We start from the raw sequence: 288,358 nt of genomic DNA, 5'->3' as shown, positions 1-288,358 counted from the left end.
CCTGGCCTCCATGTGAATTTTAAAATAGTTTTCTAAAGAATCCAAATGGTAGTTTAATAGGCATAGCATTTAATCTATAAATTGCTTTGGGCAATATGGCCATTTTGTGGTATTGATTCTCCCTATCCATGAACATGGAATGTTTTTCAATTTGTTTGTGTCATGTCTGATTTCACTGAGCAGTGTTTTGTAGTTGTCCTTATAGAGATAATTCGCCTCTTTAGCTAGCTGTATTCCTAGGCATTTTATTCTTTTTGTGGCAGTTGTGAATGGGATTATGTTCCTGATTTGGATCTTAGCCTGTCTGTTGTTGGTGTATAGGACTGCTAGTGATTTTTGCACACTGATTTTGTATCCTGAGACTTTGCTGAAGTTGCTTATCAGCTTAAGTTGTTTTTGGGCTGAGACTATGGGGTTTGCTAGATACAGGATTATCAGGATCATGTCGCCTGTGAACAAGAATAGTTTGACTTTCTCTCTTCCTATTTGGATGCCCTTTATTTCTTTCTCTTGCCTGATTGCTCTGGTCAGGACTTCCAATGGTACATTGAATGGGAGTGGTGAGAGAGGGCATCTTTGTCTTTTGCTGGTTTTCAAGGGAAGTGCTTCCAGCTTTTGCTCATTCGGTATGATGTTGGCTGTTGGTTTGTCATAGAGATGGCTCTTATTATTTTGAGGTATGTTCCTTCAATACTTAGTTTATTGAGAGTTTCACCATGAAGGGGTGTTGAATTTTAGCAAACGCCTTCTCTGTATCTATTAAGATAATCATGCGGTTTTTGTCTTTGGTTCTGTTTATGTGATGAATCACATTTATTGATTTGTGTATGTTGACCCAACTTTGCATCTCAGGGATAAAGCCTACTTTATTGTGGTGGATAAGCTTTTTGATGTACTGCTGGATTCAGTTTGCCAGTATTTTGTTGAGGATTTTTACATTGATGTTCATCAAGGATATTGGCCTGAAGTTTTCATTTTTTGTTGCACCTGTGAGATTTTGGTGTCAAGATGATGCTGGCTTCATAGAACAAGTTAGGCAGGAGTCCCTCCTACTCAATTTTTTGGAATAGTTTCAATACAAATGGTAGAGACCAGCTCCTCTTTGTACATCTAGTAGAATTCAGTTGTGAATCTGTCTGGTACAAAAATAGACAAATAGACTAATGGAACAGAATAGAGAACTCAGAAATAAAGCCACATGCCTACAACTATCTGATCTTTGACAAACCTAAGAAAAACGAGAAATGAGGAAAGGATTCCCTATTCAATAAATGGTGCTGGGATAACTGGCTAGTCATATGCAGAAGACTGAAACTGGACCCCTTCCTTACACCATACACAAAAATTAACTAAAGATGGATAAAAGACTTATATGTAAAACCCCAAACTATAAAATCCATGGAAGACAACATAGGATACCATTCAGGACATAGGAACAGGCAAGAATTTCATGTCAAAGACCCCCAAAGCAATTGCAATAAAAGAAAAAATTGACAAATGGAACCCAATTAAACTACAGAGTTTCTGCATAGCAAAAGAAACTATCAAGCAAGTGAACAGAAAACCTATAGAATGGAAACAATTTGCAAACCATACATCTGATGAGAGTCTAATATCCAGCATGTATAAGGAACTTAACAAATTTATGAGAAAAAACAGACAACCCCATTAAAAAGTGGGGAAAGGACATGAAGAGACACATCTCAAAAAAAGACATACATGCTACCAACAATCATATGAAAAAAAGCTCAACATCACTGATTATTAGAGAAATGCAAATCAAAACCACAATGAGAAACCATCTCAAATGACTGTTATTAAAAAGTAAAAAAAAAAAAAAAAAAAAAAAAAAAGAAAAAGCAGATGCTGTCCAAGTTGTGGAAAAAACGAATGATTATACACTATTGGTGTGAGTGTAAATTAGTTCAACCATGGGGGAGAAAGTGTGGCAATTTCTCAAAGACCTAAAAACAGAAATACCATTTGACCCAGCCATCACATTACTGGGTATATACCCAAAGGAATGTAAATCATTCTATTACTAAGACATATGCCCATTTTTGTTCATTGTAGCATTATTCACAATAGCAAAGACATGGAATCAACCTAGATGCCCATCAACAACAGACTTGATAAAGAAAATGTTGTACATATACACCATGGAATATGATGCAGCCATAAAAAAGAATGAGATCATTTCCTTTGCAAGGACATAGATGGAGCTGGAGGCCATTATTCTTAGCAAACTGACACAGGAACAGAAAACCAAATACTGCATGTTTCCACTTATAAATGGAGCTAACTGATGAGAACACGTGGATACATAGAGGTAAACAACACACACTAGGGCTCTTTTGAGGGTGGGGGATGGGAGGAGGGAGAGGATTGGAAAAATAACTAAGGGGTACTAGGCTTAATACCTGGGCGACAAATAATCTGTACAACAAACCTCCATGACACTATTTTACCTTCATAACAAACCTGCACATGTACCCCTGAACTTCATATAAAAGTCAACAAAAAAAGAGAGAAAATATTGGTAGCTAAGCTACCATCTCTAGGAGGGCCTATTTTTGGTTCATCCTTACTCCCAAAATGTTCACATAAATCCTGTTCTTTTCAGCAGGCTCTGGAGTTAATTATCTGAACCCTTATCTCTCAGAGGCTACTAAGAGTGCACTTAATTTGGGAGCCCCTGGATAGAGTTGGTGAATTTCTCCCACGAGAAAAGTGCCTCCAAATTCTAGCTCACCTCCTTAAGCTTCCATCTTTCCATGGATCTTGTCTCATAATTCTTTACTATTTTATTAGTTCTCTGACGCTTCTAAGCAGAATTAAAAAATACTTTGCCAGACTTCCTATTGCCTTCAGCAGGAGGATAGTTCTGAGTTATTTAGTCTGCTATTACCCGGAAGAAGGAAACTTTAGTTATTTCTCTACATATGTGTTTATCTGGGCTACTTCATAGTAAAACCTGAAAAAAAAAAAAGTTTCTTAGTTTTAGATGCATACACAGGCTTATTTTCAAAAATGTTTTTATAGATTGGTTGTTAGAATCTGAAATGCAGTTTTCTATAAAAATACCTGTATACTGGCTGGGCGCAGTGGCTCATGCCTCTAAACCCAGCACTTCCAGAGGTTGAAGTGGGCGGATCACGAGGTCAGGAGATTGAGACAATCCTGGCTAACACGGTGAAATCCTGTCTCTACTGAAAATACAAAAAAAAAACAAAACGAAACAAAACAAAACAAAACCCAGCATGGTGGCGGGTGCCTGTAGTCCCAGCTACTCCGGAGGCTGAGGTAGGAGAATGGTGTGAACCCAGAAGGTGGAGCTTGCAGTGAGCTGAGATCACACCACTGCACTCCAGCCTGGGCAACAGAGCAAGACTCCATCTCCAAAAACAAACAAACAAACAGACTTACATACCAATTAGATACTCAGGCAATTAGATTTAGAAATCTATTTTCTCTGTGTCTTAGGTTTGGTTCCCTAGAACAGAGCCTGATACTAAGATTTTTTTTTTGCAAGTTGTTTATTGAGGGAGTGCTGACATGAGAAAAAGCTGTGAAAAACTAGGGACAGCAGGACAGGGAAGCCGGGAAAGCCAAACGAAAATAGGCTTCAGCTGAAGTCTGGCTTCACCCATCACATGGGAAGCTCTAGAGCATAAAATGTACCACAGTATTGTCCCCAATTGAGGCAAAGGGGTTGAGTTTTTGTAGCCCTGAATTATTGAGTCATCAACCACAAGCTACACTTGGAACTTCGCAGGTTTCCTTCCTCCCTCTCTCCCCTTTCGGACCCCTCCCCCCTCCCTCCCCCCTTCCCCCCCTCTCTCCCTCCCCTTCCCCTCCCCTTCCCCTCTCCCTCCCCCCTCCCCCTCCCTCCCCCTCCCTCCCGCTCCCTTCTCCTTCTGTGTCCGGAATTGGTGGGTTCTTGGTCTCACTGACTTCAAGAATGAAGCCATGGACCCTCACAGTGAGTGTTACAGTTCTTAAAGATGGTGTGTCCGGAGTTTGTTCCTTCAGACGTTCGGATGTGTCTGGAGCTTCTTCCTTCTGGTGGATTGGTGGTCTCACTGTCAGGAGTGAAGCTGCAGACCTTCACAGTGAGTGTTACAGCTTTTAAAGGCAGCGTGTCTGGAGTTGTTCATTCTTCCCGGTGGGTTCATGGTCTCGCTGGCTTTAGGAGTGAAGCTGCAGACCTTCATGGTGAGTGCTACAGCTCATAAAGGCAGCGTGGACCCAAAGAGTGAGCAGCAGCAAGATTTATTGCAAAGAGTGAAAGAACAAGGCTTCCACAGTATTGAAGGGGACCCAAAGGGGTTGCCCTTGGCTGGTTTGGGCAGCCTGCTTTTATTCCCTTATCTGGCCCCACCCACATCCTGCTGATTGGTCCATTTTATAGAGAGCTGATTGATCCATTTTGGCAGTGCTGATTGGTGTGTTTACAATCTTTGGGCTAGACACAGAGTCACAGAATGCTACTTAGCTAGATACAGAGTTAGCTAGATACAGAGTACCAACTGGTGTATTTACAAACCCTGAGCTAGACACAGAGCGCTGATTGGTGCGTTTACAATCCTGAGTTAGACACAGAGTCAGAGTGCTGGTTTTCCAAGTCTCCATTAGGTTAGCTAGATACAGAGTACCAATTGGTGTATTCACAAACTCTGAGCTAGACACAGAGTGCTGATTGGTGTATTTACAAACCCTAAGCTAGACACAGAGTGCTGATTGGTGCACATACTACCCTGTGGCTAGATATAAAAGTTCTCCAAGGCCCCATCTGCTTCAGGAGCCCAGCTGGCTTCACCCAGTGGATCCTGCACCGGCTGCAGGCGGAGCTGCCCACCAGTGCCCAGCCGCGCCTGCACTCCTCAGCCCTTGGGCTGTCGATGGGACCCGGCGCCACGGAGCAGTGGGTGGTGCCTGTCCCGGAGGCTCGGGCGGCCCGGGAGCCCACTGCAGGCAGGGAGCTCAGACCTAGCAGGCTGCAGGTCCGGAGCCCTGCCCTGCGGGGAGGCAGCTAAACCCCGCAAGAATTTGAGTGCAGCGCCGGCGGGCCAGCACTGCTGGGGGACCCGGCGCAACCTCCACAGCTGCTGGCCCGGGTGCTAAGCCGCTCACTGCCCCGGGCCAGAGGCGCCAGCCGGCTGCTCCGTGTGCGGCGCCCACCGAGCCCGCGCCCACCGAGCCCGCGCCAGCGCCTGCGGGAACTTGCACTAGCCTGCGAGCGCCCCTCGCAGCCCCGGTTCCCGCCGGAGCCTCTCCCTCCATGACTCCCCGCAAGTAGAGGGAGGCGGCTCTGGCTTCAGCCAGCCCAGAGAGGGGCTCCCACGGTGCCGTGGCGGGCGGAAGGGCTCCTGAAGCACCGCCAGAGTGGACACCGAGGCCAAGGAGGCGCTGAGAGTGAGGGCTGTTAGCACATTGTCTCCTCTCACTTCCCTCCCTCCATCTCTCCCTTTCTTCTTTCTTTGACGCGGTCTAGCTCTGTCTTCCAGCAGTGGCCCAATCCTGGCTCACTGCAATCTCTCCCTCCTGGGTTCAAGCGATTCTCCTGCCTCAGCCTCCCAAGTATCCGGGATTACAGGCGCCCACCACCATGCCCGGCTAAGTTTTGCATTGTAGTAGAGACGGGGTTTCGCCATGCTGGTCAGCCATTTTTATACAAGGCAATTCCTGTCAGCTCACAGCAGTTCTAGGAGGAAAGTGGAGCTGTGTCCTTTTTGCAGCCAGCTCACAGTAGGTGGGTGTCCCCTCTCAGTAAAGGGGACCTAGGCAGGGCATCAACAGCAATCTTCTACATCCTGTAAGCCATCTAATGTATAAGGCAGTATTTTTAATACTATGGAATTTAATTTCTAAGAGTGGTAGTGTTTGAGAATATGCATTTAGATATTATACTTGGAATACTTTTCTCTCTCTGCTGAGGTCTGAGTAACTCTCCCAGACTTCCCACAACTGCCAGACAGAGAAATAGGGATTTCTTCAGAAATGAGTCACAGTTGCAGCTCCAGTAGCCTGGCAGAGACAGTGTCCTAGATGGAGGTAATAGAAAGGTGAGACTCTTGAGGGAGCCAGAGAATAATGAGTTGTGGGCTGTTTGTGAGGAGTTAGAACTGTTCTTATAATTTCTCATTTTCTGGTTACCTTCTGTTATCTCCCCGCCACCTCCAAGTTGTCTTTTCTGCTTTCCATGTTTCTACCTATGTCTTCCTCACAGAATGTCTTCCTGGCCTTCTATGGAACAGAAGATTAATTACTTTCCTTCCTTTTTCTTCTCAAGTAAAAATACAAATCTTTTGAGGTTTATCTCAGATGAACATTCTCCTTTTTCCTTTAGATCATGTGTTAGGAAAAAAAATAAAACTATGCTGCAAAGAAAAAGTTACATTTGTATGGTAAAGTGTGCACAGATTTGGAGTTATACAGATTTGGCTTCAAATCTATTTTGGCTCTATTAATTACTACCTGTATTCTGAATAATAATTAGAACTATTATTAATATTAGAATGTGTAGATACTGAGAGAAAAGTCATGGGGGATCTACGAAGAGAAAAATATATATCCAATATTTTTAAAATTCTACTGAGTATAACTTTATGAAATTGTCCTTTTTTTTCATGGTAAAAAAAACACAATTTACTAGCTTACCCTTTTTAAGTATACAGTTTAGTAGTGTTAAGTATAATTACATTGTTGTGAAACAGATCTTCAGAACTTTTTTATCTTATAAAACTGAAACTCCATACTTACCGAACAACAACTGCTCCTTTCCCTGTCCTGCCAAGCCTAGTAACAATTATTCTACTGTTTCCATGAATTTGACCAGGGGTATCATATAGTATTTGTGTTTTTATGACTGGATTATTTCGCTTAGCATAATTTTCTCAAGACTTACCAATGTTGTAGTGTGTGTATCAGAATTTCCTTTTAAGGTTGATTAATATTCCACTGTATGTATGTATGTAGCACATTTCATTTATCTATTTGTCCTTTGATGGACATTTACATTTCTTCTGCCTCTCAACTATTGTGGATAATGCTGTATGAACATGGGTGTGCAAATATCTCTTCAGAACTCTGCTTTTAATTTTTTTAGATGTATGGTTAGAAGTTGAATTGCTGGATAATATGGTAGTTCTACTTTTAATTTTTTGAGGGATCTCCATATTGTTTTTCATAGCAGTTGGAATATTTTACAATCCCACCAACAGTGCACAGGGTTTCAATTTCTCGACATTCTCACGAGTGCTTGTTATTTTCTGTTGTTCTGATAGTAGCCACCCTAATGGGTATGAGTTAGTATCTCACTGTGATTTTAATTTGCATTTCCCTAGTGATTAGTGATGTTGACCATCTTCTCAAATGCTTCTTGGCCATTTGTATATAATCTTTGGAGATAAATAGATATTTGAATGTCTATTCAAATCCGTTGCCAATTTTAAAAATTGGGTTATTTGATTTTGTTGTTGTGAGAGTTTTTATGTATTCTGGATATCAACTCCTTATCAGATATATGATTTGAAAATATTGTCTCCCATGCTATAGGTTGCCCTTTCACTCTGTTGATTGTGTCCTTTGATGCACAAAAGGTTTAAAGTTTGATGTAGTGCCATTTGTTTATTTTTGCTTTTGCTGCCTGTTCTTTAGGTTACATACCTAAGAAAACATTGCAAAGTCCAATGTCATAAAGATTTTTCCATATATTTTCTTCTAGGGACTTAGGAGTCTGGGGGTCTTACATTTTGATTTTTTATTCATTTTGAGTTAGTTTTTGTGTATAGTAGAAGACAGTGCACCATTCTTTTGCATGTGAATATCTAGTTTTTCTAGCACTATTTGTTGAATGGTGATGTTTTTCCTCATTGAGTGGTTTTGACATCCTTGTTGAACATTGTTTGATGGTATAAATGAGGGTTTATTTCTGGGTCGTCTATTCTATTCCACTGGTTTATATTTGTTATGTTAATACCACACTTTGATTACTGTGGCTTTATATGTTTTGAAATTGTTAAGTGTGAGTTCCACAACTTTGTTCTTTTTTTAAAATTGTTCTGCTTATTTGCTGTCCTTTGAAATTTTAGTATGAATTTTTCTGATTCTAAAATAAATTTTAGTATGATTTTTTCTGATTCTAAAACAAATTTTAGTATAAATTTTTCTATTTCTGCAATAAAATGCCACTGGGATTTGATTAATGATAGGGATCCTATTGAACCTGTACATCACTTTTGGTAATATGGACATTTTAGCAATATTGCCTTCCGATCCATGAACACAGAATATTGTTCAATTTATTTGTGTCTTCTTTAACTTTTTTCAGCAATATTTTATAGTTTTCAGCAATGTTTTATAGTTTTTTACATGTCTTTCTCTTCTTGGTTAGGCTTATTCCAAAGTATTTTCTTCTTTCTGATGCCATTACAAATGGAATTTTTCTCTTAATTTTGTTTTGGTTTACTCATTGCTAATATACAGAAATACAACTCATTTTGTGTGTTGATTTTATACCCAGTAAATTTTCTCAATTCATTTATTAGTTTTAACAGTTTTTATTTTTGCAGAATGTTTAGGTTTTCTACATATAAGATTGTGTCATCTGTGAATAGAAATCATTTTATTTCTTCCTTTCCAATTTGGATACCTTTTATTTTTTTCTTGCCTGATTGATCTGACTAGAACTTTCAATACTATATTAATAGAAGTGACAAGTGCTAGGATCCTTACCTTGCTTTCAGTCTTAAAGAAAAAGTTTTCAGTTTTCCACTAATGAATGTGATGTTAGCTGTGGATGTTTCATATAAGGCTTCTATTATGTTGAAGTATTTTCCTTCTATTTCTAGTTTGTTGAATACTTTTATTATAAAAGAGTATTAAATGCTGTCACATAATTTTACTATATCAATGATCATGTGGCTTTTGGTCTTCATTCTGTTAATGCAGTATATTAATTTGATTGATTTTTACATGTCAAAACATTCTTGCATTCCATGAATAAATTCCACTTGGTTGTGGTGTAAAATTCTTTTAATGTGTTGTTGAATTCAGTTTTCTAGTATTTTGTTGAGGATTTTTCTCATCAGTATTAATCAGAGATATTGGTCTGTAGTTTTCTTGTGGTTTATCTGGCCTTGGTATCAGGGTAATGCTGATCTTATAGAATGAATTTGAATGTGTTCCCTTCTCTTTAATTTTTTTAGAAGAGTTTCAAGAGGATTTGCATTAATTCTTTAATATTTCTTAGAATTTTCCAGTAAAACCATCTGATCATATACTTTTCTTTATTGGGAGGTTTTTGATTTTTGATTCAATCTCCTTTCTAATTATTGGTTTGTTCAGATATTCTGTTTCTTCGTGATTCAGTCTTGACAAGTGTGTGTTTCTAGGAATTCATCCATTTCTCCTTAGTTATCCAATTTGTTGACATAAAATTACTCATAATATTCTGTTATTCTTCTTATTTTTGTGACATTTGTTATAATGTACACTCTTTTATTTCTGATTTATTTGACTCTTCTCTTTTTTTCTTAGCTAATCTAGCTAAGGATTTGTCAATTCTCCTTATCTCTTCAAAAAAACCAGTTCTTAGTTTAGTTGATTTCTTTCTGTTGTTTTTCTATTTCTGATTTAGTTTATCTCTGCTCTAAGTTTTATTAGAACATTGGGTTTAGTTTGTTCTTGTTTTTCTAGTTTCTTGAGTTAGGTTGTTGATTTAAGGTCTTTCTTTTTTTTTAGTGTACAAATTTACATCTATAAATTTTCCTTTTAGCACTGCTTTCATTGCATCTCATAAGTTTTGGTTTGTTGTGTTTTCATTTCCATTTGTCTCAAAACATTTTCTAATTTTCCTTGTGACTTCTTCTCTGACCTATTATTTAAGAATTTGTTGTTTAATTTACATATATTTGTGCATTTTTTCATTTTGCTGTTGATTTCTAGTTTTATTCCATTGTGAATGGAAAAGATACTTTGTATAACTTTAATCTTCTAGAATTTGTTAGACTTGTTTTAAGGCCTAACTTGTTGTATCTTGAAAAATGTTCCATGTACACTTCAGAAAAATATATGTTCTGCTATTGTTGGGTGAAGTGCTCTCTATATGTTTGATAGATCCAATTAGTCTATAGTATTGTCTGAGTCCTTTATTTTCTTATTGATCTTCAGTCTGGTTATTCTATTATTGAAAATGAGGAAATGAAAGTTTCCTACAACTACAGTGTTGACATTTGTTTCCCCAATTCTGTCAAAATTTTAATTACATATTTCGGAATTCTGAGGCTTAGTGCATAAATATTTATAAATATTTTCTTCATAAATTAAGCCTTTTATTAATATATAATGCCCCCTTTTACTTTTTGTAACATTTTTGATTTAAAGTTTATTTTGTCTGATATTAGTATAGCAACCTCTGCTTTCTTTTGGTTACTATTTGCATACAATATCTTTTTCTATCCTTTCAGTTTCAGCCTATGTGTATTTATACGTCTAAAGTGAATCTCTTGTAGAGAGAGTGTCCTTGGATCATGTTTTTTTTTGTTGTTGTTGTTTTTTTAGCCCATTCAGCGAATCTGTGTCTTCTGATTGGAGAGTTTAATTCATTTACATTTAAAGTAATTACTGATAAGGGAAGACTTGATATTATTGTCATTTTGTTGATTGTTTTCTGTATCTTATACAGAAAGATATGTATCTTATACAGAAAGATATGTCTTGGTATCTTATACCAAGCTTGTTCAACCTGCAACTTGCAGGCTGCATGTAGCCCAGGATGGCTTTGGATGTGGCCCAAGACAAATTCGTAATCTTTTTAAAAACATTATGAGGCTGTTTTTTGTGATTTTTTTTAAAGCTCATTAGCTATTGTTAGTGTTAGTGTATTTTATGTGTGGCCCAAGACAATTTTTCTTCTTCCAATGTAGCCCAAGGTAGCCAAAAAATTAGATACCCCTATTTTATAACTTTTTTTCCTTCCTTTCTTCTCTTACTGGCTTCGTTTGTGTTTCATTAATTCTTTGTAACAACAAGTTTTGACTCTTTTTAAATTTCCTTTTGTGTGTATTCTATAGATATTTTTGTGGGTACTATTTCAATTACATACAGCATCTGAAAGGTATGGCATTGTATTTTAAATTGAAACAAGTTACCTTCAATCACATCAAAAAACTACTCCTTTACAGCTCCATCCCTGACTTTCTATCATTAATGTTACAAAATACATTTTTACATATTATACACCCATTAACATAGATTTACAGTTATTTTTAATGTTTTTAAATTTTATGCACCAAAATTACTATAATACAGGCTACTGTATTAGTCCATGCATTTAGATTACTAGAGAGCCTTATATTTTTGTATGGCTTAATGTTGCTATCTACTGTCTCTTTGTTTCAATTTGAGGGATTCCTTTTGTATTTCTTATAGAGCATGTCTAGTGGTAATAAACTCCTTCAGCTTTTTTTTAAAATCTGGAAAAGTCTTTATTTCTCCTTTATCTTTATATTTGAAGTATAGTTTTGCTGAAAACAATATTCTTCCTTAACAATTTTTTTTTCAGCATCTTGAATATATCATCACACTCCCTCAGACAGGCAAGACTTCTGCTGAGAAATCCACTGATATTCTTATTAAAATTTCCTAGCCTGCAATAAGTCACTTTTCTTTTGCTTCTTCCAAAATTATTTATTTTTCTTTGATTTTAGACAGTTTAATTATGTTGTGTCTTGTGTCTTGGGATGGGTATCTTGGGTTTATCCTGGTTGTATTTCTTTGAATTTCTTGAATTTGTCCATTTTCTGCTCAGATGTGGCAAGTTTTTCAACCTTTATTTTTTCAAATAAGCTCTGTGTCCCTTTTTTTCTATTTTCTCCTTCTGACATTCCCATAATGTATAGATTGGCTTGCACAGATCAAGCATATAGTGTTTCATACATCCCTTAGGGTTTCTTTACTTTCCTTCTTTCCTTTTTCCTCCTTTGAATCAATTATTTCAAATGATCTACCTTCAAAGTCACAGATTCTGTCTTCTGCCTGACCAAGTCTTCTGCTGAATCCCTCTAGTGATTTGTTCCATCCAATTATTGTATTTTTCAGCTCCAGAAATTTGTTTGGTACTTAAAAATCAATTTCTAACCCTTTGTTAATATTCTCATTTTGTTCATTGTTATTTTTCTGGTTTTACTTAGTTGTATATCTGGGTTCGTTTTCGGTTTTACAAGAATCTTTATAATAGTTATTTTAAATTGTTTATTGCAGTGCATAGATATGTATTTCTTTTGGGTAGGTTTCTGGAGTTCAATTTTAGTTCTTTGTACCATGTTTTCCTGTTTCTTTGTATGCATTGTAATCTTTTGTAAATTGGAAAGCAATTTTTTTTTTTGTAAATTATAAAAAAAACAAACAAATTTCTGGAGCTGAAGAATACAATAACAGGGACTGAAAAATTCACTAGAGGGGTTCAACAGAAGACTTGATTGTTGTAATTTTTGGTTGAGATTTGGGCATTTGAAATACACGACCACCTTTCCAAGACTTTACATACTAGCCTTGTGCAGGGAATATCTTCACTAATAAACTCAGAAGTCCTGGGACCTCTCAAAACTTTTCTTATCTCTTGCTCCTGCTGGCATCTGCTCACAAAACTATAGCTCTAATATGCTGCAGTGCTATCTTCTGTTTTCAGTGGCTTCCATATTATGCCACTGGTCCTGTCAGCACCTGGAGTTAGGAGAGATGGAAAATAGTCTTTTGTGCAGCCCCCAAACTAGCTAGAATGTAGATACATGGTTTATTCTTATGTTTCCAATGAACTGTTGTTGTTAACTCAGTGTCTCTGTCAGGGAAAGAGAACCTGAAGATTCCCAGTCTGTCATTTTGTTGACATCACTCTGTGAAGCTGTCTTCTATAAAGTAAATGACTATCTCAAATTTATCTGTTTTGTAAATCTCTATTGTTATAAGTGATTTTTTCTTAAAATTGAATACACTACCATAAGATTTTCACTACTTCTTGCTCTATCATCTTTCTCAGGGAACCTACTCTTGTATTACTAGTAGTGTTTTAACATACTACCTTCCCAGTCCATTTGTCTGTTCCCTTTAAATATTACAAACTATAAGTGAAGTTGCCAGCCAGTGTCTTCTATGTCAAGCTATTCATTCTATCTGTTTGCGAAAACATTATTTTCGTTAAAGTTATAGCTGCAAAATATGTTTTTAGCCAATTTCTTAAATGCCAACGTATTTCTTACTGGAATTTTAGAATTCAATAATTGAATTTCATGATCCAAGCATTGTGAATGAGCAAGTCAGCTGTGTTTTACTATTACTTTATAAGCAGATGCAATCATGGCCTAAACAAGAGATTCCTGGTTCTTAGATTCTTGCCAAAACTTATTTGTATCTCAGCTATTAGTTGGTGAAACTAAATGGTTTCCACAGAGCCTGATAAAAATTTGACTACCTCTCTAAGGAAGCTATATTCTAGTATGCTGCTTTTATTAATACCTTACCACTAATAAACACTGAGTGCTGTGAGTATAGAACATGAGATAGGACAATTTTTGTTTCTGAAAATCTGAACTGCCAAGAAAACACCACCTCCCTCCTGGCCTGCTCCAATGTAGTTGGGGAGGTGCTGCAGTTTTTGTGTGGGTAAGCAACTTTTCTTTTTTGGTTATGAGAAAATGGGACTTGCACTTATTCCTTCCCCCATTGAATTATTATTTCAGCCAGAATGCCTCAAGTAAACTTTCCAAGAGAATGGAGCACTAGCAGATTATTTTTCCATTCAGATTTGGCGTGTTTGTTTCATTCTTTTTTTAGAGATTATGTCTGAGATAGCTGAAGAATTACTAAGGAGATTAGTCTATGAATCTGAGCGTTCAGTTTATGTTGCTTCTCATTCCTCATTTCTCTTTTTCAACTTCTGCCCCATAACTAGCAATAGCAGAAGCAGCAGTGCTGGTCTGATGTCCCTCACAGATTCTGTTTTGCACAGATTACCATTTCTAGCCTCAGCTGCTTCACCTGACACAAAAATTGAGTCATCTTAAGATCTTCACTAAGGAGCCTATTCTCATAATGTTTCCAGACAAGCTGTTGCTATCTTAATGTATCTTCAGTAAGCGTCCTGGTCAAAGAAATTTTTACATGACATTAGATGGAAGACAAGACTGTATTTGCAGAAGCTAGCAGTGGAAGACTGGCTCCTAGAATTGACTATTTATAATGGGTCAACTGGATGGCCTACCAAGTGTGCCCCAGCCTAATTTTGTCTGTATTGTTTTATTACTCACTTTTGTCCCTTGTTATCTTCTTACCTTATCTTTCTTTTTCTCTCCTCTGCTCTCCAGACACAAAGATTTCCAGGGATAGTAAGATCATGGCTTACAGTCATGTTCAAATCACCCTCCTCCTAAGCTTTTTAAAGGGCTAAAACCAGCTGCACCAAAATTGTCCTTGTGGTATCTTCCTCCCAGTCACAAAGCTCTTCTTCTGCAGTTTTCTTTGTTTAGTTAAGAAAAACAATCTTCATTGTGGTGTTCTCTGTATTTCCTGAATTTGAATGTTGGCCTGCCTTGCTAGGTTGGGGAAGTTCTTCTGGATAATATCTTGAAGAGTGTTTTCCAACTTGGTTCCATTCTCCCCGTCACTTTCAGGTACACCAATCAAATGTAGATGTGGTCATTTCACATAGTCTCATATTTCTTGGAGGCTTTGTTCATTTCTTTTTACTCGTTTTTTCTCTAAACTTGTCTTCTCACATTATTTCATTAATTTGATCTTCAATCACTGATACCCTTTCTTCCATTTGATTGAATCAGTTGTTGAAGCTTGTGCATGCGTCGTGAAGTTCTCATGCCATAGTTTTCAGCTCCATCAGGTCATTTAAGGTTTTCTCTACAATGTTTATTCTAGTTAGCCATTCATCTAACCTTTTTTCAAGGGTTTTAGCTTCCTTGTAATGGGTTAGAACATGCTCCTTTAGCTCGGAGTTTATTATTACTGACCTTCTGTAGCCTACTTCTGTCTACTCATCAAAGTCATTCTCCATCCAGCTTTGTTCCATTGCTGGCAAGGAGCTGTGATCCTTTGAAGGAGAAGAGGTGCTCTGGTTTTTATAATTTTCAGCTTTTCAGAGTGAGAGGTGACAACATGCAGGCAGCCCTCACTCTCAGCACCACCTTGGCCTCGGCGTCTAATCTGGCGGCACTTGAGGAGCCCTTTGGCCCACCACAGCACTGTGGGAGCCACTCTCTGGGCTGGCTGAGGACAGAGCTGGCTCCCTCTGCTTGCAGGGGAGGTGTGGAGGGAGAGGTTCGGGCATGAACCGGGGCTGGGTGCGGTGCTGGCAGGCCAGCACAAGTTCCGGGTGGGTGTGGGCTCAGCCAGCCCCGCACTTGGAGTGACTGGCCAGTGCCACTGGGCCCAGGCAGTGAGGGGCTTAGCACCCAGGCCAGCAGCTGCAGAGGGTGCCCTGGGTCCCCCATGCCCGAACTCCCCCGCAGTGGGCTCCTGCGGGGCTGAGCCTCCCCGACAAGTGCCCCCGCTCCACGGCGCCCAGGCCCATCAACTGCCCAAGGGCTGAGGAGTGCAGGTGCATGGCACGGGACTGGCAGGCAGCTCCACCTGCAGCCCCAGTGTGGGATGCACTAGGTGAAGCCAGCTGGGCTCCTGGGTCTACTAGGGACTTGGAGAACCTTTATGTCTAGCTAAGAGATTGTAAATACACCAATCAGCACCCTGTGTCTAGCTCAAGGTTTGTAAATACACCAATCAGTACTCTGTATCTAGCTAACCTAGTGGGGACTTGGAGAACCTTTATGTCTAGCTAAGGGATTGTAAATACACCAATCAGCACTCTCTGTCTAGCTCAAGGTTTGTAAATACACCAGTCAGTGCTCTGTGTCTAGCTCAAGGTTTGTAAATACACTAATCAGTACTCTGTATCTAGCTAATCTAGTGAGGACTTGGAGAACTTTTCTGTCTAGCATTCTGTGTCTAGCTAAAGGATTGTAAGCACACCAATCAGCACTCTGTGTCTAGCTCAGGGATTGTAAATGCACCAATCAGCACTTTGTGTCTAGCTCAGGGATTGTAAATGCACCAATCAGCACTCTGTCAAAATGGACCAATCAGTTCTCTGTAAAATGGACCAATCAGCAGGATGTGAGTAGAGTCAGATAAGGGAATAAAAGCAGGCTGCCTGAGCCAGCAGTGGCAATCTGGTCAGGTCCCTTCCACACTGTGGAAGCTTTGTTCTTTCACTCTTTACAATAAATCTTACTGCTGCTCACTCTTTGGGTCCACACTGCCTTTATGAGCTATAATGCTCACCACGAAGGTCTGCAGCTTCACTCCTGAAGCCAGAGAAACCACGAACCCACTGGGAGGAACGAACAACTCCAGATGTGCTGCCTTTAAGAGCTGTAACACTCATTGTGAAGGTCTGCAGCTTCACTCCTGAAGTCAGCGAGACCACGAACCCACCAGAAGAAACTGTGGACATATTTTGGACACAAGAGAACACCACAAAGGTATATTCGAGAAGAGCAACCCCAAGACACATAATTGTCAGATTCGCCAAGGTTGAAATGAAGCATAAAATATTAACAGCAGCCAGAGAGAAAGGTCAGGATACCCACAAAGAGAAGCCCATCAGACTAACAGCGGATCTCTTGACAGAAACCCTACAAGCCAGAAGAGAGTGGGGGCCAATATTCAACCTTCTTAAAGAAAAGAATTTTCGACCTAGAATTTCATATTCAGTCAAACTAAGCTTCATAAGTGAAGGAGAAATAAAATCCTTTACAGACAAGCAAATGCTGAGAGATTTTGTCACCACAAGGCTTGCCTTATAAAAGCTCCTGAAGAAAGCACTAAACATGGAAAGGAAGAGCCAGCTAACATCATAATGACAGGATTAAATTCACACATAACAATATTAACCTTAAATGTAAAGGGGCTAAATGCCCCAATTAAAAGACACAAACTGGCAAATTGGATAAAGAGTCAAGACCCATCAATGTGCTATATTCAGGAGACCTATCTCATGTGCAGAGACACACATGGACTCAAAGGGATGGAGGAAGATCTACCAAGCAAGTGGAAAGCAAAAAAAATAAAAAATAAAAATAAAAAAGCACTGGTTGCAATCCTAGTCTCTGATAAAACAGACTTTAAACCAACAAAGATCAAAAGAGACAATGGTAAAGGGGTCAATTCAACAAGAAGAGCTAGCTATACTAAATATATATGCACCCAATACAGGAGCACCCAGATTCATAAAGCAAGTCCTTAGAGACCTACAAAGAGACTTAGACTCCCCCACAATAATAATGGGAGACCTTAACACCCCACTGCCAATATTAGGCAGATCAATGAGACAGGGTTAACAAGGATATCCAGGACTTGAACTCAGGTCTGCACCAAACAGACCTAATAGATATCTACAGAAGTCTCCACCCCAAATCAACAGAATATAATTTTTTCTCACCACCACATCGCACTTATTCTAAAATTGACCACATAATTGGAAGTAAAGAACTCCTCAGCAAATGTAAAAGAACAGAAATCACAACAAACTGTCTCTCAGACCACAGTGCAATCAAATTGGAACTCAGGATTAGGCAACTCACTCAAACTGCACAACTACATGGAAACTGAACAACCTACTCCTGAATGACTACTGGGTAGATACGAAATGAAGGCAGAAATAAAGATGTTCTTTGAAACCAATGAGAACAAAGACACAACGTACCAGAATCTCTGGGACACATTTAAAGCAGTGTGTAGAGGGAAATTTATAGCACTGAATGCCCACAAGAGAAAGCAGGAAAGATCTAAAATTGACACTTTAACATCACAATTAAAAGAACTAGAGAAGCAAGAGCAAACAAATTCCAAAGCTAGCAGAAGGCAAGAAATAACTAAGATCAGAGGAAAACCAAAGGAGATAGAGACACAAAAATCCCTTCAAAAAAATCAATGAATCCAGAAGCTGGTTTTTTGAAAAGATCAACAAAATTGATAGACGGCTGGAAAGACTAATAAAGAAGAAAAGAGAGAAGAATCAAATAGATGCAATAAAAAGTGATAAAGGGGATATCACCACCCATCCCACAGAAATACAAACTACCATCAGATAATACTATAAACACCTCTACGCAAATAAACTAGAAAATCTAGAAGAAATGGATAAGTTCCTAGACACATACACCCTCCCAAGACTAAACCAGGAAGAAGTTGAAACTCTGATAGACCAATAATAGGCTCTGAAATTGAGGCAATAATTAATAGCCTACCAACCAAAAATACCCCAGGACGAGATGGATTCACAGCCAAGTTCTACAAGAAGTACAAATTGGAGCTAGTACCATTCCTTCTGAAACTATTCCAATCAATAGAAAAAGAAAGAATCCTCCCTAACTCATTTATATGAGGCCAGCATCATCCTGACACCAAAGCCTGGCAAAGACACAACAACAACAAAAAAGAGAATTTTAGACCAAAATCCCTGATGAACAACGATGCAAAAATACTCAATAAAATACTGGCAAGCTGAATCCAGCAGCACATCAAAAAGTTTGCCCATCATGATTAAGTGGGTTTCATCCCTGGGATGCAAGGCTGGTTCAACATATGCAAATCAATAAACGTAATCCATCACATAAACAGAACCAATGAGAAAAACCACATGATTATCTCAATAGATGCAGAAAATGCCTTTGACAAAATTCAACGGCCCTTCATGGTAAAAACTCTCAATAAACTAGGTATTGATGGAACGTATCTCAAAATAATAAGAGCTACTTGTGACAAGCCCACAGCTAATATCATACTGAATGGGCAAAAACTGGAAGCAGTCCCTTTGATAACCGGCACAAGATAAGGATGCCCTCTCTCACCACTCCTATTGAACATAGTGTTGGAAGTTCTGGCCAGGGCAATCAGGCAAGAGAAAGAAATAAAGGGTATTCGATTAGGAAAAGAGGAAGTCAAATTGTCCCTGTTTGCAGATGACATAATTGTATATTTAGAAAACCCCATCGTCTCAGCCCAAAATCTCCTTAAACTGATAAGCAACTTCAGCAAAGTCTCAAGATACAAAATCAACATGCAAAAATCACAAGCATTCCTAAACACCAATAACAGACAACAGAGAGCCAAATCATGAGGCAACTCCCATTCACAATTGCTACAAAGAGAATAAAATACCTAGGAATCGAACTTACAAGGGATGTGAAGGACCTCTTCAAGGAGAACTACAAACCACTGCTCAGTGAAAGAAAAGAGAACACAAACAAATGGAAGAACATTCCATGCTCATGGATAGAAGAATCAATATCATAAAAATGGCCATACTGCCCAAGGTAATTTACAGATTCAATGTCATGCCCATGAAGCTACCAATGACTTTCTTCACAGAACTGTAAAAAACTACTTTAAAGTTCATATAGAACCAAAAAGGAGCCCGCATAGCCAAGACAATCCTAAGCAAAAAGAACAAAGCTGGAGGCATCACACTACCTTACTTCAAAGTATACTGCAAGGCTACAGTAACCAAAACAGCATGGTACTGGTACCAAAACAGATATATAGACCAATGGAACAGAACAGAGGACTCAGAAATAGACCACACAGCTACAACCATCCGATATTTGACAAACCTGACAAAAACGAGAAATGGGGGAAAGGATTCCCTATTTAGTAAATGGTGCTGGAAAAACTGGTTAACCATATGTGGAAAGCTGAAACTGGATCACTTCCTTGCACCTTATACAAAAATTAATTCAAGATGGATTAATGACTTAAATGTTAGACGTAAAACCATCAAAATCCTAGAGGAAAATCTAGGCAATACCATTCAGGACATAGGCATGGGAAGGACTTCATGACTAAAACACCAAAAGCAATGGCAGCAAAAGCCAAAATAGACAAATGGGATCTAATTAAACTAAAGAGCTTCTGCATGGCAAATAAACTACCATCAGAGTGAATAGGCACCCTACAGAATGGGAGAAATATTTTGCCATCTAGCCATCTGAGAAAGGACTAACTTCCAGAATCTACAAAGAACTTAAACAAATTTACAGGGAAAAAACAAACAACCTCCTGGAAAAGTGGGCAAAGGATATGAACAAACAGTTCTCAAAAGAAGAGATTTATGCAGCCAACAGACACATGAAAAAATGCTCATCATCACTGTTCATCAGAGAAATGCAAATCAAAACCACAATGAGATACCATCTCATGCCAGTTGGAATAGCAATCATTAAAAAGTCAGGAAACAACAGATGCTGGAGGGGATGTGGAGAAATAGGAATGTTTTTACACTGTTGGTGGGAGTGTAAATTAATGCAACCATTGTGGAAGACAGTGTGGCGATTCCTGAAGGATCTAGAATTAGAAACACCATTTGACCCAGTGATCCCATTACTGGGTATATATCCAAAGGATTATAAATCGTGCTACTATAAAGACACATGCACATGTATGTTTATTGTGGCACTATTCACAATAGCAAAGACTTGGAACCAACCCAAATGTCCATCAATGATAGACTGGATTAAAAAAATGTGGCACATATACACCATAGAATACTATGCAGCCATGAAAAAGGATGAGTCATGTCCTTTGCAGGGACATGGATGAAGCTGGAAACCATCATTCTCAGCAAACTATCACAAGGACAGAAAACCAAATACCACATGTTCTTGCTCGTAGGTGGGAATTGAACAATGATAACACTTGGACACAGGGTGGGGAACATCACACACTGGGGCCTGTCAGGGGGTGAGGGTAGGAGGGGAGGGATAGCATTAGGACATATACCTAATGTAAATGACGAGTTGATGGGTTCAGCAAACCAACATGGCCCATGTATACCCTATGCAACAAACCTGCACGTTGTGCACATGTACCCTAGAACTTAAAGTATAATAATAAAAAAAAGAAAAGCAAACATCAAGTTGGCAAGTTAATGATTGAGATATCAAGAGATACTATCACCTCGAGGAATATTTCCAAATTAGAAGTTTGTACAGGAGAGACCTGGTACCTAACCAATATCTGCATTGCAAATGCGTTCCCAACTGTTTGTGTGTTGGGGCGGGAGATAAAGAAGGAAGGGGCATTATTGCAGAGTGACCACAGGCTCCACATTAACATGTCAACCCAAACCTGCTTTCTGCTCCTTCCAGATGCCCATGTTATTTGCAGTGGGCCTACTTGTCAAGTTGCTTTATACTCACACAGCATCCATAGAATCATCTGGGTTTCCTCTGACTGTATGGGGGTTGTTACTTCTATCACCTCTGGGGCACCAAAAATAAAGGAGAACTAAGTAACCTAGGTAGCACTGAGCAATTCTCAGCTGTGATTTTGGATGGTGGGGATGAGGGTGTTGGAGGATGAGAGGAAGCGTTACAATTTCCAAGTACTCCTACTTTTATTTTAGAAAGTCAGAAGCTTTGTTGATGAAATGAATGAGATGATGATGCTAGCTGAGTATAGGCTGCAACTTTCTTCATTCCAGACACATTCTGGAATAAGATTCCACAGCATAAGAAGTTTCCCTTGGGCCTGAGATGAAAACAAGGTCATTTTCCCAGGGGAGTAACCCATCGAGCAAGCGTTTAAAGTAAACAAACTGCTTGGCTCTAGCTTGAAACAAGCAGTAGTTATCAAGATTTACTGCAACTGACTTTGGACCTCATCCAAATGTTGAATTAACGCAAGCTTCTTTCTAACTAAAATGGAGTTTCCTTTTTGGTAGATGCAATAGAAAAGCTCCTTTTCTCACATTCTGGTAGACTCACTTGTACTCTCACCCCCAACATGGGTCACTACCCATTGTAACAAGAGAAGCAGTACTTTCTGTAAGCATTGTTTAAGAGGTCTGATTTCAACTCTCATCAAACAAAGAAGCACAATTCATTTATAATACGTAAGCTTAGGACAGACTTCCAAGCAAGTTTTGTTTTTTTTAAATGTAGCAACTCTCAGTTAAAATCACACCATATATATACGTTATGTGATTTTAATTGTATAATACCTGTAATATAGGCAATTTTGGTAAATATGGTATGATTTTAATTTTTTTTCCAAGCAACTATATTATATAGTAGAAAAAGCAGTGTACTGTGAGTAAAGCAAACTAATTTGGCCTTCTCCTAAACAGCTTTTCCTTTAGGATCCTAATCTGATAAATGAAGAGGGTTGACAATCTCAGAGTTTCCTTTTAATCGTAACATTCAAAGAATCTATAGTTTTTTATTCTTCTCTGCAAGATGAGAAATGACTCATCATTTCTGAGAAGCCTCAGCTCTTCTATGCGAGCTCTACTAATGGGCATTTAAATATAGGGATGCACAAATGAAGATGTGATTGGGGCTTGAGGCTCAGATTTCACAGTCATTGAATAATTAAAGCTTTGGAGTGAATGAGATTGTCTTGCTTTGGGAGAATGAAAAGACACAGGATAGAAAGGCAATAACTAAAAATGCAAAGCCTAAATATCACTAGGACAATGGACAAAGTGACCACTTTTTAAAAAATGTCAACTAAATATAAGATATGGCAGGATGTAGAAAAAGTGAGACTATGGGACCAGTATTTAGATTGGCTACAAGGATCCAGGATTACAGGTTAATGGTGTAGAGGAGGCTCTGGTAGCCTAACACTTAGGATTCTTCTTAGACTTGCACATATAAAAGGATGCTTAGGGAGACTTTTCTCAGAATTGGCAAATAGGGCTCAACTCCTGGGGTCAAAGAGTATTCCATACCACTAGGTTTTATTAAGCAAGAGAAAACTGATATCCTCTTTACCCTGATCCCCCTAGGATTTACAATAGATGACAAAACCTGCCTCTGACCACTAGTCACAGCCCTCAAACGTTCCTGCACTTTCTGTGCTTGTACAAGAAGACTATGAGATGAAGGATAGTGGGTAAAGTCAAGTAGCATCAGATTGGTGGCAAGTTCTGTGATTCTTCCTCCTACTCTCTATGAGACCAGTTTAACAGACTCGTTCATGAAGCTTAGGGGTGCCTGTAAAATATGAAGACTGCCATCACATGCTCTGAAGGATGTTTCCTAACTTGTAGAACTTACAGGTCCTCTCAGATGAAGGGGATGGGCCACTTCTTGACAAGGCTTTACTTGTGTTCCCTAGAATCTGCAAGGAGTACTTGAATATAAGCTCTAGTGTCAGCTTGTCATTTGGAGAAGGTGTGAGGATTGCTGGAATTGATTGTGATGACAGAAAGAAGAAACAGTGGTATAGTGCCTCTGGGAAAGTGGGAAGGACCCCTCACCCCAGAGAGGTTCTTTGTGGCCATTGCAAGATGCAGAAGAGAACTTCAATTCTTTTGAAGCTCCACATGAAGAATGAAGTGAAGGAAGATAGACAATAAGGTAGGAAGATGGGAGGGGTCCAGGCTTACCCAAAGGAGATTATTGCAGGTTGGGGTCTAAGATGGCCTCCAGTGACCTCAGCTTCCCTGTATTCACTACCTGTTACTCTCTTCTATCCAACAGAATATAGTAAAGATGATGGACTATCACCTCCAGTATTTCATTATCGAGATCATAATTTGCATCTTGCTAGCAAACTCTCTCCATTGCTTTCTTGGCTTGCATGCTTTGATGAAGCAAGCATCCCTGTTGGGAGACTTTTGCAACAAGGAATTGCAGGTGGCCAACAATCAGCTAGTTACCGTGGTCCTCAGTCCAACAGATGCCAAGAACCTGAATTTTGCACACAACCACATGAGCTTAGAAGCAAATCCTTTCCTAGTCAAGTGTTTAGATGAGACGTGCTTAAGCCTCATGAGAGACCCTGACTGACACCTTGTTTGAGCCTGAAAAGAGAGCCTGCATCAGAGGATCCAGTTGCACCATGCCTAAATTTCTGAACCTCAGAAACTGCAAGATAATAGATGTTTCCTGTTTTAAACCATTGCATTGTAGTAATTTGTTATATAGCAATACATAACTAGTACAGAGACAGTGAAGGCATGGCCACTGACAAAAAATAAATGGAGAGTAGGAGGCCCCTCACTGACAGGGTGCTTAGTAATGTAATAATGATGCTAAGTCATCCCAAGAAAAATACATACACATCTTGTGGGTAGAGAGCATGACATTGGCAGAGGCCACTAGAAGCAATGGAAACATATTGGGTACCCGTTACGTAATATATTTTCTACCAGCTCTTTTATTCCCTCTTCTCTCCCTAACACCCAGGGTGTGAAAAAGGAAGAGGGAGAGATGTTCTAGCAATAGGCTGTTCCTCCAAGGTGAGAGAAGTGGAGAAGGATAAAAAGAGCAGACCACTCTTACCCCACCCATTCACTTCAAATCCTTTGGGCTACAGCCTTTCCAGTGATAGGGGAGTAAAAGTTTTCCATCTGATATATTATTGGAATTTTTAAGTAGACAAAGTTTTTGGAAGTCCAGAGATTTTCTACCCAACTTGGAGAAGAAATTTGACATAGCATGTACATAGGAAATACTTGGAGAAAAATCAATGTGTTTTATGTATATAATCCACCAAATTTAAACTCTTCAATTAACAAGTCACATATGAGTGCAGCCAAAAAGAAGTTTAAGGCTCTGAAAACTGAAAGATGCTTTGGGAAGAGGCTTTAGACTCTGAGCTGTGACAAAATGCTTCAGCATCTGAGATGCCTTTGTCCTCCAACACAACCAATTGATTTAACATGGAAATTCTCAAATGTTTGACAGCAGTTTGTCCGTACCTGTACATAGACTCTGATGAAGCCTGTCTAAAACGTCTCTTGAATTATTTATACCTGAGTCAAATCAGGATTTTGAATCATGGCAAAGTAGAAAAGAAAAGGTCTTTCTAGAGAACAGAAAAAGGTAAGATTTAGTCTGTATCAAGGAAATAAATGACAAGAGGAGGGAGACTGATGGATTCAGAAGGCAGATTAGTGAGTGTCAAAGTGAGGAATCTGAATTTAAGAAGGAAAGAGAACACCTTGGAGTTTTTTGAAGAAAAAATATGACTGTAGTTTCACTTTTGTGAAAATTTCATTGCTAGTATGTTGAATGAGTGGGAAAAAAGGGTTGAGGATCAGATCAGAGTTCATTGCAATAGCCCAGGCAGCAAGGAATGAGGGCCTGGACTAGAGTAGAGACAGTGTAAAAAGAGACAGATGCACGGGACATTGTGCTAGAGGAAATCTGTGATATTTGGAGACTGATTTATTAAGGCCAGGGACAATTTAGGGGATAAGAACAAGCAATTATAGTTCAACACTGGGTCTCACCATCAAAAGATTACAGATGAGGAGGTGACTCCTAGAAAATACACAAAATTTGGTTTTTGCTGTGTTAAGCATGCTCTCCAGCAGAATGTTTGTAGACTAGCTACTGTAGTGTAGAGGAATAAACATACGTGTGTGGAGCGGCATCTAGATAGACAACTCCAATGAAACCACAGAAATAGATGGCCTGTGAGAGAGTCAGGGCAGGAGAACACCCTGCAAAGTGATCACTGAAGTCCTAAAAGATAAGAACTTCCCAAAGGATGAGAGTGATCAGTAGCATTAAGTGGCAAAGAATGCTAAGACATTGTGTTCAGTTTCAAATTATATTTTAAGATGATTCAAAATCCTGATTTCAGAGCCTTAAACTTCTTTTTGGCTGCACTCATATGTGACTTGTTAATTGAAGAGTTTAAATTTGGTGGATTATATACACAAAACACATTGATTTTTCTCCAAGCATTTCCTATGTATGTGGAGGTAAAAACTAGTCTATAAATCCAGTTAAAGGCAAAGGTAAAAATAAAACAAATACATAAAACAGGGGGTGGAAAATCACATAATTAAGTTGAATCATGTCAACAACAAAAGAGAGACACCTCTTGAAATGTGCACTATAGGGATTCTAGCAAATTAAAGTTAAATATGGTTTTGGCATTTTGTAAATTTTAGGTAGAGTAGTTATGCCTATTTATTTACATCTACTTTTAAAATTCAAGTCAAATTCATAGTATGGTTCCCTTAGACCTATTAGATGCCCATATAAATGGAACCATTTATTTTCCTCAAAAAACAAAAAGAAAAAAATCTTTGTTATTGATTTTTGTCTTAGAATTATGTCATTTATCTGCCTTTTACAACTACTGATTGGTACCATTGACTATCACAAAATAAATTCTTATATCAATGATTAGCTCCATAAAGACATCCTTTAAACCCTAAATCTAACAGAACTGTGAATTCATTTGTAAAATCTTAGCATTAATTCTTGTGATATTTCTTGACTTTTAATTCAATTTTTCTGCTGTTGACTCAACTATACTTTTCTTGTCACAGTAATGAAATATAAAGATGAGTGTAAAAAAACCCATTGCTAGAGAAAATTATAGTCTAAGTGATAATGGAAGGTTAAAAATAACAAAGCAGAACCCGGCAAGGGCCAGGTAACTGAAGCAGAATAAATGGCATTGATTCATCAATTCATATATTTATCAAGCAAGGATTGGCGCTGTTAAATATTGGAAACACAATAGTAAGCAAGATAGAAAACATTCCTGGCCTCATGGAACTTGTAATCTTATGCTTTGGTTACCCTTCTTGCCCATCTCTGCCTATTGAAATAGCATCCATCATTCAAGACCCATCTCAAAGTCTTTCCATTCTTTGGTTTTAATCTTTAAAAGCTATTCCACATTAAAAATGTTCACATAGTCTTTTGTTTGCACAACACCTGATAAGGCCCTTGTCAAGTTCTGCTTTGTTATTTTTAAACTTCCATTATCACTTCCATTACTATGAGAAGAACAGTGTAGTTGAGTCAACAGCTGATAAATTGAAAAAGGATTGGCCCTAACGTGGTCATTATTGAGGAGGTGATTATTATGTGCAGTTCATTATACTAATCTCTCCACTTTTGTATATGTTTGAAATTTTCTATAACAGAAGGCTAAAAAGAAAAAAGAATCACATTTTTCCTCAATAAAACACAATTGGTTTAAAGGGTAATTTGCAAAAGGAATTCTGGGGCAGAATAATTTTATTTTGAGTAACCACACAGGAAATCTTTTATTCAAATATCAAAATTTTCACTTAAATTTGATAAGTTCCCCCTTGTTTCTTAGTTGTATTTACCATATTCACCATTCCAGCATTCCAGATTAAGCTTTCTATATGTTTCTCTGTAGCTTGCCTCCATTACAACACACATTTCTACAACTACTGCAATGTTCTGAAAAACCTAGTTCCGTTCTTGAAATGAGTTCACCTTCTCTCCCAAATCCAGGGTAATACTATTCAGCTACAAAGACAAAAGTCATGCTAGAAATCCTTTCTGCTTACGAGTAGTGCTACCTAAAATGGAAATATTGTAAGTTGAATTATGTTTCTGGGTGATTTTTTGAAAGAGATTTATGGTGCATGTCAAACTAGGCCCTTTGGAGAGTGCCAACATTGTGATCTGTCAAAAAAGTATATTTGTACAATATAATTATAAATGTAAATTGCAACCAAATGTTAAGAAACTTCAAAGGGCGTCGAATAAAACTTTAATTCAAATGCTCAACGGCAACCCTATTCTTTTTCTATCACTTGTGGTAGCCCAAGTTATCTGAGGGCCCAAAGTACCATTGGTATTCCTAGAAGTCTCAGGCACTAGTTCCCCAGTTACTTACAGTGCCAATTATTGTCTGTCTGCAGACCAGTACAGATCTCCTACAGCTCTGCAATGTCCCTAAATTGCTGTCTGCTCTGGCTTCTGTTCCCAGCCGCTAGCTACCACCTCTGAACTTTGGATAGTTCCTGACTTTTGTTGCAAAACCCCTTGTTTAGCAGCTCTATACTTTCTTTTGAGTGAAACTGGGTAATAGATCTCAGCTGTGATTGGTTTTCCCAGCAAGTCCATTCTAGCCTCTTTATCTTTTCCAGGAATTTCTAAAAATTTCTTTCCCACTGATAAGTCTTTCTTGTTTACCCAGGCTGCTGTAGATTAAGTGTGATTTAAAATTTTTTTCTTGGTTATTTCAAAGATAAGGGGATCAACTGAAGGGAGCTAATGGTAAGCTATTACCATTTTGGGCTAAAAGTCCTTCTCAGGCTCACTGTTTTCTAACGATTCACTGGTTCTAAATTGCTTAACCTCTGAGTGTACCTTTGTAGCCTCTGCTATAAAGCAGAGGAATATCAGAGAACCAGAGAAAAGGATTTGATAGTCCCTCTTGTTATCTCTTTTCCTGGCTTAAAATACTGAGTTCTAAGATATTCATGTTGTTTGTGAGATTAGACACATGATCTGAGGAAGTGGTACCTTATGAGCTGAAGGCTGGGTAGGAGTTAACATTTTTGGTAGAAGATGGGGCCCATCCCTTATTGTTTTCCCATGTAGTCACGATGGTTATTTTAGGACCATCTAGAATAAATTCACTGGTTCTTTCCTCTTCATTGGTTCCTTATTGCCCTCTCTGTTAGAGAGTCTCTTTATTTCCTGCCCTTTAATTGACACTACCTTGGGAGCACCACCATACTACTACTGCTGCTGCTGCGAAAATAATAATAACAATAGTAGTCATAATAGTTAAGATTTATTGAGCACTCACTGTATTCCAGACACTGTACTGAACACAAATTCTCATCAATACTTCAAAACAACTATATATAAATACATATAGTATGATAAGTATATAAATATTATATATAATAAATTACATACCATATAGTGTATATATTAATATAAACTAAGTAATATAGTACGAATTGACTCAACATATTAAGTCAATTGAGGCTCAGGGGAACTTGTTCAGGGTCCCACTACTGTAAGTGGCAGAGAAGCCAGGGCTGCCTGACTCCAGAGTTCCTGCATGTAACCACTATCTTGTAATATGCCTTTGCAGGCATTTTTGGTAAATGTCTTTGTTAGGCTATAGGCACCTTGTGGTGACTTGGTTTATAATTTGTATCCCCAGGCTTTATCACAATGCCTGGTACAGAGCAGTTACTAAATAAATAATTGTTAAATGAATGGTCATATTCACACTCCGGCATGAGCTATACATCTAACAGACCATGACACTTACGGAGATAAATGTATTTTAAAATGATGTACAAATTTTATAGGGTCTTTAGATAGTCAATTAATCTAAAAAATTTCAGTGTATTTACCACACAAGAAAGTAGATTTTCATCAATGTTGATTAGTTTTAAGTGATTCTTTTTGTTATTATTGTTGTTTGGAGACAGGGTCTTGCTGTGTCTCCCAGGATGGAGTGCACTGTCACGATCTTGGCTCATTGCAACCTCAGCCTCCTGAGTTCAAGCAATCCTCCCACCTAACCATCCCAAGTAGCCTGGGACTACGGGTGCAAGCCACCATGTCTGGCTCATTTTTGTATTTTTAGTAGAGGCAGGGTTTCTCCAAGTTTCCCAGGCTGGTCTCAAACTCCAGGGCTCAAGCAATTTGCCCACCTTGGCCTTCCAAAGTGCTAGAATTACAGGGGTGAGTCACTGAGCCTGGCCAGAGATTCATGTTTTACTTTTCACTTTTTTCTTTTCTTTAAAGTATTTTGATGATTACATTATTTTGAATTTTATTAAAAGGAACTGTGCACACAAAAAAGTGCGCAAATTATAATGTACAGCTCAATGATTTTCCCCAGGTGAAGGCACCTATATAATTAGCACACAGTTCAAAAAACAGAACATTCACAGAGACCCAGAAGCTTCCTCATGCTGTCTTCCAGCTCCTATCCCTTTGCCTCTGATGATAAACGACGTCCTGACTTACAAACACCAAAGAGTCATGTTGGCTGTTTTTAATTTTATATAAATGGAACCATAAAGATATGCTTTGATTTGCTCAGTCCTGTGTCTGTGAGATATATGGATGTTATTGTGAGTCATTATAAATTATTCATTTTTTTTTTTTTTTTTTTTTTTTTTTTTGAGACGGAGTCTCACTCTGTCGCCCGGGCTGGAGTACAGTGGCCGGATCTCAGCTCACTGCAAGCTCCGCCTCCCGGGTTTACGTCATTCTCCTGCCTCAGCCTCCCGAGTAGCTGGGACTATAGGCGCCCGCCACCTCGCCCAGCTAGTTTTTTGTATTTTTTTAGTAGAGACGGGGTTTCACTGTGTTAGCCAGGATGGTCTCGATCTCCTGGCCTCGTGATCCGCCCGTCTCGGCCTCCCAAAGTGCTGGGATTACAGGCTTGAGCCACCGCGCCGGGCCTATTCATTCTTTTCGTTCTGTGGTAGTCCATTGTAAAAACATATTGATACTTACATGTCCATTTTATTGTAAATGGATATTTGGGTTGCTCCCAGTTTGGACCTATAGTAACAGTGATACCATAAATTTTTTTTATGTATGTCTTTGGAGTATATACCTAAAGTGGGACTGCTAAGTCATAGCATTTGTTGCATTTTGTTTTACAAGACCCTGCCAAACAGTTTTTCAGAGTGATTATGACAATATATTCTCCCACTTGTAGTATGTTTAAGTTCCAGTTGCTCCTCATCCTTTTCAACACTTGCCTTTATCTTTTTCAGTTTAACTGTTCTGGTGGTGTGTAATGGCATTACATTGTGCTTTTCATTTGCATTTAGATTACTAGTGAAATCAAGTGTCTTTGGATATGTGTGTTGGCTTTTTGGGTTCTCTTTTTTGTGATGTACTTTTTTCATGTTGTTTGTCAATTATTTCTATTTGGGTGCCCATGTTTATCTTACTGATTTCTAAGAGTTTTTTATGCATTCTAGAGATGAATTTTTGTAGAATATAAAATTGAAAATATCTTCTGCCATTCTGTGGGTTACTTTTGCATTTGATAATTTAGCATTTTTATTAATCAGAATAGAGGACAAACTATAGTATAGTAAGAAAACATGCAAACAAGCAGTCAAAAAAAAAAAAAAAGCCAAAAAAACCTACCAAAATAAAGTTAATGTTTACTTTCATCTGTGTAACTGGCTAAAATTAGGAAGCCCAGACTTGCACAGCACTGTTGCACAAAGTGATTTGCTGTGCCAGGTTATTTCCATCTTATTTACTCCACAGGTTTTATCATCATCAACCTGGTCAAAGCTAGATTTCCATCACACATGTGCTCAGTCCACGGGAGGTGCAAAAGGTCAAGAAACACAAACTCAGAGTTTTTAAAATCAAGAATTGAAAGTGGTCGACTAGCTTCTGTTCACAGGACATTGAGCCCCAGATTTGGCACATGACCATAAGTAACTGACATAGCTACTGGGAATGTATAATCTCTCGCTGGATATTCATATGCCCAGCTTAAACTCTGTTTCTATGTAGGAAAATGAAGAATGGATTCTGTCAGGCTGCTATCACCATCTATTTTAGGCAAGCACCGTGATAAGTAATTTGGGGAAAGGACTTACAATCTAGAGGAGAGAGATGTCTAGGATATTCAAAAGCTATATAATACCAGTTATTATGAAATAACCAATAAATAGAGGTAAATGTGTGAGGATAAAAAACTGAGTGATTTAGGTGGAGAATTTCAGAAGGTTTAGTAAAAACAATAGTTTGTGGTAGAGAAAGCACAGAATTTCAATCTCAGCAGTTTGCAGAATGTGAGTGAAGCATTCAATAAACTTGAAGCTTCATAAGGTATTCTCGGTAGGGTTAGAAAATCAGGCAGGAAAGGTATGTTGGAATCAAACCACAAAGAGTCTTAACTATCATGTGTAAAGAATGTGAACTTTCTTCAACAATCAATGGCAAATAAGTGAAGCCCTTTGAAGTACTATATATCTTAACTTCAGTTTTACAGACAACTGTTTCAGCCTCCACTTTTCCATACTCACTGAAGCAATCCAATAGTATGTGGAAATCCAGATTTAATATTTTTGTTCCTTCAAATAATTAAGATAAACTCAGTGTAAGGCAACAGTTTCATTCCAACTACCCCGGGAGTATTGGAGTGGAGGAAGGAGTGCCATATGGTACAGCCAAGAAAATCTTCATGAGAACTGGAACACCTCTTGAAAAGAGTATTCATGAAGATGTAAATAACCTAAAATGAAAGTGGGCTCCAACATAATATTTTGATCTGAAGTTAAAGAATGATTAAGATTTTCATGAACTTAAACTTGAATCTGTGCGATTATCAAGGGGTGTAATTGAGAGTCACATCCTTTCTAGGTCTGTGGGGAAATTCCCATCACCATTGATGAGAATTGTGCATAAAGATCATGGGAAGAGCATGGCCCTTGGGTTTCCTCTTAAACAGCCTGTAGGATTTGTTATGGTTACTTTAATGCACTGGTCCTTGGAGACACTAACTACAGTTCTGCCTCTACCTTCCATGCTGAAAATAACAAAAGTTGGGAGTGGGAGTCCCAGGAGATGTAGATGTCTTTTCATTCATTCTTCTTTATCTACAATTGATTTATTATCAAATGGGAAACTTCTAGCTCCATGAATGCCAAGTGGCTAAACAACAACAACTACAACAAAATGAAATCCAAATATTGGAGGGGAGAAAATGCTGCCCTATGTTCATGAAATGACTAACTTTTCTGCGGGTTTCTTTGGGAACTAAGGTCATTTCCTTAAGCTGCTGGGAAACTGTCAGTTCTCAGACACACTTACATGTCAGAACATTTTGGCCAGGGATATTTGGGCAAGGGCAACAATGATTTTCTTAGAGAGAGTCTTGAGTTAAGATGCAAACAATAAGGAATTGTCGAATAAAACTGTGGTATGGGGATAAAGCAGGGAAAAATGATAGTTCTAAGGACAATGTTCTATTTTCTCATCCAGCTCTCAGCAAAGCTGTATGTGCAACAGTTCTAGGTCTTCCATTGTCTTCCCATACCTGCTCAGTAACTAGCAGTATGTTTGGATTTTGATTTTGAGATGAAAGTGTCTCTTTTACAATTCTGGCATGTATTCCAGTTTTTCTTACCTGATACTTTCCATCTCTGATTACTTACTATAGAATCAGCATATACCCGGGCTATCAATTTCTGCTCCTCCTTAAAGAAAATAGACACACCTAGTTATTTTTGCCAGATGATAAATGTCAGACCCGGCAGACATTCAATATATATTACTAAATGAATAAATATATGATAGACAAGTGCAAGCAGAAATCTCTGTATGCAAAATGTTTCCTTTTTACACGTTGTAGTATTTTACACATGACAATGTTTGAGGACAGGCAAGTGTCTGTTAAAGGTATCAAAGGATCAGGAAAAGCAACTGGGAGTGGGCAGATATAAGGGCCTCTGCTGCAGAGGTTTCAAGAGATCAGATTCATGTTGCAGAGTTCTTTTATCTCTGTCCTAGAGAAGAAGAGTAATGCATTGAATCAGTCATTTACTAAGAAGCCAATTAGTTTGAAGGTAATCCTTTTTTTTTTCTTTTATTGCCTTTTGCCTTTTTTGAAATAAAGGAAATCCTTTATTTCAAGTGTTTGTCCTGGCCAATGAATTATACTCTTTTAAGCCCTTTGTATATGTTAACTCACTTAATCCTTACAACAAATTTGTGAGGTAGATACTACACTCATTCTGATTTTATATATGGAGAAACTGAGGCACAAAGAAGCTAATTTTGTCAAGGCCTTACAGATGCTAAATGTTAGCATTGAAATTGAAACCTAGGGAGTCTGGCTTCTGGGTCTGTTTGTATAACTATTATACTATATTTCCTCACGAGGTGATACTAGAGCAGAGACTAAATCATGACAGGGGAGACTCATGAGGCTTTCTGAGGGAAAACTCTCCAGGTAGAAGCAAATTCATGATGCAGGAGCCGTATGTCTCTTTCTCAAAGAGCAGAAAGGCCAGTGTGGAAAAGTGTGGGAGTCACTGAGGGGAAGAGCGCTAACAACGAGATGTAGTGGCTTGTCGGCCTTGGTAAGGATTTTGGTTTGCATTTTAAGAAAAATAAAAAGGGCTGGGCATGGTGGTTCACACCTGTAATCCTAGCACTTTGAGAGGCCGAGGTGGGCAGACTGTCTGAGCTCAGGAGTTTGAGACCAGCCTGGGCAACATGGTAAGACCCTGGCTCTACTAAAAATACAAAAAATTAGCCAGGTATGGTGGCACACGCCTGTAATCCCAGCTATTCAGGAGGCTGAGGCACGAGAATCTGTTGAACCTGGGAAGCAGAGGTTGCAGTGAGCTGAGATCGTGCCACTGCACTCCAGCCTGGGCAACACAGTGAGACTTTGTCTCCAAAAAAGAAAAGAAAAAAGAAAACGAAAAAGGCAGAAGAGGGCTTTAAGAAGAGGTGTCATGTAGTTTGACTTGTGATTTAAAAAAATATTGTTCCTGCTGTATGAATTGTGGAGGTGGAAGAAAGGGTAGAAGCAGAGAACCAAAATACTGAATATAAATAATATTGAAACAATATATAAGGCAAAATGATACATGTACACATATATATGTACAGAGTCAGTCTTATCTTCTAAAACTATATAGTTGTCAAAATTGCTTACCCAGTGAAATATGTTTTAGCAAAATAGGTCACAAAATCATTTTAATACTCTCTAAAACATTTTCAGATTTTTAGAAATTGTTGATGGAACCTTTGGTTTGGTGTGGCTGTCTCTAGCTAAATGATGTCCCTGTCTGAGCCACAGCTTGACATAGGGAGCCCCTCATAACCTTTCGTTGACATGCCCATTATATTGACAGTCATTAGGTCCTTGACACTCAGCATTTAGTTGCAGCTGGACGGTGGCTGGGGGAACTGCCTGTACTCCATAGCTAGCTTTGCCCCTGGTGCCAGGGAATTCTCTAGACCCTGGACATCTCAGCTTCACTATGTCCTGACATCACCTGCTGCACAGCCTGTGTCACCTCTACAAACGTTGGGCTGCTACAGAGCAGCAGGAAGCCGCTATCCATGTTCTTATTGCTGGATGGTGTGGCAGCTGCCTCTGAGTCTGCTCAGCTGCCCTGGGGTGGGAAGGTGGGAACCTGCATCTGTTCCAGAATTGCTTTGAGGTCTGATATCCACCTCCGTAGTTGCTGTTGGGTTAAGTTTTATTAAGATAGTCTTTAGCAACCTAGACAGAAATGTTTTAATATTCAAACAATTGTTACAGATGCATGCATATATACTGGGTAACAAGTATTCTTGCTTGGACTATGAAGGAAGTGGTGGAGTAGAGAGAATTGGTCATATTCTGGATATATTTTGAAGGGAGAGCCAAGAGGTAATTGCTAATGGATGGCATGTAGGGTATGAAAGAGGCAGCAAGAACGACTTCCAGGTCATGACTTGATGCCCAAGTGATTGGAAGAAAGACTGGGAGGAGGACAGGTTTTGTGAGTGAGAATGAAGCATTTGGTTTTAGACGTAGTAAGTTTGAAACGCTTGTTCAGTATCCAAGTGGAGCCTCAGGTGCCTGTTTGATCTGTGAGTCTGGAGTTCAGAGGAACAGTTACAACCCTTTCAGGAATGATTAACTCAATGACCTGATAAACAATTTCCATTCACCTGGTGGGAATCATGTGTCTTAAGACAGAACATTTCCTAATTACCTGCCTATTTCAATGTTCATAAATACAAACCCCCAGATCTGTGTGAAAGATTTCACAATAGTTCAGCTTTCTGATGTTTAGCTATATAAAATGTAAGAATAAGACCATATATAGCTTGTTAACCTAGTACTTCTCTCTCCTCTCTCATCCCTTCCCTGAAGAAGCAGGCACTAAAGATGCTTAAATGAAGCGTTGATTGAAAATCTCACTTTAGCAAATGAGATAATGCTACATCTATAAATACCAAGCTAAATTCAGATATTACTGGGAAGGAAGTATAGTTTTAAGATGGGAGATTGAAGATTAAAAAAAAAAAAAGCCTATAGCATTTTTATGGTATGTCAGGCTCAGATTGAAAAATCAAGAGGACATTTTAAAACCTGAAATAAAATCAAAACAAAGCAAAAAAAGCTAGTTTTGGAGCAAACAGATTTGAGAGAGAGGAATCTGAGAGTGAGTATTATCACTTTGACATCTCTGTTATATGGCTCTAAAAACATCTTTTCTTGAGTTTTAACTTGGGATGATTTTGTGAAACAGGAATCACAAAACTACAGTGAGTACAAAGAAAATGTTTTAATAAAATATTCAATACAGTATTTCCCTGTGGGGATTCTAGAAGAAGAAGTAAGAAGCTGAAGGAAGTGATTGTCACTGTTGGGAACCCAGTCCTAAATGAGACAAGACTTAGTTTTCCTCCAAAGACACCTTGTCCAGCTCTGCCCAACAGGCTGCAATGAGATGGACCAGGAGACCTTCAGGAGTCACCGACAGACCAAGTGAATGAACCGAATCCACTTACAAACAGATCCACTTAAGCAGTTTTTGCCTCAGGCTTCCTACCAAATGCAGTATCATGGAGACAGGAGAAGGTTGATATACAAAAGGCATTAATATGATTTTGTTTTTTCTCCTCCTATTCGCATTTCCAGAGTGATCATTAGTAACAGAGAGATCTGTGGTTTCACCAACTAAGCATTTCAAACAGATTTCATTTCTTGACCAAATTTTGTGCTCAAGGCCTGTTACTATTAGTAATTCTTGTGTTTCAAATTGAGAGAAATGAGAGCATACCCACCCCTACACATAACTTAAGCATATCACTGAGAATTCTACACATATGAAACAAGCATAAGCCATGAATCCTCCACTTTGTGTGTTACTTTTTATTACTACAGAAAGTGCTGTTGCTTGAATATGAATATCATTTAGTGTAATAAAATGTGGAAAGACACATTATTGTGTTCCAGCTCTGGTTCAGTCTGACAGTGCCTGGCATAAACCATGGAAACTTGATAAAAGACTGTCTTGGGGGGTTATCTTGCTGTCATGATTCCGATGTGTTTTGGTTCCCTTCTGGAGTCATAAATTGCACCTTTGGTACCATGAGGGAAGAGTTGTTCCTTCGGATAGAATTGTTCCTCCTCATGGAATTGTTTCTTCTCATGGAGTTGCGCTTCCTCAGAGAATTTTGATGAGACAGTTCACTCTTTTGGAGGGTCTGAATGAGGATGGAAGGTTTCTCATCCAGCTCTCGGGCACTGCACCGTGGAGCAGCTACTTTAACAGTGTTGCCAAATTTGGAGTAATCCACAGAGTACACTCCTTCTTCCTCAGTCACAATGGACACAAAGCGGTGGCCCCATTGGATCTCCTCAGCGATGTAGGAGGTTCGTGCTTGTGTGGTGATGCCAGTAGTTTCAACCACTCCTTCCAGAATAACTATGACCTCCAAGTCTTGGTTGGCCAGGTCAGTTGCTGAGATGTCATACAGGGGGCTGCGCTTGTCAATCACGTGGCAGATGATCAAAGGGGCCACCAGAAAAATGTTATTGCTCTCAATTGGGTTATCAACAGGAATGTCTAGTTGGTGAATAGGGACCACCTCCCCTTCAGGTGTCGTTGTTTTCTTCACCACCTGGATGCGCACGGAGGCACTAATGATCATGCTTTTCCTCAGGTCACCCACTCGGAACATGAAGCACAGCTTGCCATTTCGGACGGCAATCACAGCGTGGCGGCTGAAAATCAACGTTTCTGCCCTTCTGTGAGCCTGAGCTGTTTTCATGAAAATGCAGCCTAACATGACCGCATTGATGATCAAACCCACAATATTCTGGAGAATCAAAACCGTGATGGCCAAAGGGCACTCCTCTGTCATCATCCTCCCTCCAAACCCAATGGTAACTTGAACTTCAATGGAGAAGAGAAAAGCAGAAGTGAAAGACCTGTGAGGAAGGATATCAGAAAAGAACACCATCAGGTCACATTTTGAATAATGAAATAATATGCCAGGCTGAACTTTTCATTTTCTTCCACTAGAGACTATTAAATGCTTGCAGACAGACTAGCCAACTTAACCTTGTAAAATGCAAAATTCTAAACTGTGTTTAGAACAGTCTCTCTCTCTCTCGCATGCATCTACCTCCAGACTTCTGGAGATTAACATTCTATTAATTCATTAAGCTCCTTTAAGCTAAGGCCTAATTAACATTCTATTAATGTTTCACAGGTCACATAGTGATGGGCCTAACTGTGTAAAAGATTAATATATTTTTATATAAAGGCATATTTTACATTGCGACATACTTCACTTTCACAAAGGCACAGTTTACTCTGTAAAACTTTCTAGCAGGTAGATGTTTATTATTTATTGCATATCTATGTTTAGGAGACTTGAGTCATATGGAAGGTACTGAGTACTGAGTAAAATTATTATTTATAATCTTTAAAATCATATCATTAGCTAATACTTATTTTGTATCTCATATAGAAATAGCACAGTGCTAAAAAACCTGGTATAAAACACATTATTCCAAACAACTAGTATTTTCAATAGAAGGGAATGGTTTTCCATTTGGAAAGAAAAGTCTTATTGATGATCTAAGTTTGTTCTTTTAACTCAGGGGTCCCCAAACCCCCCAGGCCAGGGACCAGTAGTGGTCCATGGCTTGTCAGGAACCGGGCCACACACAGCAGGAGGTGAGTAGTGGGTAAGTCAGCATTACCACCAGAGCTCTGCCTCCAGCCAGGTCAGTGGAGGTACTGTATTCTCACAGGATAGCGAACCCTGTTGTGAACTGTGCATGTGGGAGATCTAGGTTATCTATTCTCATCAGGGGGTACCCTCCTGATGAGAATCTAATGCCTGATGATCTGAGGTGGGACAGTTTTATCCCCACACCATCCCCATCCCCCAACCCCATCAGTGGAAAAATTGCCTTCCACAAAACCAGTCCCTGGCTCCAAAAAGGTTGGAGAGCGCTACTCTAGGTGCTCTGGAGAATACTGAAATGACGAAAGGGAGAACTAGAGGCAGAAACTAGTAAATGACTATGTCAAGATCTCATACAGATATGTCTTATTTTATTCTACTCTGCTGTAATGTACTTTGCAGTTACTGCATTTTTATAAATCGAAGGTCTGTGGCAACCTTTGTACAGCAAGTCTGTTAGCACAATTTTTTCAAAAGCACGTGCTCACTTTGTGTCTCTGTGTCACATTTTGGTAATTCTCACAAGATTTCAAACTTCTTCATTATTATTACATCAGTTACCATGATGTGTGATCAGTGATATTTGATGTCACGATTGTCATCGTTTAGGGCAGCTGTCCCCAGCCTTTTTGGCAAAGGGACTGGTTTTGTAGAAGACAATACTGGGGTGTGTGGGGGGAAAATGGTTTCGAGATGAAACTATTCTACCTCAGATCATCAGGAATTAGATTCTTACAAGGAACCCGCAGCCTAGATCCCTGACCTGCGCAGTTCACAATAGGGTTCACACTCCTATGAGGATCTGATGCCCCCACTGATGTGACAGGTGGCAGAGCTCAGGAGGTAATGTTTGCTCCCCCGCTGCTCACCTCCTGCTATGTGGCTTGGTTTCTAACAGGCCACAGGCCAGCACTGGTCTGCAGCCCAAGGACTGGGAACCCCTAGTTTGGGGCACCATGAGCCATGCCCATATAAGACGGCAAACAATCGATAAATGTGTGTGTTCTGACTCCTCCAATGACCAGCTGCTCCCTTGTTTCTCCCCCTTTCCTCGGGATTTCCTATTTCCTGAGACACAGCACTATCAAAATGAGGTCAGTTAATAGCCTTACAAAGAACACCAAGCATTCAAGTAAAGGAAATATTTGCTGCCTCTCACTTTAAATCAAAAGCAAAAATGATTAAGCTGGTGAGGAAAGCAAGTCAAAAGCCACACTAGGCCAAAGGTTAGGCCTGTTGTGCCAAACAGCCAAGTTGTGAACAATGGAAAGAAAAAGTTTTGCAAAAAATTCAAAGTGCTACTCCAGTGAAGACACAAATGATAAGACAGCGAAGTAGCTGCATTGCTGAGATGCAGAAAGTCCGAGTGGTCTGGACAAAAGACCAAATCGGGCACAGCATTCCCTAAGCCAAAGCCTAAACTAGAGCATGGCCCTTATTCTCTTCAATTCTATGAAGGATGAGAAGTGAGGAAGCTGCAACAGTAAAGTTTAAAGCTAGAAGAGATTGGTTCGGGAGGCTTAAGAAAAGAAGCCACCTTCAAAGCAGAAAAGTGCAAGGTGAAGCACCAAGTGCTGATGGAGGAGCTGCGGCAAGTTATCCAAAAGATCTAGCTAAGAAAATTAGTAAAGGTGGCTGCACTAAACAGCAGATTTTCAGTGTTGAAAATGAAACAGCCTTCTATTGGAAGAAGATGTTACCCACAACTTTCATAGCTAGACAGAAGTCAATGCCTGGCTTCAAAGCTTCAAAGTTCAGGCTAACTCTTGTTAGGAACGAATGCAGCTGGTAACATCAAGTTGAAGCCAATGGTCATTGACCACTCTGAAAATCCGGAAGCCCTAAAGCATATAAAGTGACTCTGCCTGCACTCTATAAGTAGCAGTATACAGGTTAGAGGACAGCATATCTGTTTGCAGCATGATTTATTAAATATTTGAAGCCCACTGCTGAGACCTACCACTCAGAAAAAAAGATTCCTTCAAAATATTACTGCCCATTGACAATGCACCTAGTCACTCAAGTGCTCTGATGGAGATGTAGAAGGAGATGATTGTTGTTTTTATGCCTGTTAACACAACATCCATTCTACAGCCATGAGTCAAGGAGTAATTTCGACTTTCAAGGCCTATTAAGAAATTTACATTTCATAAGGCTATTGCTGACATAGATAGTGATTCCTCTGATGGAGCTGGGTAAAGTAAATTGAAAACCATCTGGAAAGGATTCATCATTCTAGACGCCATTAAGAACATTTGTGATTCATGGCAGGAGGTCAGAATATTAACATTAACAGAAGTTGGGAAGAAGTTGATTGCAATTCTCATGAATGAGTTTGAGGGGTTTGATACTTCAGTGGAGGGAGCACGTGGTAGAAATAGCAAGAGAACTAAAATTAGAAGGGGATCCTGAAGATGTGACTGAATTGCTGCAATCTCATGATAAAACTCAGATGAATGAGGCGTTGCTTCTTCTGGACAAGCAACGAAAGTGGTTTCTTGAGATGGAATCTACTCTTGGTGAAGATGCTGTGAACACTGTTGAAATGACAAAAAAGAATTTAGAAGATTACATAAACTTAGTTGATAAAGCAGTGGCAGGTTTTGAGAGGATTGACTCCAGTTTTGAAAGAAGTTCTACTGTGGGTAAAATGCTATCAAACAGCATCACACATTACAGATAAATCTTTTGTGAAAAGAAAAGTCAATTGATGCAGCAAACTTCATTGTCATATTTTAAGAAGTTGCCACAGCCACCCCAACCTTCAGCAACCACTACTTGGATTAATCAGCAGCCATCAATATCGAGGCTAGTCCCACCACCAGCAAAAAGACCACATCTTGCAGAAGGCTCAGATGATTATTAGCATTTTTTAGCATTAAAATATTTTTTGAATTGAGATATGTACATTTTTCAGCCATAATGCTATTATATACTTATTAGATTACAATATAATGTAAATGTTTTATATGCACCGGGAAACCAAAAGTCTGTGTAACTGGCTTTATTGTGATATTTGCTTTATTGCAATGATCTGGAACCAAAACTGCAATATCTCTAAGGTGTATCTGCAATTAATATTGTACTAACTTGAATTTTCTCGCTTTGGCCTATTCCTGTGAAAGAAGCAAAGGGAAGGAACCAAGAAGTTGTAGGATTTTCTTGGGAAGCTTTTTCAAATAGAACATCTACTCCCTATCTTAGTGAATAAACACTGATTTGATAGGCTGAGGTTGGATCTGGGTAAGATGCTTTTGAAAAGTTCTTGGGTGATTCTCATTTACCCCATATGAGAAGCACCACATTTTACTATCAATTTATAGCACTTAATTTCACAACTAGTACTGCTGTGGCTTCTTCATGGAAAAGAGATTAGTCTTATCTTTGCCCCCAACCCCAATTTCCAACTTCTCTAACTTTATAGAAGACAAGCCACACCTTAGCAATCTCTCAAAGTATTACCTATTTATTAATGCTACAGACAGCAGGTGAGAAAAATGTTTAAAAACATTTGAATACTTGGTATATACAGTGCACTTTGGTAGAAAACCATGAGGGATAAGCAAGAATACGTGGATTATTCTTTTGATTAGTTTTTAAGTGGAGTGCGAAAGTTGCCTATTTCTTTTGGTGCTAAAATGATTCATGGAAAACTACAGTAATTGCCTATTGCACCAGCTACCCACAAAAAGATATCTGGTATAGCCCCAAAACATGGCGAAGAATAAAAATGGACCCCAGAGAAGGGGTATGGATAAAACACGGATTTCTGATAATGTATCCATACTTCAGAGAGCAGTCTAATGATCAATATCCCAAATGATTTGTTTTAATGGTTTAAGAGACTGTTCATGTGGATATTTTATATATTGTTTAGGAATTCTAAATATTACATATGGTAGAAGATCCAGCTTTTTACTGACACTTGCTATGCTAAACAATCTCAAGAGATAAAAGTGTTTAGCTGTTCCTTTGTTCTGTTACAGAGAGAGGTAGGCTGGATAACATTGAGAAAGAGGAAATATATTGGTCTATTTTTTGACTCATATTAAATGAAGGAGTCAAAGAGACACCTTGAAGGAGAAAATACATGAAGGAGAAAGTGAGTCACTCTAAAAGAAGAATGGTCAAACATTATTTGGAAATACTGGTGAATATTCAATGAAAAATGTTGTTTCCAATTTTAGTGATATGATTGGACATTGAATTTACAAAGAGAAAAATGCAAAGAATTAGAATTATTATTAGTCACCTTTTAAATTCTCTTTGGGAGAGAATGAATATTTTTAAGGTTTGCTGTTATTTTTTTAATCTCTTTTTTTATCAGTATCTATCATAATTTAGATTAAAAATTTATTTTGATATGAAAATGATTCACCAATTATCAGTGCCAGTAAGTTTCTTAAAGAGATATATTATAGATAATGATATTTGATCTTAGAATATCTATTGAATGTTTTAATGGATATTTTAAGTATTGTGTTTTCTTTATGTCTTGGTATACTGATGATCTCCTATGTTTTCCAACTGCATTTTCTTTGAGACAACAGTTCGTGACAAGTTTGAAAAAAGAAAAGAATATCTAATCAATATTAAAAGCAATACATCAATTCAATAGTTTTTGCTCCTCAAAAATTGATCTGAAATCTGTGGTGTGTGATCTCCGCACACTAATGCTGCCTTCCTCCTTGAAAGGCTGGCATTGTAGTTACTTAGCAAATGGAAAGGTGGACAAGTTCAGTCTGGGGTCCACTTTCTGCAGTGATATGCTAGCTTCATAAGATTCAGAGTCACTGGAGGTCCCATCCTTTACAGTTTCCTGGTATCATAATGCTTTTTCAAGTTTCCTTGCTTTGTGAACTATGTGAATTTAAAATGTTCTTTTAAAAATGTTTTGAAAAATTTTCTAGTATTATTACTACTGTTTTGATTCACAGTGAACATCTTGGTAATTGATATAATTTATCTCTTTCCACCTCCCAACAACAAAAAAAAATTAAGAAACAAATCACCTCAACTAAATGTTCTTAAACCATGTGAAAGTAAGAGAGGAGAATCACTGAAATCAAATTCAATTTACCTGCCTTTGAGATACTTATGATATGAGAAAGAAGCCAAAGTTAGGTATCTAAGAACTGTCTTGTCCCTATTCTATTTAAACTTTGAAAGAAGAGTACAAAATTAAATTGCTTTTATATAACCCCTTCCATAAAATTTTGGACTAATTTTCATTAAAAATTAGCAATTTCTAGTTCTGAATCTTAGCACAACTTTTAATTTCTGAATCTTATGCAAGCAATTAGCTATGTTATGATAATCTCGATAAAGAAGGGATGATATTTATTTCATTTTTTAGTAGATTTTTAATCTAGGACACTCTCCCCCTAGGGCCTCCCTATTTTTTTTTCTTATTATTTCTGAAAGTGTCATGGGTTAGAAGAGTCATAGAAAAATGTCCACTAGCACAATATTTTTTTATTGATCAGAGATATTTACCTGTGGACACTGAAACTACGGACAGCAGCTTTTTCATACTGAACTAAATGTGCGTGCTTTTGGAGTAAAGCACTCTGTGTTATCCTCTGAATTACAATTTTTTTTTTTTTTTTGATAACTGGTACAACATTTTCAAGGCTAGTCCAAAGGACTGAAGCTCAGATTTTCAGAGACTCTTCATCCATAAAGTTGCATTTAAAAAAATATTTACTGTGTTAGGTTTTGTTCTTTATTGTGCTTTTTTGTTTCTGGAGATTCTAAAACAAACCCTTTATTTCACTTTCAATTAAATAACAGAATGATAAGAGAAAAGGCATTTTGACATTTTTTTCTCTACTGTTTTCAACCCCTGCCTCATCCCACTACATTCTTACCTGACATTAGTCACACACACAGTGGACTCCAAACTACTTTTCTCCATTCCACTTTTCTCCATGTAAGCATAGATATCCCCATGGGCAAAGGCCACCAGCCACCACATGATAGCGAAGAGCAGCCAGCTGCAGAGGAAGGACATGGTAAAGATGACCAGCGTGTGGCGCCATTTCAGGTCCACCAAGGTGGTGAAGATGTCCTGCAGAAAGCGTCCTTGCTCACGGATGTTCTTGTGCGCCAGGTTGCAGGCCCCGCTCTTGGCGATGAAGCGGGCTTTGGGGAGGCGGTCTCGGATGCGCGGCTTGCGCAGGTTCTCCGCGGCGATGCGCGCCAGCACATACTCCTCCGGGATGATACTCTTTCTGGCCAACATCGTCCTGTCACCATAGCCAGCTTAGCCACCTGCCTCTCACCTGCCTCTCCGTCCCTGGACACCCGTCCTCCTGCACGAGGGAAACATTCATTAAAAACTTAAAAACCCACCCTATGCTCACCTCTTGGTCCTTGTATTCAAGGACAGGTTTGTACATGCGCGAGGTGACATGCAAAACCAAAACTGTGATTTTTCACTAACCCAAACATGAATCTAGCTTGTGCTTGAGTTCTGGGATCTCAGAAAAATTACTTGGTTTTAATAAAAAGAACTGTTCCAATTCTTCTTATCATTCTGAACACATATGGGCATAGCCTTAGCTAAACAAAACCAAGAGCCTTCCGGTAAACAGCAGGCTCAAAGATAATTCTCTGCGATGAACCGCGTCTGTAAATTAGTGCAAGGCTACAGCACGTGGCGTCAATCAAGAAGATTAAGACCAGTTGGGTGCACGATCTACTTACTTATTAAAGTACTTAGATGATGTAGCAATATTAAAAGTAAAGAGGGGAAATTCTTCCTCCGTTATTTTTAGAAGTAAGCAAAGGCCGTGACTCCTTGCGCAGTATAAATAACGTGTAATCTGACAAAATTATAAGTGATGTGCTATAGAATTTATAAATTATAAGAATTATTTTAAATGCGAAAGAATGAGTTGCATCTAAAAAACAGTTAAAAAGGTTCCTGTGGAAATCATAATATTATAAATTGAAAAATTGAAAACTTTTTTTTTTTTAAAACAACGAAGGAATCAAATATACAAGGTGCGGGGGGAGAAAAAAAACCCCAGACAACATCCTGCGGGTTGCAGTAGGGAGTGCACCCCGAAAAGTCCATCCAACACTGCAAGCCTCTCCGGTGTTTTGCATTTTAAATCATTTATGGGAACGCAGACAGCCTCCCCCTCCCCTCCCCCGGAGCAGCTTTGAAACTTACAGACTCCGGGCAGCGGGCGCGGCGGCTGGACCTCCTTGCACACGCCGGCGGGCCGCGGGCAGGTCCCTCGCTCTCCCATCCTGGCGCGCGGGACCAGGGGCCGCCCAGGCCGGAGGGACAGATTGGGGGCTGCGTGTCCTATGGAGAAGAGTTAAAATAATAAAAGGTGCAACTGAATCTAAACGCAGGGAGGGCTAGAGGAAGGGGGATGGGTGTCGATCTTCCCCTCCCCCTGCTCAGCTCAACTCCTTTGGCCACTTCAGTGGGAGGAGGAGGGACTGGGGGGGCCGGGGGGGGATGCTCCACAAATCAGCCTCCCAGTTAGGGCTTTGACGCACGCCAGACCTCGGAAGCCGCCGCTGTCGCGGAGTAGGGGGCGGGCGGGGAGGGGGCGAGCGCGAGTCCCCGGGAGGTAGGGAGCAGGCCAGAGGGAGGGACGACCCGGGGGAGGGCGGGACCTGCAGAGCCAGCTCCTTTCCAGTAGCCGCGACCCCCTGCTGCCAGCGTGACACACAAGTCTTTAAAAGGCTCTCTGCTCAGGGGAGAGAACTTTCTGAGTCCAAGTTCACTGACGCAAGGAGATTTAGTTTTAATTTTATTTTGTAACCTAGGTAGATAACTGGGCTTCTTCATGATAACTGGGCTACTTCTGACTGAATCAAAGCAGAGAAGTCAGAAAATATTCTTCCAAGGCGTTCAAGCTGTGGGCACACGCAATTATTTACATTAAATTTCCACCTGCTAGGAGAGATGCAGGTGGAAGATGTTCTGAAACCCACTGTAGTAAACTATTTCTTCACCAGCCAAAGCCACTCTTCAGGGAATTAACACACACACACACACACACACACACACCCCTCAAAACAGCGACTGCGCCCCCCCCCGCCCCCCGCCCTACCCCTTAAAAAAAAAAAAAAAAGAAAGAAAAAAGAAACCACTGGCAGTGGTTCCGGATGAAGAAATTTTGCCCCAAACAGGGACCGCCGTTAACACTTCAGCGCTGATAAGGCCTGGTCATTCGGTCTTCAGTAATTGGTTGCTTTCTGAAATGTTGCAGCTTCTTCCTCTGTCTAGATGGTCTGCATGATAAAACAGAGCATTTGCGTACAAAAAAAGGTTATACAATAACCATCTATAGCTTTTTGAAAAGGAGCCAGCGAAGACAAATGTGCTTTTTCCCACAGGTCAAGCCTCCTGATTTTGGCACTTGCGTTAATGGAAACTTTAATTCTTGGAAGTTTCACGTATTTTCCAAGACTCGGGCCGAAAGTGTATGGAGCATAAACAATGTATTCATTTAATTACCCAAAGACCTAAAATTAGTCTTTAATGAAGACAAATTAAGAATATTTTTTTCCCCTTGTGGTTAGATCTCCTTAACCCCTGTAAGCCCAGGATCCTAGTTTGTTAGTGGTAGTCCTCCTCTCTACGGTCATTAATTTTTGCAGTAATTTATGTAGTATAATAGTTTTACAACTGTATGAAGAATCAGTCAATTCCCGCCATTGTTCTATTTTACTTTTGACTTTGTACACATTATTATTCATTATTTTAGCCCGGGGAACATTTATTGCACACCTTTGTAAACTTTTTTTAGGTTTATGTGTCTAGAGATATGTAAATATATGTCATAGTTGTTGCTTTTGAGAGGCAGACAGTTTTAGCAAGAGAGATATACTCTAATACAAGCAGGGATGTGATTAGAATAGGAAAGGAAAGGCCAGGCCCGGTGGCTCAAGCCTGTAATCCCAGCACTTTGGGAGGCCGAGACGGGCGGATCACGAGGTCAGGAGATCGAGACCATCCTGGCTAACAGGGTGAAACCCCGTCTCTACTAAAAAATACAAAAAACTAGCGGGGCGAGGTGGCGGGCGCCTGTAGTCCCAGCTACTCGGGAGGCTGAGGCAGGAGAATGGCGGGAACCCGGGAGGTGGAGCTTGCAGTGAGCTGAGATCCGGCCACTGCACTCCAGCCTGGGCGACAGAGAGAGACTCCGTCTCAAAAAAAAAAAAAAAGAATAGGAAAGGAAATTAAAAAATGCCATGGGAATTCAAATGAGAGATATTTAAGAGTAGGAGACTAAGGAAAAATCCATCGATTATTTGGCATCTGATCTAGGCTTTGAAAGTCTAGATATATTTAGGGTATACAGAAAAGCAGAGAAAAGACAGCCCACATCAGCATTGATGAAGCCAAGCTGGCTACACAGCAGGATTGGACACTTGAGTTCAGTGCTCCCTGGGCAGGTGCTGTTACCACTACTCTCAATGAGATTTTCATGTACTTGTCATTCCCACTCCCACCACTCCTGTACCCACTCCCTTAAACTGGGGACTGCTAGAGGGCAAGGCTATGACTTGCTCATCTTTGTAGCAAGACCCTAGCGCCATTTACATTACAAATGGGCTCAAAAAATATTTTTGAATCAATGAATGAAAAATACAAAGTTGAAGAAGCAAATTGGGGCCTTGAAAATGCATAGACAGCCTTAAATGCTCGTCAAAAGAATCTGAGGATTCCTCAGCAGGTAGTGGTAAGCCATGGAAAGATTTTGATCAGAAAACTACACAATAAGAGCCTGTTTTAAGAGGATTGATCCAGAAGCAGAGAATATAATGGCTTTAAGGGTTGCATTTCTTAAGTATAGTCCCTCTGGGCTCCAAAATTCTGTAACTGGCAGAAGAGGGTGCTGGAAACTATGACATTAATTAGAGAAGGAATGAGGTCTTGGGCTAATAGGTAATATCAGTGGGCAATATGCAAATAGATACAAAAGGAATGTTATACAGAGTCAATATTGGAAAAGGGAAAAGTCAGAGGTGACTGTGATATTTATCATAGTAACAGAAAAATAGCAAGAAAATTGGAATGAGAAGAGCTGGACTGCTCTGGAGAATTTATGAGAAGATTTGCAAAAATAAAGCCATATCTGAATTCTCTGAAAATTCTGTTCTTTTGGTATAATACGTATTTCAGACTCATTTTTTTTCAGTGAGATATATTCTTCCAAATATGCAATTTTAAATAGTTCAACTTGCTTTGATAACAGAATGTCATATTTTTATTAGTAATTTAACCTGATTAATTCAAAATCAGGGCACATAATAAAGACCAATTTTTAAGGAATTAATAAGTAAATGTTTGACAATAGTAGGCCTAAGAACAAATAGTAGTCATTTTTAAATGGTAAAGAATGTGTACTGTAAGAATATTACAGATAAATATTTTTCTTGGTATTCCCTTTCTACATTGTTTCCTTAAACAGTGTGTGTCTTTGTCCTTCAACTAGTTTTTCTGCACTAAGTGGAAGCTGCATGAGAGCACGTTGTTGATTATCACCACACACCCAGGGTCTCAAATTGTTCTGAGATCCCAAGAGTAGGTACTCAGTAAATACTTGTCAAATGAAAAGAAGTAGGAATAGTGTTCAAAACATGGCATTTCTCTCTTGCATTTTCTCTCTCATCTCTCTCTACCCTTCATGGTTTTGCAACTATTTCTCAGAACCCACATAGGAAATGTGAAGTTTTGGAATTCACTTTCAAGTCTATTTCTATAGGTGTCTGCAAAAATTTTCTTCCTCTCACCTTTCTCTTTACTATATTGCTCTACCTTTAAATCAAGCTTGTCCAACGTGTGGCCCGTGAGGTGCATGCAACCCAAGAGAGCTTTGAGTGCTGTCCAACACAAATTCAAAAACTTTCTTAAAATTATGAGCTTTTTTGTTGTGATTTTTAGCTTATCAGCTATCATTAGTGCTATTGTACATTACGTGTGACACAGGACAATTCATCTTCTTCCAGTGTGGCTCAGGGAAGCCAAAAGATTGAACACTCTTGCAAAAGTATCCATTTCTCCCTTCATTAGCAACTTCCCTAACTGCTCTAAGTCAGCAATGCTTAAACTTGTCTGGCATTTGCTAGCTAAGTTTCTCTTTACAATTTGATTTTAAGCTTAATGGACATATATCTCTATCCCCCAAAAGTCTTTCTGGACACATAGTAGCTGCTTAATAAATATTTATTATTGACTGACCTCTAGCTCTCCCTCATATTATGGTCCAAACAGTGAACATTTAAATTTGCCTCTGGTGAGAAATTGGCAAAAAAAAAAAAATCAGTTAATTTTCAAGAGCACATTTACTACTTAGGGCTTATTTTATTCATCTGCCTATTCAATCACTATATGCTGTTGTCCACTAAAAGTTATGTATATTTTCTTAACTGTTCAATAATTTTCTTAATTGTTCTTTCAGGAGTGAAGACTAATTTGCACACTACCAGAGGAGAGCAGTAAGAAGGCTAGAACACAGCTAATTTTATTTACTATTATAATTTTCTTGAATATGCAGGAATCCTGTTAGAATTTACTCATGTTGCAGAAATTTATGCAATTAAAAAGCAATTAAAAGATATTGCTTCACTTGTAAGTCAGCATCTGTCAGGTTCCTTTTAGACCCTATGAGCATTTTCTTTGGGTTTCTGACATTCTCATTCTCTTAAGAAACAAAGCTTGTCAAGTGCCTTCAGACAAGTAGAGAAAATATTAGGTTGATGCTTTTCCTAATTGTCTACTGCTTTGATTACTAAATGGAAATCAGCAAAGTTTCTGAAACTACCCTTGAGAACAAGGGTGAAATTCTTGCAGTTGTTGACTTTGCATTTGACATGACTTGTAGACTTCAAACTCTTGGATTTCCTGAGCCATATTAGACTTAAAAAATTGGAGGGTCTTCAAGATGGCAATGGAAACGAGTCATGTTAGCTGACCAAATAATGGTTGGTCTATTTGCTTAGTATGCTGCTTTATTAGTGTCCTCATATAAACCACTTTGGAACATATTGCTTTGGAATCAACTTAATAAAATTGTTACATAAACTAGTAATCAAAACAGCATGTTATAAACTTACTTTTTTGGAGTTATCATGGAATGGGAATGACAATATAACTCTTCTCAGTTATTTGTTCCAGTGAATTCAGAAAACATTTCTTTTTGAGATATGTATCTATTTATGTGCAGAAAAGCATCACTGTTTTAAAGAAGGTCACCCCATTTCTTCTTTGCAAGCTCAGCTCCTCAAACTTTAGCAAGCTCACAGGTGTGAATCAGAAAGGTCAGTAAAGGAGGCACTCAAAACTATAACTACCCTTTGATTTGCATCTAAGTGAGCAAAACAGCATCCCTGCTCCAAGGCATTCTTGGGGAGAAAGCTGTTAGCAAACAAGTAATACATTACATAATTATTAATAGTGGTAAAACGTATAAAGAAAATAAATCAAGATAAGGATCAAAAGTAACGAGGGCCAGAGATGACAGTTTTAGATAGAGTTCAAAAAAGACCTGTTTAAAACAATGACATTTGAATAAAGAATCAACTGTATGATCAACTGGGGAAAGAGTGCTTTAGGCAGCCCAGAGCAAGTGTGAAAGATTTGAGGCAGGAAATAGTTTGATGTGCTTAAAGAACAATAAGGAAATCAACATAGCAGATGGGTAAGAGGAAAGGCAGAGGAAGAGCTGGGAAAAGTGGGAAGTCCCTTCACTGTTTTCTCCATTTACCCAATGAATAAGGATTGAGAGTCTGCCAGGTACTAGGTTATGAAAATCACTGACCCTAATCCTTGAGACAGTTGCATGAGAATTGGGTTATTTTCCTCGTTTTGCACATGAGTTGATTAGAATTTAGCCAAATGACTTTCCAAAGCCACTTACCAAGTAGATAGAAAGCTATGACAAACTCAGAACATCTGATTCCAAATCCTACGCTTTTCTTACTAGACTATATCTCAAAGAGATGATTGTCCAACCATGGTCCAGCTACACAAGAAATGCCTGGTAATATGATTTCATGCCCCTCCAGACTTCTGTTGAGGAAGGATAGAATAAGACATAGAATCTTTGGCCCAGAAATTACAATATCTTTAATGAAAAGGTATACACACTTCTGATAAAATAAAGCACATTTAAAAGTTATCCTGGAGATTCTCTTGCCCAGCCAGGTATTAGAACCTCATAGAATTATTTTTAGGGCAAGATGAGATAATATAAGATGTTTAGGATAGCTACTGGCCTGTGATAAGTACTTAATAAATATCAACTGTTAGTAATATCTTAGGGCTGATTTTAGTTTGGTGATGGTCAAGGTCTCAGAGCAGGCTGTGGGGGTAGGAAGGAAAAGTTATAGCCCACAGATTTCTTTTTTCATTGTCTAGACCTGAATATTTTCGAGATCTTACCAACCCTCAGAGTGCTGTTATAACTAACCAATACTTGTACTACCATCTCCTCAACTCTTGAATTTAATTAAGACACTGGGGACTAAAAAGGGGCCAACCAAGATACTGGTAATAAAATAGGGATTCAGAAATCAACACATATGTTTTACTGTAATAGTGTCTCCAAGAGAAAAGTAGTTCCTTCCGTCAAAGAAAGAGTACCCGTGCTGATTCTGTTCTACTGGTAGTCTACAAAATGCTAGTTATAAATAAAGCTAGTAGGGCCTCTCCCAAGAGAAGATGAGAAATAGTGGCTGTCACTGTTGATTTTTGCAGGGCCTGAAATTATGCTTTCACGTTCTCGTGCCAAAGAAAGGCAAGTTCACATGAGCCTGGGATCTGCCCTGCCATAGGAACTCTTCACAGGATTTCTGAAACTCTTAGGGAAAAAAGCAGTTCCCAAGGATGACCTGATCCATTGCTATGCTTTCACGTCATTATGTTTTGCAAAATGAGTGACTCACGCGATGCTTGGAAAGAGAAACCTGACGTTTTCCAGAACTCTCTGTAGAGCAGCTCCTTATTGCCACCTTTCAAAACTGTCAGCTATAGAAAGGATTATAGAGGTTGAAAGTTTTAAAGTGATACTTAGACTTGTTTGGCCCAGGATATTTTTTCTGCTGTTAAATGATTTAAAAACATTTTTTTTTAAGGTAAAAATGTTCTGTGCCAGAAAAGCTTTCACCAGGTCATTTTTTGTAAACAGGTTCACACTGGAATTACATATTTGAGAGTTGTTTCTAATTTAAAATGTCAAATTACCTCATTTTTTGTAAGAATTGATGGGATGATAAAATAATCTCTCAAAATTTATTATGGATTTGAAAGTCAATCTTTCTTTAAAAAATTGAGAAATTATGGGAGATGCATGAGCTATAGCATAACTTGTTTACGTTCACAGCGGTTTACAGTCAGAAAGATGAGATCACGTGCCAGTTCTGTCATTTACTTGGTTGATGACTTTGAATAACCTACTTAATGACTCTGAGCCTCAATCTCCACTTCTGCAAAATGGACTCACATCTACCTCTCAGAGTTGTATAGATTAAATGAATTGAGTATGTAAAGGATTTAGCACAGGCCCAGGACACCTAAAACTATGTAGATATATATATATTTTCTGAGATAGAGTCTTGCTCTGTCTCCCAGGCTGGAGTGCAGTGGCATGATCTTGGCTCACTGCAACCTCTGCCTCCCAGGTTCAAGCAATTCTCCTGCCTCAGCCTCCCGAGTAGCTGGAATTACAGGCGCCTGCCACCAAGCCCGGCTAATTTCTGTATTTTTTTTAGTAGAGACAGGGTTTTGCCATGTTGGCCAGGCTGATCCGCCTGACTTGTCCTCCCAACGTGCTGGGATTACAGGCGTGAGCCACTGCGCATGGCTCTAAAACAATATTTTAAAAAATAATTATAACTTTGATACAGCATCCTTAATAATTAGGATGTAATTCATTATTTATTATTTTATTTTTTCTTGGCCTGAATTTGTTAGTATTGTTAGATTATTGATAAACAAAAATGGTGGTGAGGCCGGGCGCGGTGGCTCAAGCCTGTAATCCCAGCACTTTGGGAGGCCGAGACGGGCGGATCACGAGGTCAGGTGTTCGAGACCATCCTGGCTAACACGGTGAAACCCCGTCTCTACTAAAAAATACAAAAAACTAGCCGGGCGAGGTGGTGGGCGCCTGTAGTCCCGGCTACTCGGGAAGCTGAGGCAGGAGAATGGCGTAAAAACCCGGGAGGCAGAGCTTGCAGTGAGCTGAGATCTGGCCACTGCACTCCACCCTGGGCGACACAGCGAGACTCCGTCTCAAAAAAAAAAAAAAAAAAAAAATGGTGGTGATAACAGGCATGCTTTCTCTTCTTAGTGATTTAATAAAACACTTCCGGAATATATAATTTATATATTTATCACTTTAAGGTGGTATGCTTTTACTACTTTTCTGTTTTTTAAATCAGTGATGGATAAAGAATTACACAAAATGTCTTTTTAGTATCTACCAAGTTTATCTATTTTTCTTCTTTGACCAGTTAATTTGGTAAATTAAGTCACTGAAACTATTTTTACATTCCTGAGATTAAACTCCAATTGGTCACTGTCAACTGTTATTTTAATATAATGCTGGATTTTGTTTGTTAAACAATTTACTTAGGACTTTAGCATAAATATTTGTGAATGAGATTGGTCTGTATTATTTTTTTCTGTGTCATCTCTGTCTGATTTTGGGTAAATGTTATGAGTCTTTGTAAAAAGAATTAGTGTGTATTCTTTCTCTATTGGTTGAAATAGTTTATATAGAGCAGGGATTAGCTGCTTCTTGAAAGCTTGGAATAATTTTGAAATCATCTGAGTCTGAGTCTGAATTTCTTTGTTCTTCTTCTTCTCATTATTATTATTATACTTTAAGTTCTGGGATACACGTGCAGAACGTGCAGGTTTGTTACATAGGTATACATGTGCCATGGTGGTTTGCTGCACCCATCAACCCGTCATCTACATTAGGTATTTCTCCTAATGCTATCCCTCCCGTAACCCCCGACCCCTCGACAGGCCCCGGTGTGTGATGTTTCCCTCCCTGTGTCCATGTGTTCTATTATCCAACTCCCACTTTTGAGTGAGAACATGCGGTATTTGGTTTTCTGTTCCTGTGTTAGTTTGCTGAGAATGATGGTTTCCAGCTTCATTCATGTCCCTCCCTGCAAAGGACATGAACTCATCCTTTTTTATGGCTGCATAGTATTCCATGGTGTATATGTGCCACATTTTCTTTATCCAGTCTATCATGATGGGCATTTAGGTTGGTTCCAAGTCTTTGCTATTGTGAACAGTGCTGCAATAAACATATGTGTGCATGTGTCTTTATAGGAGAATGATTTTTTATCCCTTGGGTATATACCCAGTAATGGGATTGCTGGGTCAAGTGGTATTTCTGGATCTAGATCCTTGAGGAATCTCCACACTGTCTTCCACAATTGTTGAACTAATTTACACTCCCACCAACAGTGTAAAAGCGTTCCTATTTCTCCATATCCTCTCTAGCATCTGTTGTTTCCTAACTTTATAATGATCGCCATTCTAGCTGGCATTATTGTGGTTTTGATTTTCATTTCTCTAATGACCAGTGATGATGAGCTTTTCTTCATATGTTTATTGGCCGCATAAATGTCTTCTTTTGGGAATAGTTTTTGGCTCTTTGAACCCTCCTCATTTTCTCTTTCTCTCCTCTGAGATCTCTAGTTCAGACCTTTTCATTTTATCCTCCATATCTTCTGGTTGTTCTTCCATGGTTTTTATCAAGATATAAAGCATATCTATCACCCTAGAAGATTTCCTTCTGCCCTTTTCAGACTGTAGTTGCTCCCTAGCAGAGCTCACCTTTTTATGGCATTTCATCAGCAGTTTGTTTTGCTTGTAGTTGAGCATTGTATACATGGAATCACACAGTAGGTACTCTTTAGTACCTGCCTCTTTCACTCAACAGAGTGTGAAATTTGGCCTGGTTGTTTTATATTCCAGTAATAGTATTTCATCTTGTGAATATAACACCATTTATTTATCCATTCTCCTATTGACAGGCATATGGGTTATCTATGTTTGTTTGACTATTATAAATTTGACTATTGTAAAGTTGCTATGGAACATTTCTATACAAGATCTATCGTGGGCATAAGCATTCATTTCACCTGGATACATACTCTATTATGGAATTGTTGGGTCCTGGTATAGGTACCTACTTAGCCTTAGTAGAAACTGCCAGTATTCCACTCCTGGTTACGCCGTGCACACTTCCTTCTGCGGTTATGTGAGAGTTCCAACCTCATCCCACTTGGTATGGTCAGTCCTTGTCATTTTAACCATTTCAGGGGATAGTTTTTTAAATTTGCATTCCCAATGATGAATGATGTTGAACACATTTTCACATGCTTACTGGCAAACATACATACTTTAAAACTTCTTATAGATTGTTTTATAATGATTTCTAGTTATTGTGCTGATATTCCTATTGGTTGTGTCTAGATTCCAATCTTGGTATTTGTTTTCTCATGTGGTTTTAATTTCGAATGTGAGTTAATTTTATTGTTTTTTTTTTCCTCCCTAAGGGATCTAGATTTTACCCTAGCAGACTGATTTTGCATTTTCCCTTTCCAGAACCTCAAGGGTATCAATATTCTGGAGCTGTTTTTATTTAATTTCTCTTCTTGAATATATGATCTCACCTTTGGTAAAAACAATTTGTTTTTAGAGGACATAAAACACTTATTCTGTGATTTTAAAAATCTCATGTAGTGCTCATTAAGATTTGGTCAATGTAGTGGGCTCTCAATACTAACATTTCATATTGGAATGTGCTTTTCAACTTATAAAGTTATTTTCCCATCATTTTATTTGAGATTAACAAAAAAAACCTCAGGCCAGCAGGCTAATTATTGTCATGTGTTTTGGTTTTCCTTTTGCAAATGAGGAAATGGGGACCCAGACTTTAAATGATAAATCCAAGGCCATATATTCAGTTGATAGAATCAAGACTAGAAGTCAGGTCTCCTGATCCAGTTCTCTTTTCAGTAGTATTCTACATAGATTCACATAATTATTCTTTATTATGTGTCACATACTGTATTAGTCAGGGTTCTTTAGAGAATAGAGCTAATAGGATAGATGTATATATAAAGGGGAATTTGTTAAGGTGTATTGACTCACACAATCACAAGGTGAGGTTCCACAATAGGCCATCTGCAAGCTGAGGAGCAAGGAGCCAGTCCAAGTCCCAAAGCTGAAGAAACTGGAGTCCAATGTTCGAGGGCAGGAAACATCCAGCACGGGAGAAAGATGTAGGCTGGGAGGCTAATCCAGTCCAGCCTTTTCACATTTTCTGCCTGCTTTATATTCTGGCCGTGCTAGCAACTGATTATCTAATCACCCAGATTAAGGGTGGGTCTGCCTTTCCCAGTCCACTGACTCAGATGTTAATTTCCTTCAGCAACACCCTCACAGACACACCCAGGAATAATACTTTGCATCCTTCAATCCAATCAACTTGACACTCAATATCTCAACCATCACACATACAGTATCAATCATTTATTCCCAAAACAAATAATTGATTTCACTAAATTAATCTTTACTCTAGTATAGCACATGACTAAGAGTGTGGCTTTGAAGTCGGATTGGTTGAATTTGCCTCTGAGTTCCGCTAAACCTTGTGCAAGTTAGCTTCTATGAATCTCAATTATTAAATGGAAATAATAATATCTACCTCAGGGAAATTTGTTCAAGATCAAAAGAGATTATACTTGTAAGGCTTATATCATATCTGCTCAATGTATGTTAGTTATTATTACCCTTACAGCAAATTTTTAATTAGATGGTATATGCAATAAACATTCTATGGGTATCTGAATTGATTTCATGTTGCTCTTCTTTTCCCCAGCGATTTTTCCTCTTTCATATTGTTTGATATAAGATGATACTAGACATTACAGAGATTATAATGATATTTAAATCATAAATCAGTATGTCATCTCCGTGCTTTATTGGCATATGTAGCTAAGCTTTATTAAAATATTATTTAAGCCAAGAATTTCCCATGAAATATTAGGCTTTCTATTTTTTTCCCCTACATTTTTGGCCAAAGGCCTGGATGCCTTGTGTTTCCAATATAATGTTTTGTTACATCGAATATATGCTGGAAGTTCAGTCGAGCTGGAATAAAGAAGAGAAGCTCCTATTTTCAAGTGAAAACTTGTCACCTCAAGTCACTGCCTTTTGCCATCTTCTCCTTCTTGTTTGCCAAGGACATAGGAATTGTGCTGCCTGGGCCAAGTGCTTGGCCCATGTAAGTGTCTACAAGTCATAGGTCACTGGGAAAAATGGCTGCTTCTGTCCAAAATATGCTTGTAATGATCATATGTGTTAGGGATAGTGCAATTCTGTGGTGGTGGTGGGAGGGTGTTACTGCTTGTTTTGAGTGGGAAGTTGTGAGAAAATGTCTCGTAAGCTATGTGTTATGCAGTAATTCCTGTAGAGAAATGAAACTTGGGCCTAAAAAGTCAATATTTGGAGGTTATTACTTATGGCAAGAGATTTTTTTTTTGTTTTCTTGTTTTAAAAGTACAGCTTTCTTTAGACTTTCCCTTTCTCTGGAACAAAGATATGTTGAGAGAGCAGGAGAGGAAAGGCCAAGGATTTTAGACAACAGCTCATTTTAGTGCTTATGTGATAAGATTTTTCTTCTCTCAATCTTTTTTTTTTTTTCCCCCAAAAGAAAATAATCAGTAGCCAGCCCAGTCTCATTAGTCTTTTTTTGGAACTACCGGTTGTGATTTGTGTTTGCCTTCTTGCTTTCACATCACTTTCTAGACTGTGCTAGTTTCTCCTCATTACTCCCAACTGGCATATACTACCCGACCACAGCTTCAGGTCAGAGGTAGACTCCTGACCCAAAGTGATGTAATGCACAGTTGTCTTGTCATGTATAAGATTAAAAGATGAACTGCACAAGGTAGATTCCTTGCTTGATACTTTGAAATAGACAATCTGAGAAATGGAGATAGTTGTGGACTGAGAAGCCAGAAGATTTAGTCTTCGGGATAGGAATGGTCCATACAAGTGAGAAAGAAATAGGCAGGAATAAGAATGGGGCAGAAGAAAAGTGAGAAAGTAGAGACAGGGAGATGGAATTGAGGGAGTTGACTGTCCCTAGACAGGTCCCAGTCCTCACTTTCCCTGAGATCTGATAATTCTGCTTTTCCTAGATTCCAGTGCAGATGTAACATTTCAGTACCAACCTCCTCTCCACACCTACCCCGTGCTGTTTAAAAGCATAGTTTCTAGAGTCAGGTGGTCAGAATTTAAATCAGTGATTTGGGGATAAATCATTTAAATCCTAGCCTCAGTTTCTCATCTGTAAATCAAGTGTAATAAAGATACTTATTTCTTAAGATTTTATACTATTTAAAATATACTACATAGCTATGCACTACACTGACAAATAATCTCACCGAATTATATTTTGTTACTCAAAGATGAACACAGCAGATATTCAACAAATTATCAATCAAGATGAAATAGCAAAAGTTTGTTTTCACACAGCATCCCCTAGCAGGGAGACAACCACCTTTCATAGATGCCCAGTTCAACGCCTTTCATGACAATCATTATCATCCCTTCATTGAACTAAAAAGAGCCTCCTGACTGTAACCCAGCAATATGTTGCCAGTGTTATCTTAAACAGTAGTTTAAAAAGAAAGGTTGGCTGGGTGCAGTGGCTCACGCCTGTAATCCCAGCACTTTGGGAGGGATTACACCCTAGGTAGGTGGATTACCTGAGGTCAGGAGTTCGAACCTGGCCAACATGGCGAAAACCCATCTCTACTAAAAATACAAAAATTAGCTGGCTATGGTGCCACATGCCTGCAGTCCCAGCTACTTGGGAGGCTGAGACAGGAGAATTGTTTGTACCTGGGAGGCGGAGGTTGCAATGAGCTGAGATCATGCCATTGCACTCCAGCCTGGGCAACAGAGCAAGACTCTGTCTCAAAATATATAAATAAAATAAAATAAAAAGAACGGCTGAATCTCATATCACTGGAAACACATTTTATGATCTATTTAGAAGTGAAATTTCTTTCTAAGGTGATTTAGATCTGAAAGATACACTTACAGATTTACTGTCAGAATATTTCTCTTTATGCCATCTACTCTAACTACCTGTATTTATCTATGCATTAGTGATACAAAGTTTCATAGCAACTATAACCTTATTTAAGGCAGCAAGTTAAGCTAAAATGTGTGTGTATATGTGTATGCATGCAGTGCACACACATGTCCTGAGGCGTTGGAGGATAGATTTGGGTTGTAACCTATAAAATAGAGTTAACAGACACTTTAATCGATTCAAATAGCTGGAAATTCTGTTTACATCCAAGTTCAAATAACTGATGAACATTTTGGCTGTCTGAAAAAGTTTAAGAATTTTTAAAATTACTTTTTACTTCATGAGTGTTGAAACAAAAAGCCCAAACTACTGTGAGTCAAGGAGCTGGCCTAGATATCAAAGAGCTGGCCTAAATCCACTTGGCTCTGATAATATTAAAGGTCAATGGCCTTTCACTTAATTATAAATGATAATGTTGTATAAACAGTACATACTTTAATCATTCTCTTAGGGAAAGATGGGAATTAAATAGCATTAAGCTACTGCACCAAAGTTGCACTGTTGATATTTACGAACAAGTTACTTTTTTTTTTTTTTCTTTTTTTGATGGAGTCTTGCTCTGTCGCCCAGGCTGGAATGCAGTAGCGTGATCACGGCTCACTGCAAGCTCTGCCTCCCGGGTTCACGCCATTCTCCTGCCTCAGCCTCCCAAGTAGCTGGGACTACAGGTGCCCGCCACCACACCCGGCTAATTTTTGTGTTATGGTTTCTTTTTGTTTGTTTTTGTTTTTTGTTTTTAATGACCTTGGTTGATTTTTTTGGCCTCATACAACATGTCTGATTTAGGCAACTTGCTATTCTAGAGGGTTCCACTACTTCAGATTCTTGGTTAAAAGAGTGAAAACAAAAATGTCTCCTGAATCCCATTTTTACAGAGACAGTTTGACTCTGGTTTTAAATTTTGCATAACGATATGAAGACCAACATTTATAATGAAGCTAAATTAAACACAAAATTAAAGAGGATCCCTGTCTTGTGCATATCATATAATGAAATAAAATAAACCTTCATATTGAAAAGTAGATTTGATTCCACTTCGATTCCCCATGATGTGACCAAAAGGTTTAAGACCTTGGAGACTTAAAAAAACAAATAAACAAACAAAAAACCCAAACAAACTTTAAAACAATTTTTCCTAAGAGTAAATGCTCATATTAAGCTCATTATAGGTTAAATGTTGTTTTTTTGTTTTTTGTTTTTTTGAGATGGAGTCTTGCTCTGTCGCCCAGGCTGGAGCGCAGTGGCACAATCTAGGTTCACTGCAAACTCTGCCTCCCGGGTTTACTTACACCATTCTCCTGCCTCAGCCTTCCAAGTAGCTGGGACTACAGGCGCCCACCACCACGCCCGGCTAATTTTTGTATATTTAGTAGAGACGGGGTTTCACCGTGTTAGCCAGGATGGTCTCGATCTCCTGACCTCATGATCCGCCCGCCTCGGCCTCCCAAAGTGCTGGGATGACAGGCATGAGCCACTGAGCCTGGCCACATTTTTTTTTTTTTTTAGTTGATAGCTTTCTTTTTATTTATGTTTTTTTTTAGAGATAGAGTCTTGTTCTGGAGTTCAGGCACCATTATGGCTGCAGTCTTTAACTCCTGGGCTCGAAGGATCCTTCTGCCTTAGCTGCCTTAATAGCTGGAACTACAGGTGTGCACCACCCAGCCCAGCTAATTTTTTAATTACAATTTTTTATTTTTGTAGAGACAAGGTCTTGCCTTTTTGCTTAGGTTGGTCTTGAACTCCTGGTCTGAAGCAATCCTCCCACCTCAGCCTCCCAAAGTGCTACGACTGCAGATATGAGCCACCATGCCTGGCCTAGTTGATGTCATTTACACTCACTGTCACACTGCAGTATTGTTGATTTACATTTCCAACTATAAAATATGACAATGTCTCCTTTATAGTGCACTCTTCAATTTTGAACATGAATTTTAAGTTTTGCAATTTGGTAGGTAAAAAGTGAATAATCAAACAACAAAAAATAAAAAATCCCACCAAAAGCTGAATTATGTTTACATTTTGAATAAATGCAACTTTTTACGGCATTAAGCTACTCAATTACTTTGGTCTTGAAATCTTACATTTGCAGTAGAGAGGATCTGAAAAGAAGCATTGAGGAATGAGCAAAAAGTGAACCCTCAGTGGTCCTTTGTACCTTTTAGGTAGTTAGAAAATAATGTTTCTTGCTACTTCCCCCAAATCTCCGAGTCCGCAGTAGTTGTGGTAGCTTGCCGGCAACATGGCTGCCATCAATTCCTTCGATTTCCGCCTGTGCTTAATGTTCTGCCATTAAGAGGTGGCAACTATTTCTCCACCATCTTTTTTCTTCATTGTACACTGATGACCTTTAATTCTTTTCTTTAACTTTAAATTCTGGGATACATGTACAGAACGTGCAGGTTTTTTATGTAGGTTTGGGTGCCACGGCGGTTTGCTGCACCCATCAACCCGTCATCTACATTAGGTATTTCTCCTAATGCTATTGGTCCCCTAACCCCCACCCCCTAACAGGCCCTGGTGTGTGATGTTCCCCTTCCTGTGGCCATATGTTCTTATTGTCCAACTCCCACTTATGAGTGAGAACATGCAGTGTTTGATTTTCTGTTCCTCTGTTAGTTTGCTGAGAATGATGGTTTCCAACTTCACCCATGTCCCTGCAAAAGACATGAACTCATCCTTTTTGATGGCTGCATACTATTCCATGGTGTATATGTGCCATATTTTCTTTAACCTGTCTATCATTGATGGGCATTTGGGTTGGTTCCAAGTCTTGCTGTTGTGAACAGTGCTGCAATAAACATACGGGTGCATGTGTCTTTATAGTAGAATGATTTATAATCTTTTGGGTATATACCCATTAATGGGCTTGCTGGGTCAAATGGTGTTTCTGGATCTAGATCCTTGAGGAATCACCACATTGTTGTCCACAATGGTTGAACTAATTTGCACTCCCATCAACAGTGTAAAAGCATTCCTATTTCTCCACCTCCTCTCCAGCATCTGTTGTTTCCTGACTTTTTAAAGATCACCATTCTAACTGGTGTGAGATGGTATCGCATTGTGGCTTTGAGTTGCATTTCTCTAATGACTAGTGATGATGAGTTTTTTTTTCATATGTTTGTTGGCCACATAAATGTCTTCTTTTGAGAAGTGTCTGTTCATATCCTTTGCCCACTTTTTGATGGAGTTGTTTGTTTTTTTCTTGTAAATTTATTTAAGTTCCTTGTAGATTCTGAAAATTAGCCCTTTGTCAGATGGATAGATTGCAAAATTTTTCTGTCATTCTGTAGGTTGCCTGTTCACTCTGATTGTAGTTTCTTTTGCTGTGCAGAAGCCTTTAGTTTAATTAGATCCCATTTGTCTATTTTGGCTTTTGTTGCCATTGCTTTTGGTGTTTTAGTCATGAAGTCTTTGCTCATGCCTATGACCTGAATGGTGTTGCCTAGGTTTTCTTTTAGCATTTTTATGGTTTTAGGTCTTAAGTTTAAGTCTTTAGTCCATCTTGAGTTAATTTTTCTATAAGGTGTAAGGAAGGGATCCAGTTTCAGTTTTCTGCCTATGGCTAGCCAGTTTTCTCAACACCATTTATTAAACAGGGAATCCTTTCCCCATTTCTTGTTTTTGTCAGGTTTGTCTCAGATGGTTGTAGATGTGTGGTATTATTTCTGAGGCCTCTGTTCTGTTCCATTGGTCTATATATCTGTTTTGGTACCAGTACCATGCTGTTTTGGTTACTGTAGCCTTGTAGAATAGTGTGAAGACAGGTAGTATGATGCCTCCAGCTTTGTTCTTTTTGCTTAGGATTGTCTTGGCTGTATGGGCTTTTTTTTGTTTGTTTGGTTGGTTTTTTTTGGTTCCATATGAAATTTAAAGTAGTTTTCTCTAATTCTATGAAGAAAGCCAATGGTAGCTTGATGGGGATGGCATTGAATCTATAAATAACCTTGGGCAGTATGGCCATTTTCATGATACTGATTCTTCCTATCCATGAGCATGGAATGTTTTTGCATTTGTTTGTGTCCTCTCTTAATTTGTTGAGCATGGTTTGTAGTTCTCCTTGAAGAGGTCCTTCACATCCCTTGTAAGTTGGATTCCTAGGTATTTTATTCTCTTTGTAGCAATTGTGAATGGGAGTTGCCTCATGATTTGGCTCTCTGTTTGTCTATTATTGGTGTATGGGAATGCTTGTGATTTTTGCACATTGATTTGTATCCTGAGACTTTGCTGAAGTTGCTTATCAGCTTAAGAAGATTTTGGGCTGAGACGATGGGGTTTTCTAAATATACAATCAGGTCATCTGCAAGCAGAAGCAATTTTAATTTCTCTCTTCCTATTTTAATACCATTCATTTCTTTCTCTTGCCTGATTACCCTGGCCAGAATTTCCAATACTGTGTTTAATAGGAGTGGTGAGAGAGGGCATCCTTGTCTTGTGCAAGTTTTCAAAGGGAATGCTTCCAGTTTTTGCCCATTCAGCTTGATATTGGCTGTGGGTTTGTCATAAATCGGTCTTATTATTCTGAAATAGATTCCATCAATACATAGTTTATTCAGAGTTTTTAGCATGAAGGGTTGTTGAATTTTATCAAAGGCCTTTTCTGCATCTATTGAGATAATCATGTGGTTTTTGTCATTGGTTCTATTTATGTGATGGATTACGTTTATTGATTTGCGTATGCTGAACCAGCCTTGCATCCCAGGGATGAAGCCGACTTGATCATGATGGGTAAGTTTTTGATGTGCTGCTGTATTTGGTTTGCCAGATTTTATAGAGGATTTTCACATTGATGTTCATCAGGGATATTGGCCTGGAATTTTCTTTTTTTGTGTCTCTGCCAGCTTTTAATATCAGAATGATGCTGGTCTCATAAAATGAGTTAGAGAGGAGTCCCTCTTTTTCTGTTGTTTGGAATACTTTCAGAAGGAATGGTACCAGCTCCTGTTTACATCTCTGCTAGAATTCAGCTTTGAATCTGTCTGGTCCTGGGTTTTTTTCGGTTGGTAGGCTATTAATTACTGCCTCAATTTTAGAGTGTGTTATTGGTCTATATAGGGATTCAACTTCTTCCTGGTTTAGTCTTGGGAGGGTGTATGTGTCCAGGAATTTATCAATTTCTTCTAGATTTTCCAGTTTATTTGCATAGAAGTGTTTATAGTATTCTCCGATGGTAGTTTGTATTTCTGTGGGGTCAGTGATGATATCCCTTTTATCATATTTTATTGTGTCTATTTGATTCTTCTCTCCTTTCTTCTTCGTTAGTCTGGTTACTGGTGTGGTCTATCTGTTTTGTTAATATTTTCAAAAAACCAGCTCCTGGATTCATTGATATTTTTTGAAGGGTTTTTCATGTTTCTATCTCCTTCAGTTCTGCTCTGATCTTAGTTATTTCTTGCCTTCTGCTAGCTTTTGAATATTTTTGCTCTTGCTTCTCTAGTTGTTTTAATCGTGATGTTAGGGTGTCAATTTTAGATCTTTCCTGCTTTCTGCTTTGGGCATTTAGTGCTATCAATTTCCCTCTAAACACTGCTTTAGCTGAGTCCCAGAGATTCTGGTACGTTGTGTCATTGTTCTCATTGGTTTCAAAGAACTTATTTATTTCTACCTTAATTTCATTATTTACCTAGTAGTCATTCAGGAGCAGGTTGTTTAGTTTCCATGTAGTTGTGTGGTTTTGAGTAAGTTTCCTAATCTTGAGTTGTAATTTGATTGCCCTGTGGTCTGGGAGACTGTTTATTACGATTTCCATTCTTCTGCATTTGCTGAGGAGTGTTTTACTTCTAACTATGTGATCAATTTAGAATGAGTTTGATGTGGTACTGAGAAGAATGTATATTCTGTTGGTTTGGGGTGGAGAGTTCTGTAGATGTCTACTAGGTCTGCTTGGTCCAGAGCTGATTTCAAGTCCTGAATATTCTTGTTAATTTTCTGTCTCGTTGATCTAATATTGACAATGGGGTGTTAAATTCTCCTACTATTATTGTATGGTAGTCTAACTTGCTTTGTAGGTCTCTAAGAACTTACTTTGTGAATCTGGGTGCTCCTGTATGGGGTGCGTATATATATATATTTAAGATAGTTAGCTCTTCTTGTTGCATTGATCCCTTTATCATTATGTAATGCCCTTTGTTTCTTTTTTTTTAAATCTTTTTTGGTTTAAAGTCTGTTTTATCAGAGATGAAGATTGCAACCCCTGCTTTTTTTCCTTTCAATTTGCTTAGTAAACATTCTTTCATCCATTTATTTTGAGCCAATATGTGTCTTTGCACATGAAATGGGTCTCCTGAATACAGCACACTGATGGGTCTTGACTCTTCTTCCAAATTGCCAATCTGTCTGTGTCTTTTAATTCGGGCATTTTGCCTGTTTACATTGCGGTTAATATTGTTATGTGTGATTTGATCCTGTCATTCTGATGCTAGCTCGTTATTTTGGCTGTTAGTTGATGCAATTTCTTCATAGTGTCAATGGTCTTTACAATTTGGTATGTTTTCGAAGAGGCTGGTACCAGCTTTTCCTTTCCATATTTAGTGCTTCCTTCAGGAGCTCTTGTAAGGCAGGCATGGTGGTGACAAAATCTCTCAGCATTTGCTTGTCCGTAAAGGATTTTATTTCTCATTTTCTTATGAGGCTTAGTTTGGCTGGAGATGAAATTCTGGGTTGTTTTTCTTTAAGAGTGTTGAATATTGACCCCCACTGTCTTCTGGCTTGTAGCGTTTCTGCAGAGAAATCCGCTGTTTATCTGATGGGCTTCCCTTTGTGGGTAACCCGACCTTTCTCTCTGGCTGCCCTTGACATTTTTTCCTTCATTTCAACCTTGGTGAATCTGACAATTATGTGTCTTGGGGTTGCTCTTCTCGAGGAGTATCTTTGTGGTGTTCTCTGTGTTTCCTGAATTTAAATGTTGGCCTGGCTTTCTAGGGGCATATTCTCCTGGATAATATCTTGAAGAGTGTTTTCTAACTTGGTTCCATTCTCCCCGTCACTTTCAGGTACACTAATCAAATGTAGGTTTGGTGTTTTCACATAGTCCCATATTTCTTGGAGGCTTTGCTCATTCCTTTTCATTCTTTTTTCTCTAATCTTGTATTCATGCTTTATTTCATTAAGTTGATCTTCAATCTCTGATATCCTTTCTTCTGCTTGATTAATTCAGCTATTGATACTTGTGTGTGCTTCACGAAGTTCTTGTGTGTGTTTTTCAGCTCCGTCAGGTCATTTATGTTCTCTAAACTGGTTATGCTAGTTAGCCATTCATCTAACCTTTTTTCAAGGTTCTTAACTTCCTTGCATTTTGTTGGAGCATGCTCCTTTAGCTTGGAGGAGTTTGTTATTACCCACCTTCTGAAGCCTACTTCTGTCAATTCGTTAAACTCATTCTCTGTCCAGTTTTGTTTCCTTGCAGGCGAGGAGTTGTGATCCTTTGCAGGAAAAGAGACATTCTGGATTTTGGAATTTTCAGCCTTTTTGTGCTGTCTTTTCCTCATCTGCGTGGATTTATCTACCTTTGGTATTTGATGTTGGTGACCTTCAGATGGGGTTTCTGTGTGGACGTCCTTTTTGTTGATGTTGATGCTTTTCCTTTCTGTTTGTTGGTTTTCCTTCTAACAGTGAGGCCCCTCAGCTGCAGGTCTGCTGAAGTTTGGTGGAGATCCACTCCAGACCCTGTTTGCCTGGGTATCGCCAGAGGAGGAGGCTCCAGAATAGCAAAGATTGCTGCCTGTTCCTTTCTCTGGAAGCTTCATCCCAGAGGGGCACCACCAGATGCCAGCTGCGGCTTTCCTGTATGAGGTGTCTGTAGACACCTGCTGGGAGGTGTCTCTTATTCAGGAGGCATAGGGGGTCAGGGACCCATTTGAGGAGGCAGTCTGTCCCTTAGCAGAACTTGAGCACTGTGCTGGGAGATCCGCTGCTCTCTTCAGAGCCAGCAGGCGGGAATGTTTAAGTCTGCTGAAGCTGTGAGACAGCTGCCCCTTCCCCCAGGTGCTCTGTCCGAGGGAGATGGGAGTTTTATCTATAAGCCCCTGACTGGAGCTGCTACCGTTCTTTCAGAGATGAAAGAGGAGGCATCTAGAGAGGCAGTCTGGCTACAGAGGCTTTGCTGAAATGCAGTGGGCTCTGCCCAGTTTGAACTTCCCAGCAGCTTTGTTTATACTGTGAGGGGAAAACCACTTCCTCAAGCCTCAATAATGGTGGACTCCCCTCCTCCCACCAAGCTGGAGTGTCCCAGGTCAACTTCAGACTGCTGTGCTGGCAGCAAGAATTTCAAGCCAGTGGATCTTAGCTTGCTGGGCTCTATGGGGGTGGGATCCGCTGAGTAGATGACTTGGCTCCCTGGCTTCAGCCCTCTTTCCAGGGAAATGAACAGTTCTGTCTCATTGGCATTCCAGGCACCAATAGGGTATAAGAAAAAACTCCTGTAGCTAGCTTGGTGTCTGCCCAAACGGCCGCCCAGTTTTGTGCTTGAAACCCAGGGCCCTGGTGGTGTAGGCACCTGAGAGAATCTCCTGGTCTGAGGGTTGCAAAGACCATGGAAAAAGCGTAGTATATGGGCCTGAGTGCACTATCCCTCACGGCATGGTCCCTAGTGGCTTCCCTTGGCTGGGGAGGGAGTTCCCCCACCCCTTGAGCTTCCCTGGTGAGGTGACGCCCCACGCTTCTTTGGCCCGCCCTCTGTGGGCTGCACCCACTGTCTAACTAGTCTCAATGAGATGAGCTGGGAACTTCAGTTGGAAATGCAGAAATCATCCCCCTTCTGCCCTGATCTCGCTGAGAAATGCAGACCGGAGCTGTTTCTGTTTGGCCATCTTGCCAGCCACCAAGCTACTTGTTTTACACAGTGGGCAGATTAGCAAAAATAATGGCCTGAAAATGAAACTCTTTGTCATGAATATGGAGTGTGTAATTGGTGATGGTCTGTGATGGTTGGTGGCACTGAGTCTTACAGTCCATTCCTTTTTGAGGTAATTAACTTATTTAGCCAGATATGGCTCCCTTTATCTTTGTCATTTTAGAAGTAGGGCACTGGTGACCATAGTGTGACTGGCTAAGGGCAATTTGCTACTGTCCATAGAAAAAGGAATAACTTAAATCCCATTTATGAGATATGTAGAATGAATATGTCAACCTTCATGTACCAGCAATGATGACACTTGAGAAAAAACATAAGATGGGAAGGAGAATAATCATCACAGATAATTTACCTTCCTTCCGTATTGTGAAACATCAATAGTGAAATCTCAAATTGGTCACATGCACATACAATTAATGTTTGAAACACTTTGCATCTTTGAGAAAAAAGTTTTATCTTCAGATCCTTTGTTGCTGATTACACAACAAAACTAAAGAAAATAAGGTTTTGAGTCCCTGTTGATAACTTCTCAGCTAAGATACAGTTCGTTAAACAATGTTTCCTTTATGATGAACTAAGGCAATTGATTCAGTGACACCAAGAGGCTTGTTTTAGCAATTCAGGATAAGCTAATATCAGCAGGGAAAGGAAGCATGTGAAAATCACCTTTAGTATTTTATGGTTCTATGTTCAGCACAACAAAGGGAAACTAGTGTAATGATTGATGTAGCTCAGTGATTCCCAAACTTGGTTAATTATGAATATCATTTGGCAGCACTTACTAGAAGTATCGATACAAGCTCTTTCACTGGAGAATTTGGTCCAGGTGAATCCTGTTAATACTTGAGATAATGTGATATGCATCATATGTAGTTACTAAAGAACAAATTAAACATAAGGTATAGGATACATCCCCTTGGCTATTGATTCTTATGCCAAATGGCTAAGATTAGAAGACTGCATCTAACTTTGAATAATGAGCCAATAAGGGAATTATCATAGCACTATAAATCACAGACCTTCAAAGAATGTGTTACAAAATAAATGATAAAAGATATATTGGAAGACAACCATAAAAATTGATCAATAAACCTTGGGATGAAGTCCAGACATCTGATTATTTAAATAAAGATATATTTAAAAAATTAATATAGCTGTTTCACTTAATGGAAACTTCTCTGGAGCCTATATACAAAAGTAAGAAAGTGCATGACCCTGGCAAATGTGAAACAGGATTATCAAAGCAGGGCTAGGTATTGTCTCTAAATTGGCATTGATTTCCATCTATTGACCAGTCCTGGCTGCTGCTCAGTGGAACGTTAAGTGAAAAAATAATCACCCTCTTTAAGCAAATAGAAGAGTAATTTATTATAATAGTAGTCCAATATGTTTTTATATATTGTAGAGAATAAACACATTTATTGTAGAGAACAAATACATTTTATATATTGTAGAGAATAAATAGAATAAACACAACACAGAAAAGGAAAGAGAATAACCTATAGTTATAGGCACATGACAGTAAAACTAATCAGTGAATCAATCAGCCCTACTGTGGGTTAGGCACTTGTATTAAATTCCAAGGGCACAATGGCAAACAAGACATGGTCCCGAATCTCAGGTATCAGTTACTTAGAGGGTCTTCTGGTATCTAATCTAGAACTGAGTAGACTTTTAAATGGATCATGAGTAAGAGTACAAAAATAGATGGTGCACAATTGTTTATACAAAGTCTTTTCCCTGTCAATGACATAAGTAACCCTGGTATTTTAATATAATGCTTTATGCATTTATTTGCTTCTTATATGTATTAAGGAATTATGATTTAAAAATTGATTTGACTAATTAAATATAAAATTTATAAATGTAAAATCTGATTTAGTTAAGGTGGTCATCTTTTACAGATATGTACCTATGTAGTCAAATATTATTTCAAGATGAATCTTTTTATATTCAATAGATAATATGTATAATAAGTGGTTAATCAATGAAAAACATTATCCCTGACCTTATTTAGTCAATTTAGTTTTGTAAACAATTAGACATTTACTCGACTTAAGTAACTAAAAGTTACGAGGGGACCAGCAACCACTTGGCTGTAAGAACGGTAAATGTGATCTTTAGTTTAGTGTAACTAGATAGGCTTCTACTGATGTTGCTTGTACAGCAATATACTTAGAAAATATCATTAAAAGATTACTTCCATGGGTAAAAAACCATTTCTCTATGAGAATGAATGATAACTTGCTAACAAGCAATATGCATATTCAGCCCTACAAAATATTTAAATGCCAAACATTTTAGGAGAGTGGTTGAATTTTTAGAATGTATTTTCAAGACGTAATTAATAAGTACCAATTCTATTCTGTTTAGCTTTAGGAAAACAAGGTTATTTTCTTCCAATGAAGTTTTCTGAACACAACAAAAGGTTACAATTTAAGCTAAATATCATGGACCATTTTTGTCCATCCTTGTGGAACTCATTTTTTGTAAATATAAAGATTCAATATTCAGGTGAGGACACATATTCTGGATACACAACTATTACAGATTTTCCAAGAGCGAATACACCATACAATAAACAGAACATAATAACTATAGGAAAGCAGCATAATTTCTCTTAATTCATCAATTTTATAACTCTTCACAATCTTACAATGCATTCAGATCTTCATATGAAAATGAAATCAATGATATTGACACTGGACGAGCACAGAATGGTAGAAACTGGTTGCTCACATGACAATGAAGGTAACTTTCAGTATGTCTGAATTTATTAATTTTCATTTAAGCAAACCTAATACTAATATTCCATCATTTTTTGATACACTGTTTACATGCTCATTAAAATTATAATAACATTTTTGGTATTTTTTATATGTACATTAAAATTAGAGCAGGAGCAAATGATCATGTGTGACACCATTGGGTGTCTAGAAGAGGTAAACTTTTCCAGCCAGAAATAGATACTTGTTATATATATAACTTCAAAGTCTAAGATATTTCCAGCCTGCCATTGGACTGTTTCATATGAAATATCTGACACCTGAGAGGAATGTTCACCTGCCATTATTAGCAGTGCCAAATGAAGTCACTTGTCTGTGTAAATCTTGAGTAATGTGGCATGTTAGGGCTCAAGATCATAACCAGAGCTAATCATTAAACTATAGAAAGTTTAGCTGGCCTGCCACTGAAAGACTGAACCTAATCACTCTTTGAACTTCAGTCTGGAAAAGGCACATTATGACTGATTTCTTAAGAATTCTCTCTTTACAGGACAGGAAAAAATGAAAATTTGAGTATGGTTTTTAAAATATCCAAACTCTTCATGATCTTTCTGGCTAAGGCTTTGGCTTTATAGAATAAGTATAAATGTGATAACTTCTTGGTGACAAGAAACAAGAGGGAAAAAAAAGGCTCCTAAGAAAAATAGGTATTATTAATGTTAATGAATACAATAACTTGCTTACAAGCAATATGCATAATAAATTCTCATAAAGTAGATATTGAGTTTGAGAGTTCATTAGAAAACATGTCCTTTTTTATTCTCTTCCAATAACCCCTAGAGACTCAAACAATAAGGAAAATATATTCTTACAAACAAGAGTATAGTAATACTGATTACTCATTGAAACTTCCATGCCTGAGAGATATTTACCAGACTTAAAGTTACGAGAAAACTTTAGCTATTGATTTACCACTTAAAGTAGCTTACATGTTTTAATACAACCTAGTTATTCTTAAAGGTAGAGTGGCTTGATCACTATAAAAACATCAATAATGAACATATTATGCAATAATACCTTGAAAAACTGTTTTAAAAAACAGGAAAAATAAATGTCAACTTCTTGTGCAAAAATCTGTAAAAGTTTAAGATGCCACTTAGAGGTCAAGCCGATGATCCATTAACGTTAATTAGGTTATGACTGCATTATTTTAAATACATGTATTATTTTAAGACATTCCTTCACATGTCTGCTCGAACAAAAGAAGCAAATACTCCATCTTCCTGAGCCAAGAGGCTTTCTGGAGTGTCATATTCTAAAATATTTCCTCGCTTCATCACAATAACCAGGTCTGCCGTGAGAATAGTGTGTACTCGATGCTGTGAGTGGAAAGAATACACGTATTTGTTATACATTTCAGGGCACAAGCCAAAACAATGGAATATGTATATTTCACGAATTATTCTGGGACATTTGTTTATCTTGGTGAGTGACGAGATGTAGGGATCACAGACACCTCCCCTTTTGTCCTTATTTAAATTATCATTTATTTACATACTTTTAAGCAATGGCCAACATGGCTGGGTTTTCTATGGGCTGTACTAACTTGAGTGTAGCTAATATATCAGCATCATCATTTCATGAAACCTTCAGTTTAAGTAGGATAAAAATGTTTATCAAGTAATTAAATTAAGAGAAGTCATTGTAAACCCGTTGGGTTATAATGTCAACAATAATTATCTCTTGTGTAGAGTCACTAATTCTTTGGGCTATAACACAATTTGAAGAACCCTGGAAAGTGGTTCAGTTCCGGGATGACAATTTGGGGAAGTCCATTCTGGCATGCAGTAATAGAATGGATTATCCAGGCCTTTAGACATGCAGTCTCAGTCTTTGGAGATCACTACCACTGACCCACTCCTTCTCTCCACATGATGCCCTTCGGATTAATTAGTAACTAACAACGACAAAAGCAACCACTTTCTGAGCATATGCCATATATTAAGTGCTCCACACACATTCTTGTGAATCATTAGAACATTCCTCAGCTGTGGGTGTTATCTCTCTCCACTTTATAGGGGAGACCATTCACAGAGATAAAGCAAAACCAGGAGATCACATAGATAATAAGTAGCAGAACCAGTGTGAAAATTAGGTTTACCAATTTCAAAATGTGAGATATTTCCATCCTGTCATCTAACTGTTTCATAAGGCTCTCTGATACCTTAGAGGAGCATTCACCTGCCATGTCAGTGTTATGGTTAAGAGAACAGGCTCTGAAGATAAATAGGCCTTGTGTATTTTGGCTTTACCACCTGTTAGTTGTGCAATCTTGAGCAATATACTTAACATTGTATAGTTCCAGTTTCACATCTGTAAAATTATGGTAATAATACCTGCCTCAGAGAAGGGTGATAAGGTTCAAATGAGATAATTCATGTAAAAAAATTCAGCACTTTGTCTGACATATACAAACAAATAATAAATGTCAACTACTATTATTTTTTATGTTTATAAATTAGAAAGGAAAAATCTGTGTGCTGGGCTTTTACTCTTGCTAAGATCAGTATTGTTCAATAGAAATATAATGGGAGCCACAGGTAATTTTAAATTTTCTAGGAGCTACATTTTCAAAGTAGAAATAAACAAATGAAAGCAACTTTAATACATTTTAACCCAATCTATTCAGATGTTGTCATTTCAATATGTAACCAACATAAAAATGATTCATGAGAACTTTTACATGCTTCTATTAGTATTAAGTCTTTGAAATCCAGTATATATTTTACACTTATGACACTTCTCAGTTCGAACTATCTACATTTCAACTAATAGCCACATGTGGCCAGGGACTACCATACTGAACCTGAACTATGCAGGTCAAAATATTAGTGTGCTGATGGGAGTCCCTGTCCAGAGTTCTAAACCTAGAAATGCCATCTGTTTAGCTGATACACAGTCTTCCAAAGTGCTTCTCTGAACAATCCAAAGTCCTACCTAAAACCATCCCCAGAGTTGAGAGCGTACATTCTGCCCTGGGCCATCTAGGTGGGGTGCGCTCAGTGTTTATGCTTTCAGAAAAGCCAGCAGTTATAGCTGTGGCTCATGACTTGAAGGAAAAGAAAACATATACAGAATGTGATAATGATGCCAGCTTAGAACATGTGCCAGTTTTCAACACCCATGACAAGCCTATCATTTGCTGAATATTGGTAACAAATGATGTGTTAGGTTGGTGCAAAAGTAATCGTGGTCTTTGCCATTACTTTTAATGTCAAAGACCACGATTACTTTTGCACCAACCTAATACACTGAGGAATTAACAAGATTTTGAAGGCTAACATTTATTTATCTTTGAGAAAGGACCAGAGCCATTTGCACACCCATGCGTTTAGAAAAGAAACTTAACAAGCTATCCAATAATATCTGCTGTGCGTTTTCCCTCCAGAAAAATATTAGCTGTTCAATAGCCATATCATAGATGTCTAAAAAAAGAATTTGGCCTCTAAACCCATAAATATAATATTATAAACAAGGCATTGATATTCTAAAATAATATTTACTGGAAGAAAATAAAAATAAAAACATTGAAAAATCTTGACCAACAGAAATAAATATAGTTGGTTTTTATTCCATTAATTCAAATAATTGTTCCTTGACAAAGTGTGATGTCAATTCTAATCGTATTGATAAAATTTTCAAAATGTTCCAGATAAATTAATGGTGTAATCACTTTCAGAAATAAATACCACGGACTATTTTGGTGTGTGAGTGCTTCCTTTTAGAAGCTGGAGAAAATTATCTTTTTAAGGCATTCCACAATTTTAGTGGCAGCTACCAAAGTAATAAGCTCTTAGGCAGGGAAGGAAAAACAGTTGATTTTAAGAGTTTAAGTTAATTCTACAAGGAGTCTACCACAAGCATGATGGTGCTCTCCCTTTTGTGGGCCTGTTATGAGGAGTTGGTCCTCTACAAAATCTTACAGTGATTCTTCCTTGATAGCTTCATGTGTATTAGGGGCGGGTGAGAGCAGGGAATTCTAGGTATCCTAGTGGCCACCTTCACATGAGTGGTTTTGAAATGAAGAATGAGTGAAAGAAATATAAGTCTATAGAAAAGTATTCAGTGAATGTAGGAGAAATTAGGTAAGAGGTAACCTAATTAGGAAACCTAGCATTTTGTTAAAAATACAAATTTTGCTCAAGTAATCTTCCAGATATAGACTAAACAGAACCATCCAACAATGCCATGCTTCATGCAGAGTAGGAAAAATTCATCTTTTGAATAGGCAATGGTCTGTTTTCTCTCCCTCTCTCCACCCGTTTTGGGGCAGCAGGAAGTTATTTCTCTTCCAAAATATCTCCCTACCTTTTTCCAGTAAGGAAATTCTTGAAAATACTGAATAATTATTTTTAAAGTTAACCAATTCTACCCCTTAAATCATTCACACCTTAATATCAATGAGTTAATTGAGTGACTCTCCTCCAGGAAAGAGGAACCACAAAATTCACTGGAAAAATTCGAGAAAGTAGATTTTTCTTTACTTAGGCAGTTTGCAGGAAATAGGGCCCTGATGCAACATCATTTCCTGCCATCTTGACAAAAGCTGCACTCCAAAGGGTTCTGTTTCTCCCATGCATCATCCAAGGAAGTAGAAGCATAGCAAGCACTCCATACACCACTCCCATTACTCACGAATGAAACTCAAGTAACTATTTAAATGAAACAATGCATCCTCCAGGGCAGGTAAGAAATGTGTATGGCATTTTTATGGATGCTTATAAAAACATCCCTAAGGACTAGTGAAATTGGTCCTTAGAATAAGAGGTAAATTCAGTTCATAGGCTTCATAAATACTCTCTTTTGCATGTATATATTTGAAAACACATGCATGAGCTCCATTCGGTACTGAGCATGACGAAAGCACTTGGTTGAGCTGATTTTGTAATAACACCCTGCAGTTAGTTCCCTCATCCCAGCCCTCCCCTTTATTCACAGCATTAGCCATGCCTTACTGAGGGGATACTGCTAAGATAACTACCGGAGAATGACAGACTTGGCGCAATAGATCACGATGGTCTACTTGTTGGTCATCACCAAAGTGGAAAAGAGGCCATTCTTGTGGGCGAGTAAATTTGGAGCAGTATCACACTCCACTAAAATACCCTCAGAAAAGACTAAAACAAGGCCTGCATCCAAAATAGAAGAGACACGGTGCTGGAGAGAAAAATAGAAGAGAAGAGAATCAGCAGAAGAATAAATGTCCAAGTGACTCATTAAAAAAAAATAGTTTTTATTAAGCAGGAAGACTAAGTATGAGCAAGAATCCACTTGCAAAGAGGAAAAGACAGAAAACTGTGGACTATTGTAAGTCAGCTATAATGTGAATTACAAATATTTAAGCACTTCTTCTATTTAATTGGTGCTATCTAAAATAGAAAAAATTACCTGCCCCTATTGTGAGATATGTCTATTTTTTAATAGATTAATGAATGGAAACATAGAAATTAGGTATAGATAGTAGCAGAATAAGCAATCCAATTTAGGAATTTGCTTTCTGAAACTGCTCATCAGACTATCAGATTATAGAAAAGAGAATTATTCTATATGAACTACCATTTTATCTGGTAAACAAGCAGAGGCCATGACCTGCTGGAATCCTTAGATTTAGAATGTCCTATCATTGTCGCTTAAGGAAGTCAGTTAGGTAGAGCAGACAGTTTGGGAAAGAACAATGCTTTCAAAACATCTTCTTTTTCTTTTTTTTTTGCACAGATACAGAAACATTAGCAGAGAAATACATAATTCGACACAAGTATATTTTGCTAAAACGTAAAGATGATAACATGTTAGAACCAAAACCAAAGAGGTGTACCAACTCTGTCTTCTCATACTTACAGCTATTGTCACCACAGTCCGGTCTGCAAAAGCTGTCATTACTACTTTTTGCAAAATATTCTCCTGCAAAAAATAAATAAATAAATAAAAATAAATAAAGTGTAAATTTTCTCTGAATGACTTTGTCATCATAATATTTTACCCCAAGGACAATATTCCACTGAATCACTTGTGAGCATTCTCAATCCCTCATTTTTCTGTGGAAGTCATAAAAACGGGCAGTCCCCAGCAGCAGGTTCATGCTGGATTCTGTACGTGTCTTCAAAACACAAATGAAAGTCAGTCACTGATCAGCCGGAAGTGGGTAATAGATTTATGTCCAGGAAACACAAAGAAGAAAATGAAATTAAATGGGTATCAAAATGCTCACTTGAGTTATACCACAGAAAGTATGTATTCGAAACCAGCAAAATTCTGTAATGATGTTAAGCTTTGAGTCAGAAAAGAAAAACTAAAATTGATGTCACAAATTTGGACTTTGACACATAAATGAACATTCTAGGAAGAAACTCTTTTTATACCCACCACAAAGCACTGTTATAATTATATTTTAAAGACTGTTCTGGGTACAGATTCCATCTCTGTCCTAGAGGAAATCTTGGTTGAATTTTTAGAGTGAAGGAATTCTTTCAATCATTGAATTCACACTCTCTCTCTTTTCTGTTGAGGCAGTATTACCCTTATGATAACCCTCATGTGTCTTTTCTGACGTCAAATTTTAATATCAAGTTAACTTTCAAAAGAACATTAATTGCTAGCTCATATGCAGTTTGTGATTTAATGTAACATTTTACCTACTCAATCACAGCCTTCTGGACAGATCTTTCTTGGATACATTTGACAATTTCAAAAAATATATTTCAAAAGGCAAAATTTATGGCTTTCTACCATAAACACATAGAGAAGGCCATTGTTAATTCTAGCCATTATTAATCCCAGTGAATCATTCTTCTTCAAATTGCTTTAGGAAATAATGAGTGGTGTTGGTTATCAATAGATTCTATTAAACAGAGATTTTCACACTGCATTTCAGAACTTTTATGGCATAGTACTTGAATATAGTACAGTACCTCTCATCAACTAAGCCCTGGAAATTTACTATTCTGAAAAATTTTCAAAAAGTTGTGGCAACTTTATTTTATGTTTATTGGTAATAGGAATGCCTTTAAACCATATGTCAGGTCCTATTTATTGTAATTCTCAATGTGCTATCATCAGTTCATCAAGGAGATGATTGAGCAGATTCTCAAAACAATAGTACTGAGGATTCAGAACCCATTCAGGAAATAATAAATTGTAATTTTCATGCACATTTCTCTAATTCGTCAATTTTAAAAGCTTAGATAATGCACTCACTGTGGCCATGTCAATGGAAGCTGTTGCCTCATCCATAATAAGAATGCTGCTTTTGCGGACAAAGGCCCTGGCAAGGCAAAATAGCTGTCTCTGTCCAACACTAAAATTCTCCCCACCTTCAGTGACAACCGCATCTAAATCAGAGAAAGAAGCAAGGATTTCACTAAAGAAATGCTACTAACATTTTCCTTGGGCAAAATCATGAAAAACACATTACGCTGTATGACAGCATGATGGATATCACTTAGTGCTGGTACAAGGACTTCAGACTGGAACACAAAGAGGAACTCCGCTTGAGAAAATGAAGATGTTCCTAAATCATCTCATTTATGACAATAGGTAGTGAATTACCTCTGATAGTAGGATATAAAACATTCTGACGACAGAAAGACCTTGGGAATTACTTAATTGTTTAATACCGTTCTCTAAGGGGATTACTTAACATAATTACCTAAGGTCCAGAGAGATGAAATGGCTTGCCCAAAGTCACATTTAGCTCACTTGATAAGATACAGAATATTCTCAACTCTAATTCCACTTCTCTTTTAATTATACCATCTTTCTGAACTGTAAGTACCAAGTGGATAAGGACTGGGCTTGTTGTTTGTCAGTATGTCCCTAGTACTATGACATCTTACACAGGAGCTGAATAACACACTGTTGTATGGATAAATGAATGATATGTCCTCATTATCCTTTTCTTTTTTTTTTTTTGGTTTCCATCTACATTTCACAAACTGTACTATTGTGAGTTTAAGATAAATTCTGTTTCCAAATGTCTTTTTTATTAGAATTCAAACACCTTTTCCTAATGGCCTGGGGAAAATTTCTATTGATGATATTCTAATGGTATCAAAGTCTTATAATTTGTCATGATTGGAAAATAGGTATTTATTCTCCAAATTCTAACTTACATATAAGAGGATGCTGGAGATAAGGAATGTTTCCATTAAAGCTGGCCTGAACCAAATCTTCATTAAGCAATTGGTCATCTTTACTAAGATGATGAGCACAATATTCATCAGTTACATAATGTAAATACAATCCCCTGTTGCCTGTGCTGTACCATAACCCCAAAACACTATGCCCACAATTCTAAACAGGTGCATGCAGCTCTCATGTTAATGAAGAGGACTAGAAAGATGCAATTGTCTGTCTTTCCAAATATTAGTGGTGAGAGAGGGGATCTCTAAATGCCAAGAGAGAAAGTTTTATAAGCATGTATTAATTTCTCAAGTAGACTTGCTGGGTTTTCCACAGGAGACATCAAAAAAACTATTATGGGAGCCAGGCATAGTGGGGCACCTATAATTCCAGCTACTCAGGAGGATATTTGACCCCTGGGATTAGAGGATGTAATATGCGATGATCATGCCTGTTAATGGCCACTGCACTCAAGTCTGGGTAACATAGCGAGAACTTGTCTCAAAAAAAGAAAAAATCATTACGGAAAGTTCATCCAGAGTTCTGGAATTACTTTCACAACCTGACCCTGGCAAGTCAATAAAACATTCCTTAAAGACATGCTGTCTTACTTTTTGGTTGTGGCACACTTTCTCCTTGAAACTTAATTAAAATAATAAAATGTAGTGTTTTGAGTTGGCCCTCCTTTTCAAATAAACTAATGGATAAACATAATTTTATTTTATAGGTTGATTTTTAAAAAACTAGATGTCAAATAACACAATTTGGCAACTATATGTTATATATTAAATTTAGAGTATCAATCAATCAACTATTATCTTTTCTAGTGCTTTCTTAGAAGATATTAAAGAAGCAGAAGTCAAAAATTATACATGTTCCTTTTAATGAGTTAAAGACAGTATGAACTCTGTGGTTTCAGTAATCACATTGTTCTTTCATTCTGTCATCATTTATTTGTCAGACATTGTACAACCTCTAGGACTGAATTTTTGTCAGTGATTGAGTACATGTTGTGTTCTTTACACAAGTGTTTAAAACTGATACTACCTCAAGACAATACAAAACAATGTCTTAAAACACAAAGAACCCCATCAAAAAGTGGGCAAAGGATATGAACAGACACTTCTCAAAAGAAGACATTCATACAGCCAACAGACACATGAAAAAATGCTCATCATCACTTGCCATCAGAGAAATGCCAATCAAAACCACAATGAGATACCATCTCACACCAGTTAGAATGGTAATCATTAAAATATCAGGAAACAACAGGTGATGGAGAGGATGTGGAGAAATAGGAACACTTTTCACTGTTGGTGGGACTGTATACTAGTTCAACCATTGTGGAAAACAGTGTGGCGATTCTTCAAGGATCTAGAACTAGAAATACCATTTGACCCAGCTATCTCATTACTGGGGACATACCCAAAGGATTATAAGTCATGCTGCTATAAATACACATGCACACATATGTTTATTGCAGCACTATTCACAATAGCAAAGACTTGGAATCCAGCCAAATGTCTATCAGTGACAGACTGGATTAAGAAAATGTGGCACATACACACCATGGAATACTATGCAGCCATAAAAAAGGATGAGTTCGTGTCCTTTGTAGGGACATGGATGCAGCTGGAAACCATCATTCTCAGCAAACTATTGCAAGAACAGAAAACAAAATACCGCATGTTCTCACTTATAGGTGGGAATTGAACAATGAGATCACTTGGACACAGGAAGGGGAACATCACACACTGGGTCCTATTGTGGGGAGGGGATAGTGGGGAGAGAGAGCATTAGGAGATTTACCTAATGTAAATGATGAGTTAATGGGTGCAGCACACCAACATGGCACATGTATACATATGTAACAAACCTGCACGTTGTGCACATGTACCCTAGAACTTAAAGTATAAAAATAAAAAATAAAAAATAAAAAAATAAAAAATACCCAACACTACAAAGTAACTTAGTTTAAAATAAAATAAAAATTTTTGAAATCAGACCTAATCAAATTTATATATCTCATATTTTCTTTCAAAATTTTGACCAAGATATCAATTAATAAATCCACTTTGAAAGACATTTGAAGGTATAAATGTTTGTTCATGTGATAAAATTGTGTCATTGATATAACATTACTATTCCTTTAAAGATTTTTATGTTCTGAAAAATATCTACTCTTAGTCTATAATTGAGCAAAAGGATTACTGTTTTGAAAGACTTAAAAAAATGCTTAGCTATTTTTTAGCTAAGAAAAAAGATTCCTTTTTCAGTAAATGGATAAAGCTGAAAAATAATAAATTAATAAAATGTTTTAAATAAAAAAACCAAAGAAAATTATGTTATATAAATAAAAGGAATTTTCCCTCCTGGCAGCAGAGAAAATGGCTACTAATGTGGCAAAACTGCCTTTTCCTAAATGGTGCCAAACTTAAACCTAACAGCTCCTGCAATCCTCCCATTCATTTCCTGATGGTAGGTGATCAGACAGGTCAACTGAGAAAGAATAACTACAGGGAAACATCCATTACAATGACCTGTACCCACCAATTGTGAAAAGATGGCAGAGGTAAATGTATTAATTGTAATATTTTGGAGTAGTCACATAGAACAGAATTTGTTATTGGGTTCACCCTCTTGTACCCCATGCAAAAACATTAGATTTTGAAATATTCTAATGACTTTTAGGGTGTTATTTTAAATATAAGGGGATTTAACACTAAAGTTATGTGATTATAGCATAAAATGTAGATAGACATATGTAGGATTAATGGCATATATAAAAAATAAATATACTATTTAGAAAACATACCTAGACCTCCTGGTAGAGATTTGACCATATTCTTCAGCTGAGCAATTTCTAAGGCTTCCCAGAGTCTGTCATCTGTGCATTTGCACTCTGGATCTAAATTAAATCTGAGGGAAAAATTAGTTAATTAGTCAATAACTCAAAATAGAGAAACTTATATGTATATTTGCTTATTGCTTTTCTTTCCTTACAATGTAAGTTTCATTTATTTTGGTCACTGCTGTATATTCAGCATCTAGAACAGTGCTCAGAGCAGTGCAAGCACTGAATTCATGCTTGATGAATGAATGCATAATCTTAATAGTATAAAAAATTGTCTTGATGATATCATTATAAAACTTTATGTACATTATATCATATTACCAAGTTTGTTACCTAGATCCATTGGCTCCAAACTATGCTTAGCATAACCCAAATAGTATCTAGCAAAATATTCCTGCAGGACTGATGCTACATACATACATCTCTATGGGAACATATGACACTATTTTAGATAAGCTGTGCTGCATCACCAACAATAGTAGTGTACTTGTCCATTCTCATGCTGCTATAAGGACATACTCGAGACTGGGTAATTTATAAAGAAAAGAGGTTTAATTGACTCACAGTTCTGCAGGGCTAGGGAGGTCTCAGGAAACTTACAGTCATGGTGGAAGGGGAAGCAAACATGTCCTTCTTCACATGGCGGCAGGAGAGAGAAGTGCTAAGCAAAGCGGAAAAGTCCCTTATAAAACCATCAGATCGCTGGGCGTGGTGGCTCATGCCTGTAATCCCAGCACTTTGGGAGGCCGAGGCAGGTGGATCACCTGAGGTCAGGAGTTTGAGACCAGCCTGACCAACATGGAGAAACCCTGTCTCTACTAAAAAAATACAAAATTAGCCAGGCATGGTGTTGCATGCCTGTAATCCCAGCTACTTGGGAGGCTGAGGCAGGAGAATCGCTTGAGCTGAGGAAGCGGAGGTTGCTGTGAGCTGAGATCATGCCATTGCACTCCAGCCTGGGCAACAAGAGTGAAACTCCGTCTCACCAAAAAAAAAAAAAAAAAAAAAAAAAAAAAAAAAAAAAAATTCAGATCTCACAAGAACTCACTCACTATTATGAGAACAGCATAACTGCCCCCATGATTCAATTACCTCCTACTGGGTCCCTCCCATGACACTTGAGGATTATGGGAACTACAATTCAAGATGAAGTTTTGGTGGGGACACAGCCAAACCATATCAAGTAGTATTCATAATAAATATATTTGGAGATATAAACTCACTATGGTATTGCTAAATTACTTGACACATCCAGAAGTTTTAAAGTAGTTTTATAACTAAATATCAGGCAATCTTACATACATTTTTCCTTTAAAATAAAGAGTAATTAGTAAAAGGAAGTGGCAAACACTTCTTTGTAATTAAGTAGATAGAGGTTAGGAGCAAGATAGAACAAAATATGATCAAATGAGAGATGTGATCTGGGGGACGATGCTGATATCAGTTTGCTCCAAATCTCACATGTCCAGGGAGGGACCTTGTGGGAGGTTATTACATCATAGGGGCATTTTACCCCATCCTGTTATCATGATAGTAAGTGGATTCTTATGAGATCTGATGGTTTTAAAGTGTGGCAGTTCCCCCTTCACTCTCCCTCTTTCCTGGCGTCATGAGAAGATGTGCCTTAGCTTCCCCTTTGCCTTCCGCCATGATTGTAAGTTTCCTGAGGCCTCCCCAGCCATGAAGAACTATGAGTCAATTATAACCTCTTTCCTTTATAAATTACCAGTCTCAGGTCATTCTTTACAGCAGTGTGAAAACAGACTAATACAGATGCCAACATGGACTTTGGAATCAGACAAACTGCAGTTGGAATAGCAGTTCTTCCACTTACTAGGTGTAGGAACTTGGTTTAAGTTATAGCTTCTTTGAGTTTCAAAACCCCCATCTGTAAAATGGGGATAATAAATACGTATCCTAGAGTAATGGTTGGAGAATTTAATCAAATAATATATTTAAAGCAGCTAGCAGATGATCGATATCCACCCCCGCTTTTTTTTTTTTTTTTTTTTTTGGTGGGAAACCCTGAACCAGGCATGAAGACTGTAGCAGCTTTATTCATAGCAATTTTGGCTGAAGTAAAATTGTAAGGGGTGGAGGGGTAGGTAAAGGGAATAACCAAAGTCAGAATATCTGCTGAGGTCAGGCCAGACACACAAGTTAGACTGGATATCTGTAAGATAGAACACCTTAAAAAAGTCTGCCAAGCATCACCGTTCTTAAGTATAGAGGAAAAAGTGGCTTTCATAGAATCAAACTGAAAGGGATGAAGATCTCCTGGAAACATAATTTTATAGGTTAATTTAGCAACTCGAGGCTTTTCCAGTCCAAATTGTTGGGTGGCATATTTGATTTTATTGTCTTGATATCGGTTCACTCAGACCTGAAAAATGACTCTGAGTAAAACCTTTCTATGAGTCAAAGGCTAAATCCCGAGGCACACAGATGTTTGCTAAATATGTTACCTACCTAATAGAACCACTGAATAGTATTGGATCCTGCAGAATGATTGAAAGTCTAGAACGTAGTGTGTGCAGTGGTAATTTGGAAATGTCTATCCCATCAATGACAATTTTTCCTGTTAAGGAGAAACAGAAGTTACAGATACATAGTAAAATCACAAGTAAAATAATATTTGTTTACAAATTGAAAGTTATTTCCTAGTTCAGGGTTGAAATTCAGGAGACCAACTTTTCCATTTAAGCATGTGGTCATTGCTCAAGTATCTAGAACTAGAAATACCATTTGACTCAGCAATCCCATTATTAGATATATACCCAAAGGATTATAAATCATTCTACTATAAAGACACATGCACGCATATATTTATCGCAGCACTATTCACAATAGCAAAGACTTAGAACCAACCCAAATGTCCATCAATGACAGACTGGATAAATAAAATATGGCACATACACACCATGGAATACTATGCAAACATCAAAAAGGATGAGTTCAGGTCCTTTGCAAGGACATGGATGAAGCTGGAAACCATCATCCTCAGCAAACTAACACAGGAACAGAAAACCAAACATCACATGTTCTCACTCATAAGTGGGAGTTGAACATGAGAACACATGGACACAGGGAGGGGAACATCACACACCGAGCCTGTTGGGGGGTGGGGGGTTAGGGGAGGGATAACATTAGGAGAAATATCTAATGTAGATGATGGGTTGATGGGCACAGCAAACAACCATGGCACATGTATACCTATGTAACAAACCCACACGTTCTGCACATGTACCCCAGAACTTAAAGTAAAATAAAAAAAATCATGTGTCTCTACATAATATACACATTTGGTGATGGTTTGTCTTTCTTACATATTTCTCCTAAAGGAATTCAGAGTTTTTATTCTGTTTATGTGATCATACCAACCAAAAAATACTTTTATCCCTTCCTGAGTCCTTTCCCTTCTAGTATTCCCTTTATCCTCCTTCCCACTTTATTTCTCTCCATGGGATTTATCAGAATCTGATATTCTATATACCTTTACTTATCTTTTTATTGTCTGTTCCCCAACTAGAATATAGGCTCTTTAAAAACCAGGATCTTTGTCATTCACTCCTGTATTGATTTAATAGTACAATGCATTACAAATAGAGAAGTACATTCTGTGATATGAATATCAAGTTTTAATAAATTTCTCCATACTGCATATGGACTTATAGAGATTTATGCAGTGTTGATGTTGTTTCTCCACCATGATATATGCAGTTAATCATACCACTTTTGTGCAGAGACCATATTGCCTTGTGAGATAAGATGCCAGGCTCAGAATGGCAGCTGCAGTCCTTTTACCAGATAGATTTAGAGTAGGCAAGATTAGCTTAACCTATGTCTTTCAGGAATAATAGATCAGAAATAACAAATTACGTATTAAAATCCTAATAGCCTACTGCTATTAAAAACAGAATAAATCATTGATAGTTCACATGGGACCTGAAATCATGTGTCTGGACTCACGAGGATCAGGCTAACCTAACATGATTGATCATAAACACAGTGTTTTAATGAAAAATGTCAATTGATTTTTGATCACTTAATTGCCTTAGAACTTTAATCCCACTGAAAGTCCTTAAAGTGTCTGTGCATTATTACTAGCTATGGAAAAAATAAGCTGCTCACCTCGTGAATCTAAACCCCACAGAAATTACATTTACTATAGTTCCATGTTGTTGTTCATAAACTGACCTCTTTTTCTCACAGAGCCGTTGTGTAGATTAAATTCAATAATACAAACTGTCAAGTACAATAAACATGCAAAGTACTATAATAATCATAATCATTACAGATAATAATAGTAAGCACTCCTTGTACTGTCAAGTACACTAAGTTTGGTCAAATTCATTGCTGGATCCTCTTTCATTCAAGATACTTTATGTGCTGGCCTATTTATAGGTCACTTGATAGACTAAATAATGGGACTTTTTTTTTTAAAAAAAAAGATTAAGTTATTTCTATGCTCCTGTGTATCATATTATTAATAATTTGGTGGATGAATGTGCATGTTTTGTGTATGCTGTTATCATGAGCTTTATCACTTTGCAGCAGAGGTTGCCTCCTCACAAAATGTTCAGTGTCATTAAGCCATGTTATTAAGCAGATGATGGTAAGAGTTACGTACCAAAATTTAAAATGCAGACTACTTATCTCCTTGTGCTTTTTTCCTTTGTTGGAAAGAGACATATGTTTAATCTAAAGGAAGCAAGACAGTTGTCCTCCCTCTTTCTTTCTCTTGAAATTCTACCTCCACCTACTGCTATTCAAAGTGGGTGGTCTTGTTTTCATTTTACCAAGTTTATTAAAATGCTTTAGCAATAACGTATAGACATGAGTTTAAGGCTCATCATTTTATTTCCCCAATTCTATGTCCTTTATTTACTTTTGAGCTGTTTATTTGGGATATCTGCCTTGAACCATGTGTAGAGCACAAAGTCCTTATAAATATTTGCTTTTTATTTCTGCAGGATTAGGTAAATTGATTTTTTTAAAGGAAAGCACCACATGGCCACTTAAAAAATTTAGTTAGCAACTCACCATCAAATATATCAACCATTCTGAAGAAAGCCAGAGATAACGATGATTTCCCACTGCCAGTGCGACCACATATGCCCACCTATGAAAACAGCTGTCACTCAGAGAGAAGAGGACTCAGACAAAGGACAGAAGATTAGCTTGTTTTATTTTTTAACTTAAGATATTATGATAAAACTGTAATTATGTTTAAATAATTACATTATAGTAATCATTTTTTCTTAGGTCTACATTATAAATTATTATCAAGATAAAAACAGGCTGGGCACAATAGCTCACACCTGTAAACCCAACACTTTGGGAGGCTGAGGTGTGTAGGTCACTTGAGGCCAGGAGTTCAAGACTAGCCTGGGCAACATTGTGAAAACCCATCTCTACAAGAAAATACACAAATTAGCTGGGTGTGGTAGTGTGTGCCTGTAGACCCAGCTACTTGGAAGGCTCAAGTGGGAGGATAGCTGGAGACCAGGAGGTCGAGGCTGCAGCGAGCTGTGATCATGCCACTGTGCTCCAGCCTGGGTGAAAGAACAAGACCCTGTCTCAAAAAATAAAAAATAAAAATATAAAAACAGTCTTCACCAAATCTTCAATGATTTCATTCTAATTATTTTTATTTCTATGTGATTGCCTTGCTTTTTCTTTGTGGCTTTTTTTTTTTTTTACATTTAATATATTGTTGGACTAACAAATAATGATTCCATATTATCTTAGAAGTGATAGTTTTATAACAAAAAGCAGAATGATTCCATTTTCTTCTGCCCACTTGTTCTTTTTATGATAACTAAAAGAAGTAATTTGGGGACTAGAGTTATTATGAATGCAAAGGTTCCCAAGGGGATGGCTATTTTGGCCAGGAGCCAGAAGATAGAAATTTTTAAAAACATGCCTATTGTTGACTTTTCTGATCTTCATGGGAGACTAGTGAATTACAATATGACTTGGAGAACATGTATTGTAGTCTGATCCTATCTCTCCCTTTTTTCTTTTATGCAGATAATTTGACCTACACCAAGTAGGGAATATTATGTGAGGCCAGTGAGAATATACTTACTTGGCTGGGAAGTATGAAGAGTTTAGGCAGTAAAAAAGCAGACTCCATCAGAGGTTTTACGTAGAGAACAAATAAAATGCAATGATTTCATACCTTTTGTCCAGGTTTGATGTAAGCTTTGACGTGCTTAAGAACAGGTTTCAGATTATTTTCATATCTGACACACAGATCATGTATCTTAATCTCCCCTTCTTGTGGCCAATGTTCTGGAACTTGAGAAGGATCTGGAGGATGGGGTGGGGAAATAGACAGATAGATAATAGGCAGATAGAGATTGATGTAGAAAGAAACGTATGCATACTTAAATACATTATACATACAGATTTTTTTTCTAAATTTAAAGTAATACTGAACCAAACTATGTGGCAGGATTTTTTTTTAAATTTAAATCACATTCAAATAAACACCATTTGGTTAAGCACTTTTAAGACAGTTTTTTCGTGTTTGTTTTTGGAGCCTTAACCATCATCACCTCTCCTTAGCATTTCGTCACTCAATTCTATTCAAACTGGACAGATAGTTCTTTTCTGAATTGATTTATTTGTTCAGTCAGTTGGTCATTAAACACTTACGTGCTTTAAATGTGAGAGGTGCTGTGCAAGGTGCTGGGAATATGGAGATGAAAGACACAGCTTGAGGTGCTTGCTTTGTCCTTGGGGAAGTGTCCAGTAGGTCAGCACCTACAGTACTACATGGAGGCCCCATGATGAAGGCAAACCTACGGTGCTAACCTCGGAGGTCCAGGAGGGCTCCAAGAGGAACCAGTGCCTGAGATGAATCTTAGAGGATGGGAACTGGGAAATTTATTTTAAATATATGTACATAGGAGAATAAAGAGGAAAAGAAAGCCTAGCATGTTAGTGTGGCCAGAGTAAAAGTGGTGCAGGTGGATGACAAGAAATGAGACAAGACAGATGGACAAGGGTTGGCTAACGAAGGGGTTCATGATCTTAGCTAAGTTTTCTGGATTTTGTCCTTGAAGAGCTAGATGGCTGTTGAAAAACTTAGGTAAAAGAATGCCTTCTAAGCTTGGAGATTTGCATTTAATGAAGATTATTCTGTCCTCAGTATTGAATTTCCTGACAGTTTTATTCTAGCAAAGTTGGGAATCTCAGTCCGTATTTTAAGATCCAAATTTCTTGACACTAAGTTAATAACATCTTGAGAAAGAGAATATAATAGTTTATAGTTTAGGTCAGCAATTAATGTAATAAAGGCCAAATATTTTTATAAGTCTCTTTAAATATCATTAAATAAATATCTGTTTGGACTTTGGTTTCATCCAAGACTTTTCAGGTATAAATAGTCACATCTTTTCAGTTGTACATAATCAAGCAAAGCCAAGATGAGAGACAGTTTTCTGGATACTGAAGTGGAAAGCAAAAGCAGAAACAACAATATGCCCAACACACACTAATATTTGATTAAAATAAATATTTAAGTGAAACAAACAATATTTAGAGCAATACCCATTGTGCCTTCATAGTTCTCTGACTCCATAGTCAGGAAACTGTTCACTTTCTTCACTGCACCCATCTGGACCTCCAGGTCAGCCAAGTTCCTCACAACCCAATTCAAATAATTGGTTATCTGTGTCAGGTGATTAAAAAAAATTTTTAAATAAATTAAAGTAAGAAGTTGTGGTTAATCACCGGAAATTTTGGAACGAGATAACTTGGACCATTAGTGTACATGTGTGATACAACTCATAAGTGCTACAGAATATTAGAGACCAAGGAGAATGTCATGTGATATATCAGCAAAGAAGGTGTCTGCTCCCTTCAAGGGTCCATAAGCGTCACTATTTTGTGAACTGTCCTGATTTCCCTGCATGGTGGATAGTGGTATACACTTCTGTTTGCATTTATCTCATGTATATTCACATTCATTGTAGCATCCCCAACTGGGTTGTGTACAACTCAGGACAGGGATCCCAAACAGCCTGGAGAGTAGTCTGACCACAAGATCTGAGAAGTTCTTAAAAATTGGTTCACAATGCTAGAAATGAATCCAAACTGTCCTATAAACCTGGGTTTGGGCCCCAATCTACTATTATTTACAAGATGTAATCTTCTTATGAATTTAAACCTTTCCTCTAACATCCATGAATAAGAGTTGATAATAACTATAGTAGACCCTCCAACACTGCACAAAATGAGATGTTTTCCCCTTTATTTATTCTTTAAAAAAAGGGATACATGTGCAGAACGTGCAAGTTTGTCACACAGGTATACGTGTGCCATGGTGGTTTGCTGCATCTATTGATCCACCCTCTAAGTTCCCTCCCCTCACCCCCAACCCCCCAACAGGCCCTGGTATGTGTCATTCCCCTCTCTGTGTCCATGTGTTCTCAATATTCAACTCCCATTTATGAGTGAGAACATGCGGTGTTTGGTTTTCTGTTCCTGTGATATTTTTATGCATACCTACCGTAAGTGCATACAGAAGACCCAAGCCTACCAATCCAGAATTCGAAGACCCACTAATGGATGCTATAGATGCAGTGAGGACAATGCAGGCTCCCAGATAATCCTTTGAAAAAGCAAGAGAAAATATTAAAAGGTCACTCCCAAGTTCTTAAACCAAATATTTCAATCGATTTACAGAGGTGATCACTAAGAGAATATACATCATTCCATATGTGTCCTGTTAAGTTTCAGAGGAAGAATACCTACGATGTAGAAGAATAATAGCTTGCAATATTAGGGCTGGAGTGGAGAGTGATTGCATGCTCTCACTATATATATATACACACACACATATATATACACAGGATGTTTAGCATATATATATATGAGATATATATGTGTGTGTGTGTGTGTGTGTGTATGTGTGTGTATATATATATATGATATGGGTTCAGAGAAGTTAAACATCTTGCCAGAAGTTAAGCTACAATTGGTGGCACAATGAGGATCAGATGTAGGGTTTCCTTCTTTTTGTTTCCGACTTTCTACTGCATTATGTTGCCAGACAAGCAATTACTTTTGGACCTGATGTTCTAGCTCAGATTTTATGTGTGCTTATGTCAGGATTGTGATTAGTTCCTTTGTGTTATGTAGTGAGGCCCCTGCAGAAATTTGTCTCTGGTTAACTTGTTGGGATTTGTATTAGGTTGATGCAAAAGTAATGGCAAAACCTACAATTACTTTGGCTCCAACCTAGTATTCGAACTTTTTGTCAACTATCTGGGCTCAGAGTCTGGGACACTAAACCTACAGATTTCATGTAAATAGGAATAAGGGCTATGTTTGCTCAGACAATACAAGTATGGACATGTCTTATTGTATTTAAATAGTATATGATTCAATTATAAACTCTTTTCCAAAATTAAAACAATTCTTTAATAACAGCCATAGATTCAAATAAAAGATAGGGACTTCTGTCCATTTCCTAACGCTTTCTTTTTATCCCATTTCCCGACATTCCTAGGTATTGTTCTGTCTCATCATTCAAAAAAGAAATTCTAAAAACTTCTCATGTTGATGTATCACACATCCCCAAAGCAGATAGAATTTCAGATATGGTCACTTTCTAGAATTATCTCAAGTCTCATTCCACTGATAAAACTCCTTCTCTAGATAGATTTGTCTGTGGTCCCTCAACAACAATCTCACAATTAGATGATAACACATTAATGACAGTAATGGAATGTTGAACATGCTGAAGTCAAAGAATGGAGATGTTTCTCAAATGAGCTCACATGTTTACATTCCTGTCTCTTTTAAAAACAGCTCCAAAGATCAAACTGTTGGAACAACCAGTGATCCCAGCCGTGGAATCAAAAATCTGGGTTCAGACACCGACCTTGACAGTTACTAGTTAATGAGCTTAGACAAGCAATTTAAAACCCTCTGAGACTGTTTCTTCCTTGGAAAATATAGATGATATTTAATTCACAAGGATTTTTAAAGGAATAAAAATGTTAAATACTAGTTAGATTTCCCCATCTTCATGTACCAGACTGTCTTTTTTTTTTTTTTTTCCTTTGGATAATTTTCAAATGTTTAAAGTAAACTTAAAAATTTGTATGCATCATAAAAACCTCAAAGGTTAAAGCAGGCACTAAAATTTAATTCCATATTGATGCTCATGATCTTTACAAAGATTAAAGGAAAAAAATCACATAGAGTTAATCCTTTGAGGCAATAAATTCCACAGAAGTAGTAAATACTTCTTTGATTGCCTCTTCTGGTGTATCCTTTTGTTAACAACTTGCCACACCCCTACTCGACAGTTCTTTCTCTTTTCCTCTTTATTTGAATTAACTACACAGATGTAGAGAATAACCAGTCTGGGCTGCTCTTCTGCAGTTTATACATGCCAAAGTGCTCCCAAATACTTCTAAAATATTTACAGCAATATGAATTTTTTCCTTTCAGCCATTTTGGGTAAAGTTAATACTTTCAAATTTGTGTTATACATTGTTATTTCCATATTTTTTTTTTCTAAAAGTCTCACAGAGTTTCTGTAATAAGTTACAGAAAGTAAATTAATACCAGAAAATCCTTCCAGCAAGGTATGTCTGGCTTGACATTAAAAAAAATATGTCATCTGTCTTCTGAGAAATTTCTGTGAGTGGTATATATGTTAAGAGTTTGAGGCAAGGTACTTCTTTTATTAATTTCTATTCTCTACCTCCTGCCAGCTGACTTCATTCATTCATTCATACATTCTTTTAAAAATGTAAGTTGGATCATATAACTCCCCTGTTTAGAATTAACAGTGCCTTCCTGTTATAATACATTCAAACTCAGATGGATTACAAAGCCTTGTATGATATAGTCTGGATTTTGTACCCTGTCTACTCTGACCTCATCTGAGATTACTATCCTGCTCCTTCACTATACTCTGACCACACTAGCCTTTCCCCTATTCTTGGGAATACATCAACTTTGTTTCTCCCAATGACTGCCTGAAATGCTTGTCAATAGGTCCTTGATACCTGGCTCCTTCCTATCATTTGAGGGTCAGCTCAGATATCACCTCCTTGGAAAAGTCTTCCTTTTCTTGGTTCCTACCTCCAGCCCTGTGGCTCTTCTCTATCCCATCACCCTGTTTTATTTTCCTCAAAGCACTCTGAAGTGTATGAAACGATCTTATTTGCTTATTTGTTTACATGGTTATTTTCTATCTATTCTCATTAGAATCTACGTTCCATGAGGACAGGGTCTTTGAATTTTTACCATTATTATCTCCAGCAATAAGAATAATGCTAAATACATTGATTGTGAAACTTCAGTACTTCTTTGTGCAGTAAATGACTAGATAAATTCACCCCTTCATAAAACATTCACTGAGTTTTTCTATGAGCTGAGTATTTTCCAACTTAGGACTTCTCCCAAATTTGCTTTTAGGATTTGTATAAATCATTTAAGTCTCTACCAATCTCATTTCCAGGTTTTAAGAGCTGAACATGTAAAGATACTACAAGGGTGTATTTTTTATAAAGTGGGAAGTCCAACACCGAGTTTTATAATCTTTTAACTTCCATGTCCATTTAGAACTGTAATGTGAGTCTCTTAAAAAAACTTTGCTATGTTTAAGTGTTATGAGTTATTTCCTTTTCTAAAGCCAAAAGTACTTTTACCTAACTCATGAATTTCATCATTCAGTTCCAAATTATTATATATATATTTTTTACTATTTTAATTGTGGGGAAAAAAACCTCACAAAATGCTGTTGCTGTGTTTTTTATAAAGAATAGATTTGGACTAGAATATGACAAGGTCATAGCTGACTGAAATATCAAAAATCAGTGGGTCTAAATAAATGGAAATTAAAAAGTGGGAGTAATATGAATATAAATATAATAAAGGAAAGGTAAAACATTATGCAGTCAATTTCTCTCTATTAAGTTTAGTTTACTATGGAAATCTTTGTATTCTAAATTGGGCTCCTGAATTCACCCACTGTAAAGAATGACATGGTAGATTTGATTAGAAGATAATTTAAACTATTTTCTGTTGAATTAAAATGATAATTCTGGTAACAGATAGGTAGTGTTATTCTGGCAAAAGGGCCAGCAAAAGAAGTGAAAACAGATGATGGGAGAAAAAGGAGAAGACTCATCAATAAGTTGTAGTCAGTATATATTTTCTGGGCCCCTTTCACGTGGTTAATGTTTCAAAACTACTTGTATAATTTTCAATACGATCGCTGGATATTATTAGTTATTAGGCCAGCAATACAAATATGCTCACATTCATATATTAAAATGTTTTAGAAATATTTTTGACTCTTCAGCAAAAGAAAGATAGTTTTAGAGGTACATTTTACAGCAAAAATTTTGAGAAGAGGAACTGATTTTCAAAATCTAGAATCTACTAAATTCAAATAGATATTATAGTTTGAAAGCCAATATGTCTATAGTTTAGTACCTGTAACAAAGTTATTTTATTATAAAAATATTTTTAAACTTTCTTTTTAAAGAAAAAGCCATTCTGTCTTTTCATCATACTAACTAGACACTTTCCAGCTCACTGCTGGATTATTACCACTGCTAAAAACTGTTTTTTTGGTTTTTTTTTTCTAAAGTACTGGAAATATTTTAGAGACTTCTGATCAGAATTTTATCTTGATTTGCATAAGGGATGAAGCCCCTTTTTGTACTATACCTTTCAAAAAATATACAGCAAAATCACTAAATTTCAATCACTTCTCTTCAAATATTACAGTAGTATAGGAATGTGAAATTAATAACTAACATAAAAGCTTTTGTGGCCAGGCACGGTGGCTCATTCCTGTAATCCCAGCACTTTGGGAGGCCGAGGCGGGCAGATCACAAGATTAGGAGATTCAGACCATCCTGGCTAACACAGTGAAACCCCGTCTCTCCTAAAAACACAAACAACTAGCTGGGTGTGGTGGCGGGCACCTGTAGTCCCAGCTACTCAGGAGGCTGAGGCAGAAGAATTGCTTGAACCCGGGAGGCAGAGGTTGCAGTGAGCTGAGATCGTGCCACTGCACTCTAGCCTGGGCAACAGAGCGAGACTCCATCTCAAAAAAAAAAAAAAAAAAACCATAAAAATAAAAAAAATGCTTTTGTTAGGTCTCTGATTTTCACTTCCTTTACTGTTAAACATAAGTTTAATGAACCATAAAGTGACCCTATGGTTACATCTTTCCATTCCTCTGCAAATATGTGAGTAGCAAAACAGCTTAGAGGCAATAAACTAAGAAAGGAGAAGCAGATGGTTTGCATAACTTTCACAGAGGACAGCAAATACTTAGGGATCACTAATAGCATTTATTCTACTGCTGTAGCCTTACACATCCTAAGCAATCTACTCAGTGAAAACCACCTTCCATCCAAATGATACAATGAAACGGGAGACTGAACTTAGGAAACAGAAGTTACAACATAGATGAATTATCTACTTTCAAAAGAGGGCTTTTATCTGTAGAATAGTAAATTATAACTTCCATCAATTTTGTGAATTCAATACTCCCCACCAGAAGATTCCCATGTCAAAAGAGAGGCCTCTTTTCAGATTTCTAGTGATTCAAAGACATCTATCTATATTTGGAATTATAATGAAAATTGTAATTCTCTATAAAGCAGCCTTGTAAATAGTTAATAGCAACTGAAAAGTATGTGATCCCTCTCCTTCATATAGCACTCAGGAGCACATTATGGTACCACTGGGTATCTGCAAGAATATATTAGGACCTCCATATTACGAGATCACTGTATCCCTGTCTGTCGTTGAATTGTGAACACACAGAAAAGCAGTGTTATCTCACAAAATAGACTCTTGTGCAAGTTCACCCTAAAGACCATTTTGACTTTAGCCTGTTGACTCTAAAGTCTTTATTTTTGGCTTCTTGATGTGAATTTTCTTTTATCCTTTCACCACACAGCAAGACAAAGCCTTGGAAAGACAGCCTTTAGATAAAGTTACTCCATTTTTGCAACTGAAAACACCAATGCCAAAGAACTGGAATTGTTTAGTGCAAAGGGATGAAGAGAAAACACCGTGCTGAACGAAAGGACGCAAGCAGCATTCAGAGGTTAGGCTGTAGTGACACATTGCACTCAACCATGGCCGGCTTCACTTGGCACCCAGAGGAAAAACAGTCCCCTCTGCTGCCAAAGCAAGTCTGGTGGCCAGCCACAGTCTAGCCGCTTTCTACCAGCCAAATTATCTACCAGCCAAATTATTTTATTCTTTTAGTCTCTTGTCCTTTTATGATTTGAGTGTGTTATGGTCTTTATTTTTTTTTCCCAATTCAAAATGAATATGAAATGAATATGGTGGGCAAGGCTAGATCTTCCGTAGGGAAAACTGTGTGCGCAAAGAGGATAAATCATGATTGTCTTAACTCTTACTTAACATGACTGGGAAAAGAAAAGAAAGCTCTATAGTATTAAAAAAAACATAAACAATTATTTTTAGATACATTCCATCAATATCTAGTTTATTGAAGTTTTTAGCATGAAGGGGTGTTGAATTTTATCGAAGGCCTTTTCTGCATCTATTGAGACAATCATGTGGTTTTAGTCATTGGTTCTGTTGACGTGATGGATTATGTTTATTGATTTGCATATGTTGAACCAGCCTTGCATCCCAGAGATGAAGCCGACTTGATCGTGGTGGATAAGCTTTTTGATGTGCTGCTGGATTCGGTTTGCCAGTGTTTTATGGAGGATTTTTGCAATGATGTTCATCAGGGATATTGGCCTGGAATTTTCCATTTTTGTCGTGTCTCTACCAGGTTTTGGTATCAGGATGATGCTGGCCTCATAACATGAGTTAGGGGGGAGTCCCTCTTTTTCCGTTGTTTGCAATAGTTTCAGAAGGAATGATACAAGCTCCTCTTTGTACCTCCGGTAGAATTCGACTGTGAATCTGTATGGTCCTGGGCTTTTTTTGGTTGGTAGGCTATTAATTATTGCCTCAATTTCAGAACTTTTTATTGGTCTATCCAGGGATTTGACTTCTTCCTGGTTTAGTCTTGGGAGGGTGTATGTGTCCAGAAATTTATTCATTTCTTCTAGATTTTCTAGTTTATTTGCGTAGAGGTGTTTATTGCATTTTCTGATGGTAGTTTGTATTTATGTGGGATTAGTGGTGATATCCCCTTTATCATTTTTTATTGTATCTATTTGATTCTTCTCTTTTTTCTTCTTTATTAGTCTGGTTAGCAGTCTATCTATTTTGTTGATCTTTTCAAAAAACCAGCTCCTGGATTCATTGATTTTTTTGAAGGGTTTTTCGTGTCTCTATCTCAACATATGAAAAAAAGCTCATCGGCCGGGCGCGGTGGCTCAAGCCTGTAATCCCAGCACTTTGGGAGGCCGAGATGGGCGGATCACAAGGTCAGGAGATCGAGACCATCCTGGCTAACACGGTGAAACCCCGTCTCTACTAAAAAAAAAAACACAAAAAATTAGCCGGGCGAGGTGGTGGCGCCTGTGGTCCCAGCTACTCAGGAGGCTGAGGCAGGAGAATGGCGGAACCCGGGAGGCGGAGCTTGCAGTGAGCTGAGATCTGGCCACTGCACTCCAGCCTGGGCGACAGAGCGAGACTCCGTCTCAAAAAAAAAAAAAAAAGCTCATCATCACTGGTCATTACAGAAATGCAAATCAAAACCACAATGAGATACCATCTTATGCCAGTTATAATGGCGATCGTTAAAAAGTCAGGAAACAACAGATGCTGGAGAGGATGTGGAGAAATAGGAACGCTTTTACACTGTTGGTGGGAGGGTAAATTAGTTCAACCATTGTGGAAGACAGTGTGGCCATTCCTCAAGGATCTGGAACCAGAAATACCATTTGACCCAGCAATCCCATTACTGGGTATATATCCAAAGGATTATAAATCATTCTACTATAAAGATACATGCACACATATGTTTATTGCAGCACTGTTCACAATAGCAGAGACTTGGAACCAATCCAAATGCCCATCAATGATATACTGGATAAAGAAAATATGGCACATATACACTATGGAATACTATGCAACCATAAAAAAGGATGAGTTCGTGTCCTTTGTAGGGACATGGATGAAGCTGGAAACCATCATTCTCAGCAAACTAACACAGGAACAGAAAACCAAACACTACATGTTCTCACTCATAAGTGAGAGTTGGACAATGAGAACACATGGACACAGGGAGGGGAACATCATACACTGGGGTCTGTCAGGGTGTTGGGGGCTAGGGGAGTGATAGCATTAGGAGAAATGCCTAATGTGGATCACAGGTTGATGAGTGCAGCAAACCACCACGGCATGTGTATACCTATGTAACAAATGCACAGGTTCTGTGTATGTATCCCAGAACTTAAAGTATAATTAAAAAATACATATATATATAAGCAAAAATTGGATGAGGTTCAGGGAACTTCCCGAATTCAACAAAAGGTGTTTCTACTCTGGTTTCTCTCTCTTCTTTCTTGAGGTTTTCTGTCAACAGCAGTGACATGGCTTTGGAAAGTTAAAACTGGGCATGAAGAGGAAGGGAGGGGAAACATAGCCACAGAAAGCAATGATATCATGTTTTCTCCCGTTTCCATTATGGCTCTGAGTCCATGAATTAGAGTTGGTGAAATCTGTGTGAAGAAATCCTGCTTGCCTCTTCTAATTTATGCCCAATGAAGTGACCTTCTTTGTACCATTTTGGTTGCGTTCCTGCTCTGGGAACTCTAAGAATGTTTGCTAGAAGCAGATATTTATGTGAACTTACTGAGTAATATGACAAAGAGGGGGTCGTGTCCATACCACAGATAAGATCAATGCAGATGTACTGGGCCAAATAGAAATTTTTATTACTTTTTTTAAAAAGTGACTTATGAGGCAGAATATATCCAGCTGTGGGGTGTAGAGAACAGTTCACACCCTAGTCTCCGAGGTCCTATATCTCAACTTCATTTTTCTCACACAAGATCCAGTTATTCCAAACTAAAATTCTGTCTCCAGTGATGTGGATATGCCCACAGAAACACAGTAGTAATGAGGTCATTTATATGTGCACAGTTGAGAGAAAAGGTTATTTCCCAGGAGAAGTCATCTACCTTATTTAACACTCCTACTGTGGCATATGTTCTTGGATTATAGTATTTACATTTAAATACACCTGGTTCCAATGAAAACTCTCAGTTCACTCAGAAGAGCAGAGCGACAGTGAATCTGACTAGTCTCACAGTGGATCTCTGAGATTGTCTAGAGGAGTGTGGATGTGTGCGTGTGTACAAGTGTTTATCCACATAAGGTTACTGACATAGAAATACAATGGATGGAGGCAAATCATACCCAAAGGACCTTGAACCTTGACTTCTGTCAGCAGATATGCCTGGAACTTTGCAATAAATCAACAAATGTTTCTTGCCAAAATATATCTTTGCCCACCAGAAATGAAAATAAAATACTCCTTATTCTTTTGTATTAATTTTTAAGGGAGAGTTCTAGTAATAAGACTAGATTGCAAATCTTGGAAGGATTCTAATACACATAAAGCAAAGAGTAACAAACGTATTACAAAGTAACCAAATGAATGGCCTGTTCTGCCCTTCCTGCTTCAAGTGTCAGTATTTTGGTTTTTGCAGGTGGAATTCAAGATATAGATTCTATTATATTTAGGCAGGTTCAACTGCTTTTTCACGTGGGGGTTAAAGTATTGGGTTATGAATCAAACTAAACAAAACCATTCTGAGTTTGGCTGCTGTTCTTTTCTAATTTTTCCTGACCTTCCCTTTCTTGGCAGTGTTAAGGCTCTAATATCTTGTCTTCTGGCTATGAGAACAGAGCATATGGTTTGCTTGAAGATTCTTGTTCAACACTTATCCATTAACCTGACAGCAGGAAGTGCTAAAGAGTAGAAACAGGAGTCGGTCAGACTCTCACCTCAAGTCCAAGGCAAATATGCTTGCCCCTAAAAGACATACTTGATCTTCAAGTTCAGGAAAACCAGATACAAAGCTAACTGCTAACATTTCTCCCTTATGATTTCAGGATATTCTTTCAGTAAGCTATTTCATCAGTAATTATATTTTTCATATATGATTTTTTTCCCGTATAGAACAACAGAAATTACACACACAGACACTCACATATCAAAACAAGGAATTAAAACAAGGAATTATGGAATTATGGTTTGGATAGGGTTTGGGAATAATGTTTTGGTTTTGTGATAAATCCTAAGTAACACTTCACTTGCCTTTATTTATCTATATGTAATTCCCAAGAAACTCTGCCCCGCCTTCTTCCAACGGTCACAGCTACCTTGAGGGAATTTATCAGCAAACAATACTTCTATCAAAACTTTGTGAAAAATAACTATGTGGTGCTGTTGAATAATTTCTACATAATGACTAATATAGTTGTAGATAATCTCTATAAACCAGTGAGAAATCATGATAACAAAAGCTCACAAGGATGTCTAAGATTCTAGGTTAATCTGTATCCATCAATCAACTACTCAGATTTTAACTTGGGCTCCTTCATTTCTACCCTATTAAATTCCCTTTACCATCTTCCTTCTATTTTCTGTTGTGTTTTGAAAGAAAACCTATATATTACTGAAACGCAATTAGTGGAAATAAGATTCTCCCTATAGTACAGATAAACATGCTTTTTCTTTTCAAAACTGGCAAATACCTATTAAAAAAAATTACACTCAACTCACCATTACCACCAAAGTAGCTTATCCATGTTCCGGACTGTACGGACTACAAACTATATTCCTTGCCTTCTGGAATGTCTTTCTCATCTCTCCTACTTGATACTGCAGCTCACTGGCTTATGAACCCCCTACCAGGGCAGGTACCAGTCATTATTCATTCATGCATGCATTCAAAAGACATTTCTTGAATGCATTTGCCAATTAGTGTAGTAGGGGATTTATGTTACTTTTAATCCAATGCCCATACAAGGTACACATTCTTACTTTATAGATGAGGAACTGGGACTAAAATTAACTTGCTAGACCAAGTCTGTGTGATGCCAAAGCTTGTGCTTGTTCTTCTACATTATTCAAGACAGAAGGCAACAAATGATTAACTGTAGTTTTCTACATTTTGTACTAACATGACCCTCCACTGGCTTAAAACGTAGAAAGTTGCCATCCTTCCAGGCAGGACCAACTCGGTAAAGGAAATGAGTACATCTGTTCACTTGCCAAATGTACTCTTTTGGAAAAAAAAAATGAAGTTATACAAATATTTGCCATTCCATTAACTTATGTGATCTAGAGACTAATGAACACAAAATGAAATTTTGCTTTTTGGGCTATTTGTCTTGTCATTAGCTAAAACATTATGACAAACTTCATCTGTAACATAAACAAACCTGAGCTATTTTAAAGTTCAGAAAATGTGAAGCTAGTGCTGAATCTCAGTGGAAGGCTAATTTTTACAACTGTCTGCCTCTTTGCAGCAGGCGTCTTCTCTATTTGGTTTCCATTTCGAAATCATGAAATGAACGTACCGTCCTGACCTCCAGCCATCTGTTGGCAGCTGAGAGGAATAAGTAGGCAATGTTGTTTGTATCCGTCAGTTCCAGCATACGTTGTTTAAATCTGGTTTCATGCCTGCAGAAAACAAAAATACAGTGTTAGCCACACAACAGGAGAGGTCATAAAAACAGTCACACTTACTACTACACTATTTACTCAACATGGTGACAAACTGATGGCATGGAATGATCAGTAAATAGATTTCTACTTTAAAATAAAGACCAGCTGCTACTGCTCTTTGCATTCTTAGTAGAGATGGTGTGGTCAAGTGTTTATTTCCTTTCTTATACCCTTACTAGGAAAAAGAGTCCTTCTAACAACAACATTGTATTAAAGATCAGTTCATAAATTTTCACATAATTAATGTAGCCATGAGAAGAAGGCATAGCCTACTACATTAAAAGGGCCTTACAAAAACCAAGATAAATTGTGTAGAAATGCAACTCTACCAACATTTTGTGGCATTTATTTTACTTTTCCAAACAACACAGTTAGAGTGGGTGGGAGGTGCTGGATCAGAACCAGGGAAGACAGAATACTATACATTTGCAATTGGCAAAAATATACTTTTAAAATTATCTTTTTTCCTAATATTTCTGCGAACCAAAGAAAAAAAAACCGCAACAAGTAGAGGATGGGAGACACTAGAGATGATGGCAAATGTTCTACACCCCCAAATTCTAAAGTATTTGTAAGGATGGTCATTGCATAAAAGGAATTTGGTCTGTGTACTTTCAGGGTTCTATGATATATATTGTTTGAATATTGATCTTCAACAAATTAAGTTAATTCTTGGTGCTCAATAAAATCACACCAAGTTCTGTGTAACCTATTTTATAAATGAAACGGTTACTAAAAGCCCTATCCATTTAAACATCTGAGCCAACATCTCAAAGAAATTCATGCTACATGGTAGAAAAAAATCTTCTCTAAATCACAACAGTAGTCTCTTTTTATTTCTCAATTATTTTCCCTGAATAACAGAAACATTGGAAGGTTGGATAATATAATAAAAATAACTGGTTTGAAGCTGGGGAAAATACCAAATCAAAATGTGATTTATTCACTCTCTGCAGTCACGGCTTGTCTTATAGAGACCTCCCATCTATGGGTTATGTTTGCAAGAAATAACCAAACTTCATTTGACAGAATGGCAGTGATTCCTTCTCGATAAAAGACTTCCCCCACTCACCTCCCCAATTTTTAAGTAAAATTGTAAAAATTTATAACAAATCATCACATGTCAAAGAATGAAGAAATCCTGGGTGGGGTGTCCATTTGGCCCACTGAAGTAATCCATACAGGCCAATATAAAGCAGACGCTTGATATCTATCCAGTCAATCTGATCATTCCAATATGTCAAAAAAGACAGATAATTCAGTCGGACAGTAAGCTCTAATCTACAATAATCAGAGAACTCAGCAATCACAGCCACATAATTACCTCACTTTGAGTTGAGTATCCGTGACCCAAATGCCATGCTGCCATGCACAGGAGGACCTGGCCTGAATGGCTACTCTGCTGTGGGACTAAGCAGTCCAACCTTACCCTCCAGCTGACCCTTTTAGCGATGAATATAGAGAATAACTAAATGGTGAGGGGGGCGTTCAAAGGGTTATAGGATTTACTGAGACAATGAACATGAACCATAAAGATTATCTATCTATCTATCTATCTATCTATCTATCTATCTATCTATCCTCTCTCTCTATACACACACGTAAGGCTTATTTTTTTTCCCTTATTATTATTATTATTATTATTTTGAGACAGTCTCTGTCACCCAGGGTGGAGTGCAGTGGCGAGATCTCAGCTCACTGCAACCTCCGCCTCCCAGGTTCAAGCGATTCTCCTGCTTCAGCCTCCTGAGTAGCTGGGACCACAGGCACGTGCCACCATACCCAGGTAATTTTTGTATTTTTAGTAGAGACAGGGTTTCACCATGTTGGCCAGGATGGTCTCGAACTCCTGACCTCAGGTGATCCACCCATCTTGGCTCATTCTTTTTTGTACTTGCTAGGTACACGTTTGGTAGATTTTCATCCATTCATTCAGGAGCATTTAGCAATCATCCACTCTAAGCAAGACATTATGCTAGACACTGAGGACATAAGAACAAAACATGACCTACTCCCTTGAAGGGTCAACTGTCTAGTGAAGGGAGGAAACACAGCATTAACAAGTAAAAATGGTGCAACACACTGTCTAGCTATAAGGAGCTTATGCACAAAATGCTACATGAACATAAAGGAAGGGCATGATTTGCACCAATCAGAGGATCAGCACAGTAGGAAATGGAGTGAAGGGTGGAGAGAGAGGAAGCGTTAAGCAACGTGTCACAAAAGACAAGGAAGATAGTCTGAGTGAGGTTTTAAAGGGATAAGCGGAATGTTTTTGGTGAACAAGGCATTCTAAGTGGCAGGAACAATATGAGCAAAGGCACAGAAATGAGAAAGCGCCACATGTTCCGGGGCTTGAGACAGGTTCTTCTCCCTAGAGGACTGTGTGATGGAGAGACTGGAGTTGAGGCCAGGTGGACCAAAGCCAGTGGAAGACATTTGAGATGAATCTCAAACCCTTGATTCTGACAAAGTGCTTTATCTGGAACACTTTTGACTCTTCCTCTAGTTTTGGGATATTGTTTCAGATCCACTCTTAAAGAGTTTGTAAATGCAGTTGGCAATAGTCTGAGGCAGCAGTGAGAGGGGAGGGGTGAAAATGCAGTGAACATTCTTTCTGTGTGTTTCTATTTGGCAAGAAACCTTCTGTTTTCCTAATGGAAACTTTGACACACTCAGCCTGTATCTTTTCATCCATATCCAGCTCATCTTCTGAACATTCTTAGACCTTTATTCTGTCAGACAAGAAAAAAATAGGAAAGGTCACTAAAATCTCAGTCTAATTTAACTGTGATGCTTTCGTGGTAAACTACTTGAGGGAGTTCATTGCTTCATGTGAGTACACCACGAACCCTCAATGCAGGGGAGGAAAAGCAGCCTCATCAGTAAATACTAACTTTCCAAAGAGCTCAAGACTCTGGGGACTCCAGATAGTTTGAAAGAAAGGAACAGATGGATGGAAAAAGACACGTTCGATTCCTGACCACAAGTACCAAATGTAAGGATTCTAGAATTTTATCCATGGCAGCAGGGCCATCCCCACATTTTCAAGACTTCTTTGGGTTTAAAAATGCTGATATTTATGATAGTTAATAAAAATGCTTTACGTCCCTAATCATGAGGGGAACGCAAAGTAAAACCACAATGAGACACCGCCTTACCCCTGCAAGAATGGCCACAGTTAAAAAAAAAAAATAGATATTGATGTGGTGAAAAGGGAACATGCTTACACTGCTAGTGACACGTAAACCAGTGCAACCACCATGGAAGACAGTATGGAGATTCCCTAAAAAACTGAAAGTAGAATTGCTATTTGATCCAGCAATCCCACTACTTGGTATCTACCCAGAGGAAAAGAAGTCATTATATGAAAAAGACAGTTGCACACACATGTTTATAGCAGCAGAATTTGCAACTGCAAAAATATGGAACCAGCCTAAATGCCCATTACCCAGTGAGTGGATAAAGAAAATGTGGTATATATACGTCATGGAATATTACTCAGCCATAACAAGGAATGAAATAATGGCATTCTCAGCAACCTGGATGGAGTTGGAGACCATTACTCTAAGAGGAGTAGCTCAGGAATGGAAAACCAAATATCCTATGTTCTCACTTATAAGTGGCAGCTAAGCTATGAGGATGCAAAGGCATAAGAATGATATGATGGGCTTTGAGGACTTGGGGTGAAGGATGGCAGAGGGGTGAGGGATAAAAGACTACACATTGGATACAATGTACACTGTTTGGGTAACGGGTGTACCAAAATCTCAGAAATTATCACTAAAGAACTTACCCATGTAACAAAAAATTACCTGTTCCCCAAAAACCTATTGAAATAAAATAAAACCTTAAAAAATGAACTCTGGAAGATCTAAACCTGGATTAGTATTAGGCAGGTACCTCCAGATAGAAGTTGAGTTGTCTTCTGTTTCTTCCAACTATAATTCAAACATTGAAATTTAACATAATATTTTTTTCTACTTACAGTTACCTGGAAGTTTTCCTAATGTAAAATTAAGGACAGTAAGCTAAATTATGCTCATGTGTCTAGGGAAGAAGGTAAATGAAAAATCTGAATCTTGACGCTTGGTCATTTTCCTCTTTCATTCTAAATCTTCCTCATTCCCTTCACGATGCTCTGCCTTGTTCTCGTCCCCATCCCTCTCAGAAGATGACCTCCCCTATCCTTCAAAGAGAAAACAGAGGCTGTTAGATGTTGAACTCATCAACTTCCTGTTTTTTACCTGTCAGTTTTCCTGAATCTATTCAGATCCTTTTCTTACATTCGTAAAGGAGCTATATACCAAATACTCTTCAAGCTGAACTGGTCTTCACACTTGGACACTTAACATGTTCCTGCTAATCTGTTGTAATAATCTTCTCCATTAACTGCCCCATCCTGCCTATATCTTCACTTCTTCCCTTCAGTCTTTGAAAATGTCTAGTTCATTACTCTCTTAAAAATGAAAAGACAATAGTAAAAAAGCTCCTTCTTTTAGTGAGCTCTCCTAAACTCCTTCCCACCTCAGTAAAACTCTTTGAAAGAGTAGTTTTTCCTTGCCATGTCCATGTTCTGATTTCCAATTAATTTTTTAACCCTCTGAATTTTGCCTTCAATCCTCTCCACTTTATCTTTACTTTTCTTACTAAGGTTCCCAATACCTTCATGGCTGCCATATCAAATGGACACTTTTAATTCTTTTTATTCTTCTTTTATGTTGTTATTATTATTGACCATTCAATTTCTTTTTAAAATGCTCACGTGATTAACTCCAATGACACCACTATCCTGATTTTTTGCCTACTACTTAGATGGCTTATTTTCTCAACTGGTCTGAGTTTCTCCCCCTTAGTAGGAAGATGGGCTCTACCCTACTAAGTATTAACATTTGTCATTGTACTTATATGTCATTGAGGTATTGGAAGGAAGCAGACAAGGCTGAATTAAGGTGCATTACAGTGGTGTTACCTAGGGTAATATGCATCAAACATAGGTAGAGCAGTCCCTTAGGCTTTCCAGACCTGTCCTTGACCTAGGTAGAGCTGCTACAGGTAAAGGTTTGCTTACGAGAAGGTGTCATTTGGATAAAGGGCTATCAAAAATTTCAGCTGACCACTTAAGAGCTTTTAATGGCCTCTAGGGAGGCAAAGTGCTTGGGTACTGGCCTCTCCTATCTGGATATAGATACATCCAGAGAAATAAAAGAGGGGCTGAAAATGATGTATATATATATGACAATATACATATAGCATATGTAACATTTTATACACACACACACACACAAACACACAGTGCGCACATGAAGAGAGGGCCCAGTGAATTGATCTTTCCCACCATTAACTTCTCACTTATAGGATAGTTGATCTATCAGGGACCAACTTGCTAAAACAGTAGTCACAACATCAAGGTTGCCAAGATGTGAATCCTCTTTCCATAAAGAAGGCGCTGGTTTGGATTTGATGGCCTCAGGCTGGCCTGTGTTGGGGTTGGCCAGGAGCAGGAGGAGCTCAATAGGATATTTATTTGAAGGACTGAGACCACGACAAGGGGCAACATCAACCCTTCCCCTTTACTGAGGAAGCTGACTGGGAACAGAATTCAAACAGTCTGTCCAAATTAGGAGGGCTGGAAGCAGACAGATGTTGAAGTAAAGAGTCATGGAGATATTAGCAGAAAGTAGTAGGTTGAGCAACGAAGTGTCCTTTAATTTATTCACAGAACATTTGGACACCTACTATGTGACTGACTCTGTTAATATTCTAAAGATTAAGGCAAAGGACACATTACCAGCTCTTAAGTAGCTCCCAATCTTGTAGAGGAATGCAAATACACAAACAGTTGATTATGGTGCAGCATGCTAAGTTTAGGATGCAACTTAACATAGAGACCTAAGAAGGACACGAACTCTACATTCTAACATGCAGAGAAGGCTTCCCACAGTAGATGACAATCATGGACTGATATTTCAGCAGTGAGATAAGCACTGGTTAGCCAAATATAAAAGGATTTTGGGAGATACGAGTAACATAACCTATCTTCCTCTTAACCTAAGAGGACCAGCTTTGTTTAATGAGGCAGCACTTGGCAGATCCTATTTTCCACAGGATCTTTTTTATCTACTTGTTCTTTAAGTGCTGGTAGTCTGAAATTTTTGTGCAAGCTCCTCTTTTCTTAATCTACACCCTCTCCCTCGGCAATCAAATCCATGGTCAAAACTTTAACTATTATCCATAAAAGAATGATACTCAAACCTGTTATCTTCTGCCTTTAGATATATCTTAGACACCAGACCTGTATACCAAAATGACCATAAAAAATATCCAGCTGGACATCTCATTGCTACCTACACCTGTTCATAACCAGACTCATGAACTCCTTCTCCAATCCTCCACATCATCTTCAATTTCCTAACCTGGAAAACTACCTACTCACTGGAATCAGAAACTTAGAAGGAATCATCTTCAACTTCTCCCTCAACCTTATTCTTCACATTCAATTTACCCCTAAATCTCATTGGTCCCACTTCCTAAATATTCCTTAAATCTGTGCTTTCTCTCCCAGTCCTTAGTTCCTTAGCCTGCCTTTGTAATCTCTCATGTGGACCATTGCAACAGCCTCCTGGAGTCTCTTTGCCTTGGGCGTTAACCATCCCCAGTTCATAATAGTATCCCAGAGTTATTGTGATGAACACAACTCTGATCATACCACTTTCCTGTTCAAGATTCTTCAGTGACTACCTCACATTGAAAGAATCCAGTCTAAGTTATTTAAAGGTACTTATCAAAGCCCTTTATGTACTGGCCTCTACTATGGTTTCAAGCCTTATCCTCATAGCCACCTTCTCTGTACTTAATCTATGTTCCAACATCACTGGACTCTTTTGATTTCCGTATAAAATAGAAATCTTTATGTTTTCACACATCTGTTACATCGTCTTTGAATATTCTATCTCCTGTATCTGCCAGGTCAATTATTCATCATTCAAAGATTTGTGGTTCAATAATTATCTCTCCATTCCTTCTAGACAGAGTGCTACCCTACTCTCTGACAGAGTTGTTTCTTGTGATATTAGACTATGTATAATGCTGTGTTGCTATTTTTTTCTTAAACTGTCTCTCCTACTAGGCTGTGAGCTCCTTAACACAGCCCATGCTAGCTACTTAGTCAATATATATTTATTGAGCACTTCCTTAGCCCCAGGCACTTTTCCCAGCTAATGATGCTACAACAGCAAAACAAACAAACAAAAAACAAACAAAAAAAATAAAAAAGAAAGAAAGAAAAAGCGGGGAGGATCTGATAGGGCTTACATTCCACTTGGAAAGGACAGATAACTTGTAAACAAATTAAAAAGATGATTTAAAATACTCAGATAAATATCACAAAGGAAATAAAAAGGATAACATGGCAGGTGTATGTTGAGAGGATATGGGGAAGGAGGGCAACAGTGCCACTTTTTGCTGGTTGGCAATGAAAGGCCGTGTCTTTTTAGTCTTTATATGTTGACAGCAAGAATAGTACCTGGCATATGCTCAGTACTCAGATATTTCTCAAATAAATTGAATTGAAAGGACTTATTTGGTGCAAAAAGTAATCTTTAGTATAGTGTACTTATTAATACCACTGATCATTGCTGGTTATTAGAATATAAACTTCATGTTATTATCTACATTCAATGCCAATAAATAATTTTGACATCTCCAATAAAAGGGATTGCACATTATGATGAAAAAACATACCAGTGCAGAAAGAGTGAATGCTTCATGATGCCACCTACATAGATTAGGTACATATGCTGTGGAACATAATGTTGTGGATAGTTGTCTCTTTATATTCTACTCTGTGACCCAATTCTATATTTAAAAATAAATTTCTTAGGTTAGAAAAATCTCTGGTTAAAATTTACATATACTTGCAATTAGGATTTCAGAAAGATATAACACTAAAATATCAATTTTCTAGATTAAACGAAATATTCAGTCATACCACCTCCTTGCTAATCTGACTTAGACAGGAAAATTGGGATAGGTAATTTTTTGAAAGTAAACACTCTTGATCAAAAGTTTAGGTTATTACTCTGTTTACAAACCTTGAATAAAAAGGATTAAATTCTAAAACAACTTTGGTGTAATAGTATTCCTTTTGTGAGAATTATTATTACTATTATTATTTATACATTTATTTTAACTTGTTTATTGGATGCTTCTTCAATAGTCAATGTGGTTAATGCTTTGCAGGGATAATATCAATTAGTCCAATGACCATAAGAAGTGAAACTGACTTTCTCCATTTAATAGATGAGGAAACCAAGGTTAGGGAATTCAGATGCCTCATCCTAGTCACACAGCTAGTATTTTTCCAATCTGTTGCTTCATCTTTTATTATAGTTAGCATTCTGGAGAAGTAAACTCTAACTCTGATCATTGACATCACATTTTTCTTATTCCTGGTTTAGTATACTGTCAGGCACACAATGGGGAGATCAAACAAAATGAAAGCAATGATCAGTTACTTGTAGAAAAATATTTGTTGATGATGTAATTGCCTAGTCAGCTAATATAAAAATGTGTTTACTCACCTAAAGGCCCGAATGGTGGTGAGTCCTTCTGCTGTTTCTGAGAAGTGACAGAGCAGGGGGAGCTGGGTACTATCATCAAGTTCCTGGAGGTCCCTAGTAGAGACAGGGGCAAAAATAAACTTCACGTGCATCCAGACTCAAAAACTGCCATGTTTATTATTTAAGAGAAGGTTATTTTGTCACTGTATTTGTTTTCATCATTGAAATTATTTTCCCCTAGCCCTCAATTAACAAAAACTTCAACAGCTTACAATCTAAAGAGGAAGAGAAAGATAGGTATAGAATGAATACAGGTAGAGACTGAACATAATGTGTTGTACAAAACTATCAGCTCTGCGTAACAGCCAAAGTAAACTGCTACAGGACTTAGTGGAATGACTACTTAATTCATACCTAGGACACCAGTGGGATTTTCCTTAAGCGGGTAGAATTTACACCAGACCTTAAGCTTGATGAGGGCTTCAACAAAATAGACAAGAAGAAAAATAACAAGAACAAGCACTGGTGTCTGAAGAATCTTGCAAGTTCAATCTCTCTGGTGCCCAGAGTCCTTTAGGGCTGTTGTAGTGGAAAGAGGTTATGTAAAGGATACAGTCTTGTAAGGGTGACACTGGATGGTAGAAATATCCTTAATGGGCTGAAAAAAATCACTGAAGACTAGAAATAAGGTAATCTGGCCAGGCGCGGTGGCTCACACCTGTAATCCCAGCACTTAGAGAGGCTGAGGCAGGTGGATCACTTGAGGCCAGGAGTTTGAGACCAGCCTGGCCAACATGGCACAACCTGTCTCTACCAAAAAATTAGCCAGGCATGGTGGTGCACACCGGTAATCCCATTACTCAGGAGGCTGAGGCAGGAGAATCACTTGAACCCAGGAGGCAGAGGTTGAAGTGAGCCAAGATCACTCCACTGCACACCAGCCTGGGTGACAAAGCATGGCGCTGTCTCAAAAAAAAAGAAAGAAGGTAATTGGAACTGTCCTTTAATCCTTTAATCAACATAACTTGGGAGACAATGTACAGGATGAAAGAGAATGGGTGAATGAGGAGGATCAGTTAATATAGCCCATACAAGAGTATTTTTTAAAAAGTTCAGTGTTAGTATGATGCTGGTCAAGTTTAAAATAAGAAGTAGGGGAATGTGAGACAGTCAGAAGAAGCCCTATTTGCTGTAATGATCGATTAGTTTTCACAGGGTAAACAAGAGTCACATATAGCTTGGCTATTTGTAGTTTAGCAGACTTGAAAAATGACAGTGCTGTTTCCCAGAGTGGTGGTCAAGGGCACAGAAAGAAGACATTTGGAGAGAAAAGATAATGAGTTTAGTTTTGCGCACAGTGAGTTTGAATCCTTGCCTTCATGGAACTTCCATTCACAGTTTCTCTAAGGAACCACAGGTACATAAAACACAGACATACACTGAATGAATGGAAATGCCTGAATCTGACCCTTTTGATAGAGATATATTCATGACAACTTTTCTTTAAACCATATGAGCTAGAATTTACAGAAGATAGGCTAACAGTTATACCACATGTTTCAATGCATTCCATTTTTTACTTTTCAGACCTTTTTTCCTGCCCTTCTCTAGGTTTTTGGGGTTGAGAATATTAGAGAAGTGGTGTTGGCATTCACCTGTGAGAGTCAACTGAATGGATGAACATGGTTCCATAATCTTACTTAGGCCATTCCTGGCTGCCAATGTAGTCTGGCTCCCAAAACAAATGCAAGTCTTTTCGAAGTGGAGTTTCTAAAATGGATTCCCTCATTCAGAATTTTCACATGGGGATTGGGGGAGAGAAAGATAGAAGGAAGTGGGAGAAGGAATATGAAGGAATGTGAATAGTCTGTTATTTTTAAACATAAAACCAAATGGCTATTTGTAAATCTGACACAAGCAACAGGTGGTCACTACATTGAGGTTTGGAGTGAAGGAAAAATACTGTGGAAGGAGGAAGCTTTGTTTATAAAACTCTGTTTGATAAAACCAAAGAGGTGAGGGCACAGCTTGATCTTGTATTCTTGCAAGAAGGAAACAGTTACTTACAAAGCTAAGCATGCATTCGACCCATGATTTTAGATATTCATTTTTTCAGAGCATTTCCTGTAGCTAGTTCCCCACTTAAGTTCTCTTTAGTGTATTCAAAAATGTCATGTTAAGCTGCCTGAACTTTTCAACATGGATGAGTTCTAAAGAACCTCAACATCTAGAAGGATCCTTGTCTGTGAGGTTTAATATCATATGGTTATATTTGCTAACTTTCTGATAATTTCAAACAAGAATAGTGTAAAATCCATTGTCAATATTTATTCTTTAACCGTCCTCTCCATACTTTAGTCTCTAACAGATTATTCTCACTGATGATGAACAGAATTCACAATTCAAATTTGTAATGGACTAGGAATATTTTCCCAAACTTTGCACTCCATTTGTATTGCTAAAGGGCAATAATAGGACCAAATGAGTATGTAATTAAAGAAAGACATGACTGATATCAGTGTTGAGAAGGCAAGGACAGATTTGGAAACCGTCAGCAGTAATGAAATAACTCTGAACTTCTTTGGCCCACCAGCATGTAGACCAGCAATAGTATCAGAAGAAATGAAATGTGAATTTGATTACTAGCTTCTCTGTTGTGGTCAGAATTTGCTTCAAGCAAAGAGAATGAGTCTAGGGATGAAAAAACAGACTAAATATGGATCCCTGACATTTCAAGGACCCTAATTCATAGCTAAGAGGGAGAAACAACTATTTCTTCAAATTATGAAAAGTTACATTCAGAGGTTCCAACTACAATTCTTCTTTTCTTCTTATCTCCACCTATTTTATTTCACTTTCCCTGCACTCAAGTCATATTAACATTTTCAATTTCCTGAATAAACTCAATACCTGCCTTCTTATTTTAGCACTTAATCCACATATTAGGATTACTTTGTATATGTTTTATCTTCCTAAGAGACTATACATTTCTTGAGAACAGGTCCTTGTCATATTGCTCTTCACCTGTCACATGGCTTAACACAGCTATTTGCGACACAATGAGTGCTTAGTATTTGTTGAAATAACAAACGTTACTATTTATAGCAGGGTTTCAAAGTTAAACTAGAAATTTTGAAACAGCTGGTATTATATTTCATTTATTCAACATCTCAGTAAATGACAAATTCTAAGCAAATAATTTTTTCCCATTTGTAGAGTATAATAATATTAAATCACTTACTCTTTGGGATTATGTTTGTGTTTTTTTTTTCTTTTTTTTTGAGACAGAGTCTCACTCTGTTGTCCAGGCTAGAGTGCAGTATCATGATCTCGGCTCACTGCAAGCTCTGCCAACCGGGCTCAAGCGATTCTACTTCTTCAGCCTTCTGAATAGCTGGGATTACAGGCAGGTGCCACCACGCCCGGCTAATTTTTGTATTTTTAGTAGAGATAGGGTTTCACCATGTTGGTCAGGCTGGTCTCGAACTCCTGACCTCATGATCCGCCTGCCTTGGCCTCCCAAAGTGCTGGGATTACAGCATGGGCCACCACACCTGGCCTAGGTTTGATTTTTTGTTTTCTATCAATGTCATGTTCAGAAAAAGGACCATAGAATGAAAAATTTGGCAGTCTTAGGACTCAAAACTCAATAGGTCAATCCACATGTTAATATATGTCCAGGGCTAGGTAAGGCCCAGACAACCAATTATAGGTATAATTATAATATTAATTGATACCTAAATGAATCATAATGTCAGGATAGATTTCATCATGTTACAAATAGGTTGCATTTCTAAATTCCACATCTTATCTTGAAAAACACTACAGCAAATGTAGATCACAGTAAATCGAATACAATCGTCCCCATGGGGAAATAATTCCAGGACCTCCCATGGATACCAAAATCTGCAGACGCTCAAGTCTCTTATATAAAATGGGTGACATTTGCATATAACCTACATACATCATCCCATATACTTTAAATCATCTCTATGTTACTCATTCTATTTAATTCAGTGGCAACACATCACACATCGCTTCATCAGTGTGTATTCAATGTAGTACTCGGCACGTGACAAATTCAAGTTTTGATTTTTGGAACTTCATGGAATGTTTTCTTTCCAAATATGTTTGATCTGTTGTTGGCAGAACCCATGAATAGAGAAGGCTGACCGTAGATAAGCTTTTGAGAATGAATGGGACGCTGTTTTACTTACTTAGAGGCAACCCGAAAGTATTTCTGGATAAAATAAAAGGCGACACCAAGGGGCAGGAGAGCAACCAGGAACACAGGAGTAGCATAAGAAATCATCCCAATGGCGGACAGGCAGAGCAGTGTCGAGCGAGTTAGAGATTCTAAGGTTGGAGGGATGTGCTATTAGGGTAGTTTAAAAGGAAAATATGATTAGTGCAATGAAATATTGGCTACAATGTAACAAAATATCTGTTTTTATATTGACACCGAGTTACACAGTTAGCTACAAAAGTAGTGTATAAGCATGTTCATCCTAAGCAATTCTTCACTCAATTTCCATAGTTTATTATGCCTGTCTATCTATCTATCAACATGTCATTGATTCGTGGTCTATCTCCCTATTTATCTTGGGTGTTTTATGTAAATGACACTGTACTATAAATATTATTCATTCATGTGTTTGTTTACTGAGCAAGACAGACTGTAAATCTTCCCATGGCAGTGTATATAAATCTATTTCTTTTTAATGGTTGCATAGTATTAGCTTATTTAGCTATTCTTCTACTGTAATACATTTAAATTAATTTTCTGTAATTGCTTCCTTGTATCCTTTGGGCTTTTTTGAGTGGATTAATTTTTCCTTATTGATTTTTAGATGCTCTGTATATATTATGTTTATTTAAAAATATTTACAAATTTTTCTTCCCAGTTATCTATTGTATTTAAATTTCTCTTTGGTGCTTTTGGCTCAATCACAATTTAAAGTTTTTTTATAGTTATTTCTGTTGACTTGTGGGCTCAAAAGTAACCTATTTTCCTTATTGTTTCTGAGTTCTTTGTCTTACTCAGAAAGTCCTTTCCCACCCCGAGATTCTAAAACTATTCTCCTACATTACTTTATAGCTTTATGTTTTAATATGGCCACCTCTATGCTATATGCATTTGTTTTGTATTTTTTGGATAGCTAACTATCCAAATATCCTTTGTTGAAAAATTAATCCTTTCCTTATTAAGATGCCACATTTATACTGTTAAATTTCTACATACGATGGAGTTTTTGAATTCTCCATGCTGTTCTTTTGACCTACTCATCTTCTGCAATTAACAGAGTGCTTGAATTTTATAGTATTTTTAAAATATCTAATAGGGAAATTCTTTTTCTATACAGGATTGTTATGACTTCTGGGACTGTCGAACACATTTTCTTCACATTAAGTTTATTTCTGTTTTTATAGGTTTTGTTGTTATGAATGGAGTTTGTTTTTCACTATTTTATTTATTATTATTATTATTATTATACTTTTAAGTTCTAGGGTACATGTGCATAACATGCAGGTTTGTTACATATGTATACTTGTGCCCTGTTGGTGTGCTGCACCCATCAACTCGTCATTTACATCAGGTATAACTCCCAATGCAATCCCTTCCCCACCCTCCCCGTGATAGGCCCCGGTGTGTGATGTTCCCCTTCCTGAGTCCAAGTGATCTCATTGTTCAGTTCCCACCTATGAGTGAGAACATGCGGTGTTTGGTTTTCTGTTCTTGTGATAGTTTGCTGAGAATGATGGTTTCCAGCTGCATCCATGTCCCTACAAAGGACACAAACTCATCCTTTTTGATGGCTGCATAGTATTCCATGGTGTATATGTGCCACATTTTCTTAATCCAATCTGTCACTGATGGACATTTGGGTTGATTCCAAGTCTTTGTTATTGTGAATAGTGCTGCAATAAACATACGTGTGCATGTGTCTTTATAGCAGCATGATTTATAATCCTTTGGGTATATTCCCAGTAATGGGATGGCTGGGTCATATGGTACTTCTAGTTCTAGATCCTTGAGGAATCGCCATACTGTTTTCCATAATGGTTGAACTAGTTTACAATCCCACCAACAGTGTAAAAGTGTTCCTTTTTCTCCACATCCTCTCCAGCACCTGTTGTTTCCTGACTTTTTAATGATCGCCATTCTAACTGGTGTGAGATGGTATCTCATTGTGGTTTTGATTTGCATTTCTCTGATGGCCAGTGATGATGAGCATTTTTTCATGTGTCTGTTGGCTGTATGAATGTCTTCTTTTGAGAAATGTCTGTTCATATCCTTTGCCCACTTTTGGATGGGGTTGTTTGTTTTTTTCTTGTAAATTTGTTTGAGTTCTTTGTAGGTTCTGGATATTAGCCCTTTGTCTGATGAGTAGATTGCAAAAATTTTCTCCCATTCTGTAGGTTGCCTGTTCACTCTGATGGTAGTTTCTTTTGCTGTGCAGAAGCTCTTTAGTTTAATTAGATCCAATTTTGTCAATTTTGGCTTTTGTTGCCGTTGCTTTTGGTGTTTTAGACATGAAGTCCTTGCCCATGCCTATGTCCTGAATGGTATCACCTAGGTTTTCTTCTAGGGTTTTTATGGTATTAGGTCTAACATTTAAGTCTCTAATCCATCTTGAATTAATTTTCGTATAAGGAGTAAGGAAAGGATCCAGTTTCAGCTTTCTACTTATGGGTAGCCAATTTTCCCAGCACCATTTATGAAATAGGGAATCCTTTCCCCATTTCTTGTTTTTCTCAGGTTTATCAAAGATCAGATGGCTGTAGACGTGTGGTATTATTTCTGAGGACTCTGTTCTGTTTGTTTTTCACTATTTTCTTAAATTGGTGTAGAGGAAGTTGCTGCTTTTCATATGATATATCTTATGTAGATACTCTGCTGACTTTTCTAATTGGCAACTTATTTTACTAATTATTCTGAATTCTCTAAGTAACAATCATTTCATCTTCTAAATAATCAGTGTTTCATTTCTTCTTTTCCAACATGTATTCCTTGGAAAGGTTTTAGGTGCAGTCTGACCTAATACCAATGCCATGAAAACATCAAAACTTCTCAACATACTCTGCAGTCAGCTGCATGCATCAACCCTCTTTCTAAATTGAGGGCCATTTCAGTGTTCCTAATGCTACTCTGGAAAGTCAGAAAAGGCAAGGGCCGGATTTGATGAATTCCTTTCTCAGTCATCCAAAGGGTTCCACTTTTAGAGTGATATAATTTCAGAGTTTGATGTCTTTTATTTCAAACAAACTTTTAGATTCCTAAGGATCTTAGGCTAAACTGGGCATTCTTGGAATTTTTCCTAAAGTATCACATCATCTGAAGCTTCAAGAACCAATCTAATAAAAGAAAAGGACTTTAAGACAGTTTGGCATCCCATCCTTCACTTCTGAGAGAAATTCTGCATGGATACTAAACTTTTAAGAACTTTATACTGTGAATGCTGATACGACACTAACCAAAACAATTTTTTTATAATCTAAATTTTTAACGTTCAATCATTCTTTACTATTTCTCTTTACTTCATGATAGTTCTCCAAGTACCTTCTTCTACATGTACAAATTAGTCTGAGTTAAGATTTTTCTTTAATATTTCATTCTAGATATCATTTGCATGTACAATATTGATATTAATACAAGTAGGCCTTTATTTAAATTTTGGCAATCCTCTATTGTTAATAGGGATTATGTTTTATCTTAAAATGCTATTTACCTTACATTGCGAAACTAATTTTTGAACTTGCAAGTAACCCAGTTACTCACCTGATCAATGATATTAGTATCAGCTGAAAAGCGATTGAGAATCAGTCCCAGGGGTGTGGTATCAAAAAACCTAGGCAATAAACAGATGGAAGTATATGATAATACTAAACTATTTGGAACCTGGGCATTGCTAATGGGCATCGCTAATGGGCATCTTAGGGTCATGAAAATGAGAAGCTCCCTATTCATTTGCTCAAGGACTAAAGAAATTCTTCAAACTTTCACATTTTGCTTAAATTGAAAAATGCATGTTTTTATTATTTAAGGTGTGGGAGTGAGAAATAACCACTGTTTTACCTTATTGGTCCAAGGATTATCTTATTGAGAAGGTTGTGGTGAAGATTTTTGGCAGCTGTGAGACCCATCCATTCTACAGTGAGGGATGTAACAAGGCAAAGGAAAATGCCTGCTCCACAAAGTATGCTAAAGCCAGCCACATAGTAGGTCTAAAAAGCAACCAACACAAAAAGCACATAGGACATTATCAATGGAGTTCTTTCTTTTCTTTCCCTTCCTTCCTTCCTCCCTTCTTTCCTTCCTTCCTTTCTCTTTCTCTTTCTCTTTCTTTCTCTTTCTTTCTTTCTTTCTTTCTTTCTTTCTTTCTTTCTTTCTTTCTTTCTTTCTTTCTTTCTTTCTTTTTTTTTCTCTCTCTCTTTCTCTTTCTTTCTTTCTTTCTTTCTTTCTTTCTTTCTTTCTTTCTTTCTTTCTTTCTTTCTTTCTTTCTTTCTTTCCTTCCTTCCTTCCTTCCTTCCTTCCTTCCTTCCTTCCTTCCTTCCTTCCTTCCTTCTTTCTTTCTTTCCTTCCTTCTTTCTTTCTTTTTCTCTTTTTATGGAGTTTCGCTCTTGTTGCCCAGGCTAGAGTGCAATGGCATGATCTCGGCTCACTGCAACTTCCACCTCCCGGGTTCAAGCGATTCTCCTGCCACAGCTGCCCTGGTAGCTGGGATTACAGGCATGCGCCACTATACCCGGCTAATTTTATATTTTCAGTAGAGACGGGGTTTCTCCATGTTGGTCAGGCTGGTCTCAAATTCCCAGCCTCAGGTGATCTGCCCACCTTCGCCTCCCAAAGTGCTGGGATTGTAGGCACGAGCCACTGTGCCCGGCCTGGAGTTCTTTCTTACTAGAAAACCAAATGTCAATATCAGGCAAGATTGTTGACTTCATCATTTTGCATGCATTTAGACCGTTGAAGGAATGCAATTTTTTGAGGCCCAGGGTAGTGTCCCTCCACCTGCTCCTTTCACTCTCTTTCAGGGCTTGCTTAAAAGCAGATGAAGAGAAAGAGTTTGTTTTCAGGTTTGGGGCATATTCTTGGCTTTCTATGTTGTAGAGCTCACTTTTCTCATTCCTAGTCTCAAAATGACCGGCTAATGCACTGATGTAGGTAATTAACATCAAATACCATAAGAACAAATACAAAAAGGTCCTATATATGTGCGTATATATGTATAAAATACATAAAAATATAGGCATATAACTCCCTTGAATATAAGTCTAAGCGTTATATTTAAATATTTCGTATGATAAACTTTAAAAGTATTAATAATACCTTCTATTTTAACATGTTTGATAGTTTGTTCTATTTCAGGTCCTGTTGTAAGTATTAGCTTATTAAATTATCACAGAAGTCCTATGGCATTTGGGATATAAGCATCTAACTCGATAAGAAGGTATCACTGTTAATCTCAATATTTCCTTGATGATTTAAAAACAAAACCGAACTAATTGTACCTGATCAGCTTTTCCAGTATTGTTTATACTGTACTCCGATGTCCATGTGGCCAGCCAATAGTCTATAGCTACAATGACTGAATGCTTCAAAAGCTTAGAGAAAATCATCAGGATGAGCAGGAAGAATCCTCCAGATGTCAGGTAGCGCCAGCAGGTTTTCCATGGCATTTTAGTCCTGAGCCTCATTACGGTGGACATGTTATCATCCTCATCTTCCTCCTCTTCTTCCTCTACATACAAAAACTTTTGTGTAAGCTTCAGATGGGCACCAGATGGATATAATTTTTATTGCTCCACAAATAGTATATCAACATTCATGCATAAACATATTTGGATCCCTGTGGACTAATAACCTAAAAAGTAAAGACAAGCCCTTCCTCCCCATAACCTGATACGTATATAGTATAGTAGTGAAGTACAGACAGGATAACTTTAATGAATAAAGTTCCTCTGGAAAAGGAACTTTTCCATACATTTATAAAAATGTAGGCATTATACATTTATAAAAATGTAAGCATTAGTATTGAAGTTTTAAATGCTTTTAGCAGGGCAAACCTCATTTCTTTCTGAAAATAGGTGAAAAATGAATGAATGAATGAGTAATAAACATAAAATCTATGTCTGGATGAGACTATTTGCTGATATACTGCACATCAAATTGGAAGAAACTTACTAAGTTATTGAAGGAATTGTGTTGCCAACAAAAACCACATACCTGGCTTACAAACATCTACAATATTTTGACCTGCAAATTTCTGAATTTATAAAGCTGCACCAGGAGGGAATAGGCTCTGAAATCTGTGCATAGCACAAGAGGGCACACTCCATGCTCTCTATGGCCCCAAGGAGGAACCTTCCAGTGGGCAAAGCCAGGGAACACAAAGGATAATGGGCTGGGAATTCCTCTCAGATGTTTAAACCATCTAGAAACTCCAAGATGGGTTTCCTTAAGGATGACTCCACTGCTAAAGCAGGTTTTGCATTTCCTGACAATCAAAATTTAATGATTTCTATGGTCCAGTGACTGTGCTTCCCATCCTTTGCTTTTCCAAAGGAACTTTATTCATTAAAGTTATCCTGTATGTACTTCACTGCTATACCATATACATGTCACGTTGTGGGGAGGAAGCACTTGTCTTTACTTTTTAGGTTATTAGACCACAGTGATCCAAATATGTTTATGATGAGGAGACTGAGCATCACCAAAGATCCTGATATTTGAGCTGGATGCAGTAAATGACTATGTCTCAGATGGTCTCCCCTTTGGCAGGGTGTGTCCTTTGTGTGAGAAGAACAGACTAGAAATTTGCATGATCAAAGAGGTGCACACTTACACTTTGCTTCCTGTCTCCCCAATACCCATTCTTTGCTTCTATATTGATTGAAATTTAAAGTTACCCATGGCTGCCCAGCTAAAGACAGCATTTCCTCACATTCCTAGTATTTAATCTTTCCAACCAATGACCGAGTCAATAGTAATCAAGCAGAAACAATATGTGCAACTCCAAGTCTCTTAAGAGAAAGAAAGTACCCTCTACTTCTTTTCTTCCCCTACTGTTGGCTTGAGCATTCTGATAGGACCTAGAGCAAGAAACTAATAAGTAAGATGTACCGTAATTGGCTCTTCCACACACATTACTTCCTTTACCCTATAAGCAAAGCGCTCTTACCTTATTTTATACCTGAGGGTGTGCATTAACACAGCAAGCCAAGGGCACAGTTAGCATCCCCACTGAAACACTGAACAGAGTAATTGGGTACAACTCCACTCTTGTAGCACATTAGAAATAATTTGTTTAGAATTCTAGAAGCTGATGTCTGTTTACAGCACCAAAAATTCTTTAAGAACATTTTTAATCATAGAAATTGAAAGTAAAATTTAGCCTTCATTCATTAATTCATTCACTCAATGAATATTTGTTGAAACACAGAAATACAAAAGTAGCACATTTTGGTGCTATTTGGCTTGAAATGAACATTTTCTCCGTTTTTTAAATTGGTTGGTAGAAATGCAGGCATAAGCAAAAATTACAAAGGGAAATGGGGCATAATGCATTTACTCTATTGACTTAAAAGGTGGTTTATCTCACAACGTTCTTGGCAATGAATGTCAAAGCAGTGTAATTATTTCATCTCATTCCTCACATTTCCAGTCAATCTTTTTTCCCCAGTGTACCTTATCAGATCCAGAAAACTGAAACATAACAAATGGCGTTCTAATTTTGTTATCCTTCATGGCTATATTGTCATGAAAACCTCATGAAGATGAACTGAATGAATCAAATATAGCTACTTCAAAATGCCATATTTCCCCTTTATTACTTATTTCTGAAGGATTGAAATTTTCTGAAGTAGATTTGGTCATCATACTAGACAATTTCAATTTTTCTGAACAAACGTCTAGATCTATTTACAATCCACTGCCATTTCCTTTCAAGTCTTTCTCAGACATAACAACTGTAGTAAGACACATTCTGTGGAGCCCCTCAAGATGACTGTTGATGGATTACATCCACCTTTCCTTGACTCCTATTGTTTCCATTTTCGGTATTATTTGATTTAACTTTTTCCCTTGCAAACGGGCTTATTATTCCTCATGGAGACACTCACACATTAAAAAATGCTCACATACTGTTACCCCGTTAGAATGTTCCAGATAAAAGTAAAAAGATCTACCTTCATCTTCGTCCTCCATTTGGGCTTTGGCTTCTCTTGAATACATGGCCCTTCGAAGAGTTTTCCTCTCTAAAGTAGTTTGGTCAGCTTCCATATCCTACAGTAAACATTATACTATCATGCAAGGAGCTAACACCAGTAGGTTGTGACTCATCAATGAATGACTCACATGTGTAAATGGTTAGTTACCTTTACCAGTCTCAGGGGTTCTGTGCTCACTCTGGAGATCCACAACTCCTGTCACAGAAGCAGCTGTGGGGGCAGAGCCTTAGACTTGCAGGAAGTGCTGCAGTGCCCAAGGCTGTGGGGCAGCACACGAGGCCAGGAAAAGCAAGAATGAGATGCAACTGACTCCAGAAGCAGGGTGGTATCTCCCTGAGCCCTAAAACATAGTTCTACCACTGCTACTTATTTTTACATCACCTTCGGACTATCCTTGTAATTTTTCTAACTAAGGATTCATTCATGTTAATACATATCTTCCTTCAAAAGAGTACATGGTTCCAAGTTGGTTAAACTGCTGTCAGCCATCCACTGTTGTGAATTATTAAATCAGAATGAGCTTCTTTAGCATCTTACTAAGGGAGCTGCACAAAAGAAGGAATTCAATAGGATCTGAAAGAAGGTAGAGAACTTTGAAGAATACAGGCAATGAGGATTCTAGGTGCCTAGCAGTGTAAGAGAAAGGCCTAGGAGGAGAAAATATGCAGAAAGAGAAGGGAAATGTGCCAAAAACAAACTTTGCAGATTTTAAAGAATTGCTGTGAACTTTATCCCGTAGATAAGAAGGGGAGAATCATTTCATTTTCTCCATGCCCTGGCTTCCAACACACCAGCTCCCCCGACCTCAGGATTGCGGTAGTAGTACCAGTTCAGTTACATTGTGGGTTAAATCAGGTTCCACCGGCTATTCTGGAAAACCAACCATTTCCCCTTTTCTGTGGGGAAATGCATTCTGAATTCCAAACAACTAACCCATAAACTTTTGGAATCTATGGTAAATTGGGAGCTTCCTGTATATGCCAACACAAAGAAAAAAAAATCTACGCAGTTTTGCTGTTACATCAATAAACCAACAAATCTTTTGTGATCAGTTGCTAGGTAATGACCTTGGTTGATTTTTTTTTGGCCTCATACAACATGTCTGATTTAGGAAACTTGCTATTCTAGAGGGTTCTACTACTTCAGATTTTTGGTTAAAAGAGTGAAAACAAAAATGTCTCCAGAATCCCATTTTTAAAGAGACAGTTTGACCCCAGTTTTAAATTTTGCATAATGATACGAAGACCAACATTTATAAATGAAGCTAAATTAAACACAAAATTAAAGAGGATCCCTGACTTGTGCATATCATATAATGAAACAAAATAAACCTTCATATTGAAAAGTAGATTTGATTCCAGTTCGATTCCCCATGCTGTGACCAAAAGGTTTAAGATCTTGGAGACATTAAAAAAACAAATAAACAAACGAAAAGCCCAAACAAACTTTAAAGCATTTTTTCCTAAGAGTAAATGTTCATATTAAGCTCATTATAGGTTAAATTTTTTTTTGTTGTTTTGGTTTGTTTTTTGTTTTGTTTGTTTGTTTTTGTTTTTGTTTTCTTTTTTGAAACGGAGTCGCGCTCTGTCGCCCAGGCTAGAGTGCAGTGGCGCAATCTAGGTTCACTGCAAGCTCCGCCTCCTGGGTTTACTTAACGCCATTCTCCTGCCTCAGCCTCCCGAGTAGCTGGGACTACAGGCACCCGCCATCCCAAGTAGCTGGGACTACAGGCATCCGCCACCAGGCCCAGCTAATTTTTTGTATTTTTAGTAGAGACGGGGTTTCACCGTGTTAGCCAGGATGGTCTTGATTTCCTGACCTCGTGATCCGCCCGCCTCGGCTTCCCAAAGTGCTGGGATTACAGGTGTGAGCCACCGTGCCCAGTCAGGTTAAATGTTTTAAATAGTGTTGATACTTGGACTAAGTAAATAAAAATTTAGTTTCATCTATCCAGTAAATATTCACTGGGCCAGGCCAGGTGAGGACAGTAGAGAGGAAAGTGAGGAGTGTTAAAGGAGTGTTAAATAATACCAGTTTATTCTGCTTAACAGCATTAAGAAGATAATGGTTCATGTCATTTAAGCTAATATTTAAATCAGCTAAAAGTGTTAACTTCCTCTCCTTTGTAGTTTTCATTATTATCTTTTAGTCATATTCTTTCCCGTTTACCCCTTAATCCTTAAACTGACAGCTCTTTTTCAAGCGCTGCACTAGGAAATTTTGTGCATCCTTCGGTTTCACCTTCCTTCTCCACTTGCTTGAGCTGGACAACTCATTGTTGAGGGGTCTGGCCTGAGCATTGCAGAATGTTGAGCACACTAGATGCTAATAGCATCCCCGCCCTCTTCCCCCCCACTCCCCCAAGTTGTGACAACCAAAAATGTCTCCAAATATTGCCAAATGTCCTCTAGGAGGCAAAATTGGCCCAGGTTGATAGAAAACACCCTGTCCTGTCCTATAACAACTAAACAGAAAGCTGTTTGTACAAAAACTTCCCCAAGGTATTGTAGTGGTCTTGTTCACAGTGTGATTCTCTCTGGCTGCAGATGAATTCAGGTGCCTGCCTTTTGCTATGTAGCAGTAATCTCCCTCCATCCTGAGATAAGGATTCTGGGCAGGTGCGTGATTCATTCCGGCTTCTACGGGCTGCCATTCTACCTCGTAACTGGATTTACCCTGTCCATACCCTAACTTGCTCCATACCTCCTTCAGTTCATACATAACCCTGTAATGTGTCTTTAATTACACAGCTATGCTATCTCAAGTGATCACTTCATTTCTAAATACAACTTAATGGACTTTCTTCCTGGCTTGCTTAACAGTATTACTATAATATTGAGCCAACAGCTCTCTTTATTTTCCAGCTCTTCTTTCCAAAGTAAACCATAAATTGTCCCACTCCTTAAGTTTACGTCATCTTCTTTTGTCCCTGGCATTTAGATCGCTGAAAAAAAAGTCATTTGGAGTTATCCCCGGTACGTTTAGAATTAAGCTTCCCACAGCACAATTGCTAAGCGGGCACTTGTCGACTGTACCTCATAATGTTTTGGAGGTTTTTGTTGGTTTATTGCTTTTTTTCCCCCCCCCCAAACATCCTCATTTCAATGATTCTGTGATTTGTCCTGTTCTGCCTTTATATTTTTGCATATATCTTTTCTTCTTTGTGTGGTTTGCTTTTGAGAGCTTTAGCAAATCCAAAGAAGGTAGAGAAATTCTAGGATTTATCTGACTTTGTATCTTCCTCACTCTATGGAGACAGATCCTTTATTTTCTTTTCTAAAATAGTATGTTTAAATTTCCTAATATTTTAAAGAAATTCACTCGTACAAATATTTCATTTTGTAAATGCTCATTCCTGGCTAAGAATACCAAGTGCTGGACACTTTGTACTCCCAAATCAAGAGCAAAACATTTCAAAAATTTGCAAATTTAATTTACAATTTCACTTGTTGATCAAAAGTGTTTCCTCTTTTGTTGTACTCAATCTGGTATCCAACTCTGTGATCACCTCATTCCATGTTATACTTACATCATCCATAACATTATGGTGCAATTACATCAGATACACACTTATGTTTAAATCCCATTGGTACCACTTATTATATACGCTGTACAACTTTAGGCAAGTTACTTAACTTCTCTGAGCCTCAGCTTTCTCATCTGTCTAAGTAAGATAATATTTTCTTTGCTTATTTGTCAGGAGTTGGTGAGAATTAAAACAGATCATGTAAAAAGGGCTTCTGGACTTTAAAAAAAAACATACAAATGTAAAATTTTATTTTTATTTCCTTCTGATTACCTTCTTTCACCCCAGAAGCCTTATCCCAGACATGCCTTACAACTTTGCCCACTACTCAGAGCTCTTCCTTCCAGATCACCTTGGCTTTTGACTTTCCCATGACCCTCTATTTGTAAGTGGTTAGTGAAAATAGTTCTAATTTTACAGATGAGAAAAATGAGATAAAAAGAAGCAAAAATAAGGAAATGCCGTGCTTCAGTAAGTAGTTTGTCTAAGTTTTAAACACACATATAATTGCACTATAGTTGAAATTCAAACACTCTCTCAAAACCTGACAGCGCCTCATCCAAAGATAGCATTAGAATTTCATAGGTTCAAAGTAGCCTGTTCATCAATAATATGTAAAGATACAATTGCTTTGGATTTCAGATAAAGACCATTATATTACCAAGCATTAAATGGTAATTTTAAAAACAGCATTCTTAGTCATGCTTAGTAAATTTCTAACTCTTCTGAATTGGACTCTGAACTCTTCTGAACTATGAGCACTTACCTTTTCCAATTCTTGATCTTGCCGATTCATAAGTGTTTTCCAGTGTTCATAAAGCTCAACATCTTTGGTTTGAATGTCCTTCAAAGTTCCTTCTCTTAGGACACTTCCATCTTTCATGGCTATGATCTAAGGAAAGCGGATATTCCCAGAAATGTGACAAAAAGCCTTGATTGGCAAAATGAACTACCTTTATTTCAGAAAGCATTTTTTTACTCTCTCTATTCATTTATAGGACTATAATATAAAAATGAGCAAAATTCTCTTCTAAACTCTTACCCAGTCAGCGTGCGTCAGATACTGTAATTTATGAGTCACAAGAACGAGTGTCCTTTTGTCATCTTGCAGGAATTTCAAAATTCCCTCCTGCATTAGGTGATCACTCAAGTGAATGTCCAGGGCTGAGAATGGATCATCCTGCAACCAGTAAAATGAAGGAAAGATGGACGTTTTCTATACTTTTTACATAACTCAATTCCTCTCGAAAGTAGTAATACAAATAACTAAGGGCAAACCATCCCCCGGATCTTATTTATTTAAAAAAAGATAACGAAAAACTACCTGTCAGGTACCATGCTTATTACCTGGGTGACAAAATAATCTGTACACCAAACCCCCATGACACACAATTTGTATAACAAACCTGCACATGTACCTCTCAACCTAAAATAAAAATTAAAATAAAATAAAAAAGAGGCAGGAGAAAAACAAACAAACAATGAAATAAAGTTAGAAGTGCCTACAGGTGAAAAGCAAAACAGACTTTGTATAATTATTTTAAAAGTAAATAACACTATTCAAAATGTTTTGAATTCTTATTGAATCTGCAAGTTAAAAACTGTATTACTCAGCAATCTATAATAATAGAGCCAAACAAAGAATGAAAAGATAATAGTACTTGAATTCTAGATAATAAAAATAGGTATAGAAAATGTTAATTGGGCTGGGCACAGTGGCTCATGCCTCTAATCCCAGCACTTTGGAAGGCCAAGGTAGGCAGATCACCTGAGGTCCGGAGTTTGAGAACAGCCTGGCCAACATGGTGAAGCCCTGTCTCTACTAAAAACACAAAAATTAGCCAGGCATGGTGGCGTGGGCTTGTAATCCCAGCTACTTGGGAAGTTGAGACCGGAGAATCCACTGAACCCAGGAGGAAGAGGTTACAGTGAGCCGAGATTGCGCCACTGCACTCCAGCCTGGCGACAGAACGAGACTCTGTCTCAAAAGAAAGAAAAAAGAAAATGTTAACTGGATCACAACAGGACTTACTTAATGGAGATATTTTCAGAATTAAATGAGGTAATATACATGAAATGCTTAGTATGGTACTGGGTATATAATTGATATTGTTAGCTATTATTATTATTATATATAAGAATAGCATGCCTAACACTTACCTGACGACAATTGTTCTAGGGAGAATGTTTTCATCCACCAAGTGATTAAGATATTTAGAAAATAATTTAAGAAATTACATTAATTTTCTTTTTTTGTTGATGATATCACTATAAATTACTTTCATGTATAGTTCATTCCTAAAATGTTATATAGAGCATCAAACTACATGTTTCACCTTTTTGGATCTTTAAAAGAGGACAGCTAGAAACAACTGAAGAAAACTGGAATGTATCCTCAAAACTATGAATTAGAAAGCAAAGTGACCTGAAGGGAGGAGGCTGCAACAGAAATATAATCACCCCTTAGAAGGACCAGGGATGGCAGGGAATGAAGGAAACCGAGGGAGCACTGAAGGGACAAAGCAGTAAAGAATGGTGGAGGTTTCAGGTAAAGAACTGGGAAGAGTTATCAGAACAGTGGGAAAAAAGTTCATAAATGTCTTCTTCATTACCCTTCTTTCTTTGTTGCTTCTCCAATATGTAATATGCAAACAAGCTTCTACTTTGTCTTATGGGCCCAAGAAAGAAGTAGCTGGTTTCTCATGCTACTACCCACAGGCTACATGTTGAGATATTTAGAAATTACAATTCTGCAAAATTTTCAATTGAGCACAATCACAGTCTCTCTACAGATAGATTGCATTGCTTAATAATCTGAATAACGAAAAAAAAGTAATTTCTATTTAGATAGAAACTGAAGTTTGGAAGTTAGAATAAATTTATGTATAATCATGATAGGTTGTCATATGATTAGCTCAGTAATTTTTCAACTTTCCATCAATTTGTCTATATAGCTAGAAACTATAAGCAATGTGGCCTTATTAAAGCATTTAGGAGAAGCCTTATACAAAAGAAATATTAACAAAGCATTTTGATAGTTAAAGGGTGATTAAGAATTATAAGAGCCTTAAAAAATCAGTCTGCTGGATATTGTAATTGTGAATAAATGGGTGATATAATCAGTGTCCTCAAATGACTTTTTTTTCTATTTATTTATTATTATTACTATTATACTTTAAGTTCTAGGGTACATGTGCATAACGTGCAGGTTTGTTACATATGTATACTTGTGCCATGTTGGTGTGCTGCACCCATCAACTCGTCAGCACCCATCAACTCGTCAAATGACTTTTATAGAAAAAACACAATTATCTTGATTGACCTGAAATTTCTTTGGATGACATGGGAAATATTTCAAATCATTCAGACCCTCTGGATCATCTTAATGCACATCAATTATTTCTGAAATGTTACAATAAGTACTTTGTATAGGAACTGGCTTTCAACTGCCCAGTGAGTTGCTTTTCAAAATCATCACAGACACTAGCTCCTTATTTGTCATTTAGCTCCTTTTAATAACAAGAAAAAAATATTCTTACTTGAATTTAAAAATTATTAGATTTTGATAACTGATAGAAAATTCTACCACTAATACATAACAATTTTTAAACATAGGTTTTATAATGTAACTTTGCAATTACTTAAAAATGAAAGTCAAAGTACCAATAGAAAGTGATACCTCCACAGCAATGGAAAAATATCAAGATTACACTGACAAAAGTGTCTCCATTTCCATCACCAACAATGCAGCAAGGATATAATTATCAAGATTTAGCAAATCTTGATATCAGCAAATTATTGGTTTTAGGAAAGCAGATGATTTTCACAGGAGGAATCTGATTGCCTTTGAAATAACTTTCTGCTTCTGATTCCATTAAAACTCCAAGAATAATCTGTGATGTAGACCAAACTATCCCAAATGATTCTTCCTGGGAATTTTTCACAGTAAAAATAAGACATGAATTAAAAATAAATTTTTGTAATAACGCAATTTGACTGTCCACAAAATTCTGATTTATTTATTTATTTATTTATTTATTTATTTATTTAGAGATGGAGTCTCGCTCTGTCACCCAGGTTGGAGTGCAATGGCATTATCTTGGCTCACTGCAACCTCTGCCTCCTGGGTTCAAGCAATGCTTCCCAGTAAGTTGGGAAACTGAGGCAGTTTCCCTCAGTTTCCCAACTTACTGGGATTACAGGAACATGCCACCATGCCTGGCTAATTTTTTTGTACTTTTAGTAGAGACGGGGTTTCATCATGTTGGCCAGGCTGGTTTCGAACTCCTGATCTCAACTGATCTGCCTGCCTCAGCCTCCCAAAGTGCTAGGATTACAGGCATGAGCCACCGCACCCAGCCTAAATTCTGATTTTACATATTAGAAGTTAGTAGGGCATAATTGAAAGTATATTATCTCTAAATTAAAAGGTCCACATTGTAGTTATGACCACTCTTGGAGGCTGGCCAATGTTTCAAACTCAGTCACTTCTTTTGTAAAATGGGGATAATAAAGAGGCCTGACAGAAAGCACCTTGGATTACTGCAAAGATGCAACAAAATAATGTAGTAAAAGTCTGTAAATCATTTCAAAAGTGTTGTTTTATTATTATTTTCTTATAAATAAAGCCATGGTGGATTAATATTGTGCTTACCCCTTCAATGTATCACAGTGAGAGCTTAGCATCTTCCAAGCATCTCTTAATAAGGAAGAGTGTGGTGACTGAGAACACAAGCTCTGGAATCCGGCCACCTGACTTTCTATCCCTGCTTCACTGTTACTATCTGTGTGATGTTGGATAAGTTATCCCCCAAAGCCTCAGTATGTTCATCTGTGAATAGCAGTAGTAACAATAATAATAGTAATAACAACAATAACGTCAAACCTAAGAGAGTTATTATGAGAATTAAGTGAGCTAATGTGTATAAAGTACTTAGAATCATGCCTAGGTCACAGAACTATCATTTATATGCCATATCATTTATATGTCATGCCCCACATGGTGGGGATTCATAGTGTTTTCTGTCAAATACAACCTTTTATACAACTTAATAAAAGTTGAGGCTTAATGGCTTGAGAATCACGTCTCCAGATTCAATGTATAAAATAAGATTATGGGGAAATACTTCCTTTAAAGAAAGCAAGATAATTTGCCAAATGGCCAATTCAATGAATGGTCAATTCTTTGTTCTCAAGCTTATATTATTTATTCTAATATACATATGTACAGTTTTCATTAATACATTCTCTTATATTCAATAAATGTGCTTAAATAGTATATTCTTTGTATGGATGTATTTTTTGAAATAATTTAATATATTCATTGATACAGCACACTTGCACAATGAAGTTTCCAAAAATAATATTTTTGATACATAATTAAGACATTTTCATCTAACTTGTATACTGCGTCAAGGCTAACATGATAAAAGTTTATTTACAGCAAAATGTGAAACTATTCAAGTGACATGTACTAGTAAAATTCTTAAAGATATAAGTAATGCCTTTTTCTCAATTCTATTTTCTTTACCCAGCACAACAGATGGCATTGGGGATATTCACTGAATATTAATAGATAGAAAGGAGGAAAGAAGAAAGGGAGGGAGGAATAAAGAAAGGATAACAGGGAGTGAGCGAGTAAAGAAGAAAGGGTAAAAAAAAAAGGAGAGAAAAGGAAAATACAGCAATAATTTCAGAAAATACCAGAGGATCTTTGCTGATTAGAAAGCCAATACTCAAAAGACATGCATTTCTAGCCCAAACTCTGTAATTCACTAGCCATCAGTCCTTGGATAAGTTTCCGCATTTAGCTTGAGGATACCATCTACCCTCTCTCAGCACTGTGATGGGAATCAAATGGGATAATACTGTACCTTGTGAATTTTTAAACAATAGAAGTGTGAGATATTATTATTTTTGAGAAATTTTTAAAACACATCAACAGCATTCCATTGCCGCTAAAATGTTTTTCAGTAGGTTGCAATGGAGTAATAAGACCAAGATCATAAGATCCAATGGTTTTAAGGCTATCTGAGCTGATCAGTGTGCATGTAGCACAGATTTTTTCAAAGGGACACTTATAAACACTATACATCAGGGATTAAGAGAGCCAGACTCCGCCTCAAAAAAAAAAAACAAAAAAAAAAACACCAAACAAAACAAAACAAAAATATGTTATTTGTGGAAGAATTGAAAATACTATGTTTGCTTGGCCTAGAGAAATGTAAATTTAGACAAGTTATGACACTAATATTAGAATGTTAAAATATATATATTTTATATATATATTAAAAATATATAATATATAAAATATATATATTTTGCTGCAGAAGTAGAGTGCAGGCTGAACAGACAGTACTCAGAAGCAGATCTCAATACCATAATAACTTTCCAATAGTGAGAGCTGTCTGTAGTAGGAAGAATAATGGACCCCAAAGATGCCCAGGACCTAATCCCCAGAACCTGTGGCTGTGTTACCTTATATGTCCAGCAGGATTTTGCAGATGTAATTAAGACTAAAGACCTTGAGATGAGGAGATTATCCAGACAGGCTTAAACTAACTATATGCATCCTTAAAAGCAGAAAGCTCTCCCCGCTGTGAAGAGAGGAAGACGTGACTATGTAAAAATAGTCAGAGAGACATCATGTTACTGGCTTCAAAGGTGGAGGAAGGCAGGCGTGAGACAAAGAATGTAGGCAGCTTGTAAATGCTGGAAAAAGCAAGGATATTGACTGTTCCCTTCCTCAGAAGGGATTAAGTCACCAATTATGGCCATATTTTATAGCAGTAACAGAAAATTTATATATTGTCCAACCAGGAAAAGCTGCCTTAAAGGTAAGCAATGTATCTTCAGGGAGAGTCATCAAGAAGCTGTTAGAGTTGATGCTAAAAGTCATCCTGCAATGAAAGGGTAGGAATTGACAATCATTTAGCCCTACAACTTCTCTGATTTCCATGATTCTAGAATTGAAGTAAGTTGGAGTCATTGAATCGCAGCAGGCAGTAAAATGAACTGAGGAAGAAAGCTACACCCAGGGGACCTCAGTCCCTTTCAGATTTCCAAGGCAGTCCCTCAGGCTCAGTCAGTAATTGATCCCAAGGTTCAAGAAGTCATTTCTAGTTGTGGATCCATCCATTATTGTAAAAAGCATTTACGGCTGGGCGTGGTGGCTCACACCTGCAATACCAGCACTTTGGGAGGCCGAGGCGGGCAGATCACTTGGGGTCAGGAGTTCGAGACCAGCCTGACCAACATGGTGAAACCCCGTCTCTACTAAAAATTAAAAAAAAATAGCCAAGTATGGTGACATGCACCTGTAATCCCAGCTACTCAGGAGGCTAAGGTGGGAGAATTACTTGAACTTGCAAGGTGGAGGTTGCAGTGAGCTGAGATGGTGCCACTGCAGTCCAGCCTGGGCGACAGAGGAAGAGTCCGTCTCCAAAAAGAAAAGAAAACCAAAAACGTACAATTACATAGGCTATTGGTAGATCCTGCAATGACTTTCATGGTGTTTTGAGGTTTTTTGGGGGAATAACTTTGGAGACAGGTATTCTTAGGGAGATGACTTAGTATGTCCAAATTCTTCTACCATCCCCAATAACAGATCCAAATTCAGTGGAAAACTCCAAAACCAACTTACTTTTTGAAGAGGCTCTAGAGATTAGATGGAGTGAAGACTCTAAACATGTTCTGGGAACCGGATTTATAAGTGGTTAATAATTGTGCAGAAGGAGAAGGCAGGGATGCATTTACATACTCTGCCAGCATCTCCCCGTTGTCTACTTGTAAGCTATTTTAGGTCCCTCCTACTGGAGAGACCAAAATAGAGCAAAATTGTAATCAACATAACCATCAAATTGTATTTCTAGATCCACAGGTAGAAATAAATTATTAGTCCAAGATGGATATCATGAAAATAATTCATGGAGTTTTTAAAGACATAAATTTTAGATTCTACCTTTACAGATTATGCCACAGGTCTAGAGCAGAACCAAGATTTCTACAGTTGTAGGGAGTATCACAGATAGAGCTTATCCACAGCCCAAGTTGCACAGCACTGGAATGGGGTACTAGGCTTACTTAGCCCTATGCCTACCAAGAGTATATTTTCTGGCTTTTTTTTCTTTGCCATCAAATATAAATAAGAGGACTTATGATCCTGCCTCATTCATCCAATACTATCCAAATCCTCACCTGGTTAAGAAACGCAGATAAACAACCACTAGGGCATCTCAGTCTTGTGGACACCAATCTGGATCCTCCCAACTCTCAAGATATGTTGCTCTTCTACTGATCTACTGATCTGTACTGCAAGGATTTATTTCCTCTATATACTTTATGATTTCACAAATTAAACCATTTTGAGAGGGAGTCTCACTCTATTGCCCAGGCTGGAGTGCAGTGGCATGATCTCGGCTCACTGAAAGCTCTGCTTCCTGTGTTCACGCCATTCTCCTGCCTCAATCTCCCAAGTAGCTGGGACTACAGGCGCCCACCACCACACTCGGCTAATTGTTTGTATTTTTAGTAGAGACGGGGTTTCACCGTGTCAGCCAGGATGGTCTCGACCTCCTGACCTCGTGATCCGTCCGCCTCAGCCTCCCAAAGTGCTGGGATTACAGGCGTGAGCCACCGTGCCTAGCCTTGTCTTATCTTTTTAAAGATTCGTTTGTCCAGATGGAAGAATGAAATAGAAATAAAAGGGAAGGCCATATTCTTACCAAAAAGACAATGTTGGTGTTTTGATACAGCGCGCGTGCCACACAGATTCTCTGCCTCTGTCCCCCACTCAGGTTGATGCCCTAAAGAAGAGACACCCCCAAATACCCATTTTTTTATATTAGTAAATGATCTCTTGGTAATATGACCTTAAAATATAAATGTCTTTTAAAAAATCTTAAATTGATAGTAACTTGTTAATTAAATTGTAGTAATATTGGTAAGAAAACATGAAAACTGTCTACTGGCCAACAATTCTCAAATTAATCAAGATGGCTTCAGGCTGATGTGGTTAATCCTCCTTTCACTCTAATAGAGATCTCTGCTGTACAGAAGCATTAGTAACCAAAACACTTTCTAGGAAATGCAAGCAATTCCAAGATTTTTTCTTGTTTCCTGAGTTGTGTCTGTAGTTTACTTAACATACAACCCAAATTTGATATTATGAGTTATGTGAAACAATACTAGCCTCAAGAGTATGCTTTCATAATAAAGTACCACTTACACATTTTTTTTTTAAAAAAATTAGTATTAATTGACCTCTTAGTATGTGCCAGACTTGTGTAAATGGCTTTACATTTTTAAATTTCTCTTATTCTTCATAGCAATTCCAAGATGTAGGTATTGTTTTAATTTTACACATGTGTAAACTGAGGCTCCCAGAACTTAAGTTCATTCTAATACACACTGCGGTATGTAGCAAAAAAGAACAGTCATTAAGAACAAAGGCCTCAGAGCCAGACTAATCCTGGCTACACTACTACCTTGGCAACTGTGTAAGTTCCTTAACCTCTCTCAGCCTTGATTTTTGCAACTTCATATGCAGATAATGATGACACCTATAACACAAATTTGTTGTGAAAGTAGATAATGCATATAAAGTTTGTGCCCAGGACTGACAACGATTAAAACATTGTAGACATTGTTGTTCTAAAGATTATAGGTATAAATAGTTCTCAGTTTGTCTGAATAATATGACATCAATGCAAAACATGGTTACACAAAGAGAAAAGAGCACTTTAATATGAATAAACAGATGTTTAACAAGATTGGGAGAAGTTATCGAAAGTAGTCTTAGTTTTCAAACCCATTACAGCAAGCTCCACGTAAGCAAAAATGCATTTGGTCAAAGCCAGGAACTATGCTTCACTTTTTCTTGAGAACTCTTAAGTGACTAGTAAGTACCATGTTAAGTATACAGTGATTACTCAATAAATATTAATACGTAAGAAACAGTGGCATCAAATGACTCCTGTCTTTGGTTTCCTGGAACTTGTCACTCTGGACAACATACAGCTCCTAAGCTCTCAAATTTCATGATTCTCTATTAATGATTAAAGACAACCAGAAGACTTTTCTAGATTTTTGTTTATTGCTTAATGAAATTGTTTATAGCTCACCCTCTCTCCAATTTCAGTTTGATCTCCAAATGGTAATAAGTCAATATCTGGCTGAAGAGAACAGGCATCCGTGACAGCTTTGTACCTTTAGGAGAAATGATTTTGAATTTTTAGATCTCTATGGATACATTGCCCATAAACTAAGTGCCAAGTTCAATACCTTGGAAGCTGAAACAAAACATTTGCTGAATCACTTATTGTATGCCAGCCTCTGCTCTACATTTCTGGATACAAAGATAAATAAATACCACTTCCCACTATTTTTTTTTTTTTTTTTTTTAAGACAGAGTCTTACTCTGTCGCCCAGGCTGGAGTGCAGTGGCACGATCTTGGCTCACTGCAACCTCCACCACCTGGGCTCAAGTGATTCTCCTGCCTCCTGGAGAAGCTGGGTAGCTGGGATTACAGGCACGCGCCACCATGCCCAGCTAATTTTTTTGTATTTTAGTAGAGACAGGGTTTCACCATGTTGCCCAGCGTGGTTTCAAACATCTGAGCTCAGGCAATCAGCCTGCCTCAGCCTCCCAAAGTGCTAGGATTACAGGTGTGAACCACCACGCCCGGCTAGGTTCCACTCTTAAAAAGCTAGTTCATGGAGCAGAAGACTGATACAAAAACATACGATGAAAATTCACCTTATTAGATGTTACAGTGGAAGTGGGTACAAAGCACTCCTAGAATACAGAGGAAGAAATGACTGATCATTCTGAGAAGTTTCAGAGGAGGCAAAGCTTAAGCTATGTTCAGAAAGTTGAGTAGTAAGTTTTCAGGAAGAAAATGAGTAAGGAAGCGTAACGAACTTGAGAAAGTAAAAAAGTTCATGGTGAATGTAAGGGACCGTGGAAGGCTCATTATGGCTAAAGCAGAGGTGGTGAGTGGGTGCCTTTGCACACTGTCATGCATGCTGAAGGGAAGAGGCAAGGGAGATAATGAGGACTGACAGTCTTCAAGTTCATATAAGGCTGGGACTGGAAATTAAATGAACTGGAAGTACAAGGAAGTGTGGGGATTGAAGATGCTGGGGGAAATGACACTGACTTTATTTTCCTAATTAGTTTGTCTTAAAATAATCAAGTAATTCTTGATTCTTCCTTCTTTCTGTTGATATCTGTCCATTGATGTTCTTCAATTTTTTTTTTCTCAACCGTCCCTTCTTTTACACTTCTACCATCATTCCCAAGTGCAGGCAACACGCACTGCATGCCTGGATACTTACTCCAATTAACTCCTGAATGTCTCCATATATATGTATATATGCACATTTGTGAATCTGTATATATAGAATGCATATCATTATAGCCGGTTGGCTTTTAGGCCCCCCACTATCTGATCTCAGCCTCCTTAATCTTTCTGTCTGGTTTGCTCCGAGATCCTAAAGAATCCCGAATAATTTAGGTTTTGTCTTTCATATGGTCTACTTTTCTCCTCCCTCCCCGCTTCCTCTTGCCTTTCCACTTACCTTATTCTCCTTAATTTTCAAGACCCATCTATGGTCCTAAGACCCACTCTTGTAAGAGTGGCTCAGGGAAAGGGTCATGCCTTCTTATGTGACAGTGGTATATAAAAGATGGCCTATTCTGGCTGCTCCCAGTCATCAGACCCCTCAGATCCTACATTCTTCTTCTTTCCTAAAGTCGTCAGACCCCTCAGATCCTACATTCTTCTTCTTCCTTCTAAACTTCCTTTGTGAAATTTACTTGAATTTTTCCTTCTCTATCTTCTCACCAACAACCTAAGCAACACCCCCTCACTCTCACCCTCCCCACCCCACACACATACACACTTCAATTGCTGTTTAGTCTTGGTGTACAAATTGTTCTCAATAAGGGTTCAAGATGGCCTGGAACTTCCAATGAGGCTTCTCTTCAAATAATTGATTCAAAAGACCTTGGTGATGAGGATGAAAATGAGGCCAGCAGGAAAGAAAGTACCAGATGTAAAAGTTCCAGAAACCATTGTTCATTCCCAAACACACAAGTCGGAAACAGTTGCCATTTTGGTTCTAAATTTTATATGCTCAAAATTACCTCTGTTTGTTAAAAGGACTTCCAAAAGTAATATTTTCTTCTACTGTAGCATTTAATAGCCAAGGCTTTTGAGCTGCATACGCCACAGAATACCTGTTCCTACTGAAAAATGAAAAAGAAAAATAAAACACCAGGATTATGCAAGGGTACTGTGCATGTATGTATTTTACTATAAAAAAGGGAAATAAAATTAATAAACTATCTCAGACACAGAAATGGAAAACTTCTAAAAGAGAAAAATTTAAAGACTACCAACTTTATTAAGAAATGATTAAATATGCCACCTAAATTAAAGGGATTAGGATTTAATCAAAATGTCACATGTATAAAATTTGGTTTTGTACACTGAAGAAGTGTTTTATAATCTAAACAACTAATTGAATTTTCCTTTTCTAAAATGACTACAATTTTAAAAAAATAATTAAAAGGTTAATAACAATTCGCTCACTCCAATAACCACCGATATTTTACTTTATACTAATAGCACTTTATTAACTATAAATTCTACATGCAAACTTTAAAAAATATGTTAATTAATACTATAATTATTGTATGGCTTTGTGGTTTAATCACATTAACATATTTTATGGTAATAGGTAAATATTTCAAAACAAAAAATATCTTAAGAAGTCCCTGAAACTTTCAATATTGAAATCGTGCATGTAAAAACTGCATATTTCAAAATACATTGAAATAGTTTATATTTTTAAAATAACTCCCTACCCCCTTTTGACTTGTAAATTCTAACAGGTGGCTATACATCAGACTTTAATTTCCAAAAATTAGGAAAATACATGTGAGCTGAAGAGGATGATGGGATTGGGGTGGGGTAGAGGGCAGGTCAGTTTAAAAGTCAGATTTCCACAGTTAGTTCATGATCTGTAAAGTACTAATGAAGGAAATAGGGTTAAAAGAGAGAAGGGTTAAAAAAGAGAGTAGTTAGAAATGTTCAATGATCTTTCTAAAACATTACATCTTAGGAGTGCAGGAGACATGATAATATATAGTATGCTAGCAGTTTCTGAGATAATCATATGTACAGTAAAACAACAGTTCCCAACCTCTGACATGTCTGCCTTCCCTCCCCACCCCACTGGGGTATTTAAGGTTTTTGTCTTTGTTTTTCCTTTTAAGTAGATAAAGCACTTGGCTCTTCGTCTCCACCTTACAGGTTGGTCCCATCACTGTTTAACTCAAAATCAATATGTGTATTCATTCTTACATTTTTATTTTATGAAATCCGAAACCCAGTTTACTGAGGACAGTTTGAGTTTCAGCCAAAGTTGGGACACGTGTGACTCAGTGAGAGGAAAACAGTTGACACAAGGAGCCACTTTGTTTGGTAAATTAATTCTTTTAGCAGTTTGCCAAGGTTGCGAACCACTGCTGCTGGAAATATGCTAGCACACTTTAATAAATAACTATACATCATCAGAATAAACAAAATTAGATTAAAGAGATTAAAGTCTGAGGAAGGAAGTTATTCTTATTAAACTCAGGTTAAAATAGAAATAATACCTTCTGGTTGCTTCAAAAGAAGGCTCAGATTCATTTACACTGCAAGTATGGCAAACAATGTTCATTAATTATGAAGCAGAAATACAGAACCAAGGTACACATCAGGTAAGAGATACAATAAACACTGGACATATTAAAGAGCTACATTTCCCAAATGGTTTCTGATATTAATTTCAAAGACAAAGCAGATAAGTAGTATTCTTCTTTACATCTCCATCAGCTAGGAAATAATTGCTTAATAAGTTTCTAAAACATAGATAGCACTGTTCTCGTTCATAAAAATTGGTTCATACAATGACTGGGTTCTGTGCCAACCATGCTCCAAACAGCTGTAAACTTGGGGAATCCTTCTAGAATACAGTTTCCCAGTTTCGTAAGGATTCTGTATTTCCAAGGCCTTCCAACCTTTATAATTTGAATTGAATAAATTTAAATTCCAAATTAGCTACCCTAAGGCAGCAGCAGAAGTACTTTTTGGGTGCTAAACATGAAAGATACACAAAATACACTGGCCCCTCAGGAGCTTGTAAGAAAAACAGACATGCACCAGAAACCAAACTACATCTAAGTGTAATCAATTATTGATACGATTTATGTAAAAAGTGGGCTTTGACTAGTCACAATTTGTTATGCCTGTATTATGAGGAGAGACATCTGAAGACCTATTTCTTTTATTGTTCTAATTTTTTTATAATTTAGGGTCATTAGAATTCTGTCATTCTGAAAGACCTGAATTCAATAACCATATACATAATTAAAGCCTACAGAAACTCCAAAAATTGATTCTATTTGACTTTGCAAAATGTTGTATGTTTTTGTGGAGAAAATTTACTAATTATGCTACCTAATGATATTTGGTTAAGAGTTACTAAGGATCATTTTCACTACTGCACACTGCTAATGACATCTTGGGATGGCTGATAGAGGCACAAAAAGCAATCTTGGAATAAAAATTTGCTCCCGATAATAATTATTCCCTGATTTAAGTTACTGGTAAAAAATAAGGAAATGATCATTTTTCTGAATAAGATTTTCCACACAATGTGTTTTAGATACCAAGAAATTTGGACTTCATTTTCTGTGGTATAAATCCAATAGGTGACCTCAATAGTTTTAACTAATTTGAGGAAGAGAGGGAAGAGGAGAGGAAGAGTGAGTGTGTGGCAGAAATGAATGTGTTTATTTGTATTCTAGCCACTCAAGTGGAAATGCCCATTAGACATGTGTAAATACCTGTTGGACATTTGAGAATGTCAGCCCAAGGTAGAGATATGGATTTAGAATTCATCAATCTATTCAGTAAAGGTTGATTAAATTTGGACTTTATTAATATCAGTTTAAAAATATGCATTGATCGCTTATTAGTGCCACACATGCTAAAGATACAGCGAACAAGAAAGATCCATTCCTTCTTTCACGCCACTTTCATTTTTGTGGAAGCATAATAAGGGAATAAGGGCTAAGACAGGTGGGGTAAAAGATGGTATTAGGGCACTGATCAAGAACCAATGAAAAACAAAGAAACAGAGAACCAGCAAATCAAACAATAGAGTTGACGTGAGAGGGAAAATTAAGAGTGTGCTAGATGAAAAAAAAAAAAAAAAAAATCCAAGAGTACTTCAGACCAGAGAAAATTCGTATTCGAAGGCCATGAGGTGACCTGATTACACAAAGAAGTGATTTATATTCAGCATGGCTGAAATGTAGGTGTAAATGGCAATGAACTTAAAAAAGTAAGCACAGCCAGATAATGAAGGGGCTCATAAACCATTTTATAGAGCTTGAACTTTTCCTAAAAGGAAAAGAAAACCACTGAAAAGATTTAAACAAGAGAGAGATACAGGTTCAGTTTAGAAATATCACTCTGATCACAGAATGTAACAAATGAACTAGAGGGAGCAAGACTGGAGATCATAAAAGAAATTCTTTGCCTCATAGATTTGACTCAGTCAAGTCACCTATATTCGTTCTTATAAAACACTGTACTTCTTCCTAGTATTTACAAAAGATTAATCAAATAACTATAAAATCATTTTCTTACTTCCCCTTGGTTTCCCCTGCTAAACAGTAAGCTTCATGAAAATAGGGGCCTGGCTTCTCTTGTTCACTTATTTCTCCCCCAACAATTAATACAATGACTTGCATATAAATGGTGTGCAACAAATATTTTTTTAACAAATTAATAAATGCAAGTGTTACAGAAACCAAGAAGCCAAGTTGATTTCAAGGAGTCGTCAGTGGGTGAAGAGTTTCAAAATCTATGGAGAAATAGGACTGAGGACAAATTACTGGGATTTAGCACTTAGGCACTCATGTACGAGAGCCTTTCGTCCAGATTGCAATGCGCAGAGTAAAAGAGAAGAACGGAGGTTAAGTGTGGGTGGACTAGGTCGTTAAAAAGAGAAATGTTCCAGTTGATTGAGAGATAAGCAAGACCATTATTTAAAAAATGGATGGGGGATAATGGAGTGTGAAGAGCAATAAATAAAGACATTTATAAGAGAAAAGGGTTAATGAATGCAGTAAGGTCCTGAAAAAAGCAAAACAGCACATAGGGGATCTTTACTTCTGAAAACCTCTCCTTGAAGGATTTATTTATATTTTCCTTTAAAAGTTACATATACTATACATTTATTATTTTCAGAGACAAAAAAAAGAGGTAAATATAGACTCATTTGTAGGTAATCATCTTCCAAGAGCAAATTAACCCATTATTTCACTAACATTTGTATGAATAATGTTATAATCCTTAACTTCCAGAGACTACCTGTTCCAGCCCTCTCACATATCAATATGTTTAACCAAATTCAATTGTGGGAGATTATATATTTTCTCTTCCAAAATAAAGAAGTAGATTTAGCTCTGTCTAGACTCATCCTCCACCATTCAATGTGGTACTCAGCAGCACTCAAGACAACAGGAGAATGCAAAGAGGTCAGATAGAAAATCCCCTTCTAGAAAATAGAATAAAGTTTCACTTCTGAAAACCTCTCCATGTAGAATTTGTGTGTATTTTCCTTCCAGAGTAAGAGTTAAAGAGGATACAGCGTATTAGCAACTTCCAAGTATTATGGTTAACAATATTATGGAATGGGAGAGTGACTTTTGCAAATTTAAATCAGGAATGAATTTGGAAGAAGGGAAACTAGATGTTGGCACAAACATGATATATTACATCTGACCCAGGAAAGCTGACTTAATATATTATTCCTTCATGCCAGGCAAAGTCACATGAAAAGGAATATCTCCTCCATTTGTCTGAAAATAATTGAAGCACTGTTACAAAGCTGATTACAGTAAGATGGTGGGAGACAGAATGTCAGGACAGAAGGGGCCTGAAGGGTAGGATGGTTGATGGCATGGCTGAGAGGGAAAAGAAAAAAAAAAAAGGAAAACAAAGATAAATGACAGCTGTTTCTCACATAAGTACCGCCACAATTAAAAAGCATTCTCGATTCTCTCACTGAAAGTATTCATCAGATAAGGCATTTTAGTTCTAGCTCCTAAGATATCAGTAGAAATTGTTTATCATGACAACCAGGAAAGGACTTCAGTCAGGCAGAACATTTATTTTTCAACAAATATGAAGCACACCTGGATGCAAGATTGACGTACACATTGGCATTCTGACAATTTTGGAGAATTTTTTTCATTCCTGTCTTCTCTCTCTCATCTTTTCCCTTCTGGGTCTACAGTATGTCAGACTAAGTCAAAGGAAGCAGTTCCCAAGAAAACAACTATCGGGATGTTTGTGTACCACGTTCTCCCCACACAGGTGTGTGCTGGATGAACAGCAATGCCTTTTCTCCGGCCCAAAGTAAATATTTCCTGCTGCAATAGGTCAGAGTACTTTATTGGATTTTGTTCATACCTGTCTATGAGGATATATTCAAAAATAAAATTTACGGCCGGGTTGGTGGCTCACGCCTGTAATCCCAGCACTTTGGGAGGCTGAGGCGGGCGGATCAGCAGGTCAGTAGATGGACACCATCCTGGCTAACACAGTGAAACCCCATCTCTACTAAAAGTACAAAAAAATTAGCCGGGCGTGGTGGCGGGCGCCTGTAGTCCCAGCTACTCAGGAGGCTGAGGCAGGAGAATGGCGTCAACCCAGGGGGCGGAGCTTGCAGTGAGCCTGGGCGAAAGAGCGACACTCTGTCTCAAAAAATAAATAAAATAAATAAATAAATAAATAAAATTTATGCAATCAGAGACACATGTAATGGTGAAAGAATGATAGCAAGGTATTTGGTGTCTTACCATATAAAAATTTAGTTTATTATTTTGCTTTGTTTTGAGCTTTAAAAAAAATTCAGTTTGTTGAAGTAAAGAACTTTTAACCATTTACACATCAGCAGCTTATGAATATCAATGATTTCTAAATTAGCTTTGCTTTAATTAATAGTTATGTACCTTTCTTTATTGGACTGGGCATACAGCTTTTGTTTCTGGAATGAAAAGAGTAATTACAAATAACTCTTTAAAAGAATGTCAGTAGCCTCTGAATATTCCTGATCCTAAAATATGTTTTATCAGATATTAAGGATATCATGAAAGAAAATTAAGTAATTCTTTTAATTAAAGAAAAATGAAATTTGCATTAACTTATTCAAACTTTTAGAAGTTTACATTTTCATTTCTTTGTGTGTTGAACCAGCTTAAACATTCTTGAAGAAAACTTTAGTCCTTTCTGCCATGAAAAGATGGCATTGTTGTCTAGTAAGGCAAATGCCCATAAAAAGATAATTTTTAAGTTACAGGAATTTTATAGATACTCTGAATTATCTTAATTTCCTTCTTACACTTTCATCCCGCTGGTTCTGACTCCAAGGTATATGCTGAATCTATTCACTTTGGTCCATTCCACAGCTACCATGGTACATCAAACTACCTTCATCTCTCATCTGAATTAGTGAAATGAACTCTTAATGGTTTCCCTCACTTCCCCTCTTGCCTCTGTGATTCATTCTCCACACCACGAGTCAGAATCATCTTTTCAAATTGTACGTCATATCTTCGCAAAATGTAAATCACTCCTCTACTTAAACTTCTACAATATTTTCCCACTGAACTTAGAACAAAATCTTGACTCCATAGCATATCCAGAACGCTTTCTTCCTTTTCCAGGTGGCCTCAGCTTGCACCTGCATCTGTAAGTATTTACTAGCCATTCTAGACCCTTTTTAGATCCTCAATCACACCTCACAGGTATAGTACTTTTTACTATATTGCCTTGTTTTATCATCGTCACAGCATTTATCAAAATCTAATATTATGTCTTTTTTGTTGTTGTTGATTACTTATACACAGGCCACGTTCTAGACTGTAACCACATGAGATAGAGACTTGTCTTGTTCACTTCTATATCCTTGATACCTAAATCAGTGTTTGGCATGAAGGACGTACTCAGTAAATGTTGAATGAAAAAAAAAAAAAGACTAAGAAACAAAGTATCTATATTCCATACTAAACATAGAAGATGCTCCAACTGATGTACAATTTATGCATTTCTTCAAATGTAGTTAATTTCATTCCTGCATCAAACTAGATGTTGAAGATCTGCATACTTAGACTCTGTTGTTCTGATCCTACCCATACCATATTCTTCACCACCGCTTGCATGCCCTCTAAATCTTCAAATAACATTTACTATATAATCTGTAATCTAATATTATATTCTGAATTGTATTTGTAATAATTGGCACATGGAATTTGCTTTCAAATAAATTTTAGGACTATCGAGGACATTAGGAATTAACCTTTTATTGACTTATTATAAGGTATGTGGAAGATTTCTCTTAATTTTTTTTTTTTAAGAGAAATGGTCTCACTCTGTTGCCCAGGCTGGAGTATGGTGGCACATTCACAGCTCACTACAGACTCAAACTCCTGGACTCAAGAGATATTCCTACCTCAGTCTGTCAAGTAACTAAGACTACAGGCATGCATCACCATGACCTGCTTATTTAAATTTTTTTTTTGTACAGATAGGGTCTCACTACATTGTCCTGGCTGGTCTCGAACTGCTGTTTTCAAGTGATACTCCTCCCTCAGCATCCCAAAGTGCTGGGATTACAGGCATAAACCACAGCTGGCAGATTTCTTTCACAGTTCTCTCCAAAAAGAGAAAATCAGTCTCTACTGAGTAAATGTATGCTGTTTTTTCCCTCACGTTTCCTTCTTTGCTTAGCTTTCATGAAGTTCAGAGAGAAATTTGTGGCCCATATATTATAATTATACAGGACTTCAGTACATGCATTTCTGTCTATTACAACTTCAGATGATTATTTAAATAATATTTTAAAATTTTTATTTACCTTTATCTTTCAAACTCTACTATACTATGTTGTTTTAAATAAAACAATACAAAACTTTATGAAATAAGACATGATATAAATCATATACATGCTTAGGAAAGCAAGAAAATAAATAAGTAGGTTATAAAGAATATTTTCTGCATCCTCACATCATTTCTTTATTCATTAACACAATGATAATTATGAATGACAATATTGGGGGTCAATTTAGCTCAAGTGGAGCTGGGGCCTGGAAAGTTAAATTACACTTGGAACAAGCCAGATTAGGAGATCTTCCTGGTAGTATGAAAATAAAATCTCAAGCCTTTTCTGTCACTGTCATTCTTTCTCTCTGTTTTAATGGTGGTAAATCAGGATAAAAACAAAACCCAAATAACTTAATTATAACTGTACAAGCCACACAATATAATTAAATCCAGTGGGATCTGCTTCTTCATCCAAGATGGAAGTGGCTTCATCCAAGTGGCTAGGGGAACATCATCTAGTGCCTGAGGTTAGTAACTGACACCGTCTACTGCCTGAGGATAGTGGCAGGGGAAACCTTGTCTACTACCATGAAGCAAACTGAAGTAGCAATGTTTTACTGAGCTCTCTGCTGGAGGTGCACTAAACAGTTGCAAGGTTACTATCTGCTAGATTTGCTCAACAGGGATAAAATGTACACTCGACAATTCAGTCTTCTTCTTTTGCCAATGACATTGAAAACAGGATTTACACTTCTGCTAATTTCAGCCTGAATTTCACAACCTAGAATTTTTTTCTTAATTGGAGTTTAAAATATAATATACTCTTAAAAGGCCCATAGTCTTCTCATTCTTGAGAGATGTCTGTGTATGTAAACAGCAAACTCAGCCACAGCGGAATTCATGATAGTAGGTACAAAATGATATGAAAGAACATCTGTGGGTTTCCCAACCTCAACACAATTGATATTTGGGACAAGAGAATCCCTTGGTATGGGGGCTGTCTTGTGCACTGTAGGATGTTTAGCAGCATCCCTGCCCTCTATCCACCAGACCAGTAGCAACCCAATGCTTCAGTGTAAAACCAAAAATGTCTCCAGATATTGCCAAATGTCCCCGGGGGCAAAAATCACACCTGTTTGAGAACCACTGGTCTGTAGCCTAATTTCTTAGATCAGCTGTAGCCAATTTATTCATAAACTACTTATGAGGAGTCTACTAAGTAGGCCAAACTAAATAAGCATAACTTACTCTTTGTTAACCAATTATGTAACATTTTTCTGAATCACTTTATTACCACAATGTGCTTTGACCACCATTCAAATATCTAGAAGAAACATCATTTTGGAAGCGATCATTCAAATGTCTGGAAGATGCACTCTATTTTTCCATGTCATTAGAATTGCATAATATACTAATCAAATCTATTCATATCTCCAACCATATACTTCTAGTATCTAGTTTAAGTATAAGGATAAATAGTTGATTTTCATTTCTTATACAGATTTTGGAAAAGATCATTTGATATTTCTTCTCTGAACATTGAACCTTTAAGGCACTGTTTCTATTTAAGCTTTATAAATAATGTAAATTTTCCATAACTTATTTTATTATTGAGTAAACTTTTAAGTTATTTCTTTAAGCATTACCCACTTAAATTAAAAATCTATCTTTACAATCCCATCCTTACTTTTGTCTCAGCAATATAGTAGTTTATATTATTATAAACAACTTTTGTAATAAATTGTTTTGTAACTTTTTATTTATGACTTTGAAGGTTTCCACCAATTTTTTTAAAGCTGTGCTTATTTCTGAGTGGTCTTCAGAGTTAGAACATGTAAATGTATTTGTCTAAGTTCTTTCCTTGGAAGATTATCAGATGTATGACATAGCAATGGAAGCCAACTTAAAATATACATACTTGCTCCAGTGAACTTTTCCTTCCAATGTCTGCATCTCACCAAGGATGGCAAGGAGAAGAGAGGACTTCCCACATCCTACTTGGCCCACAATCATGGTTAACTGACCTAAGAAAGCAAAACAAAGGATAACTACAGAATGAGATGGATTCTTAGTGAAATAAAATCAAAACACATTTAGAAAAAGCTAATGTTTTACGATCAATGGCCCAGTTTTGATCTCCAGCAATAAGGTATTCTAAACAGCTCCTTTCTCTGACACATCTTTTTGGAAAAGGAAAAAAATATATATATAATGATTTATTATTTTAAAAACTAAGAGAATGGCTGATATCAGTAAAGAGAGCAATGAAATAATTGCCTAGATCATCAAGATTAGTTTTAACTTTAATATTCAATTCATTCAGAATATAAAGGACAGTTTTGACTAAAATAAATAATTGAGATAAAAATGATTTGGGTGGCCGGGCGCGGTGGCTCACGCCTGTAATCCCAGCACTTTGGGAGGCCGAGGCGGGAGGATCAAAAGGTCAGGAGATCGAGACCACGGTGAAACCCCGTCTCTACTAAAAAAAAATACAAAAAATTAGCCGGGCGCGGTTGTGGGCGCCTGTAGTCCCAGCTACTCGGGAGGCTGAGGCAGGAGAATGGCGTGAACCCAGGAGGCGGAGCTTGCAGTGAGCCGAGATCGCGCCACTGCACTCCAGCCTGGGCTGGGTGACAGAGCGAGACTCCGTCTCAAAAAAAAAAAAAAAAAAAAAAAAAAAATGATTTGGGTGAATTTATTAAGGCACTCTCTTCTCCAATTTCTCTTTGAAGAAGAGAGTGTCTTTGCATGTGTAATAGAAAAATCTATGTCTTTGCATTTATAATAGAAAAATCTATTTCTAATGAACATCAGGCCAGGTCAAAAAAATTTCTATTCAATTACAGAGACATTTTAAGGAAAAAGTACTGGGTTTATTCCTAAATATTTTATTCCTTTTGATGCCATCGTGGATAGTATTGTTTTCTTTTTTTTTTTTTTTTTTTTGAGACGGAGTCTCGCTCTGTCGCCCAGGCTGGAGTGCAGTGGCGCGATCTCGGCTCACTGCAAGCTCTGCCTCCCGGGTTCACGCCATTCTCCTGCCTCAGCCTCCCGAGTAGCTGGGACTACAGGCGCCCACAACCGCGCCCGGCTAATTTTTTGTATTTTTAGTAGAGACGGGGTTTCACCGTGGTCTCGATCTCCTGACCTTGTGATCCGCCCGCCTCGGCCTCCCAAAGTGCTGGGATTACAGGTGTGAGCCACCGCGCCTGGCCGTATTGTTTTCTTAATTTGAGATCATTTGTTGTTAGCATATAAGTACTTGGAAATAAAATTAACCAGGGAGGTGAAAAACATATACACTGAAAACTATGACATTGGTGAAATTAACACAAACAAAAAAATGAAAAGACATCTGGGCTTAGGGACTAGAAGAATTAATATTGTTAAAATGTCCATACTACCCAAAGCAATCTACAGATTCAATGTAATCCTTATCAAAATCCCAATGGCATTTTTTACAGAAATAGAAAAATCAATTCCAAAATTCATATGGCAACAGTAGACCCCAAATAGCCAAAGCTATCTTAAGAAAGCAGAACAAAGCTGGAAGTATCACACTTTTTGCTTGCAAAATATATTACAAACCTACAGTATTCAAAACAGTATGGTACTTGCATAAAGACACATGCATATATCAATGGAACAGAAGAGAGAGACCATAAATAAACCCATACATATGCAATCAACTGGTCTTCAGCAAGTGGTTTCAACAAACTGGATATCTACATACAAAAGAATAAAATTGGCCTATACTACACCATACACAAAAATAAACTCAAAATGAATTAAAAACTTAAATGTCAGACCTGAAACTATAAAAATCCTTAAAGAAAAAATAGAGGAAATGCTTCTTGGCATTGAACTTGGCAGTGATTTCTTGGATTTCACACCAAAGCACAGGCAATAAAACCAAAAATAGATAAGGAGAAGCATATCAAACTAAAGAGCTTCTGCACAGCAAAGGAAACAACAGAATGAAAAGGAGACCTATGGAATGAGAGAATATATTTGCAAACTATCTGTCTGATAAGAGATTAATATCCAAAATATAAAATAGTAAAAAAAAAAAAAAAAAAAAAAAAAAAAAAAAAAAAAAAAAAACGGAAACAGAAACAAAACAATTGAATTAAAAAATGGACAAAGAACCTGAATAGAGATATTTCTCCAAGTAAGACACACAAATGGCCACCAGGTATATATTAAATAGCATTCAACAACACTAATCATCAGGGAAATGCAAATCACAACCATAATGAGATATCACCTCACACCTGTTAGAATGGCTGTAACAACAACAAAAAAGAAAGATAACAAGTGTTAGTGAGGATGTGGAGAAACTGGAACCCTTACACACTGTTGCTGGCAATGTAGAATTGTGCAGCCAACAATGGAAAACAGCATGGAGGTTCCTCGAAAAACTAAAAATAGAATTGTCATATGATCCAGCAATCCCGCTTCTGGGTATTATGCAAGAGAATCAGAATTAGGGTCTCAAAGAAATATCTGCTCCCCCATCTTCATTGTAGCATCATTCACAATAGCCAAGATATTGAAACAACCCAAATGTCCATTGACAGATGAATGAATAAAGAAAATGTGGTATATACATGCAATGGGATATTATTCAGTCTTATAAAAAGAAGGAAATCCTGCCATTCACAACAACATGGATGAACCTAGAGGACATTATGCTAAATGAAATAAGCAAGCCATAGAAGGAGAAATACTCTATGATTCCACTTATATGAGGTATCTAAAATTTTGACTATTTTAGGTATTTTAATTAATTTAGTCAAAAGTTTAGACACTTCTTTTCACAGAAGCAGAAAATAGAATTGTGGGTTCCAGGAGATGGGGGAAAGGGAAAATGGGAAATTGTTGTTCAATAGTTATTTTTGGATTTTAGTTATGTGGGATGAATAAGTTCTAGAAATCTGCTGGTTAATATAGTATGTACAATTAACAACATAGCCCTGTGTACTTTAAAATGTGTTAAGAGGATAAATCTCATGTTAAGTGTTCTTCCCACAAAAAATAAAGTAAAAACAGAAGAAAATAAACACTAGAAGAAAAGAAGAACATAAGGAAATTTTTGGTAGCGATTGCATATTGAACACCTTTATTGTGGTGATGTTTTTCACACGTATATACATATGCCCAAACTCATCAAAATGTAAGCATTAAATATATGCAATTTTTGTGGATCAATTAAACTTCAATAAAACTTTTAAAAAATATTAAATATAATTATTGGATATGTAAGTTTTAAGTATCTTGAAAACTTCCTCAGTATTTCTCAGAAATAGAAAATAAGTTTCTCATATACTCTTTCTTTAAAGTGTTTCTCAAACAAAAAGTGAAATCAACCACCCCACTGTTTAAATTGCCCAAATCAGCAAATGAACAGTAAATAATTGTCCAAAGGTATAGACCCATGGTGACAGGCAGGTCTTATCATTTCCAGCCATTCCCACAGTGACACAGTGGCTCACAAGCAGAATGGTGCAAATAGGTAACCATAAATAATATTTATGTCTTTAAAGTCTCTCTTTGTTAGGCTCAATTATCTTGGAAAACTATGGTTATGGTCATGAACAATTACAAATATGCATAACAAATGACTCTTACCTGTTGGAATTCGAATGTCTATATTGGATAATGTGGCTAAACCACTGCCCCATGAAAAGTATCCATTTGTGACCTAAAAATAAAAATATAGAAATTAAATTATATGTGTGGTATCAATGAATAATTCTAATTAAAATAAAAATTTGTAAGTGCTAAAAGACTCAACCCAAGGTAGAACACACAATGGTGAAATTCTGATTTAGAGTTATGGTTTTTTAGTGGTGTAAATGAAAAATTAAAGAGAATGAAAGTGAAAGGAGGGTCTTTCAATTCGCGATATTATGAAGAATGCTAAAAATCTCTGAAAATTTGGGATTACTGGATTGTTTACATATGGACATTCTTAAAAGACAATTGTCCCAAACACTTTCCAATGAAATCCCTACATTAATTATTTTCTTACTGCCAGACAATTCCCCAAATCCTAGTGATTAAAATAAAGAAGAGAAATAACCACAGATTATTCCAGCAAAATGACTTCATTAACTGAGGAGGAAAACTCTGTAATTAATGAGTTTCCTGAACTGTGTAGGCCAACTATTCACTGAAGTTAAAAAAAAGAGTAAAGAATAATAAAAGAAGTGAGGCAATATTGCTTGTGTTATAAATGCCAGCAATCAGCAAAAATCACAATACCTTCTATTCATCCCGCAGAATCTATTTGTTTTAACAAGCTTCAAGTGGACTTAATACTTTTACCAGTTATAAAAATAGGAAATAAAACAATAACGGAACCCAAGAATTAGAAGGATGAAGTAGACATAGATGACGGGAGGAAGGGCTCCTAAAAATCAGGAGAAATTAAAGATACACTTTGCTCATAAACTAATATCTTATTTCAAAACCATAAATGAAATTTCTAAGCACACTATTGTTTAGGAATTTTGCAGAACGGATTTGTGATATCTCAATTATAACTACATATAACCCTAAAAACTCTTCATAAAATGAACAACTTAGAGAGTGAAAAACTCTGCTTGAAAAGGCTAGATTATGTTTGTCCATGCAGGTTTTCTCTAGCTTATAATACACATGGCACAACATTCAGTAATAGCCATAACATAGCTAAGCATGAAATTAGTCATGGAAGGAGGGTCTCGCGGAAGGGCTGGATTAGAATTGCTGATTGCTTTGTAAATATGGCTGATCATCCTCATTCTGTGTGAGGCACAGGGTTAGGTTGGCATAGATCACAAAGAAGGCATAATGCATCCTCCCTACTCTCCTGAAGCTTGCAATCAGTTGAGTAAGTAAACCATGGAAAGAAGTGAGTACAAGACACTACATTATGGGCTAAGTACCAAATAGAGGGGACACACAGACACTAAGTACAATAGCAGCTCATAAAGAAAATCATTTACATCTGGGATGAGTCAAAAAACTTTTTGGAAAAAGAGGCCTTTTAACTAGTTTTGTAAAATATACTGAATGTCATTGAAAGCATTTGTAGGTAAAGAACTATAGTGAGAATAGGCCGAAGATCAAAAAACTATAAAATATGTCAGAGGAAATGATGAATAGAGCTAGCTGGGGCAGAGCTGGCTGGGGCTGTCATTATGGTTAAATGACAAAGGGCATGCAAAGAAATTAAACAGCCTCAGAGGCTGAAGATTCCATTTTCTCTCCTAGAGTAGGTGAGGAGGCTAAAAGAGGCACAAAAATAGATGCTTGTGGACAAGGGCCAGCATGAAACTGAGAGGGGCCCTACATGACACCCTTGATGTTCTCAGCGAATTGGGAGCTAAGGTGATCTGAAGAAAGAGGAGGCAAAAGGGGAGAGAAGGAGGTGGTAATAGAGTGGTGACAGTTGCATAGCTACTGTAGGTTTGGAAAATAATGCTGCTAAGAGACATGTGAAAGGATGGCAGATAGCTACTGGGGGAGGGGAGTCAGCTGAGATTGGAGATAATAAATCTGTGACCATGCTGGCCTGTATCACTGTGTCACCTTCTCCATAGCACTCAGCAGCCTGGTTATAGACATGTAGAAGGCACGAGGTTGGATTCCTGCAGAAAGGTACTAAAGGACTGGGAGAAAAAGAAGGGGCTCAAGATATTGAAGGTTTCAATGGTGTTAAAAAAAACAATGACCATGAAATTAAAGGCCTGAGAAAACTTGGGTACCAGGATTTTGTTGTCAGTGACTGACTAGTCTAATAGAGCAAGATAGAGGGGATGCAGTTCCAGGTGGTGACCAAGTGTGAATACAGATTATATGAGTGTGGCAGTAAATTATACCTGTGATATCAACGAACAATTTCTCATTAAAATAAAAATGTGTAAGTGCTAAAAGACTCAACACAAGGTAGAACACACAATGGTGAAATTCTGATTTAGGGTTATGGCTATTTAGTGGTGTAAATGAAAAATTAAAGAGAACGAAAGTGAAAGGAGGGTCTTTCAATTTGTGCTGTTATGAAGAATGCTAAAATTCCTTTAGTACCTTTCTGCAGCAATCCAACCTCATGCCTTCTACACATGTCAAACCAGGCTGCTGAGTGCTATGGAGAAGGTGACACAGTTATCCAGGTGAGGTGCAAAGGAATGACAGTAGATTAGGGGATTTTCAGGCCGGGATACTGGATAGACTGTGCCCTTGGAAGTTTAAATCCTAACCATGTGTGGCACCTACAAAGATAGAATGGTGGACTAGGAAACATACTCACATCTACAGTAAAGGTGGAAGAGTGATTACGAGGTCCTTGATAATAGATGTGAGAGTAGGCAGAAAACACCATAGCTTTATGAGTGTGACAGGGGAAGGTCATGGTCTGAAAGTAGCAGGAAAGAACTAGAAGAATGAAGTGTCACCTTCTGATTTGGTGCTACATTGAACTAAAAGAAGGAACAACATCCACACAAGAAAGATAGAAGAGCAGGAAGGCTAAAGTTAATTTCTCCTGCTACCATTTACAATTTTGTTCCCTCCCACCTTTTACAAAATGCACTAAATTCCCCACCAGCAGGGTTAAAATCCCGACTTCCCCAACTAGATGTCTGAACTTGGAAAATCAGCTAATATATAAATCGGTCTTTGCAAAGCATCTTGTAAGGATAGTACAATGATGAACATCATAGCAGGGTTTCTGATAGAGGAAAGATGGAGGCAAGCTCAGTGTACATCACTAGGGGATAAGTAAAACGCAGCGACACAGTCTACAGGACACAATGGTGCACTTAGCAGAAGCAAAACATCAAGAAAACACTTAAATAAATTGAGAGCACATAGACACTTATGACAACGCTACATATTTTACAAATATATGAGCATGCCTAAGCACATCAAGCACATTAGAGCTGGTTCTATAATGATGGGGGTAGGGGTATGTATATTGCGGATGAGGTGACTTTGATAGGAAGGAGTATCAAGGATACAGGGAAAGAATGAATTAAAATTTAAAAGCAGGAGCCAGATAGACACAAAATGTCACCTAGTATATGATTCCATTTATATGAAATATCCAGAATACGCAAATCCATTGGTTGCTGCCCAGGGCAAGGGGAGTGGGAAATGGGAAGCAATTGCTTAATGGGTTTGAGATTTCCTCTTGGGGTGATGAAACAGTTTTGGAACTAGGTAAATGTTGCACAACATTGTGAATGTACTAAATGCCACTGGACTGTTCACTTTGAAATGGTTGTCTGCTAAGTGAATTTCACCTCAATGAAAAGGATGTTTTTTTAAATGTAAAGGCAGGGCACAGACAGACCATTGTCCATTTTCTCCTTCTGAAAATAAGTAACAACGATGAACAAAATTTCGTTTGTAAAAAATCTCACCAAAAGAAGCAGTTAGGAAATGCCAAGTCAAACTATAAGGAAAAAATACAAATTCAAAGGTGTGAGCCCCAGACCACCTAAGCCTCCTTCCCCCAAGGGGCCAAGTATAGCTAAGAAGGACAAAAAACAAAAAACAAAAAAACCAAAAATATAGTTATAAAGACTTGTTCTAAAAGGTATCAATGTTCATCAGAAAGCTATAGTAATCATTACAGCAGGATATTGAACAGACAAATAAATCTGAGAAAAATCAGTAAAGGCTATCAACTGATTCGCACACATATAGATCCTTGATGTGTAACTGACATCACACTGAAGATCAGTGGGGACAGTGATCAATATATGGGGCTAGGCAACTAGATATCACACTTGAAAACATTAAATCAGACCTTACTGATTTACTACTAAATTTGGGAAAATGACTAAATGTACTACTGCTACATTTATGATTTACTAATAAATTATTCATCACTGATTTACCTACTAAATCACATCCCTACTTCATACTAAACACAAAATTTGATTTTATGTGTATTAAAGGACTAAAGGTAAAAAGTGTAGCTTCAAAGCTTTTAGGAGCTAATATAGAACGTCATCATGGCCTCTGGGTAGGAAAAGTTTTCTTAAATAAGACCGAACACCAAAGCATTAACCATAAAGGAAAAGTTGTATACTAGACTATTAAAATTAAGAACTTCTGCTCAGTGAAAGATATCATAGAGCAGAAAGCCAAGCCACATAGAGTGGGAGAAGAATTTTGCAACATATTTGACTGTCAAAGTAGTACCAAGAATTTTTTTTTTTTTTTTTTTTTTTTTGAGACGGAGTCTCGCTCTGTCGCCCAGGCTGGAGTGCAGTGGTGCGATCTCGGTTCACTGCAAGCTCTGCCTCCCGGGTTCACGCCATTTCCCTGCCTCCCTGCCTCGGCCTCCCGAGTAGCTGGGACTACAGGTGTCTGCCACCACGCCCGGCTAATTTATTGCATTGTTAGTACAGACAGGTTTCACCATGTCAGCCAGGATGGTCTCGATCTCCTGACCTCGCGATCCACCCACCTCGGTCTCCCAAAGTGCTGAAATCACAGGCATGAGCCACGAGGCCTGGCCAAGAATTTTTAAAGAGAAGAAGGACAAACAACCTCGTAATTCACAAAAGAGAAATTCAAACCCAAACCCCGATGGCCATTTTCATAAATATAACTTTATCGCAAGTTGTCTGACCTTATTTGTAATCAGAAAAATGCAAATAAAAACCACAGCAAGATACAGTTGCATCTCTCCCAGCACATAACACTTGGCAAAAAAAAAAAAAAGAAAGAAAAGCATTTTTTTAGTGAAGATGTAGAACAATTGGAACTCTCAGTCACTTCTGGTGAAAGTGTAAATTGGCACCATCACTTTGGAAAGCAGTTTGCCATTATCTAGGAAGGCTGAGGATGCACATACCGTATAACTCAGCAACTGTTCACAATACCCCCAAACTGAAAAACACCCAACAGCCCATCAAAAGTAGAACAGATAATTAACTTCTGGTATATTTATACAATAGAACAATTTATACAATAGAACAGCAATGAGAGTGAATGAATTGTGGTTACAGCAGTATGGATGAATTACACATACACAATGTTGAGCAAAAGAAGCAACACACACCCATACACACATATTTAAACTTTTAAGAAACTAAAAATATGTTTTTAGGGATGCGTGCATAGCAAGAATAATCAAGGAAATGATGACTGTAAGAGTCGGGGTGGCAATTATATCTCGGGAAATATGTAAGAAGACAGCAGATACATGTGTTGCTGCATTTTCTGAGGGAGCTGCTGATATAAATATGTACTTCTCTGAAGTATATAGTATTTCACAATAAAAATATTTCAAAAAATAAATACATCATTACCAATTTGTGAGCTTTCGCCATAAATAAAAAAATTAATTTGAGCTTGAAAGTGAGCCTGAAACTGCGGAGGCCATTCAGAAGCACAGCAAAGTCAGAGCCATTGATAAGCAGCTATTTTTCTAATGCGTGAATGGTCAATTTTGGAAAAAAAAATCATAATAGTCTCTCTTTTTTCTTTCAAAATGAAAATTAATGAAACACATGGAAAAGACATATTTTTAGATTCCTACTATAGTGAACAGAAAATGTCAATTAAAAACTGGCCCTGCTTTTTATTCACCAATACATTAGTTGTTATCTGGGCATTGTGGGGAAACAACAGCATAGAGGACCCTTTCCAATCTCTCATTCCTTATCTTTTCATAGCCCCTAGTTCACACTCTGCCTGACCATTATAATTGCCTAGGAACACCACACACACACACACACACACACACACACACACACACACATATATTTTTAAAGCTTTGTAGGTGATTCTAACGCATAACCAAAGTCAAGAATCACTAGAACCCTCTTTAAAATTCCTATGTGACATATCCTTTTAACCCCCAAAAAACCACACTAAAATGGCATGTCCACCTCAAGATGGGCAAACCATGGCTCAGTGAGGCATAGTAATGTGCCCAAACATCAAGTTAGTGGAAAAGGGAGGGCTAGCACTAGCTTGTTCCATTCAATCACAGGTTTGTTCCGATTATGAAGTGGCTATTGTGGGAAGGTATTGTGTCAGGTGTCAAGGAGAGAGAGACCTAAACATAGCTCTTGGCTCTACTATACACCCCATACTGAGCCTCTCTGTCTCTCTGACTGGCCTAGGCTGTGCAGAGGAATTGGTTATCCTCCAATAGCCAATGCAGCCAGTTTGCTAAGTTTCCAGGACTCTGGCAGCTCCCATGGATGGAGGCCCTTGACTGCTGCTGGCAGCTATTCCAGTTCCTGCACAACACTGACCACTCCCTCTTATCCCCAACTCTAGGTTGCCTGTTCTGCCTTAACTTAAGCGCAATGCCTGGGGAGAGTCCAAATAGCCAAGTTTGAAATGAGATCAAGGGCAGTACCGGGAAACTGGTGAATGCATACACTAGTCTGAGTCTCCCCTGATTGAAAACAATGACTATCTAATTTATATTCCTAAAATACGAATTTATAATGTTGGTATTCTCCATGAATCAATTTATTTGGTTGATAAACATAGGAATACCAGAAAAACATACATGCAACACTAGCTTCTAAAGCAGATTCAGAAGAAAGGCACATTCTCTGGTTATTGAAATGTGCTGCTGGAGCAAAAATTGTGGCTGGGAGGTGAGGAAGAACTGACAACTAAAACTCAGATATTTTTAAAAATGTTGTTAGGGTTAATGACAACTGTAAAAAGAATTTAAAGGCACAATTTAGGACACTTTCACAGAACTTCGCCATAAAGTAGTAACATAAATGTATCTATTCATGTAAGAATCTAGGAAATAAAAATAACCTTTATTGCGATGTCCTCTGTTTCTGTGGGACGTAGACGCCGTGTTGATTGCTCATAGCTGTCCAGGTGATATCTTCCAGGCTGTTTCCTGTTTATAGTTTTTGGCTGCTGCATTCCAAAAGGAAAAGAACACAAGTTGGAGCTTTATTAAAAAAATGAGGTTTTACCGAACATTTACTCACATTGCTAACTAAGTTCCAAGAAAAAGAAACAAGTGGATGTCATATTTTAATTATTTCAATGACTCCTTCATAAAAAAAAAAGAAAAATTCTTAAGTTATAGTTAAACCTCATTTACATGCCTCTTAAGAAAATATGAAAATAGGATACTTGCAAATGATGGAAGTTAAAGTACAGAGTCCCATAATCTTTCTCCAGTGATATGGATGGATTATCTTTCTCCAGTGGCATGGATAAGCTTTTTGGATAATCTTTCTCCAGTGATATGTATGGATTATGCCCAGGCAATAAAAACAACTGTGTGGTGTTAAAAGGTGATCAGATTAACTCAGGTCAAACTAGAATCCATTTGTTAGACTATCATATGGTTTGGCTGTCGTGGGAGGGACCCAGTGGGAGGTAATTGAATCATGGATGGGGGGGCCTTTTCCCGTGTTGTTCTCGTGATAGTGAATAAGTCTCAGGAGATCTGATGGTTTTAAATAGGGGAGTTCCCCTGCACACGCTCTCATGTCTGCCACCATATAAGATGTGCCTTTGCTTCTTCTTTGCCTTCCACCGTGATTGTGAGGCCTCCCCAGTCATGTAGAACTGTGAGTCCATTAAACCTCTTTCCTTTATAAATTACCCAGTCTCAGGTATGTCTTTATTAGCAGCGTAAGAATAGACTAATACAGCTATCAGGCTTGTAAACGTTCCACCAGTACATTATTGATTATTCTCTGAATCATGAGGAGTTTTAATCTGATACACTCACATAAATCAGATTGAGCTGCACAGCACCCAGCATCTGCTATGGATTGACAAAAGCATAAAGATCTAGAATTTTTGTCCAAAGATATTACAGTGTTTCATCAGGAGATCCGTAAGTCTTATAGAATGATCTAGTTTATCTCCAATGTTATAGCCCTATTCCCAGTCAACGGACTAAAATATCCATTATAAAGAGGATGCCAGCTGAGGTGTGACAGTCTCCATATATTTAAGGTGATTGTAAGTCATACCTAGAAATCTGTTATTCTCTAATTTTTTAGTTCAGTTTCACACAGAGATAAATGGCTAACGAGAAAGTGCAATATTTAGCTCATAAATCTCTAATTTGGAAAAATTTTAAAACTCAAAATTTCTTCCAGAAACATATTGAGTCAGTATTTCAACATAAATAATTAACCTTTTTTTTCTTTTTTTCTTTTTTTTTTTTTTTTTGCAACTGAGTCTCACTCTGTCACCCAGGCTGGAGTGCGGTGGCATGAACACATCTCACTGCAGCCTTGACCTCCCAGGCTCAAGTGATCCTCCCACCTCAGCCTCCTGAGAAGCTGAGACTACAGGTGCATTTGCCACCATGCCTGGCTAACTTATTTACTATTTGTGCAGACAGGTACTCCCTATGTTGCCCAGGTTGGTGTCAAACACCTGGATACCAGCAATCCGCCCATCTCAGTTTCCTAGAGTGCTGGGACTATAGGTATGAACCAATGCACTCAGCCATAATTGTCTTCCTACACAAATACCTTATAGAGACTATGAAGGCTAAGTAATAATACACTTTAAACTGTTAAGTTACCTAGAAAAGCAAAGGATTCTAGAATTGTGAATGTTATTGGTTTTGGGGGGTTATTTTTTGGCCTGGAACTGCAGGTTTAGCTTTTTGAAAAATCCACTGGGTTCTACCATGGGAATTAGGAATGTCCTCAAATAATCAGTAATTTAATCCAAACAAGATAATGCTCTTCCAGTTTCCATCAACTGGTGTATCAAGAGAACACCCAAACTATCAAATAGTACATTGCTAGGCTACATGCCAATAAATACACAAATTAAAAAGCCACTGAAAAGATTAGAAAGTAAGACACTAGCAGGGGTTCTGTCACACAGAAAATACTAATATATTTTGACTTAACACAAAGAGAGAGAGGAGGAGAGTATGTTCATTAACTTTATTTTAGTTTTATTTTTCCTTCTCACAGCCCTCACAAATACTCCTGGAAGTACACTGCATGAGAGGTTGTAGAAAGCCACTATCCTTTAGGCTAAGTATATTTTCCATGCAAAACAGGTCTACACCTACATATAAAATGTACTGTCTTCTAGAGTCTTTAATTCTGTAACATTATTGCCCCCACAGGTCCAAAAGAAATGACTTCATGCCCTTCACAAAACTAAGAAGAGGGTGGGAAGAGTAGATGTGTTGACAGAGATTTGAGTTGAAGTTCCACAGATGTAATATGAAGAGACTTTGGCCCTAGACTGTCACTAATTCTCCATGGAGGTTCTACAGCCAAAACCACTTAACTCTAAGTTTTTACAGAATACATAGTATCTTAAGCGCTCTCAAGAAGGAGTTTCCATTAGTGTTATTTTCAAACACACAACTTTTTTCACTCCATTTTAAAAAGTTTGTCATTTGTGGTTTGGCCCCTCAGCAGTGATGAATGACCCTGAAAGACATCAAGAAGTTCAGTCTGGTTTCAATAACCCTGAAGAGGTTGGATGCATTTGAAGGGGATTCTTTTTTTCTTTCCAAAACCTTTTCTCAGTTCAATTTTTCTTCTATGCCACATCTCATACAAAAAAATTCTTCAGATTTCCCTAACTCCATGAACTTGACCTCCTATATCCCATTTCTTGAGGTCATCTCATTCTGCTCATCCCCATATCTCTGAAAGACAAGTTCCTTGGTAGTCTAGGACCATCCAAAGAGTGACGAGACTAGTTCTAATCAAATATTTGACCCCCTATTGCCTAAAAGTTTAGACACCCTTTAATATTTTTGTCTTTGTATCCATGTCCACACAATAACAAATAAACACTTTGAGGCATTGTTCCCCCAGCATATATAAGCATGGTGGTGGTCCCTTCTCGGACAAAATCATACCTGTCCAGTAAAACAACTTACCAGAAAGTTAAAAAACAAAAACAAAAACAGACAAACAAACAAACAAAAACCCTCCAGAACAGCAGAAGGAAATAAGTCTAAATATAGCTACATGATTGCCTTAACTATTTTTAGCAGTTTTAAACATGATGTAAAAAATATAGATTAATTTCCTGGCAAAAGCTTTCCAAATTCCAATCAGTTCCAGTCAGGAGATTGCATATACATTTGTGTTGGTTCACCTAAATGGTAAATATATTCATATTTTTTCTAATAGTAACAATTATAACTAATATTAACTTATGACTCACTGTGGAATAATGCTTTTCTGCTTTGTGAAATATATTAATTTTTAAGAATTTCTTCAGATTTTTTTAGATACTTCCTTCAAGAAAATTGTATAATCCAGTCATTGATTTAAGTATTATCTAATGGCTAGTGACTCTTAAATTTATATCTCCAAAGCTTATGTCTCTTCTTGGGTTAAGAAGTATCTCAAAATTTGCACGTGCAAAATGCACCTCTTTATTCTATCTCAACAGCTATATCATCTACCCAGAAGTCAAGCCAGTAACCTAGGATTCTTCCTTGAGTCCTCTTTCTGCCTCATCACCCCCATCCAATCTATCGGCAAGTCTTTATCAGCTCAACCTCTAAAGTGTACACTGAATTTGATCTCCTTTTTTCACAATATCCACTGCAACTGGACCAAAAGCTGTAATTCTAACTGTCATCCTCTCCTGCCTATATTATTATAATTACTTCTTTACTGATCTATGTGTTTTACTCTTTGTCCTCCATTGACTTCCCTCTACACAGAAAACAACATATAAATGAAATTATATCAAAAATATAAATGAAATTATATTACTCCCTACTTTGAAACCTTCCAGTAATTTCCTATTGCATGTCAATAAAATCTAAACGCTTTCCGTGGCTTACAGGGGCCCTCAATCATTGTTCTCACATCATCTCATCTTTCTCTTCTTTACCAGGCTCCAACCACAGTACCCCTCTGTTCCTTGAATACACCAAATTAATTCCTACCTCAACACCTTTGCATCTGCTAGTTCTCCTGAGTGGAATACTCTTTTTCTATAACTTTTCAGGAAAGGTACCTATTTTTTTATTCAAGTCTTGGCTCAAATGCTGGATCTCCAGAAGGGCCTTCTTGGAAATGACCACCCTGTTTCAAGTACCCAATTCACTCTTTAATGTCCTCTTTTATTTTCTTCACACAGTGAAACTATGTTATTGTTTTAATTTGCTTATCAATTCCTGCCTCAAGAAAGCGAATTCTGTGACAGGAAGGATCTCACATGTCTTGTTCATTGCTACAACCCTAAGTCTTGGCACAAAGCACAGCCAAAAAAATCTAAAAACACAGGCATATATTTTAAAAAGCTTATTCATATTACATGTAATGCATGACAAAATAATACTGACTATGTTTATAGATTTTATGTAGACACTAAGTAAATATTTGCATCATGGATAAATGAACTGGACTACAACTTACAAGATTCAAGTTTTAATTCTAGCTCTACCACTTAGTAATCTTACGACTTTATTTAAGCCTCATGACATGCAAAATAAAAAGAGCTGGAAAATAAAAAAAGAGACAATGTAGTGTAATTCAACTGGAAAATAAAAAGAGACAATATAATATACTAAGTGGATAAAAAGATAAAATGCATCAGAAAATATGTTTTATACTATAAAGTGTAGTATAGCTAAACGGTATTATAAGAAAATGGTGCATGAGTCGTAAACTTATTTTATGTTATTTTAATATAAATTTGGAGTAACCAAACTCTCAATTGCCTTTTGAATTAAACATGTATTGTCTCTTAGGATAATTTTTTCCTGGATTTATAAAGACAAGCCTTATACATTTGTCTATTGATTTTAGACTTGTGAGGTTGTACAGAAGCAAGTGGCAATTTTTCTTCACATGGGTTAAAAAATAAAGCTTATAATCTCACTCATATTAATCTGTCCATTCTGCTGAGACTGTCCTCTATTCATAACTTCCATAACAAAAATAAGGCACTTACAACTCCAGTGTGCTTCTTACAGGACTCAAAAGGAAGCGAACCTTCACCAGTTCGCCAACTGTCATCACCAATCTCATCACTCAAGAGAAACTCATTCAGCTTTTGAACACTGCAAAAAAGCAACAAACACAGAGTAAGATTTAACAATAAAACCACCACTCAAAAAATGCTACTTAAATAATAACTTTAACACACATTTTTATGGTGAGTAGGATGCCTGCGAGAGTCATTTTTCAAGACCAACTGGGAATTCACCTACATAGACCAAACATCCTAAATTGCCGAGGACAGTGGGGTTTCCAGGACATGGGACTTTCAGTGCTAAAACCAGAAAAATGTCAGAAAAGTCAGGACCACTTGTCACCCTAATTTCAACAGAACCTTCTGTGCATTGTTTTTGCAATTATATTCCTTGTCAAAAACAGTGAAGTTGTTTAGGAACTTGGAACACGGTGGTTAAAAATAACACCAAGGAGGAAATTCCTGTTAGTATTCTAATTTTACAAATGATGGGGAGGTGATGTACAGAGAAGCTAAGTAACCTGCCTAAAACCATGTACTATGCAGATCTGGAATCCTTGGCCACTGTGTATCTTGCTTAAGCACTATGTATTATTCACATTTTCTGAAGCTGGCAAGGAGAGGGGCCTCTAGAGTCTTGCTGCTCAAAAGTTTCAGCCAAGAACCAGCAGCATCAGCATCAACTGGGAGCTTATTAAAAACAGAAAATCTCAGCCCTGCCTCCAAATAAGAATCACATTATGCATTTGACCAACACCCAGAGGCGCTTCACAAGCACCTCTAGAGAGGCCCTGCTCTAGAAGACTGGTTTGCAAACATTCTTTACTGTAACCTCCTTAGGCTGGACACAAGATTCCTTGGCTCATCTACTCTACCCATTCTAACTTTCTCAAACCAGTGTCACAGGATCAGGATCAAAAATAAATAAGCAAAACAAAGAAAACGATAATGTGGTTTGTAAACGTCATCCTAGAAATAAAATAACATACAAAAGGAAATTCAGTGAAGTTGCAAAGGAAAAGAAGTGTTCCTTTTGGCAAGCTAATCCTAGCTTGCCAGTGGAAAAACTTGCTTGGTACGTGCAGCAGCAACTACAGGGGAGGTATTGCCTTTGATAGGAAACTAGAAAATGTATGTATGAAATAAACGGTTTCTTTTTTAAAAATTTTATTTGAACTTATAGTCAAGTTCCACCAGACAAGTCTTCAGAACTTGTTTTTTGTGACACAATAACAAAATGAGAAAAAAGTAAATTTAATTTAGTCTGCTGCCCATGATCTTTAATCGTTTTGGCTTTGCATGCCAGAGAAACATGAAGGAAGATGAAAATCCATTGAGGCAATCTATTAGCTGTCAAATTGCACTTGCAGGGAACTAAAAGAGGTAATTGTTTAGGAAGAGCTTCAGTTTGTACACTTTCTTTGAGTCTTTGACAGCAAAGTCTGACCACATAGACTTGAAAAACGGTGTTATAAATGGCTTATGAAACATTATTTTATTCCTCTTAAATGGCAGTTATTTCATCTTCACTTTTATAGATTGTAATTGTCATTCTGTTCTTACATTTTGAAAAGACTTGATTTTAAGAAGTGCAGCTCTGTCAATCAAAGGAATACCTTTAAACAGTCTCACACTATTTCTCCGCACAAAAAAAGAAAGTTGAGCAGCCAGGCTCATTTGCCTTTGTAACTCCAAATCTAGCAATGCCTGGCACATGTCGTTCAAGGAATGTTTGTTGAATAAATCAAAGAAGAGATAAACCAATGATTCAGACATTAAGTAAGGTCGGTTGGTTCAATTCTCCATTCCCATTTCTAGTATAGATACAAATCACTAATCTTTCCAATGTAGCCTCAAAGCTTTTATGGGATAAATGAGCCCCACTCTTCCTGAGCATTGGAAGCCACGATCCCTGACCTTGATTGGGAATGGGGACGACACTCTTTCTTCATAACATCCCACTTTGAAACATCAATGACAAGGACCACCAATGGATGCCAATACTAACCCATCTGTTAGTATTACTTACTTCCCTTCCTTTCCCATGTCCCCAGTCATTCTAGACTCTCTGGCTGAGGATCTCTGGCGCTGCCATTTTGTCATTGTTGTTGTTTGTTCTATGTCTATCTCTCCCTCTAGACTGTGAACTCTTTAACAGTAAAGATTTTCATCTTTAGAATCTATCCCAATACCTAAAATATAGCATGGTCATTCCTCAAGAAATGCCTAATGAAATAATAAATGGGTAATAAAAAAGCATTTTCTATTCCTATGAGGTCCCTTCAGAAATCACAGAGGTAAAACAATTGTGGAAAATGCACAAATCCTGACCAAGTGCGAAGTAATTTCCACCATGCTTCCAGGTTTATATTTTTAAAATGCAAATCTGTGCACGTAACGACCTGCTTCTTAAAGTCACAAAAGGCATCCGGTTGCCTTTCAGCATCTTTAGCATCATCTAAAAGCTGCTCAGGAGTTTACTCTCCAGCTTCATGCCCTAATAATTCCCACATCAGAACCCTTCCTCCAATGACACTGAACTACTTTCAATCTCCTGAAGATACCAAGGTTTCTCACCTACTTACCCACCTTTTCCCCTTGAATATACTGCTCCCTCTGTTAAAACACGTTTTACATTTTTTTCTCCAGCTTTCCAAGTCTTACCTATTTTTAAGGATTCTATGAAAGAGCCACCACCTCCTTTAAATGTTTACTGACCACATAGTTTCCCTTCTCTCTCAAAAAGCTTCAAGGATGCCCATTATGGCCATAGCATTCTGTGTATAGCTTTATAACGCCATAACCCATGATACGGTAATTAGTTTCCCTTCCTCGTCTCTCTAACTAGGCTATGGACTCCCTGCAGATTTCAGCCTGTCTTTATCTTTGGAATTCTTAATGCCTAGCAATGTACCTGTATCAATAAATGAATGCACATCCACAGAAGATGCTCTGAGGCAGGGGGTAGAGATGAGCAAAATGGTGGTAAGATGGTAAAATGGAGATTTGTAACATACCTAAAATATTTAGGCAACATGGTGGGTACTTTTTATGTATTATCTCATTTAATTTTCTCAACCACCATAAGCAGGTAACATTATCGTGCTCATTTGACAATTGAGGAAGCTGAGCTACAGAAACACTAATTCATGTTTAAGGTCAAACAATGAGTATTTCCTGGTAGTGCTAGGATTTGAAAGTAGGTATATTTTGTACCAAACAATTTGCTACCCTGCCTCTGCCACCTTTCTAAATCAGTATTTTACTATTTTCTCATTTGTTTAGGCCATTCACAAAAATATTTAAGGTCTTACACTTTGGGTGGGTAGACACAGCTTAAGTACCCTGGACAAGTGCTATATTAATTGGGAAAACGGACTTCGTTGCCAGCAGTCACATGGGTTTTTTTTTTTTTTGTAGGAATTATAAAATTTTGTAAACTGAAATACAGAGACCAGGCCAAAGTATATGCTTTATGATAAATATTAATAACAATTTACTTGACTGAAGGTAATACAGTGGACAAGTCATGCGTACATTCCTTTGGGAGGTACATGAGAGCAAAGACACAAGGTTATTTCCCAATAAAGTGACGGATTTGTTTTTCTCTTGGCAAATAACCTCTTCAGACATAGGTATTGAATTGTGCATCAAACACAGTGTAGAGAAACCTAAGCTCAAATTATTTATAAAGGACATAACATATTGTTTTCAAAAGAGCAAAACACATGTATTATTTCCTTACAAATAAAGCAAAGTGGAGAAGTGAGGCAAGTCTCCTAAAAAAGAAATCTCTCTTCTTTGAGCATTTTATTATTTTAGATAATAGTTACTTTTCATTATTCTGTTTTTTGAAAGTAAACAAGAACACTTCATCATAAAATGTCCAGAAAAATCAAATGGTGTGGGGTACCGGGAGGTGTGAGGAGACAATCTGAATCACACCTGCCTCATTCTTCCATTTTATGAGATATATACAGGTCTCAGTCATTGAATGCCATGAAGACAACTTTGGCTAATAACCCAAACCTTTTCCAAAGAAAGCATAGAATTATTTTGGAACCGAGACTTGAACATGGTATGGAATTTTCCTCCAGTAGAGAAGTTTACAAGTCTCTTACATGCATATATAACGCAAGTTTGAGAGTGTGCTTTATCCCATTCTAACCCACCAAGTTTCTAAATGTATTTAAGAGAGCAGTGAGGGACTTCGAATTTCCACAGTTCCTGAAGAGGAGATTTCAAAATCAGCTGACCAAAGTCTCCGATTATAAACAGGCTGCTCAACTCACTGTGGGCCAACTGGCACTGAAGGTTGGTCACGGGTTCCCAGGCACAGAAGAAAATGCTCTAAGTCCAGTCAACACTGGGAGAGCACTTATTTGGGTTCCCAGAACTAGCACTCAGTGGGAAAAAGGACTCTGTGGACCAGCCATCTCTGTAGGACCTGCAATTCAACCACTGAAACCCATTTGAGAGAATCAGGCTTTTATAAGCAGATTTTGTTTGGCCTGTGGCTTGGGAAATCTGGAACTGAGCCCTGAAAAAAGACTGGTCTTTATCAAACTGGCAAATGTCTTTTCCATGAGATGTGCAGAAGGGAGAGTGCTATGCAGAAATATACAGGGATACCCATTCTCCACTGTACTAGGATTTACAACCACAGAATTATATACCACGCATTGGAGGGACACCCCTAGATTGTTCTGTTTTTTAATCAACTCAAAGTCCTTTTAATGTTTGGTAACCTCCTGATTTCAGGGGTGTTATCTATTGCAAGTTATCAACCGCTTTCTACCTCCACTTGTAGTATAAAGTCAAATTCCAAATAAAAGTGCAATCATGAAAGGGACAGTTGTTGAGTGGAGAAAATGAAAATAAGGACCAAAATAGCAGACTCTGGCCATTTATCAATTTTATTGTTTGAAGTAGCTTCTCTTCCAGAGCACTGCCTAATTTGGAAGTGGGGCTACAAAAAGTAGTCAGGGATCTGGACAACTGTTTCAGAAGGCAGAACAATAAGAAAATGAGGGCAGATGTGGCCAGAAGGCTTGAGCTCTAGACACTAACAGCTCTAGAACTGGTTGTTAATGATATGTCTCAGAGGTTGACATTGAAACTATATTACACTATCATATTCTGTAAGAATTTGGTTTATAAGATGATTTATATGCATTTTAATTTTATTTGGCGTTAAGCCATTGTTAAGCCAGTGCAAACTATTGGCTTAAAGCTGAAGATTCTGGTATTTTGAATAATAAAGTCTAGTTTTCTCAGTAATATATAGATTCTAGCAAAATTGTCTCATTTTAAAAGTCTCACAAATGATGTTCTATGTTTCCGTCAATTGCAACATGGTACTTCATATATTTAAAGGCTCAATTTTCCAATTTTTCTTCAATATTGCAACATCTTGGCATTTCTTTCAAAAGCCAGATATAAATATGATAATGACTGTTTACAAAGCATTCTGAGGTTTTATAGGTTTATAAAGAGCATATATCTAAAATGAAAAATTCCTTTTTAAGACAGCCTTATTTATGGGAGCATAAGACATATAGACTATGGTATAGGCAGTGTATCATCTAGTTTGGTTACACATTTATATAAGTAAAAATGGTGGAAAAATTGTCTTATCATATCACATCTATTTTACAGCTGTGCATTATGAGAAATTATAAAGAGACAAAAATCTGCACTGGTTGGAAACACTATAGAAGCATATTTAAATGAGCAAAATACAAAATGGTTTTACAATTCTTACCATTTTCAGAGACTTTAAGCCTGGATCTTTTTCCAGATTAAACTAAAATTAAAATAGTAAATGTGATGATGTGAACATTCTCTGTCACTATTGTTGCCAATATAAACTGGCACAGCTTTAGTGGAAAACATTATGGCTGTATTCATTTTTAAAAATCTTAAAAATATGTGCCCTCCTTGACTTACCACCACTTCAGTGGAAAGCAACACATTCATCAAGGACCTCAAAAATGTGCATATTATTAAAACTAGTATCCTCACTTCTAGAAATCCAACCTGAGAAAATCATCAGAGAAAAGTTTAAAGATAAACAGAAATGTGTGAACTTCGGGAGAAAACAGAACCATTCTAAATGTTCAATTAAAAGGTAATCATTAAATAAATTAGAATATTTCCGACATAGAATATTACATAGTCAGTAAACATGGCATATTATAAAACTTAAATGAGGGGAGAATAATTTAAGAAAAGTTTAATCAGGAGACAAATACTAGATAAATTTAAAATTTTTGTTTTGAAATAATTATTTTTACATGAAATAAATAAAAGACTGAAAAGTAGCATACCATAATTTTTAACAATGGTTATCTCCTGGTAGTGATTTTAATGTTCTTTTAAAATATTTTTTTCAAATACTCCCATTAGCACACACAGCACACATCATTTCTATTATCAATAAGCAAAAAATGTCAAACACTTCAGTGCATACCTTATGATGGCTTTGACTGCAAATCTGACCACTGTGGAGAGCAGGAACAGTGGTGTGACCAGGATGTGGAAGAGAGACAGTGAAGCAAAGGCTTCTGCAGGTTTCAGATTGTTTCCACTGGCATACGCATGGGTCACAAAAGTCTGTGCAAAGAAAGGAGTTCTTTAGAGAAAGCTGGAAAAAGTTTCACACATGCGTACATTCAGTCTTATCTGAAAAACCTAACATGTTCTGCTACGCCAGTATGTCCATTGTAACTATGATAACAATGACTTCATCCAAAACTCCCTAATTAAAACAGTACTTGCTTTTGGTGAGTCCTGAAAGGTTTACCTGCAATTATGGTGGCAAACTTATGAGAAAGTTAGAAAAAAATTCTACTTACAGATTACATAATTGACTCTGTCAGTTACTAAGTAGGAGGAATAAAGGGGTGGAGAACCCAGAGTTTTTGACAACCAGTCAAGCCCTTTCCAAGCAATACTAAATATTCCAGGAGAAAAAATAATGTTCTCTTGTTTTGGGGTCCTCACTGTGGATCTTTACTAAAACTGTCAGCATTAATACCCAAAGAATACTTATTTACATTTTTTTTTTTTTGAGACAGGGTATCACTTCATTGCCCAGGCTGGAGTGCAGTAGCGTGATCATGGCTCACTGCAGCCTCGACCTCCCCAGGCTCAGGTGATCCTCCCACCTCAGCCTCTCAATTAACTGGGACTACAGGCATGCGCCATCATGCCCAGCTAATTACATTTCTACAAATAATACCAGTTGCCGAGTTTGTCACTTTAGTATGAAATATAATGCAATTATAAGATTTTCTGGTTGCTGATGTAGCTCCATCCTGTTGTAAGAATGTCTGGGAACTAGATCATTGAGATTAGAACAGTTAATTCCCAACCACTGTTCATTTTGCAATGTTTGCAAATGTACCAGTGTACATTTGGCAATGTTTTGATTGTTGTAACTGAGGTTGCTACTGGCACCTGGTAGCTAGAAGCCAGGGATGCTGCTAAACGTCCTAACACAGAGGGCAGCCCCTAGAACAAAATTTATTTGGATCAAAATGTCCATAGTGTCTTTATTGAGAAACTCTGGATTAGAACTCTTGCAATGGAGATGGTAATAGAAGGAAGTCACAGAGGTGAGGTAATATACATTACTACCCACACATTCTTGCTCATAAATCATTTATAAACACTGACTTGGTTTCATTTCTAAAAGCAAGAAAAAGTGTCTTACAGCAAGAACAGCTGCTATGGGAATTGCTGCATTCATGAAGACTGTGGAAAGAAATAAAATGCATTATTTTTCATTGAACTGTGAAAACATTTTCAGTAACTTTAATCATCTATTATTGCTTTAACTTTCTTTGAAGACAGGAAGAACAGAGTATTAAATGTCATTGTGTCTGGAGTCCACAAACATTTCACAGTTAGTACCTACTTGTCTGCAGTTTTATGAGCTCCCATACATTAGTCTTAACCAGTATCTTTTTTTCTTTATTGAATTTTTTTCTTATGAAATGTTAGAATTCATATAAAATCATCCTTTAATGATAAAAATTATTAGAACTTAACAAATGCGTATTCTAGAGAGGGGTTACAGTCTATCTTTTGTTTAGTCCACTAAACTAATTTAAATATGTGAAATCAGGTTATTACACAGATTAAAAACAAGAATTTGATATCACTTCAAGTTCCCTTTCCAGCAGTGATATTAATATTCATTTATGACCCTTTCTGTTAATAAAATAACTCCATAGCCTGGACTCTCTGCATGTCTAAATACCTCTCCTGGAATATATTTAACTATCATTGGATCAGCATGATATGCCTAGTTGAAATAAGAAAAACTCACATTTTAGCCTGAAATACTAGTGTTTGGAAGTAACAGTAAAAATAAAAATCGAAGTTGATGATCTATAGTCGTACAGTCATAAACTATAGAATTTTAGGAACCGAGAAACCAAAGATGAACTGATGTTGATAACAGAGCCAGGCAACAGCAGAGTGAGAAGCTAGAATCTAATTATCTTAACAGTAGAGGACTCGGGTTTTTAAAATCTTCTGCTCTCAGGAATTATCCTTACCACTGTACATAGAACAGAATCAGACTGTGCTTTTGCCAGTCCAGATATGACTTAGTTGTCAAACACAGACTCAACAGTACCACGAATCCAAACACTGATCTGAGTTTTGTAATAACACAGATGAGGAGCCACATTTCTGTCTCAACCTTCTTTCTCTGACTATTGTCACCTTATTTTATTTTATTTTAAGTTCTGGGATACATGTGCAGGATATGCAGGCTTGTTACATAGATAAACATGTGCCGTGGTGGTTTGCTACACCTATTAAGCCCAGCATGCATTAGCTACTTTACTCCTCACTGCCCTCCTCATAGGCCCCAGTGTGTTTTGTTCTCCTCCCTGTGTCCGTGTGTTCTCATTATTCAACTCCCACTTATAAGTGAGAACATGTGGTGTTTGGTTTTCTGTTCCTGGGTTAGGATAATGGCTTCCAGCTCCATCCATATTCCTGAAAAGGACATGATCCCATTCCTTTTTATGGCTGCATAGTATTCCATGGTGTACATGTACCACATTTCCTTTATCCAGGCTATCACTGATGGACATTTGGGTTGATTCCATGTCTTTGCTATTGTGAATAGAGCTGCAATAAATGTACGCAGCATATATATTTAAAATAGAATGATTTACATTCCTTTGGGTATATACTCAGTAATGAGACTGTTGGGTCAAATGGTATTTCTGGTTCTAGGTCTTTGAGTAATCACCACACTGGTCTTCCACAATGGTTGAACTAATTTACATTCCCATGAACAGTGTAAAAGCGTTCCTATTTCTCCAAAACCTCACCGGCATCTGTTGTTTCTTGACTTTTTAATAATTGCCATTCTGACTGGCGTGAGACGGTATCTCGTTGTGGTTTTGATTTGCATTTCTCTAATGATGAGTGATGTTGAGTTTTTTTCATGTTTGTTGGCCACATAAATGTCTTCCTTTGAGAAGTGTTCCTTTGAGAAGTGTTTCTTTGAGAAGTGTCTGTTCATGTCCTTTGCCCACTTTTTAATAGGGTTTTTTTTTCTCATAAATTTGTTTAAGTTTCTTGTAGATTCTGGATATTAGACGTTTGTCAGATGGATAGATTGCAAAAATGTCCTCCCATTGTGTAGTTTGTTCACTCTGATGATAGTTTTTTTTTGCTGTATTGTAACCCTATTTTCTAAGTGTATTCTTTTCTTTTAACCTGCTTTGTAGCAGATGCATATGAAGCACTTGACATAGTGCCTGAGATGGAGTGTGCGCTCAATAAATGTTTGTAGTATTCATTATTTTCTTCAATCTTTACAATCCTACAGGGTAGATATTATTACTAGCTCATGTTACAGATTAAGAAACTGAGGCAAGGAGGATATAAGTAATTTCCTCAAGGCCATACTACTACAAAGTGTCAGAGCTAAGATTTATAGCCAGCTCTGTTCAACTCACCACCAAAAAGACTGTACTGAACAAAATAATAAAACTTGAAGTGGTCAAACTGGAATTTTGCCCCATTGACTCAAGAATCCCAGCTGCCTATCAAGAACACAGGATAATGTAGTTTACCCCTCATTACTTCTTATTGCTCTCCCCTAGGTTGGCCTCCTCTACCTTCTCTCCTCTTGGATTTGACTCAAATACCAACCCAACTCTCATCTCTAGAGACACACACGCTGGATTCTCATCTTACCTCAGCCCTTTAGCAGCTGGATGATTTCAAAGAAGTTCAAGCTACCTAAGTTCTGTATACATCAATCTTTTAATTTCTAAAGTGCAGTTAATAATAAAATCTAGTCCAGGCATGGTGACTCATGCCTGTAGTCCCAGCACTTTGCGAGGCTGAGGCACTTGAGCCCAGCAATTAAAGGCTGCAGTGAGCTAAGTTTGCACTGCTGCACTCCGGCCTGGGTGATAGAGTGAGGCCCTGTCTCAAAAAATATATAAAAATAAATAAATAATAGAATCAAAACCCCTGGGCTGTTGTAATAATTAAATGAGATGGTATATGAAAAACCACTTATGGCAATAGTTGGCTAGGTATACTCTCAATATATCTTTGTTGTTGCTGCTGTCATTATTTCTGGCTGCATCCATCCTTCTTATGAGAATTGCAGTCCTCTGAAGAGAAGGATGTATATCGAAGGGGTCACCAACTTAGAGTAGTACAATATAAGTGAGTGAATCTTGATCATCCTGTCTTCTAGCATCTTGACACCGTGTTAGTGGTGCATTGCTGGAAGATAAAACTCCTCCCAACTTTACGTCTAATGCATCAAGCGTTAGGATTAGAATAAAAGAGTTATATAAGCCAAATATTTTCTCTAAATCTATTTCACAAAAGAAATGTTTATAATCTTTAAACTCTAAAGGAGTTTATAATTCAAGAGGAAACAATATATAAACTTCTCAAATTTTAATTTGCTAACGGTCTTGGGAGCAACAGAGATGAGCAAAACTGACACATAAATCAAACCAAATATCAGTGGGAGTAGTTTTTCTAAGTTTGTGTAAATTATACTAACATAAACCCTGTTATTCATAAGAATACTCAGAGTCATACTTTGAGGAAAAAAAGTAATATTTTTGAAACAGTTGCTTTTACAAGTTAGAGTTGAAGATGAAATAACTCTGTATTTTGAAATTCTTGAAAATATATTGGAACAAAGGGTTTTCTGTGAATGAAGTTGGGCTTCCTTCACCTGAAAATGATATATTTTTTTCTCCTCAGTTTTCAAAAATGGCTGTATTTTCTTGACAATCTTCAAGAAAATATCAAGTCATAAGCTCCCAAGGAGACAAGCTAAAAAGCTGCAAATATTTTTAACCCTTTTCCCGTTTAGAAAATAAAAGGCGTAGCTCACTGCCAGTACTCATTTAGTTTTACATAAACACACTCTTTGAGGCTGAAGCAAATCTGATTGATTTTTAACGTGAAAATAAAATGTAAAAACTGTTCTTGGAGGTATTTCTAAACAGAACTAAGAAGAGAACTGTCACAATCATCTGAATCATCTATTTAGGAAAAAATCGGATTCATCAAATGAATCTTCGGCCAACGCTGTTCGAGAAAGATGTTAACATCATGCATAAGAATGCTATGTTTTCTAGGATTTGACATTTTTAGCAATTGAGAGAGTTACTATATTTTGTAAACGGAAACACAACTACTAAAAACAGAATGCTACAAATAGAATGATGTCTTTTGTTTCCAGAGTCGATATCCTAGAGTGATGCAAAATCATAATAAAAGCAAGATGTTTTGTGGCAAAGTTTTCTCGGCATAAAAGCTGCAGCCACAAGCGCTACCTGTGAGTACTCTGAGACAAATGCAAAAAGAGTTAAAGAGTGTTTGGGGACAAGAAGATCAATCATAATGTAGTCAAATCAATTTCAGTAAACACATTTTTACTGAAAACCAACTATTTATCCTAACTGAACTGATACAAGGGTTTTAATCACAGTTACCATTATCATCACCATCTTCATTTTACTGATGAAGAAAACCAAGGATTTCAGTTTGTAGAGTAACATAGTCAAGGGCACACTAGTTGTGAGGAATCAAATTCAGGTCTACTTGACTCTAAACCTGGGCATACTTCGGTCTTTAATTTAAATGTAAACAGATAGCCTCGTGTGGCTGGCGGCTATTGGACAGCACACATTTAGAAAATAAATAGGTGTCATTGAAGAACTAGAATGTTTCACTGATCACAATCTAAACTGAACAGACTGTTGGTTATTCTGGTTGCCCTTAAAGTCGCCTGTTCTTACAGCAACAGCAACTTACTGGAGAGTGATGTATAAAGTGCAAAGGTTTTGAGACTAGACAGTTCTTTCATTCTTGTTTCCTCCACGCTTTTGCAGAAAATGTGTTCCCAGGCATACAATTTTAGAAGTTTGATGCCTTTCAATATTTCATTTGTTTTCTTCAGTCTCTCAGTGGAATAATCCTATAAAACAAAGGAAGAAAAATAATACTGGTTGCATCCAAGTGAATCAGAAAGGCAGGACCATGTAATGGACGGGGATTGAGGAGATCTTGATTTCTGACTGGTCACGTCACTCACTAATTAGGTTGTGAAATTCCCAGGAGAAGCAGTTAAGCCCTTTGTGCTTCGTGACATAAAGAGCTTAGTGAGATGGTCTCAACATTTCTTTCCACCTAAAAACATGTATGTCTCTGTTGCTGTGGTTTACGTAAAAGCTAAAAACAATTTTCTAAAGTTTCACATGATTTCCTTGAATCATGTCTGCAGATAATATAGACATAAATTTAAATAACTAATAAGGAGATTTATAATGACTCCTAACATCTAACTTATTTTCTTCTCCAGTCAACTCTATCACTCATACTTACAGGAAGAAAAATAATAAATTTAAGAAAAGTTAGTGGGCTTCTTATTTGAAAATATGAAGGTACAGTGTTATGTGCATTCATATTTCATCTTCATAATTCAGTTATTGAAACTAAGCCTATTATCTTAGCTATCAAGAGATTTCCACATACTTCTTTGTAAGCTCTTGGTTAAGGCCTAATTTAGATTCATTTATAACTTGCAATAATTGTAGAGAGATTTGTAGCAGATACAAAAGCTTCAATTTAGCCAGCTGTTTTCAGCTTCCTTTATCACCACGTTATACTAGAATTACTAACAAAGTGCAGTGTGACTAATTAACTATCAAAGGGGGCAGTAGAGTGGTCAAAAGACAGATAAGAGAAAGCAAAAGTAGCAAACAGCCTGGTTTTTGTTCAATGTTTTGTCTTTACAGGGTCTTAAATGCCTATCAAATGATTGTTCAATGAGTAAATGATTATGGTATGAATAGCTAAACGAAAGACAGATGTTTAGGACTCATCACGTCTCTCTTAAGCTGCTCTTCCACACCTTTCTGTATTTGTGTGCTGGAGTAAAAAGGATAGATGGCTCAGACGGAAATAATGAGTGACCTACCTAAAGTAGCAGAAAAACAAGTGATAAAAACCGCTTGCGTGACATGCAACTCGCTTGTCACAGTAGAAACACGAACTTGAGAAACAATCCCGTCAGTGGCAACATCTCTACATTTTATGCCTGATTTACAGACAGCCTGGCTCATATTTAATCAAACTTTATTTGTAAACATGCTGTCAACAATTTTATTATTTGCAAATATTTCCCTATAAACAGCAAATTCATGCTCAAATAAAATGATTTCATGGAAAATTGAAGCCAGAAATGGTCAGTAACTGGGCTTTTTCTTGCTTGCCAAGTTGACCAGAAACATATTCAGCAAGAGCAGCTGCCACTGAAACATGTCAGTGTGACCCCATAGATCTTCACATGGTTTGAGTCTACCCTAGGGAAGAATAATTTCAGAAGCAGCAAACTTGACGCTTCCCTTGTGCCTTGATCCATTTCTTGCATGTCAATAACTGACATTCAGTAGCCTCAAAGTACGCTTAAGAGGATTCTTTAGACAAGTGATCTAAGAAGACTGAAAGCCTTATCACCTCATGGTACTTTAAAACATCAGGAACTGTAATTCTAGTATTTCGGGTCTACGATCATCAAGTTTTGAATTTCCAATCCACTTTTAAGAATTGTTTTTGCAACATGGAAAATACACATTTGCTGCCGAAGAACTGAAGTGAAATATAATTGTTTCCAAATTATCTTGAGTGGCAAGTATTAATTTCCTACATTATAAAATTAAAACAGCATTTCTCGATTTTTGTATTTAAATTTCCAAAAGATGTTACTTACAAGTGTACTTTTCTGAGCCTCTGCCAACTTTGTAGCAATAAAGTACTGAATTGGCGCAAGGAGCACAATGACAGCTGCACCAACCAATGCACTTGATCCAAGTAAATTATAGAGCAGAATCACGCCCATTATGATCTAGAGAGAAAAACACATGGAAAAGGGAAAATGAATGGGGGTGTGGGAGCCATTGCATGAAAGGAAATAATTTTTAGTGTAAATGTAGTATTTCTTAATTATTATATTAAGTTTATTTGGAAGTCAACAGTATTAAGGTTCTCCAGAGGGACAGAATTAACCATCAAGTCAACCCAACTGTGACAGTTGGGTTTTACTCTGATTTATTTGGGGAAGGCTAAGTGCTAGGAATGAATTTTTAGTACGATAATCTGTACAACTGATGTCAAACCAATTTATTGCATGAAGTTGCAAAGTGGTCCCATGACGCTTTTGAGCTTCTAAAGTAGTCTTCAAATTTTTAAAAGGGCATAAATTTTTTCTTGAAAATGCTGTCACCCACCATAAATTTGACATTCTATATTCTCTTGGAATTGTACTAGCTTTTCAAGGCTGAGAGGATGAAAAATAGCGGGCAGCATCATGTGAGTAGAGGATGATTGTCCGTGGACTAAAAGAGAATGAGCTGAGCTCCTCACCTCCTTATGACTCCAGACGTCACTTACTGACAAGAAGACTGGGGGTAACTAAAACTATTAAAAAGCTAAAGTTGGTGCCCTGTCTTAATATACTTCTCTTTCCCCAAACCAAGGGCAAAACCATTCAGACCTATCTTCTCTGGTTTGCTATTGTCTTCTTTTCCCTTTAAAACTCAGAATTTACCCCTGCTTTCCTATCCTCTCTCTCTCTGATTTATCACGGCCCAAAACATCAATTAATGAACTGTATCCATGCAGTTCAAGTATATAATTTATGCCTATATGGTAATGGTAATAGCTTAATAGCAGCTTTCTGGGGGCAATGACACGTTTACTGCCTAGCTAATTAGGTAGTTTGGGAAATCCAATAAAAACAAAAAATTCCTTAAGGTCACCCATGATGCAGTCGTTCAGAGATTTTTGGTGCACTTGAAATTATACTACGTAGGCAGCTACCTAATCCACCTTTATATAAGTACATTTTGATAAAATGAGACGAAGTACATCTTAAATCCTACTTTGTGACAAGCACTGTGCATACTACACACTTTTATTTGCCTTGGTTTTCTATTAAAAAATGAAAAGGCAAACAATAAGTTAAAAACTAGCATCTTCTTTATTACTTTATGCACTTTAATAAATGTGAGACACAGGGACTTAGATGACAGATTGTATCAAATAAGATCTAGTACTTGAGCTTCATCTACAGAATGCAACACTTGAGATAATTAAAAATGTCCAGCTTATACAGAGGAAAAAACTGAGTATATTTCTTTTCTTTTCTTTTCTTTTCTTTTTTTTTTTTTGAGATGGATTCTCACTCTGTCACCCAGGCTAGAGTGCAATGGCGCGATTTCGGCTCACTGCAACCCCCGCCTCCCAGGTTCAAGCGATTCTCCTGCCTCAGCCTCCCGAGTAGCTGGGATTACAGGCATGCACCACCACGTCCAGCTAATTTTTTGTATTTTTAGTAGAGACGGGGTTTCTCCATGTTGCTCAGGCTGGTCTCGAACTCCCAACCTTAGGTGATCCTTCCACCTCGGCCTCCCAAAGTGCTGGGATTACAGGCGTGAGCCGCTGCACCTGGCCTAAAAACTGAGTATATTTCTTTTGCCATTTTTAGCCAATTAGGGGAAGAAGACAACGTGTCTTTAACTAAAATGTTATTTTACATAGGAAATAGCTAAATAGCACTCCAGTTTGTCACTGTTCCTACCATTTTATACAGTTTGACATTTTGCAATATGCTAACTATTGAAACTATGGGATTGATTAAAGCAATTGCTCTCGTTTAGAAATACTATAAGAGAGCTTGCCAAAATAAAAGGGGTCAAACCATGGCTCTGTGACTTACGTGAATCGAGGCGATAATACTCACAACTAACAATTACTGGATGCCCAGGAAATGCTGGGCACTACGCTAGATGTTATAGACCTATTAATCTATTTAACCTTGACAATTACCAGAACGTTATGAGAAAGATACTATTATTATTCTCATTTACAGTTAAGAAAACTAGGGCTTTGAGGAGTTAAGCCCTTGTGTAAATGAGGGGCAGGGCAGATATTTGAACCCAAGCAGTATAATTTCAAATTTCTCTTTCTTAACCTATGCTATACCATTTCTGAGTCTCAGCTTCCTTTTCTATAAAAGAGCGTAATATTTGCACATTAAAAAACTAGACACCTTTTATGAGCTAAATACGTTACTGTTCTTTTTGTTTTATTTCCTCTGCAAACAAAAATCATACTTATATTGATCTACCTACCTGAACAGGCATAGCCCATAGATTGGGACACAGGAACAAAAACCACATGAGTTGATTAGTTTCAATGGCAACTAAGTTGTTGATCTGTCCCAGAGTCATCTCCCCCATGGATAAGTTAGACGTAGAGAGCCTAAGGATTTTGTTATAAATCATGGCCTACCAAAAAAAAAAAAAAAAAAAAAAGAGTACATAAAGTTCTACATTTAAAATTGACACTATGATTATTTTCACTGAAAATAAATAAACATTTAATTTTTTTTGAAAAAAAAAAAGAAAAATTCTATAAGGTCATCTTCTTAAATCAACCACTACAGTTATTTCTATTTCAGTATACTTATGTCAACAAAATACAGACTTATTTTTTTCTAGTGATATAGTAAAAATATGCATTAAACTTTAAGCATAAGCTCTAGAACAAACAGAAAAAGGTAAGTAAATGCAAGATTTCAAAATATTTTTCTTCACATTATTTTAAAGTTATTTTTAATTCAACAGATTTATTAATTAGCTCTGTTTCTGTCATTAAGTAGATCATAGAAACGTTGTTGTAATACCAAAGTGAAAATGGAATGAAGAAACAAAACTGAAGCTATTATTCTTATCACTGAATGGTATATAGCATTCTTAGGAAACAAGTATCATTCACAGCCTTTACATACCAGCAGAGCTCCACGGAGGTTAATGCCAGTCTCTATGGTTACATAGTAGGAAGCCTGCAAAAATGTCCTTTGCAGAATAAGAGCCAAGAAGAGAAGAACTGCTAGAACATAAGCGTTTTCAAGAAATTCCTTTGATGAGAGCGTTTCTGAAATCTTGTCCCCAAAGAAAAAATGTGACAAATTAAAACTCGTCTTTTCATAGACCAGGTGTACAGTTTGCATTTACTACAAGATGCATAGTATTTAAATATAAAAATTCAATGTGTCTATAATACAGCAGTGAAATACAATGCAAACCAGTGAAATACAATACAAATCCATAAAATCCCTGATTAATGAGTGACGGAAATGCCTAATTGAAGAAAAAAAAGGTAAAATGTATTTAAAAAAATTAGAATGCATTTCCTGCAAAGGTATATCCAACTTTAGTAAAATGGTAAGCAGTAAATAAAAAGGCAAGTTAGTTTACACTCTAATTTGGAAGTAGAAGCTACAAAATTGATAGCTGGTCAGCAAGACCAATGGAACAAATATACAATTTTGGTAGCCTTATTAGTTTAAAATAATTCTACTCAGTTGCCTTTTTCTGATTTTCAGATATCTTAATTTATACTAATAAAATAAATAGCAAATTGTAAAATAGGTAATTTGTCTATATCACCCGTGCAACACTACCAGTAACAAAACATGACTTACAAAATTTTGTTTTAGTAGGAATATGACTGAATTCAGCCTAAGGATATCCAGAATTGATTTTTGTTTGTAACAATAGCATATGGTAACTTGTTTGTTAGAAAAGAAGGAAAGATAACATTTGACTAAGTACATTATATCAGTTTGGACACTCTTTATTTTCTATGATTTAGACCTAGTAGAATTTTACTTCTGGTCCCTTCCTCTTTTTTCGTGGGAATATATACAAATGTACAAGTCCTATTCCTTCTCAGCAAAACATCTGACTGATATGTGTAAGGGAGAAGGGTAATGGATAAACTCTGTGGAATTTAGATATCCGTATGTAATTAGGCTAGTAGAGACAAAACATCACCAAAGTGTATTCAGTGGTGAAAATATCTGGTTCATTTCAATTATAATTGAACACTAATGTATGCAAGGATCTGGGCTAAGCATTGTGAACACAAATATGAATGGCTCACCGTAATTGTTTCATAAGCTTACAACCTAGGTAGATAAGCATATCTCTAAGTAATGGGCTTCAGTAAGTGCCAACATAAAGTAAAGAGTGTGTTAAGGGACTGTCAACGGGGGTCAAATTCCAACTAGGACGATCAGAAAAGGCCTCACCGAAGAGGCAACATTTAATGTCAGTTCTCATATTGCATAACATTTTAATAGGTGATGGAAAGACGGCAGGAAATCACATTGAGAGAATAGAAAAGGAAAATGGATTCATCTGGTGATAGTTTCTATTTGTGGAACTACGAAAATCAATACTTATCTTAGAAAGAAAGTAGGAAGTTCACAATGCAGTCTTTATTAAAAATAGAAAATAAAAATTATATATTTATGATAGTAAACACATAGTATTTTATACTATTAGCCCCAATATAATAACATAATATCTAATAAAATATCACAATGTGACTTGCCCTGATCATTGTGAAACAGGGTGGTGGTTTTTATTATATAAGAAAAGAGAAATGTACAATATTACAAACCACATTTCTAGTGTTATTGGTCATAGGCCTCTAAAGAAGTGACTCAGCCACCTCTCATGTAAAAAAATTCTTTAAAGGATTGCTATAAAGATTAAATAAAACAATCAATGCGCAATTTCTACACAAAGTTTCTGGCACACAGTGAGTGCTTATTAAATGTTTACAGGCTCTGAATCTGAGAAATAATTTTGTTGGGCAGATTCATTCAATGAATAAATACATAAACACATGATTTTTTTCTGAAAGGAAAATTACTGTTTTCTTTCCTTTAAAAAGCATTCAATTCTCTGAAAAAAAAAAAAGCCTTTTTGAACAACTCATAAAACTGCATTAATAAAAAGTGACAATTACAATGAAATCCACCAATAATATGTTTCCTTTGAAAAGCACCAGGAACTTACTCCAGTTGTGTTGTTTGTCCTATTCTGGGTTTCATTCACACGCTGAACTATTCCAGAAATACAAAGAGGTCCAGCAAAACCCAGTAAGTCAGCCAGATAGCGGAATGTGCTACTAAGTAGAATTGGTCGCCCAAAAGCTCTGTACATTGCAAGCCATATAGATGGAGTCCGATTTGGATGATCTGCAACTTTTTTCTGGGGGAAAAAAAAAAAACCAAAACAGATGTAACAAAATAAAACTGCTTAGAGCAGTAACTAATCTCAAGTATGGAAATTCCTTCTTATACTTCAAAAAATATTTTAAGGGTTTAAAAGTTGATGTTAATGTGTGCCTTTCAGCACAGCATGCATAATTCTGTATCCTTGCCTTCTATGCAAATAGTAGCTACTGAATGCATTTTAATAAAATAGAGAGAATAAGAAGTAAACAAGACAGTTTTTCTAAGACTGTATTATTTTAGTTATCACAGGATCCTTAAAGCCTAATTCATTTTCACTTTTCTTTGATTTGGTAAATGTATATTTGTCACGAAAATTGCCAAATAGCATTACATAGCAAGCAAAAGAGTAAAGCACAAAGATCAAGGTTACAGGCAGACTGGTCAAGATTTCTGGAGTTACTAGATCACTACAGGTTTGCCTATCCAATGATTGCAAACTAAACAAAACAGATTATCCCAACTTCAAGTTGTTTCTTCTCCATGGTATTTCTTATCTCCCTGAATGGTAGTCAATACTTTAAAAAATTATGGTAGACTTGTGTTTCCTAGGTGTTCCTCAAAGAAATGCAAAATGAAGAACAGCATTTATACTTGAGTCAACTTGGCTTTACATAGCTACAGTTGTTTGTTGTAAATACAATTTTAAGACCTGAGCAATCATCATAAAACTTAGGGAGGAGGTAGATAAAGTTTTTTCACTGTGACAAGGAATTCAACTCACTGGAGTAGAGTTCAATTATGTTCCCAGTGTAACCCCCTGTTAAAATAAATGATTTGTTTTCCAAAGTTTATGTAGACATTAACACACCAAGTTCAAGCTAATCTCTCTTGTAAAGAGAACTCAGAAAAATTAAGCTATGCTTAGGAAAGACTGCAAACATCTTTACTTTAGCAGTTTTAAAAATTTTATGCAATACTTTTCCCAGAGGTGAAACCAGAGAAATGACTCAGATTCATTTGTTGTAACCTTTTCCTGCCATTTAATTTCATAACACATATTTCTGACACAAAACGGAGATTATTTTCATCATTTACCATAAATGCTTTGTTGATCTTGATTGAGAACAGCCAAAAACTCGTGAGCTGTTTTACCATACTCTATTTCCTTCCAGTGTGGTTGAAAATCCTAATATTTTAAATGGCAATGATATTTGCAGATGATTGCAATAGAAAACACACCTATCACTGTGGGTAGCATGCATGACTATTTCGAATGATAAAAGACAAAATGAAAATACCCAAAGACTCTCATCTTTAAATTTTTTAAAACAACAATGAATACTTAGGAAAAGTGCCAGAGGAAGCCAATTTTGGCAGTCATATAGGATGATACATGGAAGAGGCAAACAATGTCCTTTTATTTAATTTAGTCTCCCATTTTGAACTATGGAAGCTAAATTTTAGTCAGTAATTAATATAAGGCTTTAAATTTCTTAAAATTGATTATTAGTTGGTATCTATTTTACCTCTTTATATAACAAACTTATGCTTGTGAAAAGACAATAACAAAAATTTCATGAGTTATTAATATTATATGGTAATGGATTAGTTATACATGATCATTGAACTTAATTCTTACTTTCCACTTGGTGACATGTCCCAGAGAAAAGATAGTACTCACTCTATCCTTCCTCATGTATTAATTGAGCAAGTAATAAAAGTATACTTCATTGGTTCTTCCAGTCTTCCAGCCCCAATTAACATGATTCAAAAGTACAGAGGAAAACAGATGAAGGAAATCTGCTTTGCCTTTACCATAGATATGATTTAAGCTTTGTGTCAACTTATTTTTTATTTTTTATTTTATTTATTTATTTTTTTAGGCAGAGTTTCACTCTTGTTGCCCAGGCTGGAGTGCAATGGTGCGATCTCGGCTTGCCACAACTTCCACCTCCCGGGTTCAAGCAATTCTCCTGCCTCAGCCTCCCAAGTAGCTAGAATTACAGGCATGCGCCACCATGCCCGGCTAATGTTTGTATTTTTAGTAGAGATGGGGTTTCTCCATGTTGGTCAGGCTTGTCTCGAACTCCTGACCTCAGGTGATCCACCCACCTCGGCCTCCTAAAGTGTTGGGATTACTGGCGTGAGCCATTGCGCCTGGCCTAAACTTTGTGTCTTTATATATATATATGTGTGTATATATGTGTGTGTATATATATGTGTGTATATATATGTGTGTGTGTATATATGTATGTATGTGTATATATGTATGTATATATGTGTATACGTGTGTGTGTGTGTGTGTGTGTGTGTGTGTGTATATATATTTTTTGAGATGGAGTCTTGCTCTGTCGCCCAGGCTGGACTGCAGTAGCCCAATCTCAGCTCACTGCAAGCTCTGCCTCCTGGGTTCATGCCAATAGGACCATTCTCTGTAATTAAGCACACAGAAGACAGATGCTAAATTACCTTTTGTTCTTCATATGCATCTTTCAGGCAAACATAATTTGTTACTGCTCTCATTGCTATTGGCAATTTTCCAATTGCCTTCAGATCAATAGGCTTTTTATGAGCAGTTATAATAAGTGTGTTCATCCACCAGTATGTTGCTTTTGACAGCAAATTCACAAATGGTTGAAGAAATCTCACTCCCAGATCCTGGAGGTCTTCAGGAGGCTTTACTTTCTGAGGATTCATGAAGAATACGTATCTCTGTGGCAAGAAAAATTCCACAGTATAACAATTAGTCCAATTATTTTCCACACATTAAAAGTAAAATTTCAACCTTTTTTACATTTTCATTTGACCAAAATTTATATTTTAAAGCCTCCTTCCATCCTTTTCTGAAATATTCTTTGAGATATTTCCTTCTGTTGTGACTAGATTAACTAGTTAATGCCAGAATTTTGCATGTAATCCTCTTGGGGTCAATTCTGAAAGATCAGTTAACCTTTTAAAAGATAGTTTTTACTAAGAGTCAGTGTTTCATGATATCCTATGACACGGTCAGCCAAATGAAGGTTTTTACATTGTTTAGATTTTAAAATGTGTTAACACCATTATTGAGTCTCTTGATCTATGTTTTCCTGATGTTAACTGATTACTCTCCACATTCATTGCAGCATCTATCTTTCTACTCACCGATCAAGTTCAAAGTTCTCTGATAAAAAATGAATACTGGAAAATCTATCTCTAGTATCTCACACAACGTAACTGACAGTATTAAGTGGTGGAAAGTACAATCGATTTGCAATTACAAACCAGGTATGGGTCTTGACCATATTACTTTGGATATATAATCAAAGCTATCTCTACTTGCTTCTTCATCAGTGAAATGAGCAAACTGGATTACACTATTTTCTTTTCAGTTTTAAATTTCTGAGAATGCAATATTTTGCTTAACCCAGGGGTGCTTTGAGACCAATCATGGATGATTGAACTTTCTCCTCAAAACAATTTCTTCTGTAATATAAACTGAGCATAATATCTGACACATAGCAGGCATTTGATCAATCAAGATTTGTGAATGAATAAATCGTTTCTAGGGTCACACTGAGATTTCTGAAACACTGATGGCCTGAATTTAGTGATTAGTTCAACTTTATTTTTATATTATATAAATCAAATATGTGCATTCATCCTTGTAAATACTAATGATTTCTGGCTAACTGTAATCTTTTATATTGGGGTCTTGAATCCAAATAACTAAACAAAAGCCATTAGCTACATACCCTGACTCGAATGACGTTGATCTCCACAGCCATCAAGAGCCCATTCAAGATGACCATCATGCCTGTGATGCAGAAACGCAGGTTTGATATGTCCAAACCAGACTGACAGTACTTAACCAGTTTTATTGTTTTGGTAATAAAAGCCATTACCCAATACAGGAATAGGGCTGAAAAGAAAAAGACAAAAAGAGAAAGGTACAATCTTTCCTTAAACTTCACTAGCATTTGAATGTAATTATGACGCCTTTTAGTAACAAAGGCAATTTTATGTACAATATTTCCACATGGTTTTACTTGGTAAGAAAACAACATATATGAGTTAGTGTACTTCTGGAGTTTTGAATTGAAGGAGTAATAACTTCAAAATGTTGAGTGCTTCCACCCTGACCATACACGATAGATGGGAGGATGTAAAGAGACATATAATAGGATAAACTAGACTCTTCAAAATGTACATGTAAGTCTATAAATTTTAAAAAGCAGCTTTATCTTCTGGTCTTGTTTTCAAAGAGCCTTAATTATATGAATAATTCACAAGTTGGTATCTGTGTAACCGACTTCATAGGTGTGTTGCAAACCCAAAGATATGTTTCATGGTATTACCCTGGAATTATGGAATTCATGTATCTATGTAATTGAGTTTATGCCTTACAGATTCTTATTCAAGTAGTAAGTGATTTTTCTTAGTCAAATGGTTTAAAACACCACGCCCATTCGCATAGCACAAAGAACAATGATCCTATAGAGCAAACTGAGAAGTCAAGTACTCGGACCAGAAAAGTGAGGATTACACTGCCACAGAACTACAACCAACATTTTGCAGCCAATATGAGATAGAAGCAGAGACTTTCCTAGAAATATTTTGGCAAGGATACAATCTACTTTGCACTTTGAATAAATGTCAGTACAAACGAATACGGTCTAAGAAAGAAGAAATCTAAGACACACGTAAGACAATCCAGCTTGGACAACATTTATCAGAACGAGAAAAGTTGATTGATCACTTCATTAGTGAAAAATACTGAACATTGGCATATGAACTCGATGTATATCTTCTTTTAGCTTAAATGTAGATTCAGAATGGATTCATTAAAAAAAAAAGACCAAATTATGTGCTATCTAAAGAGATTCACCTTAAGTATTAAAAAGAGTAGATTAAAAATAAGTAGATGGGAAAGATATACAATAAAAGCAATTAAGCATAAGAAACTTGGAGTGGCTATATTAATATAAAACAAAGCCGACTTCAAGACAATTATTATCGGAAATAAAAAAGACTTTTAATAATAATAAAAGGGTCCAGATTTTAGAAAGACACATTTAAAAATAGGCATATGACCAACGAAGATTTAGAAGATGTATTAGAACACTATCAAACACCTCATACTATTTGATATTTATAAAACTGTTTGAGATTTGGTACTCTAAAAATACTTCTAACATCTTCAGATTGTACCTACTTATTAACTGAATATGGTACTGGTGTAAGTTATATGTTTAGTCAGAAAACAAAGAGAAATGAACTTGAAATAACAGAAATCATATAGAGTATATTTTCTGACCACAATAAAATTAAATTTAAAAAATCAAGAACAGTCAGACTATTGATTTTTTATTGCTACTTAACAAATTATAACAAACTAAGCAGCTTAAAACTGCACACATTTATTATCTCACAGTTTCTAGGATTCAGGACTTTGAGTCAGGGTCAATTGAGTTCTCTATTCCAGGCTCTCACGAGGCTGGGTTCTCTGCCCCAGGTTCTCACCAGGTTCTAGGTACTGACTGGGTCTGCTGGCTCAGTAAAGACTCTACTGATTTGAGACCTTCCTCCATGCCATACGCTATTGGCTAGAACCCAGGCACAGGTCCTACTCACACTCAAGGCAACGGAGTCATAAACGGCAGGAACATCAGGCACAGAGATAACGAAGTAACCTTTGATCTTTTCACGCAGTAAGATATCTAAAAGTTTCTAAATATTTGGAAATTAAACAACACATTACTAATAATGCACATATTAAAGAAGAAATCACTAAAGAAGTCAGATAATATTAAAATACATTATAATAAAAATACTACATATTTAAAATTCAAGAAGTACAACTAAAATAAGACTCAGAGGAAAATTTATAGCTTTACATATTCATTTTACAATATAAGGTTTGAAACTGCATGTCGACCTTAGAAGCTCAGGAAAGAAAAAAAGGACCAAAAAAAAGATGAAAACAATAGAGATGAATAGAAAGCAATAAAATAGAAAAATGAACAATTGATAAAATGAACAAACTCAATATTGTCATTCTTTGAAAAGACTAATACAATTGATAAGTCCCTAGCTAGACAGTTCAAGAAAAGAAGAACACAAAAACCAATACTAGGAATGAAAGAGGCACTATCCCTACATACCCTACATACTTTAAAAGGAGAATCAGGAAATATCATGAATAACATTATGACAATGATCCAAAAACTTACATGAAATGGAAAATTACTTAAAAATGTACCTTATGAAAACTAACATAAAAAGAAGTAGATACTCTGAAAAGTCCATATAGTCACTAAGGAAATTAGACAACATATTTACTAAATTACAATAAAATTTAGACTTGTAATTTTACTAGATATAAAAAAGTATTAGATACAACACTCTGTCTAATAGAGAAATAAATTTATAATTTTAAATCCTCCCTTAGTCCAAATTCCAGGTCCAGACGACTTCACTAGTGATTTCTATTCAACATTTAAGAAAGAGATAAAATTAACCTTATAAAAAGTCTTTCAGAAAAATAGAGAACACTTTCCAACTCATTTTATGAAGGCAGTTTAATGCAGCATGTATAAGCCTGAAAAAAGGAATTACAAGAAAATAACAGATGAATATTCTTCATTGCATAGATGTAAAAAGCCTTAAAAAATAAAATATAGTGATACCAAGTTGGCATAATATATTATGACTACGTGTGGTTCTTCTCAGAAATGCATTGTTACTTCATTTGAAAAATAGATCAGTACAATTTAGCACACTAACAGAAATACAATTTTCCTAATGGATATAGGAACAAAACTTTAATAAAATTCAACACCCATTCAAGACTTTAATCACACCCTGAGTAAGCTTTAAATAAAAGAAAACGTACTAGGCAAATAAAGGTCCACTATGAAAAACCTATAACTAACATTACAATTAACTATGAAAGACTGACCATTTTCCCCTAAAATCAGGAACCAGACAGGATTTCAGTCTTATGTCTATTTGGCATTTTACTGGACATCTTAGCTACAGCAATATGACAAGAAAAAAAAGAAAAAAGAAAAAAGAAGGCATAAAGAAGGTTGAAAAAAAATAGGTATCTCTATTTGCAGATGGCATGTTTGTTTATATAGAAAATTTTAGGGAATGTACAAAGCAATAACTAAAAGTAATAAGTGAATTTTTAACACCACAAGACACAAAGTCAATATAGAAAATCATTTTATCTTATTTTATTTTTTATCTGTAGGTATATATTTATGGGTTACATGAAATGTTTTGATACAGGTATGCAATGAGTAATAATCCCATCAGAGTAAATATGGCATTGATCATCTCAAGCATTTATCTTTTCTGTTAAAAATAATCCAATTGTACCCTTTTAGTTCTTTTTTAAATGTACAACCAAATTATTATTGACTGTAGTCACCTGGTTGTGCTATCAAATACTAGGTCTTATTCATTCTTCCTAATTTTTGTCTCCATTAAACATCCCCATTTGCCTCTCCCAGCACCCCACTACCCTTCCCAGTCTCTGGTATCCATCTTCCTACTCTCAGTCCCCATGAGTTCAATTATTTTGATTTTTTTGCTCCCACAAATAAGTGAAAATATGAGACGTCTGTCTTTCTGTGCCTGTCTTATTTCACTTAAACAATGACCTCAAGTTCCATCCATGTGGTTACAAATGACAGGATCTTATTCTTATTTTATGGCTAAATAGTACTCCATTGTGGTATATGTATCACAGTTTCTTTATCCATCCGTCTGTTTATGGACACTTAGGTTGCTTCAAAATCTTAGCTATTGTGAACAGTGTTGCAATAAACATGGGAGTGCAGATATCTATTCAATATACTGATTTCCTTTCTTTTGGGTATGTACCTAGGAGTGGGGTTGCTGAATTGTATGGTGGCTCAACTTTTTGTTTTTTAAGGAAACTCCAAACTGTTCTTCATGGTGGTTGTACTAATTTACGTTTTCACCAATAGTGTACCAGGGTTTCCTTTTCTCCTCATTCTTGCCAGCATTACTTATTGCCTGACTTTTGTATACAAGCCATTTTAACTGGAGTGAGATGATATTTCATTGTAGTTTTGATATACATTTCTCCAATTGTCAGTGATATTGAGTACCTTTTCATATACCTGTTTGCCATTTGTATGTCTTCTTTTGACAAATATCTGGATATTTTGCCCATTTTTTATTGGATTGTTAGTTTTTGTTCCTATAGAGTTGTTTGAGCTCCTTATATATTCTGTTCTTTAATCCCTTGTCAGACAGGCAGTTTGCAAATATTTTCTCCCATTCTGCAGATTGTCTCTTCACTTTGTTGACTTTTCCCTTTGCTGTGCAGAAGCTTTTTAACTTGATGTGATCCCATTTGTTCATTATTGCTCTGGTTGACTGTGCTTGAGGAGTATTGCTCAAGAAATCTTTGCCCAGTCCAATGTCCTGGAGAGTTTCCTAATATTTTCTTGTAGTAGTTTCAGAGTTTGAGGTTTTAGATTTAAGTCTTTAATCTATTTTGATTTTGTTTTTGTACGTGGTGAGAGACAAGGGTCTAGTTTTGTTCTTCTGCATATAGATATCCAGTTTTCCCAGAACAATTTACTGAAGTGACTGTCCTTTCTCCAGTGTATGTTCTTAGCGCTTTTTAAAAAATAACTTCACGATAGATGTATGGATTTATCTCTGGATTCTATATTCTGTTCCATTTCTCTATATCTGTTTTTATGCCAGTACGATGCCATTTTGATTACTACTTCTCTGCAGTATGAAATCAGGTAATGTGATTCCTCCATTTTTGTACTATTTGCTTAGGATAGCTTTGACTATTCTAGGTCTTTTGTGGCTGTCTATAAATTTTAGAATTGTTTTTTCTATTTCTGTGAAAAATGTTGGTATTTTGACAGGGATTGCATTAAATCTGTAGATTGCTTTGAGTAGTAAGGGCATTTTAACAACGCCATTTGTATGTCTTCTTTTGACAAATGTCTATTCAGATCTTTTGCCCCTTTTTTATTGGATTATTAGTTTTTTCCTATAGAGTTATTTGCATCCTATAGAGTTGTTTTACTCAATATTTAATTGCATTTCACATAATGGAAGAAACAATTGAAAAATGAAATATGAAATAAATTTCACATGCAATAAAAGAAGGAAAGCAAAGAAAAATACTTGAAATAAAGTTAACAAAACATGAAAGACCTCTACACTGAAAACTACAAAACATTGCAAAGGGAAACAAAAGACCTAAATAAATGAAGAATGCATTGTGAAACCCAATAGTGTGAAGATGCCAATTATCTCCCGAATTGTTTTATAAATTCAATGCAATCCCCATAATGGTCCCATCATGCTTTTTTTTTTTTTTTTTGGAGAAATTGTAAACCTGATTCTAAACTGTATATAGAAACCCAAAAGAACTAGAATAGCCAAAGCAAACTTTGGAGAAAAGCAAAGAAAATGCTGTGTGACTTATAATTTATGACTTCAAGAACTCCAAAGCAAGAGAAAATGTTAGTGGCATAAAAATCTATGAATACATCAAAGAAACAGTAAAAAGAGCCAAAATAGATTGAACAGTCATTTGATTTAATTTTCTTTTACAGAAGTGCCAATGCAATCTTGTGAGAAACGGAAAGTCTATCCCACAAATGGTGCTGGAACACATTGATAATCACTTGGAAAAACAAAAGACCTTTGACACCTACCTTAAACCATATACACAATTAATTTAAAATGAATCATAGTCCTAAAAATAAAAATGGAAACTATAAAACATCTAAAAGCAAACAGGAGAATAGGAGGAAAACATATTTAGAGGCAAGACAAAGATGTCTTAAGACACAGAAAGCAGTAGCTAAGGACTAGAAGAAATGATAAATTATACTGTATCAAAGTTAAAAATCTTCTGCTCATTAAAAGACCCTATTAAATAAATGAATATGTATGCCACAGACTAGAAGGAAAACATTCTCAAAACATGTAACTGATGACATACTAATATATAGTATGTGCAAAATATTCCTACAACTCAATAATAAAAGTGCAACCCAATGAAACATGGGCAAAAGATATGAATAGCCACATCCCAAAGATAAAAAATGGCCAATAAACTCATCAAAAAGTGTTCAACATAATTAGCCATCAGATAAATGCAAATTAAAACCACAATGTGTTACCAGTAAACACCCACTAGCATGACTAAATTAGAAAGACCAAGATCACCAAATGATGAACATGTGGAACTGGAACCCCTACACCTTGTTAGTGAGTATAAAAAAACAATACAACCATTTTGGGAAAAGATGTCAGTTTCTTAAAATATGAACATTTACCCACTTATCCTATGACCCAGAGATTTCATTGTTAGGTATTTACCTAAGAGAAACAAATGCATATAGCCACAAAATACTTGTTAAGAATGTTGATAGCAGCTTTTATTCTCATGATGGCTAAAACCTGGAAATAGTACAGATGTCTATTAACAAGTGATTGAAAAACTATGATGATATAGTTATACAATGAAATACAGCAATTATAAGAACAAAATATTGATCTATGCTACATCACTGATGAGCATCAAAAAATCATGCTTAGAAAAAGAAGCCTTACTTAAAAATCTATACTGTGTCATTCAATTTACATGAAGTTCTAGAACAGGCAAACCTAATCCATGGTGGGAGTAAAAATCAGAACAGATATTGCCTCTGTAAAGGTGAAATTGAGTATAAGAAAATTTGCATGGATGGGATAGTTATGTCATGGTAGGGTTATATAGGTACATGCATTTAGCAAATTAAGACCGCTGTGTTTCATGTATATGAATTTTGTCTCACAAAAAGATATGAATGAAGCATTAAGAGGTAATGTATACTGATGTCTACAACTTACCTTAAAATGCATCAAAACTAAGATGGAGAGAGGTATGAATAGAAGGACGAAAAGATGTAGATATGTGATAAAACAAAGAGAACAAATGTAATATGAAGAATTCATGTGTTGGGTAAGTGGGAATTCACATGATTCTTTCAACTTTCTGTACATTTGGTGATTTTCATAATGAAATGTTGAGACAAAATTACTAGCTTTGTGGTCTTAAAATCAGAAACTTTCCTAGGTTCAAATTTTTCTCTGTTAAAATAACAAGAAATACTATACTTTATCCCCATGTCCTTCCAGCAATATGATCAAATTGTGCTGTCTTGCACCTACATAACAATAATAGGCCTCTTCCGATTGCATTTCCTTCAAAACATTATTAATACCTAAATTCCTTTCTAGTTATAACATTTTTTATTACCATCAACTTTTCAAAAATGTATATTTAGCTTATTAAATTCTCAGTTTTATATATTTTTTGCAGCTACCTGTTGGAAATTTCTTTTTTTCTTTTTGTTTGGCATTTTCAGACTTCTGCAATAGTGTCTGCCTCCCATTTTGTACAAAAGACCTTTCTATTAAGATAATTCAAAATTTGGCAGCCTTTTAAATTAATATGTAACCCTCTGTACCTTTTTTATTAGATTGCCTTTAACAATCATATAATGTGACACAACATAGAACAATCAGCATTTTTCATGCATCCATTTTCAATTTTAGTGTACTCAGGATGAATGAATAAAATACTGTGTATGTGTTTTCATTATTTCTTCTCCTAATTTCTATATCATTAGTCAACATCATTTTCATTATACAACAACCAAATAAAATGAGAAACAGTAAGCATCATTCACACAGACACATGATTCAAACTACAATTTCAGGAGGTTCATAGCCCATCTATGATCCTTGTTCCATACCTTTATCTCTTTAAGAAAGAAAGTATACTCCAAGGAATACAGTGACGGGTCAGAGTATTGAACATAACTAATATAGGTGAGTTACATAATTTTGACCCAAGGCAAAAATAAAATTAGGAATATTTTAGATAGCCTTTGATTTCCACAGAACAAGGAGGCAAGAGAGGCAAATAAAACAATTGTAGTCACAATGCAGGTGTGAAAGGCTATGATTTAAAGGCAGCTGCTCCTCAGGACAGCATACTCTTCATTATGCTATGACACATAGTCTGCTACATAGTAATTTTAGGAAAATGTGGCATTCCCACAGCATCAGCGAAAGGACATTGGGAAAATATCCTTGGCCTCCAAGCCAGAGGCAGAAACACCTGGAACTAGAGGAGATGACTTGTTCACAGGGCAGCATGGTGCAGCAGCTCCTCACAAGAGCTCTGATTCTTAAAATACAACTTCTGCAAGCCAGAAGGCCAGCACATTCCCTCCACTTTCCTCCCCCGCTACATACAGACACACCACAGAGAGTGTTTATTGCAGAAGAAATGACCTGGGGGTATGGAATTTTCACAGCCTAGAGCAACTCAGCTTATCTTCAACCCCACATTTACTGGGCAGCTACAGGAGAATTAATCACTGTGGTTTTCCCATACTTTCTACTCCCCACCCACTCTGATAGTATTTACTCTGAGGAAAAAGAAAAACAACCTTTGGGGGAAAAAAAACAATAGCTCTTTAACGAGAAACAACAAAAGTGATCATACTTACCTAAAAGTAATTTAGGAAAATTTGATGTTTCGATATTATGATAATACACTATTGATGTTGTAGTGGCAACGAATCCCATCACGGCCGGCATAAAGAGGTGGAGGTGCCTTGATTCCCGTCGCCTACAAAGAACAGTACGAAGTCAATGCCTAAAGCTGATGGTTCCAGATAACTTCCCATTTTTTCCCAATTTTTTCATAAGAACTCTCTCTTGGCAATAAGATGTTTAAAATACAGAATGCAATAGTAGTTTCCAAGATAATACATAAGGGAAGAATATATTGAAAGACATAGTTCTGCGGAAAGGATTTATCTTAACATGAAGGGTCAAGTAAACAAGCAAACTATACCTTAAAATGCTTACAACAAAAGCAAATGTATAGCTACTCCTATACTGTAGGGCAGAGCTGCTGAAATAATTTAACAACTAAAGCAAGTGAAAACAGTTAACTCAATCCGAACTCCAATGTGGGTGAAAAGTGTGTTTGTTCCTTTGACAGCACTCCCAACTTAATAGTCTTCAGTGATTTCTCCATTCTCATTAATTCAGTCAATGCATCTGTGATTGCTGGTCCAGATACTGTATTAGGTTCTTGGATGCAACAATGAAGAAAACAAAATGTAACATCTGTAGTCAAAGAAAAAATCTAGTATATTGAGGATACCAATAGCAAATAGGAAATTACAACACAGCTGAAGGGACAGTGTGAAAACACAGATTGCACGTCTGGGACAGAGAAAGCTTTGAGAAGGAAGTGACTTCCAAACTGCCACTTTCAGAATGAGGAATGGCTACTCAGAGGAAGAAGAGAGGAAGACAGTTCTAGGCAGAGGGGCCAGTGTGTTCAAGGGTATTGCAAGCAATTCAGCACGACTGCAAGGAGAATAGACTTCACTCTGAAGGCAACAGAGATCACCAGGCGAACCGGCGGTTCCAGACCAGATGAGTATAGTGGACAGCCCTCAACTCCACTGGCATTAATAATGCCACAGAGTGAAACATTTTGTTTTTCTCAAATTACTTGAAGATATTAGTACATATATGGTATAGAGAAGAGAGTGACTATACCACTTTCTCTGGGGGAAAGGAGAACACTGAGAAGGTCATTCCAGGAGAGGCATGGTTGACAATGGGAACTGAAATAGGAAAAAGAATCCACTGGTCAGGAAAAGGGTCATTTCAAAAAAGGAACAGAATGGGCAAGTACACAGAAGCATGAAACAATTCAACATGTTCAAAATTCCAAGTATTTCAATATTCTTGAAACAGAACGTTTAAGATAGAATGCATCATGGAAGGCTTTGTATGCCATGGTAAGAGGCTGGCATCTCAACCCACGGAAAACTGAAACACTTGAATGGTAAGTGGTATAATCAGATTTGTTTTAAATGGATAACTCTAGCAATCATGTGGATAAGAAAGTTGGTTGGTAATACATGAGTTTGTAGTGGAGGGAGTGAAATGGAAGAAAGAAAAACAGTTAGGAAGCTATGGGTATAAAGTCGTGTGACAGATGATAAAGGTTTGACTTCAGCTTTGGCAGCAGTAACACGGAGGAAATAATACATTTGGAAAATGATTGATTGTTAAATAGGCAGGAGTTTACCAGCATTACGGTATGAGGGTGATGGCAGTAGAGAAGTAGAAGATAATTCCTAGGGTGTCCATGTGGATGGCTGTGTGACCAAATAAGATTTTAAGAGGATGAGCAGATTGGAAAGAGGAACTAACAAGTTTCACTAGACACTTATGGATTGTGAAGGTGTCTAATAAGGAGGAAAATGGAATTGTAAGTGTCTGTAGAGATTTGGAACATGGTCAGTGATATAATTTGGAATCATTAATATAGACATGGTAATAAAAATGTGAGAGTAGTAGGGTAGCACTTAAAAACCACCTACCATCTCCCGTAAATAGATCAAAATCATCAGAGGAAAAAAAAGATAACTATTTTGTCAGCACAGAAATTAGGAAATGCTTCTAATATTCTCTGACTATTGAATCAAAGAAAGAATCCGGCTGAACGTGGTGGTTTACGCCTGTAATCCCCACACTTAGCAAGGCTGAGGCGGGCGATCACTTGAGGCCAGGAGTTTGAGACCAACCTGGGCAACATGGTAAAACTCTATCTCTATTAAACATACAAAAATGAGCCGTGTGTGGTGCCGCATGCCTGTGACCCCAGCTACTCGGGGGGCTGAGGCAGGAGGATTGCTTGGACACGGGAGGCAGACTTGGCAGTGAACCAAGATCACACGGCTGCACTCCAGCCTGGGCAACAGAGCAAGACTCTGTCTCAAAAAAAGAGGAAAGGAGAAGAGAGGAGAAGGGAGGGGAGGTGAGGGGAGGGAGAAAGGAAGGAAGGAAGGATGGAGGGAAGGAAGGAAGGAAGGAAGAAAGAAAAGAAAAGAAAAGAAAAGAAAAAGAAGAGAAGAGAAGAGAAGAGGGAGGAAGGAAACCAAAATTCACTTACTAATATTATTTAGGAAATTTTAAAGTGAGAACACTCCCTATCCAATCCTGTAAAATGTGGTCACAACCATACTCATAAGAAAGTTTATAACCTTAAACAGGTTCAATAAGAAATAATTATAATAAATAAATTAAAAAGTCAACTTAAGATTTTAGAAAAAGAATGACAAACCATTATTAAGGGAAACAATAACAAAGAATTAATAAAGATAACAGCAGCTACAATAAAGTTTTGTACTTATTGTGGCACACCTTTATTAGGGATTTAACATGTCTTTTAACCATGCTAGTATTTTTATAAGACTGCTGTTATTTTGTTAGTTTCTGTTTACAAAGCTGCACAGGTTTTGAATGGTACTCCAATGCTATTTTTTTCCCTTCAGCTATGTTCTTTTCAGAGTATGAGTTGCAGACCTCGATGGCTTGGTAGGAGCGCATATGTCCCATTACAGCAGAAAATCTTTAGTCAGAATGTTGGAAATAAATTTTTTAAGTATTATATTGCGAAGGTCAAATAAATCACTTCAAAAGAGAGAAAACGATAAAAATAAAAACCTAATAAAAACACAGTAATGAAGATTTTAAAACACTGCTTTTAGAATTTGACAGATTAAATAGTACAAAACCAAGCAACATACAGAACTTCGGTAATACAATCAGTAAACGCAATAAAATTGTGTCTCCTACAAAGTGTATATATTACTTTCTAATACTCGCTAAATATTTATAAAATAATCAAGTATTTGACTATAATAAAAATGTTAATAAACTGCAAAGAGTAATCATTTTACAAACTACATGCTTTAATAATAAACCAATCAAATTAAGCAAAAGAGCAATCTGAAAAGGATTCCTAAACCTAGGAGAGTATCTAAACTGCAATCAAAGGTAGAAATATAAAGGAGAACAAAAGCCCATGCAGAATAAAGGATGTTCCAAAAGAAAAATTACTAGCTTTAAATGTTTGTATTACTAAAAAACAAAATCAAATATTCTATTAGGAAAGCCTTTTGCATTGTTTTTCTAATTGTAATGAGCATTTGTCATATATTAAGTAAATAATTCATAAGGGTTTTACTTAAAAAAAGAAAGATGGAATGATCAGCAGTGTCGTAAGTAATAATTACGATAAAGACAAAAGAGTCTCCATTAGTTGTCATTAATAACCACGAGGATTCTTACAGAAGCAGTTTCCAGAATAAGATGGGGCAAGAGAAAAAGCAAAACTAAATGTTTGAATTTAGATGTAACTAGAAGATGACATTTCGAAAGGCCTGGATAAAAAGGGTAAGGATAAGTCTATACCTAAATAGTAGAAGAGCATAATACAGAATCAAAGGTATATTTTTACCTGTTTTTAGGATCTCTTTTATCATGACCATTACAAACAAGTTTCTATCATTAGGATATATCATTATTATTATTCGTTCAGTCTGTGTTTTCTGAGGACCTGACTGAATCAACCAGAGGAGTTTTCCTTGTCCACATGATGTCAAGTTTCAAAAAAATTGGATGATCTATCTTCTACTTTATACACACACATATAAACAGATACAGTAACCTAAATGCTAAAGAAATTAAAAAATTAAGCCTAGAATTGGCTATGCTAGTATAAATATACCAGAATTTTAAACAGTTACCAATAAGATAATATCCAATTAAGCTTCTAAATGCCTGGAGGGATGGCATCTATTAGAGTCTCTAATTTTTCTTTTTATCAGAAATTAAGACCTGCACATATCTGCAAAAAACCCTCATAAAACATTACAAAATAGTTGGTTCCATGACAAAAGCTTAGGAGTTTCATTCCTTGTTAATTGCAACAGAAAGCGTAAACAGATGTCAGAGAGGTTCCAGTTCGATAAGAAGAAAATAAATTTTAGACTTTCCTATCAAAAAATTTAAAGGCCTTCTAATATTAATTCCTCAATGAAAGGCACACCATTTAGCATAATTTCATAATCAAAAATTTCCTATACTTGAGTTTATTTTGTTACTATATAAGAAAAATATTTTCACCAGATTATGTTCAAGTTTATAAATATAATTCATTATATTTTAACTGCCTAATACAAACATCTTATTTTATAAAAATAACAAAATTCCTTTAAAAATATGGATTTTCAAAACTATAAAACCCTGGAAGACAACCTAGGCAATACCATTCAGGACATAGGTATGAGCAAAGATTCCATGACAAAAATGCCAAAAACAATTGCAACAAAAGCAAAAATTGACAAATGGGATCTAATTAAACTAAAGAGCTCCTGCACAGCAAAAGAAACTATCAACAGAGTAAAAAGACAAATGGGAGAAATTTTTTGCAAACTATGCATCCAACAAAGATGTAATATCCAGCATCTATAAGGAACTAAACAAATTTACAAGAAAAAAACAAACAACAACATAAAAAAGTGGGCAAAGGACATGAACAGACACTTTTCAAAAGAAGACACATGCGTGGCCAACAATCATATGAAAACAAAGCTCAACATCCTTGATCATTAGAGAAATGCAAATAAAAACCACAATGAGATACCATCTCACACCAGTCAAATGGCTACAATTAAGAAGTCAAAAAATAACCGATGTTGGTGAGGTTGTGGAGAAAATGGAATTCTTATACACTGTTTGTTGGAATGTAAATTAGGTTAGCCATTGTAGAAGACAGTGTGGTGATCCCTCAAAGACCAAAAAACAGAAATACCATTTGACCCAGCAATCCCATTATTGGGTAATGGAAATATAAATCATTCTATTATAAAGACACATACATGCATGCACATGTTCATTGCAGCACTATTCACAATAGTAAAGGCATGGAATCAACATAAAAGTCCATCAGTGATAGACTGGATAAAGAAAATGTGGTACGTATACACTATGGAATACTATGCAGCCAGAAAAAATCGACAACATCACATCCTTTGCAGGGACATGGATGGAGCTGGAGGCCATTATTCTTAGCAAACTAACACTTGAACAGAAAACCAAATACCACATGTTCTCACTTATAAGTGGGAGCTAAACGATGAGAACATATGGACACAGGGAAACAACACACACTGGGGCTTTTCAGAGAGTGGAGGGTGGGAGGACGGAGAGGATCAGGAAAAAGAACTAATGGGTACTAGGATTAATACCTGGGTGATGAAATAATCTGTACAACAAACCTCTGTGATGCAAGTTTACCTGTATAATAAACATGCACTTGTACCCCTGAACTTAAAAGTTTAAAAAGTGGATTTTATTACAAATCTTGATTTTAAAACAGTTTGCGCTTTGCATCAATTTATGGCTCTATCCTCACTGATTCTCAGACTCATTCATCCTGACTCATCTATTTTTGCTTCTTTAAAAAATAAATGGAAACATCTGAGAAATAATTAATATATTAACATAAGTATATAGCTATTAGACCTATGTGTAAATGCAGACAATCTTTCCATTTATACCTGTTTTTAACATTAAAAAGTTCAAAAAGACCTAAGAACTTCCTGCAAGAGCTACAGGGATCAGAGAGCAAAAACTATAAAGCATATGTATGAGCACAAGTTACAAAGACGTGAACTTGTGTAATCAATATACCCGCTGGTACAGTGGTATTATTAAAGTTAGATCACTTACGAGTCTGAAACAATGCCTTCTGCTATTTCACAGACATGCACAAACAGGAGAGCGAATGTAAGAATCCATCTCAGGTTATGTCCCGGAAAATGAAGCCATGTGTTGTGGTGAATTTGTACTTTTGAGCTTTGGCTCCCCCACCCTGGAAAAAAGAGAAAAGTAAAAAAAAAAAAAAAAAAAAAAAAAGACATAAACCAAAGGCTCCACTGTAATAAAAATAATTTAAATTATGGTAAGCTTTAAGGGGAGGTCCTGAAACCTTAATACTTTCTAGAGTAGCAAAGGAAATCCTAGTCTATTTTTGTTGTTAATAAAATTTACAATTAACCTTTACAAGACTACCGAGGCTAACACATCAACATTTGTGGCATTACTCAGGAATAATACCAACTCTGGATGACAACATGGTTCTACCTCATGCTAATCGGAAGCTCTTCCTGACAGCTTTCTGATTAATTCAAAAGGAAATAACTTGATGATAATACATGAAATTTACTGTAGAAAATCTTTGAAGACATGAAATCTACAAGAGGACAAATCAAGGAAAGACATATTTGGTTACAAAATATGGGACCCATTAGTTGAGTCAACTCTTAATCATATGCACTATATGAGAAAAATTGTTATGTATGACTAGGCAGGCACTGTTATTCAACAATCGGTACTGATACTTTTCTCAAAGAAAGCTAAAGTTCTTGATGATGAGCTTTTAAGCAGGCTCAAAACCATTATAGGTCCACCCTTAGCTTGCCACTGAAGAAAACAATTCAAGATTATATGTTAGTAAAATTCTGATGGTTTCCTCCCTAAACTACTCTATAGTTTAGTTACTATGTAGAGTAATACTAGTTCATATGTGGTGTACTAGGGGGCCCCACTTTTGTCTCCTTTTGTCCCCTTTTTTCTCATTTTTTGACTATAGAAAAAAAGCCCCACCTACTTCAAGAATGAATGGGGGTTTGTGCTTGAAATATTGCAGGAAAGAATTTCTGTAGAGGCAACAGATGCCCCTTTGATTTGAAATGAATATTCATGTCTTAGTTGTTTTCAATTTATTCATCAATGGAAGGTTAGTTATATTTAATATATTCTACTAGAACTTATGCTGTAAACTCCCATAGGCAAGTTCTATGTCTTTTTTTTTGCAACCTTATGATTTTCCTAGTACCTGATAGTTTTTTAAGATTGATTTGTGATCCCTCACTAATTCAAGTAGCCAATGTCATAAATAAAAAGTCTGAATTTTTTCTATTTCCCTTTAACAATGTCCCCTCCAATTCTATTCTATTCAAATACACTGGTGCCAGCCTCTGTGCTGGATGCTAGGGATACAGAATGGAATGTCACTGTTCTTGCTCTCAAAAAGTTAACCAGATGTCAATAATCGGGGAATTATTAATTGTGGAATTACAGTTAAAAAATCCATTTTTCTACTTTTGGACAAAGGGAATTCTTCATGACCTACAAATAATACTACATAAACAACAACTGATGTTTCTACATATGGCCACTCTGGTCTCAATATATTTAGCATCTGTACATTTGTTTAATGTAACTATGTACCAAGAGTTATGTTGTCCTGTGTATATATCATATGATGAGTTATTTAATCCCTCTTAGAATAATGCCAAGCACGTAGTATCCTCTCCATTGATATTTGTTAAATGAATAAATAAAAGCATATGAATGATTTTCAAACATTCCCTTAAAGCAGATCATTAAAATTTGCTAGTTTTCTTAAGAAAATGCATCTGAAAACTTGTTCACTTATTTAATTGGAAAAATATCACGCATGAAAAAATTAAGCACAATTAACTCAAAATAGTGGTTGCCTCTGTGAAAAGATAGGAACATAGGATATGGAAAGAGTAACAAGACCAGAAAATGGTGTGCAGAGACAGGCCCTTTCATTCTTACTTCTATATTCTTTAGGTGAGCATTGGTAGGCTCAAAGGATTTTTATTCTATTAATCTCCATCATTTTATATATCAAAATACTTCATAATTTTTAAAAAGTTAAAGGGTCTGTTTGGGTAAGTTATACAAATTATTCATAATTGCCCTTAATTATCAGATTTTGTACATATGTAAACTGTAAAATAAGACAAAACTGTATTATTAACTTCTTTCCAAATACTTTGTGAATGTCCTCTTTCTACATAAAACACAACCTCATCACTGCCACTGTAACTTGCATGCTTGGCATCTTCCAATTCCCCAAACGTGTCACTCACTATCTTCCCCATCACCTCCAAAGAGTGAGTTGTTTCAGCAGGTTAATTTGTTCCTGTACTTGTAAACAGACTTACAATGTGGCATAGTCATTTCTCATGACTTTAACACATCTGCCCCACTGGACTATTCCCTGAAGGCAAGTACTCTTTTATTCATTTTCCATTCCCTTGACCTAACCCAAAGTAAGTGCTCAACAAATGCTGTACATCTATCTCATATATTTCTCTCTCCTTCTTTTTAAAAAACTGCTGCTGCTACCTGAAGGCCATTCCTAAGCAAGCATGTGACCTCAATTTCACCTATGGAAGATCACCTGTCAAAAATTTATGTTTGAAAAACACAAAATACTTGCTTGTTCATTTCTCACAGCCATCAGCTTCCATGTTAGAGAAATTAAGTCAACATTATCCCAAATCTCAGCCATTAGTGAGATATATAAACATCACGTGGTATAACATAGGACATTAGATTACTCACCAATAAACAATATTGGAAAAGTGATAAACAACAGAAAGACATGTGGGACCAGGTTGAGGGCATCCACAAAGCAGGAATTTTGTAATACACCATCATTAATATTATATGAAGAAATGTTGTTACCACAAAATGAAAGGCTCATTTCTTCTTATATGGTTTACTCTAAAAGGGAGAGAAATGAGAAAGAAAAATCCGCTTATTAGTAAACTCATATTCATAAAATTATAGCCTTGAATAGGAGGCCATATCATACAATCAATCCCTTTTATTTTGATAGCTGAGGAAATAAGAATCTGTGCCAAAGCAACTTGAAGGTTTCTTATAAAGGCCTTATACGTCCTATGAGATCTTCTTTTCCATAGCTTTTACTTCCAGAGAAAAATGCTTTCATGTGGAAAATGTTTATAATTAATATCCACCTATAGTAATACCTCAAATGAGTGTCTGACTAAAATGCTTTCAAAGAACAAAAATGGTCTATATGAAGAAAAAGAAGGAAAAAAATTGAACCAATGACTAAAAAGTCAAAATGATATAATTTCAAATATTTTCCCATACTCACTGAAAATGTACTAATAAACAACTGAAGTTGTTCAGTAAACTGTGACAGAGTTTCCTGAAACATTTCACTAGTTGTGGGAAATACTAATATACAGAGAACAGTGTGCCTGCAGTAATGGCTAAGAGTAATTGGTCTTTCCCTGAAGAATACTAAAAATCAAATGCTCAAGATGAATTAAACCTAACTCAAATGACAAGTCAACGAAACTACTCAGATTCTATAGTTAGAATATTCTCACATGAAATACACTCTACTCAAGTTTGAAACGTAGAATATCTTTTAATTGGAAATTGGTACTCCATAAGTAGAAGTAGATGAGTTTAGAGCGGAAACAGAGGACAAGGTCACACCGTGCTTTGTAAGTCATTGTCAGGATTGTGGCTTCTACTCTTAGTGAAGTGGGCCACTGGAGATTTTGGGGCAAAGGAGTGACATGCTCTCACTTACATGTTAAATGGTTCTCTATTATTGCTGTGCCAAAACAGATGGGAGATGAGCAAAGGTCTGCTCCATCAAAATACTGCTGTGAAATTCCAGGAAAAGCTTTAACATTCTGAAAACTTATTTTATAATACCTACTACTTATTTAAATTCTGGGCACTTTGCATATCTTAAATCCTCAGAACAACCTTGTAACACTAGTGGTGTTATTCATCTTTTACAGTGGAGGATACTAAGGTCCAGATAAGTTCAGTAACTTGCCAACCAGTAGAGCAGCCAAGCCCACACCCAAATGTCTGACTTATAAACTATTTCTTTCCACTGTATTACACAACCTCCAACCTGCTTTTTAAAGAAAGTATCGTATCTATTCTTTAAACCAAGAAGCAATTTAAGATTTTAACCTCACTAGACCTCGTTTCCTTTCTATATTTATGTCGCACTGTATTCTGAGTTGCATTACTACATTACTAAATGTTGGCAAAAATTTTCTTTTCTTTTTTTTTTTTTTTTTTTTTTTGAGACGGAGTCTTGCTCTGTCGCCCAGGCTGGGGTGCAGTGGCCGGATCTCAGCTCACTGCAAGCTCCGCCTCCCAGGTTTACGCCATTCTCCTACCTCAGCCTCCCGAGTAGCTGGGACTACAGGCGCCCGCCAACCCGCCCGGCTAGTTTTTTTGCATTTTTTAGTAGAGACGGGGTTTCACCGTGTTAGCGAGGATGGTCTCGATCTCCTGACCTTGTGATCCGCCCGTCTCGGCCTCCCAAAGTGCTGGGATTACAGGCTTGAGCCACCGCGCCCGGCCAAAAATTTTCTTAACTAGCATAGTACCTTTTCTTTCTTTCCTTTCATTGATAATTGATTTAGCAATGGTCACAAACAATACTTTTCCTAGGAAAAACAGAGTGTTATACAGAAAAGGTTGTCAATGGTAGGTAAATTATTAGAGAAATCAAATTTCAAGCAAAGGTTTTATAAAGCATTATGTGAATACCTCAGCTAAAGAGTCTGTGTATTTACAATCTTAAATACTTATACAGAATGCCTCTCACATGTTGTTCCTGATAAGCTCTTTTTATAATAAATAACTGATATGCTCCCTAGTTGAGTCTGTCCTCCATCTTTTTTTTAAAAAAAGTTGTATTTTTAAAACCTTAAGGTTAAGTTATACACTTGGTAAATTCTTACAAGCTATTAAGGTTTTAATCTGGATAAAAGAATAAAAGGGACTTGAAGTTTTTAAACAACAGCAAAATGGAAGTTATGAATTTATAGGTGTATGTTAGGTATATTTCTGGCAAAGACAGACAAAAACAAAACTAAAAACTAATAGCTAGCAATGAAATTTTTTAGACTACTTCCTTTATTTAGTAGAAATGATAAAAAGGAAACTTAAAGCCTACTCTTAATTGAAAGACATATATAAACTTTCCTTGCACAAACTAGAAAATAATGTTTACTTTAGCAACTTTTATAACATTATCCAAAATTATAATATTCCAGTTGGCCACATTTATAAACTAGTATCATTGAGGTCGATGCTAAAGTATAACCTGCAGCTTTGCAAATCATACCCTTCATTAGCTATAAGCATTGCTTGCCTGATGTTTAATCAATCCTGAAATCTACCAATTAAATCTCCTTTGGATAAATGTTGTGTGTAACTGGAAAGAAAATCTCAGAAAAGTACAATCACCTGAAAAATTTAAGAACATTTTCAGACATACACTAGATATCTGGAACTGTATGCCATTAACTAATTAACTGTAAAAACACTTACTGATGCTAACCACGCGCTAGTTACTAGGAATCCAATGGTGCATGTCAGAAACAGTGCCTGTAGTTTTAGAATATATAAATCAGATTATAGTAGTCTCAGTAGCTGTGGGTATATTGTAGGGGTATATGATCTAAAAGATAGGAAAATAGGCAATGATATAATCATACAAAGGTGTAAACTTGAAGTTGGTAAAGTAAACGGTTTAGAATGATTTTTCTGTCTGCCATAAACTCTAACTTCACATTTCCGGCCAGCTCTGAACCTGTCCATTACCTTGCTGCAGGTCTCCTTTCACCTTTTCATTTGACTGCTCCTTTATCCTTTCCCTTTAACCCGTAGTCTCCTTATCCAACATCCAGAGTCTGTATGGCACATTCTAACAGCCATCCTCCATTACAACCCAACATGGACAAAAAGAGGGAGGCAGTAAACTTATTGCTGATATATTGATAATTATTATGTTTATCAAAGGCATTTTATTCAATCCACGTTTCTAATCCTGAAATTTCCAATTGTCATTTAATGTTTTCCTCCCAGACACCAGGTTCAATTGGGAATGTTTGGGGAAGGGTATAAATCGCTGTTCTTGATGGCTAAACTCCATCACCTGACATCCTTCAGCTCCACCCCTTCTGGAGTTGTTTAGATTCAGCTGAGCGCTGATGGAGGCCCAAGCATCAAGGAGGGAGAAGGGAGGGCAGATGGGGAGATAAAATGTTTTCCTTTCCAGAAGCATAAGCCATCGAAATGTGTTCAGTTGCTTATGAGAGTTGATAGAGTTGGAGAACTTGACTGAATAAACTTTAAAAACAAAGATCGAAGTGAAATTTTGCTTCTAATGTATGTCTGTGGAGCAGAAAACATAAAATGGAAATACTCTTAATTATCTAACTTACGATTTCATGGCAAGAATCGCACCCTCAGTGTTCTTATTCCTTGAAATTCATTATATGAAATTCCACACATCTAGGACATATACATTTTAGATTTAGTTGGTGAATGTAATACCTGACCTATCCAGTCTGTTGGTTCCTCTGTAAGAGAGGAACAGTAGTTGTCTGATTTAATTCTAAAAACACATTTAAGTGTTGAGGCATATAAGATACACCATTTATTTTGGCCAGCTCTATCCTTTGGAAATAGACTACAAGTAAAGCAAGTGAAAACTTGCCGTCCTTCCTGTTCACCTAGCTGAAAGCATTAGTTCTGGTTGAATAGCAATTGCAGAGAGCTTAAAATGCTGGAAACACCTAGAGAAAACATGCTAAACTTAAATAAAAGTTTTCATTCTTACATATAAAAGGATTCATTCTTTAATCGTTTAGAGATTAACCAAATTATGTTATAAAAGAGAAACAGGACATTTTGAAGAACTTAGGGCTTTATCATCATCTAGAGCATTTTCAGGATAGACATCGCTTGCAAAAACCAATGCTGTAATCACTTCTTTGAAGCTATTCAGTCCCTAGTTCATGAAATAAGAACTAGAGAATGTATAGCTAGTTAGCTAGCTACCATGGCTATAACTATGACAGATCCAAGTAGGAAAATCACTGCAAAAATCACCACTGACTTCTGATTTAGTGTCTGATCTGAACCCACCCAATTACTCTTCAGTGGCTGTGAAGTCCCATCCCACACCAAAAGAAATGTTGAAATTACTCAGTAGGTATTCCTTAGACAGATACTGCAATGGGATTTTTTTTAAAAAATCCCAAACTGAACAAATAAAGTAAAAAATAAATACCTCGGGCAATAGCTTCACGCTGCTTCAAATCCCTGCCGGTGCACTTGAGCTACCTTCAAAACACCGACTTCCTACACTGTCTTAAGATGTAAATTTCAAACCCGGACGCAGAACTCCTAAAAAAAGCAAAGAGCAACAAAAATTAAGCAGACAGAAAACTAATTCTTGAACAAGACAAGAATTGTATACAAGAAAGGCGGCAATAATAACTCCTAATAATAACTCCTTTCACTGTTTCCAGTTGATTTGAGTAGGAGCCCGCAGTTTTGAAGTAAAACTGGAAACCTGATCCCCACTCCTGCACTTCTCCAGCCGGGCCTCTTCCCTTAATTCTAGAAATAGCGATCGCGAAAGCTAAGTGCCGAGAGAGTGCGAGAGTGCGAGGGCGTTTTTGGGTAGCAGAAATGTTAGCTCAAAATCGACAGCTTACAGTTATTCCTAAAAATGTTTAAATGGCATTCATGTAAAAGACACGGATTCACTTACTCCGATGACAGTTTTCCTCCCCTAGGCGAAGCACGCAGTGCGCCGGAGCGGATTATTTTTAGGGTGGTGGGAGACCAGCTGCTGCCTCCTATCGAGTTTCCAAATTGCACAAACTGCTCTGGGCCGGGGCGGACACCGCGACTGTGAGGCAGGAAACTGGGCAGAAGCCCCGCGCGCAGCGCCTGGGGCCGGAGACCCTCCCCATCCCTGCCCTGCTCAGCTTTGACTTGGGGCGCGCGCTACGCCGCGATTTTACAAACCCAAGTAATAGGCGTCCCCTAAACTTCATTAGACACTGAAAGTTGGAATATGATTCCATGATTCTCCGGAGTCGGGCTTTCAAACGTCATAACGCTCAAGGTATTCTTGTTTCTTTGTTTCGTTTTTTTTTTTTTTTTTTTTTGGTTTTGTTTTGTTTTGTTTTTCCATGCTGTGTAAGCACACTTTTATTAGCCACGTAAGGAAGCGGATTTGGGGGTTTCGCTGCTTCCCCCTGAACGGTTCCGGGAAATGAAGGGCTCATTCTAGATAGAGGCACCCACTGCTGGGCTATGAATACATGAATGTCTCACAGGAGCAAGGCTGGTTCAAGTCTAATTTTCCACTTTTCCCCGGCGACGTAGAAAACTTGGTTTCTCTGGTGGACCAGCCGCCGCGCTATCAAATGGCGACACTTGCCCACGGTCCCCGAAAGTGAGACGCTGGTTCCCATGGACTGCACAAACAGTCACCCTCTTCTCCTGTTTCCAACCAGAGACGTAATTAACTCTCGAGATAACGTGTTTATATTACGATCACCCCACAACCACTCCCCCGCAAAACACAAACCGTGAATTTTGTCCCCGACAACTCTCTTTAATTAACACTGGATTTTCTCAAGAGCCAGTTTTGAGTCAGCTTGAGATAAGCGTTGTTTTCAGGAACTGTCCTATTCTAATAACGGATAGTCAGCCGGGCGGACTGCTGCCCCCGAGGCTTCGGGTGCCGTCCTCAAGGGGCGCCGCTGCAGGACTGCGGGCTGCTGGCGCTGGTTCCCAGATCTGAACTCTAAACACCGGTGGCCTCCTGGCCTCTGCGACGTAGTGGGCGCAGGCCGACTCCAGCCCTGCCAATCTCAGGGGATTTCTCCGCGGGCGCCCCACTCTTGGGAAGTCGCTGCGTTTCCGGGTGAGTGCCTGGCCTGAGCCAGCGGCTGGGACTTGAACCCTCGGCCGCTAGGGATCTGAGAGGCCACATGGGGCCGAAACCTGGGAGGGTCCGAAGACTCCGTTCCTGTGGCCTTTGAACGCTTGACAACTGTACCCGGGAGCTGTCTGCAGCGGCGCAGGGAAATTAGAGCGCGCACTTCAACAGTGAGGATCCTGGTACTATGGACGGAGCCCAGGGAGACCGGGTGAGCAAGCTGGACGCGGAGCCACAGGCTCCCCAGGGCGTCCGCGGAGAGACAACTGGAAATAAGGGGTGCCGATAATCCCAAGATGAAAACTCTGAGTGTGACTACACAAAATGAAGTTTACCTGGGGATTTAAAAAGACTATTACAATTCATTAAGGTCATTTACAATGATGTTTAAAAATCACGCTTATTGTAGAAACTTTGGAAGATGTGAAAGTGTACAGAGGAAATCAAGGAGCCCCCCACAGATACACCTGTGCACATACACCCATAAAACTACTGAAAACATTTTTGTAATGTTTTAACAAACACAGGAGGTATGGTGCATTGATTAAGAGTGTGGACTAGGAAGGCAGCCTGCTTGATATCACATCCTGCTAGTTAGTTCAGTGACTGAATAAATCGCATAAATCCCCTGTGTATCAGCTTCCTCTTCTGTTTAATGGGACAATAAAGGTAAATAATTTAAATAAATATAGAATAATTTTTAAAATAATTTAAATGGCTATATAATATTCCATTGAAAGGCTATACCATAAATTCATTTTCCCATTGTTTGACATGTATTTGCCCAATTTTACTAATATCTGTGATCATATGATGACCTTTTTTCACAAACTCTTTTTCTTTCTAACAAGTAATTTTTTAAGATAAATTATCTGAAAAATAATTACAGGACCAAAAGTGGTAGATATTTTTAAGGCTGTCAATACAGTCACCGGTGTATAAAGTTGGTATTAAGTTCCACAAATTGTATGAGATGATCAATTACACTTACACTCAAACCAGTGTTGAATATTGCTATTTTTTATTTAAAAAAAAATATTTTGGCCGGACGCAGTGGCTCACGCCTGTAATCCCAGCACTTTGGGAGGCCGAGGCAGGCGGATCACGAGGTCAGGAGATCGAGACCATCCTGGCTAACACGGTGAAACTAAAAATACAAAAAATTAGCCAGGTGTGGTGGTGGGCGCCTGTCGCTCCAGCTACTCGGGAGGCTGAGGCAGGAGAATGGCGTGAACCCGGGAGGCGGAGCTTGCAGTGAGCTGAGATCGCGCCACTGCACTCCTGGGAGACAGCGAGACTCCGTTTCAAAAAAAAAAATTTAACTTGACAGGTAATATTCAATTCTGTTATTCACGTTCAACGTTGCCCCAGTGTTGATAAATCTTTGTATCCTCTCTTTTGGGGCAGTTTGTTCACATACTTGTGTATCTCATGGGTCTTAATGAAGTTTATCATTTGTGTAAATGTTTAATAATAGGATACTAATCAAATGTTTAATAAGAGGGTACTAGTCCTGCTTCATATATGACACATTTCTCCCAATTTGTCATATTTTTAAAAAATGATAGTGCTGCTGCATTTCAAAAAAGTAAGAAAAAAGTTTTCATGTGTTCTGCAAAGATTTATTAGAGCACGTACTATGTGCTAGACATAGAGGCTAGTGATGAGTCAGATCTGTAGGGTTTATTGCACTTCATTGAACTTTCTTCTAAGGGAAATTTTATGTAGCAAATTTGCTGCTTGTTGCCATTGCAATGTATTACAATGCTTTAGTTAATAAATATTTCCCTTCATTTATGTTTGTTTAAAGACTTTAGTAAAAATTTGATTTTGGAATTTATTTTCACATACACCAGGTGATGAAAATCTGCATTAATACTTTATTTGTTACAACAGCACCATTTACTGAATAATCTTTGTCTTCTGCATTTTGGTGTAATACCACCTTTGTCATATACACATAATTAGTTCATAATAAGATCTGTTTCTGGGCTACCTGTTCTGTTCAATTGATCTGTGTTTCAATTTTTTATTATATTACTATGATTAGACCAATTTGATTATTAGAGATTAAATTATATTTTAACCCTGATAGTGCCAGTCCCCTTTTCACTCTTTTCTAAATTTTCAAAACTCCTCTCTTTTGGGGATTTTATTGAAATTTCATTAAATCTGGAAGTAATTTATAAAGAACATATTTTTAGTGCTTTGTCTATTCACCCAGAAATGTAGTTTCCCATTTATTTGTCTTCCTTTTATCTCAATATTAAATTTATACAGGTCTGTGCATATTTTATAAAGATTGGTCATACAAATTTCATATTTTGTTTTAATATTTTGTACTGCTATTAAGGATGTAATATTTATTTTGTCCAAAAAAATGTATATTTATCTTATATCCAGACACTTTTTTAAGCCTTCTCAGTAATCCTAGAGCTATTTCACCCTGCTACCTTGACTTTCCAGAAATATGATTTCATCTGCAAATAGTGGTACTTTTCCTTCCCTTTTTCAAATACTTACAGCTTGGATTTTATCTCTACTTTTGGATTTTATCTCTACTGTTTGGATTTTATCTCTACTTTTCATAAACTAAATTCCAGAAGTGTTAAATAATACAAGAAGATAAATCATTGTTTCTTTCAGAAATATATACAATATATTTTCAAATCAACATTGTAAGTATAATTTTCATAAAATAAACAGTATCCATGATACATATAAAATCCAAAGTCTTTTGAAATAACCATGATCCCAAAAAGATATAAGTATTTCTGTCTCCTGAGGGAGTTCTCTTGTGCCTTTAACTAGTCAGTCTATCTATCTCTCACTTAGGGTAACAAGTGATCTGAAGTCTATCACTAGAGATTAGTCCACAAATGTCATATAAAAGGAGTCATACAGTACATACTCCCTTGTGTCTGGCTTCTTTAGGTAAGCATAATATTTTTGACATTCATCCACGTTGTTGTATATATCAATAGTTTATTCCTTTTATTGCTGAGAAGAATTTCACTGTATGAATATGCAGTTTGTTTATTCATTAACCTATATGTATACGTTTGGGTTATTTCCAGTTTTTGGCAGTGATGAATGAAGTTTCGGTGAACAGTTTTGTAAACATAAGTTTTTTCCCCCCCTTGGGTAAATATTAAGCAGTGGATTTGCTGAGTCATATGGTAATTACACATTTAACTTTACAGAAATTACCAAAATGTTCTTCAAAGTGATTGAAATATTTTACATTCCCTCCAGAAAAGTATGGCAGTTCCAGTTGCTTCAAAATCCTGCCAATATTTAGTATTATCTTGTTTTTCTACATTTTAGCCCTTATATTGCATGTGGACTGGTTCTTGATTGTGGTTTTAATTTGCATCTACCTTATAATGAATGACTTTGAACACATATTTTCATGGTGTTCTTGGTCATTTACATATTTTTCATGGTAGGTGTAACTGTAAGGTGGCTCCCACAACATTTGATCCTGGTGTTACTCCCATCATTACATTAAGCACAAAAGGGATTTTGCAGAAGTAATTAGGGTTAGTAACTGGTTGACTTTAAAACAGGCATATTAGGGGTGACATCAGCAAGACAACAAAGTAGGAGATGCCAGCCTTTATGTTTCCACAAAACACAACAAGTAGACAGCTATCCACAAACAAAAATAGACCTAGGAGGGCTCAAAAATCCAGTAAGGAAAAACACAGTGGATCAAAAAAAAAAAAAATCACTTGGGAGATTGGCTTAGCAATGTCTACAGATGGCTATAAACAAAGATTAAACAAACAGGGATGAGGTATCTGTATCAGTCATATATTGGGTCCCATCATGATCCACAGTGGCCTACCCTCTAAAGGACCTTGGTAGTCTTAGTCACTGAGGACCTCAACAACTCCCACAGCAGAAAACCCTGTAGTGTCTGTTGGCACTGACCCCATTGGCCTACTCTACAGAGGACATCAGCAGCTTTTGCCACTGAGTTAACCAATAGCCATCCCACCATAGATCTCCAGGAGAGGGAAACGTTGCTGCACACTGTCTAAAAGGATGTGCTTTTGTGTTGACCAGAGACCATGGCTGCCATCCCTACGCCCAACCCCATTCCTGCTCTGGAACCCAGAGCCACAATTTCTGTGCATACACATGCACCTCGGACCCCAATTCTGTGAACACTCTGCACATGCCCACACTCCATACCTAGCTCTATGGCTGTTGCATACATACTTGTCTCTCAGGCAGTAGAGTCACTGCTGTTGAAGTATAGCCAGTGCCCTGGACACAGAGCCACTGTCCATCTGCATGTGTTCACACTCTAGACCCTGGCTATATGGTCACTTGGCAGGCTCCTGCATCTCAAACACTGGAACTCCTGTCAATATGGGCTAGCCAGAGCCCTGGACCCTGGAGCTGCTGTCTGTCCACAGTGCCTGCTCTCCAGACCCTATCTCTGTGACTACTCCACAGATGCCCACTTGTGCATCAGGCACCATTGTCACTGCCACTGTGAGGGTGACCATGTGCTGGGCTTGGCTCAAAAAGGGATTCCCTCAACCATGACATCCCGTGTGGGAGAAAAAGAGATCAAGAGGTTCCTAGCAGCCACCAAAGATCCCAACTGCTTTCATCACCACTGCAGACATGCATTGCCTTGGCCATTAAAGAATCCTGCAGTCTTTGCCAATGTTAACCTTAGCTGATGAAGCCATGTGGAGATTATAATACTGGGCCTTCACCAAAGCTGTAATTTCCACACTCCATCCAGTCAGTGCCCTCACACCAACCTGCAGGTGAATGTCTTTTCCCAGTGAAGCTAGTCTATAAAATCTAGAAGGAATAACTACTCCATCAATTGCTCAGATATTAATGCAAAACTGTAAGATACATGCAAAGTCAAGGAAACATACCATCAGAGGAACACAATTTTCCAGGAACTGACCTAAAAGAAATAGAGATCTATAAATTGCTGGGCAAAGAATTTAAAATAAATGTCTTAAGGAAGCTCAGTGAGTTCAAAGAGAACATAGATAACTCTGAAATAGGGAAAACATACAAGCCAGCAGCTCAACAGAGAGAAATCATAAAAAAGAACTTCTGGAGCTAAAGAATGCAATGAATAAAATGAAAAATGCAATAGAGAGCATCAACAGCAGGCTTAACCATGTAGACCAAAAATCTGTGAACTGTAAGACAAATAATTTGAAATTATCTAGTCATTCTAAGTGATGTAGCTCAGGAATGAAAAACCACACATCATATGTTCTCACTCATTAGTGGGAACTAAGCCATGAGGATCTAAAGGCATAAGAATGACATAGTGGACTTTGAGAACTCAGGGGGAAAGAGTGGGAAGGGTGTGAAGGATAAAAGATTACAAACTGGTTGCAGTGTATCATGCTCCAGTGATGGGTATGCCAAAATCTCACAAATCACCACTAAAGAGCTTACTATTGTAACCAAGCACCACCTGTTCCCTAATAATCTATGGAAATAATAATAAAAAAAGAATAAACATTGCAGAATCTCAGTCCTTGAACAAAAGCTCTTTGGCATGTCCTTACACTTTCTTTTCTTTATTAACCTCAACTTTATTCACATTGGAAATCATTGTATGTTATCTACTGGACCTATTTTTAATAGTCTTTCTTATTATATGAGCAATTTATGAATACATTCTCCTTTTAAAAGATTACATTAGTTTTACATAATTGAAAAAATATGAAATTATCCAGTCAGAGAAAGAAATAGAAAAAAATGAAAAGTGAAGAAAGTCTATGTGAATGATTGGACACCATCAAGAAAAATAATATTTGCATTAAACAATATTTGCATTATACAATTTGAAGGAGAAAAGAGAAAAAAATGGACCAGAAGCTTATTTAACGATATAATGGCTGAAAACTTCCAAAATCTGGAAGGAGGCATGAACATCCTGAAATAAACCTGAAACTCCCCACACAGATTAAAGCTAAAGAGAACTTCACCAAGACATGTTATAGTAATACTGCAAAAAAATCAAATAGTAAGAATTTTGAAAACTCCAAGAGAAAAAAAGAAAGCTTATCTCATACAAGGAAACTTCCATAATGCTATCAACAGATTTCTCACTGGAAACCTCGCAGGCCAGGAGAGAGCAGAATAATATATTCAAAGTGCTGAAATTTACAAAACTGGCAACCAAAAATACTTTACCTAGAAAAGTTATCTTCAAAATGAAGGAGAGAGAAAGACTTTCCAGACAAAGTAAAGCTAAGGGAGTTCATCATCACCAGACATGCTTTAAAATAAATGCTAAAGGAAATTCTTCAAGCTGAAATGAAGAGAGACTAATTAGTAACATGAAAATATATGAATATATAAAACTCACTAGTAAAGGAAAGCATATAATGGAATTTAGAATACTCTAATACTCTAATGGTGGTGTGTAAATCACTTAACTCTAGTATAAAGGTTAAAAGACAAAAACATTTAAAAATAATTAAATGTTAAAAATTTACTGAGTATACAATATAAAATATATTATGATATCAAAACACAAATTGTTGTGAGAGTAAAAAGGTAGAGGTTTTTCTAAGCAATTGCACTTAGGCTGTTGTCAGCTTAAAACTTAGGCTGTTATAACTACAAGATGTTTTATGTAAGCCTCATGGTAACTACCAAGCAAAAACCTATAGTAGACTCACAAAAGATAAAGAGGAAAAAAAAGAGCATACCACTACAGAAAACTATCAAATCTCAAAGAACGACATCAAGAAAAATAAAAAAAAAAAAACTATAAAACAGAAAGCAATGAGTTGACAATAGTAAGTTTTCATATAGCAATAATTAGTTTACATGTAAATTGATTAAATTCTTTGATACACACTTCAATCAATGGCTAAACAGATGTTTTAAAGGGCCCAACTATTTGCTGCCTGTGAAATACTCAGTTTTCAGGACACATACAGGCTGAAAACGAAGGGATAAAAAATATATTGCACGTAAATGAAAACTAAAATAGGGCAGGGATGGGTAGTTATACCTTAATCGCACAAAATAGACTTTACCTCAAAAATGAAACAAGAGAAAAAATATAATTATGTTACAATAAGGGGGTCATATAACAACTGTAAATACATAGGTTTCCAATATTAGAGTATGTAAGTATATTAAGCACATATTAACCCAACTAAAAGAAGAAATAAACAGCAATGTAACAACCATAAGGAATTTTAACACCCCACTTTCAGCAATAGATAGATAATTCAGACAGAAAATCAATAAACACTGGAATTGACATATTAGTCCAAACGGATCTAACACGCATGTACAGAACACTCCATCCAACAATAATAGAATACAAATTCTTCTCAAGTGCACACAGAATATTCCCTAGGATGGATTATATGTTAGGTCACAAAACATGCTTTATATGTTTAAGAAGATTGAAATGATACCAACTATCTTTTCCAACCACCATGGTATAAAATTAGAAATGAATAACAGGAGGAATCTTGAAAAAGTCACAAATATGTGGAAACTAAAGAACATACTCCTGAACAATTGATGTATGAAAGAAGAAATCCAAAGAGAAATACTTTTAAATCTTGAGACCTGTGGAAATGAAAACACAGCCTCCCAAAACTTATGGGATGCAGCAAAACCAGTACAGGGGGAATTTGATAACAATAAATACCTACATTAAGAAAAATGAAAGATCTCAAATAAAAAAGCCCTAATGTTACACCTCAATGAACTAGAAAAAGAAAAAACTAAGCCCACAATTAGCAGAAGGGAGAAAATAACAATGCTCAGAGTTGAAATACATAAAATAGAGACAAGAAAAACAAAAGACCAATAAAATGAAGAGCTGATTTTTTGAAAAGATAAACAAAATGTAAAATCCTTACCTATACTAAGAAAAAAGAGAGAAGACTCAAAAATGAAAGAGAAGACATTATAACTGATGTGAAAGAAATACAAAGGATCATAACAGATTACTATGAAAAATTACATGTCAATAAATTAGATAACCCCCAAAAGAAGGATAAATTCCTAGAAACACAAAACCTACCAAAATTGAATCATGAAGACATAGAAAATCTGAGGGGGCCTAAAATTAGTCAGGAGATTGAATCAGTAATCAAAAATCTCCCAACAACGGAAAGTCAGTACCAGATGGCTTCACAAAGGAATTCTGCCAAACATTTAAAGAAAAATTAATACTAATTATTCTCAAATGCTTCCAAAAAATTGAAGAGAATGGAACACTTCCAAACTTATTTTATGAGGCTAGAATTTCCGTGATACTAAAGCCAGACAAGACAACTACAAGTAAAAAATACCAGCCAATATTCCTGCTGAACATAGATGTAAAATTCTCAGCAAAATAGTAGCAAACCAAATCCAACAGCACATTAAAAGGATCATACACCATGATCAAGTGTGATTTATCCCAGGGATGATTCAACATATGCAAATCAATAAATGTGATAAACCATATTAACAGAATGAAGGGCGAAAATCATATGATCATTTCAATAGATACAAAATGTTTTCAAAATATTCAACATATTTTGTAATAAAAATTCTCAATAAATTTGATATTTAAAAGGAATATCCCTCAACATAATAAATGTCATATGTGGCCAGTCCATGGCTAACATCGTATTCATCATGAAAAGCTGGAAAGCACTTCCTTTAAAGTCAGGAAGAAGACAAGGGTGACCACTCTCATCACTCTATTCAGCATACTACTAAAAGTCTTAGCCAGAATAATTAGGCAAGAAAAAGAAAATTTAAAAACATTCAAATTGGAAATGAAGCAGTATAATTTACAGATGACATGAACTTTTATGTGGAAAACTCTAAAAGTTGCACCAAAAAAACTGTTAAAACAAATAAACAAGTTCATAAAGTTGCAGGATATAAAATCAACATACAAAAATCAGTCGTGGCCAATGCCCTAACAACAACCTAAAAGAGGAATGATGAAAGCAACACAATTTCGGTAACATAAAAAAACAATAAAATACTCAGGAATAAATTTAACTAAGAACCAAAAGATTTGAAATGAAAACTGTAAGACATTGATGAAAGAAACTGAAAACATACATTTGCAGCAACATAGATGGAAATGGAGATTAATATGTTAGCTACAATAAGCCAGGCACAGAAAGAGAAATATAGTATATTCTCATTCATATATGGAAACTAAAAAAGTTGATCTCATGTAGACAGAAAATAAAATAATGGTAGCCAGAGGCTGGGAAGCAGGTGGGAGTTGCCAGGGGAGAATTAAGAGAGGTTGGTTAATGACCACAAAAATACAGTTAGATAGAATGAGTTCTAGTGTTCAATAGCACAGTAGAGTGACTATATTAACTATAATTTATTGTGTATTTCAAAATAATTAAAAGATAAGATTTTAAATATTCCCAACACAGAGAAATGGCAAATATTTTAGGTGATAGATTATCCTAATCACATTTGAATACTACATATTGTGTGCATGTATCAAAATGTCACATGTACCCCAAAAATATGACAATTATTATATATCAATTTTTAAAAGCAAGAAGAATTGAAGATACATATAAACAAAAAGTCATCCTGTGTTCATGGATTGGAGGAATAAATACTGTTAAAATGTACATACTACCCAAAGCAAACTACAGATTCAATGTAATCCTGATTAAAATTCCAATGGCATTTTTTCACAGAAATGGAAAAAAATCCTAAAATTCATGGGGAATCACAATAAGACCCTAAATAGCCAATGCAATATTGAGAAACAAGAACAAAGCTGGAGACATCACAAGTCTTGATTTCAAAATATATTGCAAAGCTACAGTAATCAAAACAGTAAGGCACTGGCATAAAGACAGACACAAAGACTAGTGAAACAGAAGAGAGAACCCAGAAACAAACCCACACATATATAGTCAACTGATCTTCAACAAAGGTGTCAGTATCACATAATGAGGAAAGAATAGTCATTTCAACAAATGGTATTGAGAAACTGGATATTCACAAACAAAAAGAATGACATTGGACTCCTATCATACATCATACATAAAAATAAACACAAATTTATAAAAAACTAAATGTCATATCTGAACCTATAAAAATCTTCAAAGAAACTATAAGGGAAAATCTTCTTGACATTGATCTCGGCGATGGTTCCTTAGATTTAGCATCAAAAGCACAGGCAACTAAACCAAAAATAAACAAATGGGACCACATGAAACTAAAAAGATTCTGCACAGAAAAAAGGAAACAACAAAATGAAAAGGCAAACTACAGAATAGGAGAAAATATTTGCAAACCATATATATGATAAGGGGTTAATATCTAAAGTATATAAGGAACTCATACAGCTCAATATCATTTAAAAAAACCACACAATCCAAGGACTAGAATAGACATTTTGCCAAAGAAGGCATACACATGGCCAATAGGTACATGAAAATGTGGTGAACATTACTAATCATCAGAAAATGCAAATGAAAACCTCCATGAAATATCACCTCACATCCGTTAGGGTGGCTATTATCAAAATGATAAGATCAGTATTGATAAGGATGTAGGGAAAAGGGAACACTCAAGGAGAACATATCTGTTCTCCCATGTTCTTTATGATATTATTCACAGTGATCAAGCTATGGAAACAATCTGTCTATTGATAAATAAATGGATAAATAAAACATAAACATATATTATATACATTATATAGGTATGTTCATACATTTCATATACATATAGAATGAAATATTATTCAGACATAAAAAAGAAGAAAATGTTGCCATTCATGACAACAACATGGTGGATCTGGATGGCATGATGCTAAGTAAAATAATCCAGTCAGAGAAAGAAACTTTTGTGTGGAATCTAAAAAGAACAAGAAAAGTTCAAACTCATAGAAAGTGGAAGTAGAATGGTGGTTTCCAAGGGCTAGGGAGTAGGGGAGGTGGGGAGAAGTTAGCCAGATGGTACAAACGTGCAGTTATAAGATGAGTATGTTCTGAGTATCTAATATTCTGAGTATCTAATGTACAATATAACTAGAGCTAATAATACTGCACTGTATACTTGAAATTTGCTGAAAGTATAGACTTTAAGTGTTCTCACATTTTAAAAAAGCAATTATGTGAAGTGATCCATGCATTAATTGTGATAATCATTTTGCAATGTATATTGAATCACCATGTTGTACAGTTTAAATATATAAAATTTTATTTGTCAGTTATACTTTGATAAAGCTGAAAAAAGAAAAAAGTAGGCAGATTATCCAGGCCTAATTTAATCACATAAACCCTTTTAAAATCAGAGTTTTCTCAGGCTGGTGGTAGAAGAGAAATTCAGACAGAGCTGAAGAATTAGAAGTATTTGATGTGAGGGAGGTTCTCTGTTCCTTAGATGAAGAGGGCCATGGGTCAAGGATCTAAGGGTGGCCTCAAGACCTGCACATAGTCCCCAGTCAACAAGTAGCAACGAAATGAGGAATTCATTCCTTACAGCCATGATAAGTGAAATTCTTCCAACAACCTGAATGAACCTAAAAGTGAATTCTCCAAATAAAAATTGGACCCTCCTAATAAGATCCCAGCCTGGTCAACACCTTGATTTTTGCTGGAGAGACTCTAAGCAAAACATGCCATCAAGCCCACCTGGACCAAGAGGACTATGAGACAATAAACGGGCATTGTTGAAGTCACTTAAGTTTGTGGCAGTATGTTACATAGCAATAGAAAACTAATGTACTTCTTCTGTAAAGCATCTGTTCACACTTTTGCTCATCTTGTTTAAACTGGGTTATCGTTTTATTATTGAATTGTAACTTTTAAAATATATCTATATATTTAATTTTAATTTTTAGTATTTGTGAGTACATAGTAGGTTTATATCTTTATGGGGTACATGAGATGTTTTTATATGAGCATACAATGCATAATAATCACATCATGGAAAATCCATCCCCTTAAGCATTGATCCTTTGTGTTACAAACAAAACAACTATACTCTTAGTCATTTGTAAATATACAATTAAACTATTACTGACCAAAGTCATCCCATTGTGCTATCAAATACTAGGTCTTATTCATTCTTTCTATTGCTTTTTAAAAAATGTATTATGCATATGTTATTTGTCAGCTATATGTATTGAGAACACTTGTTGCCCATTGGTGGCTTGCTCTTTCATTTCCTTAATGGTGTTTTTAAGGAATATTTTAATTTTGATCAATTCAAATTAGCAATGTTTATTTGTTTATTTAATAGCTTAACGCATTGACTTTCCTGCCTAAGAAATTTTTGTCTAGCCTAAAATCATAAATATATTCTCCTAAATTTGTTTTTAGGAACTATATGGTCACAGCTTTTGTGTTGGTTCTGTGTTCTAGTTTTGGTTTACTTCTGTGTAAGGTACAAGGTAGGCATTGAGGCTCATTTTCTCATTTTTTTATGTGTGGACAAAATTCATTTTGAAAAAAGCAATCTGTTCCCTCACTGAATTACCTTGGCATCTTTGTTGAAAATAACTTGACCATACATGTAAATCTCCTCTTGAACTTTCTGTTCTATACCATTTATCCATGGCTTTCTTTTGCCTATACCATTCTGCTTTATACTGTAGATTTTTAGTAAATTTTGAAATAATGTAGAATAAGTTCTCCAAATTTATTCTTCATTTTCAAGATTACTTGAGTTATTCAATGCACCTTTCATTTCCATATAAATTTTGAAATTAATTGGCTTGTCAGTTTCTACAAAATTCCACTAATATTTTGATTATGATTGTGTTAAATCTGTAGATCAATTTAGGGAGATTTACATCTTAACAAACATGAGTCTTCCAATCCATGAATACAACATGTCACTCTATATAGCTAGGTCTTCCTTTATCTCTCAGCTATGTTTTGAACTGTGTTCAGTGTATATATCCCATATATACCATAGTCACTAAATCTATCTCAAAATATTTTGTGATTTTGATGGTACTGTAATTGGTATTTTTAAATATAATTTTCTAATTGTTCATTATTAGTAAGGAAATGTCTTTGTATACTGCCACATTGCTAACTTAACTTATAAATTCTAGTACTGTTGTAGATTCCTTAAGATTTTCTGTGTTCAGGATGGTATCATCTACAAATAAAGACAGCTTTACTTCTTTTCCATTAGTATTTGTTTCTTGTCTTATTACACTAGGTATCACCTCCAGTATGATGTTGAATACGAATAATGAGAGTGGACATCATTGACTTGCTCTCAGTATGAGAGGTAAAAGGATTCAGTCTTTCACTATTAAATATGATATTATGGTTAGGATTTTTCTAGATTACTTTTGTCATATCAGGGACATTTCCTGTTTTTCATAGTTTGCTGAGTTTATTATGAATTGTTGTTGAATTTTATCAAAATTTTATCAAAAAATTTTCTGCATATATTGTGATGATCATAAGCTCTTTCTCCTTTATTCTAATAGGCCAAAATGAATTGTTCGATTGTTGAGTATTAAACCAACCTTGAATTCCAGGGATAAGTTTTCCCTGGTCATGATACCATCTATATATTCCTGAATTCAATTTACTTATATCTTATTTATAATTTCTTCATCTATCTTCATGAAGATCATTTTTCCATTCCTTTCCTTTCCTTTTCTTTTCTTTCTTTTTTGTGGTTTAGGGGTTGTTTTTTGTTTGTTTTATCAGCAATGCCTTCATTCAATTTTGATATTAGGATTCTGCTAGTCTCATAAAATAAATCTGGAGGTATTCCCTCCTCATCTGTTTTCTGAAATAATTTTGTTTAATTATTATTTCTTCCTTAAATTTTTGGTAGAATTAAAAGTTGAGATCATGTGAACCTGAAATTTTCCTTGTAAAATGGCTATTAACTTCTTTACTAGACATGACGGTAGTCAGATTTTCTATTTCTTCTTCTGTCAGTTTAGATAACCTGTGACTTTTAAGGAATTTGTACATTTATTCTAATTTATTGAATGCCATGGCATAAAGTTATTCATACTATTTCTTTAGTATCCTTTTGATGTATACAGAATTTTTATTGATATCCCTTCATTCATTCCTAATATTGCTAAGTTATAGTTTCAATGTTTTTTATTGATCAGTTTAGCTAAAGATTTAACCATTTTATTTAGCTTTAAAAATACTTTTTGTTTCATTGACTTTATATTTACCACTTTTATTTGAAATTTTTTCTTTGGCTCATTGGTTATTTAGAAATGTTTGTTTTAATTGCTATGTATTTGGAGATTATCCATATATCATTTTAAAACATTTATTTAGCTAAGGTTTATTTAGGTAAAATTTGTATGCAATAAAATATAATATTTTTAGGGTAGCAGTTTTTTAAGTTTTGGCAAATGTATACTGTCATGTAACTACCACCATAATCAAGATATAGAATCTTTTCATCACCAGCCAGTGTTGGGGAAGGAGGCTCAACAAGTCTCTCTAGCAGGAAGAAGAGCATGTGCCAAAGCACAGAAGCTGAAAGAATCTTGCATGCTTAGAGAACTTTGAGTAGTTTAATGTGGCATACACAAAGATAGAGTGAGCTATTAATAGAAAGATTGCTAGAGTGAGCTATTAATAGAAAGATTGCTAGAAGATTGTGATGGGCCTATATTTCAAGCTAAACAATGTGGAATTTCTTCTCAGGTTTTCTAAGCAAGTGTGAGCTGCTATGATCAGTTCCCTGCTTTTAAAAGATAACTTTTCATTCAATGTGGAAGATGAATTGGTGGAGATAAGAATTGAGACAAGGATACAAAACAGAAAGCATGTACAGTAGTCCAGGTGAGAGATGGTGAGTGCCTAAATTGTCACAGTCACAGCAGGACAGGGAACTAGATTATTATGGAAGCATAACTGTACTAAATAGTTCCTTAATTGCCAAATGCTGCAGCCTCTTTTGGCCTGGCTTCTCTCTATCACTTTGATACTCTTGGTTAACTCTTCCTTTTTAAAAGCTTTGCTTCCTTTAGTTTGAACACATCAATTTTTCTTCTCTTGTCATAGTTTGCCTCTTTTCAATTTCTTTCAATAACTCATCTTTCAGTACTTATTCCTAAATGTTGGTTCCATTGTACACTCTTTTTTTCTTTTTTTTGAGACAGGGTCTCACTCTGTCACTCAGACTGGAGTGCAGAGGCATGATCTCAGCTCACTGCAATCTCTTCCTCCCAGGCTCAAGCAATTCTCCTGCCTCAACCTCCCAAATAGCTGCGATTACAGGTGCATGCCACCACACCTAGCTAACTTTTGTATTTTTAGTAGAGACGCAGTTTCACCATGTTGGCCAGGCTGATCTCGAACTCCTGACCTCAAATGATCCACCCTCCTCGGTCCCCCAAAGTTTTGGGATTACAGGTGTGAGCCACTGTGCCTCTCTTTTAAAAGAAAACCACCTTATATACTTGCTAGAAGAGAACTTATTCACCCTCATGGCTTTAGCTAATATATATGGTAAAAAATATAGACTTTCCTGAAAATTTTGTCACTCCCTGCTCTCAAAGACTCAATTTCTCCAGCTGAAAATGGGTATGATAATGTTGTTTCGCCTAAGAGGATTGTTGAGATGACTTAATGAACTCTGTACCACATAAAATGTTTGCCATACAAAAGATATTCAACAAATAATATTTCCCTTAGTTTTTCTTCTCTCAAGGTTGACTTCTCTAAATGGATGTCCTATAGGCATTTTGGTAAATACTATCTGCCCAGCATCTTTGTCCTAGTGTTTTTTCCCTCTCTCTATCTATTAGGTTGGTACAAAAGTAATTGCAGTTTTTGCATTGTTGGAATTTGCCATCTGATATTGGAATACATTCATAAATAAATGTGGTTATGTTATACATCTTTTTTTCTCATGATTTATTACTTACTGTTTATTTTATGTTTAGACTATGGAAATGATGTTTGGCAAAAAGCAAATTTGAGCAATTTTCTTATTCGAGTTCAAAATGGGCTGTAAAGCAGCAGAGACAACTCACAACATTAACAACGCATTTGGTGCAAGAACTTCTAATGAACGTACAGTACAGTAGTGGTTCAAGAAGTTTTGTAAAGGAGACAAAAGCCAATATCATACTGAATGGTCAAAAACTGGAAGCATTCCCTTTGAAAACCAGCACAAGACAAGGATGCCCTCTTTCACCAATCCTATTCAACATAGTGTTGGAAGTTCTGGCCAGGGCAATCAGGCAGGACAAAGAAATAAGGGGTATTCAATTAGGAAAAGAGGAAGTCAAAACTGTCCCTTTTTGCAGGTGACATGATTGTATAGAAAACCCCATCATCTCAGCCCAAAATCTCCTTAAGCTGATAAGCAACTTCAGCAAAGTCTCAGGATACAAAATCAATGTGCAAAAATCACAAGGATTCCTATACACCAAGATCAGACAGACAGCCAAATCATGGGTAAACTCTCATTCACAATTACTACAAAGAGAATAAAATGCCTAGGAATCCAACTTACAAGGGATGTGAAGGACCTCTTCGAGGAGAACTACGAACCAATGCTCAACGAAATAAAAGGACACAAACAAATGGATGAACATTCCATGCTCATGGATATGAGGTCATGATAGAATGTATCTCCAAATAATAAAAGCTATTTATGACAAACCCACAGCCAATATCATACTGAATGGGCAAAAACTAGAAGTATTCCCTTTGAAAACCGGCACAAGACAAGGATGCTCTCTTTCACCAAGAATCAATATCGAGGAAATGGCCATACTGCCTAAAGTAATTTATAGAATCAATGCTGTCCCCTTCAAGCTACCACTGACTTTCTTCACATAATTGGAAAAAACTACTTTAAATTTCATGTGGAATGAAAAAAGAGCCTGCATTGCCAAGACAACCCCAAGCAAAAGAACAAAGCTGTAGTTATCAGACTACCTGACTTCAGACTATACTACAAGGCTACAGTAATGAAAACAGTGTGGCACTGGTACCAAAACAGATATGTAGACCAATGAAACAGAACAGAGGCCTCAGAAATAACACCACACATCTACAACCATCTGATCTTTGACAAACCTGACAAAAACAAGCAATGCAGAAAGGATTCCCTATTTAATAAATGGTGCTGCTGGGAAAATGGGCTAGCCATTTGTAGAAAGCTGAAACTGGATCCCTTCCTTACACCTTACACAAAAATTAACTCAAGATTGATGAAAGACTTAAATGCAAGACCTAAAACCTTAAAAACCATAGAAGAAAACCTAGGCAATGCCATTTAGGACACAGGCGTGAGCAAAGACTTCATGACTAAAACACCAAAAGCAATGGTGACAAAAGCCAAAATCGACAAATGGTACCTAATTAAACTAAAGAGCTTCTGCACAGCAAAAGAAACTATCATCAGAGTGAGCAGGCAACCTACAGAATGGGAGAAAAATTTTGCAATCTATCCAACTGACAATGGACTAATATCCAGAATCTATAAAGAACTTAAACAAATTTATGAGAAAAAAACAAACAACTATGATATGAACAGATACTTCTCAAAATAAGACATTTATGTGGCCAATAGACATATGAAAAAATGCTCATCATCACTGATCATCAGAGAAATGCAAATCAAAACCACAATGAGATACCATCTCACACCAGTTAGAATGATGATCATTAAAAAGTCAGGAAACAACAGATGCTGGAGAGGATGTGCAGAAATAGGAACACTTTTACACTGTTGGTGGGAGTGTAAATTAGTTCAACCATTGTGGAAGACAGTGTGGTGATTCCTCAAGGATGTATAACTAGAAATACCATTTGACCCAACAATCCCATTACTGGGTATATACCCAAAGGATTATAAATCACGCTGCTATAAAGACACATGCACACATATGTTTGTTGTACCACTATTCACAATAGCAAAGATTTGGATCCAACCCAAATGTCCATCAATAATAGACTGGTTAAAGAAAATGTGGCGCATATACGCCATGGAATACTATGCAGCCATAAAAAAGGATGAGTTCATGTCCTTTGCAGGGACATGGTTGAAGCTGGAAACCATCATTCTTACCAAACTATCACAAGGACAGAAAATTAAACATTGCATGTTCTCACTCACAAGTGGGAGTTGAACAATGAGAACACATGGACACAGGGAGGAGAATATCATACACTGGCATCTGTTAGGGGGTGGGGGTCTCAGGGAGGGATAGCGTTGGGAGAAATACTTAATGTAAATGATGTGTTGATGGGTGCAGCAAACCAACATGGTACATGTATACCTATGTAACAAACCTGCACATTGTGCACATGTACCCTAGAACTTAAAGTATAATAATAAAAAAATTATGGAAGTTTTGCAAAAAAACTAAAACTAGCACTAGTTTAGTTATGGCTTAGCAATCCCACTACTGGGTATTTAAGCAAAAGAAAGAAAATTAGTATATTGAAGAGATATCTGCACTCCCATGTTTATTGTTATAATACTATTCACAATAGCCATGATATGGAAGCAACCTGAATGCCCATCAACAGATGAATAAATAAAGAACATTTGGTTCATGAAGAAAATGGAATACTATTCGGCCATAAAAAGAATGAATCTGTTCATTTGCAGCAACATGGTTGGACCTGGAGGACCTTACGTGAAATGAAACAAGTCAGGCATAGAAAGATAAATACTGTTCTCACTCATATGTAAGAGCTAAAAACAAGTTACAATTATAGAAATGGAGGAAGAATTATGGTTACCAGAGGTTGGGAAGGGTAGTTTGGGGGAGAAATAAGGAAAGATTGGTTAGAAGATACAAAGTTACAGCTATAAAGGAGGAATAAGTTCTAGTGTTTGATAGCACTGTAGAATGAATGTCGTTTGACATAGTTAATTTTCTTTTATATTTTCAATAAGATAGATTTTGAAAGTTCCCTATACCAAGAAATGATAAACATTTGAGGTGATAGATATGCTAATTACCCCCAATTTGATCATTATACCTTATATACATGTATCAAAGTATCATTCAGTATCCCAGAAATACCTATAATCATTACATGTCAAGTAAAAAGGAAAAAAAAAAAGAGAGATTACCAGATGTGAAGAAAAAAAGAGGGAGAAAGTTATTCATGCTCTGCCAGTGTTCAAAGGTCACAGGCAAAGAGTATTCTTTGGGCCAGGAGCTAATCACTAGTTTCAGTGAAGACACTACCTATTTGTTAAAGACAGCCAACCTCTAACAGCCAGGGCAGCTCACAGGCAGAGTAGGAACCTCAAAAACGCTATATCTGCTCAACAAAACTTCAAAGCATATTTCTCTCATGCTTCTCCAGCTTTACATATGTTTCTCCAAAGCTGCTCCACAGAGCTACCCTCAATATTTGAGAACAAATGTATATCTTCATGAACCTGATGGTTTAATCCAAAGAAACCCATCTCAAGATCAATGTTTCTTATCATCCTGTGTTTCAACTTAAAAGTAGATACAAATTTTGCCCTTTATCCTATAACCCCACCACTACCACCAATAAAGAGCCATGTTCATTTTCTAAACCAGAATTTTGTAACATCTGACATTCTGCCTGAATGCAATAAATATTTATTTAATTACTAAATTATACATCCAAGTTGACTTTAATGGAAAGAGGTATATCTTCTTATATTTTCAAGTAAAATCAGTGCACCAGGAGTATACTTCATGATTACTCTGTTGCATCAAATATCAAAGGCACATATCACCGTTTAGAAACATGGTGGTATAATGGTCTCGTAACTGATTCTTTACCACAATAACTCCCAGAAATACTTTTAAATACAGGCAATAGTGGAGAATCATTATGCCAAACACAGTTCTTGGACCAAGGAAAATATAATTTACACTTGATCTTTGTTTCCTTACTGAGTGAGCTGTGCACTGGTGACATCGCCATTTAAACAGTCAAAATCAAACTTTCTATCACACAAGTAGTCAGTGCCTCTCCTCCTTCAGCAGATTGTTTCAGCTCTTTCTTTGTCCAGGCTCTGTGAAGAAGAAAGCGGAAGCAATCATCCTCATCGCTTAGGGAAAAATTGACAGAGCTGGGAAATGACACAATTATATGGATAACTTGGCTGGAGAAGGAGCCAGAAAAGAAGAGTAAAAAACCATCCTATCTTTATGATTTTACTTGGAAGTCACAAGGAGTTACTACTTTATTCATGAAAAGTAACAATAATGACAGGTAATTTGAGCAATTACCATGGGCCTAGCACTAGGTAGGCAAACCATCTTATCCAACCTCACTTCTACTCTATAAGCTAAGTTTTTAAATAATCCTTGTGACAGTGGTGAAGAAACTAATGAGAAGATAAATAATTACATTCCTCTTGGCACTGGAGATATGGTCAGAATTTTTCCTGCTGCCTTCCAGGAGCAAGGAGCATAGAGAACATTATGGAGTGAAGATAAATAGACAGATAATTAGAATATGTCTGCTTCACAAATACAGTGAGGGTTAGACATTATTTTGAAGGGCAGTAGGAAAAACCTAGAATATTGATATTGGTCAAGAAAAATTTCTACATATCATTAGGACTTCAGTAAAATCTAAACTTTTTTCTTAAATAAAATTCATAATATTAGAGCGCCTTGGACGCATAATAGAAATTTAAACTACTCATAGTGCATTTCTTCTCTTTCTCTGCTCCTAAACTAACTCCACCTCCAACTTTCCTATGTATTGCACTGGTACCTCCGACTTAAAGCCTTGCTTGGAGTTAGTCTTGAATTCATCACTCACTGTCTCTTCCTCTGTCCCCTTCCCTTCTTATACAAATATTCAATCATTTATGATACACTCAGCAATGACTGGCTCCATGTCTTCTTTTCCTTTCTGTCTCTTTTCTCCTTTAGATTAGTTACTGTATTAGTAATGTTATTGTATCATTAGTTAGTGTATCATTAGTTATTAGTTATTATATCAATCATTAATTATTGCATCAATCTTCTAATTGACCTCTCCCACCCGAAGCATTTTACACATACATATCATGTTAATCTTCCCAGAATACATCTCCAATGACAGCTTTACCACACGCAGAAACCTCCCATGACTCACTGATGTTGTCACTCTGTCATTAGTCTTCACAAAGCTTGCCCATCTTCACTGATTCCTTATATTCTAACCAAACTCTACCACTTACAGCCCCGGCACAGCCCCGCTCTAACCACTTCAATGTCCTTACTTTGTCTCATCCAACTGCCTAAGTAATCCTTTTCTACTTTTCCTTTCTGAAGAATTCCGTCCTGTTTCAACACTCTTCCTAGATATCTCATTGTCTGTGTCACCTAAATCTGGATCTAGCAGTGTCTGCCACACATACTAGGTATTAAACTAGTGCTAAAACCCTTTCTTCCTGTAACTGCAGTAGTAGCACCACATTTGATATGGCTTTTGCAGTGTTTCCCCCACTTAGCATAGGCTCCAGTTACAGCAGCAGAATCCTCACCAAATAAAGACAGCCTAGAGGCAGCAGTCTTAGTGGCTGTTACTCCTTCCTTCTCTTCTCCCAAGTGCAAAGCATAGATTACCCAGAGGACAAAGGAGAAAAAGCCAGCAGGCTCAAATCAAGCAAGCCTACACCTCAGCTCCCACTGCCCCATAGCAACTTTCATGGAAAACTTGGTAGTGTTCCTTCCATAACTCTTTAGAAAGAGAGCAGAGATTCAAGTGAAGAGAACTATCCAGGTTAAGAGTAATGAGCTGTGTTTCTGGACAGATATCAGTGAGGACACTTGCAGATGTGAGCCCAGCAGGATTCTGAGACAGACAAATTGTTTTTGAAGCAACGAACTTTGTTCTAAATCATGCTGTAATTAACATGAGTCAGGCAATAGAAACTAGAGAGCAGTTTACCCCAAAGATGACAGTTTGTGGGAATCAAAGATACTCACTTGTACAAAACAAAAAGCATAATTAAGATGTATATCTCTATTATTATGTATGTTATAATTTTGGAAGTACCAACTCATATACATGCCTTTAATACTTAATATTCAAAATTTCTATTGAGGATGTGAATACAGATGAACTTCCTTAGGAAATGCTATAAAAGGACATAAGGTTAAAGTCAGAAAAACAAAAGAAAAACATGATGTTGTTCCTGGAATAGCAGATCACAGAGACCAATCTGGGAACCAGATCCTGAGGGCATTTAATACGCTTAGATAAGCACTAGAGATTACAGTAGTTTGGTCACGTAATAACAATTTTTTATTCTATTGCAAACGTAAACCATTTAAACAGTGCATTTCCTTCTGTAATGATTCATTTGGGGAAACAGACATGGGTCTTAAGCCACAGAAAGTATAGTTCATTCGATCTTGATGAAAATAAAGTAGTGAAAATCAACAGGTTTATATTCTTGGTTCTATCAGCCACAAACCTCAGAAATCATTTGTTTCTTGAAACAAAGAGTCTGAAGACTTGGGTTAATGTATTCTTTTCACAAATATTTACTGAGTGCCCACCATGTGACTCATATGTGGTAGAAGAAAATAGCATGAAGCAACTTAGACATACCTCTTTTCTTTCTAGAGCCTTAAGTCTAACAAGGGAGAAAACTATTAAATAAATAATACCAAAGACTTTTAAAATTAAAATCATGGTAAGTACTAAAAAAGGAAAGTACAGAATGGGATGAGATTGTATTATTGCAAGACTAGGTCTAGTCAGTGAAGTTTCCCTATAGAAATGACATTGAAGCTGCAACTTGGAAGATGAGAAGGAGTAAGCCAGGTGAAGGCTAAGAAGGTTTTGGGAAGATACTCATGTTCTAAACCAAAAGAACATATGCAAAGACCCCGCAGAGGAAGGAGGTACCTTTGAGGCACCAATAGAAGGCCTGTAGTTGAAATATAGTTAGTGCAAGGAAAAGTGAGGTGATATGAGACAGAACAGTGAGGGCCTTAATAAAGATCTTGGATTTTATTCTAAGATCAATAGGAAGACAGCCAACAGGTGACCATTTAAATTGTTTAGTTTTTCCCCCTATTTTGCATAAGATTATATAGAGATATCTTATATTCATCTACTTCTTTGTGTTGAATTATTTGTTGACACATTACTGCAAATAGACTTACTAATTAAATGGTAGAAATGTCTTTATTTCTCATATTATATGTTAATATAAAGGTTTTCAGAAGCAAAAGCAATACAAGCAACTGCATATCATTTACCTACCTGTAATCTTTAGCATTATGATTTTCCTCTTGAGCCTTTTGCTGATTTATTAAGTATATTAATCAGTACAATACTCTCTCAGAGACCTCAAAAGTCTTCTTTATATTGTAGACCAAGGTTTATGTTCCTGATGAACAGCTGGGTTTCCTCCATGTTACTTGATGTGGCTTTCCTCCATGTGACTCCCCCAGCTGGTGGCTCTGGTATCCCCTAAGACAGTCATTCGCAAGCTTTGCAATTACAATTACTTGAGAGGTTTTAAGTTTTTTCATATCAAGATTACACCCATATGAATTAAATCAGAATGTCTGGGGCATGGTAGTAAGGCATTCAGAGAATAATTGGGAAAAGAGAGTGTGAAAAAGGCACAGTCTCCCTAAATACCTTGTCTCAGAAGGGACACGTATTCTGTTGGTTAGAACTAGGTACACAGTCATACATATCTGCAAATGGGGCTGGAAAAATAAAATCTAGCTGTATGCCCAAAAGACAAAGGAACAGCTAAAGGCCTTTGTCTTTAAAAAAGTATTAAAAGACCTCACGTGTTGCTATAAATTTTATCCCATTTTTAAATGACTGTTACATGTGACTTTTCAATTTTTTTCAAACATTTGAAATTATTTTAAATATTTTTGTTTTGTCTGGGTTTAGCATCTAGAAGATCAGAAGTGAATGTAGAATTTTATATTGGCTTATACAAAGTCGATGCTCAAAAATGTTGGGTGATGATCTTCTGAGATGTGAAGCCATGTATTTAATATCAAGGATGAATTTTGAAGTGGGGACCATCGATTTTGATAAAGAACCAGATCTTATGGCATTTACTTCTCTGTGTAAGCAGTGCATGGGTGCCACTAGGTTTTCAAACATTTATTTGAAATAAGCTATCAAAATAGAAGTTTTGGCTGAGACTGACAGATACCATATATCAAACTGAGGTAGAATACCCTGCAGGACTTGCAAAAATAATGTGGCTAAAACCGGTTAGATAATTCTTAAAATGTCCTTGCCCACAAGGGCAAAGAAAGAATCAAGGATTAGCATGCAGAAGATGATTTTTGAATGGGACTTTTGAAGAACAGTCTTTAAATAGAGCTGTCCCAAAAAGGAAGAGTCAGGGAAGTTTCCTCCTAACCTCATGTTGTGAGAGAGAGGACTTAAGGAGATCAGTCTGTGAGCTTAACACATGTCTCCTGCGGTTTGAGACAAAGCGGACAATATTGCATCATGCCTGATAAATGTAAAGGGCGAGAGGCTAGATCAGGAGGTGAAGTTTGGGAAGTGCTATAACTTCACTCCCGTCCTTTGTGCTTGTTCCACTGTGTATGTGACTGCTCTGAAGTCTTCCACCCACCCAGAAGTGAGGAGAGGGTCTGCCAGGTAAGTGTCTGGTATCCCTGAGCTCTACTGTCTTAAGGTCTCAAGAAAGACTTTTGTTTTCACATTCCATTACATGTTTTTTTCAGTCTTCTTCATTTTCTGGAGCCTCTGAAAACCCTGAAAGCAACAGTTCAGCCTTTTGGGTACTTTTACAAAAGATTAAAATAAGTTAAAGTGGAAACCCTTGGCAAACTGTAAAACACCATCAAATTGTAAGACATTAGTATTATTGTGTGCCTATTTATCATACCTACTTGTTGCACTGAAAATATCCCTTCTCAAAACATCATATAGGTATACGTGACCATATTTTAACCAGGTTCCATTTGTTTGAAGTTTTCTTATACTTAGTCTCTAGTCAAGATGTCATGGGCTTAAACTTGGCACGGAAAGTAAAAAGCTTTAAAAAAAAAAAAACCATTAAGTTCACTTAAAACATTTTCCACAATTTTTTTTTTCTCTTTTCATCTCTCCCTCAATTTTTTGTTTCCCTGGAAAAACACCAGGGAAAATATTTCAAGTCATTATTTTAAAAGACAAAGAAGAAGTTAAGTGGAGTAAGATCTCTCTTACTCCATTTAGGAAAACAGTAAATAGTACAAAGGACAAAACCCATGTCTGAAAATTGACATATTAATTACAAAGGTGAGGATCTGATGCCTGTCCTCATTAAGAAACAAAAACAATCACAACAAAACCTAATCAAAGGATGGGAAAATATACAAAACTTTTTTCCAGCTGTGTTAGTCTCTTTTTATTCTTTTGCAACTCCCTTCCAGTGTTAAGTATTGCTGTTTGCAGGTGATGAAATGCATAAGGACCCACTTCAAAGGCTGATACTACTTTCAGCATGGTCTTTCCCTTTACTTCAACTCAGAATTAAGACTTTTGATTTATATTCCAGACTCAGAAGTAGTTTTCACTGTAGAATTTATCTGAAAACAGTCTATATTTTCTACTAGTGGTCTATAACCAGACTCTTAAGATTCTCTCAGAACACTGCAGAATGATTAACTTTAAATATGTATTAAACTAATAAGGCTTCTTTAAATATATATTAAACTAATATGGCTTCTTAGTTTAAACTATTAAGGCTTCTTAAACTAAGGCTGTTTTAAACTAATAAGGCTTCTTAGTTTAATACATATTTAATGCATTTAAATAAGTTTAATGCATTTGAACTCATTTAAATGCATTTTATTTTTGGACTTGCAAAAATAATGTGGCTAAAACCAGTTAGATAATTCTTAAAATCAAAAGTTCTAATTCTGAGTTGAAGTAAAGGGAAAGACCATGCTCAAAGTGGTACCAGCATTTGAAATGGGTCCTTATGCATTTCTTTCTTTCCTTTTTTTTTTTTTTTTTGTATTTGTCATAGAGTGCGGAATCAATACCCCAAAAGACAGAGCCTAGAACCACAGAGAATTGGCGGGGCACAGTGGCTCACGCCTGTAATCTCAACACTCTGGGAGGCTGAGGCTGGTGGATCAGAAGTTCAAGACCAGCCTGGCCAACATGGTGAAACCATGTCTCTACTAAAAATACAAAAATTAGCCGGGCGTGGTGGTGGGTGCCTGTATTCCCAGCTACTCAGGAGGCTGAGGCAGGAGAATCACTGAAACCCAGGAAACAGAGGTTGCGGCGAGCTGAGAACGTGTCACTGCACTCCAGCCTGGGTGACAGAGCCATCCTTTTTGCTGTTCCACTGTATGTGTGACTGCTCCAAAGTCTCCCACCCACCCAGAAGTAGGGAAAGGGCTGCCTAGTAGGTGTCTGGTATCTCCAAGCCCTACTGTCTTAAGGTCTCAAGAAAGACTTTTATGTTCACATTCCATTACATGTTTTTTCAGTCGTCTTCGTTGTTAGACTCTCTAGGAAGCAAATGCCAACATGAGTTAAGAGTGCAAACAGTTTATTGGAGGAGTAATATCTTAAAAAGAAAGTGAAGGGTCTTTCAAACCATGACACGAACATGACGAGGTTTCTGCCAACCCAGCAGGGAGCTCCAGAGTGGTGTGTCCAAAGTTAAGCCCTTGTTCATACCACCTTGTAACACTACTTTGCTCAGTTGTTGGCTGCAGGGGCATACTGCAAAGAACTTGACCTCTATTTAATAGCTAAGGCAGATCCTAAGAGAGCCAATTGTGGGAGACTGTCAGCTACTGTATTAGTCACAGCCGGGTAGAAAGCCCTCTTGAAGGGAGATCTGAGCAGTACATCTTAGCGTCTGCCACAGACACACAGAGCTTGGATGACTCAAGAAAAGAAAAAAGAGAAATCATTCTTCCAATTCTAAATATGTAACCCTCATTCCCTGAGGCACAGTACTTCAAATTTAAGAACAAAGTTATTAAAACAACTATTTAAGAAAAAAGATCTGTAATCCTACTTACTCCTCAAACAATATAACCCCCAGAAGTTCTTCCCAAATAAATTTATGAATATCCAGTGGGTGTCTCACAAGAGTTCTAATAACATGCTGTTGACTACTATTGGGGAATCTACCAGTTTTCCTATCTCCTAATCTAGACCACTGGATAATGTGCCTAATTGCTTCTAAGTTAAGAGTGGTAGCTATGCCAAACCATTGGCAGTTTCACTTCCCAGACACTGAGACTGCTACATAGCCCAAGACTGAGGATTCTGACTTCTATTCAGGGGTTCTGATGTTTTATATCCAGAGAATAGAAGGCACTGAAACCAGCATTTTATCATTACCCATATCAATAACGCAACTCGTCAACACTGCTAACATTCTGTCCCTGTGTCAATATCATCACTTCTAAGAGGACTCAATGTCTAATGAAGGTTATAGAACAACAGCGTTTTGAGATTTTACTTACTTTTTTGTTGCAGCTTTCTTGCTCTCAGATTGAGAATGGCTGGTCTAATTGATCATCCAGTGACAATAATGTATTGGACTTCTCCAAGTTTCTGTATTTCCGCTTTCTCCTTTTTTTATAGAATGAGTTCTTTCTTAGTAGAAAAACAGACTCTTTGTATTGGACTTCTGGTATTTTAGATTTATGCAGATTTTCTTATATCCTAGCACGGTCATGGCTTCACATAAGGGCAAGCTGAGATACCTGCTACATTTGCCTAAGAGTTTTCTCTGATTTCTAAGGAATGGGAAATTAATATCAGAAATTAACTGAATAGCTAATACTTTTTATATAGCATAATCATAACTATCTCTATAAGACACTGCCTACAATTATCACTGACAGCGTAAATAGAGTTATTGTCAACAAATCCTTTTCCTATCTTTATAAAGCGTTGAAGAACACTTCCTGGCAGGACAGTGGGCCCCACATGGCCATTCTTGCTATAAGTCGGTTTCCCAACTGGGCAGAATCAACATGCAACACTAGAATATTTTCAGTCCAGCTAGTTATGTTTAAGAAAGTCAAAATCATGCTTTGCATTTTGGAACTATAGTTTGAAGAGGTCAGTATTGGTCCTGCAGTTTGCATTTGAATGATTTGTTAAGTTTTTCTTGCAGGAAGCCTAATTTCTTCTCACATGGCTTTGTATGCGCTGTTACCAGGTAGGACAATGTTAGTTTTCACTTACCATTAGAAGAGGCAAAATTGTGTCAGTACTTTTAAGATAGCAGTACAGAAAAAAAAAATCAGAATTCAAGACATTATTCTTCTTTTCTGTCATTCATTCTGCAAACAGTAATTTCCAATTTCTTTGGAATAAAATGAAAACCAAGGAAAGCTGAGTTTCAGTTGTTCAGTTATTCTAGAAATCATATATTATTTCCCAGGAAAAAAGAGTATAAAAGAGAGACTTCCCTTGCCAATTCCTCTCATGCTATCGAAATAAAATACATTTGTAGGCCATAGAGCATACAAATATGTTCACCACATCCTCTGGCTATAGTGGTGATATGTTCTTCCTGTTTATCTTTCTTGAGGATATCAACTTTTCTCCACTTCCATTCTCAGAACTCTTTAATCTCACAGTGTTCTCTACACCCTCTCTTTCCAGCGTTCCTCCATCACTGATCTCAACAATCGGGGCCATCACGGTTCACTCAAGACTGCTAGGGTCCAAACCAAGACTAGAAGGATAAGAATCTTACTTCCAGTTTGAATTTGAACACAGATACACACACACACACACACAAACTCATTTGAAAGAGAGACAAGATAAAAGATCCAAAGTTGAAGGACTAAGTAAGCAGAAAACCAAAATAACAGTAAGAAGAGCCCTTTCACAGATATAGTCCAAAGTTTGTAAGCACAATAGTGTGCAAATGCGTACAGTCATAATTCGTAGTTTCCCGAGCTTTTTCTAATGTAGAAAGCATGAAAAAAAGGAGCTCTTTTTTTGGAGTTAAAGACATTTCACACTCTTTGGTTAAAGTGACTATCACTGAATATAGCAAAATCATAGGAGCTTCAATGATTTCATTATTTAAATGCTAGGCAAATTGAGCTAGGGATCATACGCAGTTCAGGGTTTGCACTTAATTCAAGAAACTATTGATACCACACATATTTATTCAGCTCCCACCACTACAAAACTGAGCATAACTGAAACATTTGGTTAAGAGCATTCAAGACCAAAAAAACTAACATAAGCAAAGGTAAATAATCTGTAGTAGAATCAAAATAGTAATAGATTCAGTTTTACCAGAGCTCAGGGAGGACCTGAAGAGAAAAAAAGAAAAAAAGATAGAAAGGAAATAGGTTAGATTGCAATCAAGGAAAATTTTGGTTGACAGATTAAAGAATTCATTATTTCATGAGGAAATACGAAAAAAAATTGAAGATTTCTAAACAGGAAAAATACATAATTAAAACTGTTTTTTAGATAGATTAAGTTGACTGCAACCTGCAGATTGGATGCTGGAATAGAGATCTACTCGAGGTAGAGACATCTCACAGCTATGAGACTGTTGCTTCATTTTCATGGACCAAAGTAATGACAATAAGTGTAGAGAACATGATTTGGAAAATGACAGTTGATGTCATTAAAGCTCCAATGATTTTGCTATAGTCAGTGATACACTCTGTAACCAAAAAGTATCTACATGCCATTAACATCAAAACAATGAGATCTTTTTTTTCATCCTTTCTGCATCAGAATCTCATGTCTCATTGGAACGTGAGATATCAGAGAAAAGGAATAAAAGGTATTTCGGGTTTTAGACCAAGATTTCTGAAATGGGGCTATTACTACAACAATGTAGGTTCTGAAAAATACAAGCACTCCATGAGATTGTTTAAAATAACATTGATGACTAAGGAGTTTATGAGAAAGTGAACACATATAGCAATAAATGTGTAAAGTATCAAGACACTTTTACTTTCAATTCATTTTATAACTAGTGACTGAGAAATAATAATGATTTAATAATGCTCTTATTCTGTACAAGAAATTATGCCACTATTATAAATATGTACCTGGCACTATTCTTTCACGTGTATATATTTAAATTTTTGTTGTCTCACATATGGACTATTAACAAAATAATGTTTGTTTCTTCAAGGAAGATATTTTCTTAGACACTCAGTCATTTGTTTGACAAATCTTTATCAAAGGTTTACAATTTACATGGTCCAAGTTATGGAGAGCAAAACACATAGTACCTACCTTCAAGGTGCTTATATTCTCATAATGAAGTGAATAGGCAAAAGTGTATTAGGACTCTGGATTTCCACAATGTAGAAGAAAAGTTTATGTGAAAAATCGTTCACACTATGAACTCCTAGAAAATCTGGATGTACAGAAGAGGTCGATGCATAGCTGAGCTCCCTCAAAAGAAAAAGAAATAGCTAGATATCAGGATCAAAGGGTTCTAAATATAGAGTTTATACTATGATAGCCTTAGGGGGTGATACAGAGGGAGGAGGAGAGATAATTAAATTAGCTAATACCTGGGTTGGATTCTAACCCTTGCATAGGACAGCGGATTAGGGTTTAGAACTGAAACTTTGCTTAACGACCTTTCCCAGAAGAGCTTTATCCTCAATATAAAGAGAAACTAGGAAGGAAAAAAATGGCATAGCAGCCCAGGGACCTAACCTTCAAGCTTGCCTTGGCTTCTACTTTGGTGAAAACAAATCGTAAATAAGAAATCAGCTTCTTTGGCCTGCACTTTTCACAGGTTAAGAATAGAAACCCACATGGTATCCGAGAATCCCCAAGCTGAGAAACAAACATCAATGTTGATCCTCAGCCAGTTACGTTCTTCAGTGCCTGGCAGAAGTGAATGCAAAATTGCCCTTGGGAGTCATTGTCGTGGATAATGTCAATGTCCAATGCTTCAACCAGATCCCCTGGGCCCATTTTTACTACTTTTGCGGGGGCCAGGGGACTCCCTTTATGGTGTGCTTTACCATCCAACAGCCAGCATCTACTGAGTCTCCTTTTGCAGATGACTGCCCTCCATGACACATCCCCCACCCTAAGTTTTTCAGCAGCTCCCTTGCCTCTGTTTTCATAACTCTAAGGCATGACTTACCAGAGTCCCCAGCAGGTTAAGCCTGAGATCACTTTCTGTGGGATTTTGTCTGAGCTCATATCCTTGCTTGGCTTCCTCTACTTCTCTCTTCAGTCTTCCCCCACTCTCTTGCCAATTTCCTCTAGAGAACCTCCTTAAGAGAAACAAAATCCTTTACAGACAAGCAAATGCTGAGAGATTGTTTCACCACCAGGCCTGCCCTACAAGAGCTCCTGAAGGAAGCACTAAACATGGAAAGGAACAGTCAGTACCAGCCATTGCAAAAACATGCTAAATTGTAAAGACCATCGATGCTAGGAAGACACTGCATCGACTAATGAGCAAAATAACCAGCTAACATCATAATGACAGGATCAAATTCACACATAACAATATTAACTTTAAATGTAAATGGGCTAAATGCTTCAATTAAAAGACACAGACTGGCAAATTGGATAAAGAGTCAAGACCCATTAGTGTGCTGTATTCAGGAGACCCATCTCACATGCAGAGACACACATAGGCTCAAAATAAAGGGATGGAGGAAGATCTACCAAGCAAATGGAAAACAAAAAAAGGGAGAGGTTGCAGTCCTAGTCTCTGATAAAATAGACTTTAAACCTACAATGATCAAAAGAGACAAAGAAGACCATTACATAGTGGTAAAGGGAGCAATTCAACAGGAAGAGCTAACTATCCTAAATATATATGCACCCAATACAGGAGCACCCAGATTCATAAAGTAAGTCCTTAGAGACCTAAAAAGAGACTTAGACTCCCACACAATAATAATGGGAGACTTTCACACCCCACTGTCAACATTAGACAGATCAATGAGACAGAAAGTTAACAAGGATATCCAGGACGTGAACTCAGCTCTGCCCCAAGTGGACCTAATAGACATCTACAGAACTCTCCACCCCAAATCAACAGAATATACATTCTTCTCAGTACCAAAACGCACTTATTCCAAAATTGACCACATAGTTGGAAGTAAAGCACTCCTCAGCAAATGTAAAAGAAAAGAAATCACAACAAACTGTCTCTCAGACCACAGTGCAATCAAACTAGAACTCAAGATTAAGAAACTCACTCAAAACTGCTCAACTACATGGAAACTGAACAACCTGCTCCTGAATGACTACTGGGTACAAAACAAAATGAAGGCAGAAATAAACATGTTCTTTGAAAGCAATGAGAACAAAGACACAGCATACCAGAATCTCTGGGACACACTTAAAGCAGTGTGTAGAGGGAAATTTATAGCACTAAATGCTCACAAGAGAAAGGAGGAAATATCTAAAATTGACACCCTAACATCACAATTAAAAGAAATAGAGAAGCAAGAGCAAACGCATTCAAAAGCTAGCAGAAGGCAAGAAATGACAAAGATCAGAGCAGAACTGAAGGAGGTGGAGACACAAAATCCCTTCAAAAAATCAATGAATCCAGGAGCTGGTTTTTTGAAAAGATCAACAAAATTGATAGACCACTAGCAAGACTAACAAAGAAAGACAGAAGAATCAAATAGATGCAATAAAAAATGATAAAGGGGATATCACCACTGATTCCACAGAAATACAAATTACTATCAGAGAATACTATTAACACCTCTATTCAAATAAACTAGAAAACCTAGAAGGAATGGATAAATTCCTGGGCACATACATTCTCCCAAGACTAAACCAGGAAGAAGTTGAATCCCTGAATAGACCAACAGCAGGCTCTGAAATTGAGGCAATAATTAATAGCCTACCAACCAAAAAAAGTCCAGGACCAGATGGATTGACAGACGAATTCTACTAGAGGTACAAGGAGGAGCTGGTACCATTCCTTCTGAAACTATTCCAATCAATAGAAAAAGAGGGAATCCTCCCTAACTAATTTTATGAGGCCAGCATCATCCTGGTACCAAAGCCTGGCTGAGACACAACAAAAAAAGAGAATTTTAGACCAATATCCCTGTTGAACATCGATGAAAAAATCCTCAATAAAATACTGGTAAATTGAATCCAGCAGCACATCAAAAAGCATATGTATCCACATGATCAAGTGGGCTTCATCCCTGGGATGCAAGGCTGGTTCAACATACACAAATCAATAAACGTAATCCAGCATATAAACAGAACCAAAGACAAAAACCACATGTTTATCTCAATAGATGCAGAAAAGGCCTTTGACAAAATTCAACAGCCCTTCATGCTAAAAACTCTCAACAAATTAGGTATTAATGGGATGTATCTCAAAATAATAAGAGTTATTTATGACAAACCCACAGCCAATATCATTGAATGGGCAAAAAACTGGAAGCATTCCCTTTGAAAACCAGCACAAGACAAGGATGCCCTCTTTCACCACTCCTATTCAACACAGTGTTGGAAGTTCTGGCCAGGGCAATCAGGCAGGACAAAGAAATAAGGGGTATTCAATTAGGAAAAGAGGAAGTCAAATTGTCCCTCTCTGGAGATGACATGATTGCATATTTAGAAAACCCCATCATCTCAGCCCAAAATCTCCTTAAGCTGATAAGCAACTTCAGCAAAGTCTCAGGATATGAAATCAATGTGCAAAAATCACAAGCATTCTTATACACCAATAACAGACAAACAGAGAGCCAAATCATGAGGCAACTCCCATTCACAATTGCTACAAAGAGAATAAAATACCTAGGAATCCAACTTACAGGGATGTGAAGGACCTCTTCAAGGAGAACTACAAACCACTGCTCAACGAAATAAAAGAAGACACAAACAAATGGAAGAACATTCCATGCTCATGGATAGGAAGAATCAATATCATGAAAATGGCCACACTGCCCAAGGCAATTTGTAGATTCAATGCCATCTCCATCAAGCTACCAATGACTTTCTTCACAGAATGGGAAAAAGCTACTTTAGAGTTCATATGGAACCAAAGAAGAGCCCACATTGCCAAGACAATCCTAAGCCCAAAGAACAAAGCTGGAGGCATCACACTACCTGACTTCAAACTATACTACAAGGCTACAGTAACCAAAACAGCATGGTACTGGTACCAAAACAGAGATATAGACCAATGGAACAGAACAGAGCCCTCAGAAATAATACCACACATCTACAACCATCTGATCTTTGACAAACCTGACAAAACAAGCAATGGGCAAAGGATTCCCTATTTAATAAATGGTTCTGGGAAAACTGGCTAGCCATATGTAGAAAGCTGAAACTGGATCCCTTCCTTACACCTTATACAAAAATTAATTCAAGATGGATTAGAGACTTAAATGTTAGACCTAAAACCATAAAAACCCTAGAAGGAAACCTAGGCATTACCATTCAGGATATAGGCATGGGCAAGGACTTCATGTCTAAAACACCAATCTAATTAAACTAAGGAGTTTCTGCACAGCAAAATAAACTACCATCAGAGTGAACAGGCATCCTACAGAATGGGAGAATTTTTTTGCAATCTACTCATCTGACAGCCAGCAGACACATGAAAAAATGCTCATCATCACTGGCCATCAGAGAAATGCAAATCAAAACCACAATGCGATACTATCTCACACCAGTTAGAATGGCGATCATTAAAAAGTCAGGAAACAACAGGTGCTGGAGAGGATGTGAAGAAATAGGAACGCTTTTACATTGTTGGTGAGACTGTAAACTAGTTCAAGCATTGTGGAAGACCATGTGGCCATTCTTCAAGGATCTAGAACTAGAAATACCATTTGACCCAGCAATTCCATTACTGGGTATATAGCCAAAGGAATATAAATCATCCTACTACAAAGACACATGCACACATATGTTTATTGTGGCATTATTCACAATAGCAAAGACTTGGAACTAATCCAAATGTCCATCAATGATAGACTGGATTAAGAAAACATAGCACTTATACACCATGGAATACTATGCAGCCATAAAAAAGGATGAGTTCATGTCCTTTGTAGGGTCATGGATGAAGCTGGAAACCATCATTCTCAGCAAACTATTGCAAGGACAAAAACAAAACACTGCATGTTCTCACTCATAGGTGGGAACTGAACAATGAGATCACTTGGACACAGGAAGGGGAACATCACACACCAGGGCCTGTCGTGGGGTGGGGGGAGGGGGGAGGGATAGCATTAAGAGATATACCTAATGTAAACGACGAGTTATACCTAATGTAAATGATGAGTTAACACCAACATGGCACATGTATACTTATGTAACAAACCCGCACGTTGTGCACATGTACCCTAGAACTTGAAGTATAATAAAAAAAAAAAGAGAGAGAGAGAGAGAGAACCTCCCTAATAAAAACTATCTCTGAATCCTCATCTCACATGTCTGCTTTGAAGGACCAGGACCCAACACATTGCTGTGGGATTCCCACAGGAAAATAAACAAGCACCTCTAAAGATAAACTCAAGAAAATAATTGCAATGTGTACAAGGGAAAAAAATTCATCTAAGACAGTCTGCAGAAACAATAAGATGTATTAATGCAACCAAGAACTTCATGTACTAGAAAAATAACTTGACAAAATACATAAATTATCCAGGATACAGATGGAGAGAACCAAAAATGGAAACTTTGACAGAGAGTTTAATATATACAGGGATATAATAATAAGGTTTGACACAGATCTAACAGTGGTTCCTAAGAAGAGAGAAGAAAGAAATGGAAAGGGACTCTCTGAGGCAATATGTATAAGGAGTTTATAGAAATTATGAAATACAAGCAAACATACAATTCCTAAGTAGAGTAAATAAAAATTAAATCCACATGAAAGAAAGATTGTACAACACAAAAGTAGAGAAAACATCTTGAAAGCAACCAGAGAGAAAAGACAGATAACCTGTAAAGAAACAAGAATTAAACTACCAGGAATATATTATCAGTAGTAATAGCAGAGACCAGAAGATGGCAAGATAATGTCTTCGAAGGGAAAAATAACTGTCAACATAAAGTAAATTAACTAAAATATTATTCAGGAAGGAGGATAAAATAAAGACATTTTTAGATGATAACTGTGAGATTTCATAATATAATACATTTTCATGGAAGAAAGAAATTGACCTCAGAAGGAAGATGTGAGAGGCAAGAAACAAGGTAGAAGAAACCAACAATGGGTAAATGTGGGCTCAACTAAATTAGCGTCAACTCTAAAAAAAAATACCAATCCCCATAACAAAAATGGTTTATTTGGGAACATTGGTGCTTAAAAGCAAGTTGAATTTTAGAAGCAAGGACATGTGAGGAGAATGCAGAGATCAGAGTTAATGCATTCTACCAATTAGATATTGTCTGAGAGGAGAGTAAAGATACCACTTATCTTTATTCACTGCACATAATGTATGAACATTACAGATTTATCTACTTGAAGCATAACGACTTAAGGGATTCTTACTACTGGAAAGGAGACCTTGTCCTAGATCCCAAGAGCAAGTTCTTGGATTTTATGCAGGAAAGAAATCAGGGTGAGTCACAGTGTACAATAAAGTTAAAACAGCTTATCAGAAATTACTCCAATACAGAGTAGAGTGTCCTCAGAAAGCAAGAGGAATACCCCCACCTCAAATGTAGTGCTTGCTTACATTAGATATTAAAGATAAGAACTGTGTACTTTATTATAAAGGCTTGTAATTAGCTTGTGAGAGACTATTAGTATTGTTTTTTCTCTTTTGTAATTATTAATTTCAGAAATAATTTATGAGTTTACTATTATCTTTAGAAAGAATTTATGAGTTTACTATTATCTTTAGAGCAAAACTTATTATTATTATTATTTTGAGATGGAGTCTCGCTCTGCCGCCCAGGCTAGAGTGCAGTGGTGTGATCTCGGCTCAGTGGTGTGATCTCGGCTCACTGAAAGGCATGAACCTCCTGGGTTCATGCCATTCTCCTGCCTCAGTCTCCCGAGTAGCTGGGACTACAGGTGCACACAACCATGCCTGGCTAATTTTTTGTATTTTTAGCAGTGACGGGGTTTCACCGTGTTAGCCAGGATGGTCTTGATCTCCTGACCTAGTCACGTACTGGCCTCGGCCTCCCGAAGTGCTGGGATTACAGGTGTGAGCTGCCGCACCCGGCTGAGCAAAACTTATTTTAAACTGAGAATGCCTTTTTCCATTAACTCGTTTCCTCAACCAGAAGCATCTTGTGTTCAAGACTGCCTAACTTTCTGGGAATGTAACCCAGCAGGTCTTGCTTTCTCCAACCTTTATTCAAGATGGAGTCACTCTGGTTTGGACGTCTCTGACATTCTCATCATACAATTAAAATAAAAGGATATTTTGAAAAAAACATCATTTATCCAATAGGAAGAGAGAAGAAAGAACACAAAATACAGGAAGTAGAAAAACAGAATGATATGTGTTGGCCAGCTAATCAGGTGATAGTGGCAGCAAAAAAATAGACAATTGGATGGGAGGAAGCATTGTTATTTGTAAACAGTGTTGTCACACCATGATAAAAGGAGCAATTCGTTAGAAAAATATGTTAATTCTAAATCTGTAGATGCACCTGACAATATATAAATTACAATAATATGAAAAGCAAAAACTAGCATAATTACCAGGAGAAAGTGACAAGTCTACAATCTTGATTGTAAACTCTAGAACACTTCCTTCAGTAATTGATAGAACAGATAAAAAATGAGTCAAGAGGTGATTTGAATAACAGTTCACATTCTCGATTTCTATATTGCACATAAAGAAACATTATTGGAAGGACACAAAGATTATATACAGGCATACTCCACCTAACAACATTTTGGTCAATGACAGATTGCATATTTGAAGGTGGTTTCATAAGACTATAACACAGCTGAAAAATTACTATCACCTAGTGACACCTTGTGACATTGTGGCCATTGTAACATCATAACACAGGGCATTACTCACCTGTTTGTGGTGATACTGGTGTAAACCTACTGCACTGCCAGTCCTATGAAAGTACAGCACATGCAATTATGTACAGTACATAATAGTTAATAGTGATAATAAATGACTATTGCTGGTTTATATATTTACTATACTTTTTATAGTTACTTCAAAGTGTACTTCTTCTTATTAAAAGAAAAAAAGCTAACTATAAAATATCCTTAGGCAATTCCTTCAGAACTTCCTTATTCCAGAAGCAGGCATTGTTATCATAGAAGATGACATGCATGTTATTGCTCCTAAAGACCTTTCAGTGGGTCTTCCAGTGGAGTGCAATGTGGAGGTGAAAGACAGCGATCCTGATGCTCCTGACGCTGTATAGGCCTAGGCTAAGGTGTGTGTTTTTGTCTTAGTTTGTAGCAAAAAATTTTAAAAGTAAAAATAAAAAATTTTAAAATAAGAAAAGCTTTTAAAGATATAAAAAAATAGTTTTGTATAGCTATACAATGTGTTTTAAGTATTATTGCAAGAGTCAAAAAGTTAAAAAAAAGATTGAAAAGTTTATGAAGTAAAAAAGTCAGCTAAGATTAATTTACTATTGAAGAAACAATTTTAAAAATAAATGTAGTGCAGCCTAAATGTACAGTGTTTATAAAGTCCATAGTAGTATACAATAATGTCCTAGGCTAAAATCTATAGTAGTATACAATAATGTCCTAGGCTAAAGTCTATAGTAGTATACAATAATGTCCTAGGCTAAAGTCTATAGTAGTATACAATAATGTCCTAGGCTTTCACATTCACTCATCACTCACTCACTGACTCATCCACAGCAACTCCAGTCCTGCAAGCTCCCTGCATGGTGAGTGCCCTATACAGGTCTATCATTTTTTATCTTTTATACTGTATTTTTACTGTACTTTTTCTATTTTAGATATGTTTACATACATTAGTACTTACCATTGTGTTACAATTACCTATAGTATTCAGTATAATAATATGCTGCACAGATTTGTAGCCGAGGAACAATAGACTATACTGTATAGCTCAGGCGTGTAGGAGGCTATACTACCTAGGTTTGTGGAAGGACACTCTATGATGTTCACACAATTAGAAAATCGCCAGAGGATGAATTCCTCAGAACGTATCTCCATTATTAAGTAATGCATGACTGTATGAAAATTGACTTCATATCAGGCTACAAAGCAAATCTTAACAAATGCCACAGAATTTATATATCTTGCAGAACCACATTTTCTTACCATAACAAAATTAAAAATTAAAACAAGATAATTAAGAGTCCATATACTTGGAGATTTAAAAATACACTTTTAAAACTCTAATTGTCAAAGAAATCTTTTTTTTTTTTTTTCCTAGAGTCTGGATCTCACTCTGTCACCCAGCCTGGAGTGCAGTGGTGTGATCATATTTCACTGCCACTTTGAACTCCTAGGCTTAAGTGATCCTCCTGCTTCAGTCTCCCAGGTAGCTAGGACTACAGGTGTACCACCACACCTGACTAATTTTTCAGTTGTTTTGTAGAGACATGGTGTTTCTATGTTGCTCAGGCTGGTCTCAAACTCTTGGACTCAAGTGATCCTCCAACCTTGGCCTCTCAAAGTGCTGAGATTACAGGTGTGAGTCACCGTGCCCGACTTCAAAGAAGAAATCTTAATTATGATGAAAATATACTTTATGTTTTACAAAAACACACACATCAAAACACAGAATAAAGTTAAAGCAATCCTTAGACAAATTTTATATTTGTATGTTCATATATTAGAGATGAGGAAATATTAAAAATGGGTTATCTAAGCATCAAAATCAGGAGTGAAAAAAACGTAAACCCAACGAAAGCGGCTTACAAAAAAAAATAAGAGCAAATAATAATAACAAAATGAAAAAAAAACACACTCAATAGGATAGATCAAGAAATTATAGCACAACATGATAACTTATGAGGAAAGTATGTGCAAGTTTCCTCCTGTGCGCAGTGGCTTCCTAGAGTCCTTCATGCCAAGTCCCACCTCCCTGTCTAACCCCACTTTCTTCTACTCTTCCTCTATCCTCCTCTTCTCTTTCTTTCCCTCAGACATGCCAACCTCCTTCCACCTACGTAAGACCTTTGCACTTGTTCTTTTCTCTGCCTGGAGCACTCTGCTCTGTTTTTGTATTCATCCCAAACCTCTTTGTTGCATTCACATTTGCATCAAAACAGTGTTTACTAAAAATCAGTGACGTTTCCTGACAGTAGGGATACAGCAGTGAACAGAATAAACAAAATACCTGTAATTATGGAATGTATGTTCTAGTAGCTGGCAACTTTTTTCACTCAGTAAGGTCTTCCCTGATCACCAATATGAATGTCAATGTTACTTATTTTCCTGTTTTCCTATTTATTATGTTTTTTCACACTAGTGTGCCACATCTTTGAGAAAAGAGACCTTGTCTATCTTGTTTGTCACTTTACTCTGAGGGCATGGAATGATACCTAAAACAATTATGTTTTCAAGAGCTATTAGGTGAAAGAATGAATGCATGAATAGGGGATTCCTGGAAGGTGTCTCCTCAATTATATTTCAAGAAAACATTTGCCTGAAGGCATGTGTGTGTGTGTGTGTGTGTGTGTGTGTGTGTGTGTGTGTGACCAAGCAGAACAAAGATTCTGTGTAAATCAAGAGAACGGATATTGTGGCATTAGAATGAGAGGCTAGATGCAGGCAGGGACCAGATGCAAATAGTCTGGTTGCTATGGAAAAAGAGTGGACATTTCATCTTACGAATAACAGTGCTCGTGAGGGCTATTAGTTTCAATACAAGTTGAGAAATTTAAATCTCCTTTAGGGATTTAATTTTAAAAGTAAAGAATGTTTCTATTTGGTTTGAAAGCAACAACTCTTTGGTTGTAATTATTTTTATGAGCTCAGTTTTAGTTAACATACAATATATAATTGCAAACACTATAGAGCTGATCAAGGAAATGTCATTAATAATCAACTTTACATGATGCTTTATTGGAACACTGAAATATGTGTAGATCAAGCACTGGAACTTAGTTATGTACAAATTTAGAATGTATTTTCCCATAACTGGTGTCAAGTTTACTTTCAGTGAACCCACTTGTGCCATCATCACCATCGACATCAGATCTCACATGGATTGAGTGGCTCTTATATTCAAGACACTGTTCTAACCCATTTAATTCTCTCAAAAACTCGATGCAGGGACAATGAATTGCTCTAAGTCCCATAGCTAGGACATGCAGTAACCAGGATTCAAAATGTGGTAGTTCAGCTCTGCAGCCTGTGCTCTTAAACCTTGTTCCTCACTGCTTCCATCCTTCCTGATGAATTCCATCCCACCCACTGAGTTTTGTCACCTAACCTTATGGGAACATGTACTCTGCAGATTTGGGTCATCTTCCCATGCTGTCCTTCTCCGCCTCACTGATTTTCTCTGCCTACCTCCAATCCTGTTCCTCCTCACAAGCTTCTGCTGCTGATGCCATCCCTGGTCTGACCCCTGGAATGGAAGGTCCTGGTGAAAGACAAAAGTCTTAGGTGCTTTCAAAGGGATGGGAGTCCGTGTTCTCCATCAGATTCAGTCTGTCAGTTGTCTCTAGGGATGTGGGGTCTCCATGTGGGTGACATATGGAATTTTCCTAGCCAACGTTCATCTCCCCCTGACCCCTCATCAGTGGTGAACACACCTTCCTTTGTGTACATTCTCCTGAGAAATCTGAGTGGCTCCTGTCCCTCTGTTCAACTCTTGGCTCTCTCATGTGGAATCTTGAGAACTAGCCTCCATGAGCTCTGGGAACTGGGATACAGTGGCCCTCAGCTCTCATCTTCATAGGAACACTGTGATACTCTCATACTCTGCTGGCTTCTGGCCTCAGAGGATCTCTTCGGCAGTGGGGTTTCTGCCTTCACGTATCTCCAGATGAAAAGTCAGTGGCGTTCTCCAATTTTTAGAACCCCCTATATTTTAGAATATATAAATCTAGTGCCTCCTTCAATCTAGGGGTGGGGGGAGAAGTTAAATGCTTTAGAAATCGTGTTCTCAAGAAAGTGATCGCAAGACTCCGTCTCAAAAAAAAAAAGAAACTGACAATTTTTACCCTTCAGGGTGCTGTGAGAATCCACCATTTTATGAACTCAGTGGTGGATATTTCATACTACAGGAGTGGGGAACAGCAGACATTGTTCATATTAAAAGGTGAACTCCCAGTGCATTTTGTTCTCAGCTATTAGTTTAGCAAGTCTTACACAAAAGCAGTAACACCAGGGAGTTGGAAAGAATCTAAGCTGGTACATCACATCCCATTGTCCACATCAACACACTCATGACATAAAACCTTGCAAAGTAAGTGATATCGACACCACTTGAATCGGTACAAGGAATTACAGGGACTTTATAGGGTTTAAGTGACTTCTGATAATAAGCACTTCTATGTATTAGCTCAAATATGTTAATATTTAAACCATCACTTTTAAAATTCAAGAACAATATGACCTAAGCCTTTTATTTTGGTAATAAGATATATAGTTTACTTCTGAATGATTAATATTTCTACTAAATGTCAAAAGCCAAAAGCTAAAAATTTTTCTTAGATAGTACACATGCTTAGGTCTTTATATTATATCAAAGAATAAATTTAGCCGTGTTTTGTATAAATCCTAATCATATTCCTGACTACCAATATGAATGCTAATGTTACTCATTTTCGGTAAGTATTATATATTACACAAATATACTACAGTGTGATGATCCAGTAATTATTACTATAACACTTGGTTTATATTAAGCCTGTTTTCTGATAAGAGAAATATGGAACTACCTACCTCATTAGGGTCATAGTGAAGTGTACATAACAATATATTTAAAGCCAAGGACAGGCACTTAGTACATGGTAGTTATCATTCTGTCCTCAGTACTGAAATTTTTGCGTACTTCTTTGTCTTCCATTCAAAATTTTTTGAAATTTTCAAAAAGTTCTTATCGGAAAATAACAAGCATGTCCTCTGCATTATATAGTTATTCATTCTAAAAGTACTGTGTTTTCAAGGGTCTGGTCATTGAGCAGGTCAAAATTGTATTGCTTGTGACCAAAAATGTTTCTACCCACTTACTCTTGTCTTATCCTTGCTGATTGGTGACACTTGTCAATAAATATTGGCAGTAAAATCTTTGAGAGTGATATCTCCTAGTCTCCCAGATACTGTTTAATGTAGATTTCAAGCCCTATTCTTGGAAAAATATCCCTCAGAAAGACTTCAGTTCTCCAAAGCTGTATCTCCAACTTTCCCTAACTTCACTTAGAAGGTGCTTTACTGACGGGTTAGCCACTCGCCTCCACACGCTGTTAGACATTCCACCACCTTTCAGCCATTTATTTTTTCTGAAATTTTGTGATTTTCAATATTGCTATAATAATGGAGAAACTCACATTTTCGTAGCTTTTCTTCTGCAGTGTTGCTCCCTCTAGTGCTGAGTTGAGAGACTGAATATTCGTGAGATGATGTAAAAATTTTCCTAATTTAACTAACAGAACAGTTAACTGTGGGGGGGAAAATATAAATATATATAATTTATACATTAAAAGTATTTCTACATGCCAGGGCTAGGGTACTATTCATATCTCCAGCAGCAAGTGCAGCATTGACTCCTAACAAATGTGCTTTGAACCAAACTGCTGAAAGAATACATAGGATGGAAAAAAAATTAAGACTCTCTCTCTATCTTAAATTTTTAAATTCAAGATGTGCCTTTTATAGCGACACCTAAAGTTTTAGAAAGATCTTATCATAGAACAGCATTATTTAGTTAGCTTTGAAAAACGAAATAATGCTGGTCACGATAGCTCACATGTGTAATCCCAGCACTTTGGGAGGCTGAGGCAGGCGGATCACAAGGTCAGGAGCTCAAAACCAGCCTGACCAACATGGTGAAACCCCGTCTCAACTAAAAATACAAAACTTAGCTGCGCATGGTGGCATGCACCTGTAATACCAGCTACTCAGGAGGCTGAGGCAGGAGAACTGCTTGAACCTGGGAGGCGAAGGTTGCAGTGAGCTGAGATCATGCCACTGTTCTCCGGCCTGGGTGACAGAGTGAGACTCCATCTCAAAAGAAAAATAAAAATGAAATAATTAATTCTTCAGAATGTCTTAAGAATAAGGTATGTGATTCAAATATACGTAGAAAGAAGCCACTTAGCAGTTTCTAACTTAGTAGGAATTCTGACATTTGGAAGTTATGCACACAAACCTTTAAGGAATTCTTCTGCATACCACAAGCTAGAGCTACTAAACTTCTGTGAATCCCACAGTCCTTTGGTGTTGGGGATAGCTGCTGGCAAAACTTCCTTTACTCAATGAGACCTACCTGGAGTTCTCTTGAACTCTTCTCTCAGTGGTCAGCCATTTACTTCCAGTATTGTCTTTACTTTTCACCTCTCCTGCTTAATGCTCCCAAATCCAAGCAGCTCCATTTTACAGCTGAGCATACTTTACTCACTTTACTCTGACTTCCAGGTTGTTGGCTCGGATCCTCTCTACAATACTCACTTCAGATTTGGAGCAGGATTCTCCATTTAAAGTAACAGGGGCAGGAAGGCATCCACATTTTGCATGACAGGTCATATACTATTCAATATGTTATAAGATACCTATATACATCTAAGAGGCATTCTGTTGATTTTTATAATACAATCTACAGAAAGTAAATTTGACAAAATTGCCTTGGCTGGTGAGAAGACATAGATTCCCCAGTGACTTTCAACTATGCCCTCAAGAGCCATGTCAGAATCCCTGAAAGTGGGTGGTCATAAAATTTTTGTGTTAATCCATGGGTTATCAATAGTTGAGAAGTATGGCTCTTATTTAGAGGGAACTCTCGAAAGAGTTATGAGGGTTTATGTCTATGACCTTATTAAACTCTAAGGCTGATTGCTCATAGTTACACTATCCAGCTACCAAAAAGTAATTTCAGAATAACTCTATGTCTTTACTTTTATTTCACAAACACTGTGAATTTTATACATAGCCCCCTCTTCTTTTCCATCTTTCTTTCCTCCATTCCACAGTCTTTCATATGATTTGTCCTGTGCCTATCACTTTTTTCCTTATTCTGCAAATCTCAGAAGAACCCAGGTGGCAGAAAGCAGAACTATTCACAGAGGGTGAAGGAAAGAAGACTTGGCAGATTGGTAGACAGAGTTAGAAAATCTTGGAGGTCAGTAAAAGTTTAAAAAAAAAAAAAAGGTTAAGAACACACACACGTATTTGCACATATGTTAAAATATTTTGACCCATCACATAAATGTGTGTGAACTGGGGGCGAAGAAAAAAAAGATGGAAAGACGCATTTCAGTCTCTTACATGATGGAGGAAACAAAATGCCTCTGGTCATTTCTATTCTGATTATTCACTGCATGTTTAAATAAGGTTTAAAGAGACTCTCAATGTCTCTCTAAATTATGGAAGCAAGTAGCTGATTCTTAATTTTCTTGTAAATTTCACAAAGACTCCTTTGAGGGAAAGTCACAGTCTCCCAGAAGCTGTTAACTTGCATTAAACCAATTACATTAAACCAATTGCATGAGCAATTCGTTTAGAGTTAGGAAGTTTTATTATCACTTTAACCACAAGAGTACGTAAAAAGATAAGACAAGATTCTAGTGTAATAAAGATTCCTACCTACCAGGCTAGTAATCTATATAGAAGAATTAGATAAGATTATTTCCAGTGTTAAATAATGCAAAATTTCAAAAATACTGCTGAAGCACATTTAGGAATCCCATACTTCTCTGTGCCTCACTGTTGTTTAGACAGTTAACACTTCATCAAATGTGTTTCCTGAATTGCAAGTCCAACTATCATATTAGTTGATGCTGGATAATTTTGGTTTATGAATGCACCATTTTATGCTGGCATAAGGAGCTTTACATTTCTCAGGATGCAAGCAACTGGTTTGGAAGGGATACTTTTCCTATTTATAAGAATATAGTAATAAACTACAGTGAATGTTTGTCTTAGAATATTTGCCTTTTCTAATGCACAGGACAAATAATCTTTCCCACTGTTATCTTTCAGATCCTTCTTCAGAATGTGGTTTCTATCTAGAATTCTGCTGCTACTTTCCTGTGGCCTCTGATTCTTGAAATTGCTTGCCGTAAAACTAAGAGAAGGAAAGGGTATCAGTTAGGATTTGGTTCAGCTTCATAGAACAGAGACCCTACTATAGAAGCTTAAATGCACAGGTTTATGCTCTCAAGTTTAATGAAGACTAGAGAATGCAGCTGAGGCCTGATACAGTAGCTTCCTGGAGTCACAGGGACCCACAGAGATCTCTGAGCTCTCCCATCCATAGTGCTTACAAATGCATTGCATCTGCATCTTAAGCAGCAGGAAGGAGGAAGTAGCAGAGAGGCCAAAGGGCACCCTCCAGCTGTCTTTTATGAAAATTTCTCAGAAGTTACACACTTCCACTTCCATTCCATTGACAGTGCTGAATAAGATCAAGGCATAGGAGAGAAAAAGATATAGGGGCAAACAACAGTCTCTGTAGCAGGACATGACGATGACACAGCATACCATCATTTCTGATTTTAAAGCAATCAACTTAGAACTTAAATTCAATCACTCAAGATTTTCCTTTGTATCTTTGCCTTTCCTCCCTTTTCTTAAAGTAAACTTAAATTTCCAGAGAACTTACATATTATGCTGCAATCAGAAGAGGGTCTCTGCCTTAGCTATGGTGTTGCTGATCACAGCTAGACTTTTTATTGCCATCATGAGGCCGGTATTATTGCTGAGTCTATGCTTTCTCTGTGGTCCTTGGTCATGAAGTTCATACACTCCAAATCCTACTTATTCCAACCTCAGGTCTCTTTAGGGCCTCCAATCTTCTGCCGTTTGTAAGGTTGGAGATCCTATCCTTGCCCATGGTTAGGATAGGAGAGGTTATACTGCAGGGAGAAGAGAAGGGAAGGGAAGGGAAGGGAAGGGAAGGGAAGGGAAAGGAATGGAGAAGGGAAGGGGAGGTGAGGGGAGGGGAGGGGAGGGGAAACTATCCCCAAATCTCAGTGATTGAACACACAAAAGTTTATTTCTAACTCACACTGCATGTCTGTCGAGGTTTCTGGAGGCCTCTGTATAGTCACTCAGAGGCCTAGTCACTCTGCATAGTCACTCAGTTGGTTTGTAGAACCTTCCTTAGCATGTCCTCTGCTATAGTGGGATCTCTGAGTGACTACACAGCCACTCAGAGGCCACGCTGAGGAAGATTCTACCAACCAACTTGTAGCCATTTTATCTAGACCATGTGGTCTTCTCTGTCACTATGGTAGGGGAAGAGAGACTGGAAAATCACCTTGGGTTTTTTGCTGTCAGCTCCCTAATTGATACAGCATCACTTCCTGCCAGGGATTGAATGTTTGTGTCCCCCAACATTCATATGTTGGAACCCTCCCCGCTAAAGTGATAATATTTCGAAGTGAGGACTATGGAGGCTAATTAAATCTAGATGAGGTCATGAGGGTGGGGTCCTCATGATGGGATTGGTGTCTTTATAAGAAGACACCAGAGCCAACTTCCTCTCTGCCTCTGCCATGTGAGGATACAGCAAAATGATGGCCATCTGCAAACCAGAAAGAAGGCCCTCACCAGACACCAAATATGCTCGCACCTTGATCTTGGACCTTCCAGCCTGAGAACTGTGTGAAATAAATGCTTGTTGTTCAAGCCACCAATATACAGTATTCTATTATAGTAGCCAAACTGACTAAGATACTTCCAATCTCATTTTATTGATCAAATTTATTGACCATATCTTATGGTCCACTTAATTGCAAGAGTAGGGGAAAATGTTTCTTTCAATGCCTGTGAAGAAAGAAGAAAGGAGTAATGGATAGAATTGATCTCTCAAGCTGACTATGACTCCGTAAGTCCACCCTCAGGCCCCTCAGTCTAGTCAACTCACTCAATCACTGTTGATCTACCTGTAAGGCACAGTGTTTGACATGGAACTTCTCTGTGAAGTTTGGGGTCTCCTAGGCCACTTTCCAGAGTCCAGAAAATGGTTAACATTTGCTCTTTAATACTTTCAAATATATCTGGGATTTCAATTATCTCATTCCAGGAGTGGGTAGGAAAAGATGTTTCTTAGAAACCAGCTTGTTGTAACCTCTCAATACATCACCTCTATTTTCTTCTTTCATTTGGTCAAACTCATATCTCTTTCTTTTCCCGTGCATAATATAACTTATTCTTTGGTGTCATGTTGTATATACAATAATCTTCTTCGAGTCATAATGGCTCAGTCATGTCAGAATTCACTTACCTTTTTTCTCTCAATAGAGCCTTGCTCTCACAAATGAAAGCTATGTTTTCAAGATTATTTGTTTCTGCTATAGATTTACAAGTCTCATTTAGAATTTTAATTAGCTTATTTGCTGTACACTGTCCTATCTACTCAACCCTTGAGGGTGGTGCATATAGAAAGCTGTTTTTAGCACTTGGAGGATAACAGTAAATGCAAAGATGGGGGGAGGGTGCAAATAATTTAAAAATTTTAAGTCTATTATACCAATATATCTACAGTTAGGAAAACTACTGTTATATCAGGTATAATATTTGGAAAACTTTAAGCACAAGTACGCTCATTTCATTTACACTGTGATTCTTTGTGATTCTTCATCCTTTAAAACAATGGGTTTTAGGGCATCAGGGAACCATGAACTTCCTAATCAGCTTTGATTATCTCATTAGATTTTTAAAAATTATTTACTCTGTAGAGAGAGACTTGATTTAAGAGCCAGACTGTCTAAAGAGAAAGAGCATTCCTAAACTCCAAAATGCCATTTACAAATTACAGGGCAAATCTTGTGGACTTTGACAGTGGAGCTATTCTGCAACTCAGAGTGAAGAGTGCTCAGAGATCGTGGCATAAGTAATGCTATCAACTTGAAAGGAAGGCGAGATGCAGGCGGGGTGGAGGGGAGGAAGATGTTAGACTCAATGGCTCCTACTCCTTTTCTCAAGATTGAAATGTTTTAAAGTGTTCCTGAGATAGAAAAAAAAGAAAAGTAAGTATGTCAATATGTCAATAAGGGAGCCAAAGCAGATCCTCTTTGGTGCTCCAACAGGAGATCATTTCATAGAAATAGATACCCTTTTTACCCTTTTACCATCATGAGGCATTTACTGCAAAGGGGAATGATATTAAAGCATGTGTAAACAGAGAGTACTGGAGATAGCCCCAGCCACCCCACATGCCTTGCCCACTGCTATGGTCTGAATGTCTGTAATCCTAACCCCACAATGTGATGGTGTGAGAAGGTAGGGCCTTTTGGAGTGATTAGGATATAAGGATGGAGCCCTCATGAATGGGAGTAGTGCCCTTATAAAATAGAACACAGAGAGCTACTCAACCCTTCTACCATGTAAGAACTCGGCAAGAAGGTGCCATCCATAAACCAGAAAGCAGACCCCCACCAGACACTGAATCTACCTGTAACTTGATCTTGGAATTCCCAATCTCCCGAACTGTGAGAAATACATTTCTGGTTTTTATAAGTTACCTAGTTTACAGTATTTTGTTACAGCAGCTCAAATGATTAAGATACCCACATTCCTGGATGAAATGGGATATTTCAAGAAGTTTCCTCATGCTGTCAGTAGTGGACACAGTACCACCAATGTACCCTTCATGAATAAAAACTTTATTTTCCTAACTGCCGGAAGGATTCCCAGCAGATAGCCCAGCTATCACTTCTCTTTGGTGAGCGCCTCTGCTGAAGAGTCCCAGCTCCCCGATGGTCATGATTTCTTCCAAGCGTGGTCTATATTCACTGATTGATTCAGGGACATAAGTGTCTGCCCCTTTGCCCTAAGTTGAGACAACTCTAAAGGGCTATCCGTCTCAGTTTCAGAACCCCCCAAGGAGTCAGATGAGGCCCCTGTTGAGACTATGTTGCAGCCCAATTTATTCCTCTGGCCAATCTTGTGTCCTGTCTTGCTTTTCAATTCCGTACATATTGATTTCAAGAGCATTTCCAAATGAACTTCCTGCTCTGCAATCTCTGAGTCTGCTTCATAGGGAACTAACCATTCAATAGTACTAGAGTTTAGGAATGCCCTTTCTCTTTAGACAGTCTGGCTCTTAAATCAAGTCTCTCTCTACAGAGCAAATAATTTTAAAAAATCGAATGAGATAATCAAAGCTGATTAGTACCAGTACTAATAGTAGCAGAAGTGGAGTCAAGAAAGCAGACATTAAAATGGACTTTTGAAGTTGAATTACCCACCACTCAGCTGGTAATGAGGATTTCGGCACTGGTAATAGTTGAAACACAGATGGTTCCTGCACTTGATCTTAGCCAGAAGGCTGAGAAGTGATACAGATAGTCCCTGGCATAAAGTCTCCATGCTACTGCTAAAACTCATCAATGGTGAACTGCAGTGATATTTTGGTGAAAGAAAGTACTCTAGCATGTGTGATGTTTCTGGCATTTGAAAAATACCGGGTAAGTAATAGCTATAAGGACAGAAAAATTGGATGCTATATTCTATGGGCATTTTAGGAAAAAATTAAATGATGAGGCTGATTAATTGGCAATTAAAAGTTAAGTTTGTTAGCCAGGGTGCCTCCTTTGTACCATGCAAAAGATATTTTGATCTTCTACAGTTAGTGGGCAATAAAAGCTGAAGACCAAGCCCAGCACATAATAAGAGTAGTGGAACTTCAAGTTCTGCTGCTATGCCTGCTGAGCCAACGATCAGGCCTTGTATAGGAAAGAATGGGATCCTGACTCACGGAATCGTGACATCCAAAATCCTTGAATCGCCAGATGCCCCTTCTTTGAGAGTCTCAGAAGTGGTCTGCTCCTTTCTATTAAAAGTCGGAACTCCCCCCTTTACTTGAAGATAATGCAGACAGGTCATCTCCTGCAGCACAGTAGAAGCTACAACCAGGATCTCCCCAACTTCCCCTCCTTGCCACTGGGACAATAATGGCCCAGCTAGAACATGCTGGAACATCCCAATAAGGAAGAAAAGGGACTCTACCCCAAAGAAGCTGTAGGACCTAGCCAACATGTACTGGCAGAAGCTGGGAAAATTCACATGGCACTGGATTCTGAGAGTGCTAGATCAAGAGGGGTGGAACATAAATTTGAATAAGAGAGAGCTTCTCCTGAGATACATGCTTTCAAATTCTGGCAAAGGCCTAAGGAGATGGTGTAAACATGATGTTAAGACGGTTCCCAGAAGCACAGGAAAAGTGATGGCCTATAGTACATGAGGTGAAAATAGACTTAGAAGTGTTAGTTCTCATAGAACTGTATAAATGGTATGGCTACCTATAAAAATAGTAAATTCTATGCAACTGGAATAACTGAATATTACAAAATTCAGATTACAGAGTTAGTTGCATAACAATGTTTTATTCTCTGTCAGTAGATTTGAAGCTCCTTGAGGTCAGAGACCATATACTTTGTTCAGAGCTCCATACCCAGTGCTTAACAGAAATTAATAGATTTATAAACATCAGCTAAGCAAATAAATTAAAGAATGTAACTAAGAGAAATTATATTTCACATCAGTAGACTAGAGATATGCAAGATATCTTTGAGATATTTTTCCACCTCTGACATTTTAATTTTTAAATCTTGATTCCACAAAAAATGTTTCTATGGTGTTAGTCAACATCTCAGAGCATTTAAAGAGAATGCTTTTGCTTTTTAAAAGGCTTTTGCTAAACCAGTTCTTCGTTTGTCTTTTTTGGGGGCATAATTATTTTGGGTACAAGATTACAGGATGGTTTCTAAAGGAGCCAAAAGTAACATATGTTTGAGTTGGCCTGAGGAGAGCTCTTATCTGTAGAAAGTCATCAAACACCTGATCTAAAAAGAACATACTGACAGTCTTTTGGTTATTGTCCTCTTTCAGTTCTTCTTGTGGTGATGGGAATGGGTAAAATTTTACACAAGTGGTGATGGGAGGTACACACAGTGTTAGCCCTTGAGTGGCTATAACAGCAAAGACAAAAGACAGGAGGGAGATACTGGTTATTGTCCAATAGTTTTTGACACCTACATTTATCCTCTACTAAGTAATTTTTTTTATCTTACCACATGACTTCTGGCAATAAAAACCCACTAATGACAATAAAGACTAAGTCTAAAAAGCACCCCCCATTTTGAGAAAGTTTCTGGAAAGGGCAATAAGACAGAAGCATTAATTGAGACTTGTCTCAAAATAACTGAAGTGTTGCTACTGGTTGGTTCTTCCTTTTACATTCCACTTTACCAAATAGGGTTTATGTTCATTGATAGAAGTATTTTTTGTTGTTGTTGTCTAAATGCAAGAATTTTCAAATTGTCAGATTGTTTTCCTCAATTCATTTTTTCCATTACATTCTCCATATGAAAAACTCATTATACTTTTTGCTACCGTGGGAATGTTTTATTGCTTAAAACAGATGTTAATGATAATTTGATTAGAATGAGATGTTAGGAAAGTCAAAGTGACTGTGGGAAAGAGTGTTAACACTCTTTGGGGTTAGGAAAATATCTCCATGCTGTATTGACACACTAGAGGACTAATGTCACAGTTCTTTTTTTGGTTATTAGTTCATGTGAAACAGATTTGTAAACCAATCTCGAAGGTTTCTCCTACATGATTAGTTTTGAAATTTTTCTGGGGAGAAATAGTAAAATTATTCCTCCCAGTTATCCCACACTATTTCTCCCCGCTCACCCCCACCCCACCTCCTTGTATCACAACTGAAGTACCAGGTGGTCTCTGCACTTGCTCTAGTCTGAAGATGTGGAAGAAAGAAGGGGGAGAACCCAGATGGGGCTGAATGAAATACCTGCTCAGGACCTAGATTCTGTTTTGTCTTCTGAGATGTCAATTATGCTATATCAGAGGCCCTTATTTCCAATCAGTGTGTGACTGCTGTGAACTACAACTCATTTGCTCCATCTCTGCTCAATTACGTGGGGTCTCTACTATGAACTTCAGATGGGATGCAGGGGCTTCTATTCTTGCTTTAGCTTGACGTATTCATGGATTCTTTCCCTGCACTGTCCTCTTGCCTTCTGACTGCATTAGCCAGCTTCTCTTCAAAGTGAAGGATGCTGGTGATACTTCTTAGGATCTTACCAGTTCCTCTTGTGTCCTCAGTACTGCTCTTGCATGAGGGTGCTGGGGAAAAAAATGTTGCCGCATCAGCAACTTTGGTTTCTGTTATTAAAAAATAAAGAATTTGAAATGTGTGTCCTGATGTCATTCTCTATTCCTTAATTGGTTTCTTCTGGTGAATTCTTAGCTTTATTTAACGTGGTTATCATTATTGCCTATTTTCATCAGGTACTGGGGAGATTTTAGGCCACTACATCACTATGCTATCTTAACTTGCAAATGTTCCTGCTTAACACATAGCATGCAAGAAATCTGAACTTTGTGGGGCGATTTAACTAGGGGATGTAGAAAGAACCAGGACCCATTGATAATCTGTCTGGACTGATTATCTTCTTGAATAAGATGACAAATTGAGATGACTAAGTCCATGTCTTGTTAATCACTGATTCTTACATAAAAGAGGAAAAATAAGAGCAAGTTTGTATGCTAGATGTTTGTCCTGCTCTTCTTCAGCAACGTACTTTGGAACACTTCAGTCAAATCCATACTATATAAGCAAGGAAAAATTAAAATATGAGTAATTATTATTTGAGTTTAGGCAATGAACAAACTACATGTAATTATCAGCCTTAGCTATTTCCTTTGGTTAAATTCATGAAAAAATTTCCGGACATATTTGTTTATTTTTAAAATTAGCTTGCTTCATTTGGATTTCCAAAGAATTCGAATGTGATTCATAATTTAAAAGTCTGATTTTAAACATACACACACACACACACACACACACACACAGAGAGAGAGAGAGAGAGAGAGAGAGAGAGAGAGAGAGAGAGAGCCATGCATCACATAACAAGAGGGATACATTCTGAGAAATGCTTCATTAGGCAATTTCACCATTGTGTGAACATTATCAAGGGCACTTACACAAACATAAATGATACAGCCTACTACAAGCCTAGGTTATGTGGTATAGTGTATTGCTCCTAGGTTACTAACCCATACAGCATGTTGTTCTATCAAATATTGTAGGCAATATTAAGTTTTGTGTATCTAAACATATTTAAACATAGAAAAGGTACAATCATCTGTGATCTTTTATATCATAGAAACATGATATAAAAGGTAAAAATGTTACACCTGTAGAGAGCACTTACCATGAATGGACTTTGGAGGACTGGAAGTTACTTTGGGTGAGTCTGTGAGTGCTGAATGCATGTGAAGGCCGAGGACATTACGGTACACCGCTGTAGACATCATAAACACTGTACACTTAGACTACACTAAATTTTAAAAAAACCTCTTTCTTCAATAATAAATTAACCTCAGCTTACTCTAAATTTTTATTTTATAAAGTTTTAAATTTTTTACCTTTTAAAATTCTTTTGCAATAACACTTAAAACACAAACACATTGTACAGCTGTACAAAAATATTTTCTTCCTTTATATCCTCTTTCTATAAGCTTTTTTTATTAAAAATACTTTTGTTTCTTTTTTTACTTTTAAACCTTTTTTGTTAAAAACTGAGACACAAAAATGCACATTAGTCTAGGCCTAAACAGGGTCAGGATCATCAATATCACTGTTTTGCACTTCCACATTTTATCCAACTGGAAGGTCTTCAGAGTCAATAACACGCACGGAGCTGTCACCTTCTGTGATAACAGTGCCTTCTTCTGGAATACCTCCTGAAGAGCCTCCTTGAGACTGTCTACAGCTAACTTTCCTTTTTAACAAGTAGAAAGAGTACACTCTAAAATAATGATAAAAAGTACAGTATTTATATAAACCAGTAACATAGTTGTTTATGATCATTATCAAGTATTATGTATTATACATAATTATATGTACTATACTTTTATACTATTAACAGCACAGTAGATTTGTTTATACCAGCACTGCCACAAACATGTGAGTAATGCATTGTACTGCAATGTTAGGACAGCTACAATCACAAGGTGATAGAAAATGCTCAGCTCCATTATACTCTTATGGGATCATCATCTTATATGTGGTCCATCATTGAGTGAAAAATTGTTAGGTGGTACCTGAGTGTATGCATACACAGATACATAGACATTTTGAAACTAGGATTAAAAAGTAAGCCTTTATACAATCCTTCACTTCTTTAAAAGATAAATTCTATCTAGATTTCTTGCTTAATGCCAGGAAAAATATCTATATATATAAAGAATTCAACCCATAAAATTAAATTAGAAAATTATTGGCATACTAAAAAGCTTGTATAATCTCTTTAAAAAATTCTGAAGATCTTTCAGTATTTAAAAAAAATTCAAGTCAATAAGAGGATAGGATTGATAGAAGGAAATATACGGAATTAGCTTTGCATTTTCAGTATCTATTTATTTATTAAACATTTCATATATGGAAGGTATTTAAGGTTTAGTTTCTCCAAAGATACCTGTAATTATCTCATATGCAATGTTCCATTCTACTTCGTTCTTATTTGTCAACAAATTATTCGCTTAAAAATATATGTATGTATATTTTAGCACCTACTATCTTTTCCCTTTTCAAATATGCACAGCAAAACTTGCAAGCCAAAACATGATAAAACGAGAAGTTATTTCATCTGCATAAATGATATGAAATACACATATTACAGCTGAATTTATAAAATGGTTGCTTTCAGGCACATTACTCTTAAAGTAATGACTCAATTTTGAGGTAGATGCTGATTCTCCTTTCATAGATTGTGTCTTTCGGGTTTCAGGTAGTCAGTATGGTAAATGTCAACTCACATTTTTTTCAAAATTACATGTTCTTTGTGAACTTCCTTAATAATTAGAAATTAAGTATTTAATTTTTCAAAAGATAGGCACTTTTGTCTTTTGGAGTTCACTATTGCCTAAATATTATGACAAAATATAAAAAACACTACCAAACAATAATATATAAATAGTTGCAAATTTCTACCATTCAATAAATGACCAAAAAAAAAAAAAAAACTATAAGAAACAGTGCATTATATATGACGGAAGTGAAGACTGCCCAATTACAATTTCCTGCACCTATTTCATATAGACCTAAGCTATGATTTCCTACAATTCACCCTAACCCTAGCAACTGATGGTGTGGCAGCTTCCTGCCTCTTGTAGACTGTGGCATAGACTGGTGGGTCCTTTAGTGGTGACAAGGGCAGTGAGTGTGAACACTTCTCTACCGCCACTGAAGACTTGCAGGATTTTTTGTCTTTATATGCACCTTTAGACATTCTGTATACTACCATTTAAAGAGAAGTGTTAGTTACACTGCATGTGGGAAGGGTTTCAAAAGAGAGATAGCGTGTTGCTTGCTGTCTTTCACACTTAATCGCATGTGAAGTAGAATCTTCACTGCTTATACTTCTCACACACTACCTAGGACTAGTGCAGAAAATAGAAATGAAAAGTGGTTGGCCGGGCGCGGTGGCTCACGCCTGTAATCCCAGAACTTTGGGAGGCCAAGACGGGCAGATCACGAGGTCAGGAGATCGAGACCATCCTGGCGAACATGGTGAAACCCCATCTCTACTAAAAAATACAAAAAAACTAGCCGGGCGAGGTGGCGGGCGCCTGTAGTCCCAGCTACTTGGGAGGCTGAGGCAGGAGAATGGCGGGAACCTGGGAGGCAGAGCTTACAGTGAGCTGAGATCTGGCCACTGCACTCCAGCCTGGGCGACAGAGCGAGACTCCGTCTCAAAAGAAAGAAAAAAAAGAAATGAAAAGTGGTGCTCTATCAGATCCATGCTGGATTATTTTATTGTAACTATTAATAACAATGCTTAATTGGAAAATAAAAACTGCGACAAATGCTAAGCCAGAGAGGAGATTAGGACAGCTGGTATAATCCAAGACTTTCTGGACAAACTAGAATATACAGCATTTACCTCTTAGTTAACACTATGATCATGGCCTCTCCTCAGCCATTTAAGATGCACCTGAAAACTATTTCGTAGGATAGGGGCAATATCCTGTGTGTAGTCTTTTCTTCTTGGTTAGGGAATGTGGGTTTCAGACTGTCCTTCAGCCTTTGAGATGAAAAGATCCCTGTATGTGAAAGGACTCTACACTAGACTAATGTTTATGTCCCTCAAAACTCATACATTGAAATCCTAACTCCCAAAGTGGTGGTATTAGAACATGGTACCTTTGGGAGATGATTAGGTCATAAGGGCAGAGCCCTCATGAACAGGACTAGACTACTGTCCTTATAAAAGAGGCCTCAGAGAGCTTCATCACCCCTTTTGCCATGTAAGGACACAGCAAGAAGGCACCATTAATGAATCAGAAAGCAGGCTCTCACCATGTCAAATCTGCCGGCACCTTGATGGTGGACTTCCCAGCTTCCAGAACTTTGAGAAATAAATTTCTGCTTTTTATAAGCTATCCAGTTTATGGTATTTTGTTATAGGCATCAGAGCAGCCTCAGATCCCTTAGGGAATAGAACCAAGAATTAAGGGCATATTAATACTCCCTCTCTTACACACACACACACACACACACACACACACACACACACACACATCTTTTCATCTTTCTGTGTGTTGGGTTTATTTCCCCCACTGTCAACAAGTTCCTTTTACATGGCCATATGACTGGGGTCATAGCCTGTGGCTGCTGCACTACCAAAGCAAAGAATCTTCTCACCTAATTTTTTTAATGTCTTTTTTATTGATATATAATATTTGTACATATTTATGGGGTACAGTTGATATTTTGTTACATGCATAAAGTGTGTAATGATCAAGTCACAGTATTTAGGGTATCCATGGTGTTGAGTATTTATCCTTTCTATGTGCTGGGAACACTTTAAATCTTCTCTTTTAGTTATTTTTAAATATACATTATGTTATTGTTAACTATAGTTCCCCTACTCTACTGTTGGACATTAGAACCTATTCCTTCTATCCAACTTCATATTTGTACCCATTAACATACAGCTGGATAGAAGGAATAAGTTCTAATGTCCAACAGTAGAGTAGGGTAACTATAGTTAACAATAACATAATGTATATTTAACTTTTTTTTTAATTTGCCCCTCCCACCCTCACATCCTCCCTGCCTCCGGTATCTATCTTTCTATCCTCTACCTCATGAAATCAACTTTTTGCATTTGTCTTTCTGTCCCTAGTTTATTTTACTTAACATAATGACCTGCAGTTCCATCCATATTTTTGCAAATGACATAGTTTATTGTTCTTATAGTTGAATAATATTCCATTGTGCATACACACCACATTTTCCTTATTCATTCATATATTGGTGGATACTTGGATTGATTCTGTATCTTTGCTATTGTAAATAGTGCTGCAATAAACATAAGGACGCAGGTATCCCTTTGATACATTGATATCCTTTCCTTTGTATAAATATCCAGTAGTGGGATTGTGGGATCATATGGTAGTTCTAGTTTTAGTTTCTTCAGAAATTTCCACACCATTTTCCATACTAGTTGTGTTAATTTACATTCCCAACAACAGTGTATAAGAGTTCCCTTTTCTCTGCATCCTTGCCAACATCTGTTTTTTTTTTTTTTATCTCTTTAATAGCCGTTCTAAATGGGGTAAAATGACATCTCATTGTGGTTTTGATTTGCATTTCCCTGATGATTAGTGATGCTGAGCATTTTTTTCATATGTCTGTGGGCCATTTGCATGTCTTCTTTTGAGAAATGTGCATTTATTTTCTTTGCCCACTTTTCTTTTTTCAAGACAGGATCTCATTTTGTCCCCCAGGCTGGAGTGCAGTGGCACAACCAGGGCTCACTTCAGCCTCCATCTCCCAGGATCAAGCAATCCAGCCACCTCAGTCTCCCAGGTAGCAGGGACTGCAGGCATGTACCGCCACACCAGGTTAATCTTTTTATTTTTTGTTTGCAAAGACGAGGTCTCACTACTTGTCCAAGGCTATCCTTTGCCCAGTTTTAAAAGGGTTATTTGTTTTCTGACCATTATGATGTTTGAGTTCCTTGTATATTCTTAACATTAGTCCATTGTCAGATGAATAGTTTACAAGTATTTTCTCCCATTCTACAGATTGTCTCATCATTCTGTTGACTGTTTCCTTTGCTGTGTAAAACCTTTTAAAATTAGTATAGTCTCATCTGTCGCTTTTTGTTTCTGATGCCTGTGTTTTTGAGATCTCAGCCATAAAATTTTTGTCTAGACCAATGTTCTGAAGTATTTCCTTTATGTTTTCTTCTAGTATAACTTTCTTTTATAGTTTCTGGTCTTACATTTAAACCTTTAATCCATTTTGAGTTGATTTTTGTATATGGTGAGAGAGAGATCTAGTTTCATTGTTCTGCATATAGATATTTAGTTTTTCCAGCACCATTTATTGAAGACGATGTCTTCTCCACAGTGTATATTCTTGGTGCCTTTGTCAGAAATTAGTTGGTTGTTAAAATATGTGGATTTATGTCTGGGTTTTCTATTATATTCCATTGGTCTATGTGTCTATTTTTTTTGAGGTGGAGTCTCACTCTGTGGCCAGGCAGGAGTGCAGTGGCACGATCTTGGCTCACTGCAACCTTCGCCTCCTGGGTTCAAGTGATTCTCGTGCCTCAGCCTCCAGAGTAGCTGTGATTACAGGCACACACCATCATACCCAGCTAATTTTTTTCTATTTTTAGTAGAGACAGGGTTTCGCCATGTTGCCAGGATGGTCTCGATCTCCTGACCTCGTGATCTGCCCACCTCGGCCTCTCAAAGTGCTGGGATTACAGGTGTGAGCCACCATGCCTGGCCTATGTGTGTATTTTAATATCAATACCATGATGTTTTGGTTATCATAGCCCTGTAATATATTTTGAATTCTGGTAGTATGATGCCTCTAGCTTTATTCTTTTTGCTCAGAATTACTTTGGCTATTCAAGCTCTTTTATGGTTTGATACAAATTTTGGATATTTACTATTTCTGTGAGAAATGGCGTTGATATTTTGATAGAGATTGCATTGAATCTGTAGATTGCTTTGGGTAGTATAGTCATTTTAATAATATTAATTATTCTAATCTACGAGCATGGGATGTCTTTCCTTTTTTTTTTTTTTTTTTTTTTTTTTTTTTTTTGAGACAGAGTCTCGCTTTGTTTCCCAGGCTGGAGTGCAGCGGCACAGTGGTACAATCTTGGGTCACAGCAACCTCTGCCTCCCAGCTTCAAGTGATTCTCCTGCCTCAGCCTCCTGAGTAGCTGGGATTGTAGGCACATGCCAGCACGCCCAGTTAATTTTTGTAATTTCAGTAGAGACAGGGTTTCATCACATTGGCCAGGCTAGTCTTGAATTCCTGACCTCAAGTGATCTGCCTGACTCGGCCTCCCAAAGTGCTGAGATTATAGGCATGAACCACCATGCCCAGCCTTCTTTTCATGTTTTGTGTGTGTAGGGGGTGTGTGTGTGTGTGTGTGTGTGTGTGTGTCTTCTTCAGTTTTTTTCATCAGCATTTTGTGGTTTTGTTTTTTGGTGTTTTTTGTTTTTTGTTTTTGTAAAGGTCTTTCACCTTCGTGGTTAAATTTATTCATAGGTATTTTACATTTTTTGCTATTGTAAATGGAATTGTCTTCCTGATTTCTTTTTCAGATAGTTCATCATTGGTGTGAAGAAATATTACTGATTTGTGTCTGTTGATTTTGTATTGTGTACCTTTGCAGAATTTTTTAATCAGTTCTAAGAGTTTTTTGGAGTAGTCTTTTGGTTTTCCTAAATATAAGATCATGCCATCTACACAGAGGGACAATTTTAGTTCCTCTTCCAGTTTGGATGTTGACATGGTTTGGTTGTGTCCCCACCCGAATCTCGGGTATATCTTTATCAGAAGTATGAAAACAGACCAATACAGATGTCTTTTGTTTTGTCTTGCCTGATTGCTCTGGCTAAAACTTCCAGTATTGTGTTGAATAGTAGTAGTGAAAGTGGGCATCCTTGTCTTGTGCCAGTTCTTGGCGGAAAGACTTTCAGCTTTTCCCCATTTGATATGATTTTAGCTTTAGCTGTGGGTTGGTCATAGATGGCCTTTACTCTGTTGAGGTACGTTTCTTCTATTATGAGTTTGTTGAGAGGTTTTATGAAGGGTTGTTGAATTTTATCAAATGTCTTTTATGTGTCTATTGAGATGATCATATAGTTTTTGTCCTTTATTCTCTGAATGTGATATATCATGTTTATTTATTTACATATGTGGTACATCCTAGCATTCCTGGAATAAATCCCACTTGATCATGTTGTATTATCTTTTTCATTGTGCCACTGAATTTGATTTGCTAGTATTTTGTTGAGGACTTTTCTTCTAATCTCAATTTAAATATCACAGGAGCGTCTCCTTAGAGATAAAACACCTAACTACATTACAAGGTCAATGATACCATTGTCATTAAAATGACAATAAACAGGTTGAGCTCTGTGGCTTATGCCTGTAATTCTAGCACTTCGGAAGGCCAAGGCGGGTAGATCGCTTGAGCCCAGGAGTTCGAGGCCAGTCTAGGCAACATGGTGAAACCCCATCTCTATAAAAAATACAAAAATTAGCCGGGCATTTTGTTGAATGTCCGTAATCCCAGCTACTAGGGAGGTTGAGGTGGTAGGATCACTTAAGCCCAGGAGCATAAGGTTGCAGTGAGCTGTGATCACACCACTGCACTCCAGCCTGGGTGACAGAAGTGAGACCCTGTCTCAAAATAAAATAAAATGAAATAAAATAAACATATACTTTCCCTATACCTTGAAATGATACAGGTGTTCATAGCTATAGAACCTCAAAATGAAGTTTAGTTTTTATGTTTTTTAATGTTACAAAAGCTATGAAATGAGATGATAAACCAAGTGATGCACAACTAAATAGGCCTCCCAAAACAAACTTTGAGACTGAGCTTGCTTGCAGCCATTCCCATTCCAATATTAGCAGGTGTTAAAAACAGAACAAAAAGCTGGGTGTGGTGGCTCACACCTGCAATCCCAGCACTTTGGGAGGCTGAAGTCGGTAGATTGCTTGAGCCCAAAAGTTCAAGACCAGCCTGGGTAACATGGTAAAACCCCATCTCTACAAAAAACACAAAAATTAGTCAAGCATGGTGGCATGTCTGTAATCCCAGCCCCTCGGGAGGCTGAGGTGGGAAGATCACGTGAGCCCAGAAGGTGGGTGTTTCAGTGAGCTATGATCACATCACTGCACTCTAGCCTGGGTGACAGGGCAAGACCTTGTCTCAAAAAAAAAAAAAAAAAAAAAAAAAAACACCCACCCACAAAACAAAACAAAAAAAAGAAAAAATGGTGATAATTCAGGTCATGTACAAAGCTGATTTGTTTGATATTATATGCTTTTCAAATGATATATATGTGTGTGTGTGTATATATGTGTACGTGTGTGTTATAAATTTTGTTCTGTAGAATATTATTACTGCACAAATAATTCTTACCTGCATTTCTACAAAAATAATTTCTTTACAAGGCAAAAGCAAATTATGAACTAGAAAAAGAATAAAGAAGGTTATTAAGGCATAACAAGAGAAAAGGCATGTTTTGTGCTTTGAGGCTAATTGAATCATATAACCTAACTCTATATGAATGCCTAGTTTCTTATTTTCCATTCAAACAGCACTACTTAAGTATCTCTCTTTTCCCTGTCTGTTCCGCTGAGCATACATGTTCTATATTTGTGATACTTTTAAATATCTTGACAGAAATCATGTCAACGAGAATGTATTGGTTAATTTCCAGGAAAAGAAAGATTTAAAAAACCCCACACACACAGAGATTGTTCTTAACTATCCAGCCTTTTTCCCCAAATCATTTGTTTGAGAAAAATATTTGAAGTGACATTGTCAAAATCTTGTTCTTTCAAGTAGAATTAAAGCTTTGCAAAATTAGTTCAGGCACAGTGGCTCACGCCTGTAATCACAGCACTTTGGGAGGCCAAGGTGGGTGGATTGCTTGAGGTCAGGAGTTCATGCCTCTAATCTCAGCTACTCAGGAGGCTGAAGCAGGAGAATCACCTGAACCCAAGGGGCCAAAGTTGCAGTGAGCTGAGATCACACCACTGCCCTCCAGCCTGGGCAACAGAGAGAGACCCTGTCTCAAAATTTATGACACTTTTGCTCTGAATTCTGGCTCCACCACTCCATCACAGGTTTATTGATGAGTAATCTTCAGCCAGTTAGGTAACCTCTAGCAATTTCTTCCCCCAGAACAACAGAAACAATATTAACTTTCTCAGAATTGTTACAAAGAGTAAAAGAGATGGGCTATAGAAAGCATTTAATTTAGAACCTGGCATATAGTAACATTCAATAAATCGTTCAATAGGCTTTGCTATAGCTTGAAGTCTGCTCAAAAGACAGCTAATCAAGGTTTTATGTGAAATAAAGTAATTCCTCATAGCATAAGAATCAGATCTTCCTCAGTCTTAGAAATACAAGGGCTGGGGAGCCCTACTGGACTTTGATAATATAACAACTAAAACAACATTTAACAAAGAAACAGAAAAGCTCCCTGAACCCTTCCAACTTTATCCATACTCCACATTTTGTTCTGTTTGGCAGGGAACATAATTTGAGTTTCATAGGAGTATAACAGAACTACATAACAAAATGATTTCCTGCTGTTGGGTAAACTGCTACTCTGTTTCAATTGCTTTGGATGCTTCATTAATACCCGGCTGAAACTGCTAATTCATTTTATCCCTGTGATTGGTGGTGGCCAACAAGAGTAGTATCACTATGTTGAAAGAAATTGTAAAGCGATTGATAATATCCACTTGTAAGTGTGATTCTTGCTTTTGGTTTGTGAGGTACCAGGTTCAAATTATAGCCCTTTCTTTCTGCTAGATGCTCATGGCAAAGATTGAATGTAACTCGCCTTTGAACCTCGAGCTTAATTCCTAGCATATTGATCATGATACGTGGTTGTTGATCTGAGCTGCACCACATCATATCTCAGTCCTCCTTGTCTTTTCTGCTGTATCACCAGGGCTTTGTGTTGGCATGAGCAAGAACAGTGTGAAGGTAACACTAAGCCCAAAGTTACAGAGAATGGTCTTTTATTAACTCATAGATGTTGGAGGTTTACGATTCTCCCTCTTCCTTTCCCGCACAGAATGGCATAGGAGGACTTCTTGTGTTATATTATCTCAGCTACTCAGCTACTTTACATAACCTTAAATTGGCCCTTCAGGCCACGAGAGAACTGAATTGACTCTCATAAGCAAGGAAGCCGTTCATGTGGGAAGTGTTATTCCCATGGGATCTTTTGCAGAACTGTTCAAATTTAAACAATATATCTGGGGAAAAGAAAGAATGTGGGAAAGAAATATAGTAAATTGTTCCTGCATGTTTGTATAATTTCTGCTCTTTGGCCAAAAGGAGTAATATGTAATCAATGGTTTTACGTTTTTTTGGCACTTGGTCCTGAGCCAAATTGAAAAATAGCTCCTCTCCCACTGAGGATTATTCTAAGGCTTTAGTGTCTCCTTTGTGTTGTGAGAACCACAACCCAGGATGTTTCCCTTGTTGGGAAATGGGGAGAGTGGACGTGCAGACCTGAGCGCTGTGGGCCTGGTCATTAACACTCACCAGCTGTGTCAAGACATGTGATCTCAAAATAAAAGTCATGCAGAACATCCTCAAGCCTCAAAAGTCACTCGACTAACACCGGGGCATGAGAGAGGAAAGAACTTTCTGGGAGTCTGAGTTGTAGCTTAAGTGCCAAGGGAGCACTTTCCCTGGCGGTAGTGCCACAAAACGGGTATGGGGAGAATCTGGGCTCTGTTTGATCATTAGCTGTCTCCAGAAAGCAGGGGTGGGGAGCCGATGTGTGAGTTAGGCGATTTCATTTCATTTCAAAACAACAGATGACCCTTGCATGCACTTTGCTTATGTTTTGCCCTTTGAGTCATTATCATCTGGAGGCTGGGACCGGAAGCAGAATCTACTTCAGACAGAAGAATTTTGTTCTATTTTTTTTTCCATCCAAGTTTAGGAGAGGAGATAGACAGGGTAATTTTTTGGGGATCAACTCAAAATCTAGCTTGGCTGCCAGAGTGATCAGAATAATCAAATTGAGTATGTACCCATCAGGTGGATTTTATTATATAGATTACCTTGTTTTGTCATTTATGATGGAACCAAAGAGTTGAATGTACAATAGGACTTGAAAAACACTACCTTCAGTTATCCAGATATAGAGTATGAAGGGACCTAACATGAGGGTTTCTTTTTAATCTATTTCTTATCTAAATCAAAATAAAATAAAATAAAATTGACCCTGGACCAAGGTTGAAATTGGAAGTGGGTCTAGAAGTTGAGGTATCTCTGGACCATAAACGTTAGCAAATCACTGATTTGTCTATCTGATTTTTTATTTACCTGTACTTGGTCTTGGCACAACAAATACATTCTGTTAAAGATTTAAATATATTTCCTCTTAAAGAATAGTGAGGCAGAATCATGTCATTAATGACCATGAGCTTAGGAATCAAAACTGGATTTGAACCCCAACTGTGCTCCCAAGTAGTTTGTGATGGTGGTCAAGTAATTATATGTTCCCAAGCCAAAACCTCCAAGTCAGCAAAATTAGGGCAATACCTACATCCCAGAGTTGCAAGGAGTAAATGATAATATGTATGTGAAAGACTTGTAGTGCCATATGTATGTTAATAGCCCGATCAATGTCAATTTCCTTTCTTACTGGGCAATCTAGATATTCAATATATTAAATATTTCTCAAATCTTAGACACCTTCTTATTATACCTTAAATGTGAATGATATTTTTAACTAGGCCAGCTGTATAATACTTTGAAATTTCATTCTAGTTGAATCTACCATTGGTTCAATCAGCTTTAAAGGAAAAAAACCTACTATATCAGTGAATCATCCTTAAAAATCTGAGTGATCATTTCTAAGTTAACAAGCTAAGCAATCTTTAGAGACCCTGAATACTGAAAAGTTTGTGGTGTACTATCTTCCCACCATTCATTCATTCATTTATTCATATTTAATATTTATTGATTACCTACAATATTTATTAACTACCTAAAATTAGGCATTGTTCTAATCACTAATAGAGGAGTGATTCAAAAAGACAAATTCTGTTCATATGAAGCTTATATTTTAGTGTAGAAAATAATAAATATAATAAACCATTATATAATTTCTATATTAGTTATAAATGTATTTATATTAGCTATAAATGTATATTATTTCTAAAATATGTTTATATTTTTATATACTATATAAAAACAATATATACATTATACCAAAGATGACATATTATTTGGAGAAAATAGAGAGTAGGGTAAGAAAGATGTGATGCTGGGGCCAGCGATAAAGTTTGAAACTGTAAATAGTAACTTCACTATACCCCTCAATGTGAGAGGAGAAGAGAACAAGGAGGAGAGAGAGAGCAAGCCACAGAAAGAATAAAAGTATGGCCAGGCACGGTGGCTCATGCCTGTAATCCCAGCACTTTCAGATGCGGAGGCGGGCAGATCACCTGAGGTCAGGAGTTCAAGATTAGCCTGGCCAACGTGGTAAAATGCCGTCTCTGTAAAAATACAAAAATTAGCCAGGCGTGGTGGCACGTGCCTGTAATCCCAGCTACTAGGGAGGCTGAGGCAGGAAGATCACTTGAACCCGGGAGACAGAGGTTGCAGTGCCTGAGATTGCACCACTGCACTCCAGCCTAGGCAACAAAGTGAGACTCTATTAAAAAATAAACAAATAAAAAAGAATAAAAGGGAAGCTTTTCAGGTAAAGGAGACACCTTGTACAAAGACCCTGAGATAGGAGTGCACCTGCTGTGTTTGAGGAATAGTAAGAGAGGCCAGTATGGTTGAAGTGGATGAAATGGAGTGAGAGAAGGGGAGTAGTAAGAGATGAGCTTAAAGAGGTAATAAGGCTATGTTATGTTAGACCTTAAAGTATATTTTAAGGACTTTGATTTTTATTCTGCATGAAAAGAGGAGTCACTACAGAATTTTGAACAAGGGTGAAATAAACTGACTTCCATTTTGAGAGGAACTCTGGCTGCTGTGTTGAAAGTGGATTGTAAGGCAGTCAGGATGGAAGTTGAGAGGTTAATTGGAAGGCTAATGCAATAACTCAAGTGAAACGTGATAATTGATTGGATGGTGGTAACAGTGGAGGTAGTGAGAAGTGGTCAGATTCTGCGTATATGTTGAAGGTACAGCCAACAGGACTTCCTGGCAGATTGAAAATAAAAGAGTCAAGACTGCTTTCAATGGTTTTGGCCTGAGCAATGGAAAATATATGTAGTTAACATTACCTGAGCTGAGTAAGACTGAGGTGGAGGAGGTTTGGTGGTGGGAAAAAAAATTGGGCACATTTAATTTGAGATTTTAATTAGATATCCAAGTAGAATTGCCAAGTAGGTAGTTGAATTATGTCTGGAATTCAGAGAGGAGGTCTAGGCTAGAGATATACATGTGGGAATTTTCACCATAGGAATGGTGGTACACAGAGATTACCATAACACATCTCATGATTTTGTGGAACTTAAATGTAACTTGATTTGCAATCAGGTTCCCCTTAAAATACTGTAATAACTCCTTTCATACAACCGAAGCTTTTGAACTCCACTTAAAATATGAAAATTTTACTTATATTTAAAACTATAAATCTGGATGATATCAGTGAGGTAATGAGTGTGGGTAAGAAAAAAATTGACCAAGAACCGATCTCTAGGGCATTCAACATTAGAAGATTCAGGGCAAGTTGAAAAAGCAAAGAAAACAGAGAAGGACCAGTCAGTGATACAGAATGAATACTAGAAAAGTGTGGTGTCCTAAAAGCTTAGGGAGGAAAAAAAGATGTTTTCAGGAGAAAAGAGTAGGGCTGGGAGCAATGGCTCACACCTGTAATCCCAGCACTTTGGGAGGCCGAGGCAGGTGGATCACTTGAGGTCAGAAGTTCAAGACCAGCCTGGCCAACATGGTGAAACCCTGTCTTAACTAAAAACACAAAAAATTAGTGAAGTGTGGTGGCAGTCACCTGTACTCCCAGCTACTACAGAGGAAGAGGTGGAAGGATCACTTGAGCCTGGGGGCGGAGGTTGCAGTGAGCCGAGATCACGCCACTGCATTCCAGTCTGGAAAATAAAGAGAGACTGTCTCAAAAAAAAAAAAAAAAAAAAAAAAAAAAAAAAGAGTAATCTGCTGTGTGTGAAATACTGTTGATATTTCAAACATCATAAGGCCTGAGAATTGAAAATTGGATTTAGCAGCATGGAGGTCAGTGGTAACATTTTTTAAAAGCACATTAAAAATTCAAAGTAAAAAAAAAAAATCTAAGAAGACCAACAAAATTCTAATTTTGACATTAAGTCTACTTTTTTTTTTTTTTAAAAAAGACCATCTCACCCTGTCACCCAGGCTGGAATAAGTGGCATCATCATGGCTAGCACTTGAGCTCCGAGGCTTAAGTGATCCTCCCACTTCCACCTCCTGAGTAGCTGGGACTACAGACACATGTCACCACACCTGGCTAATTATCTATTTATTTATTTTTTTTGGTAGAGATTGGATCCTATTATGTTTCCCAGGCTGGTCTCGGACTTCTGACCTCAAGCTATCCTCCTGCCTTGGCCTCCCAAACTGCAGAGATTATGGTCATGTGCTACCATGCCTGGCCTGATTTCCTTTTTAAAAATCAGTATTTAAAAACTGGGGGAAAGGTAGCTCATGTGTCAGTGCCTAAGGAATATACTCAGTCTTTATTTTGGATAATGTAACACTGAAATGATTGACTCATTAAAATTATTCACTATACTAAATTAAACAATAATTTGGTATTGCAGTATCAGTAACATAATATTTTTCTATTCTCTCTCTCACATACAGACACGCACACACCCTTAATAGCTATAGATGATAGTATTTCAAAGGAATTTTGGATATACATTCTAAATATATCAGAAATGTATTTCTAGACATGAGACAATGGTCCGTTTTTCTAACAACGTTAAGTGCAACAACTTCAAGTATCAAATACAAATTACATGTTGGAGTTTATTATAAATTAATTTGGTCTCTAATGAATGCATACTTATAGTGCCACCTACTGTCTGGTAGTAAAATCATAACATCAATCATCCATACAGGTGAATTAAGATAAAGAAATAAAACACATAATACTCTTATTATCAGTAATCTCTTTTTGGAAATCAGACATTCTGTGTGATAACACTAACTTAGAGAACATATCACATTATCTCAATGAGGAAAAAGTTAACAAACACTACTTATCAACCTGCAACTCCTACCAGTTTTATAAAATATACGAAAGCCCACTAAAGCATACACACACACACACACACACACACCAAATTATGTTAAGATGTAAATGCTTAAAACATTACTTTTTGATTACCAATTACGATAGTTTTTAGTAAGCAGCTCTTTCGTAGTATGTGGTAACATTTGTTGACCATTGATATATATTCCAAAAGTCTACAAATGATTGCAATTTTATTTGTGGTGTTACTTTAGGCTTTTCCCCTAATCATTCTGTTAAATATTTATATCTACTATAATACTATAGAGTTACCTGTAGGGTCTATCATTAAGCTTAAAAATGTAAGGTAGAAAACATTGGCCATAATCTATCATTTATTTAAGAAAAAGAGGAAAATATTATAATATACACTGACCTTTGAGCAGCATGTGTTTGAACGGTGGGAGTCCGCTTAATGCACAGATTTTCTCTTCCTCTGCCATTTCTGAGACAGCAAAACCAGCCCTTTCTCTTCCTGTTCCTCCTCAGTCTACTCAACATGAAGACAATGAGGATGAAGACCTTTATGCTGATCCACTTTCACTTAATAAACAGTAAAGGTATTTTCTCTTCCTTATGATTTTCTTTCACATTTCGTTTTCTCTTGATACTTTTTTATAAGAATACAATATATAGGCCGGGCGCGGTGACTCATGCCTGTAATCCCAGTACTTTGGGAGGCCGAGGAGGGCGGATCACGAGGTCTGAATATCGAGACCATCCTGGCTAACACGGTGAAACCCTGTCTCTACTAAAAATACAAAAAATTAGCCGGGCGAGGTGGCAGGCGCCTGTAGTCCCAGCTACTCGGGAGGCTGAGGCAGGAGAATGGCGGGAACCCGGGAGGCGGAGCTTGCAGTGAGCCGAGATCGCGCCACTGCACTCCAACCTGGGCTACAGAGGGAGACTCCGTCTCAAAAAAAAAAAAAGTATATATATATGTATATATATATATATATATATATACACACACACACACACACACACAGAGAGAGAGAGAGAGAGAGAGAGAGAATATATAGAATATACAAAATATGTGTTAATCAACCATCTATGTTCTTGGTAAGGCTTCTGGTCAACAGTAGACTATTAGTAGTTAAGTTGTGAAGGAGACAAAAATTATGCATGGATTTCTGACTGCATGGGGAACCTGCATTCCTAACCCCCACGTTGTGCAAGGGTCAATTATCTATATATAGTTATATAAATAAATAAGTATATATAGTTACATGTGTGTTAAGTAGTATCCTATAAAAGGAGGAAGAAACTCCAGCAGAGAAAAAAAATGGAAACAAAGTTTCCTTAAATATACCTTGCTTAGTAGATTCAACTACATAATTATAAAGCACAATTAAATAGGAGAAGCAATTCAATTAAATACTGTGAAAGAAATTAAAATCTGTATTGGGTTTTAGCAATGTAAATAGAAAATATATAAACCAGCGAAAAAAGTTGCAGTAAGGAATAAATATGTTCCATGAAGTTAGGGTATGAAACACCAACAGCCATTTTTAACAGGAAACTGTTGAATAGGGAGAGTTCTGTGGGGGCCTGTGGACTTTGGCACATTGAGGAGAGTAAGGACTAAATTTCTATTAACTAATGTCTGTGTGTTGCACAGACTTGTCACATCTTTGATAGACAATAACCTGATGTGAATTCAAATATTATCACTTAATTTCAGATATTCACAAGCTTTAACAAAATTTTATATTCAACATTTTCTCACCTTATGCTCCCTTTTTAAAATTCCCTTTAAAATTACACAAAGATATTTTGTTTGATAAGATGACTTTAATTTTAAAACTCTACTAGGATACAAATCTTGTGTTTTCATAATGCAAGATCATTGTTTGGCTCTTTTATTTTTTCCGGGCTTTAAGTGCTCTGCATCTACAACAAAGTTAAGTGTCATTTTACCTGTCAACATTCTAATTATTCTACAATAAGTTTACAGAAAAACTGGTAAACATTAAAGATGTGAGGTTATTAAAATAAAATGAAGGAATTGTAAGTGCAAATATCTTTTGCAGCTGAGCGTGGTGGCTCCTAGCACTTTGGGAGGCTGAGGCAAACAGATCGCTCGAGGTCAGAAGTTCAAAACCAGTCTGGCCAACATAGTGAAACCCCGTCTCTACTGAAAATAGACAAATTAGCTAGGCATGGTGGTGCGTATCTGTAATCCCAGCTACTCCAGAAGCTGAGGCAGGAAAATCACTTGAACCCGGGAGACGGAGGTGACAGTAAGCCGAAATCATGCTACAGCACTCCAGCCTGGGCAATAGAGAGAGACTCTTGTCTCAAAATGAACAAACAAAAAGCCTTTAGGCTTTCCTCTGTTCCCTCCTCGCCTCTATACTTGCATTTGTTTAGTCATTTAGCAAATATTTATTGAATTCCTGCCACTTGTAGGCTGTGGGTGTGCAGTGGTGAGCAAACTTTGGTGCCATGAAATGAAGTGTGAATCATAGGAATAGAAATGGCAAGGAGAAAATAAAGTCAAAAAGTATATATGCAGAAGATCTCAGTAGGTTTTCATTTTATTTTAACCCATTATTCTTCGGCCCATAGTAATACTCTAATGTGTTAAAAATAAAAATGAACTCTCAAATTCACTTGTGTCCTCAAATTCACTTAGTAGGCCAAGAAAAAGAGGCTTTGGAGGAAGAGGGCCAGAGAGAGAAAAAGGTAGTGATGAGAGAGAAATAAAAACACCTGTAGTATCTAATAGCATAAATTTTCCTGTCCCATCCCATCAATATCTGTTAAAATTCCCATACCTTTGTAGGGCTCATTTCAAAAGGACATATAATCCTTGAAGTCTTTTCTGATCCTCCAAACTTGCTGTAATTTCTCCGAAATCAATGTAATTTGTTTCTCCCTTTAAAGAGCCAAACTCTACTATTCACTTTTTGGTACTTATGTTTCTCCACTTATCTTCTGTTAAATCTGTTTGTATAATGCCCTTCAATAATTCCCTTAGGACAGAAACTGTCTCTTATTCATGCTAGTGTCTTCTACATGACATGAGCTTAATAAATCTTGATTTGATTGAATCTGGAAAAAGTATAATTCATCTGTCTGTAAGCACGTTACTCAAATCAAACTTACTTGTTTACCACCTATTGTCATCACACAGTTTGCAATGTAAATGTGCTCATTTCAAACCTGTATACACTCACACACACATATATATATACACATGGTCACATATATTTATAAAAGTATATATTTGTATTTTATTTAGTGAAATGTTTCAGTCTACATGCTATTCTATTGCATTTCCTAGGGGATCACTTTAAATTTGAAAGGTTACTTCTTCAGCACTTCCAAACTGATCTCATTTAAAAAAAATAAAATCATTTTCCAGGTTATTGAGCTATCTTTCATCTTCGATTCATAACCTTTTATATGAAAGTAAAAGTTATGATAAAAATTATTTGTTCATTTGAAACCTCATAGGATATAACCCCCCAGCACTGTGTGAGGCCTACAAAAGAGTATTTGTGATTGAAAGATCAAATCAAAAGGAGGCAACAAAGGTAAAAGTAATATTTACACAATTTTGTTTACTTAGCAAAGTGAACAGTATTACAAAATCTGTCATATCATTCAGGAATTGAGCATAATGCAAAAATGACATTTTGTAGTCATCTCTGGGGAAGGCTTCTTTCCACATTTTCTGAAAATAAAATGCCTATGAATTAAATTTACTAAAAACCCAAAAGAAAGTGGCACGTTACAATGTAGGTAGTCAGAGAAACAGTCCAGGCTATTAGAATGACCATAAAGATGCTTAGTGCTAGAACCCAAAATGTTCAAAAGAGATTTAGAATTAGAATCATGGTAACTAAGGTACCAGACATATAAAATATGACACCAGAACAAGTGCTTCCTATAGGTACTCCCTTGATTCACCTCTATAGTGGAGACAAACATCTACTCAAGCAATAGTTTTTGTTAGGATTTTTAATCTTCATTAAAAGATTATTACAAATAACTGAAAACAGTAGTTAAGCATGTAGGTAGTAAATTAAGGCAAAATAGTAGCATGATTGTTATTTTATTTGTCAACATGGTGGGGCCAAGGGGTGCTCAAACAGCTGGTAAAATATTATCTGTGTGTCTGTGAGGATACTTCTGGGATAATCTGAATCAGCAAACTGAGTAAACATCACCCTTAGCAATGTAGGGGAGTATCATCCAATCCACTGAAGGCCTGAATACAACATGAAGTTGGACCAGATCAAGTTATTGATATGGGCTCACTAAGCAGATTCTGCACTTAATGTTGCAGCTACAGAAATCTGCGCAAGTAATGAGGAACCAAGTGTTAATCACCAAGAAAGTGGGGAAAATGTCTCCAGGGCATGTCACAGATCTTTGCAGCTGCCCCTCCCATCACAGGCCTGGAGGCCTAGAAGGAAAGAAATGGTTTTGTTGGCCCTCTTGCTGTGTGCAGCCTAGAGACTTAGTGCCCTGGGTCCTAGCCATTCTAGCCATGGCTAAAAGAGATTAAGGTACAGCTTGGGCCATGGCTTCAGAGGGTGCAAACCCCAAACCTTGGCAGCTTCCGTGTGGTGTTGAGCCTGTAAGTGCACAGAAGTCAAGAATTGGGGTTTAGGAAGCTCTGCCTAGATTTCAGAGGATGTATGGAAATGCCTGGATGTCCAGGCAGAAGTTTGCTGTGGGGCGGGGCGCTTGTGGAGAACCTCTGATAGGGCAGGGCAGAAGAGAAATGTGGGGTGGGCACCTCCACACAGAGTCCCCACTGGGGCACTGTGTAATAGAGCTGTGAAAAGAGGGCCACTGTCCTCCAGATCCCAGTATGGTAGATCCTCCAACAGCTTGCACCGTACACCTGGAAAAGCAGCAGACACTCAATGCCAGCCCATGAAAGCAGCCAGGAGGGAGGTTGCATTCTGCAAAGCCACAGGAGGAGCTGCCCAAGACCATGACCCATCTTTTGCATCAGTGTAACCTGAATGCAAGACATGGAGTCAAAGGAGATCATTTTGGAGCATTAAGATTTGACTGCCCTGCTGGATTCCAGACTTACATGGGGCCTGTCATCCCTTTGTTTTGGCCAATTTCTCCCATTTGAAACAGCCATATTTATGCAATGCCTGTACCTCCATTGTACCTAGGAAGTAACTAACTTGCTTTTGATTTTACAGGCTCATAGGTGGAAGGGACTTGCCTTGTCTAAGATAAGACTTTGGGCTGTGAACTTTGAGTTAAGATTCACAGCCAAACTCTACCAGACATTGAAGAAAAATTGGTACTGGTCTTACTGAAACTATTCCAAAAGACTGAGAAAAAGAGAATCCTCTCTAACTCATTCTATGAAGTTTTACTCTGATACCAAAGCCAGGAAAGGACATAACAAAAAAAAAAAAAAAAAAGAAAGAAAGCTACAGAACACACTAATATCCCCGATGAACATGGATGAAAAAAATCTTCAATAAAATACTACCAAGCTGAATCCAACAGCACATCAAAAAGATAATACAACATGATCAAATGGATTTCATTCCAGGAATGCAGGGAGAGTTCGACATATTCAGCTCAATAAATATGATTCATCACATAAACAGAAGTAAAAACAAAAACCATATAATCATCTCAATAGATGTAGAAAAAATATTCAATAAAATCTAGCATCCTTCTATGATTAAAAAACCTCAACAAACTAGGAATAAGAGGAAATAACTCAAAATAGTAAAAGCCATGTATGACAGACCCACAGCCAACATCATACTGAGTGGGGAAAGGTTGAAAACATTCCCCCTAAAAACTGGAACAAGACAAGGATGCCCACTTTTACCACTTATTTTCAACATATTACTGGAAGTCTTAGCCAGGGAATCAGGCAAGAGAAAGAAATAAATGGAATCTAAACTGGAAAAGAAGAAGTCAAATTATCTATGTTTGCTGATGATATGATCATATACCTACAAAATCCTAAAGACTCTTCCAAAAGACTCCTAGATTTGATAAAGGGATTCAGTCAAGTCCCAAATTACAAAATCAATGTACACAAATTAGTAGCACTGCAATACATCAATAATGACCAAGCTGAGAATCAAATAAAAAACTCAGCTCCTTTTACAATAACTGCAAAAATAAAATAAAGCAGAATCCCTAGGAATATACTAAGCCAAGGAGGTAAAAGATCTTTACAAGCAGAACTACAAAACACTGCCAAAAGAAATCACAGATGACACAAACAAATGGAAATACATACCATGCTCATGGATTAGAAGGATCAATATTGCAAAAATGACCATGCTGACCAAAGCAACCTATGGATTCAAAGCAATTCCTATCAAACTACCGAAATCATTTTTCATGGAATTAGAAAAAAAAAATCCAAAAGTCCATATGGAACCCAAAAAGAGAGCCCAAATAGCCAAAACAATCCTAAGCAAAAAGAACAAACCTGGAGGCATCACATTACCCAACTACAAATTATACTCTAAGGCTATAGTAACCAAATCAACATGCTACTGGTATAAATGTAAATACACAGACCAATGGAACAGAAAAAGACAATGCAGAAAGAGAGCCAAGAACTTATAACCAACAGATCTTTGACAAAGCATACAGAAACGTAAATTGGGGAAAGGACACCCTATTCAATAAATGGTGTTGGGAAAACTGGATAGCCACACGTGGAAGAATGAAACTAGATTCCTATCTATCACCATATACAAACGTTAACTCAAGATTGATAAAAGATTTAAATCTAAGACCTGACGCCATAAAAATTCTAGAAGAAAATAAAAAAAACTCTTCTGGACATTGGCCTAGAGCAAGAATTTATGACTAAGACCCCAAAGGTAAATGTAATAAAAATAAATAAATGTGATCTGATTAAATGAAAATGCTTCTGCACAGCAAAAGAAATAATCATCGAAGTATACAGACAACCCAGAGAATGGGAGAAAATATTTGCAAACTGTACATCTGACAAAGAACTAATATTTAGAATCTACAAGGAACTCGAACAAATTAGCAAGAAAAAAATATCCCATCAAAAAGCAGGCAAATGATATGAATAGATCTTTCTCAAAAGGAGATATACAAATGGCCAAGAAACATATTTAAAAAGTTCAGCATCACTAATTATCAGGGAAATGCAACTTAAAAGCACACTGAGATGCCACCTTACTCCAGCCAGAATGGCTATTATTAAAAAGTCAAAAAACAATAGATGTTGGCATGGATGTGGAGACAACAACAACAACAACAACAAGGAACACATACACTGCTGGTAGGAATGTAGATTAGTACAAACTCTGTAACGAAAAACAGTATGGAGATTTCTCAAAGAATTAAAAACAGATCTACCATTTGATCCAGCAGCATCAAAGGAAAGGGAAAAGAAGTCATTACATCAAAAAGACACCTATGCACATATTCACCACAGCACAATCCACAATAGCAAAGATGTGGAACCAAGCTAAGTGCCCATCAGCCAGTGAGTGGATAAATAAAATGTGGTATATATACACCATGGAATACTAGTCAGCCACGAAAAGAATGAAATATGTCGTTTGCAGCAACTTGGATGGAGCTGGAGGCCATTATTCTAACTGAAGTAACTCAGGAATGAAAAACCAAATCGCATTATGTTCTCACTTATAAGTGGGAACACAGAGGCATACAGAGTGGTATAATGGACACTGGAGACTCAGAAAAGGG

General features: G+C 37.0%; 2 protein-coding genes across 6 annotated transcripts; both read right to left on the bottom strand.

Annotated features, from left to right (window-relative positions):
- Nucleotides 1–36,094: 36,094 nt before the first annotated feature.
- Nucleotides 36,095–45,967, bottom strand: LOC105492103 (potassium inwardly rectifying channel subfamily J member 8). 2 transcript variants are annotated; one of them, XM_011759004.2, is made up of 3 exons: nt 45,709–45,967; nt 44,399–44,842; nt 36,095–37,761 (listed from the first exon to the last, which is right to left on the bottom strand). In XM_011759004.2, exons 2-3 carry the CDS (start codon nt 44,770–44,772, stop codon nt 36,861–36,863), a joined length of 1,275 nt encoding a protein of 424 aa, XP_011757306.1. In that variant the 5' UTR covers nt 44,773–44,842; nt 45,709–45,967; the 3' UTR covers nt 36,095–36,860. The 2 variants fall into 2 exon arrangements, with proteins under 2 accessions (XP_011757306.1, XP_070928179.1); XM_071072078.1 differs by lacking the exon at nt 45,709–45,967 and adding an exon at nt 45,237–45,253.
- A 23,922-nt stretch (nt 45,968–69,889) lies between these two features.
- On the bottom strand, nt 69,890–210,522 carry LOC105492191 (ATP binding cassette subfamily C member 9). 4 transcript variants are annotated; one of them, XM_071072073.1, is made up of 41 exons: nt 210,161–210,522; nt 209,675–209,790; nt 205,147–205,308; nt 202,435–202,576; nt 196,335–196,456; nt 187,512–187,678; nt 186,250–186,492; nt 183,620–183,814; nt 181,540–181,692; nt 180,881–181,036; nt 178,459–178,593; nt 176,502–176,664; nt 171,892–171,932; nt 170,647–170,789; nt 164,154–164,262; nt 159,039–159,146; nt 151,878–151,950; nt 148,162–148,267; nt 139,961–139,999; nt 138,443–138,544; nt 136,416–136,500; nt 135,018–135,098; nt 127,337–127,474; nt 127,061–127,186; nt 122,727–122,823; nt 120,051–120,280; nt 118,615–118,763; nt 118,318–118,387; nt 114,755–114,912; nt 110,559–110,651; nt 101,829–101,931; nt 90,826–90,927; nt 89,865–89,985; nt 88,489–88,619; nt 87,348–87,426; nt 84,774–84,882; nt 82,266–82,369; nt 78,527–78,660; nt 77,171–77,233; nt 76,314–76,489; nt 72,563–72,651 (listed from the first exon to the last, which is right to left on the bottom strand). In XM_071072073.1, the coding sequence occupies exons 3-40, from the start codon at nt 205,286–205,288 to the stop codon at nt 76,352–76,354; spliced, it is 4,650 nt and encodes a 1,549-aa protein (XP_070928174.1). In that variant the 5' UTR covers nt 205,289–205,308; nt 209,675–209,790; nt 210,161–210,522; the 3' UTR covers nt 72,563–72,651; nt 76,314–76,351. The 4 variants fall into 4 exon arrangements, with proteins under 4 accessions (XP_070928176.1, XP_070928174.1, XP_070928177.1 ...); XM_071072075.1 differs by lacking the exon at nt 76,314–76,489 and having other exon boundaries at nt 69,890–72,651; XM_071072076.1 differs by lacking the exon at nt 139,961–139,999.
- Nucleotides 210,523–288,358: the final 77,836 nt, after the last annotated feature.

This window comes from Macaca nemestrina, chromosome 10, assembly GCF_043159975.1.
Source record: "Macaca nemestrina isolate mMacNem1 chromosome 10, mMacNem.hap1, whole genome shotgun sequence".
NCBI lineage: Eukaryota > Metazoa > Chordata > Mammalia > Primates > Cercopithecidae > Macaca > Macaca nemestrina.
Note: the sequence above shows the minus strand (reverse complement) of the source record. Positions and strands in the feature narration are given on the sequence as shown.

What these genes read in the sequence shown, in the direction of transcription:
- LOC105492191 (XM_071072075.1), bottom strand. Translation starts at nt 205,288, where the DNA reads ATGAGCCTTTCATTTTGTGGTAACAACATTTCTTCATATAATATTAAT. An exon ending in ATACTAATATCATTGATCAG is followed by an intron (nt 114,913 to 118,317) that starts GTGAGTAACTGG and finishes CTACCCTAATAG; the next exon opens with CACATCCCTCCAACCTTAGA. An exon ending in AATGGTTGATATATTTGATG is followed by an intron (nt 84,883 to 87,347) that starts GTGAGTTGCTAA and finishes TCTCCTTAACAG; the next exon opens with GAAAAATTGTCATTGATGGG.
- LOC105492103 (XM_011759004.2), bottom strand. Translation starts at nt 44,772, where the DNA reads ATGTTGGCCAGAAAGAGTATCATCCCGGAGGAGTATGTGCTGGCGCGC. An exon ending in GTGTGTGTGACTAATGTCAG is followed by an intron (nt 37,762 to 44,398) that starts GTAAGAATGTAG and finishes CCTTCCTCACAG; the next exon opens with GTCTTTCACTTCTGCTTTTC.